This window comes from Mytilus edulis, chromosome 7 (genome assembly GCF_963676685.1).
Source record: "Mytilus edulis chromosome 7, xbMytEdul2.2, whole genome shotgun sequence".
Lineage (NCBI taxonomy): Eukaryota > Metazoa > Mollusca > Bivalvia > Mytilida > Mytilidae > Mytilus > Mytilus edulis.
In genome coordinates, this window is record NC_092350.1 from 592214 (window position 1) to 880571 (window position 288358).

The following is a 288358-nucleotide window of genomic DNA, read 5'->3' on the forward strand; positions in this document are numbered from 1 at the left end:
GAAGCGCTTCATTCTAAAAATGTACGCACGAATAAATCAGAATAAAATATTATGATGAAACATACATCTAATGTAATTATTTAAACATATATTTATATCTTACATAATTATCAGATTTGTAAAATTAAGATAGTTAAATTATCTATTTGTCAACATGGTCAAGTCTGAGTCTTGTTATAAAGATTTTCTTTTACCTGGAAATTAAACCTGTACAGAGAGTTATAAACCTGATTCAATTGCTTCTTGGTTGGCATGCGTTTTTTTTATTAACACATAACTTAATTCACCTTTATTCTTGCATATTAACCAACATCGGTTTTATGCTTGTACATACACTAGTTATATGACTAATTTCTAACTGATGCTACTCGATATCGAAGTAAAACTGAAATTGTTTAAAGTCTAAACATTTCTGTAATATAGATTATTCTTTTGTTTTAATTATATAAATATTATATTTTAGCATCTTTTTTTGTTTTATGGGTTTTGTAATTTGTATATAAGGTATTTCTACGCACCGCCTATTTAGTTGTTTTCAATCTTTTCAAATCTATTTCCTGTGAGTTCTATAAAAGCATAAAAAAATGAATAGAATTAATCTTTTTCAAACATTTTAATGATTTTTAAACAGAAACTTTTGAATTAAAAAAGAAATTACAAACACAAGGTAACAAACATTTCTCCAATGATTTCTTAATAAATTTATGATTGCTCTTCACTTACATTCACCATTAAGAAGGTAAGACAAAATCACAAGAACAAATTGAAGGTCAGAAAGTCACAAACTAGATATTATAGATATGATGGGGCAAAGATATTAAGGAAAAAAAATCTTTTAACTTTTGCATATCTAAGAAATTTGTAGTAAAACATCAATAATGATACATTTTTATCTTGGAAATTTCTTGTTATAATATCTTGTAAAGAAACAAAAGAATGACCAATTCTGGAATGGCAAATTTGTACCGCACGGTGTACAATGAAAACCATTAAAATGTTTTATAAAAAACTACATATGAGTCGTTCGATAATACTGTGAAAAGACAGAATATTAGTTCAAACCTGGTTATAATGTCGCATAAATGTGGACATGTACGAACAACAAATACTTCATTATAATTTATCAAACAAAGGGTGAAGTCCATGGTCAATATTTAAAATATTTCAGCTAGTAGTACAAGAAGAACATCTGTATGTCAGGATTCTATTTTTTATTTGAACACTTATACAAAGAGACATAAGTTCATTAATAATAGCATTACATAAACAATGATAAACATGACACAGTAAAAATGGGGTATCGATAATGTAGATATAGCATACAGATATAACAACAATATACAAATATGTTTTCCATTACAAATATGTGTTCGTTTCTGTGTGTGTTGCATTTTAACGTTGAGTCGTTTGTGTTTTCTCTTATTTTTGAGATATTGAGATCAGACGTGGCACGGTACTTGTCTATCCCTAATTCATGTATTTGGTTTTCATGTTATATTTGTTATTCTCGTGGTGTTTTGTCTGATGCTTGGTCCGTTTCTGTGTGTGTTACGTTTCGGTGTTATGTCGTTGTTCTCCTCTTATATTTAATGCGTTTCCCTCGGTTTTAGTTTTTTTACCCCGATTTTGTTTTTTGTCCCTGGATTTATGAGTTTTGAACAGCGGTATACTACTGTTGCCTTTATTTTCCAACATTTTCAAAACATTTTGGAAATATGTTTGATAAATGCAGATGGTCGTTTATACAGTTGCATATTGAAAGAAGACCTTCTATTTGTTTTACAATTAAGATTCACTGTGTAGTAGCTTGGTTGAAAGTTTTCACTTAAATCATCAATATTGTGTGATCAGTTTGTACAACATTGGTTCAGTGATATTTCAATAAAGCATACCTTCTAAAACGTCCTGAATATTGCAGACTTTTGATCACATCATTTAGGTGTTTAAATTTGTGTCTGATCATTGGAACAGGCAGATGGCAAAATATTCAGAGGCATGATAGAAAATGGACTTTGTGAAGGAGCATTATTGGTGATTACTTTCATTTGGTAATTTAAATGTATTGACATCAATATTGTTGATTTATGGGAAACTTTTCTTCAACCTTATCGGCCCTGCTAAGTTATGAGTTTGACTGTCCCTCTGGAATATTCCGCCCCTCTTTGTGCCTTTGACATGGCTCTAAACATAGACATCCCGTCGTTGTCTTACTGTTCTATGGTTATTTTTGTATTTTTGTCTTTCTTTTCGGCAAATGCGCTTTGTCCTTATTATTTTTTGTGTTTCTTTGATACTTATGACGTGGCTCTGTACTTGTAAATCCCGTCATTGTGTTGTTGTGCTATTATAATTTTTTGTATTCTTGTCTTCCGTTTTTGCTAATATGCTTTGTCTATATGCCTTTTGTGCTTCTTTGTTATATATTTGTTTGTTTTCATAGTGATTAAGATTATAACACAATGTTGACTGCAGAACCCCTATTTATGACATTTTTACCTATTATGTCTGGGTTTTTTTTCACACATCGTTGTCATAATAATGGAGATTAATATGCGACCGTCATACAAATGAGAACTTTCGCTTGATTTAAAACCTGGTTTCATTTACCATTTTCTACATACGAAAATGCCTAAACCAAGTCAGGGATATGGCCGTTATTATCCATTCTTTTTGATGTTATTGAGCTTTTGAATATTTGATTGGGGTCTTTTCGGCCTGAATTTTCCGCTGAGTTTCGTATTTTTGTTATTTTACTGGTTATTTTTTGTAACATGTGACAGGAAGGATCATTACTTCATTCAGATTTGGTTGCTTTCTATATTGTCAAATAAGATGGTGTTTTTTCGATGTCATCATTCATTTCAATTTAAATATTTTCATGTTATCGCATGTTGAAGGGGTAACGGTTGTTTGCTAGTTGACTTATCTTATAAAAGCATCCAGTGCTTGAGGTGACAGTTTTAATAATTGCAACTCTGACATATTTTTCTGAAAATATCTACTACTGTGAATAGAAAAATCGAAACAGAAGTATTTTGTATTCAAGTTTCTTTCGTTCGTGACATATTTAATTGATTAGAAAAGTCGGCTTCTCAGTAAAAGGGTAATTTTTTCTCCAATAGAACTGAATTCAAACATATATAAAGATTTTTTTTCCCTTTTCCCTTTATTGGAATATCAATCCAGAAAAGTGGAAGGATATCATGTTTACTGGAAGTGGTAAGGCCTAGTAAAAACAGCGACCAGAAAGTAGGAAAATATAGTTTGACTTCAGAGATTCTTAACTTTTCATTCTTCGTGGAATGCCTCACCTTTTTTTGATTAAATCACAATTTAACAGTAGTACATACATAATATGAACATGAATTTTCTTTCTATGAAGCATTTTTTATTTTTTTATTTTTAAAGATTAGCTGTTTTGCATGTAAGCCTATGGAGAAGTCAATTACAAGACAGCAACTTTAAGGACACTGGATCATCTCCAAAAGGCGTTGACTATCATTTTATAAAATCACTAGGACTGACGCATTTGTTCTTCAACGCCCATTGAGATAAATTAACAGTACCTTTTCTTTTGTTATCACTATTTAATATTTTACACAACGTGCATGCGCCATCTCTTATTAAGTCGATATTCGAATGCGCCGAATACCTGTCTTTTGCTTGTATATACGTTAAATACTTTGTTTTATTGAATGCCACATCCCTGAGATAAAGAGCCAATTGTTTTGGAGAATTAAAATCCAAGGTAGATATAAATGTTCCATTTGGTAAAATATCCTTGACATTAGGAGCTCCTCTTATTACAGGAACTATATTGAAATCGTCCTTGTACAACCGGAATGCCTTTTCTGTTACATAATCATCACATAATGAATTTTCGAAGGAAAGATAGAATTTATAGTCACTACTTAATTTTTTGATACAGTTGTCACCCGATGAACTGCACGGTTTTCCACACCTTCCATATATGTCTACATTGATATACTTCTTCATCATTATCACATATCTCATCCGTTTTGAATATGTATTACAATTACTTACCACCCAAGCAACATCTTTTGATTTCTGTTCAAATATCACAGTGTAATTCTTGTCTTTTAGCGTTAATCTTTTAGACAATTTTGCATATGGTGTAAATATTTGCGAATCTTGTCGATAGGTCCATGTCCAGTTAAATGCATTATTCCACAGTTTTCTGTTGATCCCACGCGTATGTACTGTAGACTCTAATGTCATGAATATCCAAATCTGATTCTCTGTTCTTATTGGTGGCTTTATATTGAGATCAGCGTGATGGAATATTAACACGTGACTTTTATTTATAGAACTCTTGTCAAGTGATATATTACAGTTTTCGAATACGCAATTTTTCAATCCATTCTGAGGTTTTATATTTCGAGCCCAAAATGGTGGGGCATACCAAAGTAATAAATAATTGCTTTTATTTTCTTTCCTAGGTATAATTTGTTGAAATATCGGTTTCTTAAGTAGAATGACATCTACCATGGTACATAAAATCCAAAATGTTGCAAAGATACCAAAAAGGTATCTTATTTGAAAAAGACTTGTCCAATGGCGATCTGAAAGAAAAAGTATAATGATATCAGAAACAGCATAATCAAGTTAATCAAAATAATTTATTTAAAATAAAACATTTCAGTCTGAAAATAACATACGTGAGTGCTGCATTTTTATGTGAAACGAACTGGTTGAACCATAGCGTTACGTCAATACAGTATTACGAGGAATGATTCCATATGTAACCAAGACTATGTCGTTCCTTTCATTTATTATCAAACAAACGAAGTATTTCCATTTTTCCACTTCTGTTACATTTAGTTTCCTGTGTCATAACATCCGGTACCTGCTCTCCGTGTTTTTTTAATACAACTTTCGGCTACAAAAAACATTGACTCGCCGTTGCCTTTGAACCCATAATGTTTGACCAAAATCTTTATGGTAGCAAAAAATATCATTTGGCTGAAGAACATTTACATATTATATCTGGTGGTATTATTCATACATCGTGGTAAATATAATGGGTTTGGTACTATTATCATATTAATTTTTATATAAATAGATTACTAGCTATTTATAATTAGTTAAAACAAAACAATGTATTAGAAAGGCAGTTCTTTTTTACTCTCCAAGATTAGCTCATTTAAATCATCCAGTCAAAAAACATTACATGGTTTTGAACTTATGAAACAAACATTTGACGCTGACATTTCCTTATTGGATATTAGTCGCTCTCGCTTTTGTAGAGGTTCGTGTTGTTTTGTCTTTTTTTTCTTAAGTGTGTTTTGAATTAGAAATAGAAATAGAAAGAACTAATAATTAAAAAAACAGACACGGCTTCCTCCGCCTCATTTTCAGACTTATACCTTGAATTTACCACACACACAGTCATCTCAGTACCGGAATCTATGACAAACGAGACGATTTAAATTTTGAAATTATCAATCCCCCAACCTTAGTAGTATTATACCACCTTCACCTGCATATGGGATATATATTTCCCAACTTATTTGGTATTCAAGAACCTGCAGCCTCTTCCACAGACTTTGTAAAACTTCACCATTGTCTGAGCAGAAAGTTAATGAGCCAGTGGAATGTCAACGAACGTCTCTTCCATTTTCTTAAAGGAAAGATTCTTGGTATTGACGTTATATAGCGTCTTAAAACGTGTTATATTATTCTTTCATTAGCCTTACTGAATATCACTTCTACTGATTAGTCTGTTTAAGTGATATCCATTTGACGTGACTCTGTACTTATTTATCACTCATTGTTTTAATAATTGTAGTATTCTTGTCTTTCATTTTCGCTAATGGACTTTGTCTTTATGGCTTTTTGTGTTGCATTGATACTTATGACGTAGCTCTGTACGTATCCATTCCGTCTTCGTGTTATTGTTCTATGAATTTTTTGTATTTTGTCTTTCATGTTATTTAATGTGATTTGTCTATATGCCTTTTTTGTGCTTTTTTGTTACATGTTTGTTTGTTTTTATAATGATTAAGATAATAACACAATGTTGACTGCAGTAACCCTATTTTTGACATGTTTACCTATTATTTCTGTTAGTTTGTTCACATATCGTTGTCAATATAATGGAATCAGATGCGACTGTCATACAAGTGAGAGGTTTAGCTAGCTTTAAAACTAGGTTTAATCAACCATTTTTCTACATAAGAAAATGCCTGTACTGTGTTTGAGATTTTAATTAAGAACTTTCCATAATAGATTTTCCTCGGAGTAACGTATTTTTGTGATTTTACTCTCATTTCCCCAGTCAGTGGCCTCTAGTAATTGTCGTTTGTTGCTGCATATCATATTCGTTTTCATTTTTTAGTACATAAATCAACATGTTAGATTCCTCGTTATGTCCCACCTACGATAGTAGAGGGGCATTAATGTTTCCTGGTCTGTGCATCCGTCTGTTCGTTCGTCTGTTCGTTCGTCCGTCCGTTCGTCTGTCCCGTTTCAGGTTAAAGTTTTTGGTCAAGGTAGTTTTTGATGAAATTGAAGTTCAATCGACTTCAAACTTAGTACACATGTTCCTTATGCTATGATCTTTCTAATTTTGATGCCAAATAATATTTGTAGCCCCAATTTAACGATCCACTGAACATAGAAAATGAAAGTTTCAGGTTAAAGGTTTTGGTCAAGGTAGATTTTTAGGAAGTTAAAGTCAAAATAATTGATATTCGGGTCAACACCGAAGTGCTAACTACTGGGCTGGTGATACCCTCGTGGTACTACTGGGCTGGTGTAGGCCGTACAATGACCATTAGATGATAATCATAACATATCTTCTTACTTATATAATGCATGTGGGTCGTAAAAGAGGGACGAAGGATACCAAAGGGACAGTAAAGTATTCGATTTTACCGTTTTGATTAACAAACGCTTTCTTTTATAAATATAAGAACAAACGGATGAGTATAATCGCAAATGCAACAATTCTCCACAAGAAACAACTGACACAGAAATTAAGTACTATAGGTCACTGTTCCACCTTTATCAATATAAAATGTCCATATTGCATAGCCAGCTATTAAATGTCCCGAAATGAAAAATGTAAAACTGACAATTCGCACGAGAAAACTAACGGTCTAATTTATGTACAAAATGATGAACGAAAAATCAACATGTAGTATGGGCTTTGTCCATTGTTGATCTTTGTGGAAGGCCTAACTGTGATCTGAAGCTAATGTTTGTGTCACTTGGTCTATTCTATAGAGTTGTCTCAATGGCATTTAAGCTATATTTTCTTTTATATATGTTACACAATGTAAACATATATTTCGTTGTCGCAAAGTTCTTTCAAACAGCGTATTTGAACACAAAAAGAAACCTACTTATAAGTAAAAAGTAAAATCACAAAAATACTGAACTCAGAGGAAAATCTAATCGGAAAGTCCATAATCACATGGCAAAATCAAATGACAAAACGCATCAAAAACGAATGGACAAACTTGCACAAATAAAGATGAATAATAAATAAATAAAAATCCACATACAATATTTGATTTGAGTCAGATGACCTCCAGATTAGTTATGACGACCTGGTAACTGCAGACTTATTCATTATGAGTGAACCATATGTTTTTAGTTTGTTTTGTGGTTTTCCTTACGCATTCTTCATATGATTTATCAAAAGAATATACGTAGATTACTCGCAAAATATATAAAACTTCCAATAACTTCAAAAGGGGCTACTTTTTAACTTTATTGATAGGACTGCCACTAGGTTAACTCACCCTTTTCATATAGATTTTTTAATAATAATGAGAAACTATTTGTTTTATTTAATGGTCGTTATTTGTGTACAAGAGTCATCCGTATTAATAAATTCAGGGGTTGAGGGCATATAAATAATACAATACCAATATAAGAACATCATATATATCCTTAAGCAGTAGCAAAAATGTAATAATATTTATTCAGGTGTTGCGTCTTTTTAATGAACGAAATAGTAAGCTGCATAATATAAGATAAAGTTAAAAAAAAAAAAAAAAAAAACCAAGTAAAATAACAACAATATCAAACTCCGAGGATAGTTCCTGTTTGAAGTAAGTGTAATATATGTGGGTTTTTTTTTCTCAAGAACTATGTTTTAAGAATGTATTTGTGTATATTCGTATTTTGTTTTAATGTTACTGTACAGGAACATTTCACTTGTTACCTTGGTTAATTCTAAATTCTCAAAGAATATATTTTCAAAGTTATCTTTTAGGTTTTTATTTAAATATTTTTGGAGAATGCTTAATGTAACAATGTGTAATTTGTGTACAGGCGTCATACGTGCTAATGTATCACTGTATAATTTTTGTACAGGCGTCATTCGTGCTAACGTATCACACTATCATTTGTGTACAGGCGTCATACGTGCTAACGTATCACTGTATTATTTGTGTACAGGCGTCATACGTGCTAACGTATCACTGTATAATTTGTGTACAGGCTTCATACGTGCTAATGTAACAATGTTTAATCTTTGTACATGCGTCTTTCGTGCTAACGTAATAATATGTAATTTGTGTAAAGACGTCATACGTGCATAACGTAAAAATGCATATAAATAACTTCAGAATTTATATGTTGCTTTGTTTATTTTACCTATATTACTATCGGTATACTTTCAAAACATTTCATATATCGTTACGGTTTTCAATGATACTTCCTTTTCATGTTTATTTTACCAATCGGATGAAACATTGACACATTCACCTTACGTTTACAGAAACATACGAATAAAGAGAAATCGTCGCCCTTATTTCAGTTGACTTCATAGATCTTTATAGAGACAGAGACAGGTGTGTCTATAGTCAGCACATTAACATATGCATGTAAATACAGCTTCATCTATAGAACAATTGTTAGACTGGAAAAACTATCTTAAAGTGTCAACCATACTCTCACAAACGACTCCTTCTGGATCTGTTTGTTGGATTCCTGACGTTACTATGGATACCTGATTTTTACTCTGTACAGTTGTTGCAGACATCACTTCACTTTTCTTTGTTTTCGTTCCTGTAAATACTCGATAGTTTTTGTTCACTACTAACTTGGCGTTTACTGGTTGACACACACACAAAGTGTATCTTTCGTGTCTGAAAATACTCGATAGTTTTTGTTCACTTTTAACTTGGCGTGTACTGGTTGACACACACACAAAGTGTATCTGCGTTTCGGAAATATTGAATGCGGATTTTAACCAATGTTTTTTCAACTGATCGGGCTGAGCTTACATTTTAATTTGCATAAGGACATTTTTAATAGCCACATAGAAGTAGACAATCGTTTTTCATTTGCATTACAACTAATATTGTAGACAGTATATGAAAAATACATACCCTCTTTTTCCAAATGTCTCCTATGTAAACACATTATGATCCGGGTAAAAATAAACAGCAACACAAATCAACATTTTCCCGCAAAATTATAATAAAACATCTGATCATATAGTAGATTTAATTTATTCAATTTTTAGGGATTAAATTGATTTTGACTTTAGGTAAAATACATCAAGCTTTAGAATAACTTTATAGTTTGGAGCTTGAATATTACATGTCACGTGTCAATGGTTTTCACATCATGTCATTATTTGCCCTTAAAATTCCGTGCAGAAATTTATATTGAAAATTGACAGTATTTTTACTTACACTCAGAAAAATGATGCATAAATCGTAGAAAATAGTTTAACAATACAACTCAAAATTAAACCGTCACTGCAAACATCTAAAATGAATATTGAACCAAGTAGTGGGCAAATCTTAACTACATAACACATTTAATATTGCTTCCTAAATTGTTCGGCATAGCATTTACGTTTTTTTTTATTTATTTCATCAAAAACCTTAACACTTTTTCAAACAGTAAAATAATTGAAAACCGTATCTCTAAAATTTTGCAGATTTTAAATTGCATACTTGTGTAAATAAATTTAAAATCTTATTCAAAGAATTATTAAATATATAACATTCACTTTTTGTGCCATTTTTTGTTTTACCTTATTTGTTTCGTTTTGTTTCTTAATGTTTTGATTCAATTGTATTTCGTTTTTCACTTTATAGACACCAAGAATTTACATTTCATTCAAATTCAAAGTACAATTTTAAGTGTCAAAACATTCAGACCACATTTGATCAAATTCAATAAAACCTCAACATGTATTATCACTTTTGTCATTTGCACCGATTATAAAATCAGAAGGCGTTTTTGTGGCCATGGATACTGAATATTGATGTTGGGGAATTTTATTGGTAGAACCGAGCAAAATCAAGGTATGTATTTGTGGTTTTTCGTAATTAATATCATGAGATTTGATTAACAAACAATGACGACTCAAAGCTAACTTTTTCAATAATTACCATCGTGTTTTATTTAAAACTTTGTTTTCATTTTAGTTTAAAATAAAAACAGATAAGTACACTTATTTATGTGTATTTACAAAATAAAACCAACAATTATTATCATGCATTTAGGGTCCGTGTGATATTTGTGCAATGGATAGGGTGGTAAATATTCAGTTATGTATCTTGAAAAAAGCTGATGCCTTCCGTTGAATTAAGTTAAAATATTTCTGCACAGCAGAGATCCCTCAATCCCCTTATAGCTTTAAAAGAACTTAACTCAGTGAATCAGATCTGCCCATAATGAGTGATCGATCTATAACTGGAGTTTACTCGAGGCAGTGAATATGAAGATACTCGTATATTGGCATCACAACCATAAACTGGTGTGAATCGCGAAACCCATGCTATAGTAGGGCAAGCGGCAGTCGTAATTCCTGTCCTTTATCCAGAATAATCCACTGCAGAAAATACCCATATGAATTATAATCAAATCCTTCTCATCTTAAAAATGTATGAAATATTTGCTTCTGAAAGCAAACAATCAGTCAATTATAAACAAAACCTCTTTTTCTCTGTTTCATTTGTTTCACTTCACTGTTTTGAATCGTTTGGAAAGTTTGTTCTATTGAACGAACAATTTGTACTCCTATCATTTTGACAAAATAATTATAAATTTACTATCTGAAATACAGAGTGTGTACAAACTTAACGTAGTAATGCTAAAAAGAACACATCATATGACATACAAACTTTCGCAGCTGGTTTTTGGAAAATAAATTAATTCTACCGAACCATTAGTAATTTCTTTGCAAAATATTGTGTTTTTCTCACTTTTGTAATATACATCTCAATGATATAATTCTTCTAACAAAGAGCCTGAAACTGAAAAGGCAATTTGTGGAATTTTGTTTCAAATTTCAGTCATTTTAATTTTACAAAATGACTAGGTAGTTTTAGTCATTTTGTATAATGCCTGACAAGGTTAGGCATTTTATAAATTGCCTGAAAATTCAGTCATTTTACAAAATGCATAAATTTAGAAAAAGCCTGTAACATATGTATGTTGATATGGTTAACCAAATGTTGGTAACTATTTAGAAAATGCATCTCCAATACTGCAAAACCTTAATATCTATTTTAGAATCCATTACTATAATAGTAGAAAGAGAAGCACTCTTTATTTTGGAATACAATTGACTGAACATTTCACATGATTTAAATGTATGCTGTTCAAACCACAGGGACTCGGGTAGCTGATTTAAAATTTTGTTTAACAATGTTTTTCAATATTTTTTCGTATTTTGTCTTTACTTGTATTACATTATTAACGTTTTTAATGTCGTCATCAATATTTTTTTTTCTTCTAGAAATGGTCAGTTTACTATTCAAATCCGTTAACTGAAAAATCATGACGGGATCTAAGTCGCCAATTTGAATAGTCAACCCTTCTTTCAATAAAAATAGTTAAAAATAGATTCATGTGACTCAATTTAGTCCTTCATGATTCTTCTTTCTGAAGAAGCTTTGATTTTCGGGTCAAAGAAATAGTGATGCCAACGTTAGAAACGTTGCTAATGTAATACAAATAGACAGGAAATACAAAGTAAGATAAGAAAACCATTAATAAACAAAATGTTAATCTGTTGACCAAGTCCCTGGGGTTTGTATTATGTTGATGACATTTTCACATATGGCGCTACAGATGTGTGCAGACCCCGTCCCGTTAATTCAGACATGGTGTGACATAATTCGTCCTTCCCGTAAAATCAGACATGGTATGATATCATTCGTCCCACCCGATTATCAGTCAAATCACAATGGCAACAATTAAATCATTATTATCTAGTGTTTCGCCAAAAACTTTCTATGATAGAAATAAATCATTGAATAAAATGAAGTAAAAAGTAAAATCACAAAAATATTGAACTCCGAGGAAAATTCGAAGCAAAAGTCCATAATCTAAAGGCAAACCAGAAGTCAATATAAACTGTTTTAAATGAAAGGCATGAAACATTAAAATTTTAGAAATCATGCTCATTACAATGAAAATTGCTCGCATAGATATGGTATGACATCAATCGTCCTTCTCGATTATCAGTCAAATCACAATGGCTAAATTTAATTTAGACATGGTATGACATCAGTCGTCCTTCCCGATTATCAGTCAAATCACAATGGCTACCGTTAAATTGGATATGGTATGACATCAGTCGTCCATCCCGTTAGATCAGACATGGCATGACATCATTGGTCCTTACCGATTATCAGTCAAATCACAATGGCTACCGTTAAATCAGATAAAGTATGACATCAGTCGTCCTTCCCGAATATCAATCAAATCACAATGACAACCATTAAATCAGACATGGCATGAAATCATTCCTCCTTCCTGATTATCAATCAAATCACAATCGCTACCGTTGAATCAGATATGGTATGACATCAGTCGTCCTTCTCGATTATCAGTCAAATCACAATGACAACCATTAAATCAGACATGGCATAACATCATTCCTCCTTCCTGATTATCAGTCAAATCACAATCGCTACCGTTGAATCAGATATGGTATGACATCATTCGTTCTTCCCGATTATCAGTTAATTCGCAATGGCTACCGTTGAATCAGATATGGTATGACATCAGTCGTCCTTCCCGATTATCAGTCAAATCACAATCGCTACCGTTAAATTAGACATGGCATGAAATCAGTCGTCCTTCCCGATTATCAGTCAAATCACAATGGCTACCTAAAAATCAGATATAGCATGACATCAATCGTCCTTCCGAATTATCATTCAAATCACAATGGCATCTGTTGAATCAGACACGGCAAGAAACCATTCGTCCTTCCTGATTTTCAGTCAAATCACAATGGCTACCGTTAAATCAGACATGGCATGGCATCAGTCGTCCTTCCCTATTATCAGTCAAATCACAACGGCTACCGTTTAATCAGACATGGCTTGACATCCTTCGTCCTTCTCGATTATAAGTCAAATCACAATGGCTACCGTTAAATCAGACATGGCATGACATCAGTCGTCCTTCCCGATTATCAGTCAAATCACAATGGCTACCGTTTAATCAGACATGGCATGACATCAGTCGTCCTTCTCGATTACAAGTCAAATCACAATGGCTACCGTTAAATCAGACATGGCATGACATCAGTCGTCCTTCCAGATTATCAGTTAAATCACAATGGCTTCCTTTAAATCAGACATGGCCTGACATCAGTCGTCCTTCTCGATTATAAGTCAAATCACAATGACAACCATTAAATTAGACATGGTATGACATCATTCGTCCTTCCCGATTATCAGTCAAATCACAATGGCTACAGTTAAATGAGACATGGTATGCCATCAGTCGTCCTTCCTGATTATCAGTCAAATCACAATGGCTACCGTTTAATCAGACATGACATGACATCAGTCGTCCTTCTCGATTATAAGTCAAATCACAATGACAACCATTAAATTAGACATGGTATGACATCATTCGTCCTTCCCGATTATAAGTCAAATCACAATGGCTACCGTTTAATCAGACATGGCCTGACATCATTCGTCTTTCTCGATAATAAGTCAAATCACAATGGCTACCGTTTAATCAGACATGGCATGAAATCAGTCGTCCTTCTCGATTATAAGTCAAATCACAATGACAACCATTAAATTAGACATGGCATGACATCAGTCGTCCTTCCCGATTATCAGTCAAATCACAAAGGCTACCGTTGAATCAGATATGGTATGACATCAGTCGTCCTTCTCGATTATAAGTCAAATCACAATGACAACCATTAAATCAAACATGGCCTGACATCATTCGTTCTTCCCGATTATCAATCAAATCACAATCGCTTTCGTTGAATCAGATATGGTATGACATCAGTCGTCCTTCCCGATTATCAGTCACATCACAATGGCTACCGTTTAATCAGACATGGCATGACATCAGTCGTCCTTCCTGATTATCAGTCAAATCACAATGGCTACCGTTTAATCAGACATGGCCTGAAATCAGTCGTCCTTCTCGATTATAAGTCAAATCACAATGACAACCATTAAATTAGACATGGCCTGACATCAGTCGTCCTTCTCGATTATAAGTCAAATCACAATGGCTACCGTTTAATCAGACATGGCCTGACATCAGTCGTCCTTCTCGATTATAAGTCAAATCACAATGACAACCATTAAATTAGACATGGCCTGACATCAGTCGTCCTTCCCGATTATCAGTCAAATCACAATGGCTACCGTTTAATCAGACATGGCCTGACATCAGTCGTCCTTCTCGATTATAAGTCAAATCACAATGACAACCATTAAATTAGACATGGCATGACATCATTCGTCCTTCCCGATTATCAGTCAAATCACAATGGCTACAGTTAAATGAGACATGGTATGACATCAGTCGTCTTTCTCTATTATAAGTCAAATCACAATGGCTACCGTTAAATTAGACATGGCCTGACATCAGTCGTCCTTCCCGATTATAAGTCAAATCACAATGGCTACCGTTAAATGAGACATGGTATGACATCATTCGTTCTTCCCGATTATCAGTCAAATAACAATGGCTACCGTTTAATCACACATGATAAGAATAGAGTCAAATATGTGAACATTGTCTTTATTGTTACTAATATTGATTTTATTTTTAATACTTTAATGTTTAATAACTAATCATGTATTTCTATTTGGTTATGGTGTCAAACCATGCCATAACTTATTCATTTTGACGTAGCACAAAGTCGTGCTTTGACCAGACTGGTGTTAGGTGCCTTTAGAGTTTAAACTCGTTGGATGCTTTTGAAATATTTGTGTTTTTTTCAGTTAAGATGTATGGTTTGATGACACTGAAAATTCTGTGTTTTATGAAGTATTGGACAATGAATGTTAACCAAACGCTCTTGACTTTATATTAAGTTTAACAAACGTTCAATGCTCAGTCTCACATTCACATCCAATTCCAGATATCCTTTCTCGTAACCAGACGTAGATTTTGTGAACTGAAACAGTCATATGCATTTTCCTTAGTACCCGACATCCCTCTAATGTTATTTGGTTTTTGTAATTTGATGAGGTTTTTTTTAATGTTTTTTGTTTTTCATTGTTGTTTATTTGGATGTATACTCCAAGAAAAGCGAAAGACAAGGTAATATTTTAACAGTTTGTATCAGGATAACAAAATATCTAGATACATGGTTCAGTAGGTTGATCATGTCAGTATATATAGATATTGCAAGTCAACTTCACTTAAAATTCCGGGAAACATTCAAGTCACGTTTGATTTAAACTTACAAAGTAGCTATATCTAGATCCAACTTCCGAGCTTTTTATATTCATAATTTTGAATGGTTACTAAAATTTATTACATTATTGTTAGTATCCAAAATATACCGGATAAGTTCGTGTCAATTTTGGAGGATGTATTTCCTCAGGAATACGGGGGAACTCACTACACACATTTTATCTATTCAACGTATTATTTTATGATGTTCAACTTTTTTTACGGATTTTTTTCTAGTGTTTATAAGCATTTAAAAGTAGTTAGATAAATTTGAAAGGATATTTAATTAACGTATTTTGACAGAGGAAATTTAAAGTACATTGTCAGTACAAAAATATATAAATGGTTTCTCATTCTGCTTGACCGACTCAACTTCATGACAAGTCTTCATGTAAGTAATTTGAAACACTATAGATTTGTAACTGATAACAGATGATTTAGAATTGATAAGCAAAAAATGACCTAACTAAATGTAGATGTTAATTTCTAAGTCATTTAATCGTTTTCTGGTAGAGAGTTGTGTCATTGGTTATCATACATGTATCACATCTTATTTTATATAAATACTGAATACGTATCTCTAAACTAGTAGCACTCTTACAATTTCATTTAGTTTGTACACACTCACGTATCTATAAACTAGTACCACCCTTACAATGTCATTTAGTTTGTACACACTCACGTATCTGTAAACTAGTACCACCCTTACAATGTCATTTAGTTTGTACACACTCATGTATCTCTAAACTAGTACCACCCTTACAATGTCATTTAGTTTGTACACACTCACGTATCTATAAACTAGTACCACCCTTACAATGTCATTTAGTTTGTACACACTCACGTATCTATAAACTAGTACCACTCTTACAATTTCATTTAGTTTGTACACACTCACGTATCTATAAACTAGTACCACCCTTACAATGTCATTTAGTTTGTACACACTCACGTATCTATAAACTAGTACCACCCTTACAATGTCATTTAGTTTGTACACACTCACGTATCTATAAACTAGTACCACCCTTACAATGTCATTTAGTTTGTACACACTCACGTATCTATAAACTAGTACCACCCTTACAGTGTCATTTAGTTTGTACACACTCACGTATCTATAAACTAGTACCACCCTTACAATGTCATTTAGTTTGTACACACTCACGTATCTATAAACTAGTACCACCCTTATAATGTCATTTAGTTTGTATACACTCACGTATCTATAAACTAGTACCACCCTTACAATGTCATTTAGTTTGTACACACTCACGTATCTCTAAACTAGTAGCACTCTTACAATTTCATTTAGTTTGTACACACTCACGTATCTATAAACTAGTACCACCCTTACAATGTCATTTAGTTTGTAAACACTCATGTATCTCTAAACTAGTACCACCCTTACAATGTCATTTAGTTTGTACACACTCACGTATCTATAAACTAGTACCACCCTTACAATGTCATTTAGTTTGTACACACTCACGTATCTATAAACTAGTACCACTCTTACAATGTCATTTAGTTTGTAAACACTCATGTATCTCTAAACTAGTACCACCCTTACAATGTCATTTAGTTTGTACACACTCACGTATCTGTAAACTAGTACCACCCTTACAATGTCATTTAGTTTGTAAACACTCATGTATCTCTAAACTAGTACCACCCTTACAATGTCATTTAGTTTGTACACACTCACGTATCTATAAACTAGTACCACCCTTACAATGTCATTTAGTTTGTACACACTCACGTATCTATAAACTAGTACCACTCTTACAATTTCATTTAGTTTGTACACACTCACGTACAATTTCATTTAGTTTGTACACACTCACGTATCTATAATAGTTATCAAAGGTACCAGGATTATAATTTAATACGCCAGACGCGCGTTTCGTCTACATAAGACTCATCAGTGACGCTCAGATCAAAACAGTTAAAATGCCAAACAAATACAAAGTTGAAGAGCATTGAGGACCCAAAAATTCCTAAAAGTTGTGCCAAATACGGCTAAGGTAATCTACTCCTGGGCGTAAGAAAATCCTTAGTTTTTCGAAAAAATTAAAAGTTTTGTAAACAGAAAATTTATAGAAATGACCATATAATTGATATTCATGTCAACACCGAAGTGCTGACTACTGGGCTGGTGATACCCTCGGGGACGAAACGTCCACCAGCAGTGGCATCGACCCAGTGGTGTAAATAGTTATCAAAGGTACCAGGATTATAATTTAATACGCCAGACGCGCGTTTCGTCTACATAAGACTCATCAGTGACGCTCAGATCAAAACAGTTAAAATGCCAAACAAATACAAAGTTGAAGAGCATTGAGGACCCAAAAATTCCTAAAAGTTGTGCCAAATACGGCTAAGGTAATCTACTCCTGGGCGTAAGAAAATCCTTAGTTTTTCGAAAAAATTAAAAGTTTTGTAAACAGAAAATTTATAGAAATGACCATATAATTGATATTCATGTCAACACCGAAGTGCTGACTACTGGGCTGGTGATACCCTCGGGGACGAAACGTCCACCAGCAGTGGCATCGACCCAGTGGTGTAAATAGTTATCAAAGGTACCAGGATTATAATTTAATACGCCAGACGCGCGTTTCGTCTACATAAGACTCATCAGTGACGCTCAGATCAAAACAGTTAAAATGCCAAACAAATACAAAGTTGAAGAGCATTGAGGACCCAAAAATTCCTAAAAGTTGTGCCAAATACGGCTAAGGTAATCTACTCCTGGGCGTAAGAAAATCCTTAGTTTTTCGAAAAAATTAAAAGTTTTGTAAACAGAAAATTTATAGAAATGACCATATAATTGATATTCATGTCAACACCGAAGTGCTGACTACTGGGCTGGTGATACCCTCGGGGACGAAACGTCCACCAGCAGTGGCATCGACCCAGTGGTGTAAATAGTTATCAAAGGTACCAGGATTATAATTTAATACGCCAGACGCGCGTTTCGTCTACATAAGACTCATCAGTGACGCTCAGATCAAAACAGTTAAAATGCCAAACAAATACAAAGTTGAAGAGCATTGAGGACCCAAAAATTCCTAAAAGTTGTGCCAAATACGGCTAAGGTAATCTACTCCTGGGCGTAAGAAAATCCTTAGTTTTTCGAAAAAATTAAAAGTTTTGTAAACAGAAAATTTATAGAAATGACCATATAATTGATATTCATGTCAACACCGAAGTGCTGACTACTGGGCTGGTGATACCCTCGGGGACGAAACGTCCACCAGCAGTGGCATCGACCCAGTGGTGTAAATAGTTATCAAAGGTACCAGGATTATAATTTAATACGCCAGACGCGCGTTTCGTCTACATAAGACTCATCAGTGACGCTCAGATCAAAACAGTTAAAATGCCAAACAAATACAAAGTTGAAGAGCATTGAGGACCCAAAAATTCCTAAAAGTTGTGCCAAATACGGCTAAGGTAATCTACTCCTGGGCGTAAGAAAATCCTTAGTTTTTCGAAAAAATTAACTAGTACCACCCTTACAATGTCATTTAGTTTGTACACACTCACGTATCTATAAACTAGTACCACCCTTACAATGTCATTTAGTTTGTACACACTCACGTATCTATAAACTAGTACCACCCTTACAATGTCATTTAGTTTGTACACACTCACGTATCTATAAACAAGTACCACCCTTACAGTTTCATTTAGTTTGTACACACTCACGTATCTATAAACTAGTACCACCCTTACAATGTCATTTAGTTTGTACACACTCACGTATCTATAAACTAGTACCACCCTTACAATGTCATTTAGTTTGTACACACTCACGTATCTATAAACTAGTACCACCCTTACAATGTCATTTAGTTTGTACACACTCACGTATCTATAAACTAGTACCACCCTTACAATGTCATTTAGTTTGTACACACTCACGTATTTATAAACTAGTACCACCCTTACAGTTTCATTTAGTTTGTACACACTCACGTATCTGTAAACTAGTACCACCCTTACAATGTCATAATGTTTGTACACACTCACGTATCTATAAACTAGTACCACCCTTACAATGTCATTTAGTTTGTACAAACTCACGTATCTGTAAACTAGTACCACCCTTACAATGTCATTTAGTTTGTACACACTCACGTATCTATAAACTAGTACCACTCTTACAATGTCATTTAGTTTGTACACACTCACGTATCTGTAAACTAGTACCACCCTTACAATGTCATTTAGTTTGTACACACTCACGTATCTGTAAACTAGTACCACCCTTACAATGTCATTTAGTTTGTAAACACTCATGTATCTCTAAACTAGTACCACCCTTACAATGTCATTTAGTTTGTACACACTCACGTATCTATAAACTAGTACCACCCTTACAATGTCATTTAGTTTGTACACACTCACGTATCTATAAACTAGTACCACTCTTACAATTTCATTTAGTTTGTACACACTCACGTATCTATAAACTAGTACCACCCTTACAATGTCATTTAGTTTGTACACACTCACGTATCTATAAACTAGTACCACCCTTACAATGTCATTTAGTTTGTACACACTCACGTATCTATAAACTAGTACCACCCTTACAATGTCATTTAGTTTGTACACACTCACGTATCTATAAACAAGTACCACCCTTACAGTTTCATTTAGTTTGTACACACTCACGTATCTATAAACTAGTACCACCCTTACAATGTCATTTAGTTTGTACACACTCACGTATCTATAAACTAGTACCACCCTTACAATGTCATTTAGTTTGTACACACTCACGTATCTATAAACTAGTACCACCCGTACAATGTCATTTAGTTTGTACACACTCACGTATCTATAAACTAGTACCACCCTTACAATGTCATTTAGTTTGTACACACTCACGTATTTATAAACTAGTACCACCCTTACAGTTTCATTTAGTTTGTACACACTCACGTATCTGTAAACTAGTACCACCCTTACAATGTCATAATGTTTGTACACACTCACGTATCTATAAACTAGTACCACCCTTACAATGTCATTTAGTTTGTACAAACTCACGTATCTGTAAACTAGTACCACCCTTACAATGTCATTTAGTTTGTACACACTCACGTATCTATAAACTAGTACCACTCTTACAATGTCATTTAGTTTGTACACACTCACGTATCTGTAAACTAGTACCACCCTTACAATGTCATTTAGTTTGTACACACTCACGTATCTATAAACTAGTACCACCCTTACAATGTCATTTAGTTTGAACACACTCACGTATCTGTAAACTAGTACCACCCTTACAATGTCATAATATTTGTACACACTCACGTATCTATAAACTAGTACCACCCTTACAATGACATAATGTTTGTACAAACTCACGTATCTGTAAACTAGTACCACCCTTACAATGTCATAATATTTGTACACACTCACGTATCTATAAACTAGTACCACCCTTACAATGTCATAATGTTTGTACAAACTCACGTATCTATAAACTAGTACCACCCCTACAATGTCTTAACACATGACATGGGTAAAATCTCTTTGTTCTTACTGTGTTATAATCTGGATAATGCACAGCAAAGGTGTGCATTAACTACCTCAGATATACTGCACAGTTCAAATCTATGTTTACCTTTAGGGACGATTCCTTGATTTTGAAAGGGGCGTTTTCTATCAAATTAAAAAAAAATATATCACCGAGTGTAGCGAGACTAAAAACCAGTTGACGACTTTAAGGCAAAACACGATACTTTGTCCAATCCTAGGGTTAACGACATGTTCGTCCCCATCCCCGAATCCGCCATTTGCCTTAAAATTACGACAAAATTGAACTTTGTAAAAACATCGTAGTTTCAAAATAGGAAAAAAGACAGGGTTCTTATTCCTTTTTTTTTCCATCTCAGCTTAAAATGTTTTACTATATGTTGCGTACAACATAAATCTTAAATCAGTGTTTTAAAGTCAGAAAGATAGTTAAAACATTTTTTGGTAATTTCCGCCAAAAAAGAAATGTATCTAAGAATATCCGAATAAAAGAAATCTTATTTGGATTAGTTTTAGACTTAATGGAATTTATAACGACATTTTGAATATCTATTCCCCATATTTTTGGATCGAATTTAAAGGGGGTCATATCTAATTTTGTTTTAAAACAGGGAGATTAGCTGGAGATCAATCAGACTTCATTTAGATGGACGTGTCTTAAACATTAATACAGTAGGTAACAAAGAAATTTGGGGGAGGGGGAGTAAAAGATTGGAAAGAGAAACGTATTATTTGTTTATTCAACATTTAAAGTTTAGATAGTATAACATCTTCCTCGGTTTATCTTTCTCTATTAAAGCATATCATTGATGGAAAGAAATTCAAAAGCAATTAATCCAAACTCAAAAACCCGTTCAGTTATGATTTTTTTTTCATACAACGATTTGAAGTACTCAATTTGTCAAAGTCTTAATCGTCACTTATTAAATAAAAAATGGGAATAGATTCAGCAGAAACATTAAAAAAAAGTCTACCATTTAATCGCAATTTTACAATAAGTCTAAACCCAAACAAAAGTTATCAATTTAAAACTTACCAATGAAGTCGTATTTCCCCCTTTCTTTACCCCACAATAAACTTTCCTAGGTTCCGTGGATTGCGGAATATCGTCCACATCTAAAACGTTCACGTAGATGAATGACGTCATGTGTTAAAACAGTTATTGGCCAATCAAATCGGTATATATAATTTAATCTGCACGAGCTCAGGGTGACCCTTTAACCCGAACTCCTACGTCGTTCGGGTGAATAAGGGTCACCTGAGCTGTGCAGATCAAATTCTATATACCGACTTGCTTGGTCAATAACTATAACATAATGTTTGTACACACTCTATGAGGAAATAGACAAGGTCATCCACTTATGTTGGTTACATGTATAAAACAGCCACCATATTTTACACTCAGCAATATACATGTATGTATGTAGTTATTTATACTGATTCCCAAAATATCTTGTTTCTATACGTATGTGACATAAGCATTATTCGATATCCGATATTTATTATCCAACAGGCTGCTAGAAGTCGTTGCAATAATCTAATTCAATTGAAAATCATAAATACTAAAATGTTCGATAACATTAAAAGTATGATACTCATGGTTTAAAGGGTTGAAAAGATCTGTCGGATATGGTTTTATTACCCCTTCTAGCTGTCGTAAATCCTCGTTGTCCATTACCCCTTCTAGCTATCGTAAATCCTCGTTGTCTATTACCCCTTCTAGCTGTCGTAAATCCTCGTTGTCCATTACCCATTCTATCTGTCGTAAATCCTCATTATCCATTACCCATTCTAGCTGTCGTAAATCCTCGTTGTCCATTACCCCTTCTAGCTGTCGTAAATCCTCGTTGTCCATTACCCCTTCTAGTTGTCGTAAATCCTCGTTGTCCATTACCCCTTCTAGCTGTCGTAAATCCTCGTTGTCCATTACCCATTCTATCTGTCGTAAATCCTCGTTGTCCATTACCCCTTCTAGCTGTCGTAAATCCTCGTTGTCCATCACCCCTTCTAGCTGTCGTAAATCCTCGTTGTCCATTACCCCTTCTTGCTGTCGTAAATCCTCGTTGTCCATTACCCCTTCTAGCTATCGTAAATCCTCGTTGTCCATTACCCCTTCTAGCTGTCGTAAATCCTCGTTGTCCATTACCCCTTCTAGTTGTCGTAAATCCTCGTTGTCCTTTACCCCTTCTAGTTGTCGTAAATCCTCGTTGTCCTTTACCCATTCTAGCTGTCGTAAATCCTCGTTGTCCATTACCCCTTCTAGCTGTCGTAAATCCTCGTTGTCCTTTACCCCTTCTAGCTGTCGTAAATCCTCGTTGTCCATTACCCCTTCTAGCTATCGTAAATCCTCGTTGTCCATTACCCCTTCTAGTTGTCGTAAATTCTCGTTGTGCTAACCCCTTCTAGTTGTCGTAAATCTTCGTTGTCCATTACTCATTCTAGTTGTCGTAAATCCTCGTTGTCCATTACCCCTTCTAGCTGTCGTAAATCCTCGTTGTCCATTACCCCTTCTAGCTGTCGTAAATCCTCGTTGTCCATTACCCCTTCTAGCTGTCGTAAATCCTCGTTGTCCATTACCCCTTTTAGCTGTCGTAAATCCTCGTTGTCCATTACCCCTTCTAGCTGTCGTAAATCCTCGTTGTCCATTACCCCTTCTAGCTGTCGTAAATCCTCGTTGTCCATTACCCCTTCTAGCTGTCGTAAATCCTCGTTGTCCATTACCCCTTCTAGCTGTCGTAAATCCTCGTTGTCCATTACCCCTTCTAGCTGTCGTAAATCCTCGTTGTCCATTACCCCTTCTAGCTGTCGTAAATCCTCGTTGTCCATCACCCCTTCTAGCTATCGTAAATCCTCGTTGTCCATTACCCCTTCTAGCTGTCGTTAATCCTCGTTGTCCATTACCCCATCTAGTTATCTTAAATCCTCGTTGTCCATCACCCCTTCTAGTTGTCGTAAATCCTCGTTGTCCATTACCCATTCTAGCTGTCGTAAATCCTCGTTGTCCATTACCCCTTCTAGCTGTCGTAAATCCTCGTTGTCCATTACTCATTCTAGCTGTCGTAAATCCTCGTTGTCCATTACCCCTTCTAGCTGTCGTAAATCCTCGTTGTCCATTACCCCTTCTAGCTGTCGTAAATCCTCGTTGTCCATTACCCCTTCTAGCTATCGTAAATCCTCGTTGTCCATTACCCCTTCTAGCTGTCGTAAATCCTCGTTGTCCATTACCCCTTCTAGTTGTCGTAAATCCTCGTTGTCCTTTACCCCTTCTAGTTGTCGTAAATCCTCGTTGTCCTTTACCCATTCTAGCTGTCGTAAATCCTCGTTGTCCATTACCCCTTCTAGCTGTCGTAAATCCTCGTTGTCCTTTACCCCTTCTAGCTGTCGTAAATCCTCGTTGTCCATTACCCCTTCTAGCTATCGTAAATCCTCGTTGTCCATTACCCCTTCTAGTTGTCGTAAATTCTCGTTGTGCTAACCCCTTCTAGTTGTCGTAAATCTTCGTTGTCCATTACTCATTCTAGTTGTCGTAAATCCTCGTTGTCCATTACCCCTTCTAGCTGTCGTAAATCCTCGTTGTCCATTACCCCTTCTAGCTGTCGTAAATCCTCGTTGTCCATTACCCCTTCTAGCTGTCGTAAATCCTCGTTGTCCATTACCCCTTCTAGCTGTCGTAAATCCTCGTTGTCCATTACCCCTTCTAGCTGTCGTAAATCCTCGTTGTCCATTACCCCTTCTAGCTGTCGTAAATCCTCGTTGTCCATTACCCCTTCTAGCTGTCGTAAATCCTCGTTGTCCATTACCCCTTCTAGCTGTCGTAAATCCTCGTTGTCCATTACCCCTTCTAGCTGTCGTAAATCCTCGTTGTCCATTACCCCTTCTAGCTGTCGTAAATCCTCGTTGTCCATTACCCCTTCTAGCTGTCGTAAATCCTCGTTGTCCATTATCCCTTCTAGCTGTCGTAAATCCTCGTTGTCCATTACCCCTTCTAGTTGTCGTAAATCCTCGTTGTCCATTACCCCTTCTAGCTGTCGTAAATCCTCGTTGTCCATTACCCCTTCTAGCTGTCGTAAATCCTCGTTGTCCATTACCCATTCTAGCTGTCGTAAATCCTCGTTGTCCATTACCCATTCTAGCTGTCGTAAATCCTCGTTGTCTATTACCCCTTCTAGCTGTCGTAAATCCTCGTTGTCCATTACCCATTCTATCTGTCGTAAATCCTCGTTGTCTATTACCCCTTCTAGCTGTCGTAAATCCTCGTTGTCCATTACTCATTCTAGCTGTCGTAAATCCTCGTTGTCCATTACCCATTCTAGCTGTCGTAAATCCTCGTTGTCCATTACCCCTTCTAGCTGTCGTAAATCCTCGTTGTCCATTACTCATTCTAGCTGTCGTAAATCCTCGTTGTCCATTACCCCTTCTAGCTGTCGTAAATCCTCGTTGTCCTTTACCCCTTCTAGCTGTCGTAAATCCTCGTTGTCCATTACCCCTTCTAGCTATCGTAAATCCTCGTTGTCCATTACCCCTTCTAGTTGTCGTAAATTCTCGTTGTGCTAACCCCTTCTAGCTGTCGTAAATCCTCGTTGTCCATTACCCCTTCTAGCTGTCGTAAATCCTCGTTGTCCATTACCCCTTCTAGCTGTCGTAAATCCTCGTTGTCCATTACCCATTCTATCTGTCGTAAATCCTCGTTGTCCATTACCCCTTCTAGCTGTCGTAAATCCTCGTTGTCCATTACCCCTTCTAGCTGTCGTAAATCCTCGTTGTCCATTACCCCTTCTAGTTGTCGTAAATCCTCGTTGTCCATTACCCATTCTAGCTGTCGTAAATCCTCGTTGTCCATTACTCATTCTAGCTGTCGTAAATCCTCGTTGTCCATTACCCATTCTAGCTGTCGTAAATCCTTGTTGTCTATTACCCCTTCTAGCTGTCGTAAATCCTCGTTGTCCATTACCCATTCTAGCTGTCGTAAATCCTCGTTGTCCATTACTCATTCTAGCTGTCGTAAATCCTCGTTGTCCATTACCCATTCTAGCTGTCGTAAATCCTTGTTGTCTATTACCCCTTCTAGCTGTCGTAAATCCTCGTTGTCCATTACCCATTCTAGCTGTCGTAAATCCTCGTTGTCCATTACCCCTTCTAGCTGTCGTAAATCCTCGTTGTCCATTACTCATTCTAGCTGTCGTAAATCCTCGTTGTCCATCACCCCTTCTAGCTGTCGTAAATCCTCGTTGTCCATTACCCCTTCTAGTTGTCGTAAATCCTCGTTGTCCATTACCCCTTCTAGCTGTCGTAAATCCTCGTTGTCCATTACCCCTTCTAGCTGTCGTAAATCCTCGTTGTCCATTACCCATTCTAGCTGTCGTAAATCCTTGTTGTCTATTACCCCTTCTAGCTGTCGTAAATCCTCGTTGTCCATCACCCCTTCTAGCTGTCGTAAATCCTCGTTGTCCATTACCCCTTCTAGCTGTCGTAAATCCTCGTTGTCCATTACCCCTTCTAGTTGTCGTAAATCCTCGTTGTCCATTACCCCTTCTAGCTGTCGTAAATCCTCGTTGTCCATTACTCATTCTAGCTGTCGTAAATCCTCGTTGTCCATTACCCATTCTAGCTGTCGTAAATCCTTGTTGTCTATTACCCCTTCTAGCTGTCGTAAATCCTCGTTGTCCATCACCCCTTCTAGCTGTCGTAAATCCTCGTTGTCCATTACCCCTTCTAGCTATCGTAAATCCTCGTTGTCCATTACCCCTTCTAGTTGTCGTAAATCCTCGTTGTCCATTACCCCTTCTAGCTGTCGTAAATCCTCGTTGTCCATCACCCCTTCTAGCTGTCGTAAATCCTCGTTGTCCATTACCCATTCTAGCTGTCGTAAATCCTCGTTGTCCATTACCCCTTCTAGCTGTCGTAAATCCTCGTTGTCCATTACCCCTTCTAGCTGTCGTAAATCCTCGTTGTGTTTACCCCTTCTAGATGTCGTAAATCCTCGTTGTCCATTACCCCTTCTAGCTGTCATAAATTCTCGCTGTGCTTACCCCTTCTAGCTATCGTAAATCCTCGTTGTCCATTACCCCTTCTAGTTGTCGTAAATTCTCGTTGTGCTAACCCCTTCTAGTTGTCGTAAATCTTCGTTGTCCATTACTCATTCTAGTTGTCGTAAATCCTCGTTGTCCATTACCCCTTCTAGCTGTCGTAAATCCTCGTTGTCCATTACCCCTTCTAGCTGTCGTAAATCCTCGTTGTCCATTACCCCTTCTAGCTGTCGTAAATCCTCGTTGTCCATTACCCCTTCTAGCTGTCGTAAATCCTCGTTGTCCATTACCCCTTCTAGCTGTCGTAAATCCTCGTTGTCCATTACCCCTTCTAGCTGTCGTAAATCCTCGTTGTCCATTACCCCTTCTAGCTGTCGTAAATCCTCGTTGTCCATTACCCCTTCTAGCTGTCGTAAATCCTCGTTGTCCATTACCCCTTCTAGCTGTCGTAAATCCTCGTTGTCCATTACCCCTTCTAGCTGTCGTAAATCCTCGTTGTCCATTACCCCTTCTAGCTGTCGTAAATCCTCGTTGTCCATTACCCCTTCTAGCTGTCGTAAATCCTCGTTGTCCATTACCCCTTCTAGTTGTCGTAAATCCTCGTTGTCCATTACCCCTTCTAGTTGTCGTAAATCCTCGTTGTCCATTACCCCTTCTAGCTGTCGTAAATCCTCGTTGTCCATTACCCCTTCTAGCTGTCGTAAATCCTCGTTGTCCATTACTCATTCTAGCTGTCGTAAATCCTCGTTGTCCATTACCCATTCTAGCTGTCGTAAATCCTTGTTGTCTATTACCCCTTCTAGCTGTCGTAAATCCTCGTTGTCCATTACCCATTCTATCTGTCGTAAATCCTCGTTGTCTATTACCCCTTCTAGCTGTCGTAAATCCTCGTTGTCCATTACTCATTCTAGCTGTCGTAAATCCTCGTTGTCCATTACCCATTCTAGCTGTCGTAAATCCTCGTTGTCCATTACCCCTTCTAGCTGTCGTAAATCCTCGTTGTCCATTACTCATTCTAGCTGTCGTAAATCCTCGTTGTCCATTACCCCTTCTAGCTGTCGTAAATCCTCGTTGTCCTTTACCCCTTCTAGCTGTCGTAAATCCTCGTTGTCCATTACCCCTTCTAGCTATCGTAAATCCTCGTTGTCCATTACCCCTTCTAGTTGTCGTAAATTCTCGTTGTGCTAACCCCTTCTAGCTGTCGTAAATCCTCGTTGTCCATTACCCCTTCTAGCTGTCGTAAATCCTCGTTGTCCATTACCCCTTCTAGCTGTCGTAAATCCTCGTTGTCCATTACCCCTTCTAGCTGTCGTAAATCCTCGTTGTCCATTACCCATTCTATCTGTCGTAAATCCTCGTTGTCCATTACCCCTTCTAGCTGTCGTAAATCCTCGTTGTCCATTACCCCTTCTAGCTGTCGTAAATCCTCGTTGTCCATTACCCCTTCTAGTTGTCGTAAATCCTCGTTGTCCATTACCCATTCTAGCTGTCGTAAATCCTCGATGTCCATTACTCATTCTAGCTGTCGTAAATCCTCGTTGTCCATTACACATTCTAGCTGTCGTAAATCCTTGTTGTCTATTACCCCTTCTAGCTGTCGTAAATCCTCGTTGTCCATTACCCATTCTAGCTGTCGTAAATCCTCGTTGTCCATTACTCATTCTAGCTGTCGTAAATCCTCGTTGTCCATTACCCATTCTAGCTGTCGTAAATCCTTGTTGTCTATTACCCCTTCTAGCTGTCGTAAATCCTCGTTGTCCATTACCCATTCTAGCTGTCGTAAATCCTCGTTGTCCATTACCCCTTCTAGCTGTCGTAAATCCTCGTTGTCCATTACTCATTCTAGCTGTCGTAAATCCTCGTTGTCCATCACCCCTTCTAGCTGTCGTAAATCCTCGTTGTCCATTACCCCTTCTAGTTGTCGTAAATCCTCGTTGTCCATTACCCCTTCTAGCTGTCGTAAATCGTCGTTGTCCATTACCCCTTCTAGCTGTCGTAAATCCTCGTTGTCCATTACCCATTCTAGCTGTCGTAAATCCTTGTTGTCTATTACCCCTTCTAGCTGTCGTAAATCCTCGTTGTCCATTACCCATTCTAGCTGTCGTAAATCCTCGTTATCCATTACCCCTTCTAGCTGTCGTAAATCCTCGTTGTCCATTACCCCTTCTAGTTGTCGTAAATCCTCGTTGTCCATTACCCCTTCTAGCTGTCGTAAATCCTCGTTGTCCATTACTCATTCTAGCTGTCGTAAATCCTCGTTGTCCATTACCCATTCTAGCTGTCGTAAATCCTTGTTGTCCATTACCCCTTCTAGCTGTCGTAAATCCTCGTTGTCCATTACCCCTTCTAGCTGTCGTAAATCCTCGTTGTCCATTACCCCTTCTAGCTGTCGTAAATCCTCGTTGTCCATTACCCCTTCTAGCTGTCGTAAATCCTCGTTGTCCATTACCCCTTCTAGATGTCGTAAATCCTCGTTGTCCATTACCCCTTCTAGCTGTCGTAAATCCTCGTTGTCCATTACCCATTCTAGATGTCGTAAATCCTCGTTGTCCATTACCCCTTCTAGTTGTCGTAAATCCTCGTTGTCCATTACCCCTTCTAGCTGTCGTAAATCCTCGTTGTCCATTACCCATTCTAGATGTCGTAAATCCTCGTTGTCCATTACCCCTTCTAGTTGTCGTAAATCCTCGTTGTCCATTACCCCTTCTAGCTGTCGTAAATCCTCGTTGTCCATTACCCCTTCTAGCTGTCGTAAATCCTCGTTGTCCATCACCCCTTCTAGCTGTCGTAAATCCTCGTTGTCCATTACTCATTCTAGCTGTCGTAAATCCTCGTTGTCCATTACCCCTTCTAGTTGTCGTAAATCCTCGTTGTCCATTACCCCTTCTAGCTGTCGTAAATCCTCGTTGTCCATTACTCATTCTAGCTGTCGTAAATCCTCGTTGTCCATTACCCATTCTAGCTGTCGTAAATCCTTGTTGTCTATTACCCCTTCTAGCTGTCGTAAATCCTCGTTGTCCATCACCCCTTCTAGCTGTCGTAAATCCTCGTTGTCCATTACCCCTTCTAGCTATCGTAAATCCTCGTTGTCCATTACCCCTTCTAGTTGTCGTAAATCCTCGTTGTCCATTACCCCTTCTAGCTGTCGTAAATCCTCGTTGTCCATCACCCCTTCTAGCTGTCGTAAATCCTCGTTGTCCATTACCCATTCTAGCTGTCGTAAATCCTCGTTGTCCATTACCCCTTCTAGCTGTCGTAAATCCTCGTTGTCCATTACCCCTTCTAGCTGTCGTAAATCCTCGTTGTGCTTACCCCTTCTAGATGTCGTAAATCCTCGTTGTCCATTACCCCTTCTAGCTGTCATAAATTCTCGCTGTGCTTACCCCTTCTAGATATCGTAAATTCTCGTTGTGCTTACCCCTTCTAGCTGTTGTAAATTCTCGTTGTCCTCAAATACAAACCTTTTTTCAATGCGAACTTTAGCCTTATCAAAATATAGATTTGTATCAATAAAACGAGATGTACTTTTGTATACTGTAAATTCAGAAATTAGTGCGTGCATTAATGTCATCTTAGACTAAAATGCGATTTTTTTTTGCGGTGTTGAGAAAAATCTTATTTTAATTCATATAAAAAAAAATCAAAATGCGAATAGATTAATTTGTACTGTACTTTAGACTGGCTATAAAAAAACTGAAGTCTGTGCTGGCATTCAAAGGGTGTGTTTAATAAATCAAATGCAAATACGCATACAAAATATAAATATGCAAACACGCATAAATAAACAATGTTATGTTCAACAATATGTGATATAAAAACTGAACACCACAATCACCAAGGCAGCGCAATGCCAAGCACAGAGATCAGATGAAAGAGAGGACAAAAAACATGGACATTTATGAGTAGGAAAGTTTGTAAAAAAGTCCCATTTTGCTTGAGATATAATAAAGTTTGTCAGTAGAGTGTTTGATGTAGCCCTTGTAGCAAGAGGAAACCCAATTGCCTATTGTACAAATTTCTGAGTCTGTGCATCCAGCTGCTGATGCACAAGTTGCACCGCCTCTACGCAAACTATGAAACGAGTATTGTGAAGTATCTATTCCGCAACGCACTAAGAGTTTGTGAAGGATTTTGTCGATGTCTGATTTTGAAAAGGCACTAATCTTTCCTTTACTATCACTTAGACCAAAAGCGGGTTCTCCTGGTAGTGCAGGCAACATTGATACCATTCTAGAATAAGCCAGTACCGGACATAGAACACAATCCTCAATTCTTTTAAGAGGAATCTGGTGAATATTTTTGTGTTTTTGACTAGTTTTTGACCACTGTATATCGATAATTAATCCTTCATCGGTAATTTGAATGTCACCTCTGGTTAACTGCTCCTTAGGGTTAAACGTTGTCCTTGAATTGTTAGCGAATTGTGATTTTCTAAGCATAGCATAAAAGCTTATCATAATAACAGCCCACATTACAGCATCCTGTACACTTGTCATATCTAGGATTTCAAACATGCGGTTCAAATGATATGGTTCAAATGGTAATTTTATACTTGGAACATTAGTATTAAGCTTGTCAATCCCTGACAAGGTTAGCCTGAGCGACGGTGAATTAAATTCCTCAGTATCAAAATTTAACAGAATGGCCCAAGTTTTAACACCTGATAAGTAGTTTCTAACGGATCCACTATTCTTAAAGTTATCTGACAAAAAAAAAACCACATATATCCGTAGAGTGTCTCTTGACCAACAGGAAATGCTGATCTACAAAACTTTTCACAAAACAAAAGATATGTATTAAGCTGAGTCCTCAAATTTTTAAAGGTTCCCGGTCTGAAAGCTGCTTTTAAAACTGTTCTTGCTTTCCGACGAAGTGAAAGCCATTCATGTGATCCAGTTTCTGAAATTAAATTGAAAAGTCTAACTTAAATAAATTGTCCAACACTTCAATATCTAACATATAATTGTCATCTAAAGCAGTCGACAGGTTTTTAAGTGATGTCCAACGCGACAATATATCTGATGCTCGATTGTTTATTCCTTGAATATGAATCGCTTTGATCTGAATGTTATATTGAGCACAAATTAACCAAATGTTTCTTGCTAAGCTTAGCATGATTTTATCACGACATCTACCTGTATTAAGTAGACTGACTGAAGATGAATTGTCACATTGCAACACAATACGTTTATTTTGCAGTTTTTTACCCCACACTTTAAAACTGATCAGGACAGCCAGAAGTTCATAAACACTAATATGGTGACCTGACCAAGATGTATGAATATCACAATGAAAGTACTCAGTGATACAACGATTAAAAAAATTACCACCTATTCCTGACAAAAACGCATCAGTTTGTATTAATTGGTCCGGTTTGGTCCAGATATGCTCTGGAATTGTTGTTTTTCCATTGAACCTTGTCATGAATTTTAAAAACCATTTCAAGTCTTTTTTGGCTTCGCCATTCAAATAATGTGATGACCTTTGCGTGATATAGTTCTGAGTAGAGCAAGCAAGCGTGCAATGAATAACCTTGCCGATCTGATACAATCAGCTATGTAGGACAATTTTCCAATAATTGATTCAAGCTTTTTTCTTGTGATAGTTTTCTTAGTCAATAATTTCTCAATAACTCATTGAGAATCGAAATTGTCATGTTTACAGTGTCAAATTGTTTTCAAGAAATATCATATTTGTGTCAGGTGCACAACACTTTTGCTCTGCAACTTTAAAACCAAGATCATCAATTAAGGTTTTGAGAATGTGAAAACCATTCCCGGCAAATTCTGTCGTTTCAGCTGAACCTTTATCGTCTATATAATTAACACCATTGTAACCCATGTTTCTGTACATGTACATTATAGCATTTGTGGTCCTTTGTGCTGCCATAGCCCCTGTACGCAAACCGAAGGGAATTTTAGTGTCAAAGTATAACTTGTGATTCCAGACTAGTCCTAACAAATGATAATCATAGGGATCAACTGGTAACCAATGGTAACATCTCTTTATGTCCACTTTGTACAATAGACAGTTGGGTCCCTTTTCGTTTATAAGCTGTACTAAGTGATCAGTGGCAGGGTAATGTAATGTGAACGGGTCACCCATGTAAGTATGTTTTGGTATGCCATCATTGACTGAAGTACCTATGGGAAAGGACAAGTTCATGATAGTCCTTCTCTCTATAGTATCTTTTTTGGGAACAGAAGACAAAGGTGAGGTAGCTAAAGGAACTTGAAAAGGGTTGACCTTAAAAGGGCCAACTAAAGCATTATGTGATAACTCTTTGTTTATATATTCATGTATGTGCTCACTAAAAAACAATGCTGACTTGTGATTTCTAACAATAGTCTCTGGAAATTCATGCTTGCTATAGCCAACAGGCCAACCAAATTCTAAAAAATCAACAATTTTATAGTCATAATAACCATTTAACAATTTTCTCCATATAGGAATGTTCATTGTTGAAGGAATACGTATTTGTGATCCAAGATAATTTGGAACACCTAATTTAAAAACAATATCATGAAGAACAACAGGATTTTGACACACCTGATTAATATCATAATTAACATTATTATCTACCTGTGTAAAGTCATTTTCAATATTTCTACATGTATGGTTTACACTATCACTAACAGTACTTTTAAACCATGTATCAACATTTGATCCGTTTTGCAATTTTGAAAGTGTAATTAAAGATTTTGGTTTTAAATTGATTTCATTATGTGTACAAGAATTGTCAGTTTGTGTTGATACATCAATAGTTTTAGCTGAAATACCACATACTTTTCCTAGTCATCTGTGTGCAGGAAAGTCATGTTGCCAATTTTGGACATACTATTAGTCTGAACCTCGACCTCGACCTGCATTACCCTGGAACTGTTTTTGACTTTGACAATCTTTTGCAGCGTGATTCATTATAGTTTTTCGTTTAATCCAGCATGAACTACAGAAATGTTCCTCTAATAAACCCAGAGTATTTTTGTGTAATTCTTTTTTGCTGCACGAACCTTTGTTGTAAGCTGAACAATAAAACCTTGGATGTGACTGATGCAAGCGACGTGCTTTGCAAAAGTCAAAATTGTCATTCCATGAAGAACGACCAGTTTCTCTTTCTCGAAGTACATCTTTGTGAAATGCAAGCACATCAGACCATATAAATTGTTCACTGTTTAAACATTAGCTGTGTCAGATGTTCAGCACGTTTGTCTCTATATTCTGTGGGTTCAATGTTATGTATAATGTAATTTTCTCCTCTGACAAGAGCAGGCATACTTAAGGACATGAATTCGATATCGTCACTCCCAGCAAACTCATGAGGCCATGCAATATGAAAAATAGCCTTATCACTAGATTTTCTAGATGAACCAGATTTTGAAAGGTTTTTATTCTTCTTGAGTTTGAACTTAGGATAGTTAAGTGTTTTGAATGTTTGTTTGAAATGAATCTCACCTTCTGATTCTGTATCACTATCGGAATCGTCAGATATGAATAATTTGCTCACTAATCCTGTCTGTTTTTCTGTTATTTTCTGTTTCAAGTCTTCGTCTTTTCTCAAGGATTCTAAATCAATTTTGTTAGTTTGGTCATGTTTTTGTTTCACGTTAAAGTCCGTTTGCTTAAGTTTCTTTTTCAGAGTTTTGTTCTTTTCGACCAGTTCACGCAATTTAATTTCTTCTAAAAGTTTTTCGTTCTCTTGCTCTAGAGCTGACAAAGTCTCGTCAAGGCTTTGTTTGGGGGTTTTGGCTACATTATCCGCCATGATTTCCAGCGCGCCATTTTCACTTTTATCGGGGGTGGAAGAAAGATTTTCTGAAGACATAGCAATATCACCCTGTCCCTGATTACGTGTATCAAAAGCAAAGTCATAAGATATGTTCTTTAGACATCTGATCCCCGTTGGTCCTTTATGATCAGCAACTTTGATCCCACAAAAACTACAAATCCTTTGGGACATAAAAACGTGGTTACTTTCAATTTGGATCAATAATAGATGTGCTAAACTTATCTTTCTACGAAAGAGCTAAAGTGGTGAATCTAAAACATGGAGTACGCCCCGAACAAATTAAACAAAATGACTAGCCATTTTTAACCAATGCGATTATAATCATGTCGCATTTTTCGCAATAATAAAAACATCGCAATAATTTCTGAATGTACATATATGATATTCAATCATTGAAACATTAAAAAACGATCAATCTTGTAACATTAAAAAATATAGATAGTAATAATTATGGAAATAGACCGCTTAAATGACGGTGAAAGTCCCCGGTCTTTCAATGTTCATAAACTATTCGATTTTATGTCGAATTTTAGCTGAAACGTTATAACTAAAGCCCTCCATAGATATCGAATATGACATTGTTCCGGGAAATCCTTTTGAAATCATCTGTATATATATTGTCTAAAAGTCCATCGAATGTCATGGACATTAAAACACCAGGGATACTCACCGTTCGTAAAGCGGTCTCCGGTAGACTTTCACTATATATTTTGAATATCAAACTGGAACTTTGAGTCCTCCGTAAAAATCGAAGACAAGAAGTTCATCCAAATTCCATTTGGTTTCGTGTGTATCTATATATTTACTAACGACCTGCATGATATTGGAAGATTGAGAGATTAGAGGGGTCTCAATGTCATTTAAGCGGTCTCCGGTATGTTTCACTATATTTTTCTTATTGTTTCAGCTTTCCATAATTATTTCTATTTCTATTTATAAATGTTACTAGAGTGATCGCTTTTTCATATTTCTAGAAATATCATTTATAAAAGAACTTGTTTGAAGTCGTTTTATTGATAAAAATCTATATCTCATAAAGACCATGTGCGAATTACATAATGGTTTCTATTTGATACGATAGCTTGGACATGTTGGAGGGGTAATAAAACGATTTCCTACATATCTTTTCACTCCTTATAGCTATGAGTATCAATGTTTTCGAATATTTCAATATTGATGATTTTCAACTCAGTTTTAATATCGAACCGACTGCTATTAGCAGCCGGTTGAATATTGAATATCGAATAAAAAATAACGAACCGGTCTCATATAATATATTTTTTCATACTGATTTTGCAATAAATATGGTTTCTCTGAACATATCCATGGCAGATTTGGAAATATTGATACTTCTGATTTACTCATGGTCACTTCCGGTTGGTGTTGGTCAGGTTCAAGGTCTCCAATTAGCCTACAATAGACCAAGTCAAAAGACCCTATGCCTTTATTATTTGGTTTTATTCAATAATTTGAATAACATTGTCACAATTTGGAGTATTTCTCGAAAAAGTTTACTTTTTTCGTTCTTTCGTTGTAATATTGTGCATTACAGTTGGTTAGTTCTTGTTGATCAGAATAAAGATAGAAGTCTTTAAAAGAAAAATTACTAAAAAAATTGTCGATCATGAGATGAAAAAGAAAAATACTTGCTTACGAGTCTGCACCCACCAATCAATGTGTACTACAGATAATGTGAAATGACAATACACCGTAACACATATGATAGAGGACACCGATTGTTTAGTATTGGTATAAACTTTTATTAATGTGAACTGTATTAAACATAGAACATAGAACGTTATTCAATATAAAATAGTTGTCAACAAATAGTGTTACGATAATGCATTTCCTAGAAATAAAAAAAGTTTGCATGGAGTGACCTGAAATGTAATATAATTTGCACCCATAAAACTGTTTCTTCGCGTTCACTATTTTTCTTAATTAAAATGAGTTTGCCTTGCAAAAAGTAAAACAGCAGCAATACCGAACTCCGAGGAAAATTCAAAACGGAAAAATCAAAATACATCAAACGAACAGACAACGACTGTCATATTTCTGACTTCGGACAGGCATTTTAAAATGTAGAAAATTGTGGATTGAATCTGATCTTATGTAGAAAAGGGTGGATTGAATCTGGTATTATGTAGAAAATGGTGGATTGAATCTAATATTATGTAGAAAAGGGTGGATTGAATCTGGTATTATGTAGAAAAGGGTGGATTGAATCTGGTATTATGTAGAAAAGGGTGGATTGAATCTGGTATTATGTAGAAAAGGGTGGATTGAATCTGGTATTATGTAGAAAAGGGTGGATTGAATCTGGTATTAAGCTAGCTGAACATAAGATAAAACAAACAGCAAAGTAGTTGCCTCGTTCCTACTTGTACGAGCCACTTGTACGAGCCCATTCGTTCCCACTTGTACGAACCCATTCGTTCCTACTTGTACGAGCCCATTTGTTCCTACTTGTACGAGCCCATTCGTTCCTACTTGTACGAGCCCATTCGTAAGGAATGTAATCCATAAATCATTATTATACACGAGATTGTTCTCCCCCGGATACAGGTGTTATTCTGGAACAACATGAATAATAACAATTACTTATTTTGTAGAGTTTTGTTTCTGGACATAACATAGAAGAAAGAGAGATGCAAACCATTTCGAAGGGCTGTCTTATGATTGTTTGTTTGACGTCTTTTATCTTATTTCTATTTTATTTTGCCAATTTTCAAAGAACAAGGAATTACGACTCAAACGAAACAAAACAGCAGTTATATAATTTCGATTTGATTAATAATGCAAATAGAAACAGGTTATCTCGCTTGCACACAAAAGCAGAAAAATACATGGATTTAAATACTATAATAAAAGGTAAAGGAAGTTATAAACTGGAACATCCTAAAGGAACCAAACAAGGTGAGATAAGCTGGTCACAATATGGACAGGACCAGGTCATTGACAAGTTGCTGAAGAAAAAGAAAAATGGATTTTTTGTAGAAATTGGAGGTTATGATGGCGAAAGTATGTCCAATACTTTGTTTTTTGAAAAAGAACGAAATTGGAATGGCTTGCTTGTCGAAGCCAGTCCTTTCCTGTATGATATGATGTTGAAAAAAGACCGGAAGTGCTATATGGTGAATGCCTGTATAAGCAAAAGTCTGCCAGCAATGACATTTATGTTAGCTGGTGCTATTACTAGTGCAAAGGAAACACTAACAGATAGGCATCATAAACGCATAGACAAGGAGAGAATTGCCTATGGTAAAGATAAACATTGGGCTCACGTCAATGACACCGTTAAAGTTAATTGTTTTCCATTGCTAACAATAATGAGAACAATAAGGCGTAAGGATATCGATTACTTTTCTCTAGATGTAGAAGGTGCAGAAATGCACATATTAAATTCAATTGAATGGGATGATCTAAATATAGACGTCTTTACGATAGAAACAGATCAACATCGTAATGAAATACTCTCGTTTATGAAACAAAAAGGATATAAATGGATACAAAAACTATTAGGTGATGACATTTTTCAAAAAATTAGGTAATGTTTTTAATACTAGATAAAATCAACAAATCATATATTTTGCGTTTGAGATGTTCATCCGAAGAATACGAGGAAATATGTTTGATCAAATGTAAAATATGTTTGATCAAATGTAAAATTGTAAAAAGTTGGTTTTGAAGCTGTATGGACAAAACAAGGTTGTTAACGGTACACACGAAATTATCATCACTTTAAGGTCCAAGTTTTTATGATATTATGGTACACAAGAAATTATCATCACTTTAAGGTCCAAGGTCGTTTATGCTATATGGTACACACGAAATTATCATCACTTTAAGGTCCAAGTTTTTATCATATTATGGTACGGACGAAGGTTGTGAATACTATATTGTACACATGAAATTATCAAGACTTTAAGGTCGAAGTTTTTATCTTATTATGATACCGACGAAGGTTGTTAATGCTAAATGGTACACGAAATTATCATGACTTTAAGGTCCAAGTTTTTATGATATTATAGTACCGACGAAGTTAATGTATCTTTATGGAAAATACGAAGCTCTTGCAACTTTATGGTTTAGACCAAACTATATTGTGATTTTATAAACATACAAACGTGTTGTCACTTTATGATTAATTCGAAGTTGTGATTTTATGGTACAGACGGGGCTGTTGTGACTTTATGGTTAAGTCAAATTTAATGGGAATTGATGGTACCAACTAAGTTATTGTGGATTTACGATTCAGACGAAGTTATTGTGGTTTTACGGTTCACACGGAGTTGTTGTGGTTTTACGATTTAGACGGAGTTGTGGATTTACGGTTCAGACGGAGTTGTTGTGGTTTAACAGTTCAGACGGAGTTGTTGTGGATTTACGGTTCAGACGGAGTTGTTCTGGATTTACGGTTCAGACGAAGTTATTGTGGTTTTACGGTCCACACGGAGTTGTTGTGGTTTTACGATTTAGACGGAGTTGTGGATTTACGGTTCAGACGTAGTTGTTGTGGTTTTACAATTCAGACGGAGTTGTTGTGGATATACAGTTCAGACGGAGTTGTTGTGGTTTTACGGTTCAGGCGGAGTTGTTGTGGTTTTACGGTTCAGGCAGAGATGTTGTGGATTTACGGTTCAGACGGAGTTGTTGTGGATTTACGGTTCAGACGGAGTTGGTGTGGATTTACGATTCAGACGGAGATGTTGTAGTTTTACGGTTCAGACAGAGATGTTTTTGCTTTATGGTTCTGACGGAGATGTTGTGGTTTTACGATTCAGACGGAGTTGTTGTGGATTTACGATTCAGACGGAGTTGTTGTAGTTTTACGGTTCAGACAGATTTGTTGTGGATTTACGGTTCAGACGGAGTTGTTGTGGTTTTACGGTTCAGACGGATTTGTTGTGGATTTACGGTTCAGACGGAGTTGTTGTAGTTTTACGATTCAGACGGAGTTCTTGTGGTTTAACGATTTAGACAGAGATGTTTTTGCTTTATGGTTCTAACGAAATTGTTGCAGTTTAACGGTTCAGACGGTGTTGTTGTGGTTTTACGATTCAGACGGATTTGTTGTGGATTTACGGTTCAGACGGAGTTGTTGTGGTTTAACAGTTCAGACGGAGTTGTTGTGGATTTACGGTTCAGACGGAGTTGTTCTGGATTTACGGTTCAGACGAAGTTATTGTGGTTTTACGGTCCACACGGAGTTGTTGTGGTTTTACGATTTAGACGGAGTTGTGGATTTACGGTTCAGACGTAGTTGTTGTGGTTTTACAGTTCAGACGGAGTTGTTGTGGATATACAGTTCAGACGGAGTTGTTGTGGTTTTACGGTTCAGGCGGAGTTGTTGTGGTTTTACGGTTCAGACGGAGTTGTTGTGGATTTACGGTTCAGACGGAGTTGGTGTGGATTTACGATTCAGACGGAGATGTTGTAGTTTTACGGTTCAGACAGAGATGTTTTTGCTTTATGGTTCTGACGGAGATGTTGTGGTTTTACGATTCAGACGGAGTTGTTGTGGATTTACGATTCAGACGGAGTTGTTGTAGTTTTACGGTTCAGATGGTACCAATGATAGACGTTTTCCCCTTTAGAAGTGAATTGAACACGTTGAATAAGTATACCAATGATGGACGTTTTCCCCTTTAGAAGTGAATTGAACACGTTGAATAAGTCTACCAATGATGGACGTTTTCCCCTTTAGAAGTGAATTGAACACGTTGAATAAGTCTACCAATGATGGACGGTTTCCCCTTTAGAAGTGAATTGAACACGTTGAATAAGTCTACCAATGATGAACGTTTACCCTTTAGAAGTGAATTGAACACGTTGAATAAGTCTACCAATGATGGTCGGTTTCCCCTTTAGAAGTGAATTGAACACGTTGAATAAGTCTACCAATGATGGTCGGTTTCCCCTTTAGAAGTGAATTGAACACGTTAAATAAGTCTACCAATGATGGACGTTTTCCCCTTTAGAAGTGAAATGAACACGTTGAATAAGTCTACCAATGATGAACGTTTACCCTTTAGAAGTGAATTGAACACGTTGAATAAGTCTACCAATGGTGGTCGGTTTCCCCTTTAGAAGTGAATTGAACACGTAAAATAAGTCTACCAATGATGGTCGGTTTCCCCTTTAGAAGTGAATTGAACACGTTGAATAAGTCTACCAATGGTGGTCGGTTTCCCCTTTAGAAGTGAATTGAACACGTTGAATAAATCTACCAATGATGGTCGGCCTCCCCTTTCATCTATTGTATCAATAAAATAAAACAAAGAAAATTAGTATCAATCTACAATATACCTTTCCATGTCAACGCCCTTTTTCAATCTTTGGCAATTTCTTGATCTGAGGCAGTAATAAAAATAATTAACATTACAAATCATTATTTAAAGCTAAGGCGGTGATTTTTGTCTAAGATTTTCATTTACTTTGTTTTATTCATTGATCAAAACAGAATTGATGAGTTTTATCAAGTAACACATTTAAAGAAGACAAGTCGTTTTAGAAGGTTAGTTTTGTGAGCTATTTATATAAGATGTGGTATGAGTGCCAAAGAGGCAACTCTCCATCTAAGTCACAATTTTATTAAAGTAAACCCTTATATAGGTCAAAGTACGGTCTTCAACACGGAGCCTCGGCTCACACCGCACATCAAGCTATAAAGGATCCCAACAATTACTAGTGTAAAACCCATTCAAACCATTCATCTGAAACAATAATGTAACAGCACAACATTGAAAGACACACTATGAAATATAAATTGAAATGGTTTTACTCAATCACAAGTAAATGAAAATAATGTTGTTTTAACAGGAGAAAGGAAATAGTTTTTACAAAACAAAAAATGTTGATGTTCATAGTTCGAAGAAGTGAAAAATTATAGTATTACCAAAAACTTATCCAAGTTGGTATATAGACCAAATATAATCCCGAATAAGTAAACATTAAATGACAAAAAAATATTACAAATAGTATCAACATTTTTAAATTAACAAGAAAGTGCGATTTGAGAGTACTCGCAGTTACTGACAGATAGTTAAAATCCAAAACAAATAGATAATAAAAAATCATGCATCAGAGACTAAAATCAGCTAAGACACCCCCAGGGATTTAGTATTTTAACGTCATAGACATAACGAACGAGCTGGGATATACATGTTTATACACATATCGTAACTATTATAATGTTCATGGCTCTGAGTCATATGAATATGATTAAGACCTAATTTTCATTATAAAAGCATATACAAATCAAGTCAACTATATTGACATCTTTAACTGATAAGGTCGAATTTCCTTGAATATTTAGCACATCCGAGACATCACAGATGTTCGGTAGCAGTCTCAAAATACACCACCAGCCAATAACTATGTGATTTAATACTGTTAAAAGTTGTAAGAAACTTTAAGTGTGTCGTTAGGTTGCTGCCTCATACACTTATACAGAGAACTCTCTATCTCTGATTAATGTCAAGTGTCCGATTAATTGGGTTATCTTGGTTTTATTTGAGTAGAACCACCCCACGTGATTTCACTCCATTACGTCTGTTTATTTTTCACTTGACCAATTCCTCGATTGGAAAAAAAGCTTAATGTGTTGTTTGCTGTTTTATACCACCTAAAGTAATACTGATTATTGAGTCATAGAGTATACGATTGTCAGGATCTAAACAAGGATTTTTAACAGAAGTAAAGTAGCATTCAATAAGGAATCATTTTAATATGAATTCATGCGCTTTGGATGACAACATAACACACTATATTAAGGATGTCATTACAGAACTAAATCGGAATCATACGTCAAATCACATCGTTTATATAATATGTTTATCAACTTTGTCTTTTATTGGACTTTTTGGAAATGGTTTTGTTATACTTGTCTATGGATTTAAACAGAACAGAACTACACATTCAACAGCTATTCTTGGATTAGCGATTTCTGATTTTCTTGTGTGTAGTGTTGCTATTCCAATAGAAGTCGCAGAAAAACTAAATCACTTTTCGCTGTTCACATCAATTACATGTAAGTTATGGCTTACTTTTTGTTATTTTGTGGTGATATTATCAGCTCTAATTATTCTGATCTTGTCTGTCGATCGGTATAAACGTGTGTGCACGCCAATGGACTCTCAGTACACGCCAAGGTATGCCATAGTTCTTATGAATGGCGCTTGTTTAATAGCTATTGTACTGTCCTGTCCTCATTACTTCATTTGGAATACTCATATGTTCAAGGTAGATAATTGTCATATAACCGTTGAGGTTTGTGTAACCCAAACATATGAACATAACTCATTCCCTACAATATATAATTGTGTTATTCTTTTCATTCTTGTAACCTTGGTAACAATGTTAGTAACAATATATTCACTAATCTGGAAAAAAATTATCAAGCAATCAAAATACAGGAAACGATTCCGATCCATTATTGCGGTCATTGATATAAACGCTCCAATTGAAAAGGACCAATCCTCGGGGCGTAAAATTACCAAAATTTCTTTTACAATTGTAATAGTGTTTATAGTGAGTTATTTACCCAGCACTATCATGAAACTCTTGGACACTACTGCACACTGGAATATAGATGACCCAGAAACTTATAACGCATGCGTACATCAAATACTGGCCAGATCATCATATTGTTGGAATCACATCGCTAATCCCGCCATTTATGCACTTTTTGATTCAAAGTTTCGAGAGAATGGCAAAGATTTGATAAAAAGAATATTCTGTTTCAAGAAACCGAACTAATTTTCATTAGAATATTTAACAATGAAATATAGTGAATTGTATGAGAGAAATAAAACAGGATACAATTATTCAAAATGAAAACCAATATATTAAGTTCAAATAGAATAACAACAATACGATTCAATTTGATACATTTTCTTACCGACCACTAATTCCGATATTTTGAAACTTCTTAGGATATTCATATAGACAATTTCCAGCAACTTCCAGTATGGACAGAGTCGTTCCTCTGACGTACGTGTGGTCTACGAGATCCGAGCATACATACAACAGTCTCGTTGGTGATTCAAATTGTGGAACGAACGATAACTACTGCAATGCACATTCCCATGCTCCATCCAAAAAGATAAATCACAACAATACTGAACTCAGAAAAATTCAAAACGGAAAGTACTTAATCGAATGGAAAAATCAAAAGCAAACACATCAACTGTCATCATTAGTATTCCTGACTTGGTACCGGCATTTTCTTGTAGAAAATGGTGGATTTAACCTGGTTTTGTAGCGCTAAACCTCTCACCTGTATGCCAGTCGCATCACATTCCATTATATTGACAACGATGCGTGAATGAAACAAACAGACATAATAGATAAAAATGTCAAAATAGGGGTACAGCAGTCAACACCGTGTTACAATCTTAATCACAACTAAAACTAAAAAATATTTAACAAACAAGCACAAAAAAGCATAATTATATCACATTAAACAACCTCGCTCATTGCCTACTAATTTTTGTATTTCATTTATGTACACATAAAGGATCGAGATATTTTAAGCACTGGGACCGAATCGTAATTTTAACATTAACTCTGGCGTAGAATCGTGTGTTTGACGTCATAATGTAATAAAAGTAGTGATATAAAATGATTTTGTCGTTCAAAGTATGCAAAAATTATAATAGATAAACTCATCAAGATACCAGGATTACATTTTGTATTTACGCCAGACGCGCGTTTCGTCAATATAAGACTCATCAGTGACGCTCGAATCAAAAAAGAAAAAAGAAAGGCCGTATAAAGTACGAAGTTGAAGAGCATTGAGGACCAAAACTCCTAAAGGTTTTGCCAAATACAGCTAAGGTTATCTATTCCTAAGGTAGAAAAGCCTTAGTATTTCAAAAATTAAAGAGTTTTGTAAACAGCTAATAAATATGACCATATCAATAATATTTCACACAATGGCGGAATGTTTAAAGTACAGATACACGTCATATGTATCAAAGAAACATAAAAGTCACACGGACAAAGCACACAAGTAAAAATGAAAAATAATACAAACAACACAATGACGAGATGCATAAGAACAGAGCCACATCAAATGTATATCACCAAAAACAGGCCAACAAGATGATAAACAGCGTCAGTACGCATAATCTATACTTCAAGACCATCATGTATAATTTGTGAAGTTGATACGGAATATTTATCAACAAGGTCTTGGCACCTTCCGATTAACTTTTTTTTAGAAAAAGGACGAGACGTTGTTTGACATACCCATGGTTCATCAACTTTATGCTCAGACACTGGTGACGTTTACAAAGTCTAAGTAGGTCCTGCAAGCCCCAATATAGCGTTTATAAAGTTGAAGTGTAAATGCTCCCCCATCAATATTTTCAAAAAGCCAGAGAATCTGCTTGATACGGATACTAGAAGGTAAAATTCGTCCATCGTTTCGATAAAGGTATGATTTCCTGTATTTTTAGAGAGATTGTCCCACTTGATCGTGAACGTTTTATTGAAAAAGTACACCCCCCCCCCCCCTTTTCCAAAAAAAAAACAACCCAAAAAACCACCAGCAATACTATATCGAAGTCTATTATGACAACTTAATCTTCGAGTGAATAGCCATTTAATTATCGGCATATATACCATTATAGTATTATGCATCTGATAACATTGTGACAACTTAATCTCCCACGGGATGACGACTTAATCCCCGGCAAGGGATTGATATCCTTTGTAGAGCATTGAGTGGGAAACAGTTGATAGCAATATTGAGTGGGATAGACAGACTGTAGACCAAATGTTTTGAAATCATGATATGATTGTTTGTGTTTTAACGCCTGTGACAGACATCACGACATTAACAGTTTAAAATTGGACGATCAATTAAATAAAATCTTCTATTAATACCGACTTATGGTGACAGACATCGCCACATTAACAGTTTAGCATTGGACGATCAATTAAATACGATCTTCTATTAATACCGACTGATGGTGACAGACATTGTGACATTAGCAGTTTAACATTGGACTATCAATCAAATACGATTTTCTTTTAATATCAACTTATGGTGACAGACATCGCCACATTAACAGTTTAACATTGGACTATCAATCAAATAAAATCTTCTATTAATACCGACTTATGGTGACAGATATTGCGACATAAACAGTTTAACATTGAATGATCCATTAAATACGATCTTCTGTTAATACCGACTTATTGTGACAGACATCGCGACATTCACAGTTTAACATTGGACGATCAATTAAATACGATCTTCTGTTAATACCGACTTATGGTGACAGACATTGCCACATTAACAGTTAAACATTGGATGATCCATTAAATACGATCTTCTGTTAATACCGACTGATGGTGACAGACATTGCTACATTAACAGTTTAACATTGGACGATCAATTAAATACGATCTTCTATTAATATCGACTTATGGTGACAGACATCGCCACATTAACAGTTTAACATTAGACGATAAATTAAATACGATCTTCTTTTAATATCGACTTATGGTGACAGACATCGCCACATTAACAGTTTAACATTGGACGATCAATTAAATACGATCTTCTATTAATACCGACTTTTGGTGACAGATATTGCGACATTCACAGTTTAACATTGGACGATCAATTAAATACGATCTTCTATTAATACCGACTTATGGTGACAGACATCGCGACATCCACAGTTTAACATTGGACGATCAATTAAATACGATCTTCTTTTAATATCGACTTATGGTGACAGACATCGCCACATTAACAGTTTAACATTGGATGATCCATTAAAAACGATCTTCTGTTAATACCGACTTATGGTGACAGACATCGCGACATTAACAGTTTAACATTGGACTATCAATCAAATAAAATCTTCTATTAATACCGACTTATGGTGACAGATATTGCGACATAAACAGTTTAACATTGGATGATCCATTAAATACGATCTTCTGTTAATACCGACTTATGGCGACAGACATTGCGACATTAACAGTTTAACATAAGACGATCAATTAAATACGATCTTCTATTAATATCGACTTATGGTGACAGACATCGCCACATTAACAGTTTAACATTGGATGATCCATTAAATACGATCTTCTGTTAATACCGACTTATGGTGACCGACATCGCGACATTAACTTACAGTTTAACATTGGACGATCAATTAAATACAATCTTCTGTTAATACCGACTTATGGTGACAGACATCGCCACATTAACAGATCCATTAAATACGATCTTCTGTTAATACAAACTTATGGTGACAGACATCGCGACACAAACCTCCATATTTCCCCCTTTATAATGCTGTCGAAACTCATGTATTTGTCTACTGTCCAACCATAATTAGTTTATATTTGTCCTCGTCTTTCTTGTTGGTAAGTGTTGTTATAATGCAAACTGTTACTTATATTTATGTCTTATCAATGTTTTTGTTGATAAACCGTTCAGTAAGAATAACAGGAAAAATTCTTCTGGTGATAATAAACGGATAACTAGCAAATACAGATTTAAATAAATAATCTAGGTCGCTCTTTTCTCGTTTTGATTGTTTTATAGTTTGTCAAGCAGGAGCAATTTTATAGCTTATCATACGGTCTAGGTTTCTGAAGGTTGCAAGGTGGTATATATGGCTGTTAATATCCACGTTATTTTGTGCCTAGTTTCTGAAGGTTGCACGGTGGTATATATGGCTGTTAATATCCACGTTATTTTGTGCCTAGTTTCTGAAGGTTGCACGGTGGTCTATATGGCTGTTTATATCCACGTGATTTTGTGCCTAGCGGAATAGTTGACTCATCGTATATAATACATCTCCTTATATGTATACTGTTTTCCCTCTTTCCTAGCTCGAATTGACTTTTCTTAATTAATGGCACACTACCACATGTCCAGTATTTAATTGTAGCGCTACAAAGTCATATATGATTCTGAGAATCTTGAGTTATCCTTCTTTCTTCACATAACAGTTAATAAAAAGTTTAAGTCATTATAACTAATGTAAGGTACCTGTAAAGTGCGAAATAAATTAAAAACGGAACAGAAAGAAAACAAAAAGAAACGAAACGAAACGAAATAGCGCCAAGCAAAAGAAATACAGCTAAACGAAACGATATGAAACAAAAGGAAATACATTTTAATTTTATAATTTCGTTTCGTTTTGTTTTGTTCCTTCCGTTTCTATTTTGTTTCGCACTTTACAACCGTTGAAAACAAAACTTTGCGACAAAAGAGATGATTTCAGCTTCCCAATTGTGAACTTTCCATTTCTATGAAGCAACATTCCAGCAGCGCTTGCATAGGGAGTAAATATCTCCCAATTGATACGATATTCCCGGGCTTGTGTTTCCTATCATGATTTCTTTGATAGAGGATTGCTGCTCACAAGAAAGCTATTAAACCAAGAGTTTCAAATGGTGAAGTTGAAATCATCTCTTTCTAAATTTTACGGACGCCATCACGAGTTGGTTGACCATTAATGAATAACCGTTTCACAGATGATATCGGATATGTTCCTTATGTCGTAACAACAATACCCTTCCCTTTTCACGACCTACCGAATTATACTATTTACCTGGACTTGTAATAATATAGCAACACGACGGGTGCCATATGTGAAGCAGGATCTGCTTACCCTTTGGGAGCACCTGAGATCACCCCCAGTTGTTGGTGGGTTTTGTGTTGCCCAGTCTTAAGTTTTCTATGTTGTGTCTTCTATACTCTTATTTGTATGGTTTTTTTTTAAATTTTTAGAAATGACGTTGTCAGTTTATTTTCAATCTATGAGTTTGACTGTCCCTCTGGTATCTTTTGTCACTCTTTTACAGGTACCCGAAATTTATGTGAGTAAAATTTGACTGTGTAGTTCACGTGTTATGGTGATGTTAAAATCTTTGCGATGTGTCTGTGTCCAAACTAACTAATGACATTTTTACCACGTGTTAGATTGTGGTTTAACACCTATGTCGTCTGTCTGCTAAGTACCGAACCTGACCTATTCCCAAATAAATTGAATTATCTTAACGATGTGTTTGTGTCTAAACTAACTAATGACATTTTTACCACGTCTTAGATTGTGGTTTAACACCTATGTCGTCTGTCTGCAAAGTACCGAACGTGACCTATTCCGGTGTCCTATAGCCATCACGAATTGGTTGATCTATACGATGTGTTTGTGTCTAAACTAACTAATGACATTTTTACCACGTGTTAGATTGTGGTTTAACATCTATGTCGTCTGTCTGCTAAGTACCGAACGTGACCTATTCCCGAATTGGTTGATCTATACGATGTGTCTGTGTCTAAACTAACTAATGACATTTTAACCACGTCTTAGATTGTGGTTTAACATCTATGTCGTCTGCCTGCTAACCACCAAACGTGGAATTGGTTGATCTATGCGATGTGTCTGTGTCTAAACTAACTAATGACATTTTTACCACGTGTTAGATTGTGGTTTAACATCTATGTCGTCTGTCTGCTAAGTACCGAACGTGACCTATTCCCGAATTGGTTGATCTATACGATGTGTCTGTGTCTAAACTAACTAATGACATTTTTACCACGTGTTAGATTGTGGTTTAACATCTATGTCGTCTGCCTGCTAACCACCAAACGTGGAATTGGTTGATCTATACGATGTGTCTGTGTCTAAACTAACTAATGACATTTTAACCACGTCTTAGATTGTGGTTTAACATCTATGTCGTCTGCCTGCTAACCACCAAACGTGGAATTGGTTGATCTATGCGATGTGTCTGTGTCTAAACTAACTAATGACATTTTTACCACGTGTTAGATTGTGGTTTAACATCTATGTCGTCTGTCTGCTAAGTACCGAACGTGACCTATTCCCGAATTGGTTGATCTATACGATGTGTCTGTGTCTAAACTAACTAATGACATTTTTACCACGTCTTAGATTGTGGTTTAACATCTATGTCGTCTGTCTGCTAAGTACCGAACGTGACCTATTCCCGAATTGGTTGATCTATGCGATGTGTCTGTGTCTAAACTAACTAATGACATTTTTACCACGTGTTAGATTGTGGTTTAACATCTATGTCGTCTGTCTGCTAACCACCAAACGTGGCTTATTCTCGAATGTGACTGTTATATCGAGTGTGAATTCACATTATTTATACGACGTGTCTCGGTATTATGTACATCCAACATTAATGTATATTAATGTTTGATGTTTCTGTTATGGTTTCGGTTGCATAAGGTGTTATGTCTTATCGTTTGAAGTCCAAATAATTATAAAATTGCCTTTTAATAAACTCATCATAGATACCAGGACCAAATTCAGCCAAGGTAATCTGTGCCTGAGGTAGAAAAGCCTTAGTATTTCAAAAATTCAATATTTGTAAACAGTTAATTTATAAATGTAACCATATCAATAATAATTCATGTCAGCACAAACAGTGCTGACTACTGGGCTGGTGATACTCTCGGGGAAATAAATCTCCACCAGCAGTGGCATCGACCCAGTGGTTGTAAATAAACTCATCATAGATACCAGGACTAAATTTTGTATATACGCCAGACGCGCGTTTCGTCTACAAAAGACTCATCAGTGACGCTCGAAACCAAAAAAGTCAAAAAGGCCAAACAAAGAACGAAATCTAAGAGCATCGAGGACCAAAATTCCTAAAAGTTTTGCCAAATTTAGCCAAGGTAATCAATACCATCATTGGCATAATCCTGAATATTACTGTTATACTGCGCGTGATTTTTTATTGATGTGCGGTGTGTCTCGTTGTTTGTACATCCAACATTCATGATTTTATTTTTGATGTTTCTGTTTCTGATTTCTTTTGGATAATGTTATGTCTTATCGTTTGTAGTCCACATGATTATAAAATTGCGTTTCCGTTCCTTCATTTTCAAGAAATTTCGAGATTGCATGTTAGTTACGTAAGCGCGTCACTGTGTTTTTTTTATATTCTGCGATGTTTGTCGTTGATAAAATGTTTTGTGTTGTTCCACGGTTTTGACCATTATTATATTATTTATTTGTACGTTTCTCTATCATGAATTTTCTTGTGTGTATGTGTGCGTTTGTGCTGTCACGTAGTGTTTAAGCGATATTTTTTAAAGTTGTAATATAGCGGGAGGTTTGGCTAACCAAATAATCTTACTAACCCACCATTTATTCTTAATATGTCTTGTACCAAATCAGGAATATTGCAAATGTTATCAAATAGTTCGTTTTTATGTATGTTGGTGTTTATTTTTGTTGCACTTCGGTGTTCCTTGTGTTCTTTTGTTTTCCTGTACTAGTATAGTTGATGTGTTTCCTTCGGTTTTGGTTTGTAACCCGGATTTGTTTTATCTCAATCGTTTAATGACTTTTAAAATGGGGAAAACTACTGCTGTCTGTATGTAAGTTGTCTTATTCGCAGTCTTTACCACATAACAATAATACATTTGAGATATATAACAGAAGTAAATATAATTTTATTCTTGAAAATGTTTTAAAGCTAGTTAAACCTCCCGCTTTTAGGACAGTTGTTAAAGTTCTGCTATACTGACAAAATTTGGTGCAAAATCTTAATTTATAAAGTAACAGCATTACCTTCCATCTCAAGATAAAGAACTACGGCACTTTATTTATTCTCATATATTAAATTTAATTATTTCAATTCATATTTATCTTTTTAAACAGAAGTTGAATACAAAATGTTAACAATTCCGATTGACGACAAAATCAACTATAAAATCTTTATACAAGTAGATAATTTAATATCATCAATAAATGTATTATACGGTATTTACACAATCATAGAGGTATCCCCGACATAAGTAATGTTTAACACAATCATAGAGGTATCCCCAACATAAGTAATGTTTATACGTTCATTAGTAGATGTAATTTACACAATTTATACCAATAAACACATGGAAACATGATGATTACATATCTACTACTCTGGTATGCGATCATTCTCCAGTAAACTCCTTTCTCTAATTAGCTAATGTCATCACTAATTCTATCATTCCTTCTCAAACTCAATTTATTGACAAAAGCACTAATGTTGAGTGGTTCGGTGTTTTAATTGAAGATACATAATAGTTTTGCAATGCTGGAAGTTCTCCTCGCATGGTGTTACAGTTGCATATCAAAAGAATTTTCAAAAGAAAGCTGTTGGTTAATAACGTCTCAAACCTGCATTCCAGCATGTGAACGTTTACTAATGCTTTTTCTTCAAATGAAACAAAAGTCGTAAACAAATAACATTGGTTAACAGACCATATTATTCTATCATAACAGACCCGTGTATATAGGCTTTTTAGATCAAGTTAGAAATTTTTTATTTGCAGTTCAGTCATTCAAAGACTTTACATTTCTATAATTTCTAATGTCAATGTCAATCGTTCGTCAATGTTTCATTTCCTTCTGACATCTTCAGAACACTTATGAAAGTTTCTTCTAATTTTTCGTCATTGTTATCATGGACTTCCACCTCATACTCCATTACTCAATATATACAATATATATATATATATATAGCACCATTGTTTGCTGAACTAGAATATTATTTATCGCTTCACAGATAGTTAATTAACACAATGATTAAATAATTAGTGTATTTGTTTGTGCACATAACATTGTATTATATTTTGTTTACTTTCCGTACGCACTAAATAAACCCATTGCAACACTATGTTCATGTGCTTTTAATCGTAAGGCAGCTATGCTGGTACTCCGCCGTTCGGTAGGCTCACATTCAAACGATGGCGACTGGGTACCATTTAATGAGATGGGTGATTGATGGAGCCCGGTCTGGGGTGACGGGAAGTGTCCCTGATGAGCAAGGTTCATAAAACTAGGAACTTGTGAATGGTTGACCATACAATTAGAATTCTGCATTGCGTAAGGCATCTGGTGCCCTCCCATCCATGGATTGTGTTGTATCTACAAAATAACAACAAAATTATAAGTCAGTCAAAACATACAAAATACCAACAAGAAACAATTATCTACTATAGGTCACCCGTGCGGCCTTTAACAATGAGTAAAACTTAAACCTCAATCGTCATCTATAAAAATTTTCCTACCCGAAGAAATGTAAAACAATTCAATCTAAACACATGTATTGATTTATTCCTCGAAATATTCATAAAAGTTATGTAGAACTTAAAAAAAGAACCTCAAAATTAAATGTAAGGATATCTTTTATATTATCAGCAATAATAATTCAGATTACGGAAACGAAAGTATGTAATAATTTATTAAGCTTCAACATTTACATTATTGGACATTCTTTCAAGTCGACAAGGAGTCAGCTTATCAAGTCGACAAAGAGTCAGCTTATCTTTCAAGTCGACAAGGAGTCAGCTTATCTTTCAAGTCGACAAGGAGTCAGCTTATCATTTCAAGTCGACAAGGAGTCAGCTTATCATTCAAGTCGACAAGGAGTCAGCTTATCACGTCTACAAGGAGTCAGCTTATCAAGTCGACAAGGAGTCAGCTTATCATTCAAGTCGACAAGGAGTCAGCTTATCAAGTCGACAAGGAGTCAGCTTATCAAGTCGACAAGGAGTCAGCTTATCAAGTCGACAAGGAGTCAGCTTATCATTTCAAGTCGACAAGGAGTCAGCTTATCATTCAAGTCGACAAGGAGTCAGCTTATCATTCAAGTCGACAAGGAGTCAGCTTATCATTCAAGTCGACAAGGAGTCAGCTTATCTTTCAAGTCGACAAGGAGTCAGCCTATCATAACAAGTCGACAAGGAGTCAGCTTATCAAGTCGACAAGGAGTCAGCTTATCTTTCAAGTCGACAAGGAGTCAGCTTATCATTCAAGTCGACAAGGAGTCAGCTTATCCCAGCTTATCATTCAAGTCGACAAGGAGTCAGCTTATCTTTCAAGTCGACAAGGAGTCAGCTTATCAAGTCGACAAGGAGTCAGCTTATCTTTCAAGTCGACAAGGAGTCAGCTTATCTTTCAAGTCGACAAGGAGTCAGCTTATCAAGTCGACAAGGAGTCAGCTTATCATTCAGACGACAAGGAGTCAGCTTATCATTCAAGTCGACAAGGAGTCAGCTTATCTTTCAAGTCGACAAGGAGTCAGCTTATCTTTCAAGCCGACAAGGAGTCAGCTTATCTTTCAAGTCGACAAGGAGTCAGCTTATCATTCAAGTCGACAAGGAGTCAGCGGGAGTCAGCTTATCATTCAAGTCGACAAGGAGTCAGCTTATCAAGTCGACAAGGAGTCAGCTTATCATTCAAGTCGACAAGGAGTCAGCTTATCATTCAAGTCGACAAGGAGTCAGCTTATCATTCAAGTCGACAAGGAGTCAGCTTATCATTCAAGTCGACAAGGAGTCAGCTTATCTTTCAAGTCGACAAGGAGTCAGCTTATCATTCAAGTCGACAAGGAGTCAGCTTATCTTTCAAGTCGACAAGGAGTCAGCTTATCTTTCAAGTCGACAAGGAGTCAGCTTATCTTTCAAGTCGACAAGGAGTCAGCTTATCAAGTCGACAAGGAGTCAGCTTATCATTTCAAGTCGACAAGGAGTCAGCTTATCAAGTCGACAAGGAGTCAGCTTATCAAGTCGACAAGGAGTCAGCTTATCTTTCAAGTCGACAAGGAGTCAGCTTATCATTCAGACGACAAGGAGTCAGCTTATCTTTCAAGTCGACAAGGAGTCAGCTTATCATTCAGACGACAAGGAGTCAGCTTATCATTCAAGTCGACAAGGAGTCAGCTTATCTTTCAAGTCGACAAAAGTCAGCTTATCTTTCAAGTCGACAAGGAGTCAGCTTATCTTTCAAGTCGACAAGGAGTCAGCTTATCATTCAAGTCGACAAGGAGTCAGCTTATCTTTCAAGCCGACAAGGAGTCAGCTTATCTTTCAAGTCGACAAGGAGTCAGCTTATCTTTCAAGTCGACAAGGAGTCAGCTTATCATTCAAGTCGACAAGGAGTCAGCTTATCATTCAAGTCGACAAGGAGTCAGCTTATCATTCAAGTCGACAAGGAGTCAGCTTATCATTCAAGTCGACAAGGAGTCAGCTTATCATTACAAGTCGACAAGGAGTCAGCTTATCAAGTCGACAAGGAGTCAGCTTATCAAGTCGACAAGGAGTCAGCTTATCTTTCAAGTCGACAAGGAGTCAGCTTATCATTCAAGTCGACAAGGAGTCAGCTTATCTTTCAAGTCGACAAGGAGTCAGCTTATCATTCAAGTCGACAAGGAGTCAGCTTATCATTCAAGTCGACAAGGAGTCAGCTTATCATTCAAGTCGACAAGGAGTCAGCTTATCATTCAAGTCGACAAGGAGTCAGCTTATCTTTCAAGTCGACAAGGAGTCAGCTTATCATTCAAGTCGACAAGGAGTCAGCTTATCATTCAAGTCGACAAGGAGTCAGCTTATCAAGTCGACAAGGAGTCAGCTTATCATTCAAGTCGACAAGGAGTCAGCTTATCAAGTCGACAAGGAGTCAGCTTATCTTTCAAGTCGACAAGGAGTCAGCTTATCATTCAAGTCGACAAGGAGTCAGCTTATCTTTCAAGTCGACAAGGAGTCAGCTTATCATTCAAGTCGACAAGGAGTCAGCTTATCATTCAAGTCGACAAGGAGTCAGCTTATCAAGTCGACAAGGAGTCAGTTTATCAAGTCGACAAGGAGTCAGCTTATCATTAAAACATAACAATATAATACTTCCATGGTTTAACTTATAAAAGAACGAAGCTGATCAGATGCATTACAAAACTTAAGACAATTGCAGCAACTATTGTTAACTGTTTCAATTTTGTGATTGAGTATTTTAAGTCAAGTATATATTCCGAATTTTGTACATCAATTTATACTTTAAAGATTATAAATCAGAAAACAGGATTTAAATATTAAGAATCTGAATCCATAATCTGGAACAAGTTAACGACTCTTGTGAATAAATCCTTTCTTCTAAACTTCGAATTGACTTGTTGTGGCAAATAGAGGAATTCACCTTAAAAACGACTTCGATAAAACTGTTCATGCAAATGTTAGAGAAATGTTAATTCTGTATGTGTCTGTCAAAAAAGTCAGGAGTCTGTAATGACATGGTTGTCGTTTGTAAAGTCAGGAGTCTGTAATGCCATGGTTGTCGTTTGTAAAGTCAGGAGTCTGTAATGCCATGGTTGTCGTTTGTAAAGTCAGGAGTCTGTAATGCCATGGTTGTCGTTTGTAAAGTCAGGAGTCTGTAATGCCATGGTTGTCGTTTGTAAAGTCAGGAGTCTGTAATGCCATGGTTGTCGTTTGTAAAGTCAGGAGTCTGTAATGCCATGGTTGTCGTTTGTAAAGTCAGGAGTCTGTAATGCCATGGTTGTCGTTTGTAAAGTCAGGAGTCTGTAATGCCATGGTTGTCAGGAGTCTGTAATGCCATGGTTGTCGTTTGTAAAGTCAGGAGTCTGCAATGCCATGGTTGTCGTTTGTAAAGTCAGGAGTCTGTAATGCCATGGTTGTCGTTTGTAAAGTCAGGAGTCTGTAATGCCATGGTTGTCGTTTGTAAAGTCAGGAGTCTGTAATGCCATGGTTGTCAGGAGTCTGTAATGCCATGGTTGTCGTTTGTAAAGTCAGGAGTCTATAATGCCATGGTTGTCGTTTGTAAAGTCAGGAGTCCGTAATGCCATGGTTGTCAGGAGTCTGTAATGCCATGGTGGTCGTTTGTTGCTGCATATCATATTTGTTTCGTTCATTATTTTATACAGAAAAGGCCGTCAGTTTTCTCGTTTGAATATAGTTAATACATTGATTATCTCGGGGCCTTTTACGTCTGACAACACGATATGTGTTTTTTTACTCTTTGCATCCCGGCCCAATCTAGCTGTGCGTCGCAAGATTAGCCAGGACCCCAGGCTACTTAAAATTCGAATGATTCAGCGCCCTCTATCGGTCAGTGTCCTCTCGAGGTTAATGTAGCGATCGATAGTGAGTCGGAATATAACGACTGGATTATTCGGGTTAGGCGACTTATAGTTGTTAATTTCTGTGTCATTTGGTCTTTTGCGGAGAGTTATCTCATTGGCAATCATATACCATATCTTCTTATTTCTATATTATGTATAAATACCAAATATCTTTACTTATTACTGAAGGTATGTATTGAATTGTAAAAAATATTGAATAATTGTTATCAACAATGTGAAGGAATTTTACTTCTTTTTCATCCAATGTAGATTGACAAATAAATATTCCATATAGAGTGTACCAATGTTATAGCATACCTGAGAATATGATTCTGGTCTACCTAGTCCCATGTCAAACGGTCCCGATGTCATGCCTCTCATAGTCTGGATCTGGCCATAACGTTCTCGCTTCCTCCACTTGGCTCTTCTGTTCTGGAACCAGACCTATAATCAACAAATATTTAAATGAATGAATCAAATCAATTTAGGTGTATTCATAAGGATTTCAAAATAATATCAATAATCCGTCTCAACCCATTGCTTAAAGGCCATTTTGAATCTCAAATAATTAGTTGAGTAACATTTTTGCTAAAAATATACAAACTGTAATATAAAAATGTAAATCATTTGCAGGAATTGTCACTAACAGTTTTAATTATCACAACTTATGGTGAAAATGTTATCAACAGATGATGAGAATTATATTATTCAAATTCGATCATCCAGTTTTCCTTTAATTCATATAATTGTGTGATTCTGTTGTAGATTTTTTTTGTTATTAAACATGTTTTCTGCTATTAGTAAACTTGTGATTTTAACTTATCGAAAAAATATCTAATAATGATTCCAAAGTTACTTAAAACAGTCTATGGAAGAAGCGATTCGATAAAAACTTTTCTTGTATCAACGAGCGATATTGTCTTATATCAACGAGTTGCATTGTGGGAAATTTCAGACGAATGTTAGCATTTGTAAGAAGAAAGGCAGATTTCTCGGCATAAAGTAATGACTCTTTTCTTAAAACAGGGTGACATTTAACACAACATACGTCTGGTGTATAATTTCCATGAATTATTTTATGTAATAACAAGCAAGGTGTATTTAAACGAGAAAATTGAATTGTTGAATAAATGAAACATAAATGCACGATTTATCATTTGTAGGTGTACACATTCTATAAATATCATGTAGCAAATTCAGTGGAATGCAATTTAGATGAATTCAATTGTTTGCTAAGCCAAAATCACCTATAAGTCACAGATACTGCTATATTTTATAATATCAATGCGATATTTGTCTTATATCATAGCGATGATTTTATAATATCACAAATTTATACATGCGATACTTTTTTTTATAAAACTGCTTTAGTTTTCTAATATAAAATGAATACGATGACACGTCACAATGCATGTCAAGATAACTGTATAATCATAATTCACAAACTTAGATCATGACCGGTTTAATGTTTTAGGATCAATATCACTAAAATTTCGTTACTGTAACAAAATTAACGCTTACATAAACTTATTATTTCGAAAATGTTGCTTGACCCTATTGATAGTTGAAAGTGTTAACAACCTGTTCAGTCTATTGTTTTCAATCACATGGTTTAACATGTTAACCGACTAATTCTATTTGAAGTGATGATGCAATGGCGGAATTTAAATGTGGTTGCAAATAGTCTACCGACCTATTAGATTCTAATATACTGGTCACACTGCAATAGCCTATCCACATTGGTAATATCGAAATAGACAAAAAATATCATTACTTAAAAGAAACATTCATTGAAACAATCCAATCCAATACAGCTCCAAATAACAATGAAAATTCAAATGGTTAAATAAATAATCCAAACAAATCAAAATGCACAAATGCTGATGTCCCGAACTTTGAAGATACCAACTGAGTAGCCTCAGACTATAAATCGGACAACTTCAGATATAATGAAAATAAAAAATCTTGTCTAACAGAAAATGTATTTATTATTAACATAGAAAAAATATATTGAGAAGGAAAACAGTTCTTTTTTTTTTTTTTTTTATATAATAGACTTTTCCCGTTGGTAAAGCGATATCTCTATGAACATAATCAGCTCGCCGCGTGGACGCTCTTTTACATCGCGATGACCGTGAGGGCATTCCGATGTGTTGTTGACACAGAGATGTGACTTTCGTTTTTGACTAGTAACGATCGTATAAATACGCAAACTTCTTAGTGCAAAATAACAATCCGTATCGCTTGTTATAAATTCATTTCTTCAATGAGTACTAAAAAAAATGGGACACAAATAAATAAGATGTAAATGTCTTTTGACGTTAGAATTGTGTATATATCTTTTCTATATTTATAAATTTAGATCTTTCAGTTTGAGGACTGGAAAGTAGTTATTTATAAGGGGAAATTTTTAGATTTATAGATATAAGAAGATGGTACATGAGTTCGAATGAGACAACTTTCAAAGTAAACCATTTTAGATCAAAGTAGGGCCTTAAACACGGAGCCTTGGCTCACAGCGAACACCAAGCTATATAGGAACAAAAACATTACTAGTGTTAAACCATTCAAACAGAAAAACCAACGGTCTAATTAGTATAAAAAAAAAGGAGATTCAAAAGTACAGGTCAGATTTTGTCGAATCAATCTGAACGAGGACAGTATGATTCATCTTTGTCACAAGTTAGTTTCATTGTTATCAATAAAGAAAGTCTTCCATGCGTGCGTTGCGAGAATATCGGATATATATTATTTCGATGCGTTCATTATAAAATTTGTTAAATGTTATATATGTGAACAATCATTTTGATACTTAGCTATTTGATTACGACATTGTTTATTAAACCCTTATTTGATTAGTTTTGCTTCCAAAACCAATTGAGAAATTTGTAAGATGTTATCAAAATCAATTTGAATTTAAGCAATGGTCTTAAAACTGCTTATTTACATACAATACTACTAAGAAGTAAAATCACAAAAATACAGAATTCCGAGGAAAATTCAAAACAGAGTGTCCCTTATCAAATGGTAAAATCAAATGATAAAACACACCAAACGAATGGATAACAACTATCATATTTCTGACTCGGTACTGGCATTTTCAAATTTTGAAAATGGTGGATTGAACCTGGTTTTATAGCGCTTAACCTCTCACGTGTATGACAGTCTCATCAAATTCTTTCATATTTACAACGATGCGTGAACAAAACAGACATAATAGGTAAAATTGTCAAAATATGGGTACAGCAGTCTAATATTAATAATAATAAGTACTAATATTGATATAACAAAAACACCGCTATGATATTTTAAAAGTATCGCATTGATATTAGAAATAATAGCATTTGTTTATTTATGTATATAAGAAAAACACAGTACTTCAAATTTTACACGGACATAAACTTGAGCTTCTAACTAACTTCTGAATGTATATTTAGGCTCAATTGTTGTTTATATTTGAACAATAAGTTTTAAAGTTAGTATTTTCTTAATTTTTCGTTGCCGAAAACAACATTTTCCGCATGGAAAGTCTGCATATTTACAATTGATATTAGACAATATCGCTATGTGATACAAGAAAAGTTTTTATCGATACGCTTCTTCCATAGACTGTAAAAGTACTCACTGAACATATACTATAGATAGTAGAGAATTTCGAAATGTTGAAGAAAACGAACTTCGCATATAATTATGCGTTTTTAAAATTAAAAACTATACAATTTCGGTTAAATTTCTGAACTTTATTCATATAACTGATAAATTTCCGTAATTTCATGTCAGTGTATATTTAATCGTATTTTAATGATATGTTCATCATTTTGATCTTGGTTGGAATAAACGTGAGCATATGCATGATTGTAAATAAGACAGCTATCCCACAGAAAACCAAACGATAAACAACAGATCACCAAATGGCTTTCAACAATAAGCAGGACGATAAGCATTGCTAAGTCTTAGTAAGGAACACGGAGTAAACCAATCAACGATGGGCAAAACTCATAATGTATGGTTCGTTATAAAATAACCCGAGGTAACAAAATATTTAGCAAGACAAAAACATATTTGTAAAGGCTGGAATAACCTCTAAGACTTCCAAATTTTGTTTTCTCATGATGTGAAATTTGAAAAATTCTTCGTTGCAAATTATGACATGTAAATGAAACTGTTACAAAAATTGATTCGTATGTATAAATAATCATTAGAACTGTGGTTTGTATTAATTCTTATTGAACTTGGCATTGGTTATTGACACGGGTGTGTTCGTTAATTAAACACAAATGGCCATTCCATGTAATTAAACTCGTTACAGAGCCATTCGATCATGTAAAACCTCCACACCACGTGTTACCTGAATAAAACATGAAATCAACACTATATCTTATCTCCAGATTTTAATGAAATAGTTAAGTAATCTAAATTAAGTAAATTGAACAAATAAGATAAGAGATATATGATAACTTTTTGATGGCGGAATGTTTTGAAGTTACAGATCATAAAAATATTTATTTTATTTAGAATTGCCCAGAAATTGATGATAATTATGATTTACATCAATAGACATCTGTTGTCATAATAAGTTTCAAAAATAATATTTAATTTACTGCAAATCAACTTATTCCAGATTAAAATAATGAGTTTGTATTTAATGTGTATTCTAATATGACGTGCTTCTTTCGCTTTGTAAACAACACTGTGATAAAATTCTCGATATATCTATACTTAGCGCAGACTCCGTGGTGTACATAATAATGGCTGTTACAATATACTTCCCACGTAAATCCACATGTATTGAAACCTATTTGCAAACCCTTTGCCGATTTTATTGTTTTAAAAATTGCAAATATAAAAGAAAAAAATCACTTTTATTCTTATTCGGATGCATAATAAAAAGAAGTAATGCAAAAGACCTCCAAGAAACCAACAAAATAAAAATTAAAAAAAAAATCCGCGAAAGACTATTAATGTTTTTGGCGCATTTAAGTCATTTCAAAACATGACGTCATACAAATGAAAACGCTAGAGTTGAAAGTTTTCTGTTACGTGAACCATTGAAATGTTGTTTACTTGTACTATGGTATTAAAATTGATTATCAAGGTAGGTGTTGTTTGATTTTCTATTCTTTTGCATTATTCGCATATTTACTGATTTCAGCAAATCAACATGGCGGCTCCTTAGTTACGAAATGTCGACTTTGGATTTGACGGTAGCTTACGAGAAAAACATGTAAATCAAAATGACAATTGTTGGTTTTGAGAATGAAACAGATTTTTATTTTAGCGGTTGTTCATGAAATAATCCACACAAGCTGCGGATTTATTAGAATGTTTGAGCTTTATCTAACAGGGAGTAAAACATAACAGCCACACACACAGCTTTCTCCACCCTCGCTTCAGTTTTTTAATGATCGTATTTGTCTTATTAGAATCGAAATAATTCATGGAAGCCATAGATTATTGGAAATTTACACATGGCCTGGGCCGTGATATTCGTTAATTTTATCCCTCGCTAACGCTCAGGATAAAATTCGAATATAACGGCCCAGGCCATGTGTAAATTTCCAATAATCTATGGCTTCCATGAATTATTTCTTAATTTACACGAAAGTAGAAATATACAATGACGCGGAGGAAAATACTACACGCCCATGTTTCATTTAGGTATAGTCCGCAAAACATTACTTTTACAAACATGAATCTCAATTTTCACGTGTGCTAACTGGTTCTAAGACTTTCTTAAAACATTTAAAACTTTTAGCGAAAAAGTCTCCGGAATAATTAACACAGTCATGTTATTTTTTTTTCTGTAAAATTGCATGACCATGATGACCATGATGAATATTCAAAATAAAATTAAACCGAGAAAACCGACGATCTAATTTATGTACAAAACCAATCATGATAAAAACAAAACTAAAAATCATTGATTAAGGCTTGGTTCAACAGATCGACATGAATCGCGAAAAAAACAAGAATGAGTATACTATTATTTTATATATTCAGTAGATCATGATCATGGGTCAAAGCTCTAACTGTTCATTAGAATTAGAAATATCATAGGGAACATATGTACATATTTTCAAGTTGATTGGACTTCAACTTAATTCATCAAAAACTACCATGACCAAAATTTAGAGAGAAAGAGAGATAACGAGGACAATACAAATTACTATGAACAAGAATAGGAAAGGAAAATCCACAATCAGAAAACACTATCCAAAAAATTAAAGATTTACACAACAAAAAAACTGGGTGTGAACTCATAACCTCTGGAAGGGTAAGTACTTCCTCTTCCACTAGTTACCATGACGTGCTACTCAACGAGTCACTACAAACGGAGATGAGTCGTATCCTGTAATGTCACAATCTAGGAAAGTTCCCCTGTGTGTTAAGGAGAACGAGGTTCGTACGTAACCCGTCCTTCGTATTTGCCAAAAACTAAGCCAGCAAAAAACGCATTAAATGTACATGTCTTTTGTCTTCTAACTGCACTTGTGTTTATCGCTATATTACATCTTTTATTAAATAAAATAAAAATTATACTACATAATGTACTTAGTTATAAGTCATTAGATTGGGTAATATAGCCATTACTTTTAAATTAGACGCCAAATCGTCTAGGAACGAAAGAGGTGTAAAACCCAGTCATAAAGAAACATACAGATATGAAATTTAATTAAGTATTTAATGAAATTAAGTTATTCACTAAACAAATCAAAATCAGATGTTTAGATTGCAATGTAACGACCGGATCTTAAATTGTACATTTATTTAATGCACTTGTAGTAAAGTGTTTTGCAAATTATATTCCGTGTAAATTAAAGCTGTAGCGTGAATTCCAAGCGACCCCCTCGTATCATTATGGAGATGGGCGGGAGGAAATTTTCTGCGAGAACGTTCGACATCAAAGAATATTTGAGAAATACGATCTGATATTTTGTAATAACTAAAGGATAACAGAAAAAAGTTTAATTAACTCCCAGCTTGAGTTTGAGATGCTAATGTTGCTATCGCGATGTATGGCTAGATTTTTACTCGTCGCATTAAGTATTTTGTGGGCTATTACATAATTATGTCTGTAATATTTTCGCTAATATATTGTGTTTTACTTAAATATCTGTAGCTATTACATGAATTCTTTCTCTGAATAACTGTATTATACTGTTTCATGCTAATAAAAGTATGTTAGATTTAATTATACGACTCGTATCAAAGGAATTGGTCTCGTTTACCATTCAAATCTCCTTTGGGCTTATTTCTCATTACAAACCGCTTGAGATGTGTTAATTTCTATGATTAAACAAAAAAATTCGACAAATGTTATTAAATTGTATCATTCAGCAACATCGAATTGTTTGGCTAAAATTATATTTAATTTTTTAGGATTTCCTATGATCTTTTGTCTTAAACTGATTCAACCCATTGTCAGTCCCAAGTCAAAATGCATCTTGTTCAAGGAATTTAATCTTAATCCTTGGATTGTCTGTAAATTCATCCATATTTTCGTCGATCAAAAGTTTTAACTTGTGGCAAAGACACAAAACTATATATATCGTTTAATGACCGAATGTTAACCAATATAGGTGTTTTGTTTTGTTTTAAAACATATAACCTTAATATTTTTTTATTATCATTGTATATACATAGTTCGACTCTATTGTTTGAGGATAAAATAAAAATCCCTGTGTATTTTCTAATTTCGTTTTCTTCTGCGTTTGTAGGATATCAGCTTACTTATGTGTAACACCTATATTATTTATAACGAAAAAGCGTATTTTGAAAAGCTAAGGTATACCCGAAATTTTCTTACATATATCTGATTTGACATTGTATTAATAAATGAATGTTGTTATCATAATAAATAAATACAAAGGAACATTACAATACGAAATGTATATTTTCTTCTGCCACTTGCAATATAAAGATGTCCCGTTTTCATATTATTATTTCTTATATTTGAAGGACACTATCTTCTGTCGTTTTAGTTCTATTTGCTGATTCATATAACTTGCTTGAACAAATAATAGTTTTACTCGATTTGGATCTAACTTATCTATGCGAGCGTCACGCATGAGTTTTTTTTTAGACGAAACACGTGTCTGCTGCAACAAAATCTTCCACGAATTTTTTTTGAAATTTTTTATACGTACAGGACAAAAATACCATGATAGCGTCTCAATTGTCCATGCATGGATTATATTTCAATTATTTACTTTCATAGAAATCTCAATTTAAGGGAATAAAGCAGTGCCCATATTTGTGAGATTTAGTACTTCGTTCAGCAGAAATATATATACGTTATCTGTAATTCCTACGCATATATATCATCCTTTTTCAGAATAACATTTTGTAAATCAATGTTTTTTTGTATTTTCTGTCTGTTTGTATTACATTATTAACTTAGGGCTATTCCAGAAAAAAATGTATGGGGGTTGGGGTTGGAAGGCATTTTTTGTCAGCACCCGCCACCCAGAAAATTGTAATTGAGAATTATAGTGCATTATAGTGTGAAAAGTTGCCCTGATACCCATCACCCATGTATTATTAATACAATGTGCCTTCCTACCCCCCCCCCCCCACATACATTTTTTTCTGGAATGGCCCTTATTTAACGTTGGCGTCAATATTTCTTTGTTTTCTAGCACTGTGTAGTTTACTTTCCATATCCGTATACTGAAAAATCAAAAGTATCAATATTTCTTTGTTTTTAAGCAATGTGCAGTTTACTATCCATATTCGTATACTGAAGAATCCTAGGACTTTTGAGCATTTTAGGATATATAATTATATACGGATATGGAGAGTAAACTGTTCATTACTTCAAAACGAAGAAATATAGATAACTTTGAGTTTGCAGTATATAGATATGGAGAGTAAACTACATTGCTCGAAAAAGAAAGTAACATTGATGCGAACGTGAATTATAATAATAATGTAAAACAAAACAAAAAACCCAGGAAATACGAAAACAATTACTGAAAAATATCGATTTCAAAACATTTTTTTTTTAAATCTGCTAACCGAGTTCCTGTGGTTATGCGCCGATTGAGGTACAGGATTGTGTAAAAGTTTGTAATGCACCGGAAACCACAGGCACTTGTCTCAGAATTTTTTCCCCCTATATACCTTAGTGTTCTATTAAGGTATATAGGAAAGAAAGTTCTGAGACAAGTGCCTGTGCCGGAAACTGAGTTAAGTATATCGGTACAAAATTTATATTGCTTGAATCTTTAAACACGCAAGGAAGCTTGTGATAAATAACGAACTAGTTTATTTAAATATATATTAATGTATATATCTCCAAAATATGAGGCGGAGAAATGTCTTCTTGTTTGAAATGTAGGTAGTCTTTCAATGCACTGAGATTTTCCTTCAACTTGACTTTAAAAAAATAAGCCCCGCAGTTGTTTCAGTATTCCGAAATTACACTCAAGAGGTTTATGTCGGGTATGTATATAGAGGTCTCAAAACTCATTGTCATAAACAGCTCGTTTACATACATATATTGTTAATCCATTTATGTATAGCATTAGAAGATATGTAAGAAGACAAGTGATTATATAACAATACATAATGTTTGACAGTAAGGCGGTTTAATACTGAAAGTATTTTGGTAAAAGTAGTCCTAGACTTGTGAATCGAATAGACCCTTTCATAGATCTGAATATTGCATATATATCTTACAATTTCGCATGTGACTAGCAATCGAATACGTTTTTATATATTTGATTGTTTTCTTTTTAAAGTAACTCGAAAAATAAATGGTTATAATCTTCGTAGAACGCTCAAATAATACAGTATAAAAACAAGAAGCTGTGGTCTGATTTCCAATGAGACAAAAGATGGTAAGTAACTATAGGAATACGTGTTTGTTTCTACTGGAGATATTTTAAATACTAGTAGTATTTTCACAATATTTGAAGAACAGAAAGTCCACGACATAAGGATTCAAAACAAGATATAAGTTTTTGATGTAGATGATTTACAAAATTGTAATACATAGATATAGGAGGGTGTGGTTTGAGTGCCAACGAGACAACTCTCCATTCAAGTAACAATTTATAAAAGTTAACCATTATAGGTCATGTTCGGTCTTCGACACGAAGCCTTGGCTCACACCGAACAGCAATTTATTAAGGGCCCCCAAAATTACTAGTGTAAAACCATTCAAACGGGAAAACCAACGGTCTAGTCTATATAAAACGAGAAACGAGAAACACTTATGAACAACATAAACAAACGACAACCACTGATCATCAGATTCCTGACTTAGGACAGGTGCAAACAATTGCAGCGGAATTAAACGTTTTAATGGTACCAAACCTTCTCCCTTTTCTGAAACAATAGTATAACATCACAAAATAGAAAGACACACTATAAAATGTCAATTGAAAGGCTTAACTCAATCAAAAAAAAAAACCCGTAGTAACACAAACTAACACACACTGAACGAATAAATTTGATCTGTGATACAATGCAAATACATAGTTAATAAAACATCAGGGATGAATAATTAAGGTTAAAAGTAGATAAATAGGTTTAAACTAAGGTAAAAGTATAAAACCGCTGTGAAAAGTTAAACAATTTTTAGAACAACATCAACTTTGAAAAAAAAAAATTAAAAAATAATTACGTCATATTATACATAAGCACATGCAAATAATTTTGTTGTTAATAAAGTCATAAGACGGTGTTTATATATCCCAACTCGTTCGGTATGCCCGTGTGTGCGAACGTAATCAATGCATCACTGTGAAATTATTGTGTCAGGGATTTCGATACCATAAATTACTTAAAACTTTTACTAAATTCATTTATAGATATAAAGATTTGATTAGTAAATTTGGCTGTACCTGTACAAAACTTATTAAAAATGGTATTTCACATCATAAATTTTACGGTTATATTGTACTTAAAGCTATGTGATCCGTGTAAACTCATCGAACCTTTAAACAAACTTTTAAGTAAGGGTTATCGTACCAATATTGTAATTAGATCTCTGAATATAGTTTTTATTGGCACTAATATCGATTTTGTCATTAGCTAATTAAAACATAACTAAATTGTATCTTCTTTTGAGGCGGGATGTATAGAGACACAAACACGTTAATTTGTATCTCTAATAGAAGTCGCTCCTCACTATCCTACTACCTGTCGATACATTAATTTTTGGCATTGCACAAGTCATGTCTTCTCTGACTGTTCATGACGTTAAAATACTAAATCCCTGGGATGTGTTTTAGATGATTTTAGTCTCTGATGCATGATTTTTTTCTTCATCATTAATTGTTTTTGGCTTTTGACTAGCTGTCAGTAACTGCGAGTACTCTCAAATCGTATTTTCTTGTTAACTCGACCTGCTGTTACTGTTTATAATGCTTTTTTGTTAGTTTATATTAATATGGATCTTGTCTATATACCAGGTTTGATTATTTGGAATATCTTCTAATTTTCACTTCTTCGTACTACATTTGTATGAACTTCAAGATTATTCTCCTAAAATCTGTACTGGGACGTTTTAGCTAGCTCTAATTGTATAGTGTTATTGTTGATATTCACCCCAATTGGTATCTAGTGTTAAATTATGTATTTATATGACAGAACTTTCTTGGTATTCCTAATTATTGGAAGAATTTTATACACATAAGTAGTATACCTAAATCGACAAAGTTATTTTTCATTTACCTGTACATATTATTAAACCGTTTTTTTCAAAAGTGATTTTTTTCGAAGGGTTTAATATTTCGCAGTGGTGTCTTGCCATGGCTTTGTTTGGACTTGTTTGTTTGCTTTTTGGCCTTGAATGTTTGTCCCTAATATTTTATTAACTGTGTATTTGCATTCAGATATCTCAGATCAAATTTATTCGTTCATAGTGTGTTAATTTACGTTTTTTGATTGAGTTAAGCCTGCCAATTGATATTTTATCGTGTGTTTTTCTATGTTGTAATGTTATGCTTATGTTTCGGAAAAAGGGAGAAGGTTTGGTACCATTAAAACGTTTAATCCCATGAAAAATGTTTGCACCTGTCCTAAGTCAGGAATCTGATGTACAGTAGTTGTCGTTTGTTTATATAATTTATACGTGTTTCTCGTTTCTCGTTTTTTATATAGATTAGACCGTTAGTTTTCCCGTTTGAATGGTTTTACACTAGTAATTTTGGGGCTCTTTATAGCTTGTTGTTTGGTGTGAGCCAAGGCTCCGTGTTGAAGGCCGTACATTAACCTATAATGGTTTACTTTTATAAATTGTTATTTGGATGGAGAGGTGTCTCATTGGCACTCAAACCACATCTTCTTATATCTATATTAGAAACCTCAAATTGAAAAAAAATAATCCATATGTTTTTTATAACTCAATGGATAGTTTTCATTATAAAACTTATGTCCATATACTTTTTTCTGAAGAAAATTCTAAAATTTGTTCATATAAAGAAGTTTACTTCATTTTCATTGCTTCCTTTCCAGGAAGCAATTCCCCGACATATTTTCCGTTTGCAAAGTGACCTCCGTGTGACCCATCTCGTAAAAATCCGGTGATCGCAATACGCATGGATGTCCTTAAAATAAACTATTATCTGATTGTACTTGTTAAACACGTGCTCAATATCCATGCTTTTTGTTGATTGTTGACAAACAGGTGACTTTCTTTATACTTCGGATTCAAAACACGAACTTTAGTTACCTGCCATATTTTCACAATAACACTGACCGATTGAGAAAAAAAAATTGACGATTATACGAAATTTATGCGAAAAAAAATGATAAAATCGTGCACAGAAGTCTAAGTTTATGATGTTTGTATGCATTGGTTCAAGAATCGACTCCGTCTAAATAATCATGCTAGTTGGGTCAAAGCATGATAACTTATAACATATACTTCTACTAGCTATGAATGTGGTTGTTGGTGTTTGATGTTTAATGTCTATGTTTTATACACCTTTTACATGTGTAGTATATAATCCCATCAAAAGAATTACTTTATGTATCTTCATTTACTCACAAGAGTTATACAAGTATTATGGTAATAAAAGTCCTTCACTAATACAAATTTATTTGAAAACATCTTAAACTCCCTCTAAAACATGTTAGTGGAATTGGTTAATGATAATTTCATTAAGGGGACAGAAGTGTAACTATGGCGGCATGTTTAAGTGTCATGCTTATGAATTAGGCTATTGGTAGCATTGGTTTATAAGATCTAGTACTGTAATTAAATCATTTGGGTTTCCTCACTTATATTTATAACCTTCTCAAACATACAATTACGTTTCTTGTATTTGTCATTGTATCATCGCGCATGGATGACAAGTGTTTTATTTTTACTATTTGCTAGGTGGTAAAAATGGATGCGTATCGTACCCAAGAAAACCTCCAAGTAAATGCGGTGGTGATGTGACGCTGATATTTGATTGACATACACCATAGAGGATTAACTATCGTAAAATCAGTACAGCAGACGACCACAAACATCATCAAGTTCAGTCTTCTCTTAAAGGCCGAGGCATGTATGACCAACAACAACACAGATACAAAACACGATCTAGACACACAGTTTTAATATGATTAAACCGGCAAGGGCAAACATCCTCAGTAACCTATTACTATTTTGCCTTTTCAGATCATATTTCTCAAGTATAACACTTGTTGTGCTTTAGGATGTTCGCTCCCCTTGTTTTTGAATTTTTGTCAGATATTCGGAATCCTCTGGTTTTATCCATGTAGTGCCATTAAAATCTTTTGCCCACTAATGCCCTCGTCACACATTGGCGTATAGTCCGGCGTGAACCAGACGTACAAAGCAAATTGACAAAGTCCGTATACCTTAGTTGCATGCCAGAGGACCACTAAGAAATCGTTAAGCGCGCGTTGCATAAGTTTGAAGTACGTCGAAATGCAAAGATATACGCTTGGTGAACGATATATCTCCAAGAAATTTGTATGCAGCATAAACATTTTCATCCAGCTCAAGCGTGTGCCAAGCGTATACCTGTACGCTACACGCACGTTATACATAGGCTTCAAGCGCCACGTTGTATACGCTTCAAGACCGTTCGACTTTAACTAAAACGTATGCGGGTATGTTTCTAACCAACACCCCATAACTAAACGGTCTAGGCACGCCAATAGCACGGATTTTCGTTCCAGATACGAACGGGAAGCGTCCCTAATACGTCAAGAGATTTTTTTCCTTTGTAGCGTGCATTCCATCTACTTTAGACAAATGCCAGATAAACGCCAACAAACGTTACTTGAACGTCCGATAAACGCTTAGGTACGCTTCTCGTACGTCCAATACACGCTTAAAGCTCGTTGTGCACACGATACAGATATGATTGACAAGTTGAATTCATCCAAAATTACTAGCGTATTGCCAGCGTACATGATTTTTTACCACGCCCGGTGTACGTCGGAACTTATATGCTAATGTGTGACGCCGGTATTAATTTTCTTTTCATAATTTTATTACTTATAGTTTAAAAGCCAAATTTGAAAATCTTATAAAATTCTTGTTACTTTTTCATTTTTTTTTGAAAAAAAAAGGTACCAGGGAATCACCTCCAGCAAAATTATCAATGGATGATATCCCAACAAGGCTGAAGCACACGGACCCGTCTTTTTTCTGTTTTTTTTTTAGTTCCGTTATTTATATACTTTTGATTTATATCAGTCTGTTTGTTATTTTGAAAAAGATTCGCGAAAACCCTTATAGATATCGGCTGCTTTGAAATGTTCTCGAATATTTGTTTTACTGACCTTCACATCAGAGTTTTTTTTATTGTGTATATATAGCAAGAGTGTCGATGCCTATTTGGTTTAAGTGTTGAAGAATATATCATGTAGCCTCTCATCTCTTGTTTAATACTCTCTTAGCTCGAGGCGATTTACTTTTCGCTTCACACACATACACATAAACATAGTTTTATTATATTAAAGAAATGCATGCATGACTGGAGAAAAATACGGGCAACAATCAAATTCGAATTTTTTTGAAACGTCACAAGAATTCGTTCTTAAGCATATACATGGAAAACACTTAGGGAATTTCTCATATCTAAATAAAATAGTTGATCCATTTTTGATAATCTTTAGGGTTTATATATGTATAATTATAATTGAAAAAAAAAAGTGGCATGATCAATAAAACTCAATTAATATCAGGGGTAGGTTAACCAAATGATATAATTGTAAATTAATATACGAATAGGTGGCTTTAAGAAAATCAAAAGAAAAGGTAGGGTAACCTTACTTTTTTTTCTTTTTCGGCTAAAATATAACATGGCAAACTTTTATTAAAGATTCCTTCATAAAATTTGTTACCTACCCTTAAAATGCCAATTTAAAGTATTTGAAAATCAAGCAAAAAAATCTAGTATCCTCGAAATTTTTTCGTAATTATAAGTTAAAATCTTACAAATTTATTCTTTAAAAAAAAAATAACATTAGTTATCTGCATTCCTCATCAAAGTTTGCTTACTTGACTGAAAATCGGGACCTTAGGTTCTTTGTTATTTACAATCCAAGATGGCGAAAGACACCCATACCATGCACCTTAAGTCACGTATTTATATCATCTATTAAGTCATATATTTATATTCTATTTAAGTCATATATTTATATTCTATTTATGTAAAATCTAAATATTCTATTTATGTAAAGTCTAAATATTCTATTTAAGTTATGTATTATATTTATTCAGGCCAGTCATCTATTTGTTCATAACGTCATTATTCAGTTCATATATATTATAATACACAACTTTTAATAATAAAAATAATTTACCACGTTAATTTTCCATAAAAAATTTGATAATAATAAAAGAGGTTTTTCAAACTGTCTGCCTAAAATCAAAAATGATAATAAACGCTGACTCGAAAGTAGACGTCTCCTGAACTCAGTGAAATCTCGGTGTGTATTTTATTAATTCTCAGTGGTTCTCATTACCCCATCATAATACCAGAAATCTAGATGTAATAGAGGAACCAATTTACGTATTAAAATAATTCAATTACTAAAATAGGATAAGTACAAAAATATTGACTATGATCTTTACAGTGATTATAAGTTATTAAGATAAGCGGTTTCTCATTCAGAACGCCTTTATAATTCTTTCATTTTCTGAATATTTCTGTAATTTTGTCTCAAGTGGCAGGAACAAGTTGTTTTAATAGATCAATTTAACAACAAGTTTTTTTTTCTTTCTTTTTGTTTTGGATATGTAAGTAAAAAAATGTGTGAAAATATCATCTATTTTCTTGCTTATATTACTTCATATTTACTCTGGCAACAAACATTGACAAAAATAATTAGCAACGCTCGTTTTAGGAGGTGCACTTTTGATCTTATTCCGAATAACACTTTTTTTTATATGAAAAACATATATTTTTAAAAAGGCATACACATTTCAATAGGAATGAACATAAGGTGAGGTTTTTTTTATTGAACAAATAATTTTGCATTTCGGGTTGACCATGTTTACTTAAAAGGTATTGATTTAGACAGGAATGATTCTACTGTGTTTTCAGAGAATATTGCATATGAGCATTCCCGGGAGTGATAGAACGGACATGTTTGGTCATCTCTGTGACTTCGGTGAATTCGGTAACTTATCAAATTCTGTCGTGTAAATCTGTGAAAAGGGGTCAATTACCAGTACATACTAGAGCTCTCAGTACACATTATTCATGAAAAACAAAAACATTAAAAACTAAACACCACTTCTCTTTAGTAATAAGATAGAAAACCCACATGTATATGTAACTAGTATATGTAAGCATAGATGTATAATATTACATCTATGATGTAAGCTATACTATATCCTATACCTCATTGTATTTTCCACCGTTAATCTTAATCACTGCATGTTGAAGAGGGCAGGGGCCTGTTTATCGAAACTGTCCTAAGATCGGTCCTAAGAATTTCTTAGGACAGAAGTTAGGACCGACTTACGACACGTCTCAGCATGCACATCGAAGCTATCTTAGGATTATCTTAGCTAGGACGTCCTAACTGATGTCCTAAGTATTAGCGGAAAAGAAAAATCAAACCGAATATGAAAAAAAATAATAATTATGGTATCATATTTTATCAATAGTTTTATTTCAAATATGGTTAATTAGAATCTAATAACTAATATGTAGTTTTAAATTAAAGGTAAAAAATAATTTTTGTAAAATAATTGTACATTTAAACTGTATGAAACAAAACATGACACAAAAATAAAAAATTAACAAACTAACTGTAAACAAGATATATAATACGTAAAAATCATAACATATTTTTGAGTGTTTTGAATTCGAAGTGTCACATTTTCATTCTTTAACAGTTCAAATGCAAAGCTCGTGCATTATTCATATCATTACGGAGAATTTCAACTATTTTTACTACTGCTTTAAAAATAATACGCGTGAAAATGAATAAAAGACGAAATTCAAATGTATCCTAAAGTTAGGACCATTCTAAGACCATCTTAAGACACCTAAATTGGTATCCTAAAATTAGGATAATTCCTAGGATTTTCCTAAGTTGCGACATGTTTAGGACTAAGATGTGTCCTAAGTTGGTCTTAGGACACGTCCTAATCCCAAGAGAGCTTCGATAAACAGGCCCCAGATTTATATGCTTGTTTCATTAATATCTATATGAAATTGTATATAGTGTAGTATATATATATATCATTATAATATTGTATGTACTTTATGAATACGTTATTAAAAATTTTTATGAGTCTCATGAAGATTCGTTTTAACCATGGACTTTCTATACTAGTCCCGTTAGTATAGAAAGTCCCTGTTTTAACTTATTGGATTATCGTCTTGAAATGCAGATTATCTTATTCATTTATTTGATAATTATATGCTGGGTAAAATTCAGTGAAACAGCAATCGTATATAGTTAACTACGCCATTGACTTGATTTGCTTTACATATTTTACATATTTGATAAACACTTTCGACGATTAACAATATCTACGAGGAAAGAACTTAAATACATGCATGGTGACAAATTGGGATGTACGTGTGAACGCAGCATTTATAGTGTACCTGATACAGGTAAATCGAGAGAAACGCTTTGAATGAACAACATTTGTAAAGTTATAAATGCATCACTGCTGATGAACTGTCAGCTCGGTAGTCAGGGCTCCAGGCCGCTGACATGATTAAAAACATGCATATTTTTCAAAATCCCCCGTTGACAATGATGTCAGCCTCTCCTCAGGCAACGTTGGCCTAAACGATGAGCTTTTTGTGCTCTTTTGGTTATACAGCTCCAAACGTTTCTACGTAATAATACATCCTTGACTTTTAATTGTTTAGGTTTAAAAGTTCCCGCGATGAGTAAATCGAAAAAGCGGCTCGAACCCACAATTTTTATGAAGTGTAATTTTCATTTGAAAACATGTGGCGGGTATCATAATAATTATATAGAATTTTGGTCCATCTCTTCTCTCCAAATCTTGTTCAAGTATTTTATGAAAAAATAATAATCTATAGAGAAAGTAAAATAAAATGAAAAATGAGCGAATAAACAAAACAAACTATTTCGAGCAAATGAAAATACCAACAAAAAACATCAACAACAAAAAATAGCTCAAAACGCGTCTATAAAAAAAATACGAAAAGTACATCAATAGAAACAGTTGCTTAATGTGTTCTATGATTGTTGTGAATATATCATAAAACCGTTTTTTTGTAGAAAAAAAGAAGAAGATAAAAGCTATCTGTTCATAATAAAAACTCGACGGGGTGCTTCTTTGTTTCAATATACAGAAATGGTTTCGTTATAGGTTTTCTCGTATGGTTTCAACATTTACACTGTTAAAAGCTTTATCCGAAGGAACTTCATTCGATACAGCATTATTCCGGGTTTGAATATTAATTCAGTCAACACGGCGACACTGTATATATCGTATCAACAAATATAAGTTCATAAGTGTAAAATTGTACCGGATTAGTACGGGACAGATTCTAAAAATCAAACTATCATATCTGGTATATAATAGATTCTTTTAAACAAAATCACATTTCAACTTTGAAAAAAAAATCGGAAGTAAAATTATCGTTTACACAAAGCTTAGATTACGAATATTCATCTTTTTTCTATTGAAATTTTACTTTTTATGAAATATTTATTTTGCAGTGAAAGGGATTTGTAATGATACTAATAATTACTAATTCCTCACACTTATATCTTTCTTTTTTCAATTTGTCAAATTTGAACATTAGTATCGGATAATTTACTTTTTTTTTTACATACAAAGAATCAAATTTGACAAATTGAAAAAAGAAAGTGTAAGGAATTAGTAATTGTATTATATGACTCTAGCAATTTATGAATTAACTAAATTATTAAAAATACAATACATAGGCTTAGCATATATTTATTTTTGCTACTCCTGACTGAACTAAACTTTTTTTTAGATATTAAAGACTACTGGTTTTTATTGAAATGTCAGTTATGTGAAATATAATGTTTATTACAATGAGGATTATTTCCTCCTAAACTCAATAATCTACTGATGAAGTAACGAGTTTGTCAATAAAAATAACGAGTTTGTCAATAAAAATAACAAGTCTGACAATAAACGAACAACAGGAGGTCACACGTACATGTGTTGTAAAACGTCAATTTGTTTATTTAGTGTAAATAGCCAATAATCAGCCGCACGTGTCTCCGAGCTCTTTCGTTAAATAACCTTTTTGATCCCTAACAAGACTAATAAATTGAATTATATACCTATTTATGAATGTCTATCATTGTTAAAAGGAAGAGGTATTATTGTCTTAAATACTTTATTTTAATGTATGAAAGTTCATAAATTAGAAATGGTTACTTGAGATTGATTTATCATTTCCAGAAGTTAACTGTTCAGGTATTAACTAAATCTAATTAAAATGTAATTCAACTGATTGACGTTTTGATATTTTTTCGGGAGAAATAATTCTATTTTATTTATTTACTTATTATTATGTTTTAAAACTTTTACTTTGGCTATAGAGATTTGCCTTTGCCATACATTTTTGTATTAATTTTTATGTAAAAATCAGGGCCCAGTTTCACGAAGCTGTCTTAGGACTAAGACATGTCTTAGGATGGTCTTACGACATATCTTAGTCCTAAGTGGGTTTCACAAAGCGGTCCTAAATTAGGACATCTCTTAAAGTTGGTCATAAAGTTAGGACAACTCGAGAGGTGTCTTATGATGGTCTTAGTATAGTTATACGTTTATTTATATAAATTACACTCATTTTTTATATTAATTTTGAAAAAAAATATCTTATTATTATCTAATTATCTATTCTCCTGTTCCTGCTTAAAACATATATACATTGACGGATTATCAGGATTTTTCAACAGTGAAAGTTCGATGTATTGATATAAAAATTGCACGATTTTATCTCTTAACCTTTTATAACCGATAAAGTCGAAATTGAATTCAACTCACTTGTACCAAAACAATGTCATAATTTTATATTCTTTTTTCTTAATTTTGCATTGAAAATTTCATATTTATATTGATGTATTGTTTAAAGATAATTTATATATAATAAATTACTATTATTTTTTTATATTTATTTTGCAAATTATGTCATTATATTAATCAATACGTTTAGAATAATTTATGGTAAGACATACTACATTTACATGATTTTTTTCCGTAGATTCGTATTTATATTTGAAAATTTAAAGAACTTGCGACAGGTTTAGGATGCCTTAGCTAAGATGATCCTAAGACAGCTTCGAGACGAGGTCTGATATATGTCCTAGGATAGTCATAAGAGGATCATAAGACATGTCCTAAGATATGTCTTATGACATGTCTTAGGATAGATTCGTGAAACCGGCCCCAGATATCCGGATTGTAAAAGTAAGAAGTCAATTTGATACAGATATATACTGGGGTTCGCCGGTTTGCGACATCAACCTTATTTAGTTGTCTCTGATTTTAACAGCCTTCAAATTATTACGTTGCATCACGAAAAGAGTTAAACAATAATACGCCAAAATACAGAATTGATTCATTTAAGCTGACAACTGTAACAAAAATAAATGATAGAAATAAAAGAATGAAAGAGAAAGCAAGAAAGAAAGACAAATAATCATTTTGCTGGAAAGAAAGAAAGAAATATTAAAAAAGAAAGAAAGATATAGATATAATAATAATAAACAAAAAGAATTACAATAAAAGTATAGAAAGAAATAAAAAGAAAGAAAGAAGGAACAGGAATATAATGAAAGCAAAAGAAATATATTGATCTGAATAAAGAAAAGAAATTTAATGAAAGAAAGAAAAGGAATGTAATGAAAGAAAGAAAGACAAAGAAAGAAAGAAAGAAATACAATGAAAGGAAGAAAAGAGATATAATGATAGATATAAAAAGAATATAATGAAAGAAGTAAAAAATATAAAGAAAAAATAATTCCCTACCTGAACTCTGGCTTCTGTTAAGTTACATCTAAGCGCTAACTGTTCCCGCGCATACACATCCGGGTAATGAGTCTTTTGGAACACACGTTCCATTTCCTCTAACTGAAAACTTGTAAATGTCGTCCTATTTCGTCTCTTTTTATTCCTAGCGTCATCTGTATCTTCTTTCTTTATATTTTCGTCTTCATCCTCCGTCGATTCTGACTTCCGAGACAAACTATCAGTTGATGAATTTAGATCCTTAGAAACTCCTTTATCCAACTTGGCAGTTTTATTTTTGTTTTCTGGAGATGTTTCTGAATTCTTAGTTGTATGGTCAATAAATTCTGAAAATGAGTAAATAAACTAAAAAAATCATAATTAATTAATAATCTAAATTAAATTTTAATACTTTATGGATAGTTTGATTTTAATAAAAACCGTTTACAAATATAAATTGTCATGACCTAGAAATCTTAATAAAAGATGTAACTTAATTATAATAAATATATATGATTATATAAATTATATAAAAAAAATACAACTTTACAAACAAATGAAAAATTGCATAAATAATATGAATATTAAGTCTAAAAACCAAAATAAAAATGTATTCCATTCTAAATAACACTTGATACAAACCCTCCTATATTTGTTTCCGCCATATTAATATACTGATCTTAATTTAATAATAAGTGATAATTAATTAAATTACAAGTCTAATACATATTAATTTGTACCTTTGTGTAATCTGTCCATTTCTTTACGTCCAGCTAAGATGCCCTCAATAGAATGGTGAGTATTGATTTGGGTTTTGTGGTCCATGGGTTGTAATGTTCCTAGTCCGTGTGTAAACTCGTCTGTATTGTCGGTATACTCTGCTGTATCAACGTCGACAGTCTCTGATGGTTTAATATAGTTCAAGTACATGGAGTGCTTATCAATCAAATCTTCAGAAATCATGGTAGTGCTTAACATTTGGTAGCAATTAAAGAGTAGCAAAACTTACACTTGTTTTATGAAATCAAAGAAAATAGAGAGGTGACTGCTGAAAGTCCCAGTATAATAATGACAGAGATAATCTTACCACTTCGTCTTGGCAAAGATATACCTTACCATCATATGATTAGGATAAATAAACAAACATATCTATAATAATGCCGATTGACACGGCAGGGAGTGTTTGACGTCTTGGTCCAGATGCCCCATCTCATGTTGCCGGACCACGCCCTCCAGCCACAGAGGATAAAGATAATCCATTGGATTAATGTCAGCGGGCCTACCTCTGGTCATCAGATTGCCATTTCACACCCAACTAACTATATCTTGTTTACATGTACGACTTGTTATTGGATTAGTTCATAAAAAGTGCGAAAATATTCGCTTGTTCAAATATTAGTAGATATTCGTCCGGAAATAGTTTTACCAGTTCGTTTAACTTTCATTCCTATACAGAAAGTGTAGGATTATTATTATAGATTTTGATTTTAGTACATATAATTCTGTAGCGAACAAAACTCAAAGACATACAATTTTGAACTAAATAATAATAATAATAAATTATTTATTTAAAGAGGGTCACTCAACTAGTCTAATTTGCATTGAGGCCCTCAAACAAAATACATGTTAGTCAACATTCATGCATTAAAATAATATATATATATTACAAGCTACACAATTTAAGTTAATAATCCAAACATACAAATGGCAATAATTGATAAAGTTTGGTTAAGTTTTCATATTTTAACCATAAAAGAAAGAAAACAAATTATTCGACTTGCATAGAATTTTCAAGAATATGATCATAACAATATTTTTTGAATAATTTCACATTACGACAATTTTTTATTATAGGTGGTAAATTATGACATACCTTGCAGCAGAATAATGAAAAGATTTTTTATCAACATTTGTATTTGGTCTTGGAATAGATCATTATAAGAGACAGAGACATATCGTATAAGTGGTGGTGATGAACATCATTAATATTTCTAAGTAATCAGGGGCCAGTTTCACAAAGCTGTCTGAGGATGGTCTTACGACGTATCGTAGTCCTAAGTGGGTTTCACAAAGTGGTCCTTCTTAAAGTTGTTCATAAAGTTAGGACTACCCGAGAGATGTCTTATGATGGTCTTAGGATATTCATATGTTTATTTATATAAATAACACGCAGTTTTTATATTAATTTTGCAAAAATTATCTTATTATTATCCAATTGTCTATTCTCCAATTCCTGCTCACAACTAAATCTTTATTGGTTGAGGGATTATAATGATTTGTCAATCGATGTATTGGTATCAAGTCGGGAGAGTGCACGATTTTATCCTTTAACCTTATTTCTTTAAACCGATACAGGGACATATTGAATTCAACTCATGTTATATTTTTTTTCCCTTTTCTCAATTTTTATTTTAAGTTCATATGTATATTAGTAAATTATTAATAGACTATTTATATAAAACCTATTCTGTATGTTAATTTTGCAAATTATCTGGGGTGGTGTTCTCTAAAGTATCGTAAGATCCGTCCTAAGTCACATTCTAAAACCAATTTTAGGATGGACTTAGGATAAGTTTAGGACACTCTTAAGTTGTGTCTCGAAGCTATCTCAGACGCATCTTATGTTAGGACGTCCTAAACATATCCTAAGTACGAAATTTTAAATCGTTTAAGTAATTTTGTTATTAAACATTATAAATGACGAAACAAATTAATAAAACAGTTTATGAATTTTATAATTATATGTATAAAATTATATGCATGATTTCAAATGTAATTATAAAATTAGATAATAAAGGATTGAAAATATAAATTGGAAAACAATTTGTTTTGAAATGAAAATTTGAATTTGTAGTGTCATAGTATCGTGAAACACGAAGTTAAAAGTTTAACATCATGCAGAATTTCTTTATATAAGAGTTTATAACCAATAGTTCGTTTCATTTCATGTTTATCTACACGTAAAAAAATTAGCAAAAAGTGAATTTCAAGCTTTATTAAGTTAGGATGAAGATAGGATGATCCTACGGCACCTAATTAGGTGTCCTAAAGTTAGGACGAAAAATGCGATATATCCAAAGTTAAGAGAGCTTCAAGAACACGACTTAGGACAAAGACTTGTCATAAGTTGGTCTTAGGACACGTCCTAGTCCAAAGATAGTTTCGAGAACACCACCCCAATTATTAATACGCTTTAATTTAAATTTGAACAAGTTGCGACATGTTTATGATATCTTTGCTAAGATCCTCCTAAGACAGCTTCGAGACGAGGTCTCAGATATGTCATTAGTTTTAAATAAAAGGTAAAAAATAATTTTTATATACTTATATTTATATTCAAACTATATGAAACAAAACATTGGACAAAAGTTTAGCCATGTTTTTTTAAGAATTGAACAAACTAATTGTAAATAGTTCAAACTAAATATATAATCGGTAGAAATTATAATATAATATGTTTTGGGTGAGTTGAATTCGAAATGTCACTGTTTCATACTTTAAAAAATTCAAAGGCAAATATCGTGCATCGTTCATATGATTTGTGATACTCCAACTACTTTATAACTGCAAAAGAAAATATGTGTTAATATGAGCAAGAGACGAAATCCCAATTTTACAGATGCAGATACTCCTTGGCGAAGTCTAAAAGAATAAATTGTGCTCTTTAGTAAACTGTCAAATACTGTGAGAGAATCCATTTATTTATGAATTAACCGTATTAGATATGTTACCGAATGTTAGGGCCATCATAAGACCATCTTAAGACACCTCAATTGGTATCCTAAAGATAGGACAATTCCTAGAATTATCATGAATTAGGACATTTTTGATGAACCCTCCTAGGACTAAGATATGTCCTTAATATAAGTTGGTCTTAGGACACGTCCTAAAACTAAGAGAGCTTCCCTGAATCGCACGTGAAATCAATGTGAATTTTACCTCAAACGAGTTTATACCTGAAATTCGCGTGAAATAAGATCATGTGAGTTTCCCGTGAATCTCATGTTAAACTCATGTGAAATTCACATGATTTTTTTGTGTGAAATTCACGTGTATTTTTTTAAGTAAAGTTATTAAAATTACATCTTAATTGTAAAATTCAATTAAAATCATCAAAAATACCAATTTTATTTATAAAGTTCACATGAAATTCACGTGAAAAATTTCACATGAGATACACATGAATTTCAGTTCACGTGCAATTCACATGAAATTTTTCACGTGAGTTCCATTTACAAGCTCGTTTGAGGAGAATTTCATGTGAAAATTTGCTCCACTTAAAAGACGTTCCACTGGAAACTTGGTTATGAATGATGTCATAATACTTACATGTAGATCTATATGTTCCTGTTGGAACAAGTTTTCGATTCCCTTTATTCCGTAAGGAAAAAATACTGATTGATTGATTGAGATTGAAAGACTTTCGAAAATGACTCATCGGTGAAATAATTTCAGGGAACTTGGTCTCACCTCTTTAGAAATACACAAAAGTAAAAGTATAGGCTGTTTTGAAATAAGTACTTAAAAAAAAAGATTTTTACCATGTTCAAATAAATCCCTGAAACATATCTAAGGAGTTTAATAATCATATGACTAAGAATGTGTTACAAGGACAAAGTATTTTTGTTAAAGAATGAATCAATCGTGACTCAATATACATCTATACAACATTAATGTGTAAGAAAGTAAGTAAATTGTTATGTATATCGATATGTGTTATACAACATAAATATATATCTATGTATAAAATAAAATCGAAAAAAAACCCGCCTGCCCTATGTATCGATTTTATACCTCCTGCCCTCCTGTCCAAAAGACCAATTTCAACCCTCCTGCCCAATATAAGATATATTCTAAGTTAAGAGAGCTTCGAGAACACGACTTAGGACAAAGACATGCCATGAGATGTTCTTAGTACACATCCTAATCATAAGATAGCTTCGGGAAAACGACTTAGGACAAAAACTTGCCATGAGATGGTCTTAGTACACATCCTAATCATAAGATAGCTTCGAGAAAACGACTTAGGACAAAGACTTGCCATGAGATGGTCTTAATACACATCCTTATCATAAGATAGCTTCGGGAAAACGACTTAGGACAAAGACTTGCCATGAGGTGGTCTTAGTACACATCATAATCCTAAGAGAGCTTTGAGAACACGACTTAGGACAAAGACATGCCATGATATGGTCTTAGTACACATCCTAATCCTAAGATAGCTTCGAGAACACGACTTAGGACAAAGACTTGCCATGAGATGGTCTTAGTACACATCCTAATCCTAAGATAGCTTCGAGAAAACGACTTAGGACAAAGACTTGCCATGAGATGGTCTTAGTACACATCCTAATCATAAGATAGCTTCGAGAAAACGACTTAGTGCAAAGACTTGCCATGAGATGGTCTTAGTACACATCATAATCCTAAGAGAGCTTTGAGAACACGACTTAGGACAAAGACATGCCATGAGATGGTCTTAGTTCACATCCTAATCATAAGATAGCTTCGAGAAAACCCCCCTGTCTTTTTGTGGGGTGTGTGTTGCTTACTCTATCTTCGTTTTGTATACTGTTGCTTACTCTATCTTGGTTTTGAATTACTGTTGCTTATGTTTTTGTCGTTTGCCGTTTTTTACCATGGCATTGTCAATATAAAAATAAAGAGATGTGGCATGATTGCTAATCAATAAAGAGATGTGGCATGATTGCTAATTAATAAAGAGATGAAAAATATGAAAATATGAATTATTTTAATTGAGAAAATAACGGCATATTTTTAAAACAACAAACCAATATAATATCCAGTGCTTTGCTTTCCCGCCAATTGGCATTTCATTTGCGCCAAAAAAATCTTTCATTTGCGCCATAATAAAACCTTTCATTTGCGCCAATTTACAGGTAAATACCGGAAAAAAGATATTTTTTTTTTATATAAATACAGTTCTTGTTTGCATAATAAAATGTCTTCCTCAGAAACCAGTCATCTTAAAAAAAACCAGTCAAGTAATGTTAAAACTTGATAAAACACAGTTCTGTTATAATTTTAAATCAACGTTAAAATCTGGTTAAAACACAGTTCTGTTCATAAAAACCAAAAGAAAGCACTTTCATGACAATAAACTTGAGTAAATTATAAGTTGGTTCTCTTGAATTATCAGTTGATACAGCAGCCCAAAATGAAATATAACCTTTTTGCGCAAATGAAATATTGGATTTTTTTTTTTAAATTGGTGCAAATGCAATGCGCCCAATATAGCACACGAGTACCAACGACAACCATCTTGGCACTCGATAAAAAAAATATAGAAAATCCGAAAGATATAAAACCGAAGTGCACCAAACCATAAATAACACGATAATGCAACAAAACAAATTGTGCAGCCATACGATATTTTCTCAACAAAACAAATTGTGCAGCCATACCATATTTTCTCAACAAAACAAATTGTGCAGCCATACCATATTTTCTCAATATAACAAATTGCAAATTTTGTATTCAAATATATTCTCTGGACAAATTACAAACATAGCATGCACCGACTACCAGAAAACAAGGTCAGAGGTCAACTAGTACAAGGACATGCATTGACATCTGAACTTCAGGGTCAAATGCAATTTTTACTCACTACTTCCGGGAAACGATATTGGTAGCATTTTTCGTTTTTTATCATAAGCAAAAACTTTCTCGAAAAATTAAGATATCTGGTATAAACTCTCTTTACTTTATACATCGTTAAGAGAAATCTTACAGAATCAGAATATCTCCGCACGTTCACCACATGGCCATTAAACATTGAATCAAAAATTCATTCTGTAATATATACTAATGTTTCAAACAGTGCCTATAATTATATTTAATCATCTGTTAATAACAAATTTTCATTTTTATCGGAATAATGTCGCTATAGAACTCAGCAGACGACCATGTTCCCAGCGTGATGAAGGGGGATTTCCCGCTGGTAATCTAATGAAGCTACATATTAACTTGTGCATTACATAATATCTTATGTCTAAGGGCTGATCATGGTCACGATTTTATTTCCTTAATATCTTTTTTCAATTAACACTAAATTATTTTTTCTATCTTTATTTTCTAAATGGTTTATTACGTTTTTTGATTTTCGTCTAACAGATGTGTTTTAGTCTTTGGTGGTGTTTTATCTACCTCTTTGGCTTTGGTCAAAACACGAAAAACCAAATGACATATACCCTCAGCATATACTGGTACATAATATTCTCATGAATAATTTATAACAAAGTGTACGTGGTGCCCCTCAATGTCAGCTTCACTAGAAAATAAAAACAAAAAATACAACAGCAAATATTACTACGAAGAGCCAAAATAAATGGAAATAATGATGGATAGAGACAAAATCCTAACAACACTAAATCATACATAAATTTACAATTTATTAGTGAGATATATATTTGGAGGCGGCCTTGGGAACATAATCAGAACAGGAGACACAGGGAATATGACAACGACACAGCAGCACAGAACAGGAAACGAGGGACATTGACAACGAGACAGCTAACTAGAATTGAATAGGAGATGCGGGGAATATGACAACAAGACAACACAGAACAGTAGACGCGGTGTAATGACAATTAAGAATAGGAGACGTCGGGTATAAGTTAATGCGACAGCAATACAGAACAATAAAACTAGAAAAAGACATGCATACTTCTTTTCAACTGCAATTAACTGTTGTGTGATTCTTTATTCTACATTGGTTAGAGGTATAGGGGAGGGTTGAGATCCCTCAAAACATATTTAAACCCGGCCTAAGTCAGGAGCCTCTGGCCTTTGTTAGTCTTGTATGTTTTTAAATTTTAGTTCATTAATATGTTTTTCAGCTTAGTATGACGTCTATGTACATATTTTTATTTAGGGACCAGTTGAGATCCATCTCCGGGTGCGGGATTTTTCTTGCTGCGTTAAAGACCAATTGGTGGCCTTCGGCTGTTATCTGCTCTTTGGTCGGGTTGTTGTCTCTTTGATTTATTCCTATTTCCATTTTAATTTTATTTGTCATTTCGGTGAGGTTTTGGTATGGGTTTTGCTTATTATTGAAGGCCGTACGGTGACTTTATAATTGTTAACTTCTAAGTATTCAGGGGCGTAGCTAGAAAGAAACAATGTGCAAGCAACTACCGCCGAGCGGAGCTAGGCGAAAAAAATTTGGGACCCTTTTACGCAGAAAAATGTTTTTTTTTTCGGTTTTCGGTTATAGGACAGTTGAAAGAGGAGCTACATGTAGATAGGACTTATTAACAATTTATGAATGTAAAACTATTAATAAAGCTTCTGAATAGAGTAAATCATGGTTAATTGAAAACATAAACTACACATTTTTCTGATACAGAATTTACTCAAAATTGTCCAAAATCTTCTTTTCGGGTCTAGGCAGAAACGAACTTCTCTATTACTTTGTCAATATTTACACTGAAACGCCGATGAATATGCAGTAATGCTAGCGATGATAACCAGTAGTTGTGCATTGTTGATCGTACATTTGATTTCAACAGACTAGTACACTGATAGATCTCCACGGTAGCACTTGCGAGATGTTATAAACCATGCAACGTACGTATTCGCCATCGAGCGACCTCCCAATTGAATTCGTCAAAACTACATAACAGGTCAGTTTCGTAACATGTCTCAGACAATGTTGAGATTTGTTAGTTTGTTATATTTCCTACAACACGAAGAAGCAGATACGACACAAAGAAGCGATTTTCTGTTAATTCCAGGCGTGACTACACTCTCCAGTTCCATTATCATATGGTCTATAAACGCAAATTATAACGAGACTTTCCAATACTGTTTTGGCGTGTTTGCAGGGTGATTGGCTCTGGTAGTCTGTCGAACACATCGCCGTGTCATATTTTCAACGATATCGAAGGGTTCTGATAAATCTAATGCCGATTGGTACATCTCATTCCAAACAGATAAACCGTACTCTGTAAAATGTGCTCCGAAATTACATGTCTTAGACTGAGTATAACAAATTCAAATCTTGTAATGAGATACAAGTAATACTGTCCGATTTTGTCATGATCTCCAATAGAACTTCTATTTTGAAACCAAATGCCGTTATTTAATGACATTTCATCAATTAAAAAAGTGACAACATATGTGTTTCCTTTAAACATTTAATTTATAAATGTTTATTTTGCAATTTTATTTTGCATGCCAAATCGATGTGCACGCAACTGCGTGTTGGCGTATAGGGAGCTACGCACCTGGTATTTTGGTGTCTATAGTCGAGAGCTGTCTCAATTGCAATCAAACTACATCTTTTTAGATTTAAATTAAGGCTTGAAGCAAATCCTCATGTATTGCTAGAGATAATTTGTTTACACATACGGTTTTGTAATTGTATTATAATTTTCTAAATGATAACGCGATTATCATAGTAAACAATCATGGATGCAGGATTCATGTGTTCTTTTTTTTTTTTTTTTTTATACAAACACCAGTCTTATCCAGAGCGATATATCACACATATCAATACATACATTTGTATACGTTTCTGGATTCTTTGAATATGAATGAGATCTGAAATAATGCAAAATTGTTCGTTTTTACATATTTACGTAATACAATTGCAAGAAGTTTTAAAAGCTTAAAAATATGCTTAAATGTGCATTTATTAACACTTTATTTGCATAGTTGACAACGTACAAATGTTGTGGAGAATGTTATTTAATGTATTTTCTTTCCAGTTTCCCGTCGAGTCTACGACATTCATGTTAACAAACATTACGTATAAATTCAAGGTTCTGTTTTCATCGGCGGAATAAAAAAAAAGACTGTATCCAGCACGAAATATAGAAAAAAACAATATTTTCACGTTTGTGACAAGATGGTTTTACATTCGTCATTTCAGGGCTTTTTATAGCTGACTATATGCGGTATGTATATGGACTTTGCTCATTGTTGAAGGTCGTACGGTGACCCATAGTTGTTAATTGCTATGTTATTTGGTCTCTTGTGGATAGTTGTCTGATTAGCAATCATACCACATCTTTTTTATAGATGAACAAATTGTGAAAAATGTTCTTTAAAGGGCAATAACTCCTTAAGAGGACAATTAACAATATACGGTGCAGGAAATGCTTACCCTTCCGGAGCACCTGATTTCACTCCCGGTTTTTAGTGGAGTTCGTGTTGCTTCTTAAATATTATTTATAACTGTTGATGTAAATGTCCTTTAGGTTTGTGAGGCTTTGTTTACTCCTTGGATTTGATTGTTATTGTCTTGTCATATTTGTAGATCTTACTTTGCTGAAAATATTTGTTGTTTATAGTTTGTCTTCACCATTATTAATATTCATAATAATAAGCAAAAACTGCAAAACATGATTTCCTTTAATTTACAAATTTAGTGGCAGTAACCATGCAATGGGTTATAAGATTCATCTGAAAATGTCAAAGCTGATGAAACTCCATCTAATGAATACTTTTATCAGGCATGTCAGATTTGCTCCAAATGCTTTGGTTTTTGAGATACATAAGCCAAAAGCTGCATTTTACCCCTATCTTATATTGTTAGCAATGGTGGCCATGTTTTTTGACGAAACAAAAAATAAAATACAAACTTTATTCTAGGATCATTCAGCTTAATAAGTTTGGTTGAAACTGGTTCAGTAATTTCAGAGAAGATGTTTGAAATAGTTTATAGCTGCATATACGGTATGGGCTTTGCTCATTTTTGAAGGCTGTACGGTGACCTATAATTCAACGGTTAATTTATGTGACATTTGGTATCTTGTTGAGAGCTGTCTCATTGACAATCATACAACATCTATTTTTATATACAGCACTCGGCCAAAGTTGTAGTCAAGTGATGGCAAAAGCTCACAGTTCCTTCGGAATGGTGAGCTAAAAAGTGAATAACAAAAATAACGAACTTTAAGAAAAATCAAAACATAAATTGTCTATCAGATGGCAAAACCAAAGCATAAACACATCAAACGAATGGAAAACAACTGCCATATTGTTGAAGTACAGAGCACACTTTAAAAGTTATGTGTAGACACTGACATGATTTAGAAAGGTCACCATACTTCCTTCAACAATGAACAAAACCCATACTGCATAGCAAGCTATAAAAGGCCCCAATAAAACTAATATAAAACAATTTAAATAAGAAATCAAACAGCCGAAAGCACAAAGCAACAAACGAAGAACAAATGTAAAAACAGAAACAAACAGCAACCACTTAATTACATACTCTAGCCTTGGAGTTGGGACATGCTGGCACACACATATACTGTTGTGGGGCTAAGTTTGTTTGTGGGTGCACAATCCTCCCTCCCTTAGCCTTGGACAGTGGTGAAACAGCACATCATATTAACAATCTATAACCAGATGCCCCGCAGGGCGCAGTTTTATACGACCACAGAGGTCGAACCCTGAACAGTTGGGGCAAGTATGGACACAACATTTAAGCTTGATACAGCTCTGAATTTGGATTGTGATTAAATAGTTGACACAACATTGGTTTCTGACACAGAATGAATGTGGTCTAAGAACTTAAACTTAAAAACTTAAAAAAATTAAATTTGACATTTTCCTATCATGGTACAATATCCAAAATCTAAATACATGGTTAGATTCAGCAGATCATAGAACCCCAATAATTCAATTTTTGATGAAATCAAATAATGTTCAATTTCAGACCCTTCAGACCTCAATGTGGACCAACTTGATAACCGGGCCCAAATATTAAAAATATAAAAACATTTTTAGATTCAGCATATTGAAGAACCCCATATATTCCATTTTTGTTGACATCAAACAAAGTTTAATTTTTGACCCTTTGGACCTTAATGTAGACCAATTTAAAAACGGGACAACACTGTGCAATTGAAGATTTCTTGCTATTGCACAAAACTCTCACAATACTGTGCAATTGTTGATTGATTGATTGATTGGTGGTTGCTTAACGTCCAGTGGCAAATATTTCATGCATATTCAGGACGAGAACAAGTTCACAATAAACACAATAGGTAGGTTGATATGATAGAGGCCATCTGGGATGATGGTCGGGGAAATTTGGACTGCCACTGTAAAATGAGGGTATCTTGGATAGGGACAGAAATTTTGCCTTACAACAGGCCACCTACGGACCCCTCAAAAGAGTACTTGCAAGGGTTCTTAACATGTAAAGAGCGTGGCACTCTCTTTACATGAGGCATCGGATTTAACGTCCCCCTTCTGACCGGACGTGACTGCGAACTTGATACATCCTGCACAGCCAAACGGACGACCCACTTTGGCAAGCGTTTTACTGCCGGTCGGAAGAAGACCAAGTGACTATATTTCTATACCCCAGTTACCAATTGAAGATTTCTTGCTATTGTGAAATACTGTGCAATTGAAAATTTCTTGCTATTGCACAATACTTAATATAATAATTTTAGACCTCACTTTGGACCAACTTGAAAACTTGGCCTATAATCAAAAATCTAAGTACATGTTTAGATTCAGCAATCAAAGAACCCCAAGAATTATTATTTTTTTAAAATCAAGCTGAGTTTAATTTTGGACCCTTTGGACCTTAATGTAGACCAATTTGAAACAGGACCAAAAATAAAGAATCTGAATACATGGTTTTGGCATATCAAAGAACCCCAATAATACAGTTTTTGATGAAATCAAACAAAGTTTAATTTTGGACCCTTTTGGCCCCTAATTTGTTGGGACCAAAACTCCCAAAATCAATCCCAACCTTCCTTTTGTGGTCATAAACCTTGTGTTAAAATTTCATAGATATCTATTAACTTTTATTAAAAGTATTGTGCAAAAACCAAGAAAAATGCTTATTTTGGACCTTGTTTTGGGCCCCTAATTCCTAAACTGTTGGGACCAAAACACCCAAAATCAATCCCAACCTTTTTTTTTGTCATAAACCTTGTGTTAAAATTTCATAGATTTCTATTAACTTTTACTAAAGTTAGAGTGCAAAAACCAAATGTCTTCGGTCGACGACGACGCCAACGTGATACCAAAAAACCGACCAAAAAATTTTCTATTTTTGCAGTCGTATAAAAATAAAATCATCAATATCAAACTTGACCACCATTTTGTTATCAGGAATATAACTGCATGTAATGTTCCTTAAACCTGTTAAATCAGGGGTTACCGAGATTAATATGTAAGTGACTATTTAAAAAAAATTTTTAATCAATAATAAAATCATATATACATATAAAGAATAACTTGGTATGTAAAATGAATTAAATTCATGTAACAAACCAGATAATGATTTAATAACTGAAAGACAAAATGAGATATTATTCTGATTAAAATAAAACTGGACAATTGATTGGTTATCAATGCTAAAGACATGCATAATATGAAAATAAAATAGATCAAACGATTTTTATTCAACAATTTAACAAAAATCATGCTTCTGCAAAATAAAACAGAATCATAATAATAAGAGGAATACAAAATCATGATTATAAAGATAAAGCATAATCATGATCATGATGTTACCATAATTGTAAGAGGAAGACTAAATCATGATTATACAAGACAAAACATAATCATACCTATAAGAGGACATACTTAATCATGATTAAGATATAATATTAAAGCAGACTTACGCTTTAAATCACTGTCAATAATTTACATTATTACTTTCTTACATTGTGACAATCTGTTTCCTGCATGTTCATGATGTGATTGATAAAGTAATATACATATTGAACATGGTCAAGTTTTCGACCTTCTAGCAAGGGCAGTTTAAAAAGAGATCAGAGCATAGAATACCTATAGGATTTCCATTACAATTTAATAACACAAGTCAGATTTGATTTGATTTCTGGTGTTTTAACGCCACTTTTAAGCACCACATTTAGGCTATTTCTTTGCCGTCAGTTTTTATTGGTGGAGGAAGCCGAAGTAATTGGATAAAACCACTGACGTTCGATAATAACACAAGAAAATGCACTCTTAAAAAGACTTAAGCATTGCTATTCAATAAAACAAGAAAAACATCAGAAAAAGATTAAAAAACACAAAAATTTCAATAATCATATAATGCACCAACAATGATGTAAATCATAGGTATTACAAACTAAACATAGATACACATAATACAATCAATAAAAACTTGATAAAACCAAGAGGACATAATCTGTATCAAACACTAGGATAGATCATACATGTTTTAACAGTTTATAATGAGATATGTCTCCTTTCATGTACTATAGACAAAAATAAATTAACAATAATGCCATTTGTATGGGAATAAAACTTATCCTATAAAAAGGTTCTTATTCATGGAATCGCATACACCTTACAATCATTTCATACACAAAATAAAGTTTTGATTATAAATAATAACTAATAAACTTACAAAACCTTGCAAAACTTTGGCCAATAAAGGTCAAGGTCAGATTATAGTATATGAGAAATAAACCAAACATCAAAAACTTAACATAGTTCAATGAACCATGAAAAAAGGTCAAGCTCAGATAAAAGCTACCAGACAGAAGTGTACATATTATACTCATACAATACACCAAATAAAGCTCATCTATTGCTTATCTGAGAAACAGATAAATCCACCAAAATTAAACATTGACCAATGAACCATGAAAATGAGGTCAAGGACACTTAATGTACCACAGACTGAAACAAATAAACATTTCCATTCTCAATTTTATCTATATATAAGGTATGGAGAGTCCAGTTTTTATAAACCTTTTAAAACATAAGATTTATACAAATAGTTTATGAAGTGTCCACTCAAGATTGTAATCACTGCCTCATATTCTGTGACTTTAGATGAAAGCAAGAAAATAAAACTATATGAAGCTATCTCTTAGAGAGGTAGAGTTTGAGACACCTCTTCATTAATGACATTTATAAACACAAACAAAGGAATGCATGAAAGTTTATAACTGTCATAAAGCTGCATAATGACACACATTCTTAATTTCTAGTAGATCAAAGACTTAACGTCATAGTTCTATAAAACTCATTACTGACATGAACAGGGTATGTTTGGTTTTCACTGAAGCCTGTAAAGCATGGCACTTTATCACAAATAAGTCACAGTACTTCTACCACTACTGTCTATCAAGATAAGAGTGGTCTTCTCTCATCCACACGTTCACTGATATCTTCCGTAGGTTCTACATCTAAATGTCGGACTAGAACTGTGGCTACTATTCCTAGCTTTACTTTCTGGAAGTCTCTGACAAATGTGAAGAAAAAGAGGAGAAATGTAACGGCTGTCACCCATTCTGATATAGTACTGATTATGTGGGCTGTAAATCCCTGAAATATAGGTCAAGATTATATGGCATGGTTAACGTACGTCCAAGCAAAAATGAACAAAACCGATAGAAAACGGTTAATTTAAAATTGGGACTTCATTTGATAACAGATAGGCCAAAGCTTAAAATCAAATTCATCCTCCATAATAACTATTACATTTTGAATTCCTTATAAATGAAAAGTTACAAGCATTCTGAGAGTATTGCATGGCAATACATAGTCCCCTACCCGTTAAAAAAATATTTTAATTGAAGGAAATTCTAACTTGATCTATAACTTGTGGTGGAGTATGTAACTACATAAAAATATCAAGTCAATATCTTCAGGCATGAGGAAAAAAGTGTTGAAAACTGATTTTTATGTCCAAAGACCATAACTCTGCACAAAATCATCAGACTGGAACAAAATTTCAACGTGATCTGTAAATTGTCATGATAAAACTGCATACTATTCATCAAATCAATATCTTCAAGAATGACAAAAAGTTAAACAAGTGTGAATAAACTGATTATTTTAGTGAATTTACACATGGCTTGGGCAATGATATTTGTTAATTATATCCCTCGCTGACAATGAGGATAAAATTACAATATCATGGCTCAGGCCATGTGTAAATTTCAAACAAACTATGGCTTCAATGAATTATTCCTAAAATGAAATATAGATTATTATCTATATAAAAAAGTTCACTTCATCCAAAAGAGATTTAAAAATATAACATTAAAAAAATTAGTTTATACAGAATAACAAACAAACCTACCACTAAATTCTTCAAACAATTTACCAAAGAAAAGGGAACAAACCCAAAATGTCATTTATCATTAATTCAATGTCTTTAAAATATTGGTTAAAAAGGAGCTATTTCCCTTTGAAAAAAAATCTAGTAATTAATCAGTACATGCATATTGTCACAAAAATTTAATTCTAGGGAAAGGGCTTGAACTAAACAAGAAGAAAAGCTAATTTCGTGAAAATTGAACTTGACCTGTAAATTGTAATGATAAATATAGATTCTTACATTGATACAGATTTTTACATAGTTACTCATGGATTATTGGATTTATCCAATCGAGATAGTTAAATTATCAATTTTAAAGTCCGAGGACTATAAAATTTATAATTTAACTATGGAGATTGGATAAATCCGATAATCCATGAGTAACTATGTAAAAATCTGTTTCTCTAATGATTAAAAAATTATTTTTCGTTTTTGTTAAACGAAAATCCCCTTCGAGTGCCTTTCGCATTCCATGAAGTTGTCAATTTCATTAGCACCTGTTAGCATATTTTGATTCATCCAGTTAGCTAAAGAGGTTATGACCCTTAAAATAATCCAATGATCTTTTGAGATCACTGGAAACCACACATTGATTAAATTTTTTTATACAATGGGTTTCGGGAAGGGATAAATTTCCATCAATAGGGGACTAAAAAACATACAAGTCTAACAAAGAACAGAGGCTCCTGACTTGCATATAGCTATGTATTACTTTGTAAGATAAATGTTGTCAGATGTTATAGTATAGTCACCTCTGAGTGCTATGCATAATAAGCTCTGATTCAAACATATTTCTACATCAATAGGAATACTGGGAAACAAATGCTCTCAGACCATCTAGTCCTTATAAAAGAAAGCAACTCCATTACTTTTCAGTTTGTACAACCTTTTTGTTTTAGTTTTACAAAGGCAAAATTTCAGTTCAGTATAAAACACTTCAAATCATATCCAAAATGATGATATATGGGTTGTTGTCTCATCAATGTACAGTCAGGGGCATTACTTAAACAAGTAACTTTTAAAATTACCTATATAAGAAATGTTGAAAACAAGGCTATTTTAAAAATTACTTATATAAGTAACTTTTCTAAATATTATTTTTATAGGTGATTAATTATACAAATTTTACTAGTTTTAACAAATTTTTACAGACCTCTGGTTATTTTCCCCATGAAATATAAAATGTAATCCTTCTGAAACACTAATTGCTTTTCTGACTTTGATATTGATGCTTCTTGGTCAAAGAATGGTCTCTTGGGACTATTAAAATATTGTTTTCCTTCAAACTCTTGAAGGAAGACAGATATAAATAGATAGAAACTTATGAATTAATTAAGACTTGTTATTTATAATTTATAACCCAAAACAATTACATATGTTCCTAAAATAAGTTTTATTACTAATTCTTTCAAAGATGTACAATATAACTTATTCAAGTAACTTTTTTGTCATTATTTTTAAAGTAACCCTTTATGTCTATTCTCCTCTAAAATCTTACAAATTCTTAAATTTATGATATAAAATGATGTAAAAATTCATGAAAACTACTTTAGTCCCTGCTTTTATTGAAATTTAAAATAACTCTATTGAGTAATTTTATATTTTTTTAAAACAAAAATTACCTATACAAGTTACTAAAAAAAGTTACTTGTTTAAGTAACGCCCCTGACTGATGTATACCCCACATCTCCTTTTATTAATATCAATCTTACCCCATCTTCTGGCTTCCATTTTGTTTTATCTATATGTCCATGAACTTGTATTCTGGATATTGAGGCTGAGACAAATGCTGATTACTGGTTAAGAAATTTATATAGAACGGTAGGCTTAGTTTTTCAATGTCAACAGTTCAGTTTTACAGCAATATCTAGTGACCCAATTTTGTTCAAAACAGCAAGTAAACATTTTAAAAAGTTATAGTTGTGGTATTAAAAATATCTGTATTGCTTCAAGATTGTTGAACACTGTGAAATACTTTGTATTAAGAATTGAATGCTTTTTTTTTTAAATGAAAGTTAATTTCAGAATGACACGAGATTGCTGCTAGCCAATCAAAATAACATATTATAAATAAACATACATGAAACAAACATACATTTTTTTGTATATAAACTAGGCCGTTAGTTTTCTAGTTTGAATTGTTTTACTTTGTCATTTCAGGGCCTTTTAAAGCTGATTATGCAGTATGGGCTTTGCTCATTGTTGAAGACTGTCTGGTGACCTATAGTTGTTAATTTCTGTGTCATTTGGTCTCTTGCGGAGATTCGTCTCATTGACAATCATACCACATCTTCTTTTTCATATGTAATGTAATTATTGAAAAATAAATGCAAATTTTAACTGAGAAAAAAACCCCTAAAAGAACCACTTTCGAAAAGACATATTTTTCTTTATACATCAAACATGCAGCATTTAAAACTAAACAAAAAGATACCGATGATTGTACAAAACAAAACTACAATTTTTAAGAATATGAACATCAATTATCATAACACACAAATGAAGGATACTTATGATCATAGCTGTTAATGCTATACATGAGATAGCTAATCTTATTCTACAGATCCTCAGTCCATTGTAGTCAGGGTTCATACGGTATGATAAACATGTCTGAACAAAAGCATAAATTACGCCAACTCCAAGGACCAGGGCAGCACCCGTCACATGTACTGGCTCAACATTTGTCTCCTGTAAAATAAAGGTTAAAATGTAGGAATACAAGAAACCAAGGACCAGGGCTGCACCCGTCACATGTACTGGCTCAACATTTGTCTCCTGTAAAATAAAGGTTAAAATGGAGGACATACAAGAACTTAAGGACCAAGGCTGGATCTGTCACATGTACTGGCTCAACATTTTGTCACTGGGCTTCTAAAATGTTGTAAATTACAAATTTTTCAAAATATCTCACAAACAGGCTTTGAAAATTTTGGCAAAATGCATGCTTCCAAAATGTCATATGTAAACTTGAACATTTTTGTAAATAGCAGTGAAATAAAAACTTTGACATTTTTGGATTATCCAAGAACTTAAATTATTTTCACAGAAATAAAGAAATGTACAATTATTTTTTTCCCAAAGCCAATTTTTTCATACAACATTTTGGAAGCAAACTTTACAGAAAACTGACATTTGCAATTTTGTAATATGTCTTATTTCACACATTTTGATTGGTCTAACTGTATGCTACTTTGTAATACCAAAGATTTCCTCCCGCCCAGACCATTGGTGTCAAAAAGTATTTTTAGCCAAAAAAATCATATATGACATGTATGACATTTTAGAAGCCCAGTGACGATTTGTCTCCTGTAAAATAAAGGTTAAAATGTAGGACATACAAGAAAACAAGGATCCTGACTTATAATCTGTCACATGTGCTGGCTAAAAACTTGTCTACTGTAACATAAAGTTTAATTTGTATGATTTAAAGAAAACACTGGGCTTGAACTGTCAAATGGGCTAGATCAACATTTGTCACATGTGAAAAAAAAGGTTGAAATTTGGGATATTCATATATATACACCGACAAAAACCCAACATCATATTTTTGTTTCTACTACAATTAAGGGAGTTTTTTAAGTTTTTAAATAAATCTTGGGTAAATCATTTCTAAAAAATGAAGACATAAAACATATTTATGGCCAATATCTAACAGGAAAATACAGCACAAGGAAAATGAAAAGAATTAAGAAGCAGTTCATAAAACATAATAAACAGAAAACTTACGATCTGTAAGTTTTTGTTATTGAATTAAAAGAAAGGAATTACTTTATTTTCTTTACTTTAATTAGTCAGGAATGCAATAATTGTTAGTTCTTCTACCAGGTTAGTTTTAAACAAATCCTTGATCTAAGAAAGACAACTCTGATTCTAATCAAAGATTAAAAGGGATCATACAATCTATGCAAAATCATTCTTGGTGAAGATTTTTTTCTAGATATGATGTTGATAAGACACATTTCTCCATCAGGTAATAGATGACAAGGCTGTAAACTAGAGCAAATTCATCAACACCAACACTTTTCACAGAATATTACAGGTGAGCAGTTAAGACATCAAAATAAAATTATTTGTAATAAGAAATGTGCCCTTTTAATAAAGAAGCTCAATTTTATTTTTTTAACAACAGCAAATTCTTTAATAATTGGTTAGTTGTAAACAAATTTTAGATGGGCTGAACTGACTGAAATTTGTATTTTTCCATGCCATATTTGACAATGAATTTAATGATAACTAAACTAAAGTTAATACAGAAACCTGGAAGTTAGCCACCATACTCAGTCCTTGTCAAGAGAAATACTAAGAACCATAACTCTTATAAGATTATCAAACTATAGATAATATACAAACCTGAAAGTTAGCAACCATACTTAGTCCCAGTGCAGAGAAAATACCAAGAACCAGACCAGCTTTGTTTAAACAGGCAAGTTTTGTATCTTCCCCAACAGATATCTGTGATACCAGCTTATATCTAACATACATAGTGGCAATAGCTGAAACATATACAAATTTTATCTACTAGGTGATTACAATGTGTATGACAGTGTAAAAATAAATAGATTTATAAACGTCTTTATCAATATAGATAACGCGACTGGTTAATAATCACAAAAACAAGAAGTCACATTCTGAAATCTGATACAATCTTATGAATGCCGATGTTTTTGAAATTGCAATAATTAATAATGTTTTTTGTCCATTCCTCAAAAATGGCAACAATATATGAATAAATTAAATTCTGAATTTACAATATTACCTAATGCAGCTGATATATTCAGGAACTGTCCAAAAATACAGCTCTCTGGTGGCTTGGTACCTGTGTCACTGAAATTAAAATATAACATGTTACATGGTCCAGTGCATCGAGGTAGTGCCTCTTACAAAAATACAGCTCTCTGGTGTCTTGGTACCAGTGTCACTGAAATTAAAATATAACATGTTACACTGTCCAATGCATCGAGGTAATTCATGAAGAAATTAACTGGTTCAGTGCTTTAGATTTGTAGTGATTGATACTTAAGTCTGGCAGAACAGGATTTATTAGTTTAAACTGGGTTGAACTAGCTTTCAATAACTGCTAATTTGTTTCATGTTTTTATGTTTTTTGTTTGTTTTGCTTCATGCATATATCTAGAGTTAAGACTTTTGAAACTGATTTCTTCAGTGTTTTCTTGTGTTTGACCACTGCCCCAAGTGGAGGGTTGAGGACTCATAAACATGTTTAACCCTGTCACATCCTTAATGTACTGGTCCAAAGTCAGGATCATGTATGTACACAATTCAGTGGTTGTTGTTAGTTCATGTCTGTGATGTCTTTTTTACCTTAGTTAAGTTGTTATAAATTATACTGTTAGTTTTCTTCTTTGATTTTTTCCTCATGTTACAAATCAGGGTGTTTTATAGCTCAATATACACTATTGTAAAAGGCCCTTGTGAGAACCCTGAGATATGGAAGATCTTAAACACAAATACTAACCTTATGTAAGGAAAATAAGGAGAGACATCATGTCTTACAATGGCAATGATATAAGACACAATAAATGTGGCAAAGGAAGTCAATACCAACAAGATCGGTAAATAACTCAGACCTCTAAAACACATCGTCAGATCTAGGAGGCAGTTTATTCTGAAAAATAAAAACAAAACAATATGATTCTCTCAAGAACTTGAAGTATTACTCTCAATATGATTAACTTAAAATCCTGAGTCCATGTTCTGCATAAAAGAATCTGACAAACCTTCCTTCTAATTTTGGTTTTGCTAATAGTTATGTTTACATTTAAGGAAAATAGTATGAAAGATCTTCAAGCAGTGTCAGATTCTTGTTAACTTAGTAAAGAATGGTGACAGGATTTGTATTGATACTGATTTTATAAAAAGATATAAGAAGATGTGGTATGAGTGCTAATGAGACACCTCTTCATCCATGTAACAATTCGTAAAAGTAAACTATTATAGGTCAAAGTGCACATAACCTTGGCTCACACCAAACATTTGTAAACAAATAAAATGTTTTTCTATTTTCTCTCAGTTTTTATGTTACACATGCAGTGATATCTTTCTGCATCTTTCATGTCTTTAAAACCTACTGTAGACCAGATTAGTAAGGAATACATTTATAGTAGTCCAAATATTTGTGATGCTGTCTGTAGACCAGATTAGCAAGGAATACATTTATAGTAGTCCAAATATTTGTGATGCTTTAGACATGTTAGAAGCTGCATCTTATTATTTAACAATTTAGCATTCATTTTTGATTACTATTTTTTTTCATTGACTTAAGTGATCTACATGTTTACATGCAAAAGCTCAAAATGGAATAAAAACTAGCATCAGTAAATATCATGATTATCTGGATTACATAATCATGTAGATGTCTTACCCTGTAAGTCTGTCTTAACTCCACTTAGTTATAACTGTGTTACAGATTAACTGTCTATAAAGTTTGAGGTATTGACAAGAACAAATGTTAATATGGGGGCAGGACTTGGCTCACAGTTATAAAAGTATCAATTTTATTGGAAAGTTTAATAAGGTTAAAAATATCTTATCTGAGGATAAAAATATCAATGACAATTTCTCATTCATAAACCATGGGAACACAAATATTATAGATTCATAGTCATGTGAATGAAATTATTTAGGTCAGACAATCATGTGATAAAATAGGTTTCAACTCAATTAACTTTGTTGACAGTTAAATCAAAATATGAACCTCTCAATTTAAATCCTTGTCAAGTATTTTCAATCCCTGGTTTTTCCTACAGCTACATTGTTGTTCCTTTATCATGATTATCATGTTTATGATTCCAGACTGATCTAAGGTGAGACAACTCTACATAGTATACAATATGTACTGCAACCCCGATCTCGGCCCTCATCACACAAATTGTAAAAAAAAAACCCAGCCTTACAGTAGGTCTTAGGATTAACCATGTGAACTGATATTTGTAATTTAAAAAGTTTTCTTAAATGGGAAAATTTACGACCGTGGAAAAAGTAACTTTGAAGCTGGTATAAATCAATATATTATGAAACGGTCTAAAGTGAACATCTGTGAATAGTCATGCTACTTTCTATAATCACACAAGGATGCTTTTATCTAATTTTTGTCAATGGAATAAGAAAAAAAATGAGTGTTATCGAAGTTGTATTCTAACTACAAACCAAACATATACTACTTCTGGACATTTTATTTACAGTTTAATGACGCTGAGACATAATATATAACATAAGGGAACACTGACCTTTTAACTTCAAAGAGAGTTATGTGGATTTTTTTATACACGAGAATCATAAAGCGACAACAATTTATATTCCAACAGTTTTTTTTCGACGCTATCAATCAAATTATTATTTTTCAAATTAAACACTATGAGGTTTGTGAAAAATCTGGATTTAGAATAGTTATTTTTGTCTTCTGTTTGAACATTATATTTTTTTTCTCAACAAATTTGGGATCAGAAAATCAGAAAAAGCATACCAACCACCTTAACCATTTGAGTTGTCTCCACTTATTATGAAAGCAAAAATGTAATTTCATGAAAAAAATAATAGTTGTAAACTTTTGTAACATAAGATAAATGATAACTTTAAAGTTGTCATTATAATTCAGACTGGCTTAAATCAATACAAAATACAAAATCTTCTTCTTCTTTACATATACAGAAAAACATCAACTGGTTGATGATTACTTTCCGGCGCATGCCTGGTTTAACAATATTGTTAATGATTAAAAATATATATTTTTGATTTCGTAATAATTTTTCAATTTTTATATAATACAAATGAATATATGTAAGTAATATTTTTCAATTTTTATTTTTAATTTTTGGTATAAGATAAAAACAAGATACATATTAAACATGTAGGTGTTTGTAAGTGTCAAGGAGCATCTCTCTAGTGGGTTTCTCCTTGAAGCACTCAGTAGTGGTGCTGCAGGCTATTGGTTCAGGTAATTTGTTCCAGTCTTTTACAGTTTGGCAGAAAAATGAAAATTTGTAACTGTCTTTGCTGCATCGGATTTGTCGGTATGTTTGTTCGTGGCTAGACCTGGTGTTTGATTGGCTTTTAATTAATATGTCAGTATGTGGTATGGCAATTTTGTTGTTTGTTATTCTATGGAACATATTTAATCTGCTTTTGATTTTGAAAATGACTGAAATCTTAATCCTTTTTATTTAATCAAACCACAAAACCAGTATTTGCATAAAAAAAACCTCACAAAAAGGACTTTTATTACTGTTCTTCATTCCAAAAAAGACAAAACGAGGCCTTCACCACGGAGCAACTTTGTGAAACAAAAATATAACCCTCTTAACTCACTGTAAGTTTTAGACTCCTATAGCACCGGCTTGAGCGGAATTCTTTAATTGTAAAAATAATTTTGATGAACTAAGTAAGATGTTACACCACTATATCGGACCCTGTTAAAAAGAACGTGCCGAAAAGTAGGTATCACGTGAAAGATGAAATATTAGTGATCCTTGTAAAATACATTTGACTCATAACTGTAAATTAAACAAAACATGTATAAATGAATAATTGAGGGCATCTATTGCCTGTTTCTCATATATAAAGTACCTGGTTATCCAGTACGGTCTTATATGTATTTAAACGGTATATTGATCCCTCCCCTCATATGTTTGAAATTGGAAAAGAAATAACGTGGATAGGAATTAGAACGTTTATGTAACATGGGACATCAGACATGAGCTGATATATTCATGTATGACCAACTGAGAAATGTACACACCATATGTAAACCAGTAATGCAAGATAAGACAATACCATCATATACCGATTCGGCGATAGGACTGAATCAAAGCTTACCTTTTAGTCTCAGCATCATTGAATATACACAATTGAATACGATATTAGTTTAAAAAGTAGGATGACGACAGGAATGAACAGAGGAAACAAACATAGATAACACTTCCGATCATCAAAATGTTAAATACGTTTTTCTCACTGTATTTTGTGATATTTCTAACATGGACATTTCGATAATTGTTCATTGTTTTGTAAGTAAAAAAATATGCAAAGACAAAAAAAGGGACATCTGTACGTATATTTTCAACTCCATCTATTATCTATGTTATAACCAAGGCAGAAAAAATACTACATGTAGATACTGAAGTGGTGCTTTTTAAATGAGCCTTTATTTATAGGTAAAGCATTGCAACGCTTAGCGCTATTTGTTTGGTTGATATTTTCACATGATAATGCTTGTTTTTTTTCCACCACAAACAATATCCGTAACAAAATTTTCAATAACTATCAAACAGACAGTGCAGACAAGCAAATATACAAATTAAGCAATTCAACAGCAAAGCAAAGCATTAAGGTTAATGTTCGATCTTCTACTAGTATAATGGATCTTAAAAACCCAATTAACGTAGATGACCTAGTATGTGATTAGGGACTTTTCGATTTGATTTTCCTCTGAGTTCAGTATTTTTGTGATTTTATTTTTCACAAGTAGTGAACATGCAGATATTGAAAAGCTTCATGATGCTCATAATGACGCATTTAACAGTTTAAATTACCTCATTTTATTTCAGAATATAGAGGTTGAAAATCAGTTTTCAAAACTTGCTATTTACATCACAATCTAATAACTTCGTTATTTTCCAGAAATTTTAAATTACCCATCAGTTGTATTTATAAAAATGACTATATACACTTAACGTACTTCCCATAACGAACGTATACTTAACTAACACGCGTGGATACATCTCAATGAGTTACATTTGTTTTACGACAAATCACTAACTTGTTATGTAAATGTTTAAACCTAAAGTGATTTTTATAAGCAACCTTTTTATAAAGTCTTTAATTATTTTATATAATACCACGGAGGGGCCTCAGTGGCCCAGCGGTATAAAACAAAAGTATTCGTACTACTGTACAATTTACCAGTCAACACTGAAGTTTTAAGTTTGTTTCCAGCACTTTTTAAAATGTAAGAGTGTTTGATTGCAAATTCTGATTGACTAGGCTTATCAGTTTTCTTACAGAATATCGGTGGGGCTGTCTGGGCACGCCGGCATCTTCCACCACTAAAGTCTTACAGCCACGAAATAAAACCAATAGTGCTGAAAGTAGCGTCAACCACCAACCAATCAATCATTTAATTGGACCTATTTCAAGATTTTTTTCATTTCTAAATAGCAAATAGAAAAATGGATTCTCTCTAAAGTTTTTAACATTAAAGAACATCAATAACAGTTTCCTTCATAACATCATTTATATATTTGGTGCTACTGTTTTGTCCTAAGTAGAGTTGTTTTGATTTTGTACATTGATTGGAAGTGAACTGTGGATTTTAGAGGACACCAACAAAAAAGTAAACAATAAATATACATGAAATACTCGCCACTGAACTGAAAGCAAACACATTAAAGTCAACCAATCTCATAAGCTGTTGATAACTCTATCCCACAATTATGGTAATTCATCACGGCTAGATTCATTGACGGAATCTACCTATTTCACTCAACGTTTAGGGGCAGCAGTTCTCTTAACAACAGTTACTATCTGAAATGCCGTTAACACTTGCAAGAGTTCCAAATGGTGAAGTTGAAATCATCCCTTCGTAAATTTTACGGACGCCATCACGAGTTGGTTGACCGTTATGGAATAACCATTTCACAAATGATATCGGATATGTTCCTCACGTCGTAACTACAATCCCCTTCCCTTTCATGAATTTGACCTACCGAATTAGACTATTTACCGGATTTGTAATCACATAAGCAACACGACGGGTGCCGCATGTGGAGCAGGATCTGCTTACCCTTCCGGAGCACCTGAGATCACCCCTAGTTTTTGGTGGGGTTCGTGTTGTTTATTCTTTGGTTTTCTATGTTGCGTCATGTGTGCTATTGTTTTTCTGTTTGTCTTTTTCATTTTTAGCCATGGCGTTGTCAGTTTGTTTTAGATTTATGAGTTTGACTGTCCCTTTGGTGTCTTTCGTCCCTCTTTTGCATACTAACTTCGAATGCCATTCTGAAAGCAACATTAATTCATAACTTCTCCTTCTGGGTATAACTTAGTCATACTCTCTCTTAATATCTCAACAACAGTTGTAAACTTTACTGGAAACAATATGTATATTACATGAAAAACAGGAATTGACAAATAAAAAACAAAACAAAAAACCCCCAAAAAACTACATCATTAGTTTATCAATTACTTCATATGAGTACAAACAAGTCAACTGAGTTTTACAATAAGCACCCATTGGAATAAGCAACTGTTAACTGAAATACCAGTCCATTACATTAAAAACAAAATTAATATTGATGCTGCACTCCGACAGTTTTATTCTTTTTGCCTCAGCTGTGTATATGTTCTGTATTGTTTAAAAAAGCAGTAATTTTCTTAAAGAATAACTTAAACTGTAGGTAGCATGTTTGTTTCACTCCTCTTTATGATCATTGGACTCGGGAATGAGTATGTCCGCGAGACTGCGTAATTCCTCATACGTATAAGATTTGTTTGCTCTATTGTACTTCTTTTTAAATAATTCAAATCGCTTCATATGGCAGTATAGTTTTTCCATTACAGCTGGGTAAATCTTTTCTGCATCTTCTTGTCGAGCCTGAAAGTTAGTAAACCCAATAAAGAAAAAGTATAAAAAGTCTAAACGGTTAGTTAAATATAAACGTAAAGTATGATGGTAAACATCAATCAGTTTCAAAATAAGCTCTTCAATGACTGTGTTGTCTTGAAGTTCCATACCTAAGTTGTATACGCATGATCCATACTCTTGCGTCTGTACTTGGTAATTTACTCCTTCTTCTAAATCTCCATCGAACAATAAGTGTGCCCTAAACTTTTCTTCTATCATTGACATTAATGGAGCATTATCATTATCATTTTCGTACAGAAGAGCGTTTATTACTTTCCAAAGAGCAATGATAGTCTTAATGCTTCCAAACGGTTTCAAATTATCACGCAAGAATTGTATGACAGGGATACCGATGTCAGTTCGCATGCCTTTTCCAGTCATGCCGTCAATAATATACCGAATTTTATAGTCGTTTTCTATATTGTTATATCTTTTTATAACGCTGTCAAGGAATCTTTCCACAAATTCATAGTTTCCCTCTTCAACCCCAACTCTATATAAAAAATTGCCGATTTCCTGTATAGTTTAATAAATTTCTTTTTCGTCGATGATTAAAAAAAGTTTGTCTTGGAGTAATTGATCGTCTAGCTGGTAAAACTTGTCAGTTTTTTTGGAAGAACTCTGCGGTATAAAAACTAGACATAGGATCTTGGCATCAGCATATTTAAAAACATAATCACGAATAATGTCGGAGTCGACTATTAAATTCACCAAACAGGTGCCCCTTCTTGTCAGTCCATTAAGGAACTTCATTATTTGTTCTGGTGTTGGTGAAAGTATGGAAAGTCTTTCAAGAAATTCATGAACAAATGAAACATACCTTTCAATAATGCATTTTCGAATATATTCCCCTATCATTTCTGGATTGCGACATACAAATGAATGTGTGACGATACAAACTATCATTTTCGCATCATCATTTTTGTTTTCTGCGTCACTTTTATTGTCTGTCTGTAAACCGAGTGCGCTATTTACACAAAAAGTGTTTTTAGTTTCGTCTTTTTCATCAAATTTCCTTTCATCTTGGTTGTTTTCCTCGTCATGCTGATCATTCATTGGTGGAGGAAGCCACAGAGGAACTGTTTTGACATCTTCATCTTTTACATTTTTATATGATATATCGTTCTCTAGGAACAAACACAGTTTATCAATGAGTAACTTTGGGTCGACATGAATGACGGGTGATTTCGGTTCAGATAGTGTCAAGCTTGGTCTAATATATTGTAGAAAAAAGATAATATTGCAGTTGGCCTGATTCAGTAAAATTTCAGGACATTCGTTACCAAATGAGATGAGAACAGCATCATAAATAGCCGGGTGTTTAAACATGTAAGCATTTATTGCTTGATAAGGGCAGTGATCGCGGTAAAATTCATTAAATCTTGAACATTTCATCAGGTATTCTCCTTCAAGCTGACGTATAGCTTGTTGGACTAATTTATTTTTAAATTTTGTTTCCTTTCCATCAAATATATTAAATATAGTTTGAAGTAATTTATCATTTTCTTTATGAAAACCGATTCTATTGTAATCCAATAGATTTTGTTCCAAAGCAGTGTATACCAATACACAGTATTGATATCTAGATGATAACCTATCGAAGCTTTCTTCGAAAAGATCGTCGACCTTATTAACTAATGATTGACTTGTGTCACGAAAATATGCAGCACCTAGAAATGTTAATGATTCATCCTGGCAAAACAAACGACAAGCTTCCGGAAATCCAATATATGTGTCAAATGAACAGCACATGCTTATTGTTTCTGTACATATTCGAATTTCACTACATGACAACCGCTTAACATCATCAGTACATTCAGATGAACAGAAAGGCAAGCCATCGTAGTCAAGCCATAGATCTAACCTTGTTTGACCTGTACATTGGGTTATTGACTTATGCCTCAAATGACTAGAAAGAATTGTGTAACGTTCTTTATATGACAGTTTGAAATCATTATCCAAATTGAGAATGCGTTTTCGATGAAATATGTCATGTTTTGCTAAAATATTTTCCTCGCATGTTGGGTCGTTTCTGATTGTAAACACAATTTTCAAAAGCGAAGACATCTTTACAAAACTTGACAACATATCCAGAATATTTCTATGATCATCTTCGGAAAAGTCAACATTTATCCTACTAAACAGATCTTCGACAAGTACAATATTTTTGTCGGTTAATGAAATTATATCTCTGTACTTGATAACATCTTTGTCTGAGAAGAAAAGTGGAATATATCCTTCGTCTTGGTAAACAGATGCTAAATAAAGAGCTATCTGTGTCTTTCCAGACCCTGCTTTAGCTAGCAGAATCAAGAGGTTTTCTTCTTTCAAAATCTGTTTCCCTTTATCAAGTGCCATTGTGTGAACAAATGTTTCATCGTCTCGGTGACTTTGGATTCTCGCGATGCTGTGATCTATATAAAAAAATACATTTCTTTTAACGATTGCAAACAGATTTTATTTAATATTTTTGTATTTTTATGATCTCTTACTTCCAAATTACAGTATACTATACACTTCCAGAACACCTGAGACCATCCCCAGGTTTTGGTGTGGTTCGTTTTGCTCATTCTGTAGTTTTCTAGTTTGTTTTGTGCACTTTTGTTTGCCCATTGGTCAGTATATGTTTTGTCTATGACGTTGTCTGATTGTTTTCGACATGTGGGTTTGCATATTACTGTGGTATCGTTTGACCCTCTTTTAGATAAGAGAAGCTTTAGACCGTATATCGATGTAGGCAAATGTGGTTTGAGTGCCAACTAGACAACTCTCCATCTAAGTAACAATTTATAAAAGTAAACCAATATAGGCCAAGGTACAGCCTTCAACACGGAGCATTGGCTAACACCTAGCAGTTTAATTTATGTTTATCCCGATGCAGTTTCCTGCACGTGTCACTAGTCAGGAACATCGTCCAAAAATAAATTTTATAATATAAAAGTATTATATCCATTGTATATATTCATTACTTTACATTTTGAACTAAACAGTTTTTACTCTTTTTGTTTGTACATAAATATATACAACTGTAGTATATATCTCACCTATAAGATTCTGCTTTCTCAAATCTGTAATGCAAAATAAGTTATAAAATACAATTCACCTTTAATTTACTATACTATTATGATCGCATTTTAAATTAATAACACATAAATACATTTGAAATTTTATGTATATCGATAAATCATCAAATTCAACACAATTTTCTTTAGACTGAAGACTTATATTTGTGGATTTTTAAAACACGTCAATTCTAAGATTTAAAGAGTAACGGCATTATACAATGTCACGCGTTTCTCAGACTGTTTATGATGTCTTTTCCATTGGGTGTGTACTATTTGTCCCCCTACAGATCTATTGAGTTTATCCAAGTGTTACTGATTTTTACAATTTTTTTTTTTTTTTTTGCTGTAAATACCACTTTCCCAGAACAGGGGAGGTGTGAGCACTCACAAACATTTAGCCCGCCACATTCTGTAGCTTGACCCAAGCCATGGTCATGAAGTGCAGTGGTTGTCGTTAGTCCATGTTTGTCATATTTGTTTGTTTTGTTATAGATTTTTCTGTTCATTTTCTAGTTTGATTTTTTTTCTCACATTTTTCATGTCGAGGCTTACAAGTGTACGAATATCAGTCGTTGTTTCTTTTTATTTTCGATAGAATATTGCACTCACCCTGAAATAAATGTCCCATGAGTTTTGCATGATTCTTCTGCTGGACTTCCTTCTCTTTTTCTATTGTCCTTATTACTGCTTTGTTTTGCTCATGAACTTCGTTGAGTTTTACCTCATTACTATGTATTCTTTCATATAAAATATCACCACTTTTAGCAAAATTCAACTTCATGCCTTCCATTTGTTCTATAGTTGTTTTACTGTGAGACGTAATACTGGTGGTGATTGTATTTTCCAATTCAGAAATGTGCTGAAAAAAATTAAATACAACACGTTTAATAACTTCTTGCGTCCGAAGCGCTTGTCGGCGTTCCATATTCATGGCATCAATTGACAATTGAATAGAGATAACAATATTGATTTTTAAGCTCCGACGGCATCGATTGGTGATTTGATGGCCGCAAATACCGCTAAGGCGTCGCAAGTAAACTTAATTTGCAACCATAAAATCACCAATTGATGCCGTCAGAGTTTATAATACAATACAGTTGTCTCTTAGTTTACAAATATAAGTAATAATTGGAATTGACTTGAATTGTCCATTGATTAAAACTGTATCTATGTTGTGTTCAAACGTCATTTGGTTTTCGTGTCTTTTCGGAAAGTTTTTTAAATTTTGGGTATTCAACGCGCGTCTGGCGTATTAAATGATAATCCTGGTACCTTTTATAACTATTCCTGATTCATGCATGTCTTATTGTTTTAATATTTAATTAATTAAAAAAGTACAGGATTAAACTAAAATGCCTTATTTTCTATTTGCTTGAATATTCAGCTCGCCATTCTGATGTCTTCATTTTGTTGAATAGCATGCAGCATACAAATCTGGTACTGGTAACTTATTTGTTGTTGCCCCATGGAAATCGAATGGATTTGTTTCTATTCCTTTTTTGTAAATTTGCGTTTGTTTTGTTTGCATTTTAATGAACTATTGTTTGATATACTGTGCTACTTTTAATCTGAATACAAGTGCATTCATCTTTAATTTCACTTCTGAAAAAAAAACCTCGAAAAATACCGTTTTAATGTCCTCGTTCCGCTGAAAATCATATAATAAACAATTTTGATATTGTTGACATATTGTTTCATCCAATGGCCGCACCTCAGCATCTTTGAGTTTCTGTTTAATTTCACTTTCTTTATTGCACGATTTTGCAATTGTAAGAATTACTGTTTCAATTTGATTTTTATATAGTGTATAGTCAGTGTCTGAATATCTGGCTTCTTGTGCATGTCCATACAATGTATTCCGATATCCGATAAGATTATCAACTGCAAGTCGAATGTTGCTATTAGGAGGACAGATCGAGGCAAAATTAATCAGCAGACAACGTAGAATTGTTAAATCCAGATGTTTTGTTGTAAGTGTGGATTTTGCTGGACAACAACAACATTGTGATGAGCTTTTTATATTATGACAAGGTAGTTGTTGACCGGTTTTGTCCAGCAGTATATTTAATTGCTTCAGATGCAAAACTCGACTTGCAGGAGTTGTAAGTGGTAATTTTCTGTTCACACACTGGCAACATGCATATCTGTTAAAGCATAAATGGTATATTTCATGCTGGTTCAAGTTGATAAAATCCTCTAGTGTTTGATTGTTCAGTTCCTTATCTAACAATAAAGTCAACGACTCTTTCCCATGATCAACGATAATTGTTGAAATCCTGTAGAAGTTTTCTCTCTCCTTCTGTGTGCTTAACCTAAAACAATAAAAAAAAAAATGCACAAAAGAAGAGCAAATTAACTGTTATTTAAAAACAGAACTGTTTTTCAGAATAACAGTTTGAACAAGGTTAGGTTCAAATGCGGGTGATGCATGTACAGAAAGAAAGGATTACTCTACGAGTTCATGAGATTCCCTCATTTTATTTTGTTACATTGGCTTGTATAGTAAGTAAGTAAGTTAATTATTTATTATAGTGACATGTGTAAATCAACATATAAATTTGTACAAAATATAATTACATATATCATAGATCAACTATGTCTGAGGGAGTCCAAAGCTTAGTATTGTTTTTTTTAATTGAAAAAATATACGAGCAATTTAAAATGTGTATTCAACTGTTACATTCATGTTACATTCATGTTATATATATATGGAGTATGCATTAAAATCGTTTTCTCATTAACGGAGGCCACAAGTGTAGCAGGGTGTCCCCTTTTTCTCCAGAGCACATGGGAGGATCCCCGTTTTTGTAAGGGCTTGTGTTGCTCATTCGTCAGTCTTCTAAGCTAGGTTTGTATATTGTTCTTGACATTTTATCATTAGTTTGAATGTCTCTTTGGTATATATCGACTCTCTTTTGATATTTGCATTAATCAATACAAAGGACGACAGGAGTTGTATTCTTGTAGTGCATAAAAGAAATTATGGAAAGTGGTCAACAGTCATTTATTTCATAAAGCCCCGGTCACAACAGATCGTACAATTTTTTGTCGTGGAAGATCTATAAAATAGCTGTCGTGCAAAATGTAAATTATTTTATTTCGAGTGGTCACACCAGCTACGACATGTCCACGATGGTTCTACGATGGGTGCAAGACAGAACAAAAAAAAATGTAATTGTACTGTCGTGTGTGTGTCGCAAGTCGGTCGTGTGACAGTCGTACGATAGTCGTACGACAATCGTGTGTTGTTTTGGGCTATTTTTCAGGTTTTAATGTCATGGGATGCGCGTATTAATGTCGTATCACTATTATGCCAATGTCGTACGACTGTCGTGCTACTGTGATGCGACTCTCAACAGAAGCTCTTGAAATATGCAAGGCTATATCCGCATGAATCAAACGAAATCACATGCAGATTCCCGCTCAAACTCGTACATCAGTGTACTATACTGCCCAAATATCAGGCGACATTCGATTCATGGCCTAACCCACCAACGTCGGGTGTTTCGCTGGTTCATATACTGTTCACGGGCTCGAATCAACTCTGACAGGACCATATTTTCCTCTTGTTGTAGATGATTGTTTGATTAAAATGCATTATAATGATACCCACGACAATGTGTATATCGCAAGACAGTCACACGACGACTGTAAGACACCTTTGAGACAGCCACAAGACAGTGACACGATAATAATCGTTGAGCAAAAAAAGGTGCATGTCCAATGTTTGTTCCACGACACACGACAGCGCCACGATGATCAAAATATCGTACGACTGTCGTGTGATTGTCTTACGACGACCACATATGACCCGCGATTTGTCAAAATTTCATGTCGTGGCGGTGTATAGATGTGCCGTAGGTTTGTTGTGACCAGGGCTAAATACTCAAGTGATATTATTGTTCAATTATTAAAAAGGACAAACGTGTAATTGTTTAATAAGATCATTTTTTTGGTATTTTTACGAAGGACACTCAATCGTTATGAGTAACGACACGTACACCATTAAGAATACATTGATATTAATAATTTTCAATTTACCGATTAGGGATTTATGTTTATGGAGATATCATTGAAGAAAATACATGGCCATTTGAGTTTCAAAGATCCATTGAAAGTCAATAAAAAACCTCACATTAAGTTACTTTTATAAAGGAATGTGTTATAAATCTTCCTGTTTTGTTTTGTAGATAGAAAAAGAATCCCATGACCCTAATTTTTATATTTAACTTCATTTGCAGTAAGTTCTTTAAGAGAGCTATATTTGAATAACCTGTAGCTTAGGAAGAAATCTTGTGATTTTAGTTTTTATACATACACGACATTGCATTCATTTTGAAATAGACCTCCACAACCCAACCACCCTAACCTCCATCTGTCGTAATATAAAACAGGATGCAAAACATTGACAGTAAACAAGAAAAAATGAGTAGTAATCATTCTGTGTACAGGTAAAAAGAATCGGGACTACTCAATGAATGTAGATGTCTGTTAGTTATGTCATCTGATACACTCCTTTGACAGAAAGCCTACATTACACCGTTGATCATACAAAGCCTTTTTATTTGTAAAATATCAACGGTTAACTAAAACGAAAGTACTTTTAAAATATTGCAACAATTTAAACGTTAAAATTGAGAAAGGAAATGGGGAATGTGTCAAAGCGACAATAACCCGACCATAGAGTAGACAATAGCCGAAGGCCACCAATGGGTCTTCAATGGGTTCCATATATTAAATCAATCACTTATACTTACATTCTGATTTAGAAGTTATCCATGCGTATTCGACTTCAATTCTGTTTATAAGATTTAAATTATCATTGTCGTCAATGTAAACATTACTTCGCCAAAGACAACAGGAAGTGACGGAGTATATTATAAATAGTTAAACTATTCATAGAAATTATTGGAATACAATAAGACACATATTAAACGTTGATGATAATTGTGTAGTGTTTGTATTATTTTTTTTCAAAGTGTAGCATGAGTGAGATAACTACATCATGCCTACCCTCAGCACATCTTTCCGCTTCTAAAATACCGAATAAAAAGGGGTTTCCTGTATGCTTGCACTGCTTGAATGTTACACAATCTCTGTGATATTGTATCAACTAAGAGAGACATATACTGTATGCATGCACTGCTTGAATGTTACACAATCTCTGTGATATTGTATCAACTAAGAGAGACATATACTGTATGCATGCACTGCTTGAATGTTACACAATCTCTGTGATATTGTATCAACTAAGAGAGACATATACTGTATGCATGCACTGCTTGAATGTTACACAATCTCTGTGATATTGTATCAACTAAGAGAGACATATACTGTATGCATGCACTGCTTGAGTGTTACTACACAGTTCTCAATTCGAAAATTAGAATAGACTCTTATGTCATAAAGTTTAGTTATGATGTTGCGGAGATCTACAGAGTTATTGCTTTACTTCCATTTGACAAAACTGCTACTAAATATGATCTCACAATGTGACTAATACATGAATCGTTGAGATCAATTTTTGATCCTACTCACAAGGAAGCTATTCAACAAAGAGTTCTAAGTATTGAAGTTGAAATCATTCCTAAGTTAATTTCACGGACGCCATCACGAGCGGTTCACAGATGATATCGGATGCTTACCGTCACGAAGCACATGAGATTACCCCCAGTTTTTGATGGAATTCGTCTTGCTCTTACTTTATTTTTCTATGTTGTGTCTTCTGTACTATTATTTGTTTATTTGTCTTTTTCTTTTGAAGCCATGGCGTTGTTAGTTTATTTTCGATCTATGATTTTGAATGTCCCTCTGGTATCTTTCGCCTCTCTTTTTATCAGTTTTCAATGATAATCCAATGGTTGTGGATAAACGGAACATAACCAAACCGTGTTTGTTCAGATGATGTTTACATCAACACGACTGATGCCACATGTAAATCAGAATATGCCTTCTCTCCTGGATCACATGAGATTTCTGATAGGGTTCGAATTCCACATGCTTTAGTTTTCTGTGTTCCGTTTTCTGTAATGTGTTTCATCTTTTCTTCGTTTTTCGTGTTTTATTATAGCATTATTAATCTGTTTTCGCCTTAATTAATTATACTGATCAATAATCCCTTATCATTGTACAAATCAGATATACAAAAAATAAAATGCTTCGCTGAGCGCACCTGATACGACTGATGAAGTTGAACTATGAACAGTTGAGGCAAATTTGGACACAATATTCAAGTTTGGTACTGTCTGAATTTGAATTGTGATCAATTTTTTTACACAAATCAAATGTCAAGATCTTACAAATGTATGGCGCAATACTGTGCAATTAAAGATTTTTTCATTGACAAACAATTGAACCCCTTAAAAGAAATTGGAACCCCAAACGTTTTGAATCCCCTTTGGAGCAATTACCCAACACTAATTCACAGCCTTCGCTTTGTCCTATGGACTCTTGTAGTACATTTTAAAGAAATTCATACACTTATACACAAGTTAACTACAAAATGTCCAGAAACTACAAAATGCTTGTTTTGGAAACCCTTTTTGGCCCTTAATACCAAAACTGTTTTCACCATAACCCCCTAAAATTAATCCAAATCTTCTACTTTTGATAATTGACATTGTGACACAATTTCAGATCAATTGAAATACATACACACATGTTATTATCCTGAAAGTAGAAAAATGCTTGTTTTGGGCCCCTTATCCCGAAACGGTTGGAACCGTCACCCCAAAAATCAATCCCAACATTCCTTTTGTAATATTGAACCTTCTTAACCAATTTCAAAGAGACCCATTCACGTACTGAGGTTATTGTCCGGAAACCAAATGTGTTTTCGGATGACGACACTGACGACGACGAAGACAACATCATACCACTATACGATCCCAAAATATTTTTTGCGGTCGTATTAAAAAAAACTATGTGTACGATATTGAACGAATGCAATGATTTAGATATATAGCACTCATATGTTTGAAAGCAGAGTATTTGAAAGTATCGACAATTGTATTATTCTGATTGATTCTTTTCTGATTGTTTGATTTATTTTAAACGTAAGCATAATAATCTTAGGAAAAAAAAATCAAAACATTATAGAATAACGAAATATGCATATATATACAAATTCCAAAATTTGACAAATTTTACATGATATAATCATTGCATTACAAGAAAATAAACGGCTGTGTTAATTCTTCTTTTTTTGCTTATATACATAAATTGTTTCCATATTTTAACCGGAACAATGACCATAACTGGACATTTCATTGGATGAGTTTTTTTCAAAGCACCTATAAATGTCTATAGTAGAGTAGTAAACATGAAATAATTAAACATGTAATTGGAAAAATAAAGACATTGGATATAAATTTAAAAAGGGAAGTCCGTAGAACATAAATAATCTTATTTTCAACTAATATCTAACCTTGGTATGCAAACATGTGGGTTAAACTTGGTTTTAAAGCTATCTTACCTCCCACTTGTATGATAGTTATATTTAGTTCCATTATCAAAATCATGTGAACAACCCAAATAGGCATGATTTATTATTAAACGTACAATAAACTAAATAAACCAACAATCATACAATTACAATAAGGACGCCAACAGAAATGATTTGTGATATATAGTTGATATACCTTAGAACAGTAGAATAAAGTAACACATTATGGAATCACACAATAAAGAATAGATTAAGAAAAATATAAATAAAATGATACAAACAATGAAAATAAGACCATAATGATTCTATATGTTCTTCGAGACAGACTTCCATCTAGAAAATCCAAGCCCTAACCTTGAATTCTAGGTGTTGAATGCTGACTCACATGACGAGGTGTTTTGACTTTGCATGTAGATTATTTCTCGAACTCCGGGACTTAGAAGTTTCATTGAAATAATATTGCTTATTGGTCTAATTTTTATTATACTTTTTATTACGAACTATAGAGAGGCAAAACCTGTTATTTCAACATTTCTAAATAAAGATAGAAATATGAGTAATATTTAGTTCATGCTGCATGTCGTATTTTTAGGGTTCTTCATTACTAGTTTGTGTTGGTCTAGACCCTTTTCTGTAAGTGTAAATGTACTTAATAAAAAAAGTTTTAACAAATCTGTTTAATCATCAGTTAACGACAAAAACCATTCTTGTTTTTAACGAACAAAATGTAAAATAAAGATTTTTCTTCACCGAGGTCTGAAGTTAAGCCCAGCTCATAATTCTGGTAATAGATACTCCAGACACAACTTAACACTATTCGGTCTATTTGTTTATGTGATTTGAAATTTATTTTATCAAATTTGGATTCAATTTGTTTGCGTATTCCGGGGGAGTGACAAAATGAAGAAATCAAAATAGTAACAAGAGGTTAATAGAAAAAGTGAGTACGGTTTCAAATCAGAATTTAGAATATTGACCAAAAGTTTATAGTAGAAAAGTTCATCTATATATATTAGATATATGGTACTTTAAAAAGAAGAACACAAATGAATTTAAGCCTTTTTTTTCTTGTCTACGAGAGACTATTTTGTTTAAATAAAAATATATTCAGAATGCCTAAACCTGATCAGGGTTATTGTCACTATCATCGTCATCATCGTCACTGGTATCGGGATGAAGTATGTTCATGTTCATTAGAGTCACAGTTAACACAACAGCATCCTGGTTGTTACCGGACTGATACGCATGTTTCATGTCTTCTCTAAACTTCTTTACAAAAGATTTATATCGGCTAATATAACAATGTAGTTTTTCCATTCCCAATGGACACATTAGTTTTGCCTCATCTATTCGTGTTCGAAAGCTGGTAAATCCATTATATAGATATATCAGAAACTTAATATTGTGGGGTGAAATAAAATGATATATACTCATATGTTGAAGAAAAATGTCATGAATGTCAAATAATGTTTTCATAAGCTCTTCAATAAACTTTTTGTCTTGAATATTCATACCTAGATTGAATAAGCATGCTCCGTACTCCTGTGTTTGTAGTTGGTAATCTACACCTATTTCCCAATCTTTTCCTGTAAGTATGTGGGCCTTAAACTTTTCTGTCAGAACTGACATCAATGTTGTATAATCAAACGTCTCACTGCTTTTGTATGTTTCAGTATTCAATGTTTCCCAAAGGCCAATGATAGTTTTGATACTTCCATGTGTTAATAAATTGTGGTGCAAGAACTCTTTAAAATGAGTGACAGCATTAGTTCGCCTGCCTTTACAGAACATCCCGTCGATTAGGTAGCGAATTTTTAAGGAATCTTCTGTATCATTAAGTTTATCAAGAATGCTTTTCAAAAGTCTTTTTACAAACTCATGATTCTCATCTTCAATCTCTATTTTATACAAAACGTTGCCAATTTCTGCTATAATTTTATAGTTTTTATTTTCGTCGATGATTGCCATGAGTTTTTCGTCAAACAATTTATCGTCTAGTTGATAAAACTTGTAATGTTTGATAGTAGAACTTTTTGGACTGAATATGAGACAGAACACATTTACTTCAGCATATTTTAAAGCAAGATCACGAATAATGTCAGAATTATGAGTTAAATTCATCAAACAGGTGCCCCTTCTGGTAAGTCCATTGAGAAAATTCTTAATTTGATCTGCAGAATACGACAGCGAAGAGAGTCTTTCCAGAAACATTTTAACGAATGAAACATATTTTCTTTCAATAATGCATTTCCTGATATATTCGCCTATTAATTCTGAAGATCGACGGTTAAGAAGGTGGGATAATTCACGACCCATTTCCAAGTTAACCTTTTCAAAAACCTCCATATCGCTATCAGAATCTTCAGATTTTGCATCAAGTGAAATATTGTCGTCATTGTCACTTTCATATTTAACACTATCACAAATATGTCTTTGTTCTTGAAAGTGGTTTTCCTCTCTAGTGTCAATTGGCGGAGGATTCCATGGATCAGAAATTCCTATGATTTTTACATTTTTCCAGTCAATTGGTTTATCTAATTCCAAAAATTTACATAGCGTATTAATGACCAATTCAGGGTCAACATGAATAACTGATGAATTCAAAGCAGAGGATTTCAAGCTTGGCCTTATGTATTGTAAAATAAAATTGATAGTACAGATTTTAAGATTTATTAACATTTCTGGACATTCATTACCAAATGAGACCAGAACAGCCTCATGAACAGCTTGGTGTTTAAACATATAGGCGTTACCTCTTGGGTTAGACCACCAATCATCGTAGAACTCACTATATCTAGAGCTGTCAATAAGATATCCACCTTCAAGTTTACGTATAGCTTGTTTGACTAATGTTTTCCGTATCTTTGTTTTCTTTCCATCAAATATTGAAAAAATCCTTTTGAACAATTCATCTTTCTCTATATGATAATTAAGAAGATTGTTATCGAAGAAATTATATTTCAAAGCAGTATAAACCAAAACACTGTATTGATATTTACATGATAATTTTTCAAAGCTTTTTGTGAAAAGATCGTTGATCTTATCAACTAAGGAGTTGCTTGCATCACGGAAATACGCAACACCAAGAAATGTCAGTGATTCATCGTTGCAAAACATTCGACATGTTTCAGGAAATCCTACATATGTATCACTCATACAACATAGATAAATTGTGTTGGTACATATTTGGATTTTTCCACATGGTAACTCCATTACGTCAGCCGTACAACCTGATGAACAACAAGGAAAAGGTTCAAAGTCAAGACATATATCAACTTTAACTGGACTGTTGCAAGGAATTATTGAATTATATTTCATATGACTCAAAAGGATGTTAATTCGTTCTTTGTCTAACAGACTGTTATCATAATCCAAATTCATAATACATTTTCTAAGAAATATTTCGTGCTTTTCTAAAATGTTTTCTTTGCATTTTGGGTCGTTCCTGATTGTAAACACTAATTTAAGACCCTTTGACCTCTTTACGCAATTCAATAAAATATCCAGAATATTTCTATGATAATCTTCAAAAAAATCAACGTTAGACCTACCAAATAGGTCTTCGACGATAATTATATTGTTGTCCGATAACGAAATCATATCTCTATATCTAATAATTTCATTGTCGGAGAAAAAAAGCGGGATGTATCCTTCATCTTGGAATATTGATGATAGGTGTATTGCTATCTGAGTCTTACCCGACCCTCCTTTAGCTAGGAGAATTAAAAGGTTTTCTTTATCAAGAATCCGTTTTCCCTTTTCAAGCGCACATGTCTTGATGAAGGTTTTATCTTCTTGATGACATTGGATTATTGCATTACTGTGATCTACAAGAATGATAAAATGACTTTACATTGTATTCTTAAACTTTGAAATTAAGGATGTACTTAGGTGAGGTTTTGGAATTTGTGTCAAATGTTCGGACTTTTTGGTGTTTTCCATACAATACTGTGTAAAATGATTTGCCCCATAACACTCATTTATTTTTTCATATAAGACTTTATAGCTCATGAAAGGTCATTTACCAAAATTTTAGAAGATTCTTGATTTTTTTCTTTTGTATTGAGACCCAATTATACCAATGCAAATATAAGGTAAAAGTCAGAGTCAGCCTTTTCCCGCCATATTTTAAATCTCAAATATCCCGAAAAGGAGGTTCATTTAGCTTATTTTTATCATTAATTGATGCTCTACCAGCTTATAGTATCAATTTTAATTTCTTAATTTATCAATTTTCACCTTACCTCACCTAAGTACATCCTTAAACACAATATGTTGATGTTCATTGTATTTTCTTTATTATGATAAACGAACAAAAGAAATAATAAAACTAGAAGACGTTTTAACAGGCCAAATGATTAAATAACACCAACTTAACACTATAGAAGACGTTTTAACAGGCCAAATGATCTAATACCACCAACTTAACACTATAGAAGACGTTTTAACAGGCCAAATGATCTAATAGCACCAACTTAACACTATAGAAGACGTTTTAACAGGCCAAATGATTAAATAGCACCAACTTAACACTATAGAAGACGTTTCAACAGGCCAAATGATCTAACAGCACCACCTTAACACTATAGAAGACGTTTTAACAGGCCAAATGATTAAATAGCACCAACTTAACACTATAGAAGACGTTTTAACAGGCCAAATGATCTAATACCACCAACTTAACACTATAGAAGACGTTTTAACAGGCCAAATGATCTAATAGCACCAACTTAACACTATAGAAGACGTTTTAACAGGCCAAATGATTAAATAGCACCAACTTAACACTATAGAAGACGTTTCAACAGGCCAAATAATCTAATAGCACCAACTTCACACTATAGAAGACGTTTTAACAGGCCAAATGATCGAATAGCACCAACTTAACACTCTAGAAGACGTTTTAACCAGCCAAATGATCTAATAGCACCAACTTAACACTATAGAAGACGTTTTAACAGGCCAAATGATCTAATAGCACTAACTTAACACTATAGAAGACGTTTTAACAGGCCAAATGATCTAATAGCACCAACTTAACACTATACTCATAAGAAATAAACTATAAGACGTTTTAACAGGCCAAATGATCTAATAGCACCAACTTAACACTATACTCATAAGAAATAAACTATAAGACGTTTTAACAGGCCAAATGATCTTATAGCACCAACTTAACACTATATTCATAAGAAATAAACTATAAGACGTTTTAACAGGCCAAATGATCTAATAGCACCAACTTAACACTATACTCATAAGAAATAAACTATAAGACGTTTTAACAGGCCAAATGATCTAATAGAACCAACTTAACACTATACTCATAAGAAATAAACTATAAGACGTTTTAACAGGCCAAATGATCTAATAGCACCAACTTAACACTATACTCATAAGAAATAAACTATAAGACGTTTTAACAGGCCAAATGATCTAATAGCACCAACTTAACACTATACTCATAAGAAATAAACTATAAGACGTTTTAACAGGCCAAATGATCTAATAGCACCAACTTAACACTATAGAAGACGTTTTAACAGGCCAAATGATCTAATAGCACCAACTTAAACACTATACTTATACGAAATAAAGACAATAATAGTGAAATGATATACAAATGTCGTATATGGCTTGATAAAGGTTTTATCTTCTCGATGACTTTGGATTATTGCATTACTGTGATCTATAAAAATAATAAAATGACTGAACATTGTATTCTTAAACTTTGAAATTAAACATTGTATTTTCTTTATTATGATAAACGAACAAAAGAAATAACAAAACTAGAAGACGTTTTAACAGGTCAAATGATTAAATAGCACTAACTTATAAGTACTACACCGATGATATATTTGATTTTACTTTTATGGGTGCTCTTACTTTACTGAGTATCAGAATATATTACCACAGAAAATGTAACCTGTCGAAAATTATGTAATCCGGAGTTACAATTTGGAAATCTAATAATATTATATTTTTGGAGTAAATTATAATGACACAATCAAATAACGTCATGTTACGTAACGTGTTTCTTTTTATATAGAAGTAAAAGAACAGACCAATTTTCAAGGACCATAATCTATCAATTTGATTGTATATCAGAGTTCGAGTTTTTATTAATGAAAATCCTTGCTATGAGAAAATGTTATTATCTGAACTGCAGGCTCCTGACTTTGGACAGGCGGGTTTGATATTTAATTGAAACTTATAATATATCTCACCTATTAGATTTTGTTTTCTAATATCTGGAACACAAACATAAATACATACTTTAGTTGTGAATTATTTTGATTACAAATAAACGTTAATATTCTAATACAATTGCATACCTTTGAAGAGTTTTTTTTGCACATATTGAAATGAATTTTGTCGTTGAAAACCATAAAAAGTTCAATAAAAATAATTTGGTAACATCAAAGTAGTTTTCATTGTAATAGTTGTGTAAATATAACACATGCAAATTGTAATGATTCTTCACAAAGGATGAAGGTAAATCCCCAAAAATGCGTCTGAGCCATTTCTGGAGGAGTTTCTATTCCCCAGGGGTATTACCAGCCCAGTATTCAGTCCTTCGGAGTTGACATAAATTATCCTTGATATTGTCATGATTATAAGGTAATTGTTTATAAAACTTGAAATTTTCGAAATAATAAGGCTTTTCTACCTCAGGAATAGCTGATCTTAGATGTATTTGTCAAAACTTTAAGGAACTATTGGTCCTCAATCCTATTCAACATCGTACTTCTATCAGCCTTTAACATTTTGTTCCAGCGTCACTGATGAGTAGTTTGTAGACGATAGGCTCGTCCAGTGCAAATATTAGATTTCATTCCTGTTATCTATGATGTGTTTATTTGTATCCGATCGTAGATTTAGCTTTATCTGCTCATGTTTCAACTGCAGAACTTCTCCTTTGATTCTATCGTGATCAATACTTTCTGTTCGTAGATTTCATTTTATATATTTATTTCGATAACAATAAATACGGATATTCAACATATATTTCGAGAGGATCCACAGTTCTTGTATCAACTTGATTGTAAACATAAAACATGCAAATTCTAAAGTTTTCAGCTATAAATATATGACTTAGAAAAATTAGAAAATTAATTTCTGTATATGCTTCTAGGAAACACCAATGTAAGAGGAATCGTCAAAATATATGTCAAATGTTTAAAAACTGAACTATACAATGTCATTAGTTTGAGTATCCAACATTATGTAAATTTAGTTTGTCAAATTCTCTTTTTAGAGGTAAACTACATTGGCAATCATACCACATCTCCTTTTTTTTTATATAACAATGATTATTCAATATTTTTATCAATGCAATCACAAGCATTAAGATAATAATACTTGAATTCAATATTATTGAATGACAAACGATTACATAAATTATCTTACCTATATAGGGCTATATCAACTAAATTTCAAAATATCAATATTACCTTGTTTTCGTAATTTAGATGCTCCAACGGCAACAGTTTCTTTATGATCCCCACTAAGATTGACTATTTTATCCGTTATCTCTCGTTTTGTCTGTTCTACACATGCGAGAATACCTTCCGTGGTTTCTTCTGTTTTCGATTGTATATTGAGTTCTGTCTGATATAAACGTCCGATGAGTTCCGCATGATTCACCTGTAGAACTTCTTTCTCTTTTTCTATTATGCTCATTACTGCTTTGTTCTGTTTATGGACTTCTTCATTAAATGTTACCTCATTACTATGAACTCTTTCATATAAAATCTCATCTCTTCTAGCAAAATTCAACTGCATTTCGTCCATTTTTGCTGAAATGGTTTTATTGTGAGACGAAATATTGGTGTTAATTGTATCCTCTATTTCCAAAATATGCTGAACAATTTGATCATTGCTGTTTCTTGATTGTTCTCTTATCATGTTTATTTCCTGTAGAAAAAGTTGAAGTAATAAAGAAAGACGACAATTTGAGAATAACTACTACTAGTTAGAAATATTACTTAATTTTGTTATGTGAATTGTAATATTACTTCTATGTTGTTTTGCTTACCATCTCTGCTACAAAGTTGGATCAGAAAATGTAAAAGTTTAAGATTCAAATGTTAACATTTGTAAAACCCACATGTAGGCGCATGGTCTACTTTGATAATACTATGACAAAGTGTCGTGACCAAAATTAACATAGTGAAATATACATTAATGCAAAAGAATAAAACAAACACGTACAACGGGTTTGAAAATAATATATTTTCAATTGGTCTTCAAAAATGTGTATGTACTAGGGATGTCAAAAGATCTGAAATTTGATACTCGGATACTCGGTCATGATACTCGAGTACTCGCGAGTACTCGGATGAATCTTAAACGTCTATTGAAAAGTTTAGATTCTAGGTTGGATGCAGTGTTTTTGTTATTACCTTTCATAAACATATTAACGAGAGACAATTAAACAATGAATTACCTACTGCCGTTTCTACAAAAACCTAGCATAAATCATAGCAATTATTGTTTATGTACGTGTTCATGAACCAAATTGGTTATTCCAATAAAATCAAAAATATTTGCATATACAGTCCGACAAAGTAGACAATATATGTATCATCTCACCTGTTCCTGAGGAGTTGGTATTTTTTTTATAATACGACTTTGTCCATTAATTTGTCAACAACAATATTGGACTTCAAATTACTTGTGTTGCTCAGTCTTACTTTTTCTGGGTTTGTTTTTTTGGCACTATCGTTTGTCTAATTCTTTTTAAGCCATGACGTTGTCGGTTTATTTTCGACTTTTGGGTTTTAATGTCGCTCTCGTGCAAGGATACTTTTTTCTTGCACAGATCAGAGACATATAATACAATATGTCTCTGCACAGATGTAACATACTAAAATTTGAAAAACTATTTCAGTTAAAAATAAAAAATAAGTTGAAAAAGCTTTGCAAATTCATCAGGGTTATAACTTTTCAAGTGAGTCTTCCTGGTTAATCACCACTCTTCGCTTCTATACTGTTTATTTTATTTATTTTATATTTTCATCTCATCTTGTCATGTGTGTTTGTGTTATGTTATATAACTTTTGATGAACTTCTTTGTACCATTGTAATTTTATGGTGTTTGAGAAATAAAGAATATTGAATCTTGCTTTCGCCCTATCTTTAAATTGTAAATTAAACAATTACAGTTAAGTTTCAAATACAGAGTAATAAAATTAATGTAAATGTACATCTCATACCAATCACGTTTACAGAGAAGTCTTGATTAACAAACAAAGGAAAGTTTTTACGGCTTGTGATGAGTTTATTATTAATCCCTGAAAGTTTTGATCCGTGTACAAACACCGTTAAAATGTCTCTAATCAGTTGCGTAGGGTTTCACCGCAGGTCATTTTTATTTTCTTCTTGTTTAGAAATATGATCTGATCAACAATTTGACACAAAAAACTGTTTGACTTACTATTTTGTATTCCAAGTAGTGCAGATGAAAACCTTCCCTCGGAAGGAAAGGATGTGACTGGCACTACTATAACAAATAGTAACCTCAGAATTAACATATTTATGTTGTTAATTGATTTTATTTAGTATAACAAAGTGGATATTTCAATGGAATTAAAGCTACTGGAAATGTGAAGAGAAATATCTCAAGATGTATAACAGGCAAACGAGTATCCGAGAACTAAAACTGTACTCGAGTACTCGGCCTTCCGAGCGAGTACCCGAGTACTCGAGTACTCGCTGCCATCCCTAGTATGTTTACTAATGCAGTTTTAGTTATGTCATTTTGTTGCAGAAAAGCGTACAGAAGATGTTTTGGATGTTTAATTTCAGTTCACGAATATATTGCACGTTAGGCAACATTATATCAACAATTAACCATTTTCCGAGGTACCCGGTATACCATCATTCCCCTTGTGAAATTGAAAAATCGCCTGAAAAAAATAATCCAAAATGCCTTTCAACATAAAAATAGTAGCATACGCTATAAATGTATTACTTTGGCATATCATAAGGCATATTTTGTAAATAGTGAACAAACGAATAAAACATGCTACACAGAGGATATACCACTTAGTGTTAAGCAAACGACAATTAAGCTATCAATCACTTTTTCCATTATTTGAGACATGCTATCCAAATTGTTCATCTCGACAAATTGACAAACGTAATCATCGGCGATCCTTAAAGAAACACATAGATATATTTTGATTTTATTTTTTTATAGTATTTTTTCATTAAGTAAAGTCTTTTTTGTAATTTGTTACTTTTTATCTGAAATCAAGTATAATTATGTTTTATTTAATATTTTGCAAAACCTAAACTTACCGTTGTTATGTCCTCGTTCCGCTGAATATCAGACAATAAACAATTTTGATATTGTTGACATATGGTTTCATCCAATGGTCGAACTTCAGCATCCACGAGTTTCTGTTTCATTTCATTTTCCTTTTTGCACGATTTTGCAATTGTACGAATTACGGTTTCAACTTGATTTTTGTATAGTAAATAATCATTATCTGAACATCTGGCTTGTTGTGCATGTCCGTACAGTTTATTCCGATATCCGATAAGGTCATCAACTGCAAGTCGGATGTTGCTATTCGGAGGACAGATAGAGGCAAAATTAATCAATAGACAACGGAGAAGTGTTAAATCCAGATGTTTTGTAGTAAGTGTGGTTTTTGCCGGACAACAACAGAATTGTGCCGTGCTTTTTAAATTATGACAGGACAGTGTTTGTCCTGTTTTGTCTAGTATTATGTTTAATTGATCAGGATGCAAAACTCTACTCACGGGAGTTGTTGGTGGTAATTTTCCATTGATACACTGGCAACATGTATATTTATTATAACATAAATGATATATTTCATGCTGGTTCAAGTTGATAAAATCCTCTAAAGTTTGGTTGCTGGTGTTTAATTCATTATCAAGCAACAAAATCATCGACTCTTTACCATGATCAACAATAATTGTTGAGATTCTGTAAAAGTTTTCTCTCTCCTTCTGTATACTTAACCTTCAATATTTCAAAACAAAATTAAAACTTTCCTTTATTACAATTCCTCTGTTTTTGTTTTTATCACATTTCTAGTTAAACTAGTTTTTATGACAGGAAATAACACTGTCTAACATCCTATATTACTCCTTTTGCATGTCATTTCATAAAATGTGAATGTACTTTTATTCGTGAATATCAATTTTCGTGGTTTGAGCAAAAACTACATGCTAGTCAATACCTAAATCCGTAGATTTTATTTTTCTGAGTCAAATCGCATGAACAATTTGTAGCCGCCCTAAAAAACGATTCCTCTTAAGAATAACAATGCTATTCAATCATGTTACTAATTATTTGCACTATCTTCTTCCTCCATTATAGACAACATTCATAAACGTTTTTATAGAATAAACCTTTTTTTTTAAGGAATGTATTGATGTCAAAACCTGTTCAATTTACTCCCAAACATACGATATGTTTGTGAGTAACTTGTTCTGGTTTACAAATCAACAAATCGAGAATGGAAATGAGGACATTGTCAAAGAGACAGATAAAAGCCGAACCACCAATAAGTCTGCAATACAGTGAAAAATTCTGCACCCGGAGGTAGGCCTCAGCTGGCCCCTAGATAGGAATATATACTATTTCAATGAATGATCAACATAATAACAATCTTCAGTGGTGTTAATTGGGACAAAAACATTGAATGGTAGACTAATTTCTTATGAAATAAAATGGCAAGTAGAATACGATTTTGCAACGTAACATAGTTTTGTAGAGATTAAATGATCACTTCATAATCGCAAACAAGTATCATCACCAGAACTCTGACTTGTCTTGATACCAATTTTTTTTTATTTGAATGCATTGATGAAACTTAAATACCACACGATGAATTTCTGTTGCTCGTAAATTACGTAAACTAAATATGGGCCAAAAAATACATTTGTAATTGCTCCAGAATGTTTTTTGTCGTTTTTTGGAGAGAAACAACATTGGCAATACGTTATTTGCACAAAATTTACATTTAAAATAATAGGTAATGCTCGAGGCTATAATTGTAGAAAAAAGAACATCTCATACATAGTGTTGTGGAACTGACAATACCCGTCCCCAAAAGCACACATACAAGACAGCCTTTATTTTGATTTTTTTTTATATTATTGACAAAAGAACACAATTGTCTTTAAGGTTCTAATATAACATCTAAAATAAGTATATAATCCTGTTTATGTTGCGTTTCGTTACATAATATGACTTGACACTCAAACGTTTGGATTGAAATATATATTTATTTTTAGGGACTCACATAAGATATTAACTTTTGTTTCGAAATAATAATCAAAAATTGATCCAATCGTCGTACATGAGAGAACAAAATATATGTCAACCAAGTATTGATTAAAAATTTACATTCATCAATATGTACTACTAAACAAAAAAGCCGAAAACGATTATATATCTTTAAAGTATGATTTAATTGCTTTTACATACATTTAAATTATGCATTCATTTTTTTTTAAATCAATATACACATACAAGGACGACGACCATTCTTCTTAAAAGAAGTTGCGGAACATGGTATATATGATTTCAATAAGATATACTGTAATGATTTCAATTACATAACATGCATTCTACAGTACAACCTATATTGACAATAATACATTTGATTTATTGTATTATTATACTCCAAGTGATATAAATGAATAATTTGAATAACCAAATTTTGATTTATAAACATAACATTATGATATTGCTACGGGTTTGTTTTTTTAGAAAGAAAATTCCGTAGAATAAAACGATTAACTATGATTGTTTTATGTCTCTACCATTTAGTAATGTTTTAATATGTGGAATACAACGTATATGGTATAGGTTTGAATCAACGATGTAATCATTCCTTTTCCTGAATATCACATTTTATTTTTAAATATCTTCTTGTTGCAACATTTCCACTTTGTGTTTATATATCAGATTAAATCAATCATTGTCAAATTCGAGAATTTAGTTAGATCAAACCTGGGTAATATTGTGTTATCGGTGGATGACGATAAAGGTGTAAATGTAGAAATATACTTTGATATATAATTGAAAAATTCAAGAAATAAATGTCATTGTAATTTAATATGGTGTTCATGAAATTGAATTATTAATGCACGAAAAACAATATAAGATAATATATAATGACAGCCAGATTGTTTACGATTTATTTATTCGTTCACAATTGGACATTTTGAATAATTATTTTATTTATACTTCTGTTTTTTCCCGATCTTTTCTAAACAAATAAAACTGATCATGATATTTAAACCCCAAATCAAACAACTATTAATCAGAATAATTACATCGTCATTTATTGTGACAGTCATCAATAATGAAGGTTTATATTTTTGTTTACAAATTGTTAATTCATTGACGTAAACTTTTCCTTTCATATTTTTTCATAAAACATACACTTAAGTATTACAAAAGAGGGACGAAAGATACCAAAGGGAAAGTACGTTTCAGGTAAATATTTATATGTGTATATTATATTGCTACAATAATAGATAACACTCACATTGTATAACTGTTTAATCTTTACTCCAGTAGCATATCACCAAAGGCTTTTTATTTTCGTGTTGTCAATGTTAACAGTATTCAACGAAGAAAACAGGAAGTGACGTAATATATTGAAAATGTTTACCTATCCATAGACATAGAATATATTTTAATACAAAACATGCAGAAACAAACCAATATTGATCCAGTCAACGATGCAAGCAGGCACTTGTTTGAAGTATCATCTTTTGTTTTAACTTTTAAACAGACATAGCTATGAAGAGCTCATTAACACGTTTTAAAGCATTTAAAGCTGGTTAAATAATTTATTTTAATATAGAAGGTTATTTTCCACACAAAAAAATTCAAAGAATGGTGTATGATACATAAAAATACTCACCCATAAGTCAATACAACACATGTTTAATGTTATAGGACATATATAACATTCACATATAAAATATTTTGGATTGCTTGATTGATTGATGTTTGCTTTACGCTGCATGAGCACATAAAGGTTATATACTTGTACATCCTGTCATTATTGCTTATGATATGCTCGTATTTTTTCGTTTTGCAAATGTGCTTTGTATGTATGCCTTATGGTGTCACTTCGAAAATTTATATGTTGCTTGTCTTTCATTTTTGCTATGTGCTTTGTCTAAATGCCTTTTTATGTTTCTTTGTTACATATTTGACTTGGCTCTGTACTTATACATCCCGTCATTGTGTTATTGTCGTGTGGTAAATTTGTGTATTCTTGTCTATAATGTTTGCTAATAGGCATGGTCTGTATGCCATTTTGTGCTTTTTTGTAATATATTTGTATGTGTTTTTTTGTGACTAAGGTTATAACACCATGTTTACTACTTTATATTTGACATTTTTACCTATATTGTCAATATAATGGAATTTGATACGACTGTCATACAAGTGAGAGGTTAGCGAGCTATAAAACCAGGTTTAAGCCATCATTTTCTACATGAGAAAGTGCCTGTTCCAAGCTAGGAATATGACAGTTGTTATCAATTCGTTTGATGTGTTTTGTGTTTGAGCTTTTGATTTTGCTATTTGATTAGGGACTTTCCTCTTTGAATTTTCCACTGAGTTCACAGTACACCATAAGCATGAGATAAAATGCATTACCACAATTGGTTATTTACAAAGCAAACGCACAACAGTAGAACATATGTATTATCAACCTAACATCAAACACGTTGGTTTCCTACAATCTACAGGAAGAGTAAACAGGAAAAAGAATAAGTGTCTCCACGAGATATTGGCTAGTGGTTTAAAATGAAGGTAATGTGCATTACCGTTTATTGATTTTAGTATTTCGGTTTTATAAATACTTTATCATTTATTATATCTTCGTCACTTCATGATTCCTGTCTACATTACACAGTGATAACGAAAATAGCTTGATGACGGAAAGATTTGATATCATATAAAATGTAAGTTTAAGATATTTATTATAAGGAACTTTTTTCATTTGATAAAATATTCATATACACTATTAGGAATTACTTACACAAAAAATCTTTTGTGAACTGAGAGGTGAAATCTAAAGGACCAAGGTAAATGGACTGAGGGGCTTGTACAGGTTATCGATATGAATTTCTGGTGTGATAAAGAAAAATAAACTAATAATTACATCTACTAAAAATATACATATACTAAAAACATAAAAATGGCAAGCAATAAACGAAAAGCATAAAATAAAAATTTAATACCTAAAACATATGAACTGCCGTAAGAGTAAACTTGTACCACAAACATTAGATTTTTATAAAATCATATTAAAATAAGGAGATATGGTGTAATTGCCAATTAGACCATTCATACCCATTCATTTACAAATCTAAAATAAATTCTAACTTGAAGTAGGAACAAATGATAAATATAATTCGTTATCAGAAAAAAATACTTTTAGGTGTATTTTACCTTAGCATTTATTTATGCATTTAAAAATCAATCGAATTGACATATTTTAGGCAAGAGATAGTGGTCGTCATGACGTATTTAAATACTGTATGAAAAATTGGAAATCAATACCTAAATAAAAGTGTTATACCAACGGATTCCAACATAGCATTTATATGTCAATCGTATTGACGTTGTCTATGCCACGATAAAACGTTAGCGCTTATAATGCGGTATACATTTATTTAAGAATATGTGATATGAGTGTCAATGAGACAACTCTCCATTCAAGTCACAATTTGTAAAAGTAAAACCAGGTCAAAGTACGGTCTTCAACATTGATTCTTGGAAACTATAAAGGGAACCACAAATGACTAGTGTAAAACTATCCAAACGGGAAAACCAATGGTCTAATCTATATCAAAAAGAGTAAAGAGAAACATTTATGAACCACACAAACAAACGACAACTACTAACGTGTATGTACATTAAGCTATGAAAAGTAGAATTCAATATTTCAAATGCATGTTTTCGAAAGAAAAACGCCTAAATGCACATTTCCAATATCAACATGGTCAAAGTTGGTCTGCAAAACTGTAGGCAAGTATAGCTTCTGTTATATTTAAAACTTATTATAACGATTGTATAGGTTAAGCACGCAGAATATACAGAAGGAGAGAGAAAACTTCTACAGAATTTCAACAATAATTGTTGATCATGGAAAAGAGTCACTGACTTTGTTGTTAGATAATGAACTTAACTCTAACAATCAAACACTGGAGGATTTTCTAAACTTGAACCAGCATGAAATATACCATTTATGCTTTAATAGATATACATGTTGCCAGTGTGTCAACAGAAAATTACCACGTACAACTCCCGCTAGTAGAGTTCTACATCCTGATCAATTAAATATCCTGCTAGACAAAAATGGAAAAACCCTGTCTTGTCATAATATTAAAAGCACAGCACAATTTTGTTGTTGTCAGGCAAAAACCACAATTACAACAAAACATCTGGATTTAACACTTCTTCGTTGTCTGCTGATCAATTTTGCCTCGATCTGTCCTCCTAATAGCAACATTCGGCTTGCAGTGGATGACCTTATTGGATATCGGAATAAATTATATGGACATGCGGAAGAAGCCAAATGTTCAGATACTGACTATATTCTTTACAAAAATCAGATTGAAGCAGTCATTCTTACACTTGCAAAATCGTGCAATAAAGAAAGTGAAATGATACAGAAACTGAAGGATGCCACAGTTCGACCATTGGATGAAACAATATGTCAACAGTATCAAAATTGTTTGTTGTCTGATATTCGGCAAAACGCAGAAATGAAAACAGTAAGTTCAAATTACAGACAGATGCAATATCGGTAGTTATACAATTTTGATCTACCGATTTCATCAAACAACACTTACACTATACAAAAAATACATAAAACAGCAAAGAAATGGAGACGATAGTTATATTCATATTCGATTGTTTTTGATATTAATTCTTTTCAGCTCTTTTCAAATATAATTGATTGCCGTTTGCCTAACGTGTAGTCACAAATAGGTCATGTCCATGCCGACAGGGAATGAATTAGCAACTAATCAAATAAGTACAGTTTAAAAAAATGATCAACGAGGAAATCTGCTGGCACATTTATGCTACCATTAATTTTTTTATAAGTGCAGAACATTTGCCTGACAGTTAAGCAAATACTGATTCTGAAAGAACTTTTCAAGGGTTTAAATCATGGACAAATGTTAGAATATCTAATTTTGACTAAGCATGATAATATTTCCCTTTCCGAGCGGACATGGCCGTCCATTTTTACACTTTGTATACTCGTATATCCAATGCAACCAATTTAAGGCATTGGTATTACCGATAGACATACTGAGGCGTCTCGGTTATAAAGCTTCTTTAATAAAAGTAATCCTTATGATTCAAGGGGGATTATAGTTTCTTGTAGAGCGAAAATGAAACATAAACAGGACTTCTGAGTTGATATATCCAACTTCTGTTATACTGTGAAAACAAGTAGACATTTAGTTTACGCAACACGATAGAATTCAAACAACACACAAACAGTACACGTCTATAGGTAGAAAGATAGTTGTCTTGGGTTTCATTTTGAATGAGCTTATCATCCTTAGCGACTATCTTTCTTTCATATACACATTGCTTTGTAGTGATTCTTAAAACATAACTCTTTGAAATTGGGCAGTGGTTAGTTCGATAACGGATTCTTTAAGTTGTCCTCAATTTCTTATATAGGAAATACTTATGTTAAGAGAACAATCTAGACAAAACAGAGATCAAATCGTCCAGAGCATCTTGGAAAGCGAAGAGAAAATCGCAACCAATATCACGTCTCACAATGAAGCATTGACGGACAAAATTGACGGAATGATGGAAAGTTTTACTCAAAGGGATGAAATTTTATATGAACGAATAAAAAGTCTTCATGTTGAAGTTATTGACGAAGTCAACATACAAAGCAAAGAAATTATGAGAACAATAAAAACAGAGGAAGATGATGTACAGATGCAGCATTCGGAACTTATTGGACATTTACATAAAACAGAGCACAATATTCGATTAAACTCAGAAGAACAAACGGAAGGTATTCTGACACAATTAGAACAAACAAGGCAAGACATAACTGATCAGATTCATAACCTTAATAAGGATGTTAAAGAATCAGTAACCAATCAGGCGATCAAAACAAGAAAATTAGGTAATTCAGATGTAGCAGAATATCTTTGGTTTAGTAAAATAACGTCAAGTACATTTGTTAAACAAAATTGCATGTTTATGTCCAAAGTACATAGCAAATCACTCACACACAAGCAGTGGAAATAAAAGCTACTTAATTTTTTTCGTCAAAACAAAAAAGAAGTGCATTTTTGAAGGAACATGTAGTTAAACGTAAAATCACAAAAATACACAGTTCCAAGGAAAAAAACCCGAAAAGTTTCTAATCAAATGGCAAAATCATAAGCTCAAACGAATGGATAACAACTGTCATAATCCTGACTTAGAACAGGCATTTTCGTATTTATAAAATATTGGATTAAACCTGGTTTAATAGGTATCTAAACCTCTCACTTGTATGACAGTCGCATAAAATTCGATTATATTGACAACGATATGTAAACAAAGTAAACAAACCGAATACATATACTGTATGGCGAATGTTTTAACAATTGCGCTAAGTGTTAAGGGTTGCAGAATTTGAACTTTGAGTTGTGAATGTCACATTATATTTCCTGAATAGCATGGTATATCAGACATTGGATATACTTCTATATTGTTGTTTTAAAATCTTGATTTTTTTTTATAATTTATTGAAACTCATTTAACCTCAATAATGTTATAACAAGAAAAGAAGTATGTTTGAACATTCAAATGATTTAAACACTTTATTATATTATCTTCATTTGTCTTACAGATGTTCGAAAACAAAATCTTATAGGTGAGATAAATTTCAATTTTTAGTATACTTGTATTAGTATAATTGATTATTGACAAATTAGAACAAAAAACAAAAGAACAAAAATATAGTTGGTTTTAGATTGTTCGTGTAATTGAATATTCACTTCTTCACAAGTTGATTTATCAAAAAAGTCTTCTCAATATTAACCCTGCAGAATGAAAAAACGTTTTGGCCAAATAAATCAAGGTTAATATTCTGCTTTTCATATTAAAAAAAATTCTTGAAGAATAAATACTTAAAAGTAAATATATCAGAAAGAGGAACTTCTCCTAAATATTATTCATTTAGCTGTTTGCTCCCTCGACCTCACTAGGCAATACAATAAAGCTTTCGTTTGTCGAATATAGCCTATCCTCGACGGCTTTATCTAGTGTTGTAAAATATAAAATGACTATTATACCGAAATACGAATGGAAAACCCCTGTCCAATTCCTGAGTTGGCCCATACATTTCCTTATGTTTTGCACAGAACATACAAGTGAATTTTTTTTAGATCAGATTAGTTTTTCTGTCGTACAGGATGTGAATTACCATGCCGTCACATCAACTGACTTTATGATACACATTTCAGCATTTAAACAGAAATTCTTCATCTGCAAACCCATAGTTATATAGAGAATTATATAAAAGAATTTAAACTTCGTCAAAACATTTGTCATGACAAAGCTGTATTTAAAGAAGGACATGAATGAATTAACATAATACTAACATTATAATCATTCAATTATTGTGAACAAAATATAGATTTCTGAAATTCGAGTAGAACTTGTTCTTATAAAATGGCTGCAATGATAAATTGTGAATTAATTTTTCTTTTTTCTCATTCATATATAGATCACAGCAATGCTATAATTCAAGGTCACCTATCTGATGAAACATTTGTTAAAACAGTTGCGCTTGAGAAGGGGAAAACTATTCTAAATGAACAAAGCCTCCTGGTTCTGCTAGGCAAAGGTGGTTCTGGCAAGACACAGATAGCGCTGCATTTAGCATCTGTGTACAAAGATAAAGGATACATTCCGCTTTTCTTCTCAGACAAAGATGTTATTAAGTACAGAGATCTAATTTCGTTGGCCGAAAAAAACATCGTTATTGTTGAGGATCTTTTTGGTAGGACAAATGTTGACTTTTACGAAGATGGCCACAGAAATATTCTGGATATTTTGTCAAATTGCTTAAAAACATCTACGCTCATGAAAATGGTGTTTACAATAAGAAACGACCCAAAATGCAGTGAAAACATTATAGCAAAGCACGATATATTTGATAAGAAATGTATTATAAATTTAGATTATGATTACAGCCTGTCAGACAAAGAACGAATCACCATTCTTTTGAGTCATATGAGATTTAATTCAATCAATCCTTGTAAAAGTCCAGTAAAGGTTGACATATGTCTTGACGATGACCCCTATCCAAGCTGTTCATCTGAATGTTCTGCTGATAGCATTGCGTTGTCCGACAACAACTCTCAAATATGTACTAACACACTTTATCAATGCTGTATGTGTGACACATATTTAGGATTTCCAGAAACTTGTCGGATGTTTTGTCAGGATCAATCTCTGACAGCTCTTGGTGTGGCTTATTTCCGTAACACGAATCAATCGTTGATAAATAAAGTAACAGATCTTTTCACAGAAGCCTTTGACAAATTATCTTGTCGGTACCAGTACTGTGTGTTGGTTTATACTGCTTTGAAATGTAACTTTTTTGATAACAATATTTTAGGAAGCCATATAGAAAATGATGAATTGTTCCAAAAGATATTTTCTATATTTGATGATAAGAAATCAAAGATACGAAAAACATTAGTCCAACAAGCTATCCGTACCCTTGAAGGAGGGTACCTAATACAAAGTTCTAAGTTTGGTGAGTTTAACCAAGATTGGCTGACATATCCAAGAGGAAACGCCTACATGTTCAAACATCAAGCTGTTCATGATGCTGTTCTCGTCTCATTTGGTAACGAATGTCCGGAAACATTAATGAATCTGGATGTCTGCGATCTTGGATTTATTCTACAATATATTAGGCCAATCGTGAAACAACCTGATTTTAATTCATCCGTCCTACATGTTGATCCAAACCTACTTATTGATAAGCTGGTATACTTTCTGGATGAAGATATATCATTCAAAATCAATTTTTCCTCAGACTTTCAAATTACAGGAATTTTTAATCCATGGAATCCGCCGTTACCTGACTGTGTAGATGATGAAGACAGTTTTCAGGACCAAACACAATCTGACGAAAGCAAAGGCTATGAAAGTTCTGATGATGAAAATAGTTTATTTGATTCAGAGTCGGAAGATTCCAATCCAGAAAGCGATACAAATGACACAGATGATGACAACGATGACGGAGAACCTTGGTTCCGTAGTTATCCAGAACTGATAGGGGAATATATTAGGAAATGCATCATAGAAAAAAAATACATCACATTTGTAAAACTATTTCTTGAAAGACTCTCTACACGTGTACCATCCCCAGAGCAAATGAAGGCGTTCCTCAATGGACTGACCAGAAGTGGAACCTGCTTGATGAACTTAACAGTCAATTCAGACATCATACGTGATTCCACGTTCAAATATGGAGATGTAAATGTACTTTGTCTACTGTTTAGACCAAAGAGTTCGAATATTAAGCATTATAATTTTTATGAACTAGATGATATCGTACTTCAAGACAAACTTATTGCGATCATGGACGAAAATCAAAGTTATAAAATTATAACGGAAATTGGAAACTTTTTGTACAGAATTGGAATTCAAGATGAAAACCCTGAGTTTGTCCAAACATATTTGGACAGCATTATAGATAAATATAACAAACGAGAAAATGTTTATAAAGTCCGTTATATCATTGATGGTATGACTGACAAAGGCAGCCGAACTGGTGTTGTCTCCCTTTTTATAGTATTCATGCAAAAACACTTACTTACCTATGGAAGTATTAAAGCTATCATTGGTCTTTGGGAAGCATTATACACTGCAACACACAACAACAGTCAGACGGTTAGTTATATACAGTTAATGGGAGTTCTAGAAAATAAGTTCAAACATCATATACTATTAGGCGCTGACGCTGAACATGGAGGGAAATACAAACTACATACACAGGGGTATGGGGCATGTATATTCGATCTAGGTTTAAAAATGCAAGATAACAAGTTAATCGAAGAGCTGATATCAAAACTGGTTGAAATTTACGAATTATTTCTTGGAGGTAGATTGACTTATCATTTCGAATCACCAAACAGTTTCCATTTCTTAGTTTATTTTTATAACGGATTTACTAAATTTGATTCGCGAAAAGTAGATGCAACAAAAATGTGTCCTTTTGGAATGAAAAAACTGCATCGTCATTTGAAGCGATATGAAATATTTTTTAAGAATGTAAGAGAAGCAATATCCCATGCCAATCAGTCGGAAGAAGACGTAGCTAATATTGAGTTTTTGTGTATACTTAGGAACATGAGCATACTCAATCCTAAGAACAGTGTTGACGAGGATGATGAAGAGGACGATGGTGATCAAGAATCTTAAAAAAAACTTCGGAATTGACAAATCACAGATTCGCTGACTGTTGTTTCAAGTATAAAACAAACATATGTTATTCTTCATTTAAAACTGTGTTTTTGTTATATTATAGTCTTGTTTTACGGGGGTTCCATAAACGACTAGGTTTCTTTGACATCACTTTATTAAACAAGTAAACATAGGGAACAATAACCCAATCTGTGTATCCAGAATGACCAATAAGAATTGACCATAAAGGTAAACAAGGTGTAACAATTAATTTACTAATGAGTTTGACAGGTAGATACAGTTACAACTGTGATCAATGAAGTATGAAGTGTGAAGATATAACAGACTTTAAATAACAAGATTATATCATCAGAGTTTGGTACTAAAGTCTAATATCTGACATGTAATGAAATGTAAAATACTAATAAATAAAATATATAAAAATATACTCTGTTACAAAAAAAATAAACATTAGACAGCTCAAGTTTGCTAAATAAATGGCTCCCATGAAAAAAACATTTGAAGGTCAATAAGAATCTGACATTGTTCAAAACTGTTTTGTTATAATTTCTTTAGTCAAAGCTGACCTTAGAAGAATTGATATATTGGTTTTATTCATTATGTTCCTTACGTTTCTATTTATCAATACATCTATGTGTTTAAAATGACAACAGTTATGTTTTGAAGAGGTGCATTTGAATTCTGAAAATAGTATAAAACAAAATAGTACATATGGCATTACTAAGGGTAAATAAAAGCACTTATATGCATTTTATAAATATTCACGCTTGTTTTCAATACACAAATTATTAATTATTAGCATGCCATTTTTTATATTACAAATAACAATGAAGATACTTCGTAGCAATTAAAAATATTGTTATTAACTGCAGTGTATGTACGATAAAATTGAAACTGTTTAATAAATACAGGTAGCCTTTGTGAGAAATAAATGAAGATAAAAAACAAACTTTATTCAAATAATTATATATGGTGAGATGTATAGATACATAGATCGATATTGATTGCAGGTACATGTACATTTGTACAAGGATAGATAATATTTATAAAGGTTGATGTTAATAATTTATAGTGGGAGTTTTTTTCTCATTTGCTTTTCCCCGACAAATGAGACTGTAAAAATTGGGGCCCCCTTAGTTGCTTCCCTGGGCAACTGAGGGTTGATGTAACAGGTGATTGTTAATAAAATATGTTTAATATTAAAAAAAAAAAAAAAAAAAAAAAAAAAATTGTTATTAACTGCAGTGTATGTAAAGTGCGGATCCTAAAATATAATTTTAACTGTATTTGCCACAAATTTCTGATGTAGAATGATAAATAAACAGACGTTTTATTTTTTATTTTTTAAGAGAAAATGAAGAAAATGAGCTAAAATGTATATGTTTAGAGATAAATAATACACGTAAGACAATGTAAGAGATGCGAACGGGGGTTTTATCGCGCCTAATGCCATCCAGCTGTGAAATATATACCGAAATATGTAAATATTTAGGACATTTCACGAACAGATCGTGCAGGTGATTTAAAACTAGCAGGTAAGATGTTGTTGCAGAAAATTTTTCATTTCAACACAATTATCAAAGTTATATAACGTAGAATAGGTTTTGTCATTCTGTTTCTTCATATTGAACTCAATTCCACTATGATGCTTTCTTTATGCTTACTGTCGAATAATGATACTATACTTTCATTTTCACTGTAGAGCGATTCATAAGTATTGTATATGCGGTGCATTTTCACTATATATATTTTTATTTATCTATTAAAGCCTTGATTTGGCCGACTTGCTCAAACAATAGATAAAGTAAGAGAAGGATTTGATAAAGTTTAACTTGCGGAGGAAAGTTTGATTTAACACTCTAATAAATTCAATGTAAATAACATTTATTTCAAATGTATTTTATTTAATTCTTATAAATTGTAGGGATCTTTATCCTTGGTTTTATTTATCCATTTTTATGACACTTCATCACTAATCACGTACATCTTGATATAGATTAAACCGTTGGTTTTTCCGTTTGAAAGGTTTTACACTGGGGCCCTTTATAAATGAGGGACGAATGATACCAAAGGGACAGTCAAACTCATACATCTAAAATAAACTGACAACGCCATGGCTAAAAATGAAAAAGACAAACAGACAAACAATAGTACACATGACACAACATAGAAAACTAAAGAATAAACAACACGAACCCCATCAAAACTAGGGGTAGTCTCAGATGCTCCGAAAGGGTAAGCAGATTTTGCTCCACATGTGGCACCCGTTGTGTTGCTTATGTGATAACAATTCCGGTAAATAGTCTAATTTTGTAGGTCACATTCATGAAAGGGAAGGGGATTGTAGTTACGATAAATAAACTCATCTTAGATACCAGGACTAAATTTAGTATATACGCGCGTTTCGTCTACAAAAGACTCATCAGTGACGCTCGAATCCAAAATAGTTAAAAAGGCCAAATAAAGTACGAAGTTGAAGAGCATTGAGGACCAAAATTCCTAAAAGTGTTGCCAAATACAGCTAAGGTAATCTATGCCTGAGGTCGAATCGCCTTAGTATTTAAAAAAAAAAAAAAAAATTAAAACAGTATATTTATAAATATAACCATATCAATGACAATTCATGTCAGCACAAAAAGTGCTGACTACTGGACGTGTGATACCCTCGGGGAAATAAATCTCCACCAGCAGTGGCATCGACCCAGTGGTTGTAAACAAATTCATCATAGATACCAGGACTAAATTTAGTATATACGCCAGACGCGCGTTTCGTCTACAAAAGACTCATCAGTGACGCTCGAATCCAAAATAATCAAAAAGACCAAATAAAGTACGAAGTTGAAGAGCATTGAGGACCAAATTTCCTAAAAGTGTTGCCAAATACAGTTAAGGTAATCTATGCCTTGAGGTAGAAAAGCCTTTAAGTTAGTATTTCAAAAAAATCAAAAATTGTAAACAGTAAATTTATTAATGTAATATAAAAAAGAAGATACCATATCAATGACAATTCATGTCAGCACAAAAAGTGCTGACTACTGGGCTTGTGATACCCTCGGGGAAATAAATCTCCACCAGCAGTGGCATCGACGCAGTGGTTGTAAATAAACTCATCATAGATACCAGGACTAAATTTAGTAAATACGCAAGACGCGCGTTTCGTCTACAAAAGACTCATCAGTGACGCTCAACGGAGGGAACATATCCGATATAATTTGTGAAACGGTTATTTGCTGTTCGGTGTGAGCCCAGACTTCATATTGAAGACCGTATTTAGACCTATCACGTTTCTACTTTTGTAAATTGTGTCTCGGATGGAGAGTTGTCTCTTTGTCACATATGACATCTTCTTATATCTCACTTTATATTGCTCAATGCGAAACGAAACGGGGTTAAAAAAAACACTACATTTCTAATATAATTATAATGGGCTTAATATGAGTATTGTCAAATCGTACAATTTTACCTAACCGGTTAATCGGATAGTCGTTCAACCGATTAATCGGTTAACCTGTAGTTTTATTTCATGTTTGAGAGCCTTACCTATAGTACACTACGAATGTTTGTTTTCGTAATACGATGAATTAAAAAAGAAATAGAATAGAAATGTCAAACAGACAACAACCCAACCAAAGAGCAGATAACAGCCACCCATGAGTCTTCAATGACGTTTGTCCTTTACACATTATACATGTTATAGTAATTGTCTGTGGGGAATACTGGCGAAGTTTGACTTTTAAGTATCCAATAGCATCGTATATGCTATGGCGTTTGTAATGTCGTCATATTGAAAAAAAAAAAAACCTCCTTCTTGATCTCGTCGAATTAAAATGATTCTTTCTCTTTCTCTTCATGTCTCAGAAAATAATATGGGGTGTTTCAATTTGAAAATATTAAGCCAGTTGCATCAAGTATACATTAATTTCATTCACCTTGATGAAGTACAATTCTTTTGGTTGACATATAGCATGACAAAGTCTTGCTCATTCAGATGTAGATCTACGCAATATTAGCTCAAAAATAAAATAATGAAGTAAATCTAAAAAAAAAATGCACTGAAACTCTGACAAATCAATCTTTAACTGCAAAAAAAAATATAAAAATAGGTCTTTAATTTAATTTTATTTAAATCAAAGAAAAACGTAATTTTAAGAATACAATATGACATTTTGAGAAGCGTTTTTGTTACAAGTTGAATAGCTATTTATTTGATGAAGAATGAATGAGGAGTTTTTTTGTATTTCAATTTGAAAGTATCATAAATACTAACGTCATCAATTAAGTTTGCAAGTCCATTTATCACATAAATCTACAATAAAAATTCCTCGAATCGTCAAAAAATCTACATCAGAAATGATAAAACACTAATAGTGATAGTTCATCGCATCTATAGTTAAAACGGATCGCTTTCAATAATCGATATGCTATATTATGTTACTTTTATAACACTTATTTGAACTTTAATGCTATGTTTTTACATTTAAAAGACATATCACAAAGAAAATATGTTGAAACTTAACTTCAAATCAATTATTTTGTTTTTTCCGAAACGTAAACAAATACAGTTTTCCCATGATCCTTTTTTACAATAGACATACTCGCATATGATAGTGAAAATGAACTAGCTGGATTCCAACTTTGTATACACTCAACTGTTTAGCTCAGTAGTCATCACTTCTATGTTGACATGCACTATTATTGATAGGGTCATAAATTATAAATGAACTATTTACAAAACTTTAAATTTTTGAAATACTAAGGCTTTTTTTACCTCAGGAATAGATAACCTTAGCTGTATTTAGCAAAACTGTTAGTAATTGGTGGTCCGCAATGCACTCCAACTTCGTACTTTATTTGGCCTTTTTTTTTTACCTTTTTTTAATTAGAGCGTCACTGATGAGTCTTTTGAAGACGAAACGTGCGACTGGCGTAAATATAAACTTTTAATCCTGGTATCTATGATGAGTTTATTTATCATTATTGTATTGATATTCGTATGTGTTGAAGTGATATTCTGTGACTTTACAACATATAGATAATTCAAATAGAGATCAAAGATACCGAGAGGACATTCAAACTTATCAGTTGAACACAAGATGACAAAGCCTTGGTAAACAACTAAGTACTATCAAAGACTAACAAAGTTATACAAAACACAACATAGAAAAAAAGACTGAGCAACACGAACCCCAACAGAAAACAGGGAGGATTGTATGTGTCCTGCTGAATAATTAAGCAGAACCTGCTTTACACGTAGCATGCTGCAGGGGACATTTCCGTCGTCCTCAGTGAAACAGCTATTCAAAAACGATCAACCAATTGGTGATGGTATAAGTAAACATTTGTTAGAGATGATTCCGATTTCACCACTTTGTACTTTTGGTATGGGTTTGCTCATTGTTGAAGGCTGTACGGTGACCTATAGTTGTTAATGTCTGTGTCATTTTGGTCTCTTGTGGACAGTTGTCTCATTGGCAATCATACCACATCTTCTTTTAATAATTATCAGCTTCTCTGTGAGCAGCCAATCTCTATTAAGAAAGATTATCAAGAAAATCATGATAGGAAATATAATCCATGGAAAAAAGTAAAAACAAAAACACTGAAATCCGAGGACAATATTAAACGAAAAATCCCTAAGCAAATGGAAAAATAAAGCTTATCATACGAAAGGATATAACTGTCAAAGTACTGACTTGGTACAAAAGATACAATGAATATCGAATGTAATACACAGTTAATTCAGTTCAAGTTCCAACAACACTAGTACTACCATTCAATTTTTGAGTACACTTTGCCCAATAACATATTACTAGCAATCGAATTTTCAAATGATTATATAATGTGTATGTTAATATCTAGAACACATGCATTATATCATGTATCTAGTTACCACTGCGATAGTGAATATAATAGATTATAAAAAAGGATTGCTTTGTGAACTATGCATTTCATAATAAAGATATGCGAAGTCTGTCATAGATTTAAGGTAAATTGTCCCAGTTGCATACATTTAGTCCTCAATGCTCTTTAACTTCACACTTTATTTGGCCTTTTTAACGTTTTTGGATTCAAGCGTCACTGACGAGTGTTTAGTACACGAAACGCGCGTCTGGCGTATATACAAAATGTTATCCTGGTATCTATGATGAGTTCAATTATAGTTTGGAGCAACGTCATAAACATTTCTGTTAATAATTGTAAAATATCAATTTGATATTTGATTGTGCTGCTAGGTCACCTATACAATACTTGCTCCATAACATATCAAATATTCACATTTTGTTTTTTTGTAATCAAATATATAGAGATATTTAAAGGAAAACACAGATATCACAGACAAATAAATACACTGTTAGTCTCACAGTCAACTGCCTTATTTTTATAATTTAAAAACGCCACAAAAAACTGCTTACGTCGTTGCTGCATCCCAACGTTCAGTTAATGTATGAAGAGCAAAATAAAGCTAACAATGTGATTCGTTTGTGTTATATTTTGTTATTCAAAATAGATAGAACTGTTCCGAGGACTTCATTTTGATTTTTTATTTGATATAAATATTAGAAAAATGGACTTCATACTCTTTTTGTGAATTTTAAATTGAATTGTGTAGCCAGTATTAATATGCCATTTAGAACAATTTCATAGCTTGATGCGTTATCTTTCTTGTATCACTAGAGTCTGCATTAAACATCAAATTCTTGGTATCTCCTTCTGATAAACTTGCAATTATCTTTTCGTCTTATGCCGCACTCCCTCCATAGTTTATGTGTGACGTCATGATGTTTAGTAATTTTAATATTTACCGTTAAAATACATATAGATAAAAACTTAACGTCGACATATTTAAAAAAAACAAGGCTTCGGATACATAAAATAACCTTTGAAACACGTGATCGTTATATCCAATTTAAATAGTAGAATACTACACCCTATGTACTCAGTGTATATAAAGTGCGAATCCAGCTAGTTCATTTTTACTGTTATATGCGGGTATGTCTATTGTAGAATAAAGGATCATGGGAAAACTGTATTTGTTTACGTTTTGAAAATATCAAGTTAAAGGATTTTAAGTTAAGTTTTAACATATTTTCATTGTGATATGTCTTTATAATATACAAACATAGCATTAAACTTCAAATAAGTGTTATAAAAGCATCATAATATAGCATATCGATTATTGAAAGCGATCCATTTTAACTATAGATGCGATGAATTATCACTGTTAGTGCAGTCATTATTAATGTAGAATTTTCAAAGATGCGAGGAATTTTTATTGTAGAATTATGTGATAAATGCACTTGCAACAAATGAAAAAAAACTTAGTTGATGACTTTATGATTTATGATACATGTATTTTCCAATTGAAATACAAACTCCTCATTCATTCTTCATCAAATATATAGCTTTTCAAACTTGTAACAAAAGCGATTCTCAAAATGTCATATTGTATTCTTCAGATTACGTTTCTCCTTGATTTTAACTTATATAGTGAATCACTGGAGCGTGACAGCAGCGGGCCCTCTTAAGCAGTCAGTGGGCCCGTACTTATGAAAAATTCTAGATCCGCGAATGGATACTATCACAGAGGTAAAACCATGCACAATTGGGTTATTGTACACGAAATGCATGCTACAATTCATTTTTGTTGATTTTAGACCCTTTGGAACTCTATGTGGGCTATTTCAGAAACTAGGCAAAAAAATCCCCAAACTTGATACATGGTCAGATTCAGCATGTCAACGAATTCCAAATATCTATATTAAAGGACTTTTGTCTATAAATTTGGACCCCACAAAATTGAAAAAGGGACCAAAAATATGAAAAAATGCATGCATCGGATACTTTTGTTATTGAAGGCATGACTGTAACAATAGGATGAATATACAAAAATATCTTTTTCTGTGGTCTCATTGGGGGGTTCTGATCCCGGATCCCGCGTACTGTTTTGGCAGATTCCCGTATTCCGCTTATTGTTTTGTCAGATTCCCGTATCCCGTTTATACTATGCAGTTCTAATTTTTTGTAATTATCCGTGTCCCGCTAGACTTCATTTCCCGTTTTTCTCTACACAATCATTTGACTTTCACCTGTCACGCTTGCAAAAAATCGGCAATCCGGCGTGACGCTTATACCCAAATGCGACCCACTATTTTACTCTATTTTGACTCATATAAAGCCCATTATAAATATATTAAAAAAGTAGCGTAGATTTTTTCATCCCTTTTTATCCCGTCTCGTTTCGTTTTTGAGCCATATAGATGTCGTATGTGACAATGAGACAACTCTCCATCCGAGTCACAATTTATAAAAGTAGACCATTATACGTCAAAATACGGTCTTCAACATGGAGTCTTGGCTCACACCGAACAGCAAGTTATAAAAGGCTCCAGTGTAAAACCTTTTAAACGGGAAAACAAAGGTGCAATCTATATTAAGATGTACGTAATTAGTGGTGAAGTGTCATGGAAATGGATAAAAAAAATAAGGATAAAGATCTCTATACGCTTATAAGAAACTAAATGGAATACATTTGAAATAAATGTTATTTCTATTGAATTTAGTAGAGTGTTTTAAAACCAAACTTTTATCCGTAAGTTAAATTTTATCAAATCTTTCTCTTACTCTATCTATTATTTGAGCAAGTCGGCTAAATTAAGGCTTTACAGCTAATTTCCTAATGCATGTAAAGCAAAACTTTGGTTGGCTTGCTTGCTTTGTTTGTATAATTGTTTATACAAACTTTGTAAATAAGATTGACATTTTTAAACAATATGAATAGGCATAGTTTAACCTGTATTTTTAATATTTGAATTAAATTGGGTGTTATCATAATGATTATCCAATAAAAAAAGCAAGCAAATCAACTAAAGTCTTGCTCTACATGCTTAAAGAAATGAGCTGTAATAGACAAAAAAAATAATAATTATACAGTGAAAATACACCGCATATACAATACTAATGATTCGCTCCACAGTTAAAATGAAAGAATAGTATCATTATTCGACAGTAAACATGACTAGCATTACGAAATCATCATAGTGGAATTTAGTTAAATATGAAGAAACTGAATGACAAAACATATTCTACGTTATACAACTTTAATAATTGTATTAAAATGAATATTTTTTACTGCAACAACATCTCACCTGTTAGTTATAAAGCACTTGCACGATCTGTTCGTGAAATGTCCTAAAAATTCACCTATTATGGTATATATTTCACAGTTGGATGGCTTTAGGCGCGATAAATCCCGCTCGCATCTCTTACTTTGTTTTATTAGTATTATGTATTTCTGAACATATACATTTTAACTATTTTTCTTCATTTTCTTCAAAAATTAAAAAAAGTTCGTCTGTTTATTTATCATTCTACATTAGACATTTATGGCATATACAGTAAAAATGATATTTTAGGATCCGCACTTTACATACACTGTGTACTATTATAGTTTAAACGATTATCGATTTTCATATTCAAAATCTATAAATAGCTTATCAGTAGTTATTCATTAACTATTTATTATAATACGGCCTCTTCCTGTTTACAGTGCAAATATTGATATAAGGGATTACAAAAGCAACTCGACGACGTGATGATTAAACAGTAACTAAAATGTGAGTTTTAGATATGTATGATATATAAATATAAATAAGATTGAAGATTAAAGATCCTGACACAGTTATAACTATTTAAAAAAAACACAAATAAACCACATTGTTATAGCTTCATTCATTTCTTCAGATATCAACTGAACGTTCTTGATGCAACAATGGAGTAACTAGTGCCCTTTGTAACGTTTTGCACTTCATAGAAATATGCCAATTTTCTATTTAAACTTTTGCTATATGAGACATACCCGAAAAAGTCTAATGTTTGGTAATAAGAAACAACAGGAAAAAAATGTCTTAGACCTGGCATTGCGGTCATAAAACTTTCGAGCACGATTTTTGTACTCGGACTCAAGAATCAACCAATCAAAATACTGGATTTTGTGTTTCGAGCATGATTTTTGTGCTCCGAGCACTGAGCAAAGTTTTATGACTTCAACCCCAGGAATTATAATAGCACAAATCATAGAACACACATTGAGGATCTAGGAACTGTTGTCTGTAATTCAAACTATTCTTAAATGTGGTAACAATGGCTATTTTAAAAATTGTACAAAAAAATTCAGTTCTTTCCTGTTACCAAGGTGAATCAATTTTATAAAGTTTCTAATGGGAATAAGGAATAAGTTTAAGACACTATTTGTGGTTTACTAGTATATCCTGCAACAGTATATCAAATGCAAATAATCGATTTTAGCATTTGCAATACAAAAGGTTTAGACATATACTAGAATATAGTCAGATATGTAGGTAACATGAAAGAATCCGGAGTAACAGGACAACTGTAATAGAACAGAGTTGGAAACAGAATGGATTTTTTTTTCTCAAAAAAAATGCTTTATTTTATAGTTTAAGAAAAATACATAATTTCAGATTGGTCACAAATTGTAGAAAACAGCAAACAATGTAATTTATCCTTTGAAACTGTATTTGCAAGATGAAAAATCTGCCTAGGTAATGACAAATTCTAAAATAAATTCCTTTCTGTTACTAACTAATATACTAGAATTGCACAATGTTCCCTGCTGTTATCAAAAGAAAAAAACCTATTTTTACATTCAATATACTGTATATTTTTTTGATTTTTTTTAATATAGTGATGATAACTTATATTAAATGAAATGGTTGGCATATAGTCGATTAACTTTTTGATTCATCAGTGAACATCCTTCCTGTTCCTGATTATGGTTATGCTGTTACTTTTTATCAGGTAACATGAGAGAATGTAACAGAAAAGAATAACGCAGAACTTTTTGTTTATTTACTCGAATTGTGTAGAAGTTTGCTTCCATTTACATATCAATTTGATAAGATGCAATAAAACCACATGAAGTGTTATAGTGCTGACAATGAAATATTCTCAGAAGGTACACAAAAAGGCTGTAACAGGAGAGAACAACAAAATTATTTTTCTCCAAATTTTGATCTTTTGGGGAGTGCAGATTTTTCAAACTGGCTGCTATTCTCATTAACATATGGAGTCATACATTCAGGACATGATGCTCTTCATGTTGCATTACAAGAAATAAGTGTTTGGTCTTTCAAACGTGTCCACAGGTTGAAAAAAACCAGCGGTAACAGGAGGAAATAACCCCTGGGGACAACATTGAAAAGACCTTTAAAAATGCAAAATTTTCTTACATGCTTTAGTTATAGCAAAATTTGACCAGTAATGGAGACGTTTTATATATAATCTATCAGATTTGTGAAAATCGTAAGGCTTAATTTAGATATTCTTTGAATGATTAAATTTTCAAAAAATAACAAGGGGACAACATGATTGTTGGGGGGTTGACTATTTCAATTATAATATTTTATTAGAAGAATTATCAAAAAGAATGTTTAATTGAGTGACGTTGGTGCATTATATACTCTAGTTAATACTTAAACTTAAAATTTTCCCAAAAAATCCTGAATAAAAAAACAAATTGCTGGTGAAAGCCGGGACATGGAAATTAGACTTTTTCATATCTTGACTCTTATCTGTAAAGCTTACAATGTGATTTATTGTGTGATTGCTGTTTTAAAAAAAATATTTCAAATACAAATATATATTGAATTACATAAGATAAAATGTGAATATCAAATTATGTCATAGAGCACGTGATAAATATGTTCACCAAGCAGCACAATCAAATTGAGCTTGTATCAATATAAACTGGAATGTTCAAAGACCTGTACGGATTGGAACCAGCATAGTAGGATAACTGATCGTGACGCTACGTATTTAACGCGTTTATCACAACTCAATATAACTAGAAAAAACAACTCCATGAACGTTTCTACATAAATATGCATCGTTTTTTAAATCATAAATCAATTACACTGGGACATATCTTAAATCTTTAAAAACAAATTCATATCTTTATTGTACAATGCATATTTCACAAAGCAGTCCTTTGTTTATTATCTATTACATTCAATATCTAGATACGTCATGTAATGTATGCGTTCTAGATATTTACCCATACATTATATAATCAGTTGAAAGTTCCCTTTTTATTGATTTGTAATGTTTAAAGTTTATTTGAACAGTTGAAAGGCAGTGTCATTTTACCTGATCTGAAATAACCGTGAAATAGAAATTTTGTAACTGATTTTTATAGTTCGTTCTTCTGTTGTACTGTTGCACAACTGTCATAGGTTAGGGGAGGGTTAGAATTTCGCTTACGTGTTTAAACCAGCCACATTCTGTATGTATGTGCCTGTCCGAAATCAAGAGCCTAAAAATCAGTGTTTGTTATTTGTTGAAGTGTTACATATTTTATTTTCGTTTATTTTTTTTTCATAAATTAGGCCGTAACATTTCTTGTTTGAATTGTTTTATTTTTGTCATTGCGGGACCTCTTATACCTGACTTTCCGGTAAGGGCATTTCTCATTGTTGAAGGCCGTAATAGAGCTATTAGTTCATGTGTCATTTGGTCTCCTGTGAAGAGTTGTGTCATTGGCAATCATATCACATCTTCTTCTTTTTAGTGTCTCATCCAAAAACAGCAGAGCAATTACAAACAAAAAGCGACGACAACAAGTGATTCAGATAGAGTACTAGTGCATATTCTGCTTTCCGTTGTGTATATTAACTATACCAAGCCAGGAATATGACATTAGTTATCCATTCGTTTGATGTGTTTGAGCTTTTGATTTTGCCATTTGGTTATGGACTTTACATTTTGAATTTTCCTTAGACTTCATATTTTTGTGATCTTACCTTCTTTTAAAATGTAATTCAATATTCATTTTATCTTTTGCCACTTCTGAAAATTAAATGAAAAAATAAAAAAAAATGATTCCCAATTGAAGAAGCCTGTGTATATGAATGTAGGTGTAAGCCTCTCATATCTGATGAGGGTCAGTTAAGAATATATGAAAGGATCATGACTGATTAACATAGGACTATATAAATACTTATATATAATAGTTAAATATTCTATCTGTTTTCAAAAGAGCAATTAGTTTTGATAAAAATAGGAAAAGTGTCATTATCTCGGATATTCAGATGCAGTAACACTTTGAAAAAGATGTTTTTTATAATGAGTCATTTGTAGACGAAACGCGCGTCTTGCTTATATATAAAATTTAGTCCTGGTATCGATGAAGAGTTTATTTACAACCACTGGGTCGATGCCACTGCTGGTGGAGATTTATTTCTTCGAGGGTATCACAAGCCCAGTAGTCAGCACTATTACTATTTGTGCTGACATGAATTATCATTGATATTGTTATATTTATAAATTAACTGTTTACAAAATTTTGAATTTTGTGAAATACTAAGGCTATTCTACCTCAGGCATATATTACCTGAGCTGTATTTGGCAACACTTTTAGGAATTTTGGATTTCAATGCTCTTCAACTTCGTACTTTATTTGGCTTTTTTAAAACTTTTTTGGATTCGAGCGTCACTGATGAGTCTTTTGTAGACGAAACGCGCGTGGTAGGTTGAATACTAAAATTTATGACAAACGCGATGATTTTGATTTTCCTATAGTCAACTTTCCATTTCTGTGTAGCAACATTCCTGTTGCACCAGCATATGGAGTATATATGTCTAAATTGATACGCTACTCTAGAGCTAACTCAAAGTACGTTGATTTTGTTGAACCAGGAATACTGCTTTCTCAAAAATTGCTAAGACAGGGCTTTGAATGAATCAAATTAAGGTCATCACTCAAGAAATTTTACGGTCATGAGCTGATTGGTCATTATGACAAAAGTGTGTCAGAAATCATATCTGATATTCTTTCTCAGCCATAATAACCTTCCATCATTAACGAACTTAACAAGGAAATAACACGACGGGTGCCGTATACGGTGCAGGAAATGCTTACCCTGCCGGAGTTCGTGTTTTTTCTTATTTCTTATTTATAACTGTTGATGTAATTTGTTTTGGATTTGTGAGTCTTGTTTACTCCTTGGTTTTGATTTTTATTGTCTTTAATACAAATTCTATACACTAAGTTTAATTTTGGTCAATTTTACAACATTGTTAAAATGTGAACTTTTGGTTATGTATTGGAAAGTAGAATGCTTCTGCTACATAAATATGGGCTGTTTTGGACAATACAATGCACATATATCGGGTTCAGCATCATTAAGTCATGCTAAATTACTGAACTTTTCACAAATTTAGCATTTTTGATAAAATTTAGTTTCGCCTGTGCATTAAGTATTTTGTTAAAACAGCAAGGAGTGCACTAAAGAATTTATGAATGTTAAAACAAAGGTTATATACAATATGTATGGATAAATTTTTGTTACGAAACACGTTTAAAAATCCTATATATCTACATGGAGTTATTTTCTATCAGAACTATAGGTCATTATTAGGAAAAATCAACCCGGACGATTCCAAGTTTCATTAAAATCTGCGCCAAGGCACCTGTGTGAGGTCACTAATTTACTGATTAAAATGCAAACTAGAATTCATTTAAACACTTATTTGATGTTGATGTTGATGTTTATCGTGTGTTGTTGCTAGTTGATGTTTACTTTTTAATTTTCCATATTTGATAGGTTTCAGGCAGAAACAATCTTTTTCTTCGTGGAATTTGAAAATCTTATTCATTCACATTGTTTTTAAATCATACGTTTACATATGTATATTCGTTTTTTTGTGTGTGTAACACGTACGTGTAACACGGTTTTGTGCTCTCTTCATGCCATTAAACAAATCTTGATATATCTAGTACTTTGTTACTAATGTTCGATTGTCCCAATATTCTCGTATTCTATAGAAAAATACCAGTGTACCACGTACTTGGAAATGGGAAGGGGGTATCTTATCCTGATTCTGACTTTATTACTAAAAAAAGAATAAATGTCCTGACATACAAAGGAAAGAAAACAGTTGATTCAATATATTTTAAAAATACCAAGTGACTTTTATTTTCATACACCGCAATAATTCATGCGTGTCTTGCTTCGCGCATATATTGTAAATTTTCTATATTTCTGGTTTATATCTAGAATAATAAGGGAGTGTTATAAAAGAGCCGTATCAGTTCGTATCAAAACCTAAACGCATCAGGAAAGAATAACCCACCTTATTATGGTCGGTAAAATATGATAGGAATACAGCAAAAATAATGTTTGTTGACGGTATATAAGTCAGAAAATGCATATGCTAGGTTTTTGTTGGTTTTATACTACAGGCAAAAATATGCTTTATCTAGAACATCATTGTCTTTCCTAATAAAATAATATCATTTGGTATTTTAGGTTAAGTACACAAAAAGAACGAGAGAACTTTTACAGAATCTCAACAATTATTGTTGATCATGGAAAAGAGTCATTGATTTTGCTGCTAGAAAATGAACTAAAGGCTAGCAATCAAACACTTGAGGATTTTATTAACTTGAACCAGCATGAATTATACCATTTATGCTTTAACAGATATGCATGTTGCCAATGTAAAAATGGAAAATTACCACTTACAACTCCCGCGAGTAGAGTTTTGCATCCTGATCAATTAAATATACTGCTGGATAAATCCGGTCAACAGCTACCTTGTCATACTATAAGGAGCTCGTTACAATTTTGTTGTTGTCCAGCAAAATCCACACTTACTACAAAACATCTGGATTTGACACTTCTTCGATGTCTGCTGATAAATTTTGCCTCGATCTGTCCTCCGAATAGCAACATTCGGCTTGCAGTTGATGACCTTATTGGATATCGGAATAAATTGTATGGACATGCACAAGAAGCCAAATGTTCAGAAACTGACTATATACTTTACAAAAGTCAAATTGAAACAGTCATTCTTACAATTGCAAAATCGTGCAATAAAGAAAGTGAAATGAAACAAAGACTCAAAGATGCTGAAGTTCGACCATTAGATGAAACCATATGTCAACAATATCAAAATTGTTTGTTGTTTGATATTCAGCGGAACGAAGACATTAAAACGGTAGGCTGAAAATTTTGTACGAATGGTAGATAAACATCTTCTCCTGTATTCTCTATAAATAATATTAAAAAAATTAATAAAACAGGAAATAACAAAATATTAAAAAGCGGACAGTTATATTTATATTCATCTGCTATCTGAAAATAATATACTCCAATCAAATGTAAAATCTGCTGTTGATCGCTAAACGTCCAGTGATAAATGTATCACGCAAGGCAAGAACAATGATGAAGGGCGGAAATATTATAGGGAAAGTATATTCTAGATAGAGGATAATTTTTCTTGTAGCAGGTTACTTATGATAGCTGAAAAGAGATATTGTTAAACGCTCACAAAGCCACATAAATATTTCGAGTACATAAGTTTGTATATATTTAGTTTGCGTCGGATGAAAAATTCGTCTGAGTATTTGTTCGTCCATTTGTCATGTTTTTAATCTAAACGTATGCATGCCTTGTAGTGTGTATGAAACTAGGATGAATCCACGATTTCTTTTTTTACATAAGGACATCCCTGTACCACGTAATATATGTTTTGTCATTTTCCAAAAAATAAATCACAAAAATACTTAACTCCGCTGAAAATTCAAAAAGAAAGTCCCTTATCAAATGGCAAAATGAAACGCTCAAACATATCAAACGAATGGATAACAACTGTCACATTCCTGATTTGGTACAGGAATTTTATCATTTAGAAAATGGAAGACGATACCTGGTTTTGTCAAGGGGCTTTCTGTTTGAATTTGAATTTCCTTTGGAGTTTGAATTTATGTTATTTTACAGACACGGAGCCGTTTAGACTTGACATTCTCACTTGCTCAATAACTGTCTAACTATTGTAAATCTCTAAATTATTTTACAGGAAATAAAGCGTTTAGACGAGCAATCTAGAAAAACTGAGGGCCAAGTTGTTCAGTGCATTTTGGAAACAAACAATACTATTACCACCAATATTTCGTCACTCAATAAAACAATTACAAACCAAATCGAAGGAATGCATTTGGATGTTGCTAATAGGGATGAGATTTTGTACGAACGAATACAAAGTATGGAGGCTAAAGTTAATGATGAAGTCAGCAAGCAGACCAAAGACATTATGAGGACAATAGAAACAGAGAAAGAGGATCGACGGGTGAAACATGAGGAACTCATTGAACATATACAACAAACAGAGCACAGTATCAGAACAAAAACAGACGAAAAAACAGAAAATATTCTTACAAAAGTAGAAGAATCAAGACAAGACATAGATGATAAAATTCTCAATCTTGGTGAGGATTTTAAAGAAGCAATAAGCAGTGAGGCCGGAAAGTTGGGAAAAATAGGTATATTTAATATTTTAAAATACATTTCATGTAAATTCTCAAAACGAGATCTTATGCTGACGAAATTCCGTTACCTAAAATTTTTTGTGGTTTATTTCGTGTTAGAAATTACACTTTCAAAAATCCGTTTTGGATAAGCGACAAACAGGTCAATGAATCATTGTTTGTGACCCCTATATGGACAATACAGCTAAATGACCGATCCATAAAACTACTCACACAATAGCATATTTTGACAATCGAAATATATAAATACTATTTTTTAAATAGGTAGGTATATTAGAAATGATTCATGCAAGCCACGATTATTTGTTGGCAATTTTCAAAAGTAATGAGCATTACATGGAAATGTTATCCAACTGTATTACTTTGATTCGAAAAGGAAAAATACGGTTATTCAAAAATACTGAAATGAAGATAAGTGTTTCCTATTATAGTTCATTCTATTTAACCGCATGCATTTTCATCGGTGTATACTACTAAACGCCTGATCCATAGTTGATATAATAATATTTTAACTGCAATTTTTACTTGCTAAATGAACTCATCATAGATACCAGGACCAAATTTAGTATATACGCCAGACGCGCGTTTCGTCTACAAAAGACTCATCAGTGACGCTCGAATCCAAAAAAGTTAAAAGGCCAAATAAAGTACGAAGTTGAAGAGGGCATTGAGGACCAAAATTTATAAAATGCATACACGCGAAAAGTGCAATAGAAAATGGAACAATATCTAACTCAAAATTCCGATTTAATGAGATCCTTTCCTAAATTGGAGCTAAAAAGAAACAAAATAGTATCCAATTTGCGAGTTTTATTTCGTCTGACGTAAATCATGTTTATGCATTGAGAACATTTGTGGAATTTTCGTATATATTTGTTTGATTAAACACATTAAATCCCAGTTATATTCAGAACGTCTTGATTTTCATGGAATGAAAACCGTAACATCAATAATTAAGTTAATCTGTGAGTTTGTGATAAATAATATTTTACTAATATATTTAGAATAATTCCACAATTTTTTACATGCGGAAAACTCTGTACTTAATCAGGAGTATGGCATTTTGTTTTCATTCGTTAGAAGTGTTTGAGATTTTGATTTTTATAATTTTGTAAGGGACTGCGTTGTGAATTTCCCTTTGAATTTGGTATTCTGAAATTTCAAAAAGTTGTCCAAAAGATGGCTACAGTAATCTATGCCTTGGATAGAACTGTATGTATTTCACTGAATATGTCATTTAGTTGGAATGTGCAATGAACTATACAATAGTTTGAATCTGAATACGACCACAGTCATAGTATTATGAAATGACATTAAAACTTTCATTTGAAAAGCCAAAGATTTACATTGTTATTATATTATTATTTTTTGTTATCTTTCAGATGTAAGAAAACAGAATCTTATAGGTAAGAAATTTAACGATTTTTTGTTATTAAAACATTTTCCTGACGGGTACATCTGTCTTAAATATTTAAGAATTCTTAAATAATCACAGATACATAAAACAACAAATAACACAAGACCTCACTTTGATAGTTAATAAACATAGTTCAGGTAATACTTTAATGTTATTCCATCAATTTATATAATGTTTCTCCAAATCGGTTTCTTCTTCTTCGATACATATAATGGAAAATGTCGCTTACTGAAACTCGATTTACGCCACATTATCAAATGGTGCTAAGTTGAACTGATCCTGCTCAATATATATAGGACACGTGCGATGTATAAACAGTGTTGGCATGCCATAAAACCAGGTTCAACCCACCACTTTTATTCCCCTTTAAAAGTGTCCTGTACCAAGTCAGGAAGATGGCCATTGTTATAATATTGTTCGTTTCTGTGTGTGTTGCATTTTAACGTTGAGTCGTTTGTGTTTTCTCTTATTTTTGAGATATTGAGATAAGACGTGGCACGGTACTTGTCTATTCAAATTCACGTATTTGGTTTTGATGTTATATTTGTTATTCTCGTGGTGTTTTGTCTGTTGCTTGGTCCGTTTCTGTGTGTGTTGCGTTTCGGTGTTGTGTCGTTGTTCTCCTCTTATATTTAATGCGTTTCCCTCGGTTTTAGTTTGTTACCCCGATTTTGTTTTTTGTCCATGGATTTATGAGTTTTGAATAGCGGTATATTACTGTTGCCTTTATTTAATAAGTTCATTTATATGATTATATAAAGTGTTTAATTTTTAAACGAACGGGTATCTGAAATGTTACAATATTGTTCATTAATTGTTGTTTTTACTGTTTAATGACATGTGTTGTATCTAATATTCAACTGTCGTTCTTACGTATCATTGGGTAAGAAGGAAAATACTTTGCTTTGAAAGTTTATCCATCAGTTAATTTAATGTATCGACTTCTGTAGAAACTACGTTTAAGTTGGTACCTAACACTACAGGGAGATAACTCTGTAAATTCAACAGAACGTTTTAATTACATTGTATTGTTTAGAGAATATTAAGCTTCTCAATGATCACAATAAGATTTTAGTGAAACTGCTATATAACCAGTGTAATTTTTCTGAATAAACGGTTGGTTCAATTTTTTTGAAATTTTTATATTTTTGACAAAGGGTCAAAGTAAATACTTTGTCAAAATTTAAAGAAAATGAAACGAGCCAAATTAATTTTGGTTAATGTGTTGGATACAACCTTAACTGAAGAAAAAATCGATTAAGAAAACCGAGATGACTCTATTGTCCTGAATAAAAGTACTTATAAATCTTCAAAGGTTAAAATCAAAGCATATATTTAATTGTGTTTCAATATTTTGATTGTATAAAACATAAAAGAAACTAGCTTTAATAAAAGAATATCATGTAAATACTGTTTACTTTTTTTTTTATATATATATAGATCACAGCAATGCGATCATCCAATGTCATCTGGAAGATGAAACATTTGTTAAAACATATGCACTTGAGAAGGGAAGGACCGTATTAAAGGAAGAAAACCTCTTGATTCTCTTAGCGAAAGGAGGGTCTGGAAAGACACAAATAGCTCGTCGTTTAGCATCTATTTACAAAGACGAAGGGTACGTTCCACTTTTCTTCTCAGACAAAGATGTAATTAAGTACAGAGATTTAATTTCTTTAGATGAAAAGCATGTCGTCATTGTTGAAGATCTGTTTGGTAGGATAAACGTTGACTTTTACGAAGATGACCATAGAAATATTCTGGATATTTTATCAAATTGTTTAAAGAAGTCTTCGCATCTAAAAATGATATTTACAATCAGAAATGATCCGAAATGCGAGGAAAATATCTTGACAAAGCACAATATATTTCATAAAAAGTGTATTCTTAATTTGGATAATGACTTGAAACTTTCAGATAAAGAACGTATTCTCATTCTTTTGAGTCACATGAAATGTAATTCGATTATCCCGTGTAAAAGTCCAGTAAAGGTAGATATATGGTTTGACTACAATCCCATACCATGTTGTTCGTCTGAATGTTCTGCTGATGTCATAAAGTTATCAAACGGTAGTACTCAAATATGTACTGACATATTGTATACATGCTGTATGTGTGACACATTTCTTGGATTTCCGGAAACCTGTCGTATGTTTTGCAGCGATGAAACACTGACATTTCTTGGTATGGCATACTTCCATAACACTAACAAATCCTTAGTTGATAAGATAAACGCTCTGTTCTCAAAAAGCTTCGATACCTTATCATGTAGATATCAGTACTGTGTATTGGTATATACTGCTTTGAAATGTAATTTCCTCGATAACAATATTTTAGGAAGCCATATTGAAAACGATGAATTGTTCCGAAAGATATTTTCAATATTTGATGATAAGGAAACAAAGATAAGAAAAACATTAGTCCAACAAGCTATACGTGAACTTGAAGGTGGATATCTTATCAAAAGCTCACAGTATAGTGAGTTTCATCTGGATTGTACTTTTCTGCCAAGTGATAATGCTTACATGATAAAACACCAGGCCGTTTGTGATGCTGTTCTTGTTTCATTTGGTAACGAATGTTCCGAAATATTACTCGATATGGACATCTGCGATCTTGGATTCCTTTTGAACTATATCAGACCAAGCATCAAACCACCTGATGCTAATTCTTCCGTCATTCATGTTAATCCAAAGCTAGTCCTTGATAGACTCTTTCATTTTCTGGAGATAGACATTTCTTTGCACTCCATGAAATTAGAAAAAATAATAAGTATATCCCATCCATGGCGTCCTATGCCAATTGATGATGAAGATGATGAAGACGATAATGAAGAACAAAAAAAGTGCGATGAACGTGATCTATGTGAAAATACTAATGACGCCAATATATCACACGATGCACAGGCAGAGGAAATTTGCAGTAAAAAAAGCACTGATGATGTTCATGTCTTACAGGATTTACAGACAGAAGATCTTGGTAGTGATACGGATGATATCAATACCTCACTCGTTCAACAGACAGAGGATCTCGGTAGCGATACGGATGATATCAATACCTCACTCGATCGACAGACAGAGGATGGTGGCAGCGATGAAGGTAGCTCAGACGACGAATATGACGAATATGAAGATCAACAGTTTAGTGAAAACGCAGGTCGATTTTTACGTGGTTATGCAGAACAGGTAGGGGAATATATTCGGAAATGCATAATTGAAAAGAAATATGCTTCATTTGTCAAAACTTTTCTCGGAAGACTTTCAAAACTGTCACCCCCTCCGTATCAAATTACGAGCTTTCTTAATGGACTAACTAGAAGGGGCACTTGCTTGATGAATTTAGCCATCAATTCCGACATCATTCGTGATTTTGCATTAGAATATGCTGACATAAGTGTCATTTGTCTACTTTTTAGACCTGATAGTTCGAGTGTAAAACATTGCAAGTTTTATAAACTAGACGATAAATCACTCCAAGACAAACTTTTTGCAATCATTGACGGAAACAAGAAATATAAAATTATTATAGAAATTGGCAAATTTTTATACAGAATGAGAGTTGAACAAGGAAATGATGGATTTGTCAATAGATTTTTGGACAAAATGCTATGTGAATATCAAAATCGGGATAATCTGTATAAAATTCGATACCTTATCGATGGTATGTCCAGCAAAGGCAAACACACGAATATTGTTTCTCATTTTAAAGAATTCATGCAAAAATATTTACTAGCCTACGGAAGTATTAAAGCTATCATAGGCCTTTGGGAAGTACTGAACACTGAAACATTCCAAAGCAGTCAGCCGCAAAATAATCCACCTTTGATGGTTGTTCTGGAAGATAAGTTCAGAAATCACATGCTGTTCGGCACAGATGTTGAACATGGAGTAGATTACAAAATACATACACAGGAGTATGGAGCATGCGTTTTCAATCTCTGTTTTAAAGTTCAAGACAACACATGTATTGACGAGCTGATATTCAAACTTGATGAAATGTACAAAACCTCTATTCGTGGTCAATATTTATTGAAATTACCTAACAATGTTCACTTCTTATCTTATTTCTATAAAGGATTTACAAACTTTAAAATGCGAAAAGATGAGGCATTGAAACTTTTCCCTCTAGGAATGGAAACACTGATTTGTCATACTAAGCGATATAAAGCATTTTTAAGGACAGTAAGAGAAGCAAAACGTCATCAGTTAGACGAAGACGATTACTTTGAAGCGTTTGTCAATTTACTTAAAAACCTTAACATACTCGATCCAAACATTAGCCGTGTTGATGCACTTATGTTTATTTAAATGATAGGATATTTCTAAATCACCTATTCAATCTTTATTTCTGTTGCATTATTCTTCAAATCAATGTCATGCACACTCGCACGCATGCGCATATGCTAGATTTCATATATGATTTGTTGTTTCAATATGTTTCATCAAATTATATTGGAATTTTATAACAATATTTTACATATTACATTATTCTTATGAAGCATAAATGATAAACACAAATGCCAAAGTTTCTAGTTTTTTGTTTAATCCAGGGTAGAAAACTGATGTTCAAATATGGTAAATTGATAAAAAACAAAACCGTATACAAACCGAAAACCTCGGGAACACACCAAGCACTAGTATTGGAGGTAAACAAAGAAACAACAGGAATACCAGATTGCAACAAAAACAAACGCTAATACACATAGAAATGAAATCAGATAAGAACTGCCGATTTCCTGACTTGATATAGGATGTTTTTGGTAGGTTGGACCTGGTATAATAGTGTGCAGAACCTCCAACTTTATGGCATTGTTTGAAAATATCGATAAAACACTACATGGCAGAAATACATCACAAAAACACAAGAACTTTCATTACTGAGAAACGCACATAACATAATAGCCGACACAACATGCTAATTGTAGAAAAACAACAACTACATATTCCGTCAATGACAAACAGCACAGGATATCAACAACAGTCACACGCTTACGTAACTAACATGGAAACTAGAATATCGAATATTATGTAGAAAAAATGCGCGTCTGGCGTATCAAATCATAAGTCCACTATTTGTACAATTATTTACAAAAAAATAGTCCAATCAATCTGTGTAAAACAAAAAGCAGTTTTCGATATTAATATTTTTTGTAAATTGAAGATTTGAAACAAACATGAAAGTCCAAACAGTTGATAAAGGCAATTATCAAAAATATAAACGCGCGTTTTTTTTTTTTAGATAAGACTTGAATTTACAGAAAATAAAGATATGAATAATAGGACATGTCATCACAACAGTGTCGTATAAAACAGGACTGAAACTGAAATATAAAATGAAAAAAATTCAAAGGAACCCGATGTGCATTATGATATTAGATACAGCTGTACATTTTCAATGGTGTTACAAGCCAAACTATTTGATAATCAGGCATTTTATGCATTTTATTCAGGTGAATGCCCAAAATTAATCATTTCCTGTTTTGTAAATAAGAACTATGCGTGAGATAAACATTACTTACTTTAAGTCCATTTGCAAGATATTGTCTTAATCATCAACAAAATTATAAATATAATAGTTATTAATCACTTGTTGTCTTTGTAAAAGAAATGAAAAGCATTTTGATACTAGTCATTATCAGGATAAACAATATTAACACAAATCTACCATCATACTTTAAAGATATAATGTTCAATCAGGGTCATCTCCCATTGAATACTATGACGGAATCTATATGTAAATGAAGCAACACTAGTATATCAATGTTTAAAAGTCATAAATTGATTAAGAGATCGGTCGGTGTACAAACTAAACTACAGAGAAGCACATCAATGATAAGAGGGAAGCAATGGGCAACGGAACACTGAACTGCATCAAAACAAAACAAAAACAAACGAAGAAACGGAATAATTGATAACAGTTGCCATAATCCTGACTTGGAGCAGGACATTTTAAGAAAACATGGGGGGAGAGGGGGTTGAACCTGGTAATATGGCTATCCTATCCGCCCGCTTATCAATTATATGACAATATTAACACATACCGATTAAATGACAACACTTCTTGACAGAAATACAGTACAGAACACTCAGCACAAACAAATGTATAGATATTTTTTTTGAATAGTACATTACAACATGTTAACCGCAAAATCACAACGGATATCTCCCGTGAATAAAATACAGAACTGGACCCCACACAATGTGCGCCACATGAATGAGCGAACGTCACTAAAATTGATTTGTATCTTTTCACATGTAATCTTGAATTCATACAATTATATGAAACGATGTAAGAAAACAAAAATTATTTTCACAAAAGAGTCCCATTATAACGGTTTTGAAAGGCTATTTTAAATTTATCTTATGACAAAACCATAAATACTTGAACTAATACAATACTTTATCTATGGAATAGGTAAATTAATTAGACTATACTGATTAATAAGACATGTGAAATGTACAGAAAATATAGTATTCAAGCCATAACGATTAGAAATAACACAAACATCAAACGTAATATCAAAAACATGAATGACGGATGTGTAATACCGAGAAACGTCGTATAGCATTGTGAATTAACACTTGATAGAACAGTCATATTCGGTAAAAGGTCACATTACCGAGAAACGTCGTATATCATTACGAGTTCACACTCGGCAGAACAGTCATATTCGGTAATAGGTCACGTTCGATACTTATAATATATTGTTATAAAGCAGCAAGTTTATATTTTACACGGTTTTATTTTTCACATGAACTTTAATTTTTTAATAGTTAAGGTTTTGTTCGCCTCTGCAATCTTATTATAGTCACAAGTATCGTGCACATTCTGCCACATGTTGACTTACTTTTTTTTTATCTTTTTGATGCCGTTGGCGTATTTGTTTTGTTTTTCTTTTCAAGACATAAGGGAAAGAAGAAATCAATAAAATTGGATTTTTAATTTTCTATGAGCAGGCTTTTTAAAAAACGTCAAGATAAATGATCGATGTTTAAAGACATCAGCACATGGGCAAATCTTTCTATTAAGTTCTAGATTAACCTTCATCAGAAGACACATCACATTTATGTATTAAAGTATTAACTTATGGTGTTGATCAATTGTCTCATAAAAAGAAACATCTTTATTTTATCATGTAAGATGATTGATCAAGCTATGACAAATTAACAGTTGGTTGGAGTATAACAAGTCTGACTGTAGTGTTTCATTAATGGGTAACACACACCAGATACATGTAAGATTTAAAACTACTAAATAAAGGCAACAGTAGTATACCGCTGTTCAAAACTCATAAATCCATGGACAAAAAACTAAATCGGGGTAACAAACTAAAACCGAGGGAAACGCATTAAATATAAGAGGAGAACAACGACACAACACCGAAACGCAACACACACAGAAACGGACCATGCATCAGACAAAATACCACGAGAATAACAAATATAACATCAAAACCAAATACATGAATTTGGGATAGAAAAGTACCGTGCCACGTCTTACCTTAATATCTCAAAAATAAGAAAAAAACAAACGACACAACATTAAAATGCAACACACACAGAAACGAACAATAATATAACAATGGCCATCTTCCTGACTTAGTACAGGACATTTTTAAAGGGGAATAAAATGGTGGGTTGAAATTGGTTTTGTGGCATGCCAAACCTCGCACTTTAATGGCAAAGTTAAATATAACATTGAAATGACAACATAATATTACAGGACTACAATACAAATAAATAGGAGAACATATTAGACAAAGAAAAACATGATTAATAGATAACAAAAAGCATCAGGTTTAAAATTCAATACCCCAAAAACGCGCCTCGTCCACACAAGACTCACCAGTGACGCCCAGATATAAAAGATCGAAAGTGAAAAAAGTACAAAGTTGTACAGCACTGAAGATCAAAAGTTGAAAAGGTTGTGCCAAATATGGCATTGTTTTTATGCCCGGGATCAGAAAATTCTTATTATATAGAACAATACATGCTATTGCAAACAGTAAATTTTATCAAATGAATATGAAACAGATATACATAATGAAACTGAAGTGTTAACTAATTACAGAAAACTAAACCCAAATAAATAAAGCTAAGTCCAACACAGAATAGACACACCCGAATCAGTACAGGTGTCAACGCAATTAAAAAAAAATGACGTCACATACGATGGCGAAAAAGCATATAGAACAATACATGCTATTGCAAACAGTAAATTTTATCAAATGAATATGAAACAGATATACATAATGAAACTGAAGTGTTAACTAATTAAAGAAAACTAAACCCAAATAAATAAAGCTAAGTCCAACACAGAATAGACACACCCGAATCAGTACAGGTGTCAACGCAATTAAAAAAAATGACGTCATATACGATGGCGAAAAGGCACAAACGTTATGTCACATTTGAATTTATGAAATTTAGAAACAGCATGACGTCACATATGAAAAACTTTAATTAAAAGTAAGATATAATTAGGATTGATTTAAGATTATATTAGAACTAAATACTGATCTTACATTTAAACAAAATGCATATTGCAATACTTATTAATAGCAATTAACTGTAATATATATATTTATATATATGTCCAGTTTGTTATGAATCCAACTTCAAACGTAAATAATCGTACAAAATTAAAGATAATTAATAAAGGCGGTGATTAATTTTTCTATCCGTAACACCTAAATATAATAAAAAGACGTCAACACATTTGACAAAATCCGATGAGAATTACAAATATAACATTAAACATTTAAACTAAATACATGAATTTGGGATAAACAAGTACAGAAACACGTCTTATAGTAATGCGAATTCACATTCAGCAAAACAGTCACAATCGGGAATAAGTCACGTTTGGTAGTTAAAAGATTAGACGACGTAATGACAAACCACAATCTACCATGTGGTCAAAATGTCCTTAGCTAGTTTGCTTAAAGACACATCGTATGGATCCACCAATTCGTGATGGTGTCCGTAAAATTTACGAAGTGTCAATTTTAATCGGTTCTCCTCATAACTTTGTTGGAGCAGTTTCTGCGTAAGGAGCACACTCCTGTATATGAAGTCCGTATAGTGTGAACAAGCACGTGAATAACGTATCAATTGTGATATGTAAACACCATACGAAGGGGCAGAGGGTATGTTACTGCTGAGAAATGGGAAATTGATAATTGGGAAGTTGAAATCGTCCCGTTTATCATAGATTTTCGTGTGAAGTCGTCCATCTACGTCAATATTGAGGAAAAGATCAAGGTATAAAGCAGTCCTTCTAGTATCAGTAGTATCCTTAATTTCAAGTTCACTGGGATATATGAGATGTAAGTATTGGCTGAAGTATGGGTTGTTCAATGATAAAACATCATCAATATATCGGAAAGTAAAATTAAAGAATTTCGCAAGGTGCTTTTTCTTTTTGTCTTTTATAAGGTTCTGCTTCATACGAGCACAAAAACAAATCAGCCAGCAGGGGTGCAAAATTAGTACCCATTGGAATACCGACTGTCTGTTGAAATATAAATCCTCCAAACTCAACAAATAAATTGTCGATCAGAAAGTCCAGCATTTTAATAATATCATCTTCAGTATATTTTCTGGAAGATTCAGTGTGATTCTTCACAAAATATGAATTATTGTATCCCAAAACAAGAAATTTGTATCTACGATTCCCATTTTTATAGAAAAAGCTCTGTTTTATGAGATGGTGAAGTCGATCTTTTAACTGAGCATGGGGATACATATTTGATAATATTATTCACTGGCAAATATGAACTTATACGTTCATGATATGATGATCTTATATAATAATATGATCGAATAAATCTTTTATATCATACATCCCTGGCGAGTAAGATTGCAAACATCTATATATATTATATGTAAAATCTTATATAACTTTACCGTTTTCAATCTTATACTCTTCTGACATGAATGATCTTTGACAATATTTATATTCATGATCTGATGCATAACTGACCTATATGATATAACGAATCATAGACTGAACCACAATTTGTTAATTACATAACAAGCTTACATTGACTGGAACCTCAAACACGTCCATTTCAGAAAAAACTTCAAGAAAGAGATACAAAACTATGAAAATTGTCTGCAAGAGGGATTAGGCACATATTCTGGATAGTTGTTAACCTTCGTATACGTTTATCAAAATTGATCTTTCTGTTCCTATATCATAAATAGTTTATCTATCATGCATTATCAATTTTATTACGTCTTCTTCCTGTTTACACTACACGAAGTATTATAATAGATAGGGTCACGGGACTCGACTTTATAATTAAATAGTACACAAAATGTGAGTGTTGGATACATTCTGTCAAATTTTATATATATAAACTCAGACGTACTTATATATATATATATGTATATATATATAAGTACGTCTGAGTCAATAACACTTCTACAACAGATTTATCCATCGGATCGCCATCAATGATGGTGATACATGGCTGCTGTGAAAATTATGTATATACAACTCGTCTAAACATCAATCCAACAATGTTAGATCTGTAAATTTGCTTTCGCAATTGTTTTGTTCTTCCCTCACCGGGATTCGAACCCGTGCTACTGTGATATCGTGACACAAAATCGCCTGCACTGCAGCCGTCCCACTAGACCACACGACCACCTGGGCTCTACTAAAATAAAGCTTTCGATGGCCGTGCCCATGCCTAATATATCATGTACTGTAGTACAACGCTAGATTAAAACTGACGAGGAAAGGTAACACACGGCCACCAAAAGCGTTATTTTCGAAGGAAATACCTCAAATCTAATTGTATGATGATCTACGTTGACATACGTATTAAGATTTCATACAATTCCTTCTTGTCTACAAAGAAAACTATATCATTATACTTTATATATACATTATATTTACTCTTTCAAAGCAACATGTAAATATTGCTAATAAAATCACGCAATGATTATGTTGATCAAGAAGTAATTAAATAAGATATTCGAGATGTAACAAGTGCAACATCCAGATGTACATAATTTGCATAATCAATTTGATAAACGAAGAAAAACAAAGTCTGTTACAAATCATTGTTGCAAAACTCGTGATTTAAGTAATTTAATTAGCCTTAACTTGCAAATACAACGAAAAAATACTTTTATAAAAAATATCATAACAAAATGATATACTACCAAATTAATGAAAGAACACAGTTTCTATAAACGATACTCAACATCTATAACAAGCAAATGTATTTGTAATAATGATCAATATTAAAATAAGAAGATGTGGTATAATAGTCAATTTGACAACACTCAACTACAGACCAAATTACATAGAAGTGAACAACTATAAGTCACCATACGGCCGTCAACAATGAGCAAAACCCTTACCGCATATTAATGCAGCTATATCAGGGGTAAAAACATATCAAAAGAATGGTCACACACCATATGTCATATCTGCAATTGCAGGATAACATCGTATATTCATGAATAAAAGAAAGATCACAGTATCTTTATACCTTACTATGATACATCTTTATCAGGCAAAACAAAAATATATTAATCATTCAACATGTTATAAAAGAATGATCTCAACATATACAACTTCTGTTGATGGCATCCCTATCAGCAATGTCAGGAACACATATTATATTTATGAATAAAGGAAAGATCGCAGTTTAAGAAAACCATACTCTTTTATCTTTATCAGATAAATATATGTATATTTAGGATTAGAAATGTTAAAAGAATAATCATAGCTTCGATGAACAGAATGTTCTTTGTATGCAAGGACAACATATTATATTACTGAATAAAGGAAGGATCACATGATCAGAAATCTGTGGTCCATGTATGCAAGGACAACATATGGCCCGAGACCACAATTAATTCTTCTATCATTTCTTTATAACGTTTTGTCGCATTAAAAAAAATTTAACTGTTCTTTTTGTCTAATTTTTTGTGTGAGTAATGTACAGTTCAAGTCCCAAAACATGTGCAATTTTCAGAAAAATTGCATGTTTACATCATACAAATTTGGCCAATACACATCCATACCCCTATAGGCAAGTCAAGAGATGTTCCGAAAAGTGTAAATATAACCTTTTTGCACCTGGCCTAATCACTCTTTCCTTATTAAAATCAGTTAAAATAAAACATCCAAAAGTTTATTTCAGCTCTCTTCTTTCATTCCCACCCCAGAAAAGCTAAGAAATGAATGAGAAAGGGAAAGAAAAAAAATAAAGAAAAAATACACTATAATTAAAGGGAACTATATTCGTGAACAACGAAAAGCGGGGTCATTAATTGTGGTCTTGGGCCTATTAGGGGCCAAAAACTTGACCAATTCCAATAAAACTTGGCATGATTTAAGCTTAGTGTTTTATGAGTCAGTTTACAAAGTTTCATAGCCATATGATATATATTTTAGAAAATGTGGCATTTTTTATATCTGAACTTTGGTTGCTGAATTGTGACGTATAGATAGAAAAATTTCAACTTTCAAATTTTGGCTTCAAAAATCCCCCCAAAACACCAAATTGCACTTTTTTATGTCTCAATGTATAAAATATTATCTATTCAAAGTAAAGGATAGCATACTTAATGTATGAGACTTATAAAAATTTGACAAAAGTTAATTTTATATGTGCCTATGCCAAAAAATAGAGGTTTTCAAATGAAGCGAGGCCTTATATGAAATGTAATATTTTCCACTTACAACAATTTTCTAAAGTTGTTAAGTTAAAACAAAACATTTAACATATGATAAATATTCTTTTCATGTTAATATAAGTTTCAAATAGTATAACACATGAGTTTTACTTGGTCTTAAGCAATGTCAAGCTTAAAATAACAAGTTGTCAATTTAGGCCGTTCCCTGTATTTCCATATTTAATTGCATATAAATGATATTGGAGATGGAAATATGCTTCTTTTTGTCCAAATCCTTGCTAAGATATGATCAAATATGAAGCCTGGATGTAACAAGACTGTTGCTTTTAACTATATATGTAGACAGTATGGTCTGATGCAAAGTTTTTTCAATTTACTGTTTAAAACCTGCATGAAATTTCAGTCTTAAAATGCCAATATTTTAACCACCAGCCATCCAAAAGAAGAAAATAAAGGTATTCTGTGAAACAGACAAGTTTAAACAACCAGTAATAAGTGCTTTTGATATAGATTCAGTGCAATCTGTTTAAAGAAATACAATTTTGAAGTGCATAGAACTTCATATTTCACTTGCTTCGTACGGACCGCTAGACCTAGACTATTAAAACAGCACATTTTGCACTCTTTTTATGCTTTTATCCACCTTTCTTTGTGTTCAGAGTTCACAAATGAGTAAAACACATGAAATAAATACCACAAACACAAATAGATATCAGAAAAAAAATGTCAGAGAAAAATTAAGAATGCTGCTTTTGCAAAAATATTGAAAAAAGTGAAAAAGCTACTTTTTGGGCATATTAGCTGAAAAGTGACTTTTTTTACAAATTTCTATCAAATAAAAGTGGAAACCATTTCTTCTCATATAGTTTGACAAATAAATACCAATAGATCATTCAGAGAAGTTGTCAAAGTATAAATTCAAAATTTGCTGAAATGCACCTCTTAGGCCCGAGACCACAATTAATTCTTCTATCATTTCTTTATAACGTTTTGTCGCATTAAAAAAAAATTTAACTGTTCTTTTTGTCTAATTTTTTGTGTGAGTAATGTACAGTTCAAGTCCCAAAACATGTGCAATTTTCAGAAAAATTGCATGTTTACATCATACAAATTTGGCCAATACACATCCATACCCCTATAGGCAAGTCAAGAGATGTTCCGAAAAGTGTAAATATAACCTTTTTGCACCTGGCCTAATCACTCTTTCCTTATTAAAATCAGTTAAAATAAAACATCCAAAAGTTTATTTCAGCTCTCTTCTTTCATTCCCACCCCAGAAAAGCTAAGAAATGAATGAGAAAGGGAAAGAAAAAAAATAAAGAAAAAATACACTATAATTAAAGGGAACTATATTCGTGAACAACGAAAAGCGGGGTCATTAATTGTGGTCTTGGGCCATATTACATTACTGAATAAAGGAAGGATCTCATGGACAGAAATCTGTGGTCCATTAATTGTATCATCGACAGATAATTTTACCATAAGTAAGGAAGGAAGTATTAAAAAATATATAATTAGTTATCAAAGGTACCAGGATTATAATTTAGTAAGCCAGACGAGCGTTTCGTCTACATAAGACTCATCAGTGACGCTCAGATCAAAATATATATATTAGCCAAACGAGTACAAAGTTGAAGAGCATTGAGGATCCAAAATTCCAAAAAGTTGTGCCAAATACGGCTAAGGTAGAAATACTACGTATACTAATTTGAAGGTAACCTATTATATATGAAGAATGAACAAAAAATATTAAGTGTGAATTTTAGTGAGTGGTAATGTAACATCAATTGTAAATAAAATCCAGCTGATTACAAAAACACTTCGAATAACAAATATACCAATGTCACGAATAAAAATACACCCGCTTATTCACAGAATCCACGGAAGATAGTAACTGTGACCGTTCTCTGTAATGTAAAATTTAGGGAAACACATTTAATATATTCATATTTCATTCTAGACTAAACAGGAAATTAAATATTTGCACTTTATATAAAAATAACAACAAATAGGTCTTCAACACAGATAGACAATTCCGCTTCCGTCGGAGGGCCTTAGCTGGCCCCTAAACAAAAAAAATGTACTAGTCAGTTGAAAATGGACGTCGTACGAAACTCCAAAGCATATAAATGATCCAAAATAATAAAAAAAAATTCAAGTAACAAAGGCAAGAGGCTCCTTACTTGGAATAGTCGCACATATGCGGACGGGTTAAATATGTTTTGTGAGATCTCAAGCCCCTCTTTAAAATGAAAATGTAAACTTTTGCTGATAAAATCATATTGATTATGTTATTAGATATTCCCGATATTACAAATGCAACATCAAGAAGTACATAGTTTGATATAATCAATTTCAAAAAAACAAAGTATGTTACAAATCAATGTTGCATATCTAGTCAATATTCTTGAGTACTTTAATTAGCCTTAATTAGCAAATATAACCAAATCAAAAACTTTATATAGATACCAGGACAAACTGATATATAAATGAAATAATAGAAAGATCAACGTTTCTTGAAACTATTTCTATATCTTGACCATGCAAAATTATTTGTATTGATGACTAAATATAGTTAAAGGATTATCACAACATCTATAAGTCATATCTCTATGAATGTAAGGACAACGTATGGTATAAACAAAGAACCTCAAGATCACTGCTTTAGAATTCTTTGGTCTATGCACTATATCTTCAAGAGGACAACACTTGTTTGAATTACAAACAAATATAAAGGGGGTATAGCAAATTGTGTTATATAATGCGATACAAACTTATATTAAAGAAACACTATCAAACATGAAAAATTAAAAAAATAATATAAAGTGTGACCTTTAGTGATTGCTTTATCAGATAATCTTGAATTTTTTTCTTATTTTGTTGTCGCTTTATTTAGGTTTTAGAATACTGTAAATTCATTTATTCGTTGGTAACCAATTTTCGTGGATTTCTTTGGTACATTGAAATCACGAATTTAAATGTTCGACGATTTGCAAATTTACTGTTTGATTAAATGCATACTTTTGAAAAACCACGAAATCAAATATCCACGAAAATGCAAGTTTTCCAAATCATGAATCAACTAAATGAATCCACAGTACATGTCATTTTTTTTTAGATTTATGAGTTTGACTGTTCCTGTGGTATCTTTCGTCCCTCTTTTGTTAGATATAGATCGATTCCTCTGATTCAAATATATATAAATACGTGTGAGTCAATGACAACTCTACAACAGATTTATCCATCGGATCACCATCAATGATGGTGATACATGGCTGCTGTGTACATTATGTATATACAACTCGTCTAAACATCAACCCAACAATGTTAGATCTGTAAATTTGCTTTCGCAAATTGTTTGTTCTTCCCTCACTGGAATTCGAACCCATGCTACTGTGATATCGTGACACCAAATCGCCTGCTCTGCAGCCGTCCCACTAGACCACACGACCACCTGGGCTCTACTAAAATAAAGCTTTCGATGGCCGTGCCCATGCCTAATATATCATGTACTGTAGTACGGCGCTAGATTAAAACTGACGAGGAAAGGTAACACACGGCCACCAAAAGCGTTATTTTCGAGGGAAACACCTCAACTCTAATTGTATGACGATCTACGTGGACATACGTATTAAGATTTTCACATTTCATTCTTGTCTACAAAGAAAAATATATCATAATACTTTATATATACATTATATTTACTCTTTCAAAGAAACATGTAAATATTTGATAATAAAATCACGTAATGATTATGTTGATCAAGAAGTAGTTAAATAAAATATTCGAGATGTAACAAGTGCAAAATCCAGATGTACATAATTTGCATAATCAATTTGATAAACGAAGAAAAACAAAGTTTGTTACAAATCATTGTTGCAAAACTCGTTATTTAAGTAATTTAATTACCCTTCACTTGCAAATACAACGAAAAAATACTTTTATAAACAATATCATAACAAAATGATATACTACCAAATTAATGAAAGAACACAGTTTCTGTAAACGATACTCAACACTATTAAACAGGCAAATGTATTTGTAATAATGATCAATATTAAAATAAGAAGATGTGGTATAATAGTCAATTTGACATCACTCAACTACAGACCAAATTACATAGAAGTGAACAACTATAAGTCACCATACGGCCGTCAACAATGAGCAAAACCCTTACCGCATATTAATGCAGCTATATCAGGGGTAAAAACATATCAAAAGAATGGTCACACACCATATGTCATATCTGCAATTGCAGGATAACATCGTATATTCATGAATAAAAGAAAGATCACAGTATCTTTAAACCTTACTATGATACATCTTTATCAGGCAAAACAAAAATATATTAATCATTCAACATGTCATAAAAGAATATGATCTTAACATGCACAACTTCTGTTGATGACATCCCTATCAGAAATGTCAGGAACACATATTATAATAATGAATAAAGGAAAGATCGCAGTTTAAGAAAACCATACTCTTTTATCTTTATCAGGTAAATATATGTATATTTAGGATTAGAAATGTTAAAAGAATAATCATAGTTTCGATGAACAGAATGTTCTTTGTATGCAAGGACAACATATTATATTACTGAATAAAGAAAGGATCACATGACCAGAAATCTGTGGTCCATGTATGCAAGGACAACATATTACATTACTGAATAAAGGAAGGATCTCATGGACAGAAATCTGTGGTTCATTAATTGTATCATCGACAGATAATTTTACCATAAGTAAGTAAAGAAGTATTAAAAAATATATAATTAGTTATCAAAGGTACCAGGATTATAATTTAGTAAGCCAGACGAGCGTAAGACTCATCAGTGACGCTCAGATCAAAATATATATAAAGCCAAACAAGTACAAAGTTGAAGAGCATTGAGGATCCAAAATTCCAAAAAGGTTGTGCCAAATACGGCTAAGGTAGAAATACTACGTATACTTATTTGAAGGTAACCTATTATATATGAAGAATGAACAAGAAATATTAAGTGTGAATTTTAGTGAGTGGTAATGTAACATCAATTGTAAATATTAAGAATCCAGCTGATTACAAAAACACTTCGAATAACAAATATACCAATGTCACGAATAAAAATATACCCGCTTATTCACAGAATCCACGGAAGACAGTAACTGTGACCGTTCTCTGTAATGTAAAATTTAGGGAAACACCGGTCTATTACACATTTAATATATTCATATTTCATTCTAGACTAAACAGGAAATTAAATATTTGCACTTTATATGAAAATAAGAACAAATAGGTCTTCAACACAGATAGACAATTCTGCTTACGTCGGAGGGCCTTAGCTGGTCCCTAAACAAAAAATATGTACTAGTAAGTTAAAAATGGACGTCGTGCGAAACTCAAAAGCATATAAATGATCCAAAATGATAAAAAAAAACTTTCAAGTAACAAAGACCAGAGGCTCCTTACTTGGAATAGTCGCACCTATGCGGCCGGGTTAAATATGTTTTGTGAGATCTCAACCCCCTCTTTAAAATAAAATTGTAAAATTTTGCTGATAAAATCATAATCATTATGTTATTAAATTTTCCCGATATTACAAATGCAACATCAAGAAGTACATAGTTTGATATAATCAATTTGATAAAAGAAGAAAAACAAAGTATGTTACAAATCAATGTTGCATATCTAGTCAATATTCTTGATTACTTTAATTAGCCTTGATTAGCAAATATAACCAAAACAAAAACTTTATATAGATAACAGGACAAACTGATATATAAATGAAATAATAGAAAGATCAAAGTTTCTTGAAACTATTTCTATATCTTTACAATACAAAATTATTTGTATTGATGACTAAATATAGTTAAAGGATTATCACAACATCTATAAGTCATATCTCTATGAATGTAAGGACAACGTATGGTATAAACAAAGAACCTCAAGATCACTGCTTTAGAATTCGTTGGTCTATGCACTATATCTTCAAGAGAACAACATTGTTTTTATTACAAACAAATATAAAGGGGGTATAACAAATTGTGTGTTATAATGCGTTTAAAAATTTATATTAAAGAAACACTATCAAACAAGAAAAAATAATATAAAGTGTGACCTTTAGTGATTGCTTTATCAGATAATCTTGATTTTTTTTCTTATTTTGTTGTCGCTTTATTTAGGTTTTAGAATACTGTAAATTCATTTATTCGTTGGTAACCAATTTTTGTGGATTTCATTGGTACATTGAAACCACGAATTTAAATGTTCGACGATTTGCAAATTTACTGTATGATTAGATGCATACTTTTGAAAAACCACGAAATCAAATATCCACGAAAATGCAAGTTTTCCAAATCATGAATCAAATAAATGAGTCCGCAGTACATGTTTGTTATATATAGATCGATTCCACTGATTCAAATTTCATCCCGACACTGTAGCAATTTGCCGAATTGAAACAATTTACTAACAAAGGTCAAGGACGACAGTAATTTCGTCAATTCCTGAACATGTATATTGTAAAGTTTACATAAATACCAGTTTATCACACATTTAAGATTTCACAATGGACCAAACATAAGAATAAATAAACTATTGCTTTGATATATGCGATATCATAACTTTAATCAACTTAGTCTAATCTTATCTAACAATGTAAACGTCATAGTTCCCTTAGAGTTATAGGTAGTGACACTACTGCATCAATAGTCCTTCAATAGTAAAATTAAATCCTTCACGTGCCAGCTGCGCTCGACTCCAATCTTAATTGATTGTTTTTTTTAACAACAAAAATATTCTGTATTCTAAAGATATCTTGTTACAATTATACTTCACTGTCCAAGCGCCAGTAGAGTATTCCTGTGAAAAAAACTTCTGAGTTGCCAGGAACATACTCAGAATATAATAAACAATATTACATAAACTATTACAATACTTTCAACTTATTCTATTAAATCAATTTCTTCAAATTTATGAAAAATACATTTTGAGAAATTAGTTTGCTTTCATTCATAACCCTTCTTAATTCCTTTATAAACAATTCATACACATCTATATATTTCAATTTTTGCTCTGAAACATAGTATGACTTGAAAATGCAAAAACCTAAAACTGTCAAAAAATAGTTAAAACCATAATAACCTTTATCTGATATTTTGTATCCAAATACTAATTGTTTAACTGATATCTTATTTTTAAAATTGAGTTGTGCAAGAAGATGTTCCACTTTATCCCAAAAGTCTTTTAAAAAAAGAACATGTTATAAAGAAATGAAAGTAATCCTCCTCTTCTGTTTGACAAAAATTACATTTACTATTAGTATAAATTTTCCATTTAAATAGTAATTGCTTTGTGGGAATAATATAATTCAGCAGTTTCCATCTAATTGATTAGGATTGTTAGTTTTCATACCGCATGTCGATGGTTGACAGCCATGAACAAACTAAATAGTGCCTAAAGTGGTCTTGATTACCAATCAATCAACAAATCAACTAACGTAGAGAGTATTACGTTTATTAATCAACGACCCTTTAGATTGCAGATTTCAATTTTGTCAGCGTAACTTGATACCTAATAATTTTTTTCTTCTTAAAAAGTCCTTAAATCATGATGTTTTGTCATTCTTGAGACAGAAAAGTCCACATGAGGTACTTCTTTGCAGTGAACATATGACAAAAATTACCCTATGCAGGTTGCAGTCTTGTAAATTGCTTTGTAGGCTTACATGCAAAACAACTGATCTTTGTATATCATGTATGTAATACTGTGTAATTGTGATTTAATTGAAAAAAGGTGGTCAAGCCACGAAGAATGAAAAGTTACGTATTCCTGAAGTCAAAGCATTTTTTTTTTGTTTCTGTTTGCAGTTTTTACTAGACCGCACCACTTCCAGTAATTATGATACCCTCCTACTTCCCTTGATTGATATCCCCCAAAAGATGCAAGTTTTTTTTTAAAATCTTTAGATATGTTTCAATATAGCATTACTTTTTAATCAAACAAAAAAAAAATGAGTCCAGAACAAAATTAAGAAAAAAAGTGGACTATTTTATTTATCTCCATGTTTTGGGCTGATGTGAAATATATTTGAAGATGTGAATATGATTTGCATAAGATTACAGATGTTGCACGCACAAACAAAATTTTGCATATTCAGCAAAATTCAACAAAGCTAAACAACATATGTCACTAATTATTGTTACACATCTGCAGCATTTTTCGAATAGATACTTTTATTGCATCTGCTATTTAAGAAGCTACTTCATTTAAACAATTTATCTTGTTATCATTAGGTCTTATATTACAGATTGTGGTAAGTGTTCATATATTTTCTTAGAAACGGAAATCCGTCTGTCTGAAATTGTCAGCTTTTGTTATTTGTTCAGATGTTAAGACACTGAAAACAAAAATATCCATTATGTAAATAAATGTAAGGTGATTGACACAATAAAAACTGTACTAAATCTTTTTATAAGCTCAATTGGCCCAGTGGACCAAGTGAGTTTTTTTCATCACTTGGCGCCGTACTTCGTCCGTAGTCCGTCGTTGTCCGTCGTTAACTTTCACAAAAATCTTCTCCTTTTCAATCTACTTTGCCAAATTTAACCAAACTTGGCTATAATCCTCATTTGGGTATCTTGTTTAGATATGTGTCCAATGACCCGCCAATACACTTTCAATGAGTAATTTGATTGTTAAGAACTAGCTTTGATAAAAAAAAGATTTATGGTATGATTGACAACGAGACAACGATCCTTAATTTTTTTAATGAATGGATTTTAGCAATTATGGAAAACTTTACGGCGTTAAATAAATAGAAAACTTACCGCATAGTCGGCTATACAACACCCCGACATTAATTGATCACATTTGAATATCATAATATATGGGGTTAAATAAAAGAACAAGGGGTAGGTAGAGAAAACAGGAAATTTGATTATGAAATAATCCTACAATATTACATTTGAAATTGAGAGAGAAAATAAACCCTACATACAGGTATTAAAGTATTTGACAAAAATAAATAAATATTGCAATGTCTTTTTTTTAAGCAATGAGTAATATAAAGGCGTACTAAAAGTTAAGGTCACATATAAAGACATGTAGCACTGTTGTAAGCAGCCTCGAACACAGTGCATATATCTGAATCAACTCCATAATCAAGGATAAATAAGTGCCTTTATAGAAAAAAAAAACAAAAAACACCGTCTGTTCGGCTGTTTATTGGTGACTTCGAAGTTGAGTTTTAACATATTTTAGAAAATTGAAGCTAGCAATCAAAATTTATCATATGGTGCATACAAGTAAAACGAAACTTGCTTCTAAATATGAAGCAATATATAATCGATGTTTACAACATTTCACATTTTTACAAATTTTCTGCTTTAGTATTACAGTATCATGATGAAATTTTGTTGTTTGATTGTAACCATCTTCTGCGCTATTCGTGTTTCTAATTGCGGAAGTAAGTAATAGTTTATGTTAATTAATAACGGGGTGGGTGTTATTACTCATACACTATATAAAAAAGAATATGTGGTATGATTGCCAATGAGACAACTCTCCACAAGAGACCACATGACACAGACATGAACATCTATAGGTCACTATACAGCCTTCAACAATGAGCTTTATCATGCTCACTAAATTACCAAATGACTACACAAGATGTATGGACTGTTTTTTTGTCTGCCAAAAAGTAATGTTGTGACAGGTTCACTATTTGGACCAGTCCCGCCTGCAGATTAAGTTGAATCTGATTTCACAGCAATACATAATAATGTCTCCTCAACTTTATTGTATACAAGTCTAATGGATTAAATTAACGTGCTCTTGCACATAAATAAAATTGATATGAACCTATTGTTCCTTTTTTTAAAGTCATTACTGCAATTAAAGATAATGACTACAAAAATCCAGTTTATTTCCTAAAAAATGCTAATTTCTTATGGTATAATGCAGAGTTTCGAGCTTTCAATGTCACATTGAATTTAAGTACTGTATTATTTAGGACTCACTGGAAATTGTCTGACATCAAATGGTAAATGTGCAAGAAAAGGTGTTGCTTGTGATGATGCGTTTGGTGAAGGATGGATAGACAAGGGAAAATGTTGTAATGATAGACCATGTTGTATATATAAATGTCCAAGTAAGTTAACACAGAAAACATACGATATCTCTGGTCCCTTCTATTCAAGTCAAACATAGGCATGTATTGGAAAAAATAATGCTGTAAATTAAATTAAACAATGTCATATTGTAAGCAACTTGTAGGATAGTTTGTTGGTGTCCTCAAATTCCAAGAACACCAATGAAAGCGAGTAGTTCAAGTATTTGTGAATTAAATTGGGCCATCATTAAGGATACACCGGTAGAATGATATTAAATTGTAAGAAGTTATTTTTTTAATTTCTGCTAAGTTTAGGGATTACAACCCGTAATTTTACATAATATTTTACCGTTTTTTTTTAACAATAACGATTTTAACACATCGCGATTTGATTTATGTGATCTGAAAAAAAGTCAGAAATGGAATCACTTAGTAACTCGTCCTAAAAACGGCTACCTCAGTGCAACCTTGCTATAATAATGAATTATCAGTTTCAATTATATCGAAATAAATAAAAACAAACTAAAACAAAACAATAAGATAACTGTAAGGAGAAAGCTATCAGAACGAAAACCACGACTTAATTTTAAAGTTTAATAGAATTATTCCATTTTCATTCATAATCTATATTTATTTTTGCACAGATTTATGTAGAAGTGCAAACTACAGCTGTGGATTCGAGACTCCAGAATGTGTTTTTCAGTTTGTTACCCCTATTAGTGATTATGTATGGTCATATAAAACTGTAAGTTTTAAGACAAGTTCTGCATTCTACAAAAAAAAAACAAAAAAAAACCGTTCGATATACGACCAGTGATAGATGACAAGGATTGTTTGTTTAGAGAATCTGACGATATCAAAATAAGTATTTAAACTCAAAAAGCGAACACACAAAATCTTTTTTTAACATGACGACCTACTTATGTCATCCAGTAAAATCAAAGTATAGATATGTTTAGTGCAGATGCATGAACAAACAAAATTGACTATTCCGACTTACAACCCTTTTAAACGCCCTACTTTTTATTCGGTTACAAAAAATAAAATGAGTTTGTAAAAAATATTTGGGGATTTTATTTCTACAAACGTTGGCATTTTTTATAAAATTATGAAATTAGACAACAATTGAATAAAATAGACCCTAGGCGAACAGGTAGTAGGCGAACAGCTACAAGGGAGAACGTGATTCTGGGCAAACAGACCCAGATTCCTGAATACACGATTATTTGTTCAGATGAGTTCATAATTAGTATTAAATGCCTATTCTTTCAAACATTGTTGGGTTGATGAAGCTAAATAACATTTCATTTTATAATTCATATGAATGTGTTACACTCAATACAATTATTAAGTGCAAATAATGAAAATTCTTATTTGAAATACGGAGGTAAAATGGAACAGCTCAACATAACCATCTGTATACGGCTTTCACAGTTGATAGAATGTCCCTTTGAATCGGAATAATTCATGGCAGCCGTACATTTGTTTTCATTTAATCATGGATTTGGCATTTATATTCGTATTTTTCTAACTCGCTAACACTCGGAATAAAATGATCGAATATAAATGCTATATCCACTTCTAAAAAAAAAAAAATCTTAATTATATTGCCTGCCCTACGTATTCATGTCTACATTTTCCAATAGCCGGGTTTCAGAAGAACACACGTTAAAGTCAGTTTATTTCGTAAATATATGATTTAATACCATGTTTATTCGCATTTTTTTTTAATTAAAGGCACTTACAACGTCTAGTATTATCTCTCTTATAACGTAGTTGAAAAAGAAATAATCTTTGCAATATCTACACGAGACAAAAATATCATTAAATAAATAAAAATATATACAAATTTAAAACTAGCTACATGATTGCATCTAGATGTATTAACTTTTGTTGGATTATCGGATTGGTATTACTTAAAAAAAAGTCTATTTATCGATTTATCATTTTTAACGTCTATGTTCTCACTATGTAAACGATGTTTTTCTCTTTAGTTCACGTTTTAAACCTTAAACACGACAAACGGAAATCTAACTGTTGATAATGTTTAAACTTGATGTTTCAGGGTCCGACAAATACGGGGGGAACTGGGCCCTCAGGAGCAGCCGAGGGAACACATTACCTATACACAGAGGCCAATAATGGGGAAAAAGGAGATACAGCTATACTCACAACAGATGCTGCTAATTTACCAGGTATCTTCATACGTTCATTTATTCAAAAATGGCGTTCTTTTAAAATTATGTTTACAAAAAAAATTACTTACTAGAAGAAGGTACTTCCAGACTTGAAGGTATATACATGACTTCAGCAATGTCAGAACTGAGCCAAACCGTAATCTCATGATTTTCAAGGTCGATACAAGTTGAAGTTATTTACTTTGTGGATATCAACTTTCGAGATTTCTGACAAAATATCGTTTCTTCCAGAGGATCCTGATTTGTAGATTTATAATAAACACGATTGAAATTTCCTTGAAATACGTTTTTCACTGGGAAGGTAATGTCTTGACTTGAACACTCGCCCAGTTCTATCCTAACCAGTACTTTAAACAAACATTCACATAGCATTCAGTTGCATGCAAGAAAATAACTATCACTGGACGCTAACTAATCTAATTGTCACCTGTTTTGGTAATATGTGTACAAGCAACATGTAAATTTATTTTTCCAAAATATTCTATAGAAACCAAAAAATAAAAAAAAATAATGGTGGTTTGAATTAATTAAGATGTATGATTATGACCAAGACAATTTTGTAATGCAATGATATGTAGGATTAATTTTCCTAAAACTGTCAAATTCAAAGAAATATTTGTTTTACCTTTTCCGTTTGCAACCGGATATGTCTAACTTTGCTTTTGTGGTACTTCACTTTAAGTGCTAACTCTTTTATACGTCTCAATCATAAGCTTAAAGTGACTTATCAATCAAGATGTACACGTTAGTAATCACTGTCTTTTGATATTATAAATAACCATTATTTTTGTCATTTTCTGAAGCGATTCGACGTTCCTGATACCCTGGGTCCTGTGTTATGAGTTACAACTGTGTTGTTTTAGTTCCTTTGACTCTTGTAGCCATTTATTTCTAATTTGAAAGTGAATGCTATATACGGTATTGACTCTTGTGCAAATTTAATATCAACTACAATATGTTTGTACAACTGTGTCTCCTGAATCCCAGTAATAATCAAAAGTAACTGACCACGCCAGACAAACAATAGTACACATCATAAATACTAAGCCTCACGAAACCACAAAGACTTGGAGTGCTCTTAGGTGACTCGGAAGGGTGAGAATAACCTGATCTTTATGTGGTACAAGTGACTAAAAATCCGAATCAATTCTAATTTGGCAGGTCACATTCGTGAAAAAGGGATAGGATTTTAGTTACGACAATATTAACATATCCACTATCATCTGGGGAACGGATATTCCCTTAATGTCAACCAAATTGCGAATTACGTCTGTAATTTACGAAAGGAATAATTCAGAAGCACAATGAGGAACTCCTATTTCATGTCATTATCACACATTTTGTACTAATTAATATGTACATGTTTGTTTGGTCAATTATGGCAGAAAGTCAAGGTTTGGTTTGCCTTCGATGTTATTTTTTCACAACCTGTACCTTGAAGAAATGCCCGGTGGCCTATAATTTTTATTATCTTTTTGAACATATATCAAAACATATTTCTGCATTAGGTTGAAAGCCATATGACTTTGAAAAATCAATCCTACAGTGTTTGTTTTGTAAACCGCATGTGGTTATTTTTTTTCTTATTTTATGTAAAATTATATAGAACAATATTTTATTTAAAAGCAGAGTTAAATTAACTGTAAAATTATACCAATAATCATGTTTGTTAGACCAGAAAAAAAACCAAATTACTCCCTTCATTTCCACAAAATTAAAAACATATATTTTTAGAATCAGCTAACAATGAGCTATCACGTGATCCTTAAACTGATATTTAAATAAAACTTTCATATTTTTATAAACAAACATAAAAAAAAGATTTTAGTTTATGGGTGAAATGACCTTCAATTGTTCTTTGAATAATTGGTTTTTAATTTTGATAAATGGTTTCTTTTTTATAAGCTTGATAATTACATGTCATTTGTCATATTGGCCCTGGTATCATCCCTCGGGTCAAAGCCCTCTGGCTTGATAATTGTAATATAGGGCTAAAACCGAGGCCTACATTGAAAATGCCATATCATAACTTATAATATGTAAAGTAAATAGATGAAAAAAATATCATTTACTGTTGAACAGTCAGAACGAGTTTAAAGCTATAAAATATTGGCACAATTCACAGTTTTTTTTATCGTCACAAAAATATGAAGTAGAAGAACTACGTCTTTTTGAACTGGTGAATTATAAAACATATGAATTGTATCTTTCTTTATTATTTGGTTACAACTTATTACGGCTATCGTTATGTTGGTTCATAACACATAAGCTATTTGTACGAATCGCAAATACTGAATCAGAATATATCAATGTTTTGGTAGTATCAGTCAATAAAATAAATGATGAGACAAATAAGAAAACTAAAATTCCAAATAATTCTTGCATTCTTGTCAGCAGACATCTCAATTCTAACTGAAATAGATTTCTTGATAGCATTTTGATTATAAGCTTTATTTGCAGCTTGTCCTTATTGTCTGTCCTTCAAGTACCACATGATGGGGCCTGAAGCTGGATCATTAGAAATTTGTGTTGGAGAGAAAGGATTACCCTATGGAAAAAAATGGGAATACATAGGAGGACTAAGCCTTTCTCACGATGATTGGCAAAAGGTTACTCTAAACATTCCACAATATTGTAATCCTGTAGTAAGTATAACTATAAATTCATTTATGTTCATTGGTACCAATTTTGGTGGATTAAGGAAAACTGAAACTTTCGTGAATATATCATCTCGTTGTTTTATAGAAGTCCGAATACAAGCTTATGGAAAATTTGTAATTTGTTGAACATTTAAATTCGTGATTCCCGTGTACCCTGTAAATCCACGAAGATTTGCCGAAAAAATACGTATCCATTGTAAATTAATCATATATCCAAATGAAGCTGCAATAATAAATTTGGTTATACAATAACTAGATTAGCCGGTCGTAAGTTAAATAAAATAACACCGAAATATTGAAAGTGAATCATATGACAGTATGAACTTACCTTTTGTTTTGCGGCAGACACTTTGTAAAAGAATCACCTAGAACTTCATGAATCATTTGTACTAATGTTCTTGATCTTTAGAATTTGAAGTATCTAAGTACTCTCCAGCATAAAATTACGCAATGCAGCACACACAAAAAAACCATCAAAAAGCACGTTTTCCAAGTGAATACAATAAGGAAATATAACTGAAAAATGAGTCCGATTAGGTTGGGATATTCGTCTTATTTGTATGCAACTTATTTAAAATACGATTTTTACAGAAATAATTAAAAAGTTTCCTTCTGTACCCCTTCGATTTGATTTCCACTATTATATCATGTATAAAGTCAGTAGGTGTACTCTATTATTCATTGGTTGTTGTTTATTGGTTTGGTTCATATCTTTTCTCGTTTCTCTTCTTTTAAAAAAATATAAGACCAGTAGTTTTTCTGCTTAGAATGAAATTTACGCTAATTAATTTGGGGCCGTTTCTCGCGTACTGTACGTAAAACACTATCAATTATGAATAATTTAAGTGAAAAAAAGGATAAGGAAAAAAAGAAGGAGGTCGACTTTTTTTGCCAATACTATTTTGAGAAATTTTTGTTTTCTTTTTTTAGTTCACCATAATGAGTACCAAAAATGGAACAATTGGTGATGTTGCCATTGATGATATTATCCTTAGAACTGGTGCATGTGGTAAGTTTATCCATTGATGATATTAACCTCAGAACTGGTGCATGTGGTAAGTATATCCATGAGATATTATCCTCAGAACTGGTGCATGTGGTAAGTATATCCATGAACTATTCTCCTAAGAACTGGTGTATGTGGTAAGTATATCCATGAGATATTCTCCTCAGAACTGGTGCATGTGGTAAGTATATCCATGAGATATTCTCCTCAGAACTGGTGCATGTGGTAAGTATATCCATGAGATATTCTCCTCAGAACTGGTGCATGTGGTAAGTATATCCATGAGATATTCCCCTCAGAACTGGTGCATGTGGTAAGTATATCCATGAGATATTCCCCTCAGAACTGGTGCATGGGGTAAGTATATTCATGAAATATTCTCCTCAGAACTGGTGCATGTAGTAAGTATATCCATGAGATATTCTCCTCAGAACTGGTGCATGTGGTAAGTATATCCATGAGATATTCTCCTCAGAACTGGTGCATGTGGTAAGTATATCCATGAGATATTCTCCTCAGAACTGGTGCATGTGGTAAGTATATCCATGAGATATTCTCCTCAGAACTGGTGCATGTGGTAAGTATATCCATGAGATATTCTCCTCAGAACTGGTACATGTGGTAAGTATATCCATGAGATATTCTCCTCAGAACTGGTGCATGTGGTAAGTATATCCATGAGATATTCCCCTCAGAACTGGTGCATGTGGTAAGTATATCCATGAGATATTCTCCTCAGAACTGGTGCATGTGGTAAGTATATCCATGAGATATTCTCATCAGAACTGGTGCATGTGGTAAGTATATCCATGAGATATTTCCTAATTGATATTTAGCTTACAATTCGCAATCAAATATATCATTTTTATTTAATAGAGAGAGGCGACTTTAATTCAATTATGTGTCTAGAAGTTAAGATTGTTGACCTTTTTAACTAAAAATCATAGCGCGCCGGGTTTTTGTTTCTTGTACAAATATTTGAAAATAAGATTTTGGATGAAAAAAAAATGTCTCCAGATTTAGCATTTCAAATTGGTGTAATCTTATTCTTCACCACATGTATTGTTCATACAAAAGTTTGAAATGTGTCTCTACATTTGGTAAACATTATTCGAAATATCGATCATCAAAATATCTGATACTTTCAAAGCGTCATGAGGGAAATAAATTGATATTTAGACAAGATAACATAGAAAATGAAAAATGTTTAGGAGACCACGACCCGACCAATAATGGTCAAAAGTCGAAGGCCACAGATGAGTCTTCAACACAGCGAGAGAATACCGCACCGGAGGTGGTCATAAGATGGTCCCTATAAATGAAGTAATATTAAAAAACCCATGCAAGACAAACAAAAGCCAGTCGCTCCTGACTGTATGATTTTGACTGTCCCTTTAGTATCGTTTGTCCCTCGTATAGGACAGGCTCAAAATGTAAAGGGATAAAACATATTTTGTGAGATCTCAACCCTCACCCTATAATCTAGCCAATAAAAAAATAAAATAAAATAGCAATAGACTTGTTTGATCACAATAGTAATGTGCACATATGACTGTAAGCAAATAAATCAAGTTGGGGTTATTCATGGCGGCCGTAGATTTCTCTGTATCCTTGTCCGTGTATATTTCCGTTCATTCGTTTTTCGTTTTGAAATATAAAAAAAAAAAAATAAAAACAAAACCAAAGTGTTTTAATTTTTCGTTTTGGATTTCTTTAATACCGAAACGAAAATTAAAAGTGTTTTCGATTTTTCATTTTTGATTTCTCCAAAACCCAAATTGGAAAAGGAAAGTTTTTTTTTTCGTTTTTAATTTTTCAAAAAAAAAACTTATAAATATCAAGAGTTTTTGTTTTTTGTACCTGATATTTCATAACGAAACACGAATGAACGCATATACACGGACCGTTAAACCCGACTTTTCTTTTCTACTTTTATGACATATAGTTTCAAAATTACTATCTGAAAATGTTATTGAATCCTTGATATATATTTTCATACCTTTTTCTTTTTAAATACTGCCAACGTTACATGTTTAAAAGTCTAGAGGGAATAATTTCCCATCAAATTTTTTAAGGCTTATTTTTCGAAAACAAGTAAACGGGTCCTTCATTTGTTCTGCTTTTTTAGTTCCTTTATTTATAATATACCATCAATTTATAAAAAGTTTTTGAAACAGAATAGCGAATATCCTTGTGAATATACACTTCTTCTTTCTTCTACTAGAGAACAACTGTTGAAAATAAGACATCTCATGTATACATACCTTTAAAGCTTCCTGTTCGGTGCGAGTTAAGGCTCCATGTCGAAGGCCGTCCTTTGACCTTTTATGGTTAACTTTTACAAATTAGGATAGAGGGTTGTCTCATTAGCCTTCATACCACATCTTATTATATCTAAATAGTGTATGTCAAATATCATGGAAGTTCCTAAGCAAAAGTAGGAAGATTATTTCAATTTTTCTCTTTCTTTTTCAGACTGATGCTTGAGAGTAAACAGACAAAAAGAGAACACATAACAATAATTCGATATTGACAGTTGATAATAAAAAACACTGGTCTTGTTATATTTAAAACATTGTGTTATTTTGTAACATTGAACATGATATATTGAAACCATTGAATTAAAATTAAAAGAACTTATTCAACAAAACTTACCTTCTAACATTGATTAACGAAAGTTTATTTTAATAGGGTTTGTGTTGCTCAGTCTTCAGTGTGCTATGTTGTGTAGTGTGTTTTATTATTCGAATGTTTGTCTTTTTCTTTTTTAAGTGCCAGTCTGCCTAAGAATCAGGCAGTGGTGAAAACATGACCAAAAAAACCCACCCAATTTGACATTGATTTCAGTTCATAAAATGTAGTTATGCACAAAAATAACATTCATTTTCATTTTTGGTTGAAATGCACTAGAAATTCACGAATAAGGGGAGATAACTCTATAATTTGCTATCATTCTAACCAATTTTTAAACCAAGTTATTTGATATTACCATACACACACAAACGAAAGACCAATTATTTTTAACTCAGGATGATGGTTAGTATTAAATAGCATGATTAGCTCGGTGGGTTTTTTCTGATCATGTTTTGATTTTTACCCAAATTGCCTGATTCTTACAAAGACTGGCACTTAACTATGGAGTTTATCTATGAGTTTGACTGTCTCTCTGGTATCTTTTGACCCTCTTTTATCTTTATAATTAAACACAATTGGTATGTCCTTTATACACTGCAGTAATGTCAACAGCTGCAGTATCGTAAATGCAAATAAAATTCAGAATCTGTTAGAATTCCTTTTTTTTTCTTTCGAAAAGCAAGTAATTAATATAAAAACCAAACACACAAAAATCAATTGAATGTAAAAATAAAATACTTCTGATCAGTATCTAATAAGTAGCAGATTGCTCGTTAAGATTGGAGGATTTTATCAACGTAACCAATCATGAATACATCATTATATAACTCACAATTTTCTGATTTTTCTGATCAATGCCGTCAATAGTTTTCCTAATTGAATTGTTTCATATTTTTAATGTCGGGGCCTTTTATTGGCGACAATACAGTGTTGTATTCCATCTCAATTGAAGGCCTATAATTGCTGACATGCACGTCATATGGTCTTTGGTTGATAGCTGTCACATTGGATATCATACAACATCTTCTTATTTCTATGTTACAATATCTTTCTTGATAATGTTACTGCTCATATTAATTTGGTCTAAAACAATTGAATGGCAACATATGTATGACACCTTGGTAACATCATAATTGAACTTTACAAAAGGGTAAAGATAAGCAGTCTTGTATAATTATCAATAATATAAATATATTATTATGTGTAGCTAGCCTATAACTTCTACATATATATTGATAACAGTTAAGCAAAAATCTACATAGCTCAAAGTAGCCACTACGATATTGAACGCTACCTAGTACATGATTGGAAGAAGAAGTGACATATTTTATGACGTAACACGAACCGCATATATTACTATCAACGCGATATCAATTGTGATAATTGGTAACATTTCTATATCACACACTTACATTACCATGTGTACTGTTTACATTTTTAAATATATTAGTACCTCTGGTTTATAACTGATTTTTAGGATAACACATTTTCTGACAATACTCAGATTTATCTTGTATATGGTGTTATGCTATATATACATGTGGTATCGTTCAGAGCAGGCTTTGGTGAAATTCATGGTGTATTAAATCATGAATCTGAAGACATTTTCCTAATATTAAGTTTATAAAATCCATCGCAAAAAATGCAACTAATGTCTGTATTTAGACTGCAACTTGTTGTTTTAACATCTTTTGTTTTATTAATTTAAAGGAATAATAAAAAGAATATTACAATACATCTTTAAAACAGTCCCTTACTGGCATGGTAATATGAAATACTCAAAATGAAATATCAAAACGTCAGATAAATCCTTGGGTTTCAAATACCCGGCTTTCTGGATGTATATTAATTTAAAAAATCGTTTCGGACGCATTTAATTTATAACTTGTAATTTTAATATTTTAAAACATATGATTGAGCTGGTTCAGGATTACGGTTGACTTGGATTAGTGCGTGGTGTTTCGATGAGTATACATGTCCACACTAGGAAAGGGGTTGCAATCTGATGCATTTTTTTTTATGTTTCCAGCTCAGTTTTTGTGTTGTTCCGTTGTTTTTACCATATAATAAAATACTACTGTTGCCATTATTAGCGTCTTAAAGAGCTTTTTACAAATGTATAAGGTGGAATAAAAATATGTTTGATGATTCTTTGGATATTTAAACGGACAAATTATTTTGTTTAAAAAAAGTAAAATAATAAAAAATACCAGAACTCTAAGGGAAATTCGAATCGGAAGTTTATAAAATGGAAAAATCAAAAGCTGAAACACAAAGGTAGATATCAGATCTTTTTTTTTATATTTCTTTTTATTCATACGAGTGACACGTGATACACATATCGGTTAATGAAAGGGATTATTTCAACTTCCTTAAGTTTATTTCATTGCTGTGTCACCCCATACCAAATCTTTTTACATGGAATAACCGTATACATTAGATTTACCGATGGGGGAAATTTAATATGAATTGTTAACTTCCGAAATTTACATCGTTGAAACCGTAGGCATTTTTTTCAAAAAAGATTAACTGATTAAAAGTACAGGTATAGCAATCATATAACAGCTCGTTTTTATATAGGAAACCACGCATGAACAATGATGAATTATAAGATCCATTTCATGTTTGTTTTTTCTTTAATTTATTCACTAGAAATTAATTCTTCAATTACTTTATCATTCATTGTAATTTAATTTTATTTTTCCCTTTTTTTTGTAATTTAACAACTATGTCTATTTATTTAGCATGGCTCGGTACTTTAACAAAAGTAAAATCACAAAAAAAACTGAACCCCAAAGAAAATCAAATGGCAAAATCAAAAACTCAAACACATCGATCAAATGGATGACAACTGTTATATTCCTAACTTGGTACAGGCATTTTCTGTCGTAGAAAAATGGATGATTTAACCTGGTTTTCTAGCTTGTTTAACCTTTTATTTGTATGACAGGCAAATTCAATTCCATTACATTGACAACGATGAGTGAACAAAGTAAACAGTCGTTATAGGTACAAATGTAAAAAAGACGTTTAGCAGTCTACTTTGTGTTATAATCTGATACATCTTAATAATAAACAAATATGTAATAAAAAATTGCGGTACCCTGGTAAACTGAATTTTTGCCCTACCAGCTGATGGACTATGTAATAAAGAAACGCAAAAAGGCAAAGCATAGATATTAAAAATTCGTTTTTTATTGATGCGTGCAAAAATACTGTCATTAAATGATTGTGTTTAAATGTGTAACTTAAAACCTATCTGTATATGATGAAATACGATATCAACAACGGAGAATAACTTAAGATCAAGTACTTAAAGAAATGTAATTCAGATATCAGGTCACAACATGGAGGGGATTATACTGTATTCAGTATTATATATTATCATCATCTGTAATGCACCAGTCTGTGATATCAAATATGAATTTAAAGAAAATGAAGAAGTAAAAATAGCAGATTGTAAAAACAAAGGACTGACTTTTATACCTCAGGATTTACTGGGAGATATTAAAGTTTTAGATATGAGTTTTAATCTGTTTCGAATGATTGGGAACAGTTCTTTTGTAAATTATAAATACTTGCAAGAACTTTTCTTGAAACAAAAGTCAATTGAAAAAATAGATTTCAGTTACACAATAGCAAATACGTTTCCAAAAATGTTTTTAATAGTTCCTGAAAATAACAGCCTTATATATGTGGATGTATCTTATTTAGATACAAATCTTGCCATGATTATTTTTCAAATACGACTGGAAACATTTATTTCGAATGGTGGAGATTATTCATTTGCATGGAATCAATTAAAACGTTCTCCATCTAACACTCTCAAAACGATTGTATGGAAAAACGCCGACCTAGATATTGCATTTAGACTATACGGAAATCAATTTTTTAACAGTATAAGATCTATCGAGTCAATGGATATATCTGAAAATGATATTTGGTATAATCCGGCGAAATTATTAAATCCAATGCAAAACTTGACATATCTTCATTTGAGTAAAAATTCATTTCAGTCTATTCCGATACAACAGAGTGATCATACTAAAATACAAATACTGGACGTAAGGAAGAACCGATTAACAAGTGTGAGCTCAACGATCAGAAGCTGGGCAGATCGGATGCAAGACCTACATGGAATGACTTTACATCTCACTGATAATGCATTTGAGTGCAATTGTGACAATATAGACTTGATAAGGTGGATACAGACTACAAAGGTTGAACTTGATAGCCGATCATATAATTGTAAATTGTCTAACGGAAGTGTTATTGATACACTAATTGCTTACAACTCTTTGTATGACTTGTTCGCAGACTGTAAGAACACTATGTGGTTAACTTTTGCATCAACATTATTATCATCATTTATTACGATTTCACTGTTACTTTTTGCCTATAACAAGAGATGGAAAATCATTTTCTCTATCTATGGAGTTATTCGCCGTATTGTTGAGCGCGAAGTCTGGACGTGCTACCAATTTGACGTGTATATATCATATGAAGGGGATATTGTCATTTGGAATAAAAATGTATTAATACCAAAACTTGAGACCGAGTGGGGACTGACGATGTGTATAAAAGATCCAGATTTTTTAAGTGGCCCGAGGCAAAAGGACAACGAGGCAGAAAGCATTAAAAACAGTAGATCCATTATATTTCTCATCACGCCAGAACTTCTATCGTCACGTGATTCATGTTCGAACTTGACAGGGCAAAGTTTGAAAGAATTACAAAAAATCTGGAGCGTATTATTATCATTACAAAAGATACAACTATTACTGATATTCCTGTAGAGTTTTCGTGTATTTTGAATTATGCGTTTATTGTCCAATGGCCGACAATTCCAGAAGATTTTCATGATACTTGGAGGAAACTGAGAATGTTGCTTACAGATGGCTTAATTGCTTAACAATAAACAGCGTTATAGAAATTGAAAACCATGAACATACCATGAAAATTCATTATAAAACATGTTCAACTACTCTTCCAGATTTCCATCCAATTCTTTATGACTTTAATTAAAATTAAATGATTCCGAAGTTGTGGTGCACTCGCTGATATGACATTTCGTCATATTTTTTTAATCTCATTCGTTAAATTTGGTGATGGTAGCAACATTGCTTCAGAAAAAAAATGATTTGATAATAAAGAAATTATGAAAGTAATATACACATAATAACATTTCATAATATTATATAATCACAATCTGTGTTACATCAAAGAAAATTTGACAGAGGCTGAAATGATGCATTTGCTATTATGATATTAATTCATATAAGAGTTTGAATTATCCATCTTACTAAATGCACCAGCATGGTTGTGTTTTATATTATAATTTACACATATAGGTATTTTGACATTATACAAATTCATGTCCTGCCAATATTAAACTCTTATACATATACAGATAACGAATTTAATAAAATTTAATGAGCTTATAATTAAATTGATTTATTGTATCAACAATACATTTCTTTGTTTTTCAAATTGTGTTAAAATGTACTTCAGTCCATAATTTAGAGTTTGTCATTTAAAAGAGGAGCAACAAATACCATTGGGATAGTCACAATCATAGATTGAAAATAAACTGACAACGCCATGGCAAAAAAATTAAAAGACAAACAGACAAATAACAGTAGATCACACACATCATAGAAAATTTAAATACAAGCAACACGAACCCCACCAAAAATGGGGCTGATCTTAGGTGATCCGGAAGTTTGAGTAGATCCTGCTCCACATGTGGTACCCGTCGTCTTGATTATGGTATTACAAATCCGATAAATAGTCTAATTCGGTAGGTCAAATTTGTGATGAAAAGCGAAGTGGATTGTAGCTACGACATTCATTATTCAAGATCATCTGTGAAACGTTATTCCATAACGCTAAACCAACTCGTGATGGCGGATGTGAAATTTTCAAATGGATGATTTCAACTTCACCATTTGAAAATCTGTATTGGCTTCCATGTGAGCAGTAACTCTCTATAAAGGAAATCACGCAATGGAATAAAAGTCCTAGAATACCGTATCAGTTATGATATATATATATATACACCATGTATTGTCCTTTATATCTAGTTCTATGGGCTAGATGCGTTCAACATAGTCATTTTTATGTTTTTTTACATTAATAAGGCTGTTTGTTTTCTCGTTTGAATTGATTTACATTGTCTTATAGGGGCCTTTTATAGCTGAATATGCGGTATGGGCTTTGCTCATTGTTGAAGGCCGTACGGTGACATATAGTTGTTAATGTCTGTGTCAATTTGGTCTTTTGTGGATAGTTGTCTCATTGGCAATCATACCACATCTTCTTTTTTATATAGTCAACAAATTATGAAAAATTTAGTGAGAGAACATCATCTATATATTCTTGCAGTAATATACTAGTATTCCAACATACAAATGACGCGCCTCGTCATGTATAAACACGTGTAATCGATCAATTTTTATTCCATGTTCATTTTTTAACACGATTGCACAACCCATATTCATATGTATTGTATATTTCAATTAAATTGTCATGTATCATCAAAAATGTCAGACGTTTCAACATTCATCGGCAGATTCAATAAAATCTGAATATTCAAGGAAATTCAAGGAATAATTCAAAAATAAGAATACTTATTGTCACGACGCGCCGTTCTATATAGAAAGTGTTGGATGTAACATGATTCACCGGGAGTGATTTATTCAAATATCGTTCATTAACCTTATGGATTTGTCCAGCAGCTAGATATTGTTTTTCATTCACAGTTGTTTACCTTCGGTGACCAATTGTTTGTTGGTCTATATTGTTCTTGCTTGAAATAAAAAACAAAACAAATCTGCAGTTGTATATTCATTGCGCACATTGAATATGCAATAAATCAAACGAATGTATCAATCATTTTAATTAATTATCATGTAAAGTAATAATATATGAATACCGTTTAGACAGCTCCAATTCGATAGTTTATACTAAAATTACTTCTTTATGAATCTGTTATACAAGTAATTATTCACTAAAAGTTATTTAAATCAACACACTTGTCCTATTTGTTTTTGGGTTTTCCTCTACAGGTAAAAGTGACTGTCTAATCTTCTGTATGTGCATCATGCATTGGTAATATACGGTGATGAAACAGCAATGGATTTTGATAGGAAGTGAAATTCAAATAATGAGATTTCTTTGAATTGACATTGTTTTCTTAAATTCCCATTCTCTCTCAGAAATAAATGATGATGTATGTTATGTGTCAATTGCACATATATTCAAACCCCACAGTATCACATTTATTGGTACATCGAATATGTGAATATGTAGTTATTTGTACAGAGAGATAAAAAGCTTTTTTACATAATTTTATTATCAGTTATTCAGCTATTTTTTAACATTCTTAAGTTTATCAAGTGTAACAAAATTTGACCATTATCAGACTGTCGTATCAAATATGTTATATTGGTTATGTTGACATAAACCAATCGTAAAAAAACACAGGATGGAAGTTTGTACAGCAGAATTTACCGGGATGTATCAATGTTTTAGATCTTAGTTCGAACCAATTAACAGCTATTTATAACGATTCTTTCGTTAATTATAAGTACTTACAGAAAGTGATTTTTTAAGAAGAAAAAGAATGAAGATTAATCTAGTGTCTTATTTAAGTGGTAATATAATATCGCTGCACTTGACAGTTCTCACGATATACATACTATTAATCCATTATAAAGTCTATCCCGAGGGATATTTCTTCCAATAAAAAACTTGACAAAATTGGATATCAGAAGTAAACTTCCTCAACCAATATACTTTGATACAGATTTTATTTATTCCGACCATGAGTTGTCATTCTTAGGAATTGATATGAAGCCTGTGCCATAATTTGTTCGGATCGGTAACCAATTGACAATTTGCTGATAGTGTACACATACAACATCAACAAATAAATGTGAATCTTGTTGTTAAATTTAGATTAAATTACTCCAAAATTGCCTTTAGAATATTAATCGTGAAATTCGTGCTTACACAATACGCGGAAATGTGTGCTAACTTCGTTTACGTAAGCTCAGAGTACGTAAGTACCGTAACGGACGTATGTGTATTTGCAACTATTTTCTTTATTTTATGATATAAAAAGTGTGAATTATTTGAAATATGCTATTTTTTTAAAGATGACCTTGATTTAAAAAAGAATGCTTTTTTACAAGATAAAGCAAATACTCGTAATGCTTATCGGTGAAATGTAATACGTGGTCCCTTTGCGTTCGTTCGTACGTTTCATCAAACGTAAAAAATGTTTTAACAACACTGTAAGATGGACCTTAGTTATTGACTATATTAAACTTAGAATAACTGTCCAAAATAACAAAATATAATTGAAATTAAGTATAAAGACAGACACAATGAATTGGCACGGTGTAGAGAAAAATAAAAGTCACGTGTAAGTTATTTATTACATCAAATTTATAAAGGGAGATAAATCACTTGTAAGTAATTTCTTACATCAGATTTATAATGGGAGATAATCACTTGTAAGTAATTTTTAAAGGGAGATAAATCACTTGTAAGTAATTTATTACATCAAATTTATAATGGGAGATGAATTACTTGTAAGAAATTTATTACATAAAATTTATAATGGGACTATATATTCTGACTCGTTTCATGACCAATAAAAGATTGATAATTCATTTAACTTTTTTTCTCTTGCGTCTAGAATTTCATATATTTTCTTTAAAATTAAGAATCAGGACAAAATATCAGCCTGTGCTCATTGTAAAGTACACGACTGTTTCAGTATAGAAAATTCAAACATCAATCATTTGATAAAGAAAAAAGATAAAAACATGCATTAAGTCTACTCATGTTAAAAATCAATATATTATCTTAAATAAAAAGTATTAATAAATTTGTCCTTTATATTAAAAACAATTTGAGCTGATAAAATTCCATTTGTCCTAGATATAGTGGTGTTGACTTATAAAGCATATGTTAAAAACCATGTGAACGTTTTTGATATCCATCTCACAACATGTGATCGTTTTTGATATCGATGCCAGAAAATGTTGAGGATAATTATTTATTCAGTTATTTCTATTGTTATTCAGTGTGATGTAATCTCTCGATCATCAGACTGTGATATCAAATATGTATTTAATGGGAAACGTGGACTTAAAATAGCTGATTGTAAAAACCGAGGACTGCAGTTTATTCCTCAAGATTTACCGCCGGATATAAATGTTTTAGATATATCTTCAAATCATTTGAGAAGTATTGAAAACAGTTCGCTGATTAACTATACCCATCTACACGAACTTAATGTGAGAAAAAATCAGCTGAAACATTTATCTCAGGAGTCTTTCCAGGGATTACACAATCTTGTTGTGCTTGACATGTCTCACAATCTGCTTAATTTATCTTATGCATATTCAGAGGAATTATTCCTTCCAATTCAACACTTATCAAAATTGGATATCAGGAGTAATATGCCTCAACCTGAGAATTATGATAAGGAATTCGACTATCCTGATCATGCGTTCGGTGTGTTGAGAGAATTAACTTTCTTAGGGATTGATTTGATGCCTGTGCCAATATTTGGAAGCGGATTCAGTCAAATGAAGAATCTTCGAAAATTATACTTTCAATCTTGTTATTTAGTGCGTATATCAAATGAAACATTCCAGAAGTTTTCATCGTCGGTAGAAGAGCTTTATCTCAGAAATTGTCGATTAAACTTTGTGAAAACAGAATATGATGCTTTGAATCCGTTTCCAAATCTACGTGTACTAGATTTGTTTGGAACGTTTATGCACCTCACGCGTGCCTTACTTCTTTTACATCCATACCGTTATAGAAATATGACCACGATTAACTTAGGTCATGTCAGTGACCTAATCATTGATAGTGACGACCTCCCGTATGCTCTGACAATAACATCCGATATAGTGAAAAACCTGAAATCCATTTGCATAGAACATCTAGATTTATCACAGAATGGAATTGTTGATTACACACATGGGTCTTTATTTTCCTTTGATTACCCAGAATGCCTAAAACATCTTTCATTGAAAGGAAACAGGCTTTTACTAGCTCATATAAACAATCACGAAGAGATTAACTCTTTTTTTAGCAAAGCTTTGCGATTGCAATCTTTGGATTATTCATATAATGTCGTCAACTTCTTCATAGAAAATTCAATGACCTCAGATTCTTATTTTAAAAGTTCTGGCGGCAGTCACGTAATTTTGCCAGCATCATTAGAAAAATTAGATATTAGTTTTACAATAGTTAATACTTTACGCTTTCTTTTTATAGTTCCGAAAAACAATAACCTTACTTATTTAGATATATCTTATACAAATACAACTGTTACCATGCTTTTTGTTGAACTACGGTTAGAGACATTTATTTCTGCTGGAACAAGGTACAGTTTTGGGTGGAGGGAAATGGACCGTTTTCAGGAGACCAACTTAAAAAAATTAGTATTAAAAGACGCTACTCTAACTGATGGAATTAAAACATACGGAAACAGGTTTTTTGAGAAATGTCAATCAGTCGAGTCACTGGATATATCTAAAAATAGCATTTGGCATTTTTCAGACAATATTTTCAAACCAATGCCAAATTTGTCAAACCTTTATTTAACCGACAATTTTCTCCAATCTATTCCAGAACAACTGAATACGCTTACAAACATAAAGGTACTTGATGTAAGAAAAAATCTCCTTACGACTATAAATTCACTCATTAGAAATTGGGCAGATCAAATGCATAAAGTCCATGGACTGACTTTGTACCTGGACGGCAATGCATTTATGTGCAACTGTGACAATTTAGACTTTATACGGTGGATCCATACTACAAAAGTCGATCTGGACTTTAGGTCTTATAAATGTCAATTATCAAATGGAAGCGTTACTGATACACTTACTGCCTACAACTCTTTTTCCGAAATATTCGCTGACTGTAAGAGTACTATGTGGTTAACCTTAGCTTCAACATTGTTATCTACATTTATTACAATCTCGTTACTGCTTCTGTTGTATAATAAGAGGTGGAAGATTGCCTTATCTTTTTATGGAGTAATTCGGCGTACTATTGAACAAAAAGTTCGAAAGGCATACCAGTACGACGTATATATGTCTTATGAGGGAAAGATAGTTATTTGGATAAAAAATGTCTTAGCACCAAAACTTGAGGACGAATGGGGACTGACCATGTGTATAAAAGATCGAGATTTTCTAATTGGTGAGAGTCTGTTGGATACTGAGGCTAAATGTATCAAAAACAGTAGGTATATTATTTTCCTCATCACTCCTGAGTTTAAATCGTCACGTGATTGTTTGTTTGAACTTGACAGAGCAAAATATGAAAAAGTAACAAAAAATCTAGACAAAATTATTGTAATAACAAAAGATATTATAGTAACTGATATTCCCTATGAGTTTTCGTACATTTGGAATTATGCGTATGTTGTACAATGGCCGAAAGAGGAAGAAGATTTAAATGATACATGGAGACGATTGAAGATGTTGCTAACGGATTGCCAAGTTCAAAACAAACAAGTAGCTCATTAGAGATTTCAACATTAGGTGGTAACATTACTATTGAATATCATTCACACTCAAATTATAAAAACAACTTCATGAAATTAAGTTAATGAGTCAAAAAGCGCTATAGACATATCATCATTAGGTGACAACATTTTAAGAAGGATTTCCAAGTTCAAAACAAACAAATAGCTCAATAGAGGTTTCATCATTAATTGACAACATTATAAGACGGATGGCCAAGTTCAAAACAAATAAGTAAATAGATAGAGATTTCAACAGAAGGTGATAACATTTTAGTCCAAAACAAACAAGTAGCTCAAAAGATATTCCAACACTATGTGCCAACATTATGACGTCAAGAACATTTTCGTCGAGTTTATGTGCTTTCTCAACAAATGTTCACTTTTTATTTATATCAATCATTACTATTCATATCATAAAAGATATAAATGCCAAAACTGTTCGATTTTTAGTCATAGTTCAACCAGTCAATGTTGTATGCAAAATTTTACCAAATTCTGTAAAATAGAAACATACTGTAATCTGACTTAAATATTTCGAAACTATTATTATTTCTTTAAATACTATTTTATTGAAACACAATGATTCCGTAAGATATTGCACATAACACAGGTAAATTGACATACATATTATCATACCGGATGACACGTCACTCAGGATACACAGCTATCAGTTTGATGTTGTCAAGGACACAAAAACAACCTTTTTGTCAGGTCTCCCTCAGATAATTTTAAGGATGTAATTGAAATGACCCATATGCAGTCTTCTGATTCCTCATTGTACTATACAAATTTAGACAAGTTTGTTTATACTCGGTCATGTACTTGTCAACTCTCAGATATTTAAGATTTCAATTATAGCTTACAATATTGCTCTTTTTGTTAATGTAACCATACATTTTATAGAACATGAGATATACTTAAATATAATACCCACTTCCAAAGACAGGCGACCAGCAAACGGGAAAATTCACAAAGCTATGTATGGAAAGCCAACGGGGTCAAAATTCTTAATTCGTAACTTGTCAATTCGTAACTTGTAACTGTGTAATTTCTAAATTGTTAATTCGTAAATTGTTAATTTGTAACTTGTTACTGTTGAATTCATAATGCTTTAATTCGTAAATTGTCAATTTGTAACTTGTACATTTGAAGTTTCAACATTCTTAATCGGTAAATTGTCAGTTTGTTACTGGTAACTGTGCAATTTCATAATGCTATATTAGTTAATTGTAAATTTGTAACTTGTATCTTTGTATCAAAATTCAACATTCTTCATTTGTTAATTGTCAGTTTGTAACTTGTAGATTTTAAAAATCTTTATTGGTAAATTGTCTTTTTGCATATTGATGTTTTGTAACTTGTAACATGTGATTTGTCGATTCGTGAATTGTCGATGTGTAAAATGTCGAAGTGGTAAATGTCAGCGTTGTATTATGCTAACGATCATTATGACGACAAATGGCGCTCGGGTTCTTCTTCGGTGTATAATCCTCCTGTAAGTCGGAGTACCTCCATATGGAATGTATATCTAAGTAATTTTAATCCATTAATTACAGCAAATGCGTCTTAAAAAAGGCAAAACAAAAAAATTGCATGTTTACAGGATCACAGTTTATTTTTTTTTACTGGCATGGACTATTGTTCGAGAACGGAAACTATATAAAAAAACATCCCGCAATCCCTCAACGTCATTGATCTCTTCTTATTACGGGGTTAATGAAAAAGTAAGTAAGTAAGTGATTGTTTTTTAAGAGGCGGCACAAATATACATAATAACAGAGAAAACATGAGCTCTGGTGAGCTCTTTAACCGACAATCACATAAAAAATCATGCAGCATCCAGGTACTAGTAATACACGATTTTTATTAATCATAAAATGCTATTATAGGACCATTTTATTCTGACAGGAAAGAGCTGACATATATATTCTATTCTGCTTTTGTCGGTTCTATGGTCGGGTTGTTGTCTCTTTGACACATTTCTCATTTCCATTCTCAATTTTATGTATTAATATATATATATATATATATATGACTTCTGTATATTTCTGGCCAAGAAGCTTAAAATTGCCGCTACTAAAAAGACCAAAATATTCACGAGTCCCTCAATCTCAACAGCTGCTTAATGCCCTGTACTCCCGATATGAACCTCACCTGGTGTCACACCTCGTTATAGCCCGGCAACCTTACTAAATCTAACATCACGGTTGTCAATCGTTAATTAACTGAAATGATTCACGATGTTAATCAATAAAGCTAATTTTTTTTAAAATCGGCATGTCAAATATAAAATAAAAAATCATTTGCAATGAATTCGTAACAATATAATCCTAATATACTATTGACAAACCAGGTTGTTTTCCGCCTGCCTCTTCTGTCTAAAAATGACCAAATACATACTCCTTTGGCTAAACCCCAAATAATGTGCAAATATTTTCGTGGAGTAATAAAATTAAAGAACCTTAGTGAGCGCGCTCATATGCCCCACGTCCCACCGTTGTCACTGGCGAAATAAATAACTGTAAGAAAAAAAAGTTGTATAAGAAAAAAAAATGAATCATAATTTCCTGTCGATATATACATCTACATAGTATTTCCTTATTATCTACAAGGTTTCATGAAATTCTGTGGTGTGGTTTCAGAGGAGTTGCGACGATAAACTGTTGCAGAGGTAAATCGAAGCACATACTTTCAAAGGGGCGTAACTTCTAGAAAAAAAATTGAATTGTAGTTTCTTGTCGATATGAAAAATCTACTTAGGATATCCTAACTGTCATGAAATTCTGTTGCGTGGTTTGAGAGGAGTTGCGATGACAAGAAACATGACCGACGGCCGGACAGGCAGACAAACAGGCGGACAGACGGGTCAAAACATTACACCCTCCGCAACTTCGTTGCGTGGGGTATAGTGTAAGCATATCTATGAGAGATAATTGCCTCTTTCATGCAAATGGCGATATGGCAAGATCTTTTCTCTGACAAGTCAGAGGGAGAGGGCGTCAATTTGTTTTAAGTGGGAGTATTAGGAAAGGGGGAGGGGTGAAATTAAAAAAAAAAACACTGGCCTTTGTTAGTCTTGTATGAATTTTATTTAAAATTTTGTTTCTTGTGTATAATTCGGAGTTCAGTATGACGTCCGGTATCACATAACTAGTATACATATTAGTTTAGGGGCCAGCTGAGGGACTCCTCCGAGTGTGGGAGTTTCTCGTTGCATTGAAGACCCATCGGTGGCCTTCGTTTGTTGTCTGCTCTATAGTTGGGTTTTTGTCTCTTTGACACATTCTCCATCTCCATTCTCAAATTTATGTAGGTGACGCGTGTAGTAAAACATAAACAGTTTGATAGTTTAACGATCATGGTCATTAAAAAATATATAAACGGGACACCTCCTAGTATATTTCGATCTAGTACCATGATCATTTTAGATCTGTATCTGTAGGAGAACGTGGTGGATACAAATACCGGCTTTAATACAACGGTAGAGAAAGCGCCGTCGATGTATTGACGATGCCCGAGAGTAGTTTCTGAACGGCTGTCAACGCTCGGTGTACGCACTACGCTTCTTCAATTTTGTTCTATTTGAATACTGTTTTTAGGGAAAAATGAATTAGAATATTGTTATATTTTACTCGTTAAGATCTCAAGACACTTCGTGTAGTTTTTTATCTGTATGTTTGTTTACAACATTTCTTAAATGATAATTGTTAAATCGGACCCTTGGCAGCAATTAAGTGTTCTTATTGGCCGAGCTTTTTTTTAAAAATTGTCTGGTTCTATATCACTGCGACCACCTCGTACAGACATATCAGCTTCTGACTTGTAGTTTCAGTTTGGTGAACGTGTTTGAGACGCAACCAACCTCTCTGGATTTGTACTCTCCTGTTATAAATCTCGCAGGTTGTCGGTGTATTCTTTCAAGCTTATTGATGTTTATAAATGTGAACTGGTCCCATACTATTGACGATATGATATCCCATTGTTGACCTGACATTGAAATATATGCGGGTTTCTCGCATTCCGGTTGACAATATCTCAAATTTTAGGGCCTCGATTAGTTTTCTTGTTCCTTAAGATTTTATTACAAAATAGTGCATATTCAACACAGTTTTGATACATAGTATACATTAACTAAGTGACTCATTTAAAATAATTTTTCATTCAGTTTGTTTTGCAAAGTACTTATATGATATCATTTAACATTTTTATAGATATAGGAAGATGTGGAATGAGCGCCAATGAGACAATTCTCCATCAAAAAAACAATTAATAAAAGTAAAAAGTAAAATCACAAAAATACTGAACTTAGAGGAAGATCAATTGGGAAAGTCCATAATCACATGGCAAAATCAAATAACAAAACGCATCAAAAACGAATGGACAAGAACTGTCATATTCCTGACTTGGTACAGGCATTTTCAAATGTAGAAAATGGTGGATTAAACCTGGTTCTATAGCGCTAACCCTCTCACTTTTGTAATGACAGTCTCATCAATTTCCGATATTTTTACATTGATGCGTTAAATAAACAGACACAATAAATATAATAGTCAAAATATGGGTACATCAGTCATCATCGTTTTACAATTTTAAAAGGAACAATTTAACAGAACACAAAAACATCTACTAACCCATTATAGGTCAAGATACGACCTTCAACACGGAGCATTGGCTCACTTCGAGCAGCATGCTATAAAGGGCCCCAAAATTAATAGTGTTAAACCATTCAAACGGGAAACCCAACAGTCTAATATATACAAAATAAAATCAACAAGAAACGAGAAACACGTATAAATTACATAAACAAACGACAAATACTGTACATCTGATTCCTGATGTATGTTCATTACTCAGGAGTCAAATAAATAAAGACTGTTCGTCCATTTGTTTCTTGTATTGAAACATATCATTAGATAATTACATTCTTTTCTGAAATTTTAATATCGAGATAATAATATTAATGAATGATGGTTGTCAAACCATTTCTGCCATTATACATTGAGTCCAAAATTTGCTGGACCAGGACAATATTAGTATTTTCCCAGCATCGTCTTATATTTCATGTTTTAGTCTTGTTTGACCCGGTTTAATATTAATTAGAAATTTCTTGCCAAGTGACAGTATTATATTTGCGAAGTTGATAAGGAATGTTCCAGCGACACATCTATATACCTTAATAAAGGAAGTGACACACCTCATTGCAGGTTTGGTGACCAGTACATTATTCAAACATGTTTATACGAGGTTACCTCAATATAAAACCGAGTCCCTGTTATACATACCATATAATTTATCTGTTGGTTATCTTTTATTATGTATGCGCTGTACATAATTGATTTAAACTCCTTAGGTATATATATTCCGTATGGCGGTGCTCCTACTTAAAAGAGGCTTATACCCTGAAGAAGAACCCGAGCGCAATCTGTCGTCATAATAATCGTTAGCATAATACAACGATGACATTTAACACTTCGACATTTCACACATCGACAATTCACGAATCGACAAGTCACATGTTATAAATTACAAAACATCAATATACAAACAGACAATTTACCAATAAAGAATTTTGAAATCTACAAGTTACAAATTGACAATTAACAAATGAAGAATGTTGAATTTTGATACAAAGATACAAGTTACAAATTGACAATTAACGAATGTAGCATTATGAAATTGCACAGTTACAAGTAACAAACTGACAATTTACCGATTAATAGTGTTGAAACTACAAATGTGCAAGTTACAAATTGACAATTTACGAATTAAGCATTATGAATTTAACAGTAACAAGTTACAAATTAACACTTTACGAATTTACAATTTAGAAATTACACAGTTACAAGTTACGAATTGACAAGTTAAGAATTAAGAATTTTGACCCCGTTGGCTTTCCATAGTTATGCGGCTTTGAATTAATCTGCTTCCAATAATGTGTATGGTCGTGTATCAGCTGAATTGAAACTCTACAAAGACTCTTTTTTTTAAAAGAATAACCATCGATATAATGTGTATGATCCCAATAACAGATAATTAATCTATAAAAATTTTAATCAGTCTGATCATTCTTTTGTTTCAATGAACGTCCTGATCATAGAGAAAACAAATAACCTTATATTGAATTCATCATATCGTCTACATAGAAACGATTTTTGGATAGGAGAGTTGGGAACAAGCCATTCCCTATTGATGCATTGACAAAATTAATGATGTAGTTATTTTTTCTAGTCCAAGATGTAGTTCAGTCAATATATTACAGTTTTTTTTTAACACTTCTGTTCGACGAAATATAAGTCATTTTCACAGATTTTATATTCCATCTTCTTTTTAACCGGGATATATGTTATCGTCTTTTTAAAATTAAACTCATTAATTCACTCAATCAGTCCTACATTATACCTCATTCAATTATCTAAATTTTATTTACTGTTCTAAGTGGCCCAAAATATTTCCGTTGTTGATTCTAATTCTGTTTTGTATAAGCTAGTTGCAATAGTCAATGAACATTGATAACTATAGCCTATTACAATCCATAACAATTACTTCCTTAAGTATGGATAACCGTATTGTTTTCTAAAGTAGAATCTGCCAATAAAGGTTAAAATGCCTTCAATATTTGCAATAACCAGAAATCTGTACAAAAAACTTCACATGATTACATCAAAATTAAAGCTCTACCTGTAGTTTAATATACTTACACACAGTATCATGCATCCAAGATATTCGACCATAACAAGGTTTTAGAGGCCTTTTACTTCAGAGATGTGCACTCAAAACCTCCGAAGTGTTAATGTACAATAGTCATGCTAGTCATCATTATTACTGACAACAATTGCATAGTTACCGAAGACACAACAAGAAAATTAATAGCGAAATCACCGAAATATAGAATTTTCCAGCCCATCAACTGAAAAAAGAACTTCACGTTACTGAAAGAAGAAGTTGAACATTATGGTAGAAAATGAGTAAAGCGTGAACCAGACGAACCAGAACTGGAAACTTTGTCTGAATGGATCAACTTTAGTCCAAACCAAACTTTAGAGTCTGAACTTGTAATCGATCACTTATCAACCAGTACTAAACCATTTTATATAAGTCTGATTTATACTCAATGAGTGACAAAGAGACAACTATCCGTTCAAATCTCAATTATAAAAGTAAACGTTCATAGCTCAGAGTCTTTAACACGAAGCATTGGCTCACACTAAACAGTAAGCTATAAAGGGCCCCATAAACAATTACAAGTGTAAAACCATTCAAACGGGAAAACCAACGGTCTTATCTATATAAAAACTATGAATATTTCAATGAATTATGTAAGTAATGCGGAATTAAACTTGAAAACCTGATAGAAAGCAGTTGTAATATGAATAGCGTTGAGACACTTTCATAAGTGTATTTATTTCAAAATATTTTCATTGAGGAATCTACTATAATCATTTATTAAACGTCAAATTCAACCAACCTTACAATTAATTTTGGAGTTTCCCCATATTTGAAAGTGACGGTTACGGTTAATTCATCAGCAGAATAAATTAACAATAAACGTTGATGACACGGCAATAAATTTATACACCAGAAAGTTACAGTCAACTAATTCTTCATATCACTTTTTATTGTTTGTGTGATTTCTTTCCCTCTCCTCAATAAATTGGGAATACCCGTATGTGTCAATGAAACAGCAAAATAATTATAATAAACATATACACACGGTAAAATCAAATTTAGCCGTTTAGTATGCATATATATAAAAATATATACTAAATATAGAGACAGTGCTAGAAATTGACAGTCATAGACTTTTTTAAAGTTATTATGGCGTAATCCCCGTATTTTCATTAGAAAGTAAGAAATTACACAAATAATATGAACAATGTCAATTCAAAGTAATCTAAGGAAATATTTGACTTAAAATTAAAATTCATTGCTGCGTCATCACCGTATATTGTCATTGCATCTCTTATTATACTAAACCACTAACGGGAAATATTGTGCATGATTTTCCAGATGATTAAGACACATTACTTCAATCAGTTTAAATGAGGTTCGGACCTGACATGTTACTGCAAGTTTGGTAATTTATGTTTCTTTGTCATTCTGCTTAATTTCTTCTGTTACATATTTTGACATCGGAGTTGGACTTCTTTAAAGCTTGGTTTTCTGTGCGTATTGCCGTGTGTTTGTTTAATCTGTTTTGGTTATATGAATAGATGAGTTGAGATCACACAAAACATGTTTATCTCAGCCAAAATGTTTGCACCTCTCCAAAGTTAAAAGCTAATGGCCTTGTGAGACTTGCATCCTTGTTTTTTTTTAATTTCATCTGTTCATATGTTTCGGAGTTTATTGTGACGTCCATTTCTCAGAAATAATGCACATTTTGTTAAAGGTCAACTGAATTACGTCTTCTGGTGAGGGATTTTTGCGTTATCTTGATGACCATAAGAGGCCTAGGCCTGTGTTATGCTCTATTGTAGGGTTAGTGTGCTTTTGACAACTGATTTTAGGAAAAAAAACAAATGGAATATTTATCTAGTGGGTCATTTAAAGGATTATATAATCTTGATACGCTTGACATGTCTCATAACATGTTGGATTTATCAAAAGCATATTCAGCGGAAATTTTTGTTCCAATTAAAAACTTAACAAAATTGGATATCAGAAGTAATATGCCCCAACCAATAGATTTTGAAAAGGAATTTATTCATCCCGACCATGTATTTGAAGTTCTGAGTGAGTTGTCGTTCTTAGGAATAGATATGACGCCTGTGCCACAATTCAGAAGCGGATTCAGTCAAATGACCAACCTACATGAATTACACTTCAAATCATGCTATCTAGTAAGCTTCTCTAATACAACATTCCGAGCGTTTTCATATTTTGTACAGGAGCTAAGTCTAATAAACTGTCGACTAAAAGCCGTAAGGACGGATGTCGATGTTTTGCTTCCGTTTCCAAATCTCCGTATAATAGACTTTCATGGAACATTTATGCATCTAAGACGAGCACTCTATTTATTACACCCGTATATGTATTCCAATCTCACTGCAATTAACTTTGGTCATGTAAGTGACGCTAGTATTGATAGCAGTGAACTACCTTTTGTGACGACACTTACACCCGACATGATGAAATATCTGAAAACAATTTGCGTAGAGAATTTAGATTTATCTAATAATGGTATAGTTGATTACGAACCTGGGTCTTTATTCACCTTTGATCGCCCTGAATGTTTACACACTCTTTCTTTAAACAGAAACCGGTTTGTTATTGTTACTACGAAAACGATCAGCGATTTTAATTCTTTTTGTGGAAAATCCGTTCAACTAAAATCGATAGATTATTCATATAATGCTGTCAACTATTTCATAGACAATTCTGTGAATTCTATTTTAGAGAAAGAGAGGCATCATGGCAGGTTTGTGACTTTACCAAAATCTCTAGAAAAACTAGATATGCGTAACACTTTACTCATAACATACCCTGCAATATGGTGTAAAGTTCCTCTAAACAACAACCTCAAATATTTAGATATATCTTATTCAAGGACAAATATGCCATAAGTATTTTTTGAGATTCGAATTGAAACATTTATAAATCTACTGGTCTTTACAAAACTGCGTGGAGTGAATTGATACGTTTTCCTGAACACCACTTGAAAACAGTTGTATTGAATGAGGCTTATCTTAATGAAGGGATAGAAGAAAAGGGAAACACGTTGTTCGGGATGTTAAAATCTGTAGAGTCGTTGGATATATCTCGAAATAATATTTGGTATTTTCCAAACGAACTTTTAAAACCAATGCCTAATTTGTCAAATTTAAATTTAGGTAAAAATTTACTTCCGTCAATTCCGGAACAACTGACTGATCATACTAAAATAAAGGTGCTTGATATGAGAAACAATCTCTTAACAACTCTGAGTTCGGTAATACGAAATTGGGCAGACAAGATGCAAGCACGGCATGGAATGTCTTTGTCTCTTGATGGCAATGCATTTATGTGCAACTGTGATAATTTAGACTTGATACGATGGATTAACACTACAAAAGTTAATCTTGACAGTCGGTCTTATAAATGTCAATTATCGAATGGAACCATTTCTGACACACTTACTGTCTACAACTCATTATCGCGCTTGTTTGCAGACTGTAGGAGTACTATGTGGTTAACCTTTGCTTCAACATTTTTATCTACATGTGTTACAGTATTTTTACTACTAGTGTTATATAGTAAGAGATGGAAGATTGCCTTCTCTATTTATGGCGTATTTCAGCGTTTTATTGAGAAAAAAGTTCGGAAAAGTTACAAGTACGACGTGTATATGTCCTATGCAGGCGACATTATAATATGGATAAAAGATGTGTTAATACCAAGAGTTGAGGCCGAATGGGGACTGACTATGTGTATAAGAGATCGCGATTTTTTAGCTGGTAAGAGTCTTCTTGACACTGAGGCGGAAAGTATTAAAAATAGTAGGTACATCATATTTCTTATCACACCTGAGTTCAAATCGTCAAACGATTGCTTGTTTGAACTCGATAGAGCAAAATACGAGAAAGTAACGAGAAATCTGGACAAAATAATCGTGATTACAAAAGATATTAGAATTACCGACATTCCCCCTGAGTTTGCGTTTATTTGCAATTATGCATACTTTGTACAATGGCCAAGTGATCAAAGAGATGTAGATGATACATGGAGACGACTGAAAATGTTAATCACAGATGGGGCAGTAGCTAACAGACAAATTACGCTTTAGAAACTTAATGGGATGACGTTAACCATAAAATGTTTTTGTATCATTTATACGATAAGGTTGTATCAATTACAAATAAGTTGTATAAGATTGAAATTGGAGATGTAATGGTTTTATAAGAAACGTTTGAACTTTGTTCGCTCTATGTGCTTTCTGTAACTTATTTGGAAAGAATTCACCCCGTATCAATTCTTCTGGTAAAAAAATGATTAGTTAGCAATGATTAATAGAAATAAAAGACACTGTTGTAATTTAGTCGATAGGAAAAAGAAATTTGTGCGAGGATAAATCTTATGTTGTAGCATTTGAAAAGTATTGAGCCTTTTTAGCTCGTATTTAGTGGATGGAAGTTAGTCCGTCCATTCGTCAATATAAACGTTTGATGAAATCTTCTTCAGTAAAAAAGGGACTTACTGTTCAAATCCTTACATAGTAGGATTGTACAATAAAGTCCGAAAATTTAATCCGAATATTTGGTTCATTAACATAATAGACGTGTTCCTTAAAATGCGTACTACAAAGAGCCAACATTTCCCAAAATGTCGTTGTTTTAGAAAAGAAAGGTACATAGAATAATTGTGTAAAAACTATGGAGGTTTTATATGTCTTCAAAGCATTGAATTGTCAAAGTACTTATTGTATTAAAAATTATATCTATTAATACGAAGAAAACCAATTTGTTTTTGTGGTTTGCTAATTAAGAGGAAAATAAGTTTTACTTCGCATATGGAGAGAACAACAGAAATGCTCAACAAAATAAAATTGACAATGGTTTGGAATATTGCCCTTTTAAGTGAGATTATATCATTGAAAGGCAATAAGATAAAAAAAAGATAGGTTGGAATATTGCTCTTACAATTGAGTTATTCTCTTTGAAAGGATTTGAAAATAACAACCATGTTTGAATATTGCCCTTATAGTAGTTATCAAAGATACTAGGATTATGATTTAAAACGCCACACGCGGGTTTCGTCTATATACGATTCATCAGTAAACACTTAGATCAAAATATTTATAAAGCCAAACAAGTAAAAAGCCGAAAAGCGTTGCGGACTAAAAATTCCCAAAACGTGTGTCAAAAAAATTCTTACATTTTCACAAAAATTCAAAGTTTTGTAAGAAAATTTTTATAAAAAATGACTATATAATTGTTATTCATGTCAACACCCAAGTGCTGACTCCTGGGCTGGTGTTACATTGTACCTTCGATATAAAGGATACAAAAGATACAGTTGAATCGGCCTCATATCTTGATTGACACCTAGATATTGACAAGATTAGTCGGTTGGAAACAAAACTTTACGACGAATGAGATGATTTCAGCTTTCTGACCGTGAAATTTCCATTTCTAAGTAGCAACACGACGGATGACACAGGTAGAGCAGGATCTGCTTACCCTGTCGGAGCACCTGATAACATCCCTTGTTTTAAGTGGGGTTCATGTTGCTTATTATTTAGTTTTCTATTCTTGGTGTACTTTTGTTTGTCTATTTGCCTTTTTCATTTCAGCCATGGCGTTGTCGGTTTATGATCGACTGTTTGACTGTCCCACTGGTATTCTTCGTCCCACTTTTATAAAGCCACTCGAGTACAAAGCTGAAGAGCATTGAATACCTGAAATTCCAAAAATAAATACGGCTAAAAAAATCTGTTCCATGGGATAAGAAAATCCTTTGTTTTGTAATAGGAAATTTATAAAATTTACCAAAACTGATTTATAAACCTTGAAAGAAACAAGATAAACAAATAGGTTCGAATATTGCCCTAAACAATTAGTTATCATTCTCGAAAGACAAGACTAACAAATAGGTTGTGTTTTGACTTTAGTCGGTGTTTTACAGACACTGTAATCGATAGGAACAACAGGACAAACGTATTTTTGAATAAATTATATTAAATTGACAAGAACGGCAATCATAAAAAAAATGAGTTAAATAAGATCTACTGATTTAGCAATATAGCAAAACGACACCTAACAGGAGGAATGACTGTTAGAGGATAAGTTTACCTCCTTTTTCGGGAACCTTCCACGAAAAGATGGCCACTGTACATGATCAGCGGTACTGCATATCAAAATCTGCCATAGAAATAGGTGTTGGCGATTTAAGAGCATAGTTTACACAAATATGTAAAAATGAAATTGAAATTTGCAAGTTCTGCTGTTGCTAACACAGAACATACATGTACACAAAACATACAGATGTGCGTTGACTATTACATAATTAGAGAAACATATTCCTAGTTTTTTAAAGGAAGATGACAAAATTGGAAACATAATATACAGAAACAGATTATAAATTTATTTGTATAATTTACATTACATGTTTATTCTATAATGTGATAGTTACGAGCAGGAAACTGTCTAGGTTGCACTTTGTAAATACAGATGTTTCTCAAACCACGCCTCTTTTGGGGCGATTTAGAATAATCATAGAAAATTATTTTGTTAACATACTGGTTCCCAGTTATGCTCTCTGTGTTCCATCTCATAGAGACATAACTTGGGAATGTTACTAGTAAATATACATATTGTTTACATTGAAATATGTGGTAACCCTTCATTTGAGGTAGGGGTATTTAAGAAAATTAGGGTTAGTTTAAACTCTGAAAAGTTCAGGGCTTATAAACATTGGAAATATGTCGCATAGTCGTATATTTTGATATTTGAAAAAAAAAATGTGGTGCACATAAACTTTCAGTGAGACGTTCATTTTCTATACTAAGGTTTTAATTAGCATAAACAAACTAATTTGTTTATTTGGCAGTTTATGAATTGTGATCTACACACACAAACGATGTCGTTTGTATCTTTATAAGCGATGACGTCACCATAGTTGTCTTGAACTAGGACAGGTGTTGTACAGCAGTAGGATTTGTTAAGCTGATACACCTTAGGTTACCCATTCTGTCCTTTGATTCTAATTAAAATCAGCGATATCACAGCCTTATTTCTCATTTGGAGATTAATTCGAACCAGGAATTGAAAAGCTTTGTAAAAAAAATCTGTCAATATCAGGGCACTATTTTTCTCTAAATAGATCATCTAGATTAAAATCGTTCATCATCCATAGTAATTTTTCTATATACTTTCAGTCATTTTTATAAAACGATAATGAGGGTGTATTGGATCTTTGAGTAAGGTTAAAATCATCATAAAGAATGCAAGAGATATGTGAAGATGTGGCATGAGTGCCATTGCGACAACTCTCGATGTAAGTCACAATTTGTAAAAGTAAACCATTATAAGTGCATTGACTTTAACCGAGCAGGAAGCTTTACAGGAACCAATATCAAAACAGATATATATATATATATATATATATATACCAAAAAAAGTACAAAGTAAAAGAGCATTGAAGATTCAAAACTCCAAAAAGTTGTGCCAAATACTGCTAAGGAAACATATGCCTAGGATAAGAAAATCCTTAGTTTTTCGAAAAGTTCAAAGTTGTGTTAACAGAAAATTTATAAAAAAACCTCATAATTGATATTCATGTCAACACCGTCGAGCTGACTATTGAACTGCTGTTACCCTTGGGGACGAATCATCCACCAGCAGTTGTATCGACCCAGCGGTGTGAATAGTTATTAAAAGTTCCAGGCTTATTATAAAGTACACCAGACGGGCGTTTCGTCTACATAAGACTCGTCAGTGATGCTCAAAAAAGTTATCAAGCAAAACAAGTACAAGGTCGAAGAGCATTGAGGATCCAAAATCCAAAAAATTGTGCCAAGTACGGCTTAGACAATCTATGTCTGGGAAAAGAAAATCATTATTTTTTAGACAAATTCCTTTCAAATAGGACAACTGATAGTATAATCAATAAAAAAAAATAGAAACAAGAAACAGTTCTGAACTATATCAACAAAATACATAAGTATTCCTGATTTGCCGTAATTGTTTATCACAGTAAATCATACTATATTGTATGAATGATATTTCTCAGCATAAATTTACCTGTTTAACAAAGACAGAAATCAACATCGTTTTTGTTATCCCAAATTATGAGAAGGTTCGTCGTAATTTATCACAGGTACCAACTACCTTAAATATTTTGCACCAATGAAAGACCGTCCTGTGTCACATTTAGATTAATTAAAAAACGAGTCGTGTGATTTCTGTTATAAATAAAGCATAATATCAGTCGGGCATTATCTCAATTATTACCTTTGATTTGAACCATTTCCGGTGGCGAACCTTGTCGTACGCAGCTGAGGAGGCTTACATAAAGTGTTTAGGGTATATACATTATTTTCTTAACAGCAACTTTGAACCACAGCTATTCCCAAATGGTCTCTCGTGGAGGGTTGTCTAAATAGTAGCTATACTACGTCATTTTTTTTTTGTATTTTAAAGTTGTTTCTGTCGTATATCACGCAGTATGTGTCAGGATTGGCCGACTGTCGATGTGTTTTTACGACACAAAACAACCCTATTAACTAACCTAAATACCACAAAACTATGTTTAGTTTTGAAGGATATTGCATGTATTAATCGTGGTTCACTGATCACATTGCAATGGGATATTAGTTTCAACATGTTCAATATATTAAAGTTCAAATACACTCTTTGACTCATTGAATGTGTGAAATGAGGTGATTAATCAAGATATAAGCATTTAATATTACTGTTCAGTAACCATAAAAATATAACTGTATTTAGATTAAGCATAGCATATATGCAATGTAAGGATGTATTAAAAATACAAGTCACTTTATAATGAAAAAAGGTGTTATATGCTAGGAACTAAGTTTTTAAGGTGTCATCTAGATTGTATGTATCCTTTGACTATTCGATAAGATAAGCATCATTCAAGATGAAAAACAAGTCAACAGGAATATCAGTAAATGTTATATCTTTTGTTGTGACAATAATATAAGTAAAAATGACTCTGTTAGTTTACAACACTTACATTAAAAGAGCTCAAATGATGAATATTGATTTGATCAAATTTCTTTTTTTCATTTCTTACGCATTGATATTATCTCATTATATTCAAACTCAGAGATTGTTTAGTGCACAACACAAAAGAGGTAAAAAAAAAAATGAAAAGTAAAATCACAAAAATCCTGAACTCAGAGGAAAATCAAATCGGAAAGTCCCTAATCACATGGCAATTCAAATGACAAATCAAACCCAAAAGGAATGGACAAGAACTGTCATTATCCTAACTAAGTAGAAGCATTTTTAAATGTAGAAAATGGTTGATAAAGCCTGTTTTTTTTATCACTAAACCTCTCATTTTGTTCAACAGTCTTGTCGAATGAGCTATATGAAACTAAACAATAACCAAAACTTAGTTTATAACGCGGATTTGATTTTTCTCTCAATCGATTTATGACATTCGAACAGGGGTAATCTACTGTTGCCTTTATTTATAATAGAAATCTAGTATCATGTAGCCAATTTATTGTACTTCAAACTTATTTCATGAACAATACATTTACATTTTTATAAAGTGGTTTATTGGTAAGGATCAGAACCATCTGTGAGAAAAATCGCTAACTTTCGCCATGTATCATCCAAATTTGCAGAACCATTAGGCCATTGAATAAGATAAGCATACTTCCAAATGTAGGGGAACTCTACTGGAATATCAGTTATTGAAATATCTTTTTTGATGACTATGACTTCTCATATTTTGCTCTGTCGAGTCCAAACAAGCAATCATGGGAGGACTTAAATTCAGGAGTGATGAGAAATATAATAGATCGGCTGCTTTCGATACTCGCTGCTTCGATATCTGCTGGACTCGTGCTACTTAATACATCTTGATCTTTTATACACATTGTCAGTCCCCACTCATCCTCAAGTTTTGGTATTAACACATCTTTAATCCAAACAACAACCTCTCGTTCATAGGACACATACACATCATATTGATAACTCTTCCGGACTTAACGTTCAACTTCCATCTCTTACTATACACCACAAGCAGCAGTGATATCGTGACAAATGTAGATAATAGTGATGACGCCAAAGTTAACCACAGTGTACTCTTACAGTCCGCAAACAAGTCATATAAAGAATTGTACGCAATAAGTGTATCAATAACTGTTCCATTAGATATCTTACATATATATGATCGGATGTCAAGATTAACCTTGGTTGTTTGAATCAACCTTATGAAGTCAATAGTATCACAGCTGCATTCAAATGCATTACCATCAATATTTAATGTCATTCCATGAAGTTCTTGCATCCAATCTGCCCAGCGTGTATTATCAGAACTTACACGTGTGAGTAGATTGTTTCTAACATCAAGTGTGTTTATATAAGATTGACCAGTTAATTGTATCGGTACAGACAGAAGTAGGTTTTGGCTTAAATACATATAGGTCAAATTCTTCATTGGTTTCAATAGCTCATCTATTAAAATACCAAATGTCATATCGGGATATATCTAATGACACCACAGATGCTAGATCTGTGAAAAAAAACCCATTACCGTACTTTCTTATCCCATTATTTGTGTGCGCGTTTTTCAGAACAATATTTTTCAAACTGCTATTTTGAAGTTTTTTTAATTCATGCCAAGCAAAATCGTACCTCGTTCCGGCAGAAATAAAAGTTGTAAGTCGAATATTAGCAATAGACATGAAAAAAGTTGTATTGGAATAAGATATATCTAGAAATGTAAGGTTGTTATTTTCCGGAACTATCAACCATACTGCAGGTACGGTATTTAGTACTGTATAACTTATGTCTAATTTTCCAGCGCTGTTGGTAAAAACACGTAACTTGCATCAGCACTTAATAAACTCATATTTGACGTTACTGATTTCTTCATATTGTAGTTAACAGCGTTAAATGAATAATCTAAATATTTTAATTGTATAGCTTTTTTAAAAAACATATTTATCTCATCACGCTTTTCTATAAAGAACAAACCTGTTTTCTTTGAATGAAAGATGACGTAAACATTCCGGATGATCAAAGGAGAACAACGATCCAAGTTCGTAATCAACTATTCCATTCTCTGATAAATCTAGATTTTCTACGCATATTGTTTTCAGATACTTGATTATATCGGATGTAATTGTTAAAGAGAAAGGGAGGTAACTGCTATCTCTTATTAGGTAACTTACACGACCAAACTTTATTGACGTCATATTTGCATAACGATATGGGTTCAAAAGTTGCAGTGCTGGCTTCAAATGCATAAACGTTCCAGTAAAATCTATAACACGGAGATTTGATAACGGAAGCAAAGCATCAACTCCAGAAGTCACAAAGTATAAAAAACAATTGCTGAGAGTAAGAACTTCTAAGGAAGAGGAAAATCTCTGAAACGTTTTATTCGCAAGACGTTTTAAATAACAAGATTGAAAGTGTAATTCTTTCAGGTTATTTAATCGACTGAATCCAGTTCCGAATTGAGACAAAGGCATCAGGTCAATTGATCAGAAAGACAACTCCCCCAGAATACTAATTGCGTGATCGGGATAATTAAAACCTGTAGCATCATCTGATTGGTTCATATTATTACTAATATCCAATGTCGTTAAATTTTGAAATGGAAGAAATTACTGTGCTGAATAATCCTGAGATGAATCAAGCATATTATGAGACATGATCAGCACAGACAGTTTGCTTAATCCTTGGAAAGCTTTTCTAGATAACGAATTCAGTTTATTATTTGTCAAATTTAGTACTTGAAGATCTGCATAATTCACAAAAGAATTGGTACCAATTTCACTAAACTCATTTGAACTCAGATCTAATACGTTAATATGACTCGGTATGTTTTGCGGTATGGTCGTCAGTCTACTGTTATTACAATACGCTATCGTGACTTTCTCATTAGAATCGTATTGTATATCGCATTGAAATAATCTTGATAATTCAGCACACTGAATAACAATACACAATACTGAAAAAAATATAATGCTCATCATATTTGTCTCTGATTATCAGAGACAGTTATTTAAAACGGTCATGTTAATTATTAATATCGTTGTTAGTACTCACACTTTCTATCCAACAATAAGCAAAGACTATACTGCATTGTCAGCTATAAACGGGCCAAAAAATAACAACTATAAAACAATCTTGTCTATCCGCCTCAATTCATCAATGAAATACAGGCGTCTATATTCTAACACCAAAACAACCACCATGGCATGTATGAGACTTACAAGAAGAGTACTCACTAACTCCTTTCGTCAGCTCAGATTACCTAGCGGGCTAGCTTGATATTCTTGCTAATGAAGTTAGTATCATGAAATCAAGACCAAAACAGTCATTTTTATGTATATATGATTCTCAAGTATTCAGTATATGTGGTCTGCGTGCATATGTGGCAACTTTTGTGTTTCTCATTTTAGTACAAAAAACAGTGATACATCTAAGTTCTATTATGTAACTCACATTTGAAATAAAATGAGACATGAGTATGGCAAAGTAAAATGGAACAAATCAGTCGTCCAACAACCAATCTATCATTGTAAGCCCTCAAAACGAATTATAGTAGGGGTTATGCGCTATACAATATAACAACGATTAAGAGTTGTTTTGACAAAGGTTAATCAATACAAAGTTTCAATAAATCGTATAAGTTAAATACGGACATACAGGATTTTATTTAACAAAATTTCTTTATTGATACTATTTTATAATCATAAATAAAACCAACAGTAGTATAACGCTGTTTGAAAGTCATAAATCGTATCGAGAAAACAAATCCGGGTTACAAACTAAAACGGAGGGGACACATTAAATATCAGGGGGAAACCACGAACAAACAAAAACACTAAAGTGCAAAGAAACACCAAACGACCAGGCAACACACACAGAAACGAACTATAAGATAACAATTGCCATTTTCCCGACTAAAAAAAAAAGGTGTGTTGAGCCTGGATTTGTAGCTAGCAAAACTTCTCGCTGTTATGGCAATATTAAAATTAACACTAAAATGAAAATAAGGACTACAATACAAATAAATGTAAGAACATAAACAAGCTCCTGTCAAAGTGTTTTGCAAATCCAAGATAGTTAAAGAAATTTATCAACATTTGTTTAATGTAAATGGTGTCAATCCTTTTTCCAATCATGTACTGGGTTGCGTTCAATATCGTAGCGGCTACATAGGGCTACGTAGATTTTTGACTATTGAACGTGTAGCTAGCCTATAGCTTGTACATATATATTGATATCAGCTAGGCAAAAATCAACAAAGCTATAGGTAGCCGCTACGATATTGAACGCAACCCAGTACATGATTTGCAAAAGAAGTGACATAATTTCTGACGTAACACGAATCGCATATATTATTATCATCGTGATATCAATTGTGATAATTGGTAACATTTCTATATCTCATAGTTACATTACCATGTGCACTGTTTATAGTTTTTATTTGTAAATATATTAGTACTTATGGTTCATAACTGAATTTTAAGATTAAACATCTTTTGAACATACTCACACATTGCGCAATCCGATGTTAGCAAATATTTTTTTTTGATGTAGTGTTATGCTATATGTACATGTGGTATCGTTCAGAGCAGGCTTTGGTAAAATTCATGGTTTTATCAAATCATGAATCTAATAAAATGTTCCTAATATTAAGTTGATGAAATCCATCGCAAAATATTCAACTAATGTCTGTACTCAGACTGCAACTTGTTGTTTTCAATATATTTGTTTTATTTATTCAAAGGGATAATAAACAGAATATTACAAGATACCTTTGAAACAGTCTCTTAGTGGACTGGTAATATCCTTTACTCAAAATGAAATATCAAAACGTCAGATAAATACTTGGGTTTCAAATACCCGACTTTGAGCGTTCCGGATGAAGATAAATTCAACAAAGCGCTTCGGACGCATTTGATTTACAACATGTTATTTAAATATGTATTTGCACTTTATAATGTGCTATATTACACAATTGGAAACCTCTTAGACTCTTTAATAAATTCATATACGTTCTTTACAATTCTTTCATTTTCAACATTGGTGAAAGACGTATCGCCGGAGATTAAGATGTTCAAATTTGGTAGAGAGTTATCAGGTTACCAATGGAGATTATTTAATAATTTGGTTTTTATATTCGCATTATTAGGACAATAAAAAAAGAAGTGACGTGAATCTTCGCACTTAGCACCACAACTACAAGACGAATCTGAAATAATCTTGACTCTGTTAAGATTATAGTTCAAAAATGAAGCTGAGCACCTAAGTTGTGTCAAAATAATGCTGAGTTTACGATTGCCAAAGTCATAATGTTTTGGTACTTGGGATTTTGAATTCAATTTAAGATTTTAAAGTACGGTTTAAAATTTACATGAAGAGTCAACGTTGCGTGCCACCTCATTGAGCTGGTTAAGGATTACAGTTGACTTGGATAAGTGAGTGGGGTTTCGATGAGTTAACATATCTATACTAGGAAACGTGTTGCAATCTGTTATTATGTATGATGAGGTTTTGTTTTATTTCCAGGCCAGTATTTCTGTTGTTCCGTTTTTTTCGTCATATAACAGTATAGTACTGTTGCCATTACTAGCGTCTTAAAGAGGTTTTCATTAGGAGGAATAAAAAAAAAGATTTTATGATTCTTTGGCAATTTTTGCCGACATAGGCAAACAGTTTTGTGTCAAAAAGATGAAATAACAAAAACTCCAAGGGAAATTGGAAACGGAAATTGTTTTTATAAAATGGAAAGATCAAAAGCTCAAACACAAAGGTAATATATCAGAACCTATAATTGTTTTATTCATACGAGCGACACGTGATACACATATCGGTTAATAAAAAGGGAATATTTCACTTTCAACTTCCTTTAGTCAGGAATATGACAGTTCTTGTCCATTCGTTTTTGATGTTTTTTGTCATTTGATTTTGCCATGTAATTATGGACTTTTCGATTAGATTTTTGTCTGAGTTGAGTATTTTTGTGATATTACGTTTTGTTCATTTAGTTACTGGGTTACACTGTAAATACAGTTCATTTTGTTATGGTCATGGAAAAACCATTAAACTTGGATTTACCGACTGGGGGAAATTCAAGATTAATTTCATATTGCAAAATTTATATATTTGAAACCGTATGCCTATTTTTTTTCAAACAAATTAACTGATAAGAAGAACAGGTATAGCAATCATACTACACCTCCTTTTTATATATGAAACCACGCATGAACAATGTGATCTATCAGTTTCATTTCACGGTTTTTTTTCTTCATTTTTCTTCATTTTATTTACTAGTAGTTGTTTTTTCTATTGCTATTAATAACTTATTCTATTGTTATTTTATTATTCCCTTTTTTTATAATTTCACAACTATGTCTATTTATTTAGCATTAATCGGTATCTCAACATCTCAACCCTATTTCTAGCAGGAAGTGTATATAATACAATGGAAGTCTTTTTTAAATACTGTTATTGGTGCGGATTACTAGTACTCGGTATATCGCGTTTAATGATCCAATAAGTCAATGCAAGTACTATTAGTTGGAATGACGTGTATATAAACACAATACTCCTATGTTGTCAAATCGCAATTGACATTTATAACAGTCGTGTCCGAAAACAATTATAGTATGTTACCTTTTTTGTTATAAGGGTGAAGCCATCAAATTAGGAAATTATTTACCATTAAATGTTGTAAATATCTATCTGTATCTAAGAGAATCATATGATTTAGTCCATTTATACATTTTTGCTGGATGTGGAAAAGGTCAAATTCTTCACGCGTGCCTAAGAATGAATAGCAGTTCTTTAAACTATCACTTCTTTTCAATAAACATTTTTTTAACAGTTTGCTCATTATATTCTGACATAAGACAAAACATGATAATATCCTTTGGAAACCTAGAATTAACGATACCAAGAGACACCGAATAACTATTAAATGGCTCAAATATGATTTCAAATGAAGAAAACATTAGTTTATTTCTCATGGTACAAAGGTTCATTATTAAGTCTAAAGGTTTATAAACTAATTATTCAAACAATAAACCTGTAAGCATTTCTTCATGTAAGTTGCAATTTTTCTTTTTTTTTCATTACCATTACGTAACTCAACTGACATTATCAATATTTGAATAATGTAAAATATAAAATCACAAAAATATTGAACGACGGTAAATCCCTAATTAAATGTCAAAATCAAAAGCTCAAACACACCAAACAAATGGACAACAACTATCATATTCCTGACTTAGTACAGGCATTTTCTGGTGTACACAATACAACAGATGGAAGGTTTTTACGACATTGCCGGCTATACAGTCCTTGTATCGTCGGTAAAATGTAAACAAATGTTGAATTGACCATTGTTTTATAGCTAGCTTAACCTCTCACTTGTATGGCAGTCTCATCAAATACCATTATATTGACAAAATGCGTGAACAAAACAAACAGACATTATAGACAAAAAAGGTTAAAAAATACAGCAGTCAACATTGTAATAAAATCTTACTCACTAAAACACAAACAAATATGTAAATAAACTCATTATAGATACCATGATTAAGTTTTGTATTACTGCTAGACGCGCGTTTCGTCTACAAAAGACTCATCGTGACGCTCGAATCCAAAAAAGATAAAAAGGCCAAAAAAGTACAAAGTTGAAGAGCATTAAAGGACCAAAAGTCATAATAGTGTTGTCAAATACAACTAAGGTATTATATTCCTGAGGTAGAAAAGCCATAGTAACAAATAGGAACCAAATGGCAAATATACCAATCATATTAACACACATTAAAGACAAGAATACGCAAATTTACCATAGTACAATAACAAAATAACGGGATGTATAAATACAGGGCCAAGTCATATATGTTACAATGCAACATAAACAAAAATAATGACAGGATGTACAATTACCACAAGTATCTAAATCACAATAAAAACAATCAAATATTTAACAAGAAGCACGGGCACAAAAAGTCATATATCAAATTCAACAACCTCATTCATTGCTTTCTTATTTTTGAATTTGTATTTATGCATGCCAATTTCATCAATAAATGACCGAAAGACCTTAAGCACTGGGACCAAATGGCCAGACTAACATTGATTCTTATTTAGAACCGCGCGCTAATAAAACAGAGCATTCTTTTTTATGTGTTTAATGTATTTAATTTAACATGGAAACAGATTAAAATAAACACTTGTTGCTTGCTTCTGAATCCATTTTGTGAATGTGAATATTAACTCTACTTGTATAACGCATAAGAAAATATTCGTTGCACCAACGACACGTATATTCTACAGACAAAACGAACATATTGTGTTTTCATTGAAGTTGCAAACTTTTGAATAGTTGCCTTTCGTATGCTAATGAAAATAACCATCATTGGTTATACTACTAGTCTAAACCACATATATATATGCACTACATATAAAATAATATTTGACTTAAAACCACCGACTAATGTAATATGTATACCTATTTAACAAATATAAAATTCAGTCCATTCAAAATCTATTTAACATACAGAAGAATTCCTGCATCGTTATACCCCAATGATGAAGCTGTGTGTTGCAACTACGGATCACGACTGTTTTATTTTTATCATCTGTGCATATGAATATTTCTTTTTTTTTTGCAAAACAGGGGGTAAATATTCAAAGAATATATACAAACATAAATCTTATTTGTACCTGTTCTACAAATAGACAATTCAGTCAATCCAAAATCTGTTTAGCATACGGAAGAATTGATGCATTGTTATACCTTAATGATGTGGCTGTGTGTTGCAACTCCGGATCATGACTGTTTTATTTTTATTATCTGTGCATTTCGAATATTTCTTTTTTGGTCAAATTTTTCAAAAGAGAGGGTAAATAATCATGGAAAATATATACAAACATTAACCTTAGTCCAGTAGTTGTTGTTTTTTATTTGTTCATAAAAAGTAAAATTACAAAAATTACAAGCACTCCGTGGAAAATTCAAAATTGAAATTCCATAATCAAATGGCGAAGTCAAATGTTCAAACACACCAACCAAGTGGATGACAACTGTCATATTCCTGACTTGGTAAAGGCTTTTTCCGTCGTAGAAAAATGGTGGATTTAACCTGGTTTTCTAGCTTGCTTAACCTTTTATTTGTATGACAGTCGAATTCAATTCCATTACATTGACAAATATGATTGAACAAAACAAACAGACGTACAAATGTCAAAATAGACTTTTAGCAGTCTACTTTGTATTATAATCTTATACATCTTAATAATAAACAAATATGTAACAAAGAAACACAAAAAGGCATAGAATAAATATTAAAAATTCGTGTTTTTATTGATGCGTGCACAAATACTGTCATTACATAACTGTGTTTAAATGTGTAACTTAAAACCTATCTGTGAATGATGAAATACGATATCAACAACGGAGAAGTACTTTACATCTAGTACTAAAGAAGTGTATTTCAGACATTTAGGTCACAATATGGAGGGGATTATACTGTATTCAGTATTATATATTATCAACATCTGTAACGCATTCGTACATGCATCAGTCTGCGATATCAAATATGAATTTAAGGAAAATGAGGAAGTAAAAATAGCAGATTGTAAAAACAAAGGACTGAATTTTATACCTCAGGATTTACCGGGAGATATAGAAGTTTTAGATATGAGTTTTAATCTGTTACGAATGATTGGAAACAATTCTTTTGTAAATTATAAATACTTGCAAGAACTTTTCTTGAGACAAAATCAACTTAATTATTTATCTAAAAACTCATTTCAAGGATTACACGAACTTACAATACTGGACATGTCTGTAAATATACTTAATCTATCTAACGTTTATTCTCCAGAACTATTTCATCCAATTAAAAACTTAACGAAATTGAATATCCGGAGAAATATGCCTCAACCAATAGCATTTGTTACGGATTATAATTATCCCGATCATGCATTCGGTATTCTGACGGAGTTGTCGTTCTTAGGAATCGATATGATGCCTTTGCCACACTTTGGAAGTGGATTCGGTCAAATGACCACTCTGAAAGAATTACACTTCGACTCATGTTATTTAATTCGCTTGTCGAATGAAACCTTTCAGAGATTTTCATCTTCTGTCGAACAGCTTACTCTCCGACATTGTCGGTTACACTTTGTTTGCACAGAATATAACGCATTGTTGCCGTTTCCAAACCTTCGTGTGATAGATTTTTTTGGAACGTTCATGCATCTGAAGCACGCTTTGCAGCTGTTACACCAATACCGTTATAAAAATATTACGACAATAAACTTCGGTCATGTGAGTGACGTTAGTATTGACAGGGTTGATATCCCGTATGTTCTGACAATTACAATGGACATAATGAAGAACCTGAAAACAATTTGTGTAGAAAATCTAGATTTATCAGAAAATGGAATAGTAGATTATGAGCCGGGATCTTTGTTTTCCTTTGTTCACCCGAAATGTTTACGACATATTTCCTTTAAAGGGAACAGGTTTTTGCTTTTTAGCGAGAAGAATCTAAAGGAGATACAATATTTTTTTCGTAAAACTGTTAGATTGAAATCGTTGGACTATTCATATAATGCTGTCAACTATGAGATGAAAAATTCAGATACTTCAAATTCAGATTTAAATTGTTTATCTCACAGTTGTGTGATATTACCAAAGTCACTTGAAAAAATAGATTTCAGTTACACAATAGCAAATATGTTTCCAAAAATAACTTTAATAGTTCCTAAAAATAACAGCCTTATATATGTAGATGTATCTTATTCAAAAATAAATCTTGCCATACTTATTCTTCAAATTCGACTGGAAACATTTATTTCTAATGGTGGAGATTATTCATTTGCATGGAATCAATTTAAACGTTCTCCATATAACACTCTGAAAACGATTGTATGGAAAAACGCCGACCTAGATAATGCATTTAGACTATACGGACATCAATTCTTTAACAGTATAAGATCTATCGAGTCAATGGATATATCTGAAAATGATATTTGGTATTTTCCGGAGGACTTATTAAATCCAATGCAAAACTTGACATATCTTTATTTAAGTAAAAATTCATTTCAGACTATTCCGGTACAACTAAGCGATCATGCTAAAGTAAAAATGCTGGACGTAAGGAAGAATAGATTGACAAGTGTGAGCTCAGCTATCAGAGGCTGGGCAGATCAGATGCAAGAACTCCATGGAATGACTTTACATCTCACTGATAATGCATTTGAGTGCAATTGTGACAATATAGACTTTATAAGGTGGATACAGACTACAAAGGTTGAACTGGATAGCCGATCATATAAATGTAAATTGTCTAACGGAAGTGTTATTGACACACTTATTGCTTACAACTCTTTGTATGACTTGTTTTCGAACTGTAAGAATACTATGTGGTTAACTTTTGCATCAACATTATTATCGACATTTATCACGATTTCACTGTTACTTTTTGCCTATAACAGGAGATGGAAAATCATCTTCTCTTTCTATGGAGTAATTCGTCGTATTGTTGAGCGTAAAGTCCGGAAGTGCTACCAATATGACGTGTATATATCATATGAAGGGGATATAGTCATTTGGATTAAAAATGTGTTAATACCAAAACTTGAGACCGAGTGGGGACTGACGATGTGTATAAAAGATCGAGATTTTTTAAGTGGTCCGAGTCAAGCGGATAACGAGGCAGAAAGCATTAAAAGCAGTAGATCTATTATATTTCTCATCACGCCTGAATTCCTATCGTCACGTGATTGCATGTTCGAACTTGACAGGGCAAAATATGAAAGAATTACAAAAAATCTGGAGCGTATTATTATCATTACAAAAGATATTACAATAACTGATATTCCTGTAGAGTTTTCGTACATTTGGAATTATGCGTTTATTGTACAATGGCCGAAAATTCCAGAAGATTTTGATGATACTTGGAGGAATCTGAGGATGTTACTTACAGATGGCATAATTGCTTAACAATAAATATCGTTATAGAATTTGAAAACCATGAACATACCATGAAAGTTCATTATAAAACATGTTCAACTACTCTTACAGATTTCGATCAAGTTCTTTGTAACTTCAATTATAATTAAAAGATGCCGAAGTTGTGGTGCACTCGCTGTTATGATATTACGTCATATCTTTTAAATTTTATTCTTTAAATTTGGTGATGGGGAGCAACATTGCTTCAGTAACAAAATGTTTTGATAATGTAGAAATTGTGAAAGCAATGTACATACAATAACATTTCATAATAGTGTATGATCACGATCTGTGTAACATCAAAGAAAATTTGACAGAGGCTGAAATTATGCACTTGCTATTATGATATTACTTCATATATTTTTTTATAAGAGTTTGAATTATACATCTTATTAAGTGCACCAGCATGGTTGTGTTATATATTGTATATTACCAATACATGTATTTTGACATTAAACAAATTTATTTCCTGCCAATAACGCTTATACATATACAAATAACGAATTTAATTAAATATAATGAGCGTATAATTAAATTGATTTATTGCATCAAAAATACATTTATTTGTTTAATATTGTGTTAAAATGTACTTCAGTCCATAATTTAGAGTTTTTCATTTAAAAGAGGGGCAACAGATACCATTGGGACAGTCACAATCATAGATCGAAAATAAACTGACAACACCATGGCTAAAAAATTAAAAGTCAAACAGACAAATAATAGTACACAACACACAACATAGAAAACTTAAATACAAGCAACACGAACCCCACAAAAAACTGGGGTTGATCTTAGATGCTCCGAAAGGTTACGTAGATCCTGCTCCACATGTGGTACTTGTCGTGTTGCTTATGTTAATACAAACCCGATAAATAGTCTAATTCGGTAGGTCACATTCGTGATATAAAGGGAAGTGGATTGTAGCTACGACATTCCATATCCAACATCATCTGTGAAACGGTTATTTCATTACGGTTAACCAACTCGTGATGGCGGGTGTGAAATTTTCAAATGGATGATTTCAACTTCACCATTTGGAAATCTTTAATAGCTTCCATGTGAGCAGTAACCCTTTATAAAGGAAATCATGCTATGGAATACAAGTCCTTGAATACCGTATCAGTTACGATATACATATACATATATATACTATGTATTGTCCTTTATATCTAGTTCGATGGGCTAGATGCGTTCAACATAGTCAACAAATTTAAACAATTTAGTGAGAGTACATCATCTTTATATTCTTGTAACAATATACTAGTATTCCAACATACAAATGATGCACCTCGTCATGTATAAACACGTGTAATTGATCAATTTTTATTCAATGGTCATTTTTTAACAAGATTGCACAACCCATCCGTCCTCCCTTTAACATACAAAATTGCTGCTGGTGTTAGTTAATTTCACAAATTACATGGTGAACAGATTCATATGTATTGAATGTTTCAATTAAATTGTCATGTATCATCAAAAATGTCAGACGTTTCAACATTCATCGACAGATTCAATGAAATCTGAATATTCAAGGAATTTCGAGGAATAATTTAAGAATAAGAATGTCTATCGTCATGACGTTCCGTTCTACATAGAAAGTGTTGGATGTAATCATCAACATGATTCACAGGCAGTGATTTATTAAATATCGTTCATTACACTAATGGATTTGTCCAGCAGCTAGATATTGTTTTGCATTCACAGTTGTTTACCTTCAGTGACCTTTAACTTGTTAGCAAGTTTGTTGATCTTGGTTGTTTGTTGGTTTATAATGTTCCTGCTTGAAATGAAACAAAACAAATATGCAGTTGTATATTCAATGCGCACATTGAATATGCAATAAATCAAACGAATGTATCAATCATTTTATTTACTTAAGCCTAAATAAAAAAACAAAAATTATGATAACTAAAAGTAATGATATATGAATACCGTTTAGACAGCTCCAATTCTATAGTTTATACTAGAATTACTTCTTTTATGAATCTGTTATACTAGTAATTATTTACTAAAAGTTATTCAAATCAACACAACTGACCTATTTGTTTTAGGGTTTTCCTCTACAGGTAAAAATGACCGTTTAAGCTACTTCGTGTGCATAAAGCATTGATAACTTACGGTGATAAAACAGCAATAAATTTTGATATGATAGGAAACTCAAAAAATGAGATTGCTTTGAATAGACATTGTTTTTGTAAATTCCAATTCTCTTTCATAAATAAATGATGATGTATGTTATGTGTCAATAGCACATATATTCTGTTCAAACAGTACCCTATATCTGGGTACCAGCTAATATGTGTATAGGTAGTTATTTGTACATAGAGATCAAAATCTTTATTACATAATTTTGTTATCAGTTATTCGGCTATTTTTTTTAACATTCTTAAGATTATCAAGCGTAACAAAATCTAACAATTATCAGACTGTCATTCAAATAGGTTATAAAAAAACCATGAAGGGACATAAACCAATTTTAAAAAACAAAGGTCTGAATTTTATACCTCAGAATTTACCGGGAGATATCAATGTTCTAGATGTTAGTTCGAACCAATTAACAGCTGTTGAAAATGATTCTTTCGTTCATTATAAGTACTTACAGGAAGTGATTTTTTAAGAAAGAAAAAAATGAAGATTAATCTATTGTCTCATTTATGTGGTAATATAATATCGCTGACAGTTCTCAAAAAATTTATCACCACACAAATAGTCCAGTACTTAGTACTCCTTTCCGAAAAGATAGAGAAAATTTCTGGATAAGGGAACTAGGTACTGCAATGCCATATGGTTGCAATGATAATGTCAAAGGAGTAGGACATTTGGCAAGTCCAGCCTGCAGTGATGTTAATGTAATGAGTTTGTTTAATACTACCTTACGAAACCAACGTAGTCATGGACAAAAACGTTACCATCGGCCTAATGTAAAAAAGACTTCCAAATCGAGATCGGCCTCTGGAAGCTTTGATGACCTTCTTTCTCATCTGCATCATCCGTTAGGGTTACATTACATTAGAACTATTCTTTTTTCACTGCCGGTTAATTTTCTAAAATGTTTGAGAGATTATGCACTTGACAAAGGAGGTACTAATACATTTTCTCCAATATACAGACTTGTCAGTATAATTTGTGATGTAGCTCTTTTCCGTCTCTTTAAACCAGTAAGATCGGAACCTTTACATGAGGAAAAGAGGAAATTCCTTCCTGTTCACTTTAACAATAGAGGAATTGATGCAATCAACATCAGCAACGTTCTACATCACAAGGAGGTAACATCTAAAATTCCTATTTATTTTCAAAATCAGTCTGTTCCTATTGTATCCTACAGTTACACCAAAACCATTGCACCCAAAATATTTAACTATAAACAAGCATTACAGGACCTTGATTTAGAACAATACCTAAATAAACCTCTGACATGTGACTGTTCCAACTCGCCTTACAATTACAGCCCCTCTGGCCATGTTATTACTGGGGATCTAAACATAATTCAACATGAAAATCTCCGAAAGGTGATTTCTCGTGGTCCTAAGTTTAGAGAACCCCAACACATCAATTGGAACCATAACTTCAAAATAATTATGGATTCCATTGAGAACTACGCCAGAGCATGGGCTAAGCGAGAAAAAGTGCAACTGGACACTTTGTCAGAATGGGTTAAAACAATCTGGTCTCTGATAAAACGTCGCATTCATAAGTTGAAAACTGTGTGAATGATCGACCTAAGTCCATTTTCAGTGACAAAGAGGCTATGAAATGTTTATCATCTCTTCAAGATAAGTATGTTATTGTTCCTGCGGACAAAGCTTCAAATAATATTGTCTTTGTATGTAAATCGTATTACTACGAGTGTCTTATAAAAGAATTAGGAATAAATGAACACTCAGGTTATCCCACATACAAAAACATATCATTTGACAAGGATGAGATTTTGGCGAATCATAAGTCCTTCATGGCTTCTATGAACATTGCATTGAACAACAAATCGGAGGACTTACCTTGTTTGTATTGGATACCTAAACTTCACAAAATTCCGTACAAACAACGGTACATTGCCGGCTCATCTGCTTGTTCTACTAAAGAATTGTCCATTAGATTGACTAAAATTCTGTCCGCAGTTAAAGAGGGTCTTCAGATATACTGTGAAACTGTTTACTCACGTAGTGGTATTAACCATATGTGGATTCTGAAAAACTCTAAAGAACTTCTGGATAATTTTAAATCTCGGTCTTTTTCTGAAATTAGTTCTATTAAAACTTTTGATTTTTCAACCTTGTATACAACCATTCCCCATGTGAAATTGAAAACCCGTCTAAAAGAAATAATTCACAATGCTTTTCATCATAAAAATGGTAGCATACGCTATAAATTTATCACTTTGGGATACCATAAGGCATATTTTGTTAATAAGGAACAAAAGGGTAAAACATACTACACAGAGGAACAAGTGATCAGTATGCTGGAGTTTCTTATTGACAACATATTTGTTGAATTTGGAGGTAGACTTTTTCAACAAATTGTCGGCATTCCTATGGGAACGAACTGTGCGCCTCTCCTTGCCGACCTCTTCTTATTTTCATATGAATCGGAGTTCCTTCAGACACTTGTCAAAAACAAGAAGATCAAAGAAGCCAGGTTAATTAATTTCACTTTCAGATATATTGATGATGTTCTTTCCATTAACAATCCGAACTTTTCTGATTGGATTCCATTAATATACCCACCAGAACTAGAAATTAAAGAGACCACAGACACGGCTTCCTCTGCCTCATTTTTAGACTTATACCTCGAATTTGACATACACAGTCATCTCAGTACCAGAATCTATGACAAACGAGACGATGTTAATTTTGAAGTTATCAATTTCCCCCACCTTAGTAGTAATATACCAACTTCACCTGCATATGGAATATACATTTCCCAACTTATTAGGTATTCAAGAGCTTGCAGCTCCTATTCAGACTTTGTAAAACGTCACCAGTGTCTGAGCAGAAAATTGATGAACCAGGGGTATGTCAAAGAACGTCTCGTCCTTTTTCTAAAAAAGTTCATCGGAAGATACCCAGAACTTGTTGATAAATATTCCGTATCAACTTCACAAATAATACAAGATGGTCTTGAAGTATAGATTTTGCGTACTGACGTTTGTTATCATCTTAATTACGTATTATAGTATTCTTTTATATGTCTTTTTTAGATATTCATTTGAAGTGACTCTGTGGTTACGTAAAACCACATACTTTAAACGGCAAAATTATTTCATTTATTGACATTACTTTTACTTAAGGATCTTGACATACTATGAATGACTAAACTATTTTATTCAATAAGACTACTTTTTCTGTTTAGTCTGTTTTTTATGATATACATTTGACGTGAAACTGTACTTATGTATCCCGTCATACTTTGAACCACACCATTATTTTATTTATTATTATTACTTTTACTGTTAAATCTGGTTTTCGTTATATCTACTTTACGTGAGTCTGCATTTATGTATGCCGTCATACGACAAAATTATTTTTATGTCTACCTGTGCGAATTTCAAACGCGCAATTTTACACCAGTAATGAAAACCTTCTATCATTTATGGGTAGACTTTACATATATAAATTCAGCCGTATAAGAAAAGCAAAATGAGAATGTTAAATTTGATGTATGCCTTTTTGTGCTACTTTGTTACATTTGTTGTTTATGTAGTGATATTAAGATGATAACACAATATTGACTGTTGTACCCCTATTTTTTGACATTTTTACTCTTTGAGTATGTTTGTTTTGTTCATGCATCGTTGACAATGTAATGGAATTTGATGCGACTGTCATACAAGTGAGAGGTTTGGCTAGCTATAAAACCAGGTTCAATCCACCATTTTCTACATTAGAAAATGCCTGTATCAAGTTAGGAATATGACAGTTGTTATCCATTCGTTTGATGTGTTTGGACTTTTGATTTTGCCTTTTGATTTTTGATTTTCCTTTTTGAATTTTCCTCGGAGTTCAGTATTTTTGTGTTTTTACTTTTTTCTCACGATATGCATACTAGTAATTTATTATAAAGTTTATCCCACCGGAATATTTCGTCCAATAAAAAACTTAACAAAATTGAATATCAGAAGTAAACTTCCTCAACTGATATTTATTTTGATAAAGGTTTTATTTATCCAACCATGAGATGTCATTCTTAGGAATTGATATGATGTCTGTGCCATAATTTGTCCGGATTGGCAACCAATTGACAATTTGCTGATAGTGTACCCATACAACATAAACAAATAAATGTGAATCTTGTCGTTAAATTTAGATTAACGTACTCCAAATTTGCCATTGAAATATTAATCGTGAAACTCGGGCTTGCAGAATTCTCGCTGAAATGTGTGTAATCTTGGTTTATGTAAGTAACGTTTTGGACGTAAATGTATTTGACACTATTTTTCTTTGTTTTTTATATTCAAAGCGTGTATTATTTGCAATATGCTAATTTTTGAAAGATGGATTTGATTTAAAAAAGATTGCTGTTTTACGAGATAAAACAAATACTCGTAATTTTTATTGTGAACATGTAATACGTGATACCTTTGCGTTCGTTCGTACTTTTCATCAAAATGTAAGAAAGCTTTATCAACACGGTAAGATGAATTTTAGTAATTGACTATATATTAAACTTTAAATAACTGTCCAAAATAACAAAATATAATTGAAATTAAATATGAAGAAAGAAATAATGAATTGGTACGGAGTAGAGAAAATAAAAGTAATTTGTAAGTAATTTATTACATTAATTTTATAAAGAGAGATACTATATATGGGAAGGATTGTGCCTGATGTTCATATGATGAAATCATAATCTTTCAGTCAGTTTAATTGAAGTCTGGAGCTGGCATGTCAGTTAACTGCTAGTAGTCTGTTGTTATTTATGTATTATTGTCATTTTGTTTATTTTCTTTGGTTACATCTTCTGACATCAGACTCGGAATTCTCTTGAACTGAATTTTAATGTGCGTATCGTTATGCGTTTACTTTTCTACATTGGTTAGAGGTATAGGGGGAGGGTTGAGATCTCACAAACATGTTTAACCCCGCCGCATTTTTGCGCCTATCCCAAGTCAGGAGCCTCTGGCCTTTGTTAGTCTTGTATTATTTTAATTTTAGTTTCTTGTGTACAATTTGGAAATTAGTATGGCGTTCATTATCACTGGACTAGTATATATTTGTTTAGGGGCCAGCTGAAGGACACCTCCGTGTGTTTCTCGCTACATTGATGACCTGTTGGTGACCCTCTGCTGTTGTTTTTTCTTTATTTGGTCGGGTTGTTGTCTCTTTGACACATTCCCCATTTCCATTCTCAATTTTATTGCTTTGTTTTAGGACCAATAAAAGGTTGATAATTTATTTAACTATTTTGAATACTTGCTTTGTCTCTTATGTCTGAAATTTCATTTGTTTTCTACAAAATTAAGAATCAGATTACTATATTAGCATGCATGTCCCAATTAAAACATACACGGCTGTTTCCCCATAAAAAATTCAAATATTGTGTCATTTGATAGAGTAAACAGTTAATAGATTTTTTAACAAGAACATGCAGGAAGTCTCTCCATGTTTAAAATCAATATACTATCTAAAATAAAGGTAAAAAAAAATACATTTGTCCTTTATATTGATAACAATTTGAGATGATTAAATTCCATTTGTTGACCTTTGTGTCCTAGATAAAGTGGTGTTGACTTGCAAAGCAATTGTTAGAAACCATGTGAAAGTTTTTAATATCCATGTCACAAAATGGTTAGGATTATAATAATTTACACAGTAATTTGTATTGTTATTCAGTGTGATGTAATTTCTCGGTCATCAGATTGTGATATCGAATATGTATTTAATGGAAAACTTGGAGTTAAGATAGCTGATTGTAAAAACAGAGGACTGCAGTCGGTACCTCAAGATTTACCAAGGGATATAACTGTTCTAGATATGTCTTCAAATAATTTGAGAAATATTGAAAACAGTTCGCTGATTACTTATATACATCTACAGGAACTTAGTGTGAGCTCAAATCAGCTGAAACGTTTATCTAAGGAGTCTTTCCAGGGATTACACAATCTTGCTGTGCTTGATATGTCTCACAATCTGCTTGATCTATCTTATGCATATTCAGCGGATCTATTCCTTCCAATTCAACACTTAACAAAATTGGATATGAGGAATAATATGCCTCAATCTGACATTTATGATAAGGAATTCAACTATCCCGATTATGCGTTTGGTGTTCTGAGAGAATTGACTTTCTTAGGAACTGATTTGATGCCTGTGCCAATCTTTGGAAGTGGATTCAGTTCAATGAAGAAACTTCAGAAATTCTACTTTCAATCTTGTTATTTAGTACATCTATCAAATGAAACATTCCAGACGTTTTCATCGTCTGTAGAAAAGTTTTATCTCAGAAATTGTCGATTAAACTTTGTTTAAACAGAATATGACGCTTTGGGTCCGTTTCCACATCTACGTGTACTAGATTTGTTTGGAACGTTTATGCACCTCACACGTGCCTTACTTCTTTTGCATCCATACCGTTATAGAAATTTGACCACGATTAATGTTGGCCATGTCAGTGACCTAACTATTGATAGTGACGACGTCCCGTATGCTCTGACAATAACATCCGATATAATGAAAAACATGAAATCCATTTGCATAGAACATCTAGATTTATCACAGAATGGAATTGTTGATTACACACATGGCTCTTTATTTTCCTTTGATTACCCAGAATGCATATAACATCTTTCCTTGAAAGGAAACAGGCTTTTACTAGCTCATATAAACAATCACGAAGAGATTGACTCTTTTTTTTTTAAACTTTGCGATTGCAATCTTTGGATTATTCATATAATGTCGTCAACTTCTTCATAGAAATTCAAGACCTCAGACTCTACTTTTATAAGTTCTGGTTGCAGGCACGTAATTTTGCCAGCATCATTAGAAAAATTAGATATATGTTTCACAAAAGTTAATACTTTACGCTTTCTATTTATAGTTCCGAAAAACAATAACCTTACTTATTTAGATATATCTTATACGAATACAACTGTTACCATGCTTTTTGTTGAACTACGGTTAGAGACATTTATTTCTGCATGATGGAACAAGGTACAGTTTTGGTTGGAGCAAAATGGACCGTTTTCAAGAGACCAACTTAAAAAAAATAGTATTGAAAGACGCTACTCTAACTGATGGAATTTAAACATACGGACATAGGTTTTTCAAGAAATGCCAATCAGTCGAGTCACTGGATATATAACTTAAAATAGCATTTTGCATTTTTCGGAAGGTATTATCAAACCAATGCCAAATTTGTCAAACCTTTATTCAACTAACAATTTTCTCCAATCTTTTCCAGAACAACTGAATACGCATGCAAACATAAAGGTGTTGATGTTAGAAAAAATCTCCTTACGACTGATAAATTCACTCATTAGAAATTGGGCAGATCAAATGCATGAAGTCCATGGAATGACTGTGTACCTGGACGGCAATGCATTTATTTGTATCTGTGACAATTAAGACTTTATACGGTGGATCCATACTACAAAAGTCGGTCTGGACAGTCGATCTTATAAATGTCAATTATCAAATGGAAGCGTTACTGATACACTTACTGCCTACAACTCTTGTTCCGAATTGTTCGCCGACTGTAAGAGTACTATGTGGTTAACCTTTGCTTCAACATTGTTATCTACATGTATTACAATCTCGTTACTGCTTCTGTTGTATAGTAAAAGATGGAAGATTGCCTTCTCTATTTATGGCGTACTATTGAAAAAAAAAAGTTCGAAAGACATACCAGTACGACGTATATAAGTCTTATGAGGGAGAGATATTATTTGGATAAAAGATGTCTTAGCACCAAAACTTGAAGACGAGTGGGGACTGACCATGTGTATAAAAGATCGAGATGTTCTAATTGGTGAGAGTCTGTTGGATACTGAGGCTAAATGTATCAAAAACAGTAGGTATATTACTTTCCTCATCACTCCTGAGTTCAAATCGTCACGTGATTGTTTGTTTGAACTTGACAGAGCAAAATATGAAAAAGTAACACAAAATCTAGACAAAATTATTATAATAACAAAAGATATCATAGTAACTGATATTCCCTATGAGTTTTCGTACGTTTGGAATTATGCCTATGTTGTACAATGGCCGAAAGAGGAAGAAGATTTGAATGATACATGGAGACGATTGAACTGTTGCTAACGGATTGCCAAGTTCAAAACAAACAAGTAGCTCAGTAGAGATTTCAACATTAGGTGGTTACATTATTATTTAATATCATTCACACGCAAATTATTATATCAACTTCATGAAATTAAGTAAATGAGTCAAAAAGCTCAATAGACATTTCATCATTAGGTGTCATACATTATAAGACGGATTACCAAGTTCAAAACAAACAAGTAGCTCAATAGAGATTTAGGCATTAGTTGACAACATTATAAGACGGATTGCCAAGTTCAAAACAAACACGTAGCTCAATAGACATTTCATCATTAGGTGTCAACATTATAAGACGGATTGCCAAGTTCAAAACAAACACGTAGCTCAATAGACATTTCATCATTAGGTGACAACATTATAAGACGGATTGGCAAGTTCAAAACAAACAAGTAGCTCAATAGAGATTTCATCATTAGGTGACAACATTATAAGACGGATTGCCAAGTTCAAAACAAACAAGTAGCTCAATAGAGATTTTATCATTAGGTGACAACATTATAAGACGGATGGCCAAGTTCAAAACAAACACGTAGCTCAATAGACATTTCATCATTAGTTGACAACATTATAAGACGGATTGCCAAGTTCAAAACAAACAAGTAGCTCAATAGAGATTTCATCATTAGGTGACAACATTATAAGACGGATTGCCAAGTTCAAAACAAACACGTAGCTCAATAGACATTTCATCATTAGTTGACAACATTATAAGACGGATTGCCAAGTTCAAAACAAACAAGTAGCTCAATAGAGATTTCATCATTAGTTGACAACATTATAATGCGGATGGCCAAGTTCAAACAAACAAGTAGCTAGATAGAGATTTCAACAGAAGATGAAAACATTATAATACGGATGGCCAAGTTCAACAAGTTCAAAACAAACAAGTAGTTCAATAAACATTCCAACTTATGTGCCAACATTATTATTTAATATTATTCCAACGAAAATGTTTGTATAAACGTCATGGAATTATAATTAGTCAATGAGACTGAAATTAAATATTTGAAGATTTTATGACGTCAAGACTATTTTCGTCGAGTTTATGTGCTTTCTCAACAAATGTTCACATTTTTTAAATCAATCATTAATATTCATATCATAAAAGATATAAATTCCCAAACTGTTCGATTTTTAGTCATAGTTCAACCAGTCAATGTTGTATGCAAAATTTCACCACATTCTGTAAAATAGCTAAACATACTGTAATCTGACTTTAATATTTCTGCATCGAAACTATTATTATTTCTTTAAATAGTGTTTTATTGAAACACCAATATTCCATAAGATATTGCACACAACACAGGTAAATTGACATACATATTATCATACCGGATGACACGTTGCTCAGGATACAAAGCTATCAATTTGATTTTGTCAAGGACACAAAAACAACATTTTTTATCAGGTCTCCCTAGGATTATCTTAAAGGTTGTATTGCAAATGACACATGTGCAGTCTTCTGATTCCTCATTGTACTATATAAATTTAGACAAGTTTGTTTATACTCGGTCATGTACTTGTCAACTCTCAGATATTTAAGATTTCAATTATAGCTTACAATATTGCTCTTTTTGTTAATGTAACCATACATTTTATAGAACATGTGATATACTTATATATAATACCCACTTTCAAAGACAGGCGACCATCAAACGGGAAAATTCACATAGTTATGCGCATTTAACTTAATCTGTTTCCAATAATGTGTATGGTTGTTTATCTGCTCTTATAAGATTGATTTACACTGGTGAATTGTCTCCTAAAAGACTCTTTTTTTTTAAAGAATAACCATCGATATAATGTGTATGATACCCATGACAGCTAATTAATGTATACACATTTTAATCAGTCTGATCATTCTTTTGTTTCAATGAACGTCCGGATCGTAGAGAAAACAAATAACCTTATATTGAATTCATCATATCGTCTACATAGAAACGATTTTTGGATAAGAGATTTGGGAACAAGCCATTCCCTATGGATGCATTGACAAAATTAATGATGTAGTTATTTTTTCTAGTCCAAGATGTAGTACAGTCAATATATTACAGTTTTTTTTTAACATTTCTGTTCGACGAAATATAAGTCATTTTCACAGATTTTATACACCACCTGCTTTTTTACCGGGATAGTTTGTTATCGTCTATTTAAAATTAAACTCATTATTTCACTAAATCAGTCCTACATTATACTTCATTCAATTATCTTAATTTTATTTACTGTTCTAAGTGGCCCAAAATACTTCCGTTGTTGATTCTAATTCTGTTTTGTATAAGCTAGTTGCAATAGTCAAAGGACATTGATAACTATAGCCTATTACAATCCATAACAATTACTTCCTTAAGTATGGATAAACGTATTGTTTTCTAAAGTAGAATCCGCCAATAAAGGTTAAAATGCTTTCAATATTTGCAATAACCAGAAATCTGTACAAAAAACTTCACATGATTACATCAAAATTAAAGCTATACCTGTAGTTTCATATACTTACACAAAGTATCATGCATCTAAGATATTCGACCAGAAGGTTTTAAAGGCCTTTAACTTCAGAGATGTGCAATCCAAACCTCCGAATTGTTAATGTGCATCGTTAAAATACATTAGTCATGCTAGTCATCATTATTACTGATAACAATTGCATAGTTACCGAAGACATAACAAGAAAATTAATAGCAAAATCACCGACATATAGAATTTCCCACCCCATCAACTGGAAAAAGAACTTCACGTTACTGAAAGAAGAAGTTGAAGACTATGGCAGAAAATGAGTACAGCGTGAACCAGACGAACCAGAACTGCATCAACTTTAGTCCAAACCACACTTTAGAGTCTGAACTTGTAATCGATCACTTATCAACCAGTACTAAACCATTTTATATAAATCTGATTTATACTAAATAAATGCCAATGAGACAACTCTCCGTCCAAATCTCAATTATAAAAGTAAAGGTTCATAGCTCAGGGTACGGTCTTTAACACGAAGCCTTGGCTCACACTAAACAGTAAGCTATAAAGTGTAAAACCATTTAAACGGGAAAACCAACGGTCTAATCTTTATAAAAACTATGAATGTTTCAATGAATTAGGTAAGTAATGCGGAATTAAAATTGAAAACCTGATAGAAAGCAGTTGTAATATGAATAGCGTTGAGACACTTTCATAAGTGTATTTATTTCAAGATATTTTCACTGAGGAATTTAAAATAATCATTAATTAAACGTCAAATTCAACCAACCTTACAATTAATTTTGGAGTTTCCCCATATTTGAAAGTGACGGTTACGGTTAATTCATCAGCAGAATAAATTAACAATAAACGTTGATGACACAGCAGTAAATTCATACACCAGGAAGTTACATTCAACTAATTCTTCATATTAATTTTAGATGTTTGTGTGATTTCTCCCCCTCTCCTGAATAAATTGGGAATACCTGTATGTGTCAATGAGTCAGCAAATTATAATGCACATATATACAAGACAAAATCAAATTATTCAGTCGTTTAGTATGCATAAGTATAAAAATATATTAAATATAGAGACAGTGCTAGAAATTTACAGTCAAATACTTTTTTTAAAGTTATAATGGCGTAATCCCCATTTTTTCATGAGAAAGAAAGAAATTACACAAACAATATGAACAATGCCAATTCAAAGTAATCTGAGGAAATATTTGACTTAAGATTAAAATTCATTGCTGTGTCATCATCGTATATTGTCATTGCATCTCTTATTATACTAAACAACTAACGGGAAATATTGTGGTTGATTTTACAGATGATTAAGACACATTACTTCAATCAGTTTAAATGAGGTTCGGAGCTGACATGTTTCTGCTAGTTTGGTAATTTATGTTTCTTTGTCATTCTGCTTAATTTCTTCTGTTACATATTTTGACATCGGAGTTGGACTTCTTTAAAGCTGGGTTTTCTGTGCGTATTGCCGTGTCTTTGTTTAATCTGTTTTGGTTAGATGAATAAATGAGTTGAGATCGCACAAAACATGTTTACCTCCGCCAAAATTTTTGCACCTGTCCAAAGTCAAGAGCTAATGGCCTTGTTAGACTTGTATCCTTTTTTTTTTAATTTCAGCTGTTCATATGTTTCGGAGTTTATTGTGACGTCCATTTCTCAGAAATAATGCACATTTTGTTAAAGGTCAGCTGAATTCCGTGTGGGATTTTCTCGCCATCTTGAAGACCATAAGTGGCCTAGGTCTGTGTTCTGCTCTATTGTAGGGTTAGTGTGCTTTTGACACATTCCCCCATTTTACTCTCAATTTTATGAAGAAGAAACTTCAACACAAAAATGATTTAAGCTTTTCTATGTAATTTTCAAATTTCTTTGTCAGACATTTTCATCCAGGACTGCTTATACTTTTTTGTTGATATGATACCCGAATCATGCGTTTAAGTATCGAAAAAACATTTCATTGAGAATAATTTACTTGTTTTAGAAAGAATATTTAATAATTGTAAAAAATGCATAAAAAGTTATAAAAAGCACACATTGTCAACTATTTGTTTGTTATGTATACAGCTTTCCTGTATTTTATAGATCAATAACAGAAAGTGATGTTGTTTTATTTTTAGCTCTTGTTTATTTATTAGAACCCAAAACCCAGGTATGTCGTATGTAAAGAGAAACCATCCCTTATGTAAACTTACTACATTAAAAAACTATTGTATTTCATCCATTCATGCAACAGTAATGAAGCATGGAGTCTTACATCTTTTTTAAGGTGTTTATGCGTTCGAAATAAAGTGTTGTATTCTTTTGAAACTGTTTGTGTTCAAGGCACTATTTGAATTCCTTTCGAGAATATATAGTTCACAAAATGATGAGGATTTCGATTTATTTAGCTATTGTATACATTCTTACGATAAATGAGTGTATCAAAATCTTTCATTTATCAGACTGTGATATTAAATACGTTATTAAAAAAACACAGGAAGTTAAACTAGCAGATTGTGAAAATAGGGGATTGAATTTTATACCTCAGAATTTACCGGGAGATATCAATGTTCTAGATCTTAGTTCGAACCAATTAACAGCTATTTACAACAATTCTTTCTTTAATTATAAGTACTTACAGGAACTGATTTTAGGAAACAACCAAATTGAATATTTATCTAGTGGGTCATTTAAAGGATTATATAATCTTGATACGCTTGACATGTCTCATAACATGCTGGATTTATCAAAAACATATTCAGCGGAAATATTTGTTCCAATTAAAAACTTAACAAATTTGGATATCAGAAGTAATATGCCCCAACCAATAGATTTTGAAAAGGAATTTATTTATCCTGATCATGTATTTGGAGTTCTGAGTGAGTTATCGTTCTTAGGAATTGATATGATGCCTGTGCCACAATTCGAAAGCGGATTCAGTCAAATGACTAACCTTCATGAATTACACTTCCAATCATGTTATCTAGTAAGCTTGTCTAATACTACATTCCAAGCGTTTTCATATTTCGTACAGGAGCTAAGTCTTATAAACTGTCGACTAAAAGCCGTAAGGACGGATGTTGATGTTTTGCTTCCGTTTCCAAATCTCCGTATAATAGACTTTCATGGAACATTTATGCATCTAAGACGAGCACTCTATTTATTACACCCGTATATGTATTCCAATCTCACTACAATTAACTTTGGTCATGTAAGTGACGCTAGTATTGATAGCAGTGAACTACCTTTTGTGACGACACTTACACCCGACATGATGAAATATCTGAAAACAATCTGCGTAGAGAATTTAGATTTATCAAATAATGGTATAGTTGATTACGAACCTGGGTCTTTATTAAACTTTGATCGCCCTGAATGTTTACAAACTATTTCTTTAAACAGAAACCGGTTTGTTATTGTTACTACGAAAACGATCAGCGATTTTAATTCTTTTTGTGGAAAATCTGTTCAACTAAAATCGATAGATTATTCATATAATGCTGTCAACTATTTCATAGACAATTCTGTGAATTCTAATTTAGAGAAAGAGAGGTTTCATGGCAGTTTTGTGACTTTACCAAAATCACTAGAAAAACTAGATATGAGTAACACTATACTCACAACATACCCTGCAATATGGTTTAAAGTTCCTCTAAACAACAACCTCAAATATTTAGATATATCTTATTCAAGGACAAATATGATATTAGTATTTCTTGAAATTCGAATTGAAACATTTATATCTACTGGACTTTACGAAACTGCGTGGAGTGAATTGATACGTTTTCCTGAACACCACTTGAAAACAGTTGTATGGAATGAGGCTTATCTTAATGAAGGGATAGAAGAAAAGGGAAACCAGTTGTTCGGGGTATTAACATCTGTAGAGTCGTTGGATATATCTCGAAATAATATTTGGTATTTTCCAAACGAGCTTTTAAAACCAATGCCTAATTTGTCAAATTTAAATTTAGGTAAAAATTTACTTCCGTCAATTCCGGAACAACTGACTGATCATACTAAAATAAAGGTGCTTGATATGAGAAACAATCTCTTAACAACTCTGAGTTCGGTAATACGAAATTGGGCAGACAAGATGCAAGAACGGCATGGAATGTCTTTGTCTCTTGATGGCAATGCATTTATGTGCAACTGTGATAATTTAGACTTGATACGATGGATTAACACTACAAAAGTTAATCTTGACAGTCGGTCTTATAAATGTCAATTATCGAATGGAACCATTTCTGACACACTTACTGTCTACAACTCATTCTCGCGCTTGTTTGCAGACTGTAGGAGTACTATGTGGTTAACCTTTGCTTCAACATTTTTATCTACATGTGTTACAGTATTTTTACTACTAGTGTTATATAGTAAGAGATGGAAGATTGCCTTCTCTATTTATGGCGTATTTCAGCGTTTTATTGAGAAAAAAGTTCGGAAAAGTTACAAGTACGACGTGTATATGTCCTATGCAGGCGACATTATAATATGGATAAAAGATGTATTAATACCAAGAGTTGAGGCCGAATGGGGACTGACTATGTGTATAAGAGATCGCGATTTTATAGCTGGTAAGAGTCTTCTTGACACTGAGGCGGAAAGTATTAAAAATAGTAGGTACATCATATTTCTCATCACACCTGAGTTCAAATCGTCAAACGATTGCTTGTTTGAACTCGATAGAGCAAAATACGAGAAAGTAACGAGAAATCTGGACAAAATAATCGTGATTACAAAAGATATTAGAATTACCGACATTCCCCCTGAGTTTGCGTTTATTTGCAATTATGCATACTTTGTAGAATGGCCAAGTGATCAAAGAGATGTAGATGATACATGGAGACGATTGAAAATGTTAATCACAGATGGGGCAGTAGCTAACAGACAAATTACGCTTTAGAAACTTAATGGGATGATGTAACCATAAAATGTTTTTGTATCATTTATACGATAAGGTTGTATCAATTACAAATAAGTTGTATAAGATTGAAATTGGAGATGTAATGGTTTTATAAGAAACGTTTGAACTTTGTTCGCTCTATGTGCTTTCTGTAACTTATTTGGAAAGAATTCACCCCGTATCAATTCTTCTGGTAAAAAAATGATTAGTTAGCAATGATTAATAGAAATAAAAGACACTGTTGTAATGTAGTCGATAGGAAAAAGAAATTTGTGCGAGGATAAATCTTATGTTGTAGCATTTGAAAAGTATTGAGCCTTTTTAGCTCGTATTTAGTGGATGGAAGTTAGTCCGTCCATTCGTCCATATAAACGTTTGATGAAATCTTCTTCAGTAAAAAAGGGACTTACTGTTCAAATCCTTACATAGTAGGATTGTACAATAAAGTCCGAAAATTTAATCCGAATATTTGGTTCAATAACATAATAGACGTGTTCCTTAAAATGCGTTCTACAAAGAGCCAACATTTCCCAAAATGTCGTTGTTTTAGAAAAGAAATGTACATAGAATAATTGTGTAAAAACTAGAGGTTTTATATGTCTTCAAAGCATTGAATTGTCAAAACACTTATTGTATTAAAAAACATATCTATTAATACGAAGAAAACCAATTTGTTTTTGCGGTTTGCTAATTAAGAGGAAAATAAGTTTTACTTCGCATATGGAGAGAACAACAGAAATGCTTAACAAAATAAAATTGACAAATGGTTTGGAATATTGCCCTTTTAAGTGAGATTATATCATTGAAAGGCATTAAGATAAAAAAAGATAGGTTGGAATATTGCTCTTACAATTGAGTTATTCTCTTTGAAAGGATTTTAAAATAACAACCATGTTTGAATATTGGTCTTATAGTAGTTATCAAAGATACCAGGATTATGATTTAAAACGCCACACGCGGGTTTCGTCTATATACGATTCATCAGTAAACACTTAGATCAAAATAGTTATAAAGCCAAACAAGTAAAAAGCCGAAAAGCGTTGCGGACTAAAAATTCCCAAAACGTGTGTCAAAAAAATTCTTACATTTTCACAAAAATTCAAAGTTTTGTAAGAAAAAATTTATAAAAAATGACTATATAATTGTTATTCATGTCAACACCCAAGTGCTGACTCCTTGGCTGGTGTTACATTGTACCTTCGATATAAAGGATACAAAAGATACAGTTGAATCGGCCTCATATCTTGATTGACACCTAGATATTGACAAGATTAGTCGGTTGGAAACAAAACTTTACGACGAATGAGATGATTTCAGCTTTCTGACCGTGAACTTTCCATTTCTAAGTAGCAACACGACGGATGACACAGGTAGAGCAGGATCTGCTTACCCTGTCGGAGCACCTGATAACATCCCTTGTTTTAAGTGGGGTTCATGTTACTTATTATTTAGTTTTCTATTCTGGGTGTACTTTTGTTTGTCTATTTGCCTTTTTCATTTTAGCCATGGCGTTGTCGGTTTATGATCGACTGTTTGACTGTCCCACTGGTATTCTTCGTCCCACTTTTATAAAGCCATTCGAGTACAAAGCTGAAGAGCATTGAAAGCCTGAAATTCCAAAAATAAATACGGCTAAAAAAATCTGTTTCATGGGATAAGAAAATCCTTTGTTTTGTAATAGGAAATTTATAAAATTTACCAAAACTGATTTATAAACCTTGAAAGAAACAAGATAAACAAATAGGTTAGAATATTGCCCTAAACAATTAGTTATCATTCTCGAAAGACAAGACTAACAAATAGGTTGTGTTTTGACTTTAGTCGGTGTTTTACAGACACTATAATCGATAGGAACAACAGGACAAACGTATTTTTGAATAAATTATATTAAATTGACAAGAACGGCAATCATAAAAAAATATGAGTTAAATAAGATCTACTGATTTAGCAATATAGCAAAACGACACCTAACAGGTGGAATGACTGTTAGAGGATAAGTTTACCTCCTTTTTCGGGAACCTTCCACGAAAAGATGGCCACTGTACATGATCAGCGGTACTGCATATCAAAATCTGCCATAGAAATAGGTGTTGGCCAATTAAGAGCATAGTTTACACAAATATGTAAAAATGAAATTGAAATTTGCAAGTTCTGCTGTTGCTAACACAAAACATACATGTACACAAAAAATACAGATGTGCGTTGACTATTACATAATTAGAGAAACATATTCCTAGTTTTTTAAAGGAAGATGACAAAATTGGAAACATAATATACAGAAACAGATTATAAATTTATTTGTATAATTTACATTACATGTTTATTCTATAATGTGATAGTTACGAGCAGGAAACTGTCTAGGTTGCACTTTGTAAATACAGATGTTTCTCAAACCACGCCTCTTTTGGGGAGATTTAGAATAATCATAGAAAATTAATTTTGTTAACATACTGGTTCCCAGTTATGCTCTCTGTGTTCCATCTCATAGAGACATAACTTGGGAATGTTACTAGTAAATATACATATTGTTTACATTGAAATATGTGGTAACCCTTCATTCGAGGTAGGGGTATTTAAGGAAATTAGGGTTAGTTTAAACTCTGAAAAGTTCAGGGCTTATAAACATTGGAAATATGTCGCATAGTCGTATATTTTGATATTTGAAAAAAAAAATGTGGTGCACATAAACTTTCATTGAGACGTTCATTTTCTATACTAAGGTTTTAATTAGCATAAACAAACTAATTTGTTTATTTGGCAGTTTATGAATTGTGATTTACACACACAAACGATGTCGTTTGGATCTTTATAAGCGATGACGTCACCATAGTTGTCTTGAACTAGGACAGGTGTTGTACAGCAATAGGATTTGTTAAGCTGAAACACCTTAGGTTACCCATTCTGTCCTTTGATTCTAATTAAAATCAGCGATATCACAGCCTTATTTCTCATTTGGAGATTAATTCGAACCAGGAATTGAAAAGTTTTGTCAAAAAAATCTGTCAATATCAGGGCACTATTTTTCTCTAAAAAGATCATCTAGATTAAAATCGTTCATCATCCATAGTAATTTTTCTATATACTTTCAGTCATTTTTATAAAACGATAATGAGGGTATATTGGATCTTTGAGTAAGGTTAAAATCATCATAAAGAATGCAAGAGATATGTGAAGATGTGGCATGAGTGCCATTGCGACAACTCTCGATGTAAGTCACAATTATTATAGTGCATTGACTTTAACCGAACAGGAAGCTTTACAGGAACCAATATCAAAACAGATATATATATATATATATATATATATATATATATACCAAAACAAGTACAAAGTAAAAGAGCATTGAGGATTCAAAACTCCAAAAAGTTGTGCCAAATACTGCTAAGGAAACATATGCCTAGGATAAGAAAATCCTTAGTTTTTCGAAAAGTTCAAAGTTGTGTTAACAGAAAATTTATAAAAAAAACCTCATAATTGATATTCATGTCAACACCGTCGAGCTGACTATTGAACTGCTGATACCTTTCGGGACGAATCATCCACCAGCAGTTGTATCGACCCAGTGGTGTGAATAGTTATTAAAAGTTCCAGGCTTATTATAAAGTACACCAGACGGGCGTTTCGTCTACATAAGACTCGTCAGTGATGCTCAAAAAAGTTATCAAGCAAAACAAGTACAAGGTCGAAGAGCATTGAGGATCCAAAATCCAAAAAATTGTGCCAAGTACGGCTTAGACAATCTATGTCTGGGAAAAGAAAATCATTATTTTTTAGACAAATTCCATTCAAATAGGACAACTAATAGTATAATCAATAAAAAAAAAAAGAGAAACAAGAAACAGTTCTGAACTATATCAACAAAATACATAAGTATTCCTGATTTGCCGTAATTGTTTATCACAGTAAATCATACTATATTGTATGAATGATATTTCTCAGCATAAATTTACCTGTTTAACAAAGACAGACATCAACATCGTTTTTGTTATCCCAAATTATGAAAAGGTTCGTCGTAATTTATCACAGGTACCAACTACCTTAAATATTTTGCACCAATGAAAGACCGTCCTGTGTCACATTTAGATTAATTAAAAAACGAGTCGTGTGATTTCTGTTATAAATAAAGCATAATATCAGTCGGGCATTATCTCAATTATTACCTTTGATTTGAACCATTTCCGGTGGCGAACCTTGTCGTACGCAGCTGAGGAGGCTTACATAAAGTGTTTAGGGTATATACATTATTTTCTTAACAGCAACTTTGAACCACAGCCATTCCCAAATGGTCTCTCGTGGAGGGTTGTCTAAATAGCTATACTACGTCATTTTTTTTTTGTATTTTAAAGTTGTTTCTGTCGTATATCACGCAGTATGTGTCAGGATTGGCCGACTGTCGATGTGTTTTTACGACACAAAACAACCCTATTAACTAACCTAAATACCACAAAACTATGTTTAGTTTTGAAGGATATTGCATGTATTAATCGTGGTTCACTGATCACATTGCAATGGGATATTCGTTTCAACATGTTCAATATATTAAAGTTCAAATACACTCTTTGACTCATTGAATGTGTGAAATGAGGTGATTAATCAAGATATAAGCATTTAATATTACTGTTCAGTAACCATAAAAATATAACTGTATTTAGATTAAGCATAGCATATATGCAATGTAAGGATGTATTAAAAATACAAGTCACTTTATAATGAAAAAAGGTGTTATATGCTAGGAACTAAGTTTTTAAGGTGTCATCTAGATTGTATGTATCCTTTGACCATTCGATAAGATAAGCATCATTCAAGTCAACAGGAATATCAGTAAATGTTATATCTTTTGTTGTGACAATAATATAAGTAAAAATGACTCTGTTAGTTTACAACACTTAAATTAAAAGAGCTCAAATGATGAATATTGATTTGATCAAATTTCTTTTTTAGCTCACCTGGCCTAAAAGGCCAAGTGAGCTTTTCTCATCACTTGGCGTCCGGCGTCCGTCGTCCGTCGTCCGTCGTCCGTCGTCGTCGTTAACTTTTACAAAAATCTTCTCCTCTGAAACTACTGAGCCAAATTAAACCAAACTTGGCCACAATCATCATTGGGGTATCTAGTTTAAAAAATGTGTCCGATGAATCGGATAACCCGTTGTTGGGTTGCTGCCCCTAAATTAGTAATTTTAAGGAAATTTTGCTGTTTTTGGTTATTATCTTGAATATTATTATAGATAGAGATAAACAGTAAACAGCAATAATGTTCAGCAAAGTAAGATTTACAAATAAGTCAACATGACTGAAATGGTCAGTTGACCTCTTTAGGAGTTATTGCCCTTTATAGTCAATTTTTAACCATTTTTTGTAAATCTTAGTAATCTTTTAGAAAAATCTTCTTCTCTGAAACTACTGGGCCAAATTTAACCAAACTTGGCCATAATCATCATTGGGGTATCTAGTTTAAAAAATGTGTCCGGTGACCCGGCCAACCAACCAAGATGGCCGCCATGGCTAAAAATAAAACATAGGGGGTAAAATGCAGTTTTTGGCTTATAACTCAAAAATTAAAGCATTTAGAGCAAATCTGTAAGGGTAAAATTGTTCATTAGGTCAAGATCTATCTGCCCTGAAATTTTCAGATGAATCGGACATTCCGTTGTTGGGTTACTGACCCTGAATTGGTAATTTTAAGGAAATTTTGCTGTTTTTGGTTATTATCTTGAATATTATTATAGATAGAGATAAACTGTAAACAGCAATAATGTTCAGCAAAGTAAGATCTACAAATAATTCAACATGACCAAAATGGTCAGTTGACCATTTTAGGAGTTATTGCCCTTTATAGTCAATTTTTAACCATTTTTCGTAAATCTTAATTATCTTTTAGAAAAATCTTCTCCTCTGAAACTACTGGGCCAAATTTAACCAAACTTAGCCATAATCATCATTGGGGTATCTAGTTAAAAAAATGTGTCCGGTAACTCGGCCAACAAACCAAGATGGCCACCATGGCTAAAAATAGAACATGGGGGTAAAATGCAGTTTTTGGCTTATAACTCAAAAACCAAAGCATTAAGAGCAAATCTGACAGGAAGTAAAATTGTTGATCAGGTCATGATCTATCTGCCCTGGAATTTTCAGATGAATCGGATAATCGGTTGTTAGGTTGCTGCCCCTGAATTGGTAATTATGAGGAAATTTTGCTGGTTTTTTTGTTATCTTGAATATTATTATAGATAGAGATAAACTGTAAACAGCAATAATGTACAGCAAAGTAAGAACTAAAAATAAGTCACTATGACCAAAATAGTCAATTGACCCCCTAAAGAGTTATGCCCTTCATAGTCAATTTTTAACAATTTTCTTAAAATTTGAAGATTTTCAATAACATTTTCCACAGAAAGTACTGTTATAGATAGAGATAATTGTAAGCAGCAAGAATGTTTAGTAAAGTAAGATCTACAAACATCACCATCACCAAAACACAATTTTGTCATGAATCCATCTGTGTCCATTGTTTAATATTCACATAGACCAAGGTGAGCGACACAGGCTCTTTAGAGCCTCTAGTTTCATTTCTTACGCATTGATATTATCTCATTATATTCAAAATCAAAGATTGTTAAGTGCACAACACAAAAGAGGTAAAAAAAAAATGAAAAGTAAAATCACAAAAATCCTGAACTCAGAGGAAAATCAAATCGGAAATATGAATAACGTTGAAACACTTCCATTTTGTGTTATTAAAATTTGCTGTTACAAATTGTTAGAAATTATTATAAATTAAGGAATGTATCTCCCTCATTCAAAGCTTTAATTCCTTTTACAGATTTGACTATACTTTTTGGACTTTTTGGATTATAGCTCTTCATCTTTTATATAAGCTTTGGATTTAAAATATTTTGGCCACGAGCATCACTGAAGAGACATGTTTTGATACCGTTAATGTTATTCCATAAGTGTATTTATTTAAAAATATTGTCATTGAGGAATCTAGTATAATCATGTATCTAACATCAAAATCAACCAACTTTAAATTAATTTTGGAGTTTCCCCATATTTGAAAGTGACGGTTACGGTTACTTCATCTGCAGAATAAATTGACACAGCAATATATTTATACACCAGGAAGTTAAAGTCAAATATTTCTTCATATTACTTTAAATTGTTTGTGTGATTTCTTTTCCTCTCCTGAATAAATTGGGAACACCCGTAGGTGTCAATGAGACAGCACATTATAATAAACATATATAACCCTTTATACCTTGTTGTTCGGTGTGAGCCAAGGCTCCGTGTTGAAGGCCGTACATTGACCTATAATGGTTTACTTTTTTGAAAATTGTTATTTGGATGGAGAGTTGTCTCATTTGCACGCACATCACATCTTCCTATATCTAAGACAAAAACCAAATAATTCAGTCGTTTAGTATGCAAAGGTATAAACGTATATATTAAGTATAGAGACAGTGCTAAAAATTGACAATCATAGACTATTTTAAAGTTATTATTGCGTAATCCCCATTTTTTCATGAGAAAGAAAGAAATCACACAAACAATACCAAAAATGTCAATTCAAAGTAATCTGAGGAAATAGTTGACTTTCACGTTCTAATATTAAAATTCATTGCTGTGTCATCACCGTGTATTGTCATTGCATCTCTTATTATACTAAACCACTAACGGGAGAGAGTGTGCTTGATTTTGCAGAGGATTAAGACATAATATTTCAATCAGTTTAATTAAGGTCTGGAGCTGGCATGTCAGTTACTGCTAGTTTGAATGTTTCATTGTCAATCTGCTTAATTTCTTCTGTTCCCTGTTTTGACATCGGAGTCGGATTGCCGAGTGTTTGTTTAATCTGTTTTAGTTAGATGAATAGATGAGTTAAGATCTCACAAACCATGTTGATCCCCGCCATAGCATTAACACCTGTCCTGTTTAAATTTCAGCTGTTAATGCTAATTGTGACGTCCATTTCTCAGAAATTCTGGACACATTGTTTAGGGATCAGCTGAATTCCGTCTACGGGTGCGGGATTTTCTTGCTATTTTGAAGACCATTAGTGGCCTTGGTCTGTGTTCTGCTCTATTGGAAGGTTGGTGTGCTTTTGACACATTCCCCAATTCCATTCGGTTTGGGCTTTGTTGATTGTTGAAAACCGTACGGAGATTCGAACGCGCCCATGCCATAACTACGGTAGGCAGAGCTCCTCGAAAAAAAATCAGATTTTGACATTTAATGAAGTGATTCTTAATAGTTTTTGAGCGTTTTTGAGCGTATTTTCAACAGAATATACAATATTCCTTTCGTAGCTAAGTTTTAGTGGCGATTTAATGTACATTGATGTGAATAATTGAGATAGTCAAAGTCTAGAAGTCGTCTCAATTTTTTCAAAATGGCGGATGGAAATGTAGATCCAAAAAGTTCGACCAAGTCTTATGCTGAAGCAGTTTCTCCTAAAGACAAAACGTCAAATGATCAGTCAGTAAGTGAAGTTAAACCAATCTTCATCTTGGAACAAGACTTATTTGGTTCTAATAAGCCCTCACAAGACCAGTACCTCACTCATCTCGAGCTATACAGATCTGTTGAACATCTTGTAGACCCCAGTCATTTGAAAGCTTTACAAAGGGTTAGGGGATTATGGAGATTATATTTTGACAATCAGGAAGACCGAGATAAAACACTCACAAATGGTCTTGTTATTCGTAAAAAGCTAATACAAACATATGCTAGAAATCCCAAAACTGCTGAAAATGAAGATCCTAACAATGTTCGAGTAAGAATAAAAAATATACCTTGCTCAGCAGATGACGGTCAAATTCAAAGAGCCCTTGAATTTAATCACTGTGTAGTACATACATTATTTCGTGAAAGGCTACGAGTCGATGGACGCGTAACAAATTGTCAGACTGGCGATCGCATTGCAATATGTGACCCAATACCAAATCCTTTGCCAAAAACTTTATTCATAGGTTAATACAAAGCAGTGGTACTCCATCGAGGTCAAGTTGACACCCGTACAAACATTAAATGCAATAAATGTCTACAAGAGGGACATAAATCTTATGAATGCCCAAACGATTGGGTTTGTCGAACATGTGGTGGCAGCGGTCATAAAGCAAGCTATTGCACTACTTGCCCAGATGATTGGGTATGTCAGACATGCGGGAAGTCCGGTCATACAGCAAAATACTGTAATGCAGACTCCGATTCTTCTAGTGAAGATAGCCAATCTGAATCAGAATCAGATTCAGACATTCCCACACATCCAGAAAGCTGTCAAAAGGATGCGTCACAAACAACCCAAGCAGCTGAAGCAGAACAAAAAACGCCTAGCTTTACTTTTAACAAACAGGCAAGCAACAATCTTGAAAATCATTCAAACCTAAGTGAAAAAAAGGAACAACGACATGTCAAAAAGGCTAAACGAGTAAAAAATAAAAAGGACAAACAAAATTCAAATAAAGATCAGCCGAGCATGGAACGCTTCCTAGCAGAAGCCTTTAGAACTCCATCAAATAAAACCAATGAAGAGAAAAAAACACGTACTAAACAAACAGCAAGTACTCCTACTGATGAGCTTCACAAGAGAGAAGAACCAGTGAAAAAAACAAAATCCTAAGCTCATCTTAATTATAACTATCAACTACAAATCTTCATGTGTTTTAAATTGTATATATTGTATATATTTCTTTGTTTACTTTGTATTATAAACATAGACTGTGTTTATCAAGTGAACAAAATTGTAATTTGTGAATGTGATGTCTATATTGTAGATAGCATACATTCAAAAGAGAAATATCAGAATAGTTGTTTATTTAAAAATGTAGTAAATACAGCATATATGAAATTATTTGTAAATGAAAAATGTATAGACTATGAATATAAAGGTGGTAAATCTTCTTGGATAAAAAATATTGTTCCATGCACATCTAAAACAAATGAAAATTGCTTAATTGGTTGGAGCACTAAATTAACGAAATGCAGTATTCATAGACACACTTTAATCCTTTGTCATAATATATTCTTGGAATCAAGTAAAAAACAGCCAGTCTTGAAGTATAAAAGTACAGTTTCGGTAAATGACAATCTTCCGATGTTCTTTTCTTCAGGATACGAACATATTTCTACACAGTTATTTTTTATAAACATTAACGAAACAGCCAAAAATATCCAACTGTTCTTGAACTTAGATATCACACACTTCTTTGTTGTGCACATATTTCCAGAATTAAGCACTTCTAGTAAAGTCATTTGGCTAACAACATTCTGTGACACGATTAATTCCATATCTGTAAAAAAATATAAAAGTTGTAAATACAAAAGAACCACCCGCGCTATCAAAATTACAGTAAATGACAATGCTAATGTTTACAAAATACAAGACGTTTTCAGAAAGTCAGTAATGAAACTAAAAATAGAAATTAACTTTACCTGTGCTATTTATAGGTCTAAAAATAACTACATGTTTATCTGGGTCACGATACATAGAACAGGTTTACACATTTTGCTAGATTTAAATAAATCGTTTAAGAGATCAACAATTAAACTTCTTTAATACTATAATGAAAACAAAAAACTTCCACATCTGCTCACTTAATTGTCAAGGTTTAGCGAGAAAGGAAAAGCGCTTTAGATTATTCTCTTGGTTTCAACAGCAGAAATGCGACATTTTAATGGCACAAGAAACTCACTTGTCAAAAGATTTGATAAAGCAAATTAACAATGAATTCCATGGCAAACATCTTCACAGCCTAGGCACAACAAATTCAAGGGGAGTTTCTTACTTTATTAATAAATCACTAGACTTTAAATTAATTAATGAATTTTGTGATAAAGAAGGAGAATTATTATAATTAATATAGAAATTCAAGATAAGATTTTTACCTTAGTAAACTTGTATGCACCTAATGAAGTTCATGCAAGAAACCAATTTTATAAAAAAGTAAGTAAATTAATTGAAGAACACACTCTTGGTGCTCTAATAGTAGGGGGAGATATGAATGATTTACTCTCAGCTTTAGATACAAAGAACAATAAATTACATAAAAAGTTAAAAAAGCCAGTCAATGGTTTAAAACAATTAATTAAAACACATAAATTGATAGACATTTGGAGACAATTAAATAAAGATAAAAAACAATTCACATGGAAAAGAAAAAATTCTACAGATGAAGCTAGTAGAATAGACTTCTTTATAATATGCACAGAAGCACGCCTAAGTACTGTATCTGCTGATATCAGGCCTGCACAAATTTCATTCACAGACCACCAGGCTATTTCGCTTAAATTAGACATTTATGCAAATAATCGGGGTAAAGGATATTTTAAAATGAATAACAGTATATTGACTGATACTCAGTACAACAAACTAATAAATAAGTTAATTGAAAAGTATGAGCAAAATTTTAATCTTACAAATGTCCTAAATCAGTGGGACCTGCTAAAAACTGATATAAGAGAGTCTACTATGCAATACTGTAAATCAAAAGCCAGAGAAAGGAAAAATAATATTTTAATAATGGAAAACAAACTAAATCTTTTAAATGAAAGATTAGACAAATTACCTGATAGGAAAAATAATGAACTTTTTAATCAAATAAAAAATTTAGAAAAAGATTTAGAAGAGATATACTCTTTAAAAGCCAAAGGAGCCCAAGTTAGATCAAGAATAAAATGGGTAGAGGAAGGGGAAAAAAATACTAAGTACTTTTTATCTCTAGAAAAAAATAGACAGGCTAACAAATCTATTAATAAATTAATGACCAAAACCGGTGAGGTTACTGTTGATCAAAGTGAAATTTTAGATGTAAGTAAAGAGTATTATAAATCTCTGTACAAAAGTACATGTCCCGAAACTGAAATTTTAAAGACATACATAGAAAATACCCCCATTGATCATTCTTTAACTCCTTGTGAAAGCAAACAAGTGGATGGTAAATTAACTTTAGAAGAGCTAACATCTTCTATTTATAATATGAAACTAAATAAGACTCCAGGCAAAGATGGCTTAACAGTTGAGTTTTATCGACAATTTTGGCCAAATTTAAAACATATTGTATTGAATGTTTCTAATACATGTTATGATAATGAAACTTTATCTGAGACCCAAAAGATTGGGATAATATCATTGATTTTTTTAAAAAATGACCCTTTGTCCTTAGATAATTACCGTCCAATTACTTTATTGAATACTGATGTAAAACTTATTACATATACTTTAGCACAAAGACTAAAAAAAATCTTACCCCTAATTATACATAGAGATCAAAATGGTTATGTTAAAAATCGATATATAGGATTTAACGTACGCCAAATTCAAGATATTATAGATTATGCTGAAAACTTTAATATTGATGGAGCTATACTATTTATTGACTTTTCTAAAGCGTTCGATTCACTCGAATGGGACTTTATGCTGGAATCATTAAAAAAATTTGGATTTAATAAGTCTTTTCAAAAGTGGGTCAAAACACTTTACCATGATATAAAAGGATGTATTTTAAATAACGGGTGGATTTCTGAAACCTTCGGGATTCAACGGGGAATTCGACAAGGATGCCCTTTAAGCGCGTTATTGTTTGTTTTATCAGTTGAAATACTGGCTTGTAGGATAAGGGATAATAATGATCTGAAAGAGATACAAATAAAAATTGATAAAAATACTCACAGCCTAAAAATCTCTCAGCTAGCAGATGATACAACTCTCTTTCTAAGATCTAAAAATGAAATAAAAAATGCACTTAATTTAATAGAAACTTTTGGATCTTTTTCAGGGCTTAAACTTAATAGAAATAAAACAGAAGGTATATGGTTAGGTAAACTAAAACACTGCAAAGACAAATTTGAAAGTATCAATTGGAAAGATACGGTGAAAAGTCTTGGCATTTATTTTGGCCTGAACAAAAAAGAATGTGAAACAATAAATATAGAAAGACAGTTTGAAAAATCAGAAAGGATACTAAATGATTGGAAGAAAAGAAAATTGAGTATGATAGGAAAAATAACTATAATTAAAACACTAGTTATTCCCAATATAACATACGTTGCTTCATTGATAAATCTAAGCAGTGAAATTATTAGTCAATTTAAAAAAATCTTATTTAATTTTTTATGGGAGGGTGGTAGCGAGAAAGTTAAACGCTCAGTGTTAAGAAAAGATTATATTGAAGGGGGATTAAAATGACAGATATTGACGCATACATTGAGGCTATTAAAATAAATTGGGTTAAAAGATTAACTGATGAAACTTGTGCTAACTGGAAAATCATACCTACTTTTTATTTTAGAGAGTTTGGGGAAAATAATTTAATATTTAAAATGAATCTTAATACTCATAAGTCACTAGAAAACCTTAAAAACTTACCTACATTTTACTTTGAAATTTTGAAATGTTGGATTAAAAATGGAGGTGGAAAGACGAAAGTACCTGATAATTATAGAGATATAAGAAAGCAAGTTATTTGGGGAAACCAATATATAAAAACAGGTGGTAAAAGTTTATATTATAGTAATTGGGTAAAGGAAAACATAATTTTTGTAAATGATGTAATTGATGATAAAGGAGAAATTTCTCATAAAATATTAGATAAACTTAAAAAGAAACAAAATTGGATTTCCGAAATATGTTCCCTTCGGAAAGCTTTACCCAAAAGTTGGATCCAAAAATTAAAGAGCAATATATCAAAACATACTAAAATCAACATTACACAAGACATTAAAATGTTAAGTAATGGATTGTATTACGATCTAGACAAAATTAAGTTTAAAGAAATTTATAATATTATTATCAGGTCAAATAAAGAGCTTCCAGTAGGTTTTTGCTCATGGAAAAACCAACTATCAGGTGAAAATGTTATATATTTCATTAAGAAAAATTTATCTTTCACCTTTCTTTTTTTAAAAGATAATAGATTAAAAATGTTTAGATGGAAATTACTGCATAATATTTTAGCTATTAACCATAATTTGTATCGCTGGAAGGTAGTTAATAGTGAAAACTGTGAACTATGTTCTAAATCTGATAGCTATAATCATTTTTTCTTTGAATGCACATGGGTAAAAAATTATTGGACATTTCTACACAAAATATTTATGTATCTTAATATTGGGCAACATGTTTTTTGTCTACAAAATCTTGTAGTAGGGTACAAAATTGAAGATGTGGATTATCATGTACTTAATCATATTATAACAATTGTTTGCTTTGTGATTTATAAATGTTTTTATTTATCCGAAAAGAGAACCAAATATGTGAATATGATGTCAGTCCTAAAAAACGAAATTGATACACAATTTTTATATCATCCGGAAAATTCCTTTTTGAGAAAATTTCAAAGAAAAATTTTAGAAAATTGATTCTTTGGCTGTCATATTTATAGTTGATTGACCTACATTTTTGAGAATCACAAAAATGTCATTGAAATAAAAAGAAGACAAATTTCTAACGAAATTGCTTTTTACTTTTTTTGTTTGATTATCATATATAGTATATCATTCAATGTTTAGCGTACTTGAAAGACAAGACACTATCTAAAAACTACCATAATTCAATTATACTGACCTCTTAATCCGACCGAAACCATGCTCTTTCACTTTCGATTAATCCAAAACTAAAAGCTAAACAAAAGACGGTCAAAGTTCCGTTTTTCTTTTCATTGTGAAGTAAAGTACATGTTGTAGACAGCTATTACTCTGTTAATTGTAACTAACACGCAATACTACATGTATGTAAAATTATAAAAAGTTTACCAATAAAATCCCCTGGTTTTATTGGTAATTAACCATGCAGGGCAGAACCTTAATGCCATTGTTGTAACATTAAGGAGATTCGTTAACAACTATTATAGTAAAATAAAGTATCTGAAGTTGTAAAAAAAAAAAAAAAAACCGTACGGTGACCTACAGTTGTAAATTTCTGTGTCATTTTGGTCTCTTGTTGACGGTTGTCTAATAGGCAATCATACCATATCTTCTTTTTTATATTCACCACAAAATTTATTTTAGCTTTGTAATGTAATTTTTCACATTTCTTTGACAGACATTTTCATCAAGACCTGCTTACACTTTAATGTGACGGTACCACATATCTTGCGTATAAGTATCGAAATAAAAAAAAACCTGTGAATTACTGTCATTTACATTCAACTATACACTCCTAACTGTCATATATGTATGTAAATTTCGCTCAAACATATAATAACTGGTACCAGTAAAACATACAATCGACTTCACCAAAACATACGAAAATTACGCTTTACTTTTATTGATAAATTGGTAATCTAAGATAAACTCTACCATTTGTAAAAAATTCAGGAAACAATCAAATATATACTTGGATTATTTACTTAAAATGAACATACAAATTTTCATCTCCCACATGGCAGTACCAAACATGTAGGTACTATACGCTGCTCTAATCACAACAGCGTAGTTATTTCATGAAAGGTTAACCAATACTCAACAGCATACAGTTAGCCTCTATAACATTTTGTTGGGAATTATTTACTTGTTTTCGAAAGTATATTTAATAAATGTAAAAATTGCATACCGAAATTGCAATAAAAGTTATGAAAAGCAGACATGATGAAACCCTTGTTTGTTTGAATATCATTTTCCTGTATTTTATAGATCAATGACAGACAGTGATCTTGTGTTATTTTTAGCTCTTGTTAATTTAGTAGAACACACAATTCAGGTATGTCGTATGTAAAGAGAAACAATTCCTTATGTAAACTTAATACATTTAAAAACTATTGTATTTCATCCATTCATGCAACATTAATGAAGCATGGAGACCTACATCTTTTTCAATGTGTTTAATCGTTCGAAATAAAGTGTTGTACTGTTTTGAAGCTGTTTGTGTTCAAGGCACTATTTGAATTCCTTTCGAGAATATACAGTTCACAAAATGACGAGGATTTCGATTTATTTAGCTATTGTATACATTCTTACGATAAATGAGTGTACCAAAATCTTTCATTTATCGGACTGTGATATTAAATACGTTATTAAAAAAACACAAGAAGTTAAACTAGCAGATTGTGAAAACAGGGGATTGAATTTTATACCTCAGAATTTACCGGGAGATATCAATGTTCTAGATGTTAGTTCGAACCAATTAACAGCTGTTGAAAAGGATTCTTTCGTTAATTATAAGTACTTACAGGAACTGATTTTGGGAAACAACCAAATAGAATATTTAGCTAGTGGGTCATTTAAAGGATTATATAATCTTGATACGCTTGACATGTCTCATAACATGCTTGATTTATCAAAAGCATATTCAGCGGAAATATTTGTTCCAATTAAAAACTTAACAAAATTTGATATCAGAAGTAATATGCCCCAACCAATAGATTTTGAAAAGGATTTTATTTATCCCGACCATGTATTTGGAGTTCTGAGTGAGTTGTCGTTCTTAGGTATTGATATGATGCCTGTGCCACAATTCGGAAGCGGATTCAGTCAAATGACCAACCTTTATGAATTACACTTCCAATCATGCTATCTAGTAAGCCTGTCTAATACAACATTCCAAGCGTTTTCATATTTCGTACAGGAGCTTAGTCTTACGAACTGCCGACTAAAAGCCGTAAGGACGGATGCTGATGTTTTGCTTCCGTTTCCAAATCTCCGTATAATAGACTTTCATGGAACATTTATGCATCTAAAACGAGCACTGTATTTATTACACCCGTACATGTATTCCAATCTCACTACAATTAACTTTGGTCATGTAAGTGACGCTAGTATTGATAGCAGTGAACTACCTTTTGTTACGACAATTACACCCGACATGATGAAATATCTGAAAACAATTTGCGTAGAAAATTTAGATTTATCAAATAATGGTATAGTTGATTACGAACCTGGGTCATTATTCACCTTTGATCGCCCTGAATGTTTACAAACTTTTTCTTTAAACAGAAACAGGTTTGTTATTGTTACTATGAAAACGGTCAGCGATTTTAATTCTTTTTGCGGAAAATCTGTTCAACTAAAATCGATAGATTATTCATATAATGCTGTCAACTATATCATGGACAATTCTGTGAATTCTATTTTAGAGAAAGAGAGCTTTCATGGCAGTTATGTGACGTTACCAAAATCACTAGAAAAACTAAATATGAGTAATACTATACTCACAACATACCCTGCAATATGGATTATAATTCCTCTAAACAACAACCTCAAATATTTAGATGTATCTTTTACAAGGACAAATATGATATTAGTATTTCTTGAAATTCGAGTTGAAACATTTATATCTACTGGTTCCTACAAAATTCCTTGGAGTGAAATAATGCGTTTTCCTGACCACAACTTGAAAACAGTTGTATGGAATGAGGCTTATCTTAATGAAGGGATAGAAGAAAAGGGAAACCAGTTGTTCGGGGTATTAACATCTGTAGAGTCGTTGGATATATCTCGAAATAATATTTGGTATTTTCCAAACGAGCTTTTAAAACCAATGCCTAATTTATCAAATTTAAATTTAGGTAAAAATTTACTTCCGTCAATTCCGGAACAGCTGACTGATCATACTAAAATAAAGGTGCTTGATATGAGAAACAATCTCTTAACAACTGTGAGTTCAGTCATCAGAAATTGGGCAGATAAGATGCAAGAACGGCATGGAATGTCTTTGTTTCTCGATGGCAATGCATTTATGTGCAACTGTGATAATCTAGACTTGATACGATGGATTAACGCTACAAAAGTTAATCTTGACAGTCATTCTTATAAATGTCAATTATCGAATGGAACCGTTACTGACACACTTACTGCCTACAACTCCTTTTCGCACTTGTTTGCGGACTGTAAGAGTACAATGTGGTTAACCTTTGCTTCATTATTGGTATCTACATGTATAATAATCTTTTTAATGCTAGTGTTATATAGCAAGAGATGGAAGATTGCCTTCTCTATCTATGGAGTATTTCAGCGTTTCATTGAGAAAAAAGTTCGGAAAAGATACAAGTACGACGTGTATATGTCTTATGCAGGAGACATTATAATATGGATAAAAGATGTATTAATACCAAGACTTGAGGCCGAATGGGGACTGACTATGTGTATAAGAGATCGCGATTTTTTAGTTGGTGAGAGTCTTCTTGACACTGAGGCGGAATGTATTGAACAGAGTAGGTACATCATATTTCTCATCACACCTGAGTTCAAATCGTCAAACGATTGTGTGTTTGAACTCGATAAAGCAAAATACGAGAAAGTAACGAAAAATCTGGACAAAATAATCGTGATTACAAAAGATATTACAATTACCGACATTCCCCTTGAGTTTTCGCTTATTTGCAATTATGCATACTTTGTGCAATGGCCGAATGATAAAAGAGATTTAGATAATACATGGAGACGACTGAGAATGTTAGTCACGGATGGGTCAGTAGCTAACAGACAAGTTACTCTTTAGAAACTTTAACCGTCGACTCTAACCATATAATGTGTTTGTATTATGTATACGATAATGTTGTATCAATTACATATAAGTTCCATAAGAATGAAATTGGAGATGTAATGGTTTTATGAGAAACGTTTACAAGGCTATTATTATTCCTCTCTCTTTTTCTCTTATACCATGTCTGATATCGCAGTCTAATGCATGTACAAATTCATTATAGAAAATTATACCACAAAATACTGAATAAACTATAATCCAATTCATATTGTGATATCACTATTTGAAATAAAGTTTTTGATTTTAGGTAAGTCAACTGAAGTATGTGTTGCATATAACCCTATATAAATACGTTTCATGTTACATATTTAGACAAAACAAATTGTGTACGCATAATTTATCACTTTTGTCTGATTTGAATAGGATATGAGGAAGAGAAACTAAAATCAACAATACAACAGTTCAATAGTGACCATAACCAATGTATTGTCCGATTCGGTCTGTCTTTATCTCAACTTTAATACTATAGGTACACGTTTTCGCGGCTTATCAGATTTTAAAACACGACAACCTTCTTCTGATCTGTTGTGATTATTTCCTTTTCATTGTTATGAAATTTTGTCTTTTGTTTTCTATGTTGTATTTTGTATACTATTGCTTGACATTTTGTCTTTTTCTTTTTTGTCATGGCGTTGTTTGTTTGTTTTTGCCTCTCTTTATCTGGTTGTGGATTGGCATGGCACTGATAGATGTGTAACAAGAGATAACTTACCTGTCAATGTACCCAATGTTATAGTCTGGCTCAAAGGGTCCTGTCCGTCTAAAAAAAATATATTTTTTGTTTACCGTTATGACTTAACTAACTAGAAATTACATTCGAAAATTCCATTTAACATTATTTATAACTTATTTACTAACCGCTCCATTGATCATCATGAACCGCCCACATTCCGATCCTTACGATGTTTTAACATTTTTATGCAGGCCATTTTCCGTCTCCTATCAACAACAGAGAGTTGTTATTGTTTTTTCCACTTCGACAGTTTCCACCATTTCCGTAAGATTCCGTCAATCAATCAGCGAAACCGTTAACTTCCGTATTCTTCACGCGGTTTCTGTGTGCAGACACGCCTATCTCAAATCAAGGACAGCACATGTGTGTTTACAGGAAGAGCATTTGCAAGAATTATTGTGATAAATTGCACATCTTTTGTGAATAACAAAAAAACAAGTTAGTCGAAACTGATATTTGCCATTTTGTGTTGAAACTAGAACAAATTGAAGGCTGCATACCGTTTATACGTTCATATTTCACGGAACAACATTAAAAAACTAAAAGTAAAAGTTGGGGTAAACAAATTTCGACTTTCTTCCAACAATTTTTATTTAACACTATAAACGCGTTCGACACGAGACTGCGAGAGTTGTGGATGAAAAGATAAAATGGGTGGACAAGTTTTCGACTTGAGATTCTGATTAAGGAAAAAGAAACATGGTTATTTCTCGTGTCGTGAACATCAGTGGCGGATCCAAATTTTTCATCAAAAAAGTGGGGACAACTCATTTTCTAAGGAGGGGCTCATAGACCTATGTGCTCACTTTAATTTTTGTGTATTTTGAAACTCTTTCAATCTGCTGTTGCATCATTTGTGCCTCTCAGACAGTCACGCAATATCATCTAAAAACTATACAATTACTCCAGAGTGGAGCGCATCACTTAGTCCAGTTTTTGGGAACAGTATGGTTTTACCTAATTGTTGAATGCTGTATGGTTAAAATTGAGAAATGTTCCATAAAAGACAACACATAGAAAGGTGTCCAATTTGCATTCATACCCTATCTCATATTATTACATAATGTTATGTTTTGAATACATATCTTTCTGGTTTCACTTCAAAAAAATATGTAACAGACATATTAGTATGAATACAACTCAAATTGACAATTCGTCTGCAGCTTAGCAGAAGTAGAAATTAGTAAAAACCATACAAGTTGACAAAAAGATGAGTAACCCATGACTTAACTGTTCAAACTATCCATATGTGGAATATTTTAGATCCATAAAAATACTATTTTGTATTTGGTATTTTTTAGGTGCTTTACCTGTTATTGTTGAAATCAAACTCTGTAAAATAATAAGTTAATATTAGTTTTAACTTATTGAGACGTGCCAATGTGCCTCAACATGCACCAACTTAATTCCACTTAAAAAAAAGTCCTGCAGACATACTTGTACCAAATTCAAAAAAAAATCCACAACTTCTTTTAATGTGCTTGATTGTAATGTGAACTAAATCATGAGAGTGTAGATGACCTCATGTCTCAAAAACGTGTCCATAGAAACATTTTTAGTAAACTTGTGATTTACACCTACTGAACTCTTCATCATTTGTGATCATTCCTTCTTTTTCCTTCACTTCACATACATGAGGGTACTAATGGAGGTACCTTCATGACTTACGATGGTAAAAAGTCTTGCCAGATGACGTTAACGGTAATTTTTAGTGCATGGCGATAAAATGTACACTTTCTTTTAGATGATAAATAAATTAGCTGAATTTGATGAATCACACTATTTTTTTCCCCAAAAAATAACGGTAACGATAATTATTTGAGACCTCTGACAAATCACGATAATGATATTTGACCAATCACGTTACAATTTTAACCAATATGACCCTTACTGTGGCAGAAAAGGGACCGTTTGATGACTGACGGTAAAGGGCATAACCCCCCTCATACATGTTATTACAATATGAGTAGTCTTTGAAACTGAAATGTCAATTAAAAATGCACATGTCTCAATAGTGAAGTTCAGGATTTACATGTAACTGAAACTTCTACTTACTAGTAAACATGTAATTATCAAGTCTAAAGCAAATTAATTGATATATGAAAAGTTATAGTTCAATCACACAAATTAAACTGTTTACTTCATTCTAAAAAAAGCCTACTGACCCTGATTATGCATGAAATATTTGCCACTGGATATTAAGCAACCATCAATAAATCTAAACAATCTTGATAAAGTGCATCTGTTCCTGTATAAATTATACTTATATAAAAGTAATTGTAGTGATTGTTTTCATTTTTTGTACAGTTTTGTTATTTTGAGGCTTAATAACGATAATTAGGTTCACATTTCCTAAAGTAGTAATCAGTTATATCCATGTCTTTTTTTTTACGTAGTACTGTTCTGGTTCACTACGGAAGATGAACCATGTTTTACACGATATGTTTATATAATGATTTCCGGTTTAATCTATAAAACAAACAAGTGAAATAAATACAGCATGGAAGTACATGTATTAATAATTTTAAATGTGAAACATTTTCCTTAACATTTCAAAACAATCTTATTTTAGAATGGGATTGCAATTAAAAAAATTAAGCTTTTTAAGGGGGAAGTTTCATATATGTACTTGTGTATTGAGTTTCTGAAACCAAAAAAAAGAGAGAGGGTATGCATGCCAACTCTCCACCAGAGACCAAATTTATTGTTTTTTATTAGTAGGGAAGTATAACTTTTCTTTCATTTCATGCCGTCGGTCGTGTTTACAATACAATTTACCTTAGGCCTAAAATAATATATTTTTAGTTTTCCCAATTCCGACCCCGCCAAGTCAGGTGTGGATAGGTAGGGAAATAATTTTATTTTTCCGAAAAGCTGCAACAATATCGCTTGATCTATCAAGCCTGAAAATTGTAATGAATAAAACAATATTTCGACAATAAAATTTAATGAGTCCCACCATTTTTCGAGGTCGGTTTGGATTTGGGAAACAAACAATAATTTATTTTAAGCCTTATGATTCCTTACTTTGAAAACAATATTTGTTGAAATGCAGCCTTCATGTACATGTACTAACAGTTATAGGGCAGATTATGACCTTCATAATGAGCATAACACATGTTGCATATTCAGCTTTAAAAGGCCTGAACTCACAAATGTAAACCAATTCAAACTAGATAACTGAAAAATGATTGAAAACAAATATCTAACAGTAACACAGCAACAAACGACAACCACTGGATTACAGGCACCTGTCAGAATTTTTGCGGCGGTTAAACATGCTAGCAGGATATTTTCAAATAAATGAAGGAACATTTATGTATAAAACATTATTTTTGAATATTCAATAAAAAACATTTTTCAAAAATGTTTCAACTTTGTAAATATGGTAACATATTTTCCATTTTTCTCAAGCTCTCTTTCCTTATGCATATACTGATCATTAAAAAGAAATCACAATTACTTTAAAAGTAATTTCAATACAGAAAAATGGGAGAACTACTTCAACCTTTGATATATACATGATATATAGTAATGAAAGTGTTTTACTGTAAATATATATGTTTTTTTTCTATCAGATAAGTGTGTACAAGCAATGTACTTTGATGGCATTTAGAAATCAATTCATGCTTCAGTGTCCATCGGTTCAAGCAACAGCTGTGTACTTAGATCCTTGTGACGAAGAATGGAATGACAGCATGGACACATATTCCCTTTCCGTGCAGCACCTTTGCGACATTTCTCATGCAGCCACCCCTTACAGTGCACACACTGAAACCATTGGACCTCCTTGTCTCTTTTCTTTTGCTTTGGAGGGATGGCTGCCTGACAAATATCACAAAGTTTGGAGACATCAGAGTTGTTAATACCATCAGAGAGGTAATATTCCAAGTCACTGTCAATTTCAATGTCATCGCCCTCCGCCTCACCCAAATCATCATCTATGTCACTGTCATCATTGTCATCTTCCGTCATGTCAATAATGTAAGGAATATAATCATCATATCTGATGACACCAACTAACGAGAGCTTTTCTTCTACCTCCCTAGACACGTAGGTCTCAAATTTAGCTCATCGCTCCTTATTGAAATGGGACTTGGCCTCATTGAAAAGGTCAATAATGTCTTTCTTTTTGTAAGTAGAATTTCTTCTAGCTACTTAACCTTTTAATCAGTCCCAACCATTTCAATAGGATTGAGCTCACAGTGAAGAGGTGGTAGCCTCAAAACATCATGGCCGTGCTCTGCTGCAAGATCGTCTAACACATACCTTGGGCGTGGCTTGTTCTGCTTCACAAATTTAAGTTACTTAGCCTTGTTTGCAATTTCTGGGTAATCGATATTGTTCCTATCTAGCCATGACAAGATATCAGGTTTTCGGCTACCAGTGTTTGGTACCCTAGAATCTGGAACTAAGTTGATATAATAAGGAGAATTATCCATCACTATCACAGACTGAGGAGGTAGCTTCGGGAGAAGTGTATCTTTGAACCACTCTGTAAAGTGCTCTTAATCATTTCGTCGTGGTAATCTGAGCTGCTGGTCTTTGACTCAAAAATAAGACCACATCCTGGAATGAGGCCTTGTTCTGATGAACCAGCATCTAAGATTATTAAGCGTGTTCCATTCCCGGAAAGGAGCACACGACCGCAACCTTTACATGGTGGTTCAAAAGCTGACAAAGACGTACTGGGATGGTCTAGCCAGTCTCCTTTCACTACATGATTTGTGTTCAGCCAGGTCTCGTCCAGATATACAATTATACGACCTTCCTGCCTATACTTACGTATTTTCCGGACATATGAATGTCGCCAAGACACAATATATTGTCTCTCTTTGATCCATCTACGCTGTGATTCCTTCTTTGAAAACCTAAAATATTAAAATTAGGCAATTCACACACTTTCACAACAAATAAACAGAATGTTAAAGGTATTAGAGGGGCAATTGCTATGAGATATAATATAAAACAAAGTATTGTGTCACCTACAAATATCCAATGGCATGAGTTTATTGTATAGTTATATCTATATTTATGTTCATAACGCTGACATGATCATTGGAGGTCTTAGTATGTCGACTCTAGAAAATAAGGTGTTTCTTTGTCTAATACGTTCTCCTATTTATTTGTATTGTAGTCCTGTAATATTATGTTGTCATTTCAATGTTATATTTAACATTGCCATTAAAGTGCGAGGTTTGGCATGCCACAAAACCAGGTTCAACCCACCATTTTTTCCTTTAAAAATGTCCTGTACCAAGTCAGGAATACGGCCATTGTTATATTATTGTTTGTTTCTGTGTGTGTTACATTTTAAAGTTGCGTCGTTTGTTTTCTCTTATTTTTTAGTGTAATTTCACATTGCGATAAGACGTGTCACGGTACTTGTCTATCCCAAATTCATGTATTTAGTTTTGATGTTATATTTGTTATTCTCGTGGGATTTTGTCTGATGCTTGGTCCGTTTCTGTGTGTGTTACATTTTAGTGTTGTGTCGTTGTTCTCCTCTTATATTTAATGCGTTTCCGTCAGTTTAAGTTTGTTACCCCGATTTCGTTTTTTGTCCATGGATTTATGAGTTTTGAACAGCGGTATACTGCTGTTGCCTTTATTTGTAGGTTTCATGTGTAATTTAAAGTTCAAAGAGAAGTTTACATGTAGCTGGGTATTGTTTCATGTAAGTATAAGAAAAAAACAGTGGTGTGAACATTACTGAAATACACAACATATGGCCCACATCTTTTATTTGTATTATTAAGACAGCAACCCAATAGTATGAAGTAAATTTATAGAGGAATAATAATGGTAATTAATTCAACAGTTCAGAAATTGCATTATATGGGAATGATTTGTAATCTGAAAAGTTATTTTTCATCGGTATCATAAATGTCTTGAATGAATCATTGTACCATATGCAGTGTCATGTTTGCATGATTAAATATAAAACTTAAAAGACCAGTTTGATAATGGTCCGTCATAATTGACAAAGAAGGTCTCCAAATAAACTTTTCCAGAGGTAGATTAATTAATTATATTCATTACTTTCAGCAGTATCAACAGTTGTAAATCCATCCCCACCTCCACCCCCAAAAAAATAATTTTAAAAATGGAAATTAGTATCAAAATATATATTAACATAGTTACCAGAATCCCAGCCATTTACCTGTTCTTTTCACGGTAGATGAAGAAACATCAATATCTTTCTCTTTCAGTGCTTGTTGGAGTTTAGGCATTGTCACCACCTGTTTCTTCCTATACATATCATGGACGGTCCTCCTCACCAAATTCTCATCAAAACCACCTGCTTCTTAACAGCACTGTCATGAAGAGACTGGTCAACCTCCTGAACTGCATCATTGGAACCAGTGTTGGTGTGGCGCTGGATTGTTTTTTCACTATATCCTGCAAATTATGAGACAATTTAACAGTGATATAAACCAATTAATAGTTGTAACTGTATAAAAAATGATTCCAAATCATCAATTTTCCTGTTGAAACATTAATGGCCGTCTAAAAAATAACACCAATAAAAACTGAATACACTGACAGTGACTGATTCTTCATATTAACAACTACTTCATTTTTTAATCTTGTAAATTTGGGTATAAAATCTAATGCAACATTTAATCTTTAGATACAAGCCATTATAATAATGTTTAGAGATGATGTAAATTTTCTGATCTGAAATTCCTTAAAATTTTAGTTAAAAAGAAATATCACATTACATTTTATCATGAATGATAAATTTCCAATGCCTGTTGCATATGTCAGCCTTTTTATAAGATTTCCCCTGTAAGAGGTTCTGCTGTATTTCTTCTCTTAAAGTTTGGACATTAGATCCTTAACCTGAAAATACAAGAAATATATACAACACAATGTTCTCCATATGCATGATATGTGGCGCAAGAATAATTAGTGAGCCAACGTATTATTTATTGTTATTTTTTTTTAGTCCTGTATTCATCCCGACTAAAGAATGTCCATCAATATTTAGGATTTTTCTAAATATTTGGCACAGGGCAAGTGATTTGGGCATACATTTTAATATTTTTTATTCTAAAACTGATTATGGTAAAATTGTGCTTTGAAATATTTAGTTAATACACTATTCTGTATCTGTTGCTAACTCTTAAAACAGATTTTGAAAATAATGGATCATATATATTGAGTTTCAATAATTTCATATTTTTGACTGATGATCAAAGGGAAGTAACTCACATCAGCAAACATTTCTGAATGAATTTTTATATGACCCAGAAATGATATATTTAGATATAAGACAAATATTTGAAGCATGTATAGCATGTAATATGACATAAAAAGGATTTTGTTGGTTTTATCTTTCACTAGACTAATTTAAGGATTTATGCAGAGGCTTTGTTATGTCAGAAAGTAGTATATATATAGTGTTGCAAAAAATGAAATGACTATTATACCGAAATATGAATGGAAAACCCCTGTCCAATTCATGAGTTGGCCCATACATTTCTTTATGTTTTGCACAGTACATACAAGTGTAAGTTTTAGATCAGATTAGTTTTTTTTCTGTCGTAAAGGATGTGAATTACCATGCCGTCATATCTGGTATATTTTTTAGGTGCCAGTTGAAAGACACCGACGGGTGTGGAAATTCTCGCTACATTGATGACCCATTGGTGGCCTTCGGCTGTTGTCTGCTCTATGGTCGGGTTGTTATCGCTTTGACACATTCACCATTCCCTTTTTCAATTTTATTTTTGAAAGAGTTTGTCTTTAATGCCGTGTGGAGACAGTAGAGTGCCTCCCCGTGCTTAATGTTTATGCTATTATATTATACTAGGTTATGGAGTGTGTGTCCGAGCGTGAACTTCTCTATGTTTATAACTTTAGGATTATTTAGCAAAAAGTAGTATTTTAATATTCAGCCCCATTCATCTAGATAGTCAGATGTCAGTCGCAACCTTTATATACCCTATCTGTTGTTAAATTTGTCGGGTAATTTATGACAAAAAAGCGTTTGACGTCTTTAGCCGAATAGTTTTCTCATTTTTACACAATTCAATTTTCTGTATTCTGGTTCATATTCTGGACGCCAGTCTTTGCTCCTTTGTAAAAATCTACATACCAAATAACAAATAAGAAGCTTAGGAATGGAAAAATATTAGACACTTAACTCTTTCACGGGGTATCTACACGTCTCAATCTTCCAAATCGCTTATCTAAAAATACTACCATCGGAAACATTTTCAACAATAAAAATCGTTGTAACCCTTCTATCGATAAGTGTCATGCCACAAAATGACTTACATGTCCCCGTCGTTCCACCAACAATACGGTTAGGTCCACGTTTAGTGGTCGCACATTTTCTTTAAATTTTGAAACTGATATTACTTGAAAAACAAACAGTATTATTTATTTACTCACATGAAAAAAACCGGGATGCTGTATTCAGTACGTAGGTGAAACTGGGCGATATTTATTTACACGCACGCAAGAACACCTGTATCGTGTTAAAAGACCCAATAAATTCAAAAGTATCATTTATCAACATCTTAATTAAGAAGCACAATCATCCTATTAAATATTTAACAGTTCAACCTTTAATTTCTCTATACCTTGTCAACATGATGGTTTATTGAGAATAAAGATATATATATATATATATATATATATATATGAAAGAAGTAGTAAATAAGCAGCCTGGTGAATCTCATTCAAAGTTTGTACGATCACGGAAAATGATTGAATTAAATTGGATTAAAAAATTACAGACAGTCTACCGGCAATATTTACAAAATCAAAAACCTTTATTGACATTCTTTTATAAAATAAAGTATGTCAATAAAGGTTCTGATTTTGTAAATATTGCCGGTATTTTTAACGACCATTCTGTTAAAGACCAAATTCCTGAATATTTTGATTTCTGAACTCCCTCTCATTTGTTATATTTACAAGAAATCTACCCGGAAATATGTGTTTAATTATAGCCAATTGTGTAAAGATGTAAATATCATTGAAAATACACCTATGTCGTGTAATTGCAGAAATTCCGAATACACCCATGGCCCCATTTCCCATGTCATAACAGGAGACCTTAACATCGTTCGCGACCGAGAGTTAAAATCACTCCTCAGTAAAGGACCTACATATCGTCCCCCGTCAATTATTAATTGGAATGAGTGTCGTGATATCATCCACGACTCACTTCGTACCTACTGATTAATGGGTAAAACGGGAAAAAGCTGACAAAAAATCTTAGGACTCTTTTTTTAATTCAGTAATGGAGATAGTTGATATTCGAATACATCATTTTAAAGAACATTTTACTCTCAACAACAATAATAAAAACCCTATTTCGCGTATCAAACATAAACTAAAAGGACTAGCCAAGGAATTTGTTTTTGTCCCAGCTGATCAAGCTAATAACGTTTGACGTACATTTTATATAGAGGTTCTGCATAACGAAATCACGAATTCACCAACATTCCATCTGACTTCACTTTTAGAAAACGACATCTGTAACAAACACAAACTTTTAGCTACTTCTTTACAAGCAGAACCAAATACAATGAAAGTCCCAACTATGTACTGGCTTCCGAAGCTACACAAAAAACCTTACAAATATAGATTTATTTCATCTTCCAGCCATTGTTCCACTACTAAATTGTCTGTTTTACTTATTAGTACACTTGGTACAATAAAAAACCTGAAAATAAATTGTTTAGATAAGGCCTTATAAAATAGTGGAATTAATCACTTTTGGAGTGTCAAAAACTCGTTGGAAGTACTTGATAAATTGCATGCATATATTGGTGATTTTGAATATGTTCAAAGTTTTGATTTTTCTACCCTATATAAAACTTTGTTTCATATTCTTATAAAAAAAATGAACATCCCTAATTAACTGGGCATTTAAAAAGTCAGAATGTGAGTACATATGTTCAAACTCTTTTAGGTCATTTTTTAGTAGCAATAAACAAAAAAACTATGTCTATTGGACATGCTTTGATACTATATATAAGCTTTAATTTTTACTTGTTAACATTTTTGTTACATGATGACGATGTGTATACTGAGGAACACGAGCATACTCAATCCTAAGAGCAGTATTAGCGAGGAGGATGACGATGTGTATACTTAGGAACATGAGGATACTCAATCCTAAGTGCAGTATTAGCAAGGATGATTACGATGTGTATACTTAGGAACATGAGCATACTCAATCCTAAGAACAGTATTAGCGAGGAGGATGACGATGTGTATACTTAGGAACATGAGCATACTCAATTCTAACAGCAGTATTAGCGAGGATGATAAAGATGTGTATACTTAGGAACATGAGCATACTCAATCCTAAGAGCAGTATTAGCAAGGATGATGACGATGTGTATACTTAGGAACATGAGCATACTCAATCCTAAGAACAGTATTAGCGAGGAGGATGACGATGTGTATACTTAGGAACATGAGCATACTCAATCCTAAGTGCAGTATCAGCAAGGATGATGACGATGTGTATACTGAGGAACATGAGCATACTCAATTCTAACAGCAGTATTAGCGAGGATGATAAAGATGTGTATACTTAGGAACATGAGCATACTCAATCCTAAGAGCAGTATTAGCGAGGATGATGAAGATGTGTATACTTAGGAACATGAGCATACGCATTCCTAAGTGCAGTATTAGCGAGGATGATGACGATGTTTATACATAGGAACATGAGCATACTCAATCCTAAGAGCAGTATTAGCGAGGATGATGACGATGTGTATACTGAGCAGGGATGGGCACGATTACTGACAAATGAAGGATTTTTGTGCAATCGATTAATAATCGATTACTCAAATTTTAGTATGTAATCGATTACAATCGATTACTTTATCAAAAGTAATTACATTACTTTTCGATTACTGTCAATTACATACTCCAACATTTCAACAAAAAATAACATGAGTAAAACACAATAATATTGCTCAACATTTGTATATATAGTTGAAATTAAGATCTTTACCTAATGCAACATTCAAAGCATTGTTTCTAAATTATAAGTTAATAGCTGCTGATCAAGTCTCTTGATGAAAATTAGAAATATTTAAAAAATCTCGTAATTTTGACTTTCAACATATATGAAAGATGTCATCGCATTGCAATAATCACTTATTGTTTTTCAAAAAATTAGCTTTCTTACTGACACGTTAGCTTTTTTGTTTTTACTCTTTAAAAAAATATATTTTAGCATAGTTAATTACAATGTTTAAGGAAATATAAAAAAAAGTAGAATAATTAATTAGTTCAGCTAATTTTTAAGATCAAAATTTATTTTTATAATGACATGCATGTTTTAAAACTTTTGTTTGGATAACCACCCTAATTACAGATTATTTAACTGACACTGGAGTACAATTTATAACCTGGGGCTAAATATTGTAAATTTCCTTCTTTATTAGACATAAGATAATTGAAATAAAAACAAAGTATGTTTGTTATTGATTAGAAGACTTTGATCATCTCATTAGTAAAGGCAAGCATGTTGTTAACTTCTCCAATCAAATTATATACAAAATATATTTATAGTGTCAAAGGGATACATGTATCTATTTATAAAAAGAATTGCTATGCATTGCCATTGGTTCATTGTTAAAAGGATTTTGTGTTCTTTTTTAATTTGATTTGTATACATGTATATATATCATAACATTTAAGAAATCAACTGTTTATGTATTCTAAGCTTTAATTTCAACTCTGATTGAAAATGATGTTTTCAGGAAATTTAATACAAATAAGCTTACTACTTTTAAAAAATGTAGTACAGAACTTAACGAAAGACAGACACATTTCTTATTTAAAATCTATTTTATTTTTTCAAATCTATTTTCTTATTTAAATATTAAAGCTCTTGAATTATTGACAAGCACATACATCCATTTGTTTCAACAGCTAGATATAAAGATTTAGGTAGGGGAGGTATCTGGTTACTCATAATGCAGCTAGAGACAATAGATAGAAATAAGGCAGTTGCTTAAATCTCAAGTATTGTTAATGCATAATATTTTATCTGTACTACAAAGTGATAACATACATATTTTCCTCTGAAATAGGTTATTTTTCATCAAACTATTTTACTAAAGTAATCGAAATGTAATCGAAAAGTAATCGATGATTACATCCAAATTTTTGCTGTAATCGATTAAATTACGATTACATGTAATCGAAAATGTCTTCGATTACAGATTACTGTCGATTACTTGAAAAAATGTAATCAATTACAATCGATTACGATTACAGATTACGATTACCCCATCCCTGATACTGAGGAACATGAGCATACGCATTCCTAAGATCAGTATTAGCGAGGATGATGACGATGTGTATACATAGGAACATGAGCATACTCAAACCTAAGAGCAGTATTAGCGAGGATGATGACGATGTGTATACTAAGGAACATGAGCATACTCAATCCTAAGAACAGTATAAGCGAGGATGATAAATATGTGTATACTTAGGAACATGAGCATACTCAATCCTAAGAGAAGTATTGGCGAGGATGATGACGATGTGTATACTGAGGAACATGAGCAAACTCAAACCTAAGAGCAGTATTAGCGAGGATGGTGACGATGTGTATACATAGGAACATGAGCATACTCAATCCTAAGAGCAGTATTAGCAAGGATGATGACGATGTGTATACTTAGGAACATGAGCATACTCAATCCTAAGAGCAGTATTAGCAAGGATGATGACGATGTGTATACTTAGGAACATGAGCATAATCAATCCTAAGAGCAGTATTAGCGAGGAGGATGACGATGTGTATACTGAGGAACACGAGCATACTCAAACCTAAGAGCAGTATTAGCGAGGATGATGACGATGTGTATACTTAGGAACATGAGCATACTCAATCCTAAGAGCAGTATTAGCGAGGATCATGAAGATGTGCATACTTAGGAACATGAGCATACTCAATTACTAACAGCAGTATTAGCGAGGATGATGAAAATGTGTATACTTAAGAACATGAGCATACTCAATCCTGAGAACAGTATTAGCAAGGATGATGAAGATGACGATGGTGATCAAGAATTTTAAAAAAACAACTTCGTAACTGAAAAATCACAGATTTGTTGAATGTTGTTTCAAGTATAAATCAAAAATATTTTATTCTTCATTTAAAACTGTTTTTTATATGATACTCTTGTTTTACGGGGTCTGTGTGTCCAGAATGACCAATAAGAACTGGCCATAAAGGTAAACAAGGTGTAACAATAAAGTTACTAATGAGTTGGACAGGTAGATACAGTTACAACTGTGTTCAATGAAGTATGAAGTGTGAAGATATAACTTTAAATCATAAGATTAAATGATCAGAGCTTAGTAATAAGGTCTAATATATGAGATTTAATGAAATGTAAAATACTAATAAATGAAATATATAAAAATATACTCTGTTACAAAAAACATGAACATTAGACAGCTCAAGATTGTTACTTAAACGGTTCCCATGGAAACAGTTGAAGGTCAATAAGAATCTGACATTGTTACTGAAATGGTTCCCATGAAAACAGGTGAAGGTCAATAAGGATCTGACATTGTTACTGAAATGGTTCCCATGAAAACAGTTAAAGGTCAATAAGAATCTGACATTGTTACTGAAATGGTTCCCATGAAAACAGTTGAAGGTCAATAAGAATCTGACATTGTTACTGAAATGGTTCCCTTGAAAACAGTTGAAGGTCAATAATAATCTGACATTGTTCCAGACTGTTTTGTTATAATTGCTATATTCAAAGCTGACCTATGATGACATTGATATATTTAAAAAAAAATTGCTTTTATTCATTATGTTCCTTACGTTCCTATTGATCAATACACCCCTTTGTTTAAAAAGACAACAGTTGTATTTTGAAGAGGTGTATTTGAAGTCTGAAAATAGTATAAAACAAAATATTACATATGGCATTACTAAGGGTAAATGGAAGCACTTATATGCATTTTATAAATATTCATACTAGTTTTAAATACACAAATTATCAATCATTAACATGCCATTTTTTTATATTACAACTAACAATAAAGATACTTCCTATCAAATAAAAATATTGTTATTAACTGTTTAGCCCAGTAGACAGCACTTCTGTGTTGACATGCACTATCATTGAGTCATAATTATAAATGAACTGTTTACAACACTTTGAATTTTTGAAATACTAAGGCTTTTTTACCTCAGGAATAAATAACCTTAGCTGTATTTAGCAAAACGTTTAGGAATAGTTGGTCTGCAATGCACTCTAACGTCGTACTTTATTTGTCATTTTTTACTTTTTTTTAATAAGAGCGTCACTGGTGAGTCTTTTGAAGACGAAACGTGCGGGGTAAATATAAAAGTTTTAATCCTTGTATATATGATAAGTTTATTTATCATTGTTGTATTGATATTATATGTGTTGAAGTCATATTCTGTGACTTTACAACATATAGATAATTCAAATAGAGGTAAGATACCGAAAGGACATTCAAACTTATGAGTTGGACACAAGATGTCAAAGCCTTCGTAAACAACTAAGTACTATCAAAGACTAACAAAATTATACGAAACACAACATAGAAAAAAAGACTGAGCAACACGAACCCCAACAGAAAACAGAGACGATTGTATGTGTCCTGCTGAATAATTAAGCAGAACCTGCTTTACACGTAGTACCCGCCATGCTGCCGGGGACATATCCGTCGTCCTTAGTGAACCTGTTATTCTAACACGATCAACCCACTGGTGATGGCGTAAGTAAAAATTTTAGAGAGATGATTTCAACTTCACCACTTTGTACTATTGGCGTATCAGCTTCCCTGTGAGCAGCCAATCTCTATTCAGGAAATTTATAATGCCCGCGTCACACTGTCCCGATTTTTACGCCGATGGCAACACGATTATGGAAATTTCCAAAATCGGGACTGATCGTATCCAGATCGGGCTATTCCTAATGCCATCTTTAACCATCGTAGAACCATCGGCCACTTTTTCTAGCCTTCGGGGACAACTTCGGGAAGGGTTCTAAATTTTTTAACATGTTAAAAAATCCCCGAAGGTGCGTCCGATGTTGAGGGTTCGTACTGAGTTCGTATCACCATCCTCACCATCGTAATGTCACCAGGAATGCATCTTTGAACATCGTATTGCATTCGTGTTTCCATCGTTTCCATCGGGCAGTTTTGACATTACGATGTCTACACGAATGAATCACGAAGCTATCCGAAGGTCTTACGATGGCAACACGACTTCGTGAAGACCTCGTAATCCCATCGTGTTGCCATCGAATAAAAGTACGAAGGCGACAAGATGGAACGACGACGGCAATAAATCCAGCTAAATGTAGGTTAATTTTCGCGCTAAAATACATTTAAAGTGCCATTCGCATTATGCACTGGTCAGTCTAATACGACAGTTAAGAAAGACGTTCACAAAACATGGAGCTCATATCATATGATTCTATGAGAACAAGAAAGGCGACAGCGTTGTTTCTATTAATTCAAATGGAACAAGAAGAGCAGCTATTACAGGCTCAGGATTTACTTTTACAAGAAAATATTAATTTTTGTATCAAGTAATATAATGAAAATCATAAACGCGCCTCGTACACCAACACTGCAGGTACACGTATATAGGGAAACCAACTTTTTCTTCATTATTCTGATTTTTACTCCATAACCATTCTGTTTTCTATATGTCATATTTTGCCGCATTTGTTGCTTTCCCCACATCCTTCCTTTTGTCTATATTATTATGATATTCTCCTGGAAAGAGCTCTTTTTGAATAAAAGGGATCAACGAAACTATTACCATACCTTTATGATAGATCAGTAAACATGGGCTTAATTATGGGTGATTATTCAGACTAGCTAGTGGCATTCCCTCGTATGTAACATATTGGGGACACATATGGGCACTATATTTGTATATGACACATGCAGAAAATGGTAAATTGAATATGCATATTTGATATATAAACGTCTTTTAGACATCGTATGGCCATCGCGCCATCATCGTAACCCATCGTGTAGCCTTCGTAATCCACCGTGTAGCCTTCGTGATCCATCGTGTAGGCTTCGGCTGAGATATGAAGCTTAAATACCTGTCTTCGGTTAACCTTCGTATGTCCATCTTTTGCTATCGTATATAACTTCGGCACCATCGTATAGACTTCGTAATTCATCGTACTTGCTTCGGTCACTTTTTGGTATTTTAACGAGATCGGGACCAACTTCGTACGAACTTACAATTTTCGCATTCGGGTGTCCGTCGTATATAAAAATCGGGACAGTGTGATGCGGGCATTATGCCCGCGTCACACTGTCCCGATTTTTATATACGATGGACACCCGAATGCGAAAATTGTAAGTTCGTACGAAGTTGGTCCGGATTTCGTTAAAATACCAAAAAGTGACCGAAGCAAGTACGACGAATAACGAAGTCTATACGATGGTGCCGAAATTATATACGATAGCAAAAGATGGACATACGAAGGTTAACTGAAGACGGGTATTTAAGCTTCATATCTCAGCCGAAGCCTACACGATGGATCACGAAGGCTACACGATGGATTACGGTGATGGCGCGATGGCCATACGATGTCTAAAAGACGTCGTGTACAGCTTACGATGCATTTAAATTATATGCCGAAGGCATCACGCGTTTGAAATAGCATAATACACAGGAAATTGGTTGCTCATTTTTTTACCTTTTGGTTCTAAAGACAATGTTAAAGGTATTTCCAGTTACTGAATGTTTTGGTTGATTTCAAAAAAATAGTTTATGTGTCAAATATGCATATTCAATTTACCATTTTCTGCATGTGTCATATACAAATATAGTGTCCATATTTGTCCCCAATATGTTACATACATAGTCTGAATAATCACCCATAATTATGCCCATGTTTACTGATCTATCTTATAGGTAAGGTAATGGGTTCGTTGATCCCTTTTATTCAAAAAGAGCTCTTTCCAGGAGAATATCATAATAATATAGACAAAAGGAAGGATGTGGGGAAAGCAACAAATGCGGCAAAATATGACATATAGAAAACAAAATAGTTATGGAGTAAACATTCGTGTGGCAACAACTCAGACGATACATAAAACATCAGAATAATGAAGAAAAAGTTGGTTTCCCTATATACGTGTACCTGCAGTGTTGGTGTACGATGCGCGTTTATGATTTTCATTATCACTGGTATTAAAGAGATAATCGTAACTGCAATTACGATTATCCCAATATGGCGACGGTAGATATAGGTAAAATCTTTACACTCATTTTTCTTAATTGTAGCATGTTTTTGTCAATAGTTACTCAGCTGCAAGGTTTATCTATACCATTTCATTATATTTTAATCGTAACGGTGCACTGGAATTGTCTAAGCGCTTTAAAAATAGCCGTTGAAAAATTCGGGATGATAATCGCAACTCGGAAAAAAGATAATCGTAATTATGGTATTTAAAAATAAAAAAGATAATCGTAACTGGAAACTGTTTTATTGATATTGACACTAAAAACGTATATCTGATAGCATATTATGAAATTATGGTGATGAATTATTTACAAAACGTCCCAACATCTTATGACATTTCTTTTTATGCATATATAATTAATTGTTCTTATGAAAACAGCTACATACTAGTATATTATAAAATTGAAAGGGTGAACAAGCTTCAAGAAATTTGGAAATGGGAAAACACGAACTTTGTTAATATACAGAAATTTATTAAACTAGGTATGCCACAAAATATGTGAATGAGCGATGGAAATTATGATACATGACAATAATTGTCAGGCGACACGCATGTGTCACCTTACATCAGATTTCTGATTAAGACAGTAAACAAAAAATAATTTATCCTGAAGTAAATAGTAAATGTAGTTAATATTGTTTAAATTATTTTATTGTAGGTGGTTATATGTGCTATTTCTGCCCCCGGGAAGCCACTGCTGATTTAATTCTAGAACATACCTTATTATGCCATAGGTAGGAAAGACATTTAGTATTCGTCAAAAACCGTTTGACGAGAAATTAGTGGCTACAGTTTTCAAGTCACTTCGATCATTTTTCATGGATGATATCACAACTTAAAAGTTATGATGAACAAGGGATAACTTTGAAAAGTGTTTTACAGTGTCATTTCTTTTATAGCTGACTATGCGGTATGGGCTTTGTTCATTGTTGAAGACCGTACGGTGACCTATATTTGTTAATTTCTGAGTCATGTTGGTCTCTTGTGGAAAGTTGTCTCATTGGCAAACATACCACATCTTTTTATTCATATTAGCTACTTCATGACTGTCACTGAAATTTCAGTATCTCAGATATAAACTATAAACAACACAAATTCAATTTTGAATTATGATAATATGACATCCTTAAAACATTTAATGCTATATAAGACTAGAGAATGTTTGGCCCTAAATGGGATTCTTTGTGTATTATGAAATTAAGTAACGTGGAGTTCATTGACAAACATGGATTTGTGTTCTTTTATAGTTTGGCCAAAAGCCCGAAAATCAAAAAATAAAATTGATGTAGCTTTAAATTTTCTTACAAGAAATACTTATTCAAAGAATGACTGCAAAGATGAGAATAAAATAACGCATATTCCGCAAAATTAGAAACAAACTTATTAAAAATTCATAAATACTCGGTATATGAAAAGTATGCTGCATACATATGCATGGAAGATATTGTAGAGAAAAATATTGAAGGTACTAAACAAGGAACATTTTTGTATTTGCATACTTGCCATATAATTAGTACTTTTCTATTAAATGAAAACATAAATTAGCCTTTCCTAATTTTCATGCATTTTTCTGAAGCACAAAATATTTGTTTTAAAATCTATAAAAATCTTTGTAATTAAACCAGTTCCGACTGTGATAATCTACATGTTTGGCCCTTTGATGTAATTTATCAATATACATATTTGTGTTTTTTTTCGTCTGTCAAATGCTTCGTAAGACTAGAGGTAAGGCTAATAAAAACAAAAAATAAAAGTAACAATAAACAAAAGTAACAATAAATAAAAGTAACAAAAAACAAAAGTGACAATAAACAATAGTAACAATAAACTGGTAACTATTCTAGATCCTTTACCATCCACACTGTTTAAAGAAACGTCCTAAAATACATGGGAATTTGATCAAAACATTTGAATTTAATTTTTAAAATCATATATCAGTATAAAATAGAAAAAAGTGAATCCAAAGGAAAAATATGGACGGCTGAATTTATTGATAAGAACTAAATCATCAGCGTATAACAGATATGATATATCATTATCATTTAACTTGGGTGGTTCACATGTTGAGTCAAAAATAGATGGTAAATCATTAATATATAAAGAAAATAATGTAGGGCTTAAAATACACCCTTGTTTTACCCCAACTGAGGAATTAAAAAAATCAGTGATACCTTCCGAGATCTTTACCAAGTACAAAACCTCTTTATACATATCTTTCATTATACTAAAAAAAGGGACCATCTATGTTGTAATAAGACAATTTGTAAAAGAGGGCATCTCTATTAATAGTATCAAATGCCTTCCTGAAATCAATGAAACAGGCATATATCTTTTTTGACATATGAAAATGTGGTATACGTGACTTTTATTTTGAGCAATGAATTGAAAGGATTGCACTTTTGGAATATGGGATATAGCTAATCCATCCTTTTTCTCATCAATTAGAGATATATAGGTAAATTTATCCTAGATATTAAGCTGTAAGTTTCTTCATTTATTTTTATATGCGTTAATGTCATCGTTTAACTGGGCATTTACATTTTTAACACACAAAATACCATTGAAATGCTGAAACACATTTATTATGTTTCAGTTACTATTATCATATAAAGAAAATTACGATTATCAAAGAAGAAAAATACCATAGAGTTACGATTATCATCCCGTATTTTTCAACGGCTATTTTCACAGCTCTTAGACAATTCCAGTGCACCGTTACGATTCAAATATGATGTAATGGTATAGATAAACCTTGCAGCTGAGTAACTATTGACAAAAACATGCTACATTTAAGAAAAACGAGTGTAAAGATTTTACCTATATCTACCGTCGCCATATTGGGATAATCGTAATTGCAGTTACTATTATCTCTTTAATACCAGTTATTATGTTACTTTGACAAAAAATAATATTTTTACTTGTAAAAGTAAATCCTGAGCCTGTAATAGCTGCTCTTCTTGTTCCATTTGAATTAATAGAAACAACGCTGTCGCCTTTCTTGTGCTCATAGAATCATATAGTATGAAATTCAAAACAGTGTAGCTGTGGCCATTGATTGACCCATCAAAATCATCCATTGACTGGGACAATTTACGTGAACGTTTGTCTGTAACAACCACTGTTCATGACGTACCTACGATAGACATTTAAACTGTGGGGTCAACAAAGGTTTCTTAACGCCTTTAATTATAAAATAATTCGAAAAATTAATCAGGAATAACCTTTGTGTTTTGATTTATATAATTGATATAAATCAAAATATCGTGTTATTTCTGATTAATTTTTCGAATTACTTTATTTAGGTGTTGAGAACCTTTGGTGACCCCATAGTTTAAGTGTCTTTAAAAAGTACATAGTGAGCATTGGTCGTTACATACAAACGTTCACCTAAATTGTCCCAGTCAATGAATGATTTTAATGTGTCAATCAATGGCCACAGCTACACTGTTTTGAATTTCATACTATGATATGAGCTCCATGTTTTGTGAACGTCTTTCTTAGCTGTCGTATTAGACTGACCAGCATTCAGAATTCCATCATGCAAAACTACAGTTCGGAAGGAGTCATTCTATCCTAGAACAATAAGAGAGTGGAACACCTTGCCCAACTGTAAGGTCTCTGCCCCGAGTCCTGAATCTTTCAAGGCTCAGCTCCGTCAGTAATTAAATTGACATGTTTTTATTTGCACTTGTATATAAAATTCACCTAGTTTTTGTTTTTGTTAAATTAAATTTATTTTTTTTTTTCATACATGCGCGCACTCCATAAATGTGGCCAGAATAGTCAACCAGTTGACGGTGGCCGCTTACTGGAAGAAGAAGAGTGCATATCGCGCATGGCACTTTAAATGTATTTTAGCGCAAAAATTAACTTACATTTAGCTGGATTTATTACCGTCGTAGTTCCATCTTGTCGCCTTCGTACTTTTATTCGACGGCAACACGACGGGATTACGAGGTCTTCATGAAGTCGTGTTGCCATCGTAAGACCTTCGGGTAGCTTCGTGATTCATTCGCGTAGACATCGTAATGTCAAAACTGTCCAATGGAAACGATGGAAACACGAATGCAATACGATGTTCAAAGATGCATTCCCGGTGACATTACGATGGTGAGGATGGTGATACGAACTCAATACGAACCCTCAACATCGGACGCACCTTCGGGGATTTTTTAACATGTTAAAAAATTTAGAACCCTTCCCGAAGTTGTCCCCGAAGGCTAGAAAAAGTGGCCGATGGTTCTACGATGGTTAAAGATGGCACTACGAATAGCCCGATCTGGATACGATTAGTCCCGATTTTGAAAATTTCCATAATCGTGTTGCCATCAGCGTAAAAATCGGGACAGTGTGACGCGGGCATAAAGGATATCATGATAGGAAATATAACATGTATAATCAATGGAAAAATATAAAAACAAAATCACTGAAATCCGAGGACAATTTTAAACGGAAAGTCCCTAAGCAAATGGAAAAAAACAAAGCTCATCACATGGAGGGATATATACTGTCAAAGTACTGACTTAGTACAAAAGATACAATGAATATCGAATGCAATGACGAAAACATGCAAGATAAGTAGAATTTACACGCTCTATAATCCAAACATTGAGACAGAATAAAGAGAAATAAATAAAATGTAGAGAAAAGTGACATAACAATTTAAAGAATACAGAAATAAACAACACCCCAATCTGGACCCTCATGGTATACACGAGAATCTGGATGGAGACACAGAATATAGAATAATAGATAAGGACAGTAGAGAGTGATGCGTTGCTAAAAAAAGAGAGAAAAAAATATAAGAATACAGACATGAAACACCCCTTTTCACTATTTAGACCCTCGAAGATGATTGTTAAAACAGTTTTGGCATTTATTCCACATCTCCTTATATTTAGATTAATAGTATAGACAACGATATCTATATATATGCTTTGCAATTTTTTTTACTGTATATCACTTTATGTTATTTGAGACTTGATAAACATAGGCCACCTGACAACCTGACAACCGCTGAATCTGATACCTCAGTAAATATTGTAAATAGCAAACAAAACCAAATTTCAGGGGGGGGTAGGATCAGTTCTAGGCTAGAACTGTCTAAATCTGTTCTGGGTAGAACTGTCCAAATCAGTTCTTGTCGTTTTAGAACGTGTTACTTTGAACAGACACAAAAATTAAGGCTGATTGAAAACGTTAATAATAATAATAAATTCATGCATATTCCAGCGGCAAATCCATATCACACTATATTGAAGTGACACACCTTTCAATAAAATGCAAAGAAAGTCAAAATAAAAATTCTATTACTAGAAGGATACCGTTGCACCGTATTCTCATTTTTGTTACTCAAATACATCTAATTCTTAACTTTTTCAATGGGAAATTATGAAGGTAGCAAAACTATTTACGTGGCTAAATAACTCTTAACTGACACAATTTTAATTGTCCAATTTATTAACAGACTGTATTCCCCTAATATTCACTAAAACGTGATATTACTCACGTTAAATTACAATAATGAAATTTTTACTAATGTCCAATTTATTTTTTAGAACCAAATTACTATTTTGTGTCCTTTAAATGATATCTAAAATTGTTTGTTTCGCCTTTTATTAAAAAAAATTGCTATGCATATCAGCATAAATACCACATAACTTGCGCGACGCGTTTTAGTTTTACTGAAAACTGCGCAGACTATGAAATGTTTTTACAGGTGGAAAATGTTCTATGATAGATATCATTTTGTCAGATACTTTTCTTTTCTTTGATTTAGTTCTTATAATATGCCATAAACAGAGTTTAACATTGAATTGTGAGTTTTACTCTTATCAGACGTATAACCGACCCGATTAACAGACCAACCGCCCATATAGCCGCATACTCAATATAGATTAACCGACCAATCTCTCGGTTAG

The 288358-nt window shown here is 32.8% G+C and overlaps 16 protein-coding genes and 1 long non-coding RNA gene across 20 annotated transcripts; 8 read left to right on the plus strand and 9 right to left on the minus strand.

The window, feature by feature from the left end:
- Nucleotides 1–3366: 3366 nt before the first annotated feature.
- Nucleotides 3367–9462, minus strand: LOC139482739 (4-galactosyl-N-acetylglucosaminide 3-alpha-L-fucosyltransferase 9-like). Its single transcript, XM_071266809.1, has 2 exons — nt 9366–9462; nt 3367–4583 (listed from the first exon to the last, which is right to left on the minus strand). Exons 1-2 carry the CDS (start codon nt 9397–9399, stop codon nt 3499–3501), a joined length of 1119 nt encoding a protein of 372 aa, XP_071122910.1. The 5' UTR covers nt 9400–9462; the 3' UTR covers nt 3367–3498.
- A 14161-nt stretch (nt 9463–23623) lies between these two features.
- Nucleotides 23624–25503, minus strand: LOC139482554 (octapeptide-repeat protein T2-like). Its single transcript, XM_071266466.1, has 3 exons — nt 25392–25503; nt 23989–24249; nt 23624–23745 (listed from the first exon to the last, which is right to left on the minus strand). The coding sequence occupies exons 1-3, from the start codon at nt 25501–25503 to the stop codon at nt 23624–23626; spliced, it is 495 nt and encodes a 164-aa protein (XP_071122567.1).
- A 3267-nt stretch (nt 25504–28770) lies between these two features.
- On the minus strand, nt 28771–29955 carry LOC139482555 (zinc finger CCCH domain-containing protein 13-like). The gene is made up of 3 exons (XM_071266467.1): nt 29743–29955; nt 29239–29355; nt 28771–28887 (listed from the first exon to the last, which is right to left on the minus strand). The coding sequence occupies exons 1-3, from the start codon at nt 29953–29955 to the stop codon at nt 28771–28773; spliced, it is 447 nt and encodes a 148-aa protein (XP_071122568.1).
- A 1198-nt stretch (nt 29956–31153) lies between these two features.
- On the minus strand, nt 31154–31753 carry LOC139482557 (uncharacterized). The gene has a single exon (XM_071266468.1). It carries the CDS (start codon nt 31751–31753, stop codon nt 31154–31156), a length of 600 nt encoding a protein of 199 aa, XP_071122569.1.
- Nucleotides 31754–37658: 5905 nt separating this feature from the next.
- LOC139529684 (protein Star-like) lies at nt 37659–38628 on the plus strand. Its single transcript, XM_071325534.1, has one exon. It carries the CDS (start codon nt 37692–37694, stop codon nt 38592–38594), a length of 903 nt encoding a protein of 300 aa, XP_071181635.1. The 5' UTR covers nt 37659–37691; the 3' UTR covers nt 38595–38628.
- A 13154-nt stretch (nt 38629–51782) lies between these two features.
- LOC139529702 (ALX homeobox protein 1-like) lies at nt 51783–79525 on the minus strand. The gene is made up of 4 exons (XM_071325556.1): nt 79108–79525; nt 78389–78714; nt 57280–57405; nt 51783–52979 (listed from the first exon to the last, which is right to left on the minus strand). The coding sequence occupies exons 1-4, from the start codon at nt 79343–79345 to the stop codon at nt 52689–52691; spliced, it is 981 nt and encodes a 326-aa protein (XP_071181657.1). The 5' UTR covers nt 79346–79525; the 3' UTR covers nt 51783–52688.
- A 12223-nt stretch (nt 79526–91748) lies between these two features.
- LOC139529685 (DNA damage-regulated autophagy modulator protein 2-like) lies at nt 91749–103378 on the minus strand. Of its 4 annotated transcripts, none has more exons than XM_071325536.1 (7): nt 103281–103378; nt 99925–100074; nt 99205–99272; nt 98799–98941; nt 96959–97136; nt 96161–96237; nt 91749–93670 (listed from the first exon to the last, which is right to left on the minus strand). In XM_071325536.1, the coding sequence occupies exons 2-7, from the start codon at nt 100047–100049 to the stop codon at nt 93470–93472; spliced, it is 792 nt and encodes a 263-aa protein (XP_071181637.1). In that variant the 5' UTR covers nt 100050–100074; nt 103281–103378; the 3' UTR covers nt 91749–93469. The 4 variants fall into 4 exon arrangements, with proteins under 4 accessions (XP_071181637.1, XP_071181636.1, XP_071181638.1 ...); XM_071325535.1 differs by lacking the exon at nt 103281–103378 and adding an exon at nt 101164–101296; XM_071325537.1 differs by lacking the exon at nt 103281–103378 and adding an exon at nt 100831–101211.
- Nucleotides 103379–105611: 2233 nt separating this feature from the next.
- Nucleotides 105612–114006, minus strand: LOC139529687 (uncharacterized). Its single transcript, XM_071325539.1, has 5 exons — nt 113906–114006; nt 110776–111460; nt 109758–110007; nt 109128–109151; nt 105612–108497 (listed from the first exon to the last, which is right to left on the minus strand). Coding segments are annotated over exons 1-5 (2850 nt in total). The 5' UTR covers nt 113908–114006; the 3' UTR covers nt 105612–106608.
- Nucleotides 114007–116672: 2666 nt separating this feature from the next.
- Nucleotides 116673–130231, minus strand: LOC139529688 (uncharacterized). The gene is made up of 5 exons (XM_071325540.1): nt 130131–130231; nt 126898–127588; nt 124047–124509; nt 122820–122843; nt 116673–120419 (listed from the first exon to the last, which is right to left on the minus strand). Coding segments are annotated over exons 1-5 (3891 nt in total). The 5' UTR covers nt 130133–130231; the 3' UTR covers nt 116673–117708.
- A 1233-nt stretch (nt 130232–131464) lies between these two features.
- Nucleotides 131465–139504, plus strand: LOC139529689 (uncharacterized). The gene is made up of 5 exons (XM_071325542.1): nt 131465–131565; nt 132684–133383; nt 134309–134771; nt 135486–135509; nt 136365–139504. Coding segments are annotated over exons 1-5 (3903 nt in total). The 5' UTR covers nt 131465–131563; the 3' UTR covers nt 139079–139504.
- Nucleotides 139505–148565: 9061 nt separating this feature from the next.
- On the plus strand, nt 148566–162369 carry LOC139529690 (uncharacterized). The gene is made up of 5 exons (XM_071325543.1): nt 148566–148695; nt 154408–155098; nt 155960–156422; nt 157811–157834; nt 159286–162369. Coding segments are annotated over exons 1-5 (4047 nt in total). The 5' UTR covers nt 148566–148693; the 3' UTR covers nt 162153–162369.
- A 16355-nt stretch (nt 162370–178724) lies between these two features.
- LOC139529704 (MAM domain-containing glycosylphosphatidylinositol anchor protein 1-like) lies at nt 178725–189100 on the plus strand. The gene is made up of 8 exons (XM_071325558.1): nt 178725–178803; nt 179880–179955; nt 180502–180639; nt 181245–181345; nt 182666–182795; nt 185259–185443; nt 186389–186467; nt 188940–189100. Exons 2-8 carry the CDS (start codon nt 179892–179894, stop codon nt 188942–188944), a joined length of 702 nt encoding a protein of 233 aa, XP_071181659.1. The 5' UTR covers nt 178725–178803; nt 179880–179891; the 3' UTR covers nt 188945–189100.
- Nucleotides 189101–197677: 8577 nt separating this feature from the next.
- On the plus strand, nt 197678–200662 carry LOC139482558 (toll-like receptor 6). Its single transcript, XM_071266469.1, has 2 exons — nt 197678–197695; nt 198194–200662. Exons 1-2 carry the CDS (start codon nt 197678–197680, stop codon nt 200660–200662), a joined length of 2487 nt encoding a protein of 828 aa, XP_071122570.1.
- Nucleotides 200663–225742: 25080 nt separating this feature from the next.
- Nucleotides 225743–228885, plus strand: LOC139529691 (toll-like receptor 2). Its single transcript, XM_071325544.1, has one exon. It carries the CDS (start codon nt 225823–225825, stop codon nt 228319–228321), a length of 2499 nt encoding a protein of 832 aa, XP_071181645.1. The 5' UTR covers nt 225743–225822; the 3' UTR covers nt 228322–228885.
- A 14553-nt stretch (nt 228886–243438) lies between these two features.
- LOC139482559 (toll-like receptor 4) lies at nt 243439–245961 on the plus strand. The gene has a single exon (XM_071266470.1). The coding sequence runs from the start codon at nt 243439–243441 to the stop codon at nt 245959–245961; it is 2523 nt and encodes an 840-aa protein (XP_071122571.1).
- A 9793-nt stretch (nt 245962–255754) lies between these two features.
- LOC139529692 (uncharacterized) lies at nt 255755–260734 on the minus strand. Its single transcript, XR_011665871.1, has 3 exons — nt 260519–260734; nt 258626–258674; nt 255755–256247 (listed from the first exon to the last, which is right to left on the minus strand). It is a non-coding gene; the product is annotated as an uncharacterized lncRNA (long non-coding RNA).
- Nucleotides 260735–261865: 1131 nt separating this feature from the next.
- LOC139482560 (toll-like receptor 3) lies at nt 261866–264388 on the plus strand. The gene has a single exon (XM_071266472.1). It carries the CDS (start codon nt 261866–261868, stop codon nt 264386–264388), a length of 2523 nt encoding a protein of 840 aa, XP_071122573.1.
- The last annotated feature ends 23970 nt before the right edge of the window (nt 264389–288358 follow it).

Bases quoted from the DNA above. Each gene is read 5' to 3' on its own strand.
- LOC139482739 (XM_071266809.1), bottom strand. From the start codon at position 9,399: ATGTGTTTACATAGGAGACATTTGGAAAAAGAGG. The intron at 4,584-9,365 runs GTATGTATTTTT...TTTTTCTTTCAG, and splicing joins GAGACATTTGGAAAAAGAGG to ATCGCCATTGGACAAGTCTT.
- LOC139482554 (XM_071266466.1), bottom strand. From the start codon at position 25,503: ATGAGTAATGGACAACGAGGATTTACGACAGCTAGAAGGGGTAATAGA. The intron at 24,250-25,391 runs GTAATAGACAAC...GATTTACGACAG, and splicing joins ATTTACGACAGCTAGAAGGG to CTAGAAGGGGTAATGGACAA. The intron at 23,746-23,988 runs GTAATGGACAAC...GATTTACGACAG, and splicing joins ATTTACGACAGCTAGAAGGG to CTAGAAGGGGTAATGGACAA.
- LOC139482555 (XM_071266467.1), bottom strand. From the start codon at position 29,955: ATGGACAACGAGGATTTACGACAACTAGAAGGGGTAATGGACAACGAG. The intron at 29,356-29,742 runs GTAATGGACAAC...GATTTACGACAG, and splicing joins ATTTACGACAGCTAGAAGGG to CTAGAATGGGTAATGGACAA. The intron at 28,888-29,238 runs GTAATGGACAAC...GATTTACGACAG, and splicing joins ATTTACGACAGCTAGAAGGG to CTAGAATGGGTAATGGACAA.
- LOC139482557 (XM_071266468.1), bottom strand. From the start codon at position 31,753: ATGACAAGTGTACAGGATGCTGTAATGTGGGCTGTTATTATGATAAGC.
- LOC139529684 (XM_071325534.1), top strand. From the start codon at position 37,692: ATGCAAACCATTTCGAAGGGCTGTCTTATGATTGTTTGTTTGACGTCT.
- LOC139529702 (XM_071325556.1), bottom strand. From the start codon at position 79,345: ATGTTAAGCACTACCATGATTTCTGAAGATTTGATTGATAAGCACTCC. The intron at 78,715-79,107 runs GTACAAATTAAT...ACTCATTTTCAG, and splicing joins AATGGACAGATTACACAAAG to AATTTATTGACCATACAACT. The intron at 52,980-57,279 runs GTATGCTATAAC...GTTATTTTGTAG, and splicing joins GACCAGAATCATATTCTCAG to ATACAACACAATCCATGGAT.
- LOC139529685 (XM_071325536.1), bottom strand. From the start codon at position 100,049: ATGTGTTTTAGAGGTCTGAGTTATTTACCGATCTTGTTGGTATTGACT. The intron at 99,273-99,924 runs GTTAGTATTTGT...TTTTAATTTCAG, and splicing joins CCTTATTTTCCTTACATAAG to TGACACAGGTACCAAGCCAC. The intron at 96,238-96,958 runs GTATCCTTCATT...ACCAGTAATCAG, and splicing joins ATTAACAGCTATGATCATAA to CATTTGTCTCAGCCTCAATA.
- LOC139529687 (XM_071325539.1), bottom strand. The intron at 109,152-109,757 runs GTGAGTGCAATA...TTTGCATTACAG, and splicing joins CATGGGACATTTATTTCAGG to ATTTGAGAAAGCAGAATCTT. The intron at 108,498-109,127 runs GTGAGATATATA...TTTTTTATATAG, and splicing joins GAGAAAGCAGAATCTTATAG to ATCACAGCATCGCGAGAATC.
- LOC139529688 (XM_071325540.1), bottom strand. The intron at 124,510-126,897 runs GTAAGTTTAGGT...CTTTTTCTACAG, and splicing joins GGAACGAGGACATAACAACG to GAAATAAACATGATAAGAGA. The intron at 120,420-122,819 runs GTGAGATATATT...TCATTCTTGTAG, and splicing joins TAGAAAACAAAATCTAATAG to ATCACAGTAATGCAATAATC.
- LOC139529689 (XM_071325542.1), top strand. The intron at 134,772-135,485 runs GTAATTCAGATG...TTTGTCTTACAG, and splicing joins GATCAAAACAAGAAAATTAG to ATGTTCGAAAACAAAATCTT. The intron at 135,510-136,364 runs GTGAGATAAATT...ATTCATATATAG, and splicing joins TCGAAAACAAAATCTTATAG to ATCACAGCAATGCTATAATT.
- LOC139529690 (XM_071325543.1), top strand. The intron at 155,099-155,959 runs GTAGGCTGAAAA...ATTATTTTACAG, and splicing joins GGAACGAAGACATTAAAACG to GAAATAAAGCGTTTAGACGA. The intron at 157,835-159,285 runs GTAAGAAATTTA...ATATATATATAG, and splicing joins AAGAAAACAGAATCTTATAG to ATCACAGCAATGCGATCATC.
- LOC139529704 (XM_071325558.1), top strand. From the start codon at position 179,892: ATGATGAAATTTTGTTGTTTGATTGTAACCATCTTCTGCGCTATTCGT. The intron at 180,640-181,244 runs GTAAGTTAACAC...ATTTTTGCACAG, and splicing joins TTGTATATATAAATGTCCAA to ATTTATGTAGAAGTGCAAAC. The intron at 185,444-186,388 runs GTAAGTATAACT...TTCTTTTTTTAG, and splicing joins CACAATATTGTAATCCTGTA to TTCACCATAATGAGTACCAA.
- LOC139529691 (XM_071325544.1), top strand. From the start codon at position 225,823: ATGGAGGGGATTATACTGTATTCAGTATTATATATTATCAACATCTGT.
- LOC139482559 (XM_071266470.1), top strand. From the start codon at position 243,439: ATGATGAGGATTTCGATTTATTTAGCTATTGTATACATTCTTACGATA.
- LOC139482560 (XM_071266472.1), top strand. From the start codon at position 261,866: ATGACGAGGATTTCGATTTATTTAGCTATTGTATACATTCTTACGATA.